At 45.8% G+C, this 250579-nt stretch overlaps 5 protein-coding genes across 8 annotated transcripts; 1 reads left to right on the top strand and 4 right to left on the bottom strand.

Annotated features, from left to right (window-relative positions):
• Window positions 1-13267: 13267 nt before the first annotated feature.
• Window positions 13268-55841, bottom strand: LOC135909602 (Krueppel-like factor 13). The gene is made up of 2 exons (XM_065441581.2): window positions 55219-55841; window positions 13268-17793 (listed from the first exon to the last, which is right to left on the bottom strand). The coding sequence occupies exons 1-2, from the start codon at window positions 55685-55687 to the stop codon at window positions 17492-17494; spliced, it is 771 nt and encodes a 256-aa protein (XP_065297653.2). The 5' UTR covers window positions 55688-55841; the 3' UTR covers window positions 13268-17491.
• A 4775-nt stretch (window positions 55842-60616) lies between these two features.
• Idh3a (isocitrate dehydrogenase [NAD] subunit alpha, mitochondrial) lies at window positions 60617-86500 on the bottom strand. The gene is made up of 10 exons (XM_065441582.2): window positions 86395-86500; window positions 85359-85502; window positions 83008-83180; window positions 78047-78176; window positions 75179-75312; window positions 73745-73847; window positions 69372-69436; window positions 69133-69214; window positions 65986-66138; window positions 60617-64357 (listed from the first exon to the last, which is right to left on the bottom strand). The coding sequence occupies exons 1-10, from the start codon at window positions 86419-86421 to the stop codon at window positions 64271-64273; spliced, it is 1098 nt and encodes a 365-aa protein (XP_065297654.2). The 5' UTR covers window positions 86422-86500; the 3' UTR covers window positions 60617-64270.
• A 264-nt stretch (window positions 86501-86764) lies between these two features.
• mRpL24 (mitochondrial ribosomal protein L24) lies at window positions 86765-93058 on the top strand. The gene is made up of 5 exons (XM_065441583.2): window positions 86765-87129; window positions 87443-87538; window positions 87672-87772; window positions 89538-89674; window positions 92865-93058. Exons 1-5 carry the CDS (start codon window positions 86857-86859, stop codon window positions 92999-93001), a joined length of 744 nt encoding a protein of 247 aa, XP_065297655.2. The 5' UTR covers window positions 86765-86856; the 3' UTR covers window positions 93002-93058.
• A 15926-nt stretch (window positions 93059-108984) lies between these two features.
• On the bottom strand, window positions 108985-128517 carry LOC135909605 (katanin p60 ATPase-containing subunit A-like 2). The gene is made up of 16 exons (XM_065441585.2): window positions 128171-128517; window positions 128034-128091; window positions 127901-127971; window positions 127648-127808; window positions 127516-127555; window positions 126587-126722; window positions 125887-125943; window positions 123677-123772; window positions 120900-120998; window positions 119684-119747; window positions 117035-117153; window positions 116583-116677; window positions 116287-116394; window positions 113953-114133; window positions 112167-112269; window positions 108985-110007 (listed from the first exon to the last, which is right to left on the bottom strand). Exons 1-16 carry the CDS (start codon window positions 128233-128235, stop codon window positions 109862-109864), a joined length of 1599 nt encoding a protein of 532 aa, XP_065297657.2. The 5' UTR covers window positions 128236-128517; the 3' UTR covers window positions 108985-109861.
• A 10973-nt stretch (window positions 128518-139490) lies between these two features.
• Window positions 139491-193404, bottom strand: LOC135909606 (uncharacterized). Of its 4 annotated transcripts, XM_065441586.2 has the most exons (28): window positions 193187-193404; window positions 191280-191295; window positions 186038-186207; window positions 181605-181628; window positions 180751-180822; window positions 178316-178348; window positions 177459-177482; window positions 176597-176641; window positions 176443-176460; window positions 174775-174879; window positions 170271-170321; window positions 170108-170119; window positions 163795-163971; window positions 162447-162476; window positions 161635-161670; window positions 160619-160642; window positions 160476-160514; window positions 160353-160385; window positions 159743-159766; window positions 155717-156442; window positions 150416-150487; window positions 147981-148154; window positions 146324-146583; window positions 145435-145535; window positions 144205-144307; window positions 143585-143803; window positions 141049-141159; window positions 139491-139718 (listed from the first exon to the last, which is right to left on the bottom strand). In XM_065441586.2, coding segments are annotated over exons 2-28 (2841 nt in total). In that variant the 5' UTR covers window positions 191282-191295; window positions 193187-193404; the 3' UTR covers window positions 139491-139562. The 4 variants fall into 4 exon arrangements, with proteins under 4 accessions (XP_065297658.2, XP_065297661.2, XP_065297660.2 ...); XM_065441589.2 differs by lacking the exon at window positions 150416-150487; XM_065441588.2 differs by lacking the exon at window positions 159743-159766.
• Window positions 193405-250579: the final 57175 nt, after the last annotated feature.

Raw genomic sequence — 250579 nt, 5'->3', positions numbered from 1 at the left:
GGAAAACACGCAGTAGAAACGCACTTTATTGGGGCAACAAGGAAATGCATTTTCGCCTGCTGATATGTTTTAACTTGACTGGTGATTGGCTTTCACTGTGAATCTTTAGTCACAGATGTAATTGAATACAGGTTTCAACTTTCGGGAAAACTTAAGTGACCACTTGACTATAACCAGCTAGCAGTGAAGGTATTACACATGAACTCTGTACAGGTTTTCCTTCTCCTGCTATCATTCAATCCTCGTATACTAAATTACAGCCACAGGAGCGTTTGTGAAGCCCTCTGCGTCTCTCTGCGTGAGACAAAAAGAATTGCATGCTACAATTCTTCCTAATACTTATTATGCTCACAAAATTCGTTTTTTTTATGTAATACTTATAGATTACTGTTTATACATATCTGTAACAGTAGACACTTTAGAATCCCATATGCAAGATTTATTTCATTTCACCCTAATTCATTAAAAACAAAAAAACTGATAGCAGCTTCTTCACCACCCGATTCATGGCTGATCACACAGAGTGGTTTGTGCCATTTCACTAGGGAACAAGAACAAGTACAAAACCTTAATTATCCATTAAGGCTGTGGGTGCTTCCCCTAAGATCTTTATGTTAAATTTGGTTATTTTCACCATGGTCTCGCTTATCTGCATTTTAATAAGAAATAGCGTAAGAACAACAATCCCAGACTGGTACGTAAAGGTTGAATAAACACACCTTTCTACTAAATACACAAATGCATGCACAGAAATTATGTAACTTCATACAGTTATAGGGCTTTTCCTTCAGTGCGAGCAAGACAGCTAAAGCTACAAGGTACATTCTGAAAGTAAGCTTCGTTGTTTATTTTCACGCAGAAACCTTATTGCCCCCCCCCCCCCCCCCAATATACACCAAGGCATCATGAACTATAAGCCTCACACTATTTTTCCACATAGTCAACACTGACATTGAGACATCTGTCCTAGTGTGCAATCAGTTTGATGAAACCACTCCGGTAAAAGTCGGTGCCCTGCGATGCAAGAAATAGTCGCACAGCCTGCTCCACCTCAGCATTGTTTTGGAAGTGACATCCCAAGAAAGAGAGCAGCTTAAAGTGCAGGGAACAGGTCCCCTTTTATACTGGATAACAGCATGCACTTCCATTGGTGACCGTGTTGTCAGCACACGTCTGTCTGCCATCAAGATTTGTGCTCGATCTTGGGCACGCCGGTCTGCTGCTACTCTCTCTTCTTTGGCGCTCTGCGCATGCGTCATTCCTGCTCTGCTGGTGCTCCTTCCATCATCGAACCAGCAATAGGTGTAGATTCTTATTGTGATTGTTTGTTTCACCTGGTGTACCGTCTTTCCTTTTTTTTTAAATGATAAAACTTACTTTCGGAATGTCCCTCGTAAAACAACAGTATATATACACATTCCACCAGTTATGGCTCTCCAATCTCATTTCTATGAAGATAACTCCATCAACATGCAAGCGGATGACCTACTACCATGGTTCTATATATCTCTATTATTACCATAAATAAGACAACATAGCTTGCCGAAATAAACAGCCACTAGCACTTGCGCCATGGGCCCCTAGGGACACATCAGTGTCCCTAGGGGCCCCTGTGTGATATACGTAGACACAGCTGTACAGGAGCTGTTCAGAAAAATGGATCGAGGACGGGCTGTCTGCATCAGCTCAACATAACCCGATATTCAAGGTTCTTGCAGCTGTGTGGCAGAAACAAGATTCTCTTTTACTTGAGCTTTAGGCCATGCATGATACAATCATAGCTGTTCGCAAAATGATAAACGCTGATATGAAACACATTAGAAAAAGGCATATATGTGAATAAATTTATAGACTTCACTTCACATGTCATCCCATTTCACTATCGAAGTCCACTTGCTGCAAGGTCACGGTCACAACCACTTATAATGAAGTCTCTCTGGAAAATTCGGGCTAGGGCAAACCTTACCCCTTCTGTAACCTGGACACAGGGCTGGATCAACTTATGGGTTAGGGGGCTGCAGCCTTGGGCCTCTGACTGCTAGGAGGCCCCATGAAAACTGTTTCCTCGATGGGCCCCTCAAAAATTTTACAGGACCTCTCACCAGGGCATCTTCGGAAATTTTGGTTAATTTTGTACAATAGAAGTTCTAAAGCATAATGCAAGCAGCATTCTACTCCAAGAATTCTTAAAAATTAAAGGTTTAGTGGTAACCAAAACTGGAGAAAATGATGTGTGGTGCAAAGAGACAACTCGCACTTTGTGCATAGAGACTCTCTTCATTTGCTAAGCCAACACCCATAAACGGCCTTCCTCTCTTGCCTTCTTCCATATAAAAGACTAGGGTTCGTATCCTAGTACATGCACTTTCTGGTATTCGCCTAGATTGTATGACACATACATGCAGAGAAATTTAAACTGTCTATGTTAACTAAAATGTTTGTTTTACAACACACACTTTTTTGCTGAGTGATGCAGACATAGCAGTTTATAGTTTTGTGACTGACTTCACAGTATAATGATAGCGATGTGCCTACTTGAAATTAGGCCTTCAATAACAATGTAACAGAGGAAAAGGAACATGTCTTCTCAAAGGAGTAATGTTTCAAACATTATATCAAGATGCAAGATGCCCTCGCTGTGTATGTTCATAGGCATGTAACCTTTTATCTGAGAATAAACTTAAAATCAGAAAACAAGAACTGGAACAGTCTAAATATTTGTCAGTTTAAACAGTCGCTGTTATCGTTGTTGTTGTCATCATCATCTTCTACATCACTGCGGCCCCAAGGCAAATTTAGCCCCAGGCCTGATAATTTCTTAATCTGGCATGGCCTGGGCCTTAGGCTCAGCACCTGACAACCCTGTGAATAAGTGGCCTAGGGGCACCACCCCAGCATCTGCAGCAGATGCTCACCATATATATATATATATATATATATATATATATATATATATCTGCTTTTTGGAAGAATTCTTTTACTTAACGTTTTCGGCTGGTGGACCAGCCTTCGTCAGAGTACTGTACTCTGACGAAGGCTGGTCCACCAGCCGAAAACGTTAAGTAAAAGAAGTCTTCCAAAAAGTTTGTCGTCTCTTTCCTCTGTATGTTACGGCGGGTCCTGCGTGCTGAACTTTGAAGAAAACCCCTATATGTATATATATATATATATATATATATATATATATATATATATATATATATATATATATATATATATATATATATATATATATATATATATATATATATATATATATATATATGCACACTGCTATGAGGCAGTATATTAATATTTTATGTATAAAAAAGATAGATGTGCTTATCTAAGCAGTTAAGTGCTCAGTCTCTTTTCTTGATTCATTAAAAATGACTCTTTGTTGCAAAGTGCACTGTCAGTTTATGTCTTGGACTCTTTTATTGCGACAGCAGTTACGTGGAGGCTTGAGGTGCGTTCTTGCCATTGGTGTTATCATGCTGTCCCACTATCGATGGTGCATGTGCTTCTTGCATGCAAGAGTGTTAGGCGGTTTTCAGAGATGCAGAGTGTCTTTGGCTGCAAAAACAATGAAGCAAAGTGTGTGACAATGTTTCACACAATTGGCTCGGTAGTAGAGCCAGGCCAGTGTCTGCCTACCATTGCTGGCATGATGGTCGTGCGCAGGCATACTATAAGCCCACTTGTGTACCTGCTAAGCTGCTGTGTGTATGCACTGGTCTGAGCAAAAAAAACAACATCAAGCTAACATAATCTGATATTTCAACGTGTACTAACTCACGCCAACAGTTTTCTGTCAGTCTCATCTCATGCACCATCAAGGTGTGACACCTGCAACACTACTGGCAGCATCCCTAATCACGCTAGCATTGCAATACACCTGATAGCTTCCAGGACGCTGTTCGTTCTGCCGAACAGTAGTTGATTTATTTGATGACTTGAGTGCTTTGTTGCAACAGCATGTTGCAGCTGCATATAGTTAGAACACCGTTCGAAGAGTTTGAGTGCAACGCCAGACCTTGCTGTTGCTGTCAGTGCTATGCCCAGTGGGCGAAATTGCAAAATTTTTGTTTCCAACATGTTGATGGTGCCATTGTGAGTACAAATTGAATGAATTTGTCTTGATGCAAAAATTGCTCAGGTTTTATTTCATTGCATACCTGTTAATCTTTACGATTTTATCGTAAACTGCCTGATTTTTTCGAGCTCGTTTATGACTGTCGTATTGATAATATTAAATTCACAATTTTCCATTTCCATCCAGTAGGGTAAAATCTATTTTAAGATAAAGCACCGCAGAGTCCTTCTGGATTATTTGGACCTGCCCACCATCCACTTACACATATAACGAGAACCAAAACATTGGCCATTGTTAGGTGAACGATTTATCAATAAACATGAACCTTTTTGTTTGTCTGTGGCATAGATCATTCTTGCTGCTACTATAGGGTAGTATGCTTGTTCACGGTGTCTCTGCAGAACACCCTTTCCGAATTTTTTTAACAAACAGTCAACATCTTGGGTAACAAAACAATTTTTAGTATTTTTCAGAAAATATTAGTAGTTTCTGGCTTCTAGTGTAGTATTTTTCAACCGCTATGGTTAGCCTGCAGGTCTGTCATAGTCACAAGCCCACAGACATTACTTCAATTTTCTGTCTAGGGGTATACTAATAAACAGAGTTACTTCCTCTCTCTTCCACATTTCATGATTCTGATGTGACCTTCTTGCGAGGCCATATAACTCAAGTTTCCTGTGTGGTGATAAAAAGTAAATAAATATGGTATACTCTCCCCTACACTTTTAATACTTTTTCACAACTTATAACCATCTCTATATGCCATCATGTCATCATCAGTAGCCAGAATGAGTTCGCTGAGCTCTAATTAGGAGTGCTCCGTTGTAGCTTTGTCCACCTTATGTACTAATGAACCTCCTAACCTCATAACTTCGCGTGATTCTATACTACCCCAGAAAATGATTCCCTTCATTTTATTCTGTTGCACTAACAGGCAATAGTTGTTTCCTAATGTCACACATCCATCTAACATGTGACATGTGAAGATGACATACATCTCCTTCCATCTTCATGTGCTGTGGTCTTGTCCTGTGTAGCATCAGCATGTAATGAATGAAACATTAGTTGTTAAAGAGAAAGTGCCAACCTTGTCTTGCAGTGCTTGTTTCTGTACTCCTCAAGTTTCAATAATATCCACTTTTCTATGCGATTTGAGAGTTATATGTCTGTGTGGGTGTTTTTGTTTGTTTGACAAAACAATGAGTCATTATTAAAAGGTGTGGAATGGCATTGGATCACCATTCCAACAGTTTGGAAGCTGACTGAAGATTCTTTGCTGTGGAGGACTGAACAGAAGCTTCCAATTTCTGCATATCTTGGATTGGAATTGGTTGCCACTTAAGTACCCATACAATTTCCTACAAATAAAACTAGAGAGCGCTCCGACACTAGTGTCTGTGGCATCTGTAAACATGGCAGTTCAGCCAGTATGGGAATGGTAGTACATGGATTTGCCTAAAGTTAGTCATTCTGTCTTTAAAGAGCTTTGCTGCTTTCTGAATTCATCATCTTCAACAAAATATTTAGTCATAGATGCAACAATGTGCTACGATTATGCATGTGTGCAGAGACTTGTTGCCTTGCTGTGCTTAGAAAACTATGATTGGTTGGAAATATAGAAAGAAAACGCTTAACAAACGATGCCTCAAGAATGCCTGAAGCCACAGGCAAGAAGATTAGACAGGCGTGTACTATGCATCATTCCCAGCTGATCGGTCACAGCACCAGACCTTCCTCCAACATATTTAGTAGGAAGCTCTATGATGAAACCCTATTGTGGACAAAGATCCTCATACAGGTAGGTAGAATTTGTCAAAGTGGGCAAAATTTTTGAAATGTACAAAGCATGCCTGTCACCCGTGGTTAATTTCTCTTAGATAAGTACACTAAGAAAAGTTAATGCAGTGTAGAAAATTATTTATTCCTCCAAGAAAAAAGTACATATGAAAAGCCACTGCAGCAGGATCTATGTGCCGTGTTTTGGAATGATTTGTCACTATAAAGACTTGTCACTGCGGTAATCTTATGTCTAGCTCGGAAACTAGTGAGGAAAGCCTCCTACTGCTACATGATGGCACAGAGGCATTGCTTCCGATCATCCTTATTGTTTAAGCAGATAACCACTTAAATGGATACCTTCTGAGAGTTTGGAGTTCCTATGTAACACTTAAGGCGTTGAACTAGTCTGCATGTAACAACAATACAATGAAACCCTTGAATATCACGCAGTCGTACATTAACAGGCCTGTGTGTTTTACAGACACATAAGAGCATATTATGTGTATACACATATTTTGCCATCATTAATGCATTGCGCAAACAGAGGCACACTCGCTGGCACAGCTATGTAGGTCATAATGCCATATTTCTGAGAGCAATTCGCTCGCATGTGCGTTAGAGTCTCAATTGTGCGATTTTTTACTATTCGGAGTATGCAGGAAGCACCTGCACAAAGCCCTCACACAAGGACCGTGCTGGCCCTATGTGTTGAGTGATGTTGCAAGATGCTCTCAAGACTAAACACCATGGTTGAATTTGCATGGAAGATTATCCCACTGTTTTGTCATAGTGTTATATATTAAAGGATGTCAACTAGCTAAGACAATTGCTCGTCACAGGACACCATGAGATAGACGTATAAGGGTTGAGAAAAAAGCTCAGAGAAATTTAAAAGAAAGAAACCTTTCTTTTTAAATTGTTTTTTGACAACACAGTACAAGTGGAAGAAAACCATTAGCATGTCCGTATACAGTTGTGCTTGCCATTCTTTGCTGTGCAACATACGATTCTAGAAACAAGGACGACGACACAAAAATAGCAGCAGTTCTCAAGCGTCTTCATTATATGCTTTCAATTTCATTTTGAAAATGTAGGATAACTTTCAAATGTCACAAAAAGCAAACATCTTCTGGGTTTTGGTCCAGGACTGGCATCTGGAACACCACAAAGCATGTGGGACCGCCAGCCTGGCGGCAAAACCTTTCCACTAGTCAGTTGCAGACACCTATAGCTTCTAGCTGCTGCAGATGCCTTCGCCATCTGCCAGTTGTGAATGAAACTGGTCTTTGTTTCAAAATGTTCATAAAGCATCGCAACAAGCTCACAGGCAAATGTGTTTGAAAACTCGTCACTTACGCTCAAATTTGAGTGTGGAAGTAATGCGCAATTTATTCTAATACGATTGTGTTCAGCGAGAGTGGCTCAGATACTGAGTGACCTTTTTCTTTTTTTGAGGTATAAGATTACCCATCTTTCGTAGAGGACATTCATTCAATTGCCCTCATGATCTCTGTATAATTATGCATGTATTTAAGTATTATTTTTATTGCTTGAACAATAAATATAAGCTGTTTTTACTGGGGATAAAATTTTTCTTAATATTTCCAAACTTTCCTTTTAAAACAGGAAAGTGGAATGCATTTTTTCTTCCCACCCAAAATTTCTGGAAATTTTGCATCCCCAGTCATAATTGCAGAGGAAATATAAGCTGTTAAGGCCTCTAATTCTGCAATACAGTTTTAACAAGCTTTCATGGCATTGTGTTTCACTAAATTGGTCTTCAGCTTTCATGAAAACTGAATAATTATTCATGGCAACACTAGAGTCGGTGAGCAATGCGATTAGGTAACTATGCTGTAAGCACTTTTTCAGCTGTCCTCATTGTTTTGCTGAATGGGGTAAAATTATTGCAGAGCTTGTGCAAGCTATGTGTGACATTCTAGTGCTCTTGCAGAAGGATGACATATACATCAGCCACATTTGACACTATGTGCAATACCCGGACTTCGCAGATGACTGCAGATGCTGCTGCCCAAAGTGCGCGATTTTAATTTTTGATACACATGCAACAAATTTGCCTTCTTTTAAAATTACAGACATACTTTCAGGAACAAACGTGTCATGCTGATCCAGCCATGCTTTCAGGAAACACTATGGCTTAGCCATGAGGTGCCACAAACTTCCATGCTGTGCATTGATGTAGCACGGCCGAGACACCATTTGCAGTGAAGCACACAGAGACATACAAACATTTTTTAGACTGGTTTCTATGCATGTATACAATATAGTTACTGCGCCCTTCCAGACTCACAGCGTTATAGTGTTGTTTACAGGACTTTTGCATGTTCTGTTTAGTGAAAACAGTGTTTGCCTCCCATTATTTTTGTAGTTGACATTGGTTCTCCTTAACTATAACAATGCTCGCTATAATACTGACCGGTAGTCTGCACTTACCTTTGCCTAGAACTGACCCAATCCTTTGCAACAAGTTTCCTAACATCGTCTCACCTGATATAACCTTGTGCCAACCTATACCTCTTTTTTTTTCTTGGTACCCACCCTACCACTTTAATCTCGTATGCATAGGGTTGTTGGTTTTGGGTTTTTTTTATTATTTTTTTTAAATCGGGGGTAAAAATCTGGTGCTTTTTCAAACTAATATCGGCTTTTTTTGTGAAACCCTTCCAAAATACGGGCTTTTTCGGGCCAAATATACATATGTACTAAGTAATACACTCAGTTTATTTTATCACAAGGTATCACAGGCTTCAGGGGCAATCAGGGGGGACATTACGGTTTTCTAGCAAATGCCCTCTGAAATTTAATACGGTATGAAGAACTTTATTTAGGTCCTGAGGGATAAGCTGGATTGATGTGGGCCACTCCCACGTCGGGACAGAGAGGTCGAGCCCCTCTGCTGCCACACACACAGCCCCGAGTTGGTCCGCCAGCACTTCACTGTGCAGCATCCGCTGCCACCACTGTTCACCTCGAGAACCATCACCGGCCAACGCCAAGCAGTGCCAAAGCATGTGTTCTAAATCGTGCAAACCCCCACACTTAAATTTGGTCTTTGTTTGGAAATAAATCAGTAATGATGACAGTAAAGAGTGTTGATGGATGGATGGATGGATGAAAAACTTTATTAGGGTCCTTTAGGGCGCGCCCTAGTGCGCAGCGGGCCGCTCCCACGTCGGGACAGAGAGGCCGAGCCTCTCCGCTGCGTCGCGGGCCCGTTGGACAGCCCATAACTGTTCTTCGAGGTTGGGGCTGTGTAGGACAGCATCCCAGAGTGAAGAAGTAAAGAGTGTTGATAACTTCTAAGAAATGAAACATTTTGTACATGAAAAGCTGGTCATCGAATTTTTACACACCCTTGTTTATATACATTAACATCTGCATGAGCAACATGTCGGTCTCCATTAGAGACCTGTCCGGTCGTTGAACGTACCTCAGCTGGGAGAAAGTTCTTTCGGCATCACAGCTTCCATTAGCTAGGCAAAACAATGTCAGTGCAGCATTTGCCAGCCTGGTGTAGCAAGCGGTACAGTCATGCCAATACTCCATGAATTCGACAGTTGTGTTTGTGGGGCTTGCTTCTAGCAAGTACTGGTTGAACTCGTGAAATGTATCTACATTGTCGGTTATGGACAATGTAGATGGCCGGTAGTCATCAGACTCCTCCAACATATGCTTCTGAAAGGGATCCAGGACGGCTCCCAACTTCCACAAATTTGGCTGGTTTTCGTCTTTGTCCGAGACGTTCCGTTCAACAGTGTAGTGCCATTTTGTGGCGAGTTTTTGTGCAGAACTCTTCACAATATGTTTTTACTAATGTGGCACTGCTCTTGGGTAACAGACAAAACAGCTCTGGCCTGATCGCTTTTACCCATCATAGATGAAAGTTTGCTTACAGTTTACTGCAGCTTGACGTTTACTAGGTGATCAAAGCTGGGCATCAGAAATCTTCCTGGGTGTATAAAAGGGGGCCGAGTGTGTCTTGCATCAGGATTGCCTTTGCATGAACAACTTCTTTTTCAAAAAGTATCACTCGAACAGCTTCTGCTTTGCTGCTATCATGCGCGTTTTCAGCAAGTTCCGTTAATGAGCTCCACATTTCCATGACAACCACAAGTGGTTTGTAGAAGCTTTGCCATCTATTTCGGATAACGGAAGGTGGTTTCCTAACATCACGTACAAAGAGGCCATTAGAAGCACAAATTTTGGTGTGCTTTTGGTAGAGCTTGCTAGCATGCTTAAATAATGCTCCAAACTTGATCACTATGGATCGAACTGTTGACATGCATGGTAAAGAAATGGCATGGTCAACACTCACATGAATCAGGTGTGCTAAATCTGTCACATGCAAGAGTTGGATCCCTTCAGCTTGACATATTTCTCATACCATTTTTCGAATGTACTCCGCTGCGTCTGTGGCCACAGTCACGTCTTTCCACGTCTTGCCTACAGTCAGGAGAGCCTTGCTGACTACGCTGGCCACCATGTAGCTGTTCGAAGCATTTACTCTATCGAAGTTGACCAAAAAAACCTGCTTCTTCATGGTTTTTTGGCTATAGTAGCACAGGAGACTGTTGATGTTAGGCACTCCAGTGAGATCAGGGGATTCGTCAACGATGACACTCACTTTCACATCTTGCATATCATCGCGGATTTTCACTATGTCCTTGTCTAAAGCTTCTTTCAGGTATTTCAGCTAAAGTCTTTGTCCTGTTGGCATAGTCTTCACGTCCTTGCAGTGTTTGCGTACGAAGTCCCCCAGAGGGCCGTCCGCCTGGTGCATGCTGATTCCACTGTACACTAGAGCACAAACAAAGTCATGGATTATGCCATCCACTTCAGTTTCTTTCGCACATTGTCTACGGGACATATCAAAGAGCGTCTGCTGAGATGTTCCTGCCTTCTCAGCTTCCTGGGTCGACGCCTTGAACTTCTTATGACGAGATGACGCTAGATGCTTGCAAAATCGTTTGTAGAGCTTCTTCCCTGGATCGGTGACCATCTCGGTGTTGCAATATTTGCAAAGTAATGCGCAGCTGCCTTCACTGTCTCTCGTTGCAATAGGGAGATCTTCATGCTTTTTACACCAGTCATACAGTGTCTTTCGTTTACTTCCCATCTCCAAGCTGAATTTTCCCGTGCCGTGAACTGGAGCCTTATGTTTGTGATGGTGGCTTTGCACTCACCAATTGCCCCTGGTAATGGGAAGTGACAATGGTGATCATGCATCTCATTGGTTAGAGTTCGCACTCTAAGCCAACCAGATGCACGAGTCGCTTCATCAGCAGTTTCTTCTCTCCCAGTGGCTGGTACGTTCTTTGTTCGTAGTACTTCGAATTTGTTAAGAAAACCTGTAGGAAAACCTAAGAGACCAACCTCCTATTGCTTGCTGGTTACACTCATTTGCTTTCTCTCCCCCCACGACTAAAACATTACACTTTTTTGAAGTTCTTCGAACCACAACAATGCCATCATTCTTGGAATCTTGCTATTTTTGTCAAAACAGAATTTTTGAGTGCAGTGGCTCCTTTCTCTTCTTTTGTGGGCAGTGTAGAGGGATATCACAAGCTGCGTGAAGCACGGGGGATGCAGAACACTACATGGCTATCAACACAGCCAACCGAGTGCGTCTAATTTACCGTGACAGAGGCTGGCCAAGAAAAGTGAAAATAGGCATTGGGGCCCTTGCAGGTGCATGAAACATCTTCGTCGCTCAATCCCTCTGCCACTGACTCGTTACTTTCGCATGAAAGCCATGGAAGCAGGTGCACATAACCCGAGACTAATCTGCAGTAGGCGAAGCATCGTATTCTTTGCATGTTTATTTTGTCCTATATTTGTTACTCCCCTGCTGGCAGCCATGTGCCCACAGTGTGGTCAGCCTCAAATGTGCTTGCCCCTTTCGTTTGCAAGCCTTCTTTTTTTGGGGTGTGTGCATGTACAAATCACGGCGACCTGTCAAGAAAGCTGGGATAAAAAAGTGCACTGCTAGAAAGCAATATCTACTCTCCAAGCAGCAGGGTGAGAATGCACCCGTTTGTTCATATTGTGCGGGATGCTGGGAGAGAACAGCAGACCACCAGCACATCACTGTACAGATCACTACTGGGAAGGTCCATTCGGGGAGAAATCGGGTTTAACCCGATTCTCCTGAAACATGTTTGGGTCGTAGAAATCAAGCAAAATCTATGTATACATGATCTGCCGAACAACTCGCCCTTCTACACAATCTGAATTCGAACTACTGGTGCTACCTTTCTAAACCATACTTCTGTCTTCCAAACAATTCTCGTGGAAGGCTAAGGGAGATAGATGATTAGGCATTAGGAATAGTGAATTTCAGGACAGCAGGTAATTAGTGGGCATAATTACCCCAAAAGTGGCATTTTTATTACAACAGAGTAATGCTCAAATTCAAGATCCTAAATTATTCTCTGGGCAAGCTAAGAGAAATAGAGAATATTTGGCACTGAGAATTGGTAAACTGCAGATGGAAGATCAGTGAAATTTCAAAGTCATGGGTAATTGACAGTCTAATTACTTGCCAAGACAAATGTAGACTTAAGGTACCTTTCCATCAAGTGAAGCGTGGTTGTTTGCAGTGCAGCTTTCAGTATGGCTGCCGTTCTCAGCTTTTCTTTGAAAAAGACAGCCCTTTGCAGTTTTCGTGACCTTTGTACCATCACTATTGCCCCACAATCATTGTCATGCTGCAGAAGGTATGGTACTTGAGGGCATTCCTAGGTTAGACTGTCAAGTCACTTTATATAGGCTATATTTGCTGTACAGTTGAAACTCGATTTAACGAAGTGATGACGACGCTTGAATAATTTTGCTACATTGGGAAGTTCATAAAATCGAGAAAGGAATTTTTCAGTTTCTTGAAATCTAAAATTGTAACATAGCGAGATGCAAAAGCTACCGCGGTATTGTATTTTCCGCTAATCCAGTCATCTGTCGCATAAACCGTAAAATAACAAAAGCAACCGCCGCCACCCCTACCGAGGCGACGTCGAGTCAGCTGTTCCGTGCATGGATACGGTGTACAGCCTCGTCAAAATAAAGCTAGGGATGTGACCATGGCACCTAGATGTTCTAAAGCAATATTTTTAGAGTGCATGCTCAAAGAACCCACCTGTACCAAAATTAAAAAGAAGTCACCATTTTTTACTCATTTATTTCAGAAAAAGCTTTGTTAAATGAAGTTCGGCGAAGTTTGCTTCGTTAATTTGGGTTGATGATAACGTTGAACCCTATCGATACCTGCCGATGAATGGAAATTTCTTTGTTAGATCGGGAACTTCATAAAATTGGGTTTCATTAGATCAAGTTTTAACTGTATTAGGCTGTAATAGTGTCATGAAATGCATGAAAGAAAGACAGGCTCCCAGTATGCACTTTGTCTAACAAGTTTTATTTCAGTGTATAAATAATGCACCCTCAAGGACTCTCAAGTTAAGTTTTAGATTCTGTAGACCATGGAGGCCAATGAAATTCTATGTACAAATACAACTCTTGTAAGTACTGGATTGCCAATGACATCAAAAGGTCCCCCAACTTTCTTCCCGTTTGCACTTTTATGATTGCAAGGGAGGGACAAAACCGCCAAGGGAAGCATTCGCCACAAGGCGAAGAACAGACCAGATGGCGGCACAAAGAAAGGCTTCGAAAATCCAGAGGACATTTGGCATATATAAACACGCTTATGGTACAATATTTACAGCACTGAAATGCTATGCAACAAATAATGACAAGTCTGCTAATAAAACTAGTATGAAAAAACAGCTATTAAAAGCTGCAAGATGGTACTTATTTAAGACAATAAATCATGCCTGACTGTGGCATTGAACAAAAAAAAAAAAAAAAAAAAAAGAGAAAAAAAAGGGGGGGGGGGGAGTAGGCAAGCTTTAAAAAAATATTAGCATTAAAAAAATAAACGAATTCAAAGCAAGAAACTGGCCAACAAACACAAAGCCACGGTGCTGACTTGTTAAACATCACAACAAAAACAAAGGAACGCATTGGCTATGCAAGAGTATTAGCCCCACAGAACTGCCACGGAGACATTCGAAAGCAATCCTGGTGGCTTCGTGGCAAGCCGAGGTTTTTGTACAGTGGTGTTTTTGATAGTGATAAAAAATATATGGACAAGACATTTTTCTGTTACTTTATGTGAAAAACCTACAAGATAAACTATAACTACTGTGCTTAAATATGGATGAATAAGTTAATAGGTGCCACTCGCTAGCAGAGAGCATTAAAACTCACTGGGATGGAAGCCAACTGTGAGCTAGTTTGCAGCATGCCATGGCACTTGGCAGCCACATACCACAAGGGTACTAAGAAAGAAATCAATAGGGGCGCATGAATATTAAAAATGTTTTCCACAGCTAATCTAACTAATAGCTGCTCTTTGAAATTTCGATTTTTCCCTGAATAGTTTCTTTACAATGTAAACTTGCATTGGGTGGAATTCACATCTCCTTTACAGCCGGTACAATTAGAAAATTATTTGAAAATTGCACAGTCTCAATTTGTCATCTGCAAGCACTCAAGAAACTGCCAGACTTGATGCAATGCCATCCTTCTGAAATTTGCAATAAATTTAGTTCCAAAAGATTGCTTGCGAACCCCTAGAAATCGGTACCGTGTGCCAATGCCATCCACCTCCACATTTCCCACAAGCCCTATAGCGGCACTACTCCACAAAGACGCACTACAAGAGGCAGAGGCACAGGTTTAGCCGATTAGAAAGAGCAAAAGAACAAATATACAGGGTACGAGTGGCAGGCCCACATATGGTGTTGGGCACTAATAAGTGACATCTGTATTACATTGAACTAACAAAAAAAAAAAAAAAGAAAAGAAAAAAAATTAACCAGCAGGATACACTCTGACTCTTACTCAAACTATTCTCCGGCCACACAAAGAAAACTCTGCAGACAACCCAGAGCTTGCACCCTTTACAAAAATGCAGAAAGGCATCCAGAGCACTCACAATAATGACTGCAAATGGCGAGCAAGAGATGTGCCACACATTCTCAGGCTCACCTGGACTCTCCTCCTCCAAGTTGCAAACCTACCACTTCCAAGAAAATGTGCCAACAAATACTGTGGTGCAGTGCACAATGTGCCCACGACACAAAATGATCTATACAGCCTGGCCCGCAATATGCACAACGACGCAAGACCTCTGCAACGCAAGGCCAGTGGCACACACTTTATGTGACAGTTGGGGAGAGGAGGAAAAGAGGATGTGGTGGGAAAACAAATTCCAGCCACAGCAATATCTTTGCGACGGGCACGTGAGGAACACAGGAGCAGCTGAGCCGCCCTGGGAACATTTGCAGAACATTGCACAAGATGGTAACACAGGCTGTAAGCAGTCATGATCTGTGCAAGTCAAAAGCAGAAACAGAAAAGAGTCCAGCTCTAATGAAGAAAAAGGAACAGTGTAATATGTTATATAAAAGAAAAGTGCCTGCTAACCTGCCTCTTCACAAATTGAGTATATGTCCTCGGAATGATATGGTGCGAGCAGGGATGGAAAAATCCAGATGCTACAAACAGAAAGATGGAGAGTTGGTGGGACTATGGCACCACTGCCAAGTGCACTTGAGCATGCATGACACGCCCAGGACCCACACACTGCGAATGTGTTTCGTGGCATCCTCCTCGAGCATTCTCCAAGCACAGTAACAGTGTTGGAACAAGAGCAAGTGACAACCATGAAGTGGCATGATGGAATATGTTCGAAATGTCTGAGGAATCATTGTAATGCATTGTTGTAGCTAAATTACAAAGTTGATGCTGTAAGTGTTCCGATGGAGCTATGTATCTGTAACTGCCAAAACTAAACTGGTTTCAAGATGTGAGACCCCAAGAAAACTGGAGACAGTTTGGGGATGCACATAATAGCCTGACCTGATTGAGAAAAAAGAAAGTAAAACACTTCAGCTTTATCCTGCACACATGCACACACAGAAGCAAAAAAGAAAAAAAAAGAGAGAAGGGTTAGGCCATACCTATAAGAGGTATGTAGCAAAAAAATAGCTATGACAGATAAGGTGCAACTAAATCTGACTCAATATGGCCAGCCATATTATTACAATTGCAGACAAAATGCAGCAAACTATACACACCCTACAAAAACAAAAGTGCATTATGAATCACAGCCATAGTGCTTTTGCAACACGGAAACAAAGCATTCACACAAACTAAAGCTGATAACAGTTTTACAAACAAATGTGGAGCACTCATCACATTGCATGCCAAACCCTGGGTACAAAGAAACGATAAGAACACTTGTTAGCCTAAGCTCTACATACATGGGAGATCAGTGGCTGCCACTTCGAAGTTTGTCGCAGGGTATGCAAGAGCACTGAAGATATTTTGAAACTTCCTATGAGAAGCCGATAAAAGCCAAAAATGGATTTAGAAAGGATGCCACTTGATGACTAACACCCAGTGCACTTCAGATTGTCATTGTGCACATAATGACTTGAACATTGTAGCTGCATTTACATGAACAGAAAGTAGCGCCAATTGGTGAGCACAGTTCCAAACTGTACATTTTTGGGACACAATTATGCACACTGACAAGCACGCACACACACGCGCACGCACACAAACTATTAACATTGTTCCCCCCCTACACACACCACGTTCTTCACAAGAGTTCACACATGTAACACCATCCAGGTTGTGCAGTAGACAGCGATTAACAAACGAAGGTCCACAATTGTCATGAAACAAGATTGTACATGCATACAGGGGCACCCTGTGCTGGGCCATGACATCAATGAAGAGTTAGCAAATGTCCTTTCAGAAGACACTCTGGATTCAGCCTTGCTACCCAAGAAAAACTGTCCCAAGACGTAAATAAGCAGCAATGAACATGGCCTTGACCTGCCCCACAAGCATCCCCCTATGTACATAAAAACCATGCACACCGCAGTGAAAATAGTGCAGAAAAAAATGAGTGAGAGAGTCCCTGCCCACATTGAAAGGTCGCAGGTTTTCGAACTATCAATGGCCCAATGTGTTGCCCAGAGAACAGCATAAAAATGAATAAATAAAAATAATAAAAACATCTGACAGGAATTTTTTTCACCTTACCCCTCACCACGCCACACAGGCCCTTTCACAAGACATCTAAGTTGTGAAGGGGAGTAGGTGCGGGGTGGCGGCAGTCCAATTGAAGTTCTCATCTTCAACTTCACAGCCATTTCTTTCTTTCGGCTTGACCAAGTGAAATATGGCAGGTGTCAAACTAGCATCCATTCAAGCAACACACTGAAGGCCAATTTCATCGAAGCAAAGAGGATGGGCAGGGCTACGGCATCCATAAAAATCATGAAAAACAGCAGCAGTAGTGGCAGCAGCTGAGGAACAAATAGAAGCAACAAAGTAAGATGCTGAGGAAACACCGTGGTGAGCTATACCACACAATAAGTGTGCCAGTCATGTCCACACTGCACACCAGAATCTGCGCTTTCTCCTCTTTTCTCTCTCTTTTTTTCTTCTTTCTTCCTTCTGCCTAAGTGACAGCAAGAGCGTGGATGGTTGCACTGTCTCTTTCTTCGGGGCAAGCACGGTGGCACGTGATGGGCTCCCATCCTAGGGAGACGAGGGCAGCGAGTGGTCGGAGCTGTCTCCCAGGGAGTCGGCGGTTGTGGCGTTGGTCGGCTTGTGGCAGCTGCCGCCGCCGCCACGGCGGCTAGACCCCAGCATGGTCGGCCGGAAGTCCGGGTGCCGACGAGCGTGCTTGGTCAAGTGGTCGGAGCGCATGAAGCGCTTGCCGCACAGCGGGCAGGCGAACTTCTTCTCGCCCGTGTGCGTCCGGTGGTGACGCGCCAGCTCGTCGGAGCGCGCGAACCGCTTGCCGCAGTCGGGCCATGTGCACGGGAATGGACGCTCCCCTGCGCAGACGACAAAAAAAGAGTAGAACCGAGGTTAGCGTGCAGCTTATCATTTGTTGATAGTTTACGAGTCGTGAAAACCCGCTTTCGGAGGCGGCAACCATATGTGTGCCAGAAGGCGCATGAGCGGGTTAAAGCCCAGCGTACGTCGACACTGTCTTAACATCAGATTTAATGAAGAACTAACAATTACCGTACGGCTGAAGTACCAACAGAAGAAGCCAGATACTGTGGTTGCCGTAAAGGTGTCCCCTCGAATATTTTAAACCATCCAAAAAATACAAGTGATGAGTTCCATTTGAGTAGTTCCTAACACCATTGCGTGTATTGAAGTAACGGAGTTTTTAAATCACATTTATTGGGGAGATTTATCGGCAAGAGGAAATAGAAAATCGCATTTTTTAAATATTCGCGCCGAATCTATTGCACATAAATTTCCGACCAAAAACAGAATCGGCGTGATTTACCGGTGGTGCGGTTCCCGTGAGAACATGTCCCCATGACCCGCGAGCACCATCCAAGCATTCAAAACGCACACAGCGAACGCTGGATGCGGCCGCAGTGCCGGACACCCGAGGAACCAAGAAAGCGCTCCGGAAACAGGCCCGCCCAGAGAGGGAGAGAGCACGAATTAGAATGGGCGCGGGTTAAAGGGAAGGAAAAAGAAACACGCACGCAAGCACGGCACGCAAGAAATGCCCCCCCCCCCCCCCCCACCCACCCCCCATTTTGTCGTCCTCCGAAAACCGGAAGAGCCACGAATCGCCAAGAGCGCCTTTTTTCCCAAGAAAGAGCCAGAGGCGAAAGCCCTCCGCCAAGACTGTCGCGTCCGTCACCAGGGGACGCCACACTCCCACGACGGAAGAAACGAAATGAGCGACATGCGCGAGCCCGCAGCGGCGACCTCCGAAGCCTCTCCGCGCTGGGAGAAAAAGCGGGAACCGATCTTTCTGGAGACGCGAGAAGTGCGCGCGGGTTAATCCGCGCGGACGCATGCCGATTTCTCAAGCTCCCATGCCAGTGCTGGCGGGCAGGACGTCGTCCGCAACCCGTTGGCGCGCACGGGAGCGACCTTCGACTGCAAAGGTAGCGGCGTCAGCGCTCTCGGGGCCTTTGGCACTGGCACGCCCAGGGAGGGTGAAACAAAGGCACTCCGCTCCGCGCCCCGTTTCGCCGTCCGGGCCCGGAGGAGAAAGAAGGGGCGTGGCACGGGCACGTTTATTTTTGAAGCCGTTTAGCGAAGGCGACGCAAAACACGTTTCGAAACGGGCGCGACCGCGGGCCCGGATCGCTCTTTCGACGACAGCGCGCGGGCCAGCCAGGCAAGGGGTCGCGTACCGCGAACCTCGCGTTGTCCTCCCCTCCGTCCCCAGTGCGGGAGAGAGGGAGGGGGGCAGAAAAGATGCTGATGCAAGGACGCCGGGACGAAAGCCAGCCGTGCGCTGTTGCGAAGCCCGAGAGACGACAGCCAAATAGCGCGTCGGAAAATACACGAGCAATACGGCGCAAAACAAGTCCGGGCAGGCGCAGCTCCAACCCGACACAAGACGCGGGGTGCCCCACCCACCCACCTCGTTTGATACCATCAGCAGCGCGCTTTCTCTCCCCCTCGGCCACCGGCGAATCGCCCTGCTGGAAAATCAAGCGGAACAGCAGTAACGCAGCCGGCACAAAAGCTCGCAGAGCGCGCGCGCCCGCTCGCCTTTCAAAGCGCAATCAGAGCGCGGATTGCGCGACGTCGCGGAAAAGCGGCGGCCGAGCTTCGAAAAGAAACGCGGCAGCGCTACCCCCTCGGTGGGCAACGGGAGAGCTGGAAACGGATCGCCACAGTTTCCTCGGCGGCACAGTCGGACAGTTTGCTGAGCGGTGCTGGGCGCCCCCGTGCTGCCGCTAAATCACTTTGGGGATGCTCTCGCGCGGCGCGATGTCCACGGCGCCTCACTGGGGCGACAAACTGGCTTAGCCCAATCGACGCGCCACTGCAAGCGAAAGCCCGCAAGCACACGCGTTTTCTTACTCGCTTGAAATCAAAAAGAAAAGGAGAAAGAAGGAAAGAAATGAACTTGCTGGGAACCCAAAATCACGTACAAGAAGAAATTCACTTCCTGCGAGTAACACCGCGATTAGCGAATATCGTTCACATTTAGCATGAAATGCGGAACCCCCCATTACAATCATTCGGTACACGCCGCAACAATGCAATATCGAACAGTTCGGCAATGACAGGCACTCCGGAGTGTTGCACCGCATCCGCCCAGCTCGTCGACATTGTCAAGACTATCAATCAAGTGTGAACTCCGAGCGCAGCGACAATAGAACAGTAGGCTAAGATATATATATATATATATATATATATATATATATATATATATATATATATATATATATATATTAAGCGGGTGGGGGCATCAAATTGAGCCTTAAGACCCAATTGCGATCCTGCTGTTTATGTTAGCAAAAGGAAGGGAGAGGGCAGCGTGTGGGCACACCGTGACCCGTCAACGCTTTTTCCTTTTGCTTTGTCTCTCTTTTCATGTCGCTTTTGTAAGCCAAGTGAACGAAACTTAAGTCGAAAGGCCTGCCAGGGTTATCCTAGCACATGCCTGCAGTGAGTTTGTTAGCATGCCGCGAGGTGCGGGCCCGCACAGATATTTATTTGTTGACGCTCGCAGCGTAGGAGCAGGTAAAGGATGACACATTTGACCCTCTCCCAAAAATTCAGAGCGAGGTCCTTCGCCTTCGACCAGAAACACCGCGAAGAACGTGAGCACTATAATCCTCTTCCTCAATCCGTATATTTATTTTTTCCCTTGTGTATAGACAGAAGTGTACTTGCAACAGATAAGTTGCGTCAGACTCGCCAAGACTGAATGGAAAACAAAATCGCTCGTATGTTCGGCTCCTAATATACGGAGCCAATTCTGTGCCCATAACGCGCAGCCTAAGCAAGCGTAGGATATTAAAGCCTATGTACTCGGTGGGTATCTTTTAATGCGCACCTTGCGAAAACGAAATAATGAAAAAAAAACGGAGGACGCTTAAACTTCGCCTTTAAGAGTGGAACGCGATAGATTTCAAAGATCCTTGATTTCTTGTCACGCTTCCCGGCAACCGAAGCTTTCTTGCGGTTGCGTGTTGTTGCAAGAAACCGAGGGGGCCGCGCCGCTCGGAAAGGTGGTTTGTGTTTCAGTTTCTGCGTAACAGAATTATGTTTTCTGGCACATTCAAATGAAAGTCCGACGCTATCATGTTTATAGCTTGTGTGTAAGTCATACTTAACGATTTTTCTGACGTGGGTTACTTTCAGGAGTTCAATTATTTCAGTAACTCATCTGCGCCACGATAAGGGCCTGCGTGGTTGTGGTTCGGAATGATTGATTGCCAAGCAACATCTGACATCGGATTTTTGGCGAGCCGGGACCCTATCGCATTAAAACGCTACGGCCGAGTTCAGCCTGACGCCACGTTCGAACAAGTTAATTCCGAGTGTGGTCGCCGACAGCTCGTTCTCAGGCTCACACAAAGCAGGCATTGCGTTTTCGACGGCACGCAAGCGACAATTCACTCCGACGATAGGCGCAACTGTTACATTAAGGTCATCGATGGTGCTTGTTAAAAAAAAAAAAGGCAAAGTTATCTAGGCGCACCCCGCTCACGGGTCGACGAATGCATCGCAAACGTGCGAGTTTACGTGGTGGTTACACGAGACGCGGCCCCGCCTCCTTCCCATGGACCAAAGTCGCCGACCACCGCAGGTCACGAAGCTTCTCGAACAAACAATTCGGTATGGGGGGCGGGGGGGCAACCTTTGCTGGCGAGGGCCTCAACAGGTCGGCGACAACAGGATGCTCGGCTCGGTCGTGCGCGAAGCACGTGCGCCAGCCACGGCCGCACGTGGCACGGAGGAGGGGGGGGGCGGCGGCGGCCCCGGGCGGGCGCGGTCGGCAGCATAGCCGGCTCGCGGCGGCAGCTGACGCGCGTCCGTCGACCCACATGGTGCCAGGTGGCGCGCACCTATTTAAACGCCAGGAGGAGGGAGACCGGAGGGGAAGGACAGGTGCGACACCGGCAGGCAGATGGTGCCGACAGCTGCTGCCAGAGGCATCGAGGCAGCGAAGACGTCGCGCCGGCGAGCCTCCTCACCCGCCATTCCGGTCGCCGTCCCGACCGCAGTCCGACGGCGGCGCCGGGCCGGCGCTGTCGACGTCCCGCCCGTCCCCTCCGGCAGAGGCGACTTCGCCTGCACTGCGAGGCCACGGCAGGGGCACGATGATTCACCGGGAGCGCGCGCCGTGGGCAGGCGCGACCATCCGGCGCGCGGCGCCCCAAGTGTATGAAGCCCGGCAGCACGGGCTTGCTGCCAACTGAACTTTCGGCAGCGACAGTGCCTCTCGTCGAACGCGGCGGGTTGCGGTTTTTACGGGCGTCAAGAAATGTTCGCTTCGACGTGGTACCGCTACTGAAGCAAACAGCCGACATCGTCCAAACAAACAGCACCTCAGCTAGCACTCCTACCATGCTTCCTGCCCTTCTTTTTCCTTGCCTCCTCACTAACGTTTACGATCAAAAGAATCACTGTGTCTAATCACCATTTTGAACGCGCGACTTTCACAAGATACGCAAGCGGACCTTCGACCATACATCTACGGGATACGACCGCAGTCGGCGGCAACGTCTCCACAATCGGAAGCACCAAACCGCTGCAGGTGCGGCAAAGGTAACCAGATGGGGGGCACACAAAATCCATCGCGCCCAACCCGTTCCCCTCGACACGTTAGAGGTCGTCGACTTGACCGGAGCCGCTTGCCCGGGCCAGGCAGAGTGACCCCCACCGGGCGGCGGCTCTCCTTGGAAAGACGCCCACCCGGCGCGTCGACGCCCACTCGCACACAGGCGAGGCAACACCACAACAATCGCCGCTATCTGCTCGGCCCCGACGCGCGCAGAGGAAGAGAAAACGAGCCGGCGACGCGAAGGCGCGCGCGTTCGTGTCGCACTGCTCGCAACCCTCCCTTTGGGACCGGGGGATCGGCCGCAGGTTGAGTGGCCGCCGCATCGGCAGCTTTCGTCGGTGCGATGGCCCCCGAAGGCGCCTGTATCCACGCGCAACCCCGGCCGCGATAAAACGGAAGAGGTCAATTGCATCGGCGCAACCCGTCACGACCCCCGCGCAGCACGCACGGGCACGCCGCGTCATCGAGCCGCAGCGGCGGGGGGACAACTGCGCCGCGCTGCTACGCACGGCGCGCCCGTCCGTCCGTCAACAAAGTTGCACCAGACTCGCGCGGATTCCCGCTCGCGAAGGAGCGCCTCCATTCTGGATGCCCCGCCAAAATTTTCGGCATTACTATACGTAACAGTATTATCGCCCCAAAAAGTAAAAACGAAAAGCCACATTATCGTGAAAAGAGCCGGGAGAAACCGAAAAAAGAAATACGAGAGCTGATCGGCGCCTAACACCAGTGGCGGTGCAAAAATGCGGAGCGACGGTGAACCGACAGATGGAGACCTCCTTCCGCCGCCGGCATTCGCCGGGAGAAAGGGGGCCCACAGGGGTGCCACACCCCTCGCCTCCTTCACACACACACCACCAGCTGCTTCGGTCACGAATCTCGGGAGCCGTCGAGCAGCAAACTGCCCGACTTCCGCCGGCGAAGGAGAAAGAAACAAGAGTAGTGCCAAGCACCACCGACTTGGCCGACTCAGCCAGCGCACGGTGGGAGAGCAACGAGGCAGAGGAAAAAAAAGAACAGAAAGACGATCGAAAAAACAGCCACTGCAGCCAGCCTCTCCCACGTTGCACGCACCTCCGGTCCAGGTGTCGTCCGCCGGTGCGCTCACTCCCGACGGCTCCCAGCACCTAACGTCTCTCTCTCTCTCTTCCTTGCCTGCCTTCCTCCTCTCAGCCTTTTAAATCGCTGCCGCGATTCGCGTCCATTCACCGCGCGACCGAACCGACAAACAAGCCTACGCCCCCTTCTTGGCGAAGCAGCGACAGTCGGCGAGGCACCGCCTGGGGCCGCGTCGGTGCTTTAAGCTAGGCTAGGCTAGACCTGTGCGGACGAAATAAGACAACTAAAGACAAACGTATACCTAAATCGCGGCTCCGTTGGCGCCCTACAAAACACACAAGGATGTAAACGAGAGAGAGAGAGAGTGAGTGAGTGGGGCTCAGGGGACGAGAAGGGAAGCCAATGCGCGTCCACGGTTCCCCACCGGGACGCAGCCATTCACTCACAACGACGGATCACAATGCGCGTCCTCGTACGCGTTGGCGGCGGCCAGAGAAAACACGGCCTCGGGGTCCAGGGAACGGGAAGGGCCGTCATGAATGAATGAAACGTAACTCGGGCGCTCCCCGCGGGTCTGAGAAGAACGACTCCCCTCCGCGCCGCCTGAGAAACACGGTGCCCCATTCACATGCGCGGCGGGGAGGAGGGCGAGGGACCGCCCCGCGCGAGAACGGCGGCCACCTTGCAGGTTTGGAGAAAAGAGCGCATCACGTTCGGGAACCGTCTGGGTGCGAGTCTGCGGGCTCGGTGCGTAGATGGGCAGCGAGCAGCACCGCGTTGCCACGACGAGGTATACACGTAACGGACGCCCGCATCCCCCGAGAGACTGAACCGGAAGCAGGTACTTGCGCAGCTCAAACGAGGACCCCCCCTGCGGTCATGACTGCACCCCCTGCAGTGCGCGTCTTTCACCGCTACTTCGACTCGCAAAGTCGGGTCTACGCAGGACGGTATATTTAGGAACCAGCGGTTACACACGGAGAAATCGAATATAACCACGTGACGCAGAACTGTCGGTCCACGATACAGCAAACTCAGAAAAGAGTAAGGCACCGCAGCCTCTTTATTTTATTTTTTCCCATGAGGAGTCGGTTTATGCTGCTGCTAGTTTGAATTTCGATAAATTCGACGGAGACGGACAACTGCAAGTGTTCTAGTTAGAGCCTTCCCAGCTAGCCGCTTTCCGCATTAATAGATTCGCGTATGCAAATGCGTACACTCAACTATGCCACTGTCATAATGGGGGCACCCGCGAAGACATAACACTTGCGGCTACAGCGAGCCCAATAACCATAAGATAAGGGCCTTCAGAGCAGACCCGTTATTCCTAGAAAAGACGTAATTTTCGGGAGACAACACAGAATCCGCAAAGCAGCAAATGCGAGGACAATAGCAGAAGGCCGAAGGTTGCCCTTCCTTCGCCACCGTGGCGATTTAGGGTAGCGTTGACGGTGCGCGTCCACTTCGTTTCGATGTTTTCGCAGCCAAACGCGCTCTGCGTTTCTGAAGACCCTCTCAAGCACTTCGCGGGAGGCATTCGCCATACATAGCGGGACCATCAGGACGATGCTGACGCCCACGGCTCCGCCAACAGCGACGGTGCGAACGCACCTATAAGAGACTCCTATAATTGCTATCGCGATAAAACGGGGAAGCCATGTGGATGTACCCACTTCGGAGGCATCATCCTCTTGCCTAGAACCGTGGTCCGATACCAAAGGTAGTGAAGTGTGAGTAAAAGAGAAACAAAAAAATGTCATTGGCCCGAAGGGCGAAAAGATGCAGCAGCGATGGCAAGGTTTGGCGTCGTTGCGCGTGAACCCTTTGGACGTACACTGGGGGCGACGTGTTGGCGCGACACGGAGCGCAAGGCACGAAACGCGGGTCGTTGCGGTCGAACCGAGCTGCCACCCGCAGAGCAGAGGCAAAGCAAGTTCCCGCCAGCATCGAGCAGCAAGGACCTGCTGCTCTTAGCCATCGGAAGGTAACCAAGTCATGCCCCGGGGATCCGCGGCTCGCGACGGTAATTAAATCGAACGCCAATGAACGGGACCCGCCAACCACACCCTGCGACCTCAACCTTGGGGGCACGTCCTCCACCCCACTCCGCCACCTATACCGGTCCGCGCGAGTGTCTACAGAGCGTGACGCGCCGTTTATTCCGCTTTCCCGATAAGCGCGCGCGCGCGGCGTCGCCCGCCGGTTTTTTGCCGAAGCGCGGGGGTCACAGGACAGTGGACCGTCGCCAGTCAATGCCTCCTCCTCGGTAAACAAAAGCCAAGCCGCACAGCAACAGAAAGGATGGAGCGAAACAAAAAAACAGGAAAGTCCCACTGGTTAGGCGTCAGTGACCGTTCCGTTGAAGGAAAAACAAGCCAAATGGGTTGAGCGCTCGATTGAGATAATGAGCTGTAATGGCGCGTCCCTCTCTGCACCGCGTGCGCTCTCGACAAAAGCAGTCACCTTACAGTAAACATGAGTGTAAGATTGCGAGGTCTGAAGTCCACTAGCTGCTGTAAAGAACGGCGGGTTGCACAACAAGATTGTCACCTTGCCACCCGATTACGACAAGGGGTGCAAGACGCGCACCTCCCGCTCTCCACCTCTCCGTGCTGCAGCTGCGAGGCGTTCAAAGAAGCGACCTTTGCGCTGGAACCCGCCGCCTTCCTCCAGCCCCTTCGACATGGTGACGGGACGAATTCGGTGTGTGGACAATGATTCTAGAGTTCCCCAATGCGGAGCTGATTTGACACGCCTGAAGAAGCTACCGCGGGAACGTCTTGTTTTTGTGCTTCTCACGGTTTGGAGTGGCTCGGAACAATGAGCGACGCGCGATCGACAACGTCGATTTTCCGGAACGGCACCACCTTCAACGCCGTCGCTTGGGCTTCGGAACGTGTGTGCCTTTGTGTCTGTAAACTGGTCTTCAGAGCAGCTGCGAGTTGGTGGTGTGTAAACGAACAGCCGCCGCGTCGTAGGACCAGCGGATCGAGTGTATAAAAACTGTGGTTGTGCGATTGTTGGACGCACTTCTCTTGAGCAGTCATGTTAGACTGGTTCACTTCTCTCATGCAGTCCTGTTGGACTAATACTCTTTTTCTCAAGCAGTCATGTTAGACTGAGTTAACTTCTGTAAATAAACCCTTTTCCCCGTTCTCGATGAGAAGCAGTTCTTCACTTCATCAACGATCTCAGCGTAAATAAGTTGGACGACGGCATGGGCCAGCTACCTTCGAATTCATGCCGTACTCCAATCTTGGCAAAGGACCACGGACGAAGGGATTGAGCCCCCAATCCTGACAACTGGCTGACAGCGGTAGGATGGACTTTGCGACATGGTGCTGTATCTGCGGTGAGTGCTTGGTTTTTGCTTTGACTTTCTAGGCTTCATTTTGTGGTTGTTCTGTTTAGAACAGTAGGGAAGCTAGATTGTTGCGTGTTAGCTAGGTTGTGTTTTACTAGCTAGATTTAGAGAGCAGAATCAAGGCAGTAAAGCAGCAGTCATGGAATTAAGGACACTGCTGAGAGACGAGTTGTTGATTGTTGGTGAGGAACTGGGCCTAGATGTACGTAAGGAAATGCTAAAATCAGAATTATTGCATATCATTTCCGAACAGGCCAGTGAGGAAGACGTTGAACTGGGGTTTGAACTTCTGAAAAAGAGAGAAGAACGAGAGAGAAAAGAAAGGGAGGAACGCGATAAAGATCGCGAGTTAAGAAAAATGCAACTTGAACTTGAAAGCAAACGTTTGGAGTTGTCTCAAGGAAGTGAAGGCGCTCTAGGACGATCAAGTGAGGCAGAATCATACCGCATGGACAGGCTATTAAAGCCATTTGAGGTCGGGACCGACATAGGCTTGTTCCTAAGCAATTTTGAAAGGACTTGCGAGAAGATGAACTTCGGCCCGAGTACATGGCCACAGCGGTTGCTGTCTATGTTGCCGTGTGAGGCGGCGGAAGTAATCGCCAGATTGAGTGTGCGGGATGCATATGATTATGCAAAAGTTAAGGCTAGTCTCCTGAAGAAGTACCGCCTTTCAGCCGAAGCTTTTCGGCAAAGGTTTAGGAGCACAGGCAAGAAAGATAGCGAGGGCTATCCGGAGTTTGCATATAGCTTAAAGGCCAACCTAGTCGAGTGGCTTAAAAGCGCGGAAGCGTACGACAGCAGAGACATGATCATTGAATGCATGTGTCTAGAGCAGTTTTACAAAACCATCCCCCAAGCTGTGAAACTGTGGGTGCAAGATAGAGGTAATGTAAACACTGTGGAAAGGGCGGCTGAATTAGCCGAAGAGTACGCAACCCGTAGAAAGTTGAACGCCGAGGAGGGAAACTGGGACGGTCGAAATGGACCGCGGAAACCATTTCCGTTCAAAAAGGGTGCGCAAACTAGACGATCCGAGCCTGTAGACATGGCGGAAAAGCCCGCAGAAAAGAGCGAGGAGAAACTTAACGGAGAAACAGCACAAAAAGAACAGAAAAGAAAATTCGAATCTGTTAGACCAATTCGCTGTTACAAATGCCACAAACTGGGACATATAGCTGTAAACTGCGAGAAGCCTAGCGTAGTTTTTTCCTACGTAGAGGAAAAGGATGAGAATATGGAACTTTTAAGTCCGTATCTCCACAACCTGCAAGTTAATGGAAAACCATGCCGAGTGCTAAGAGACAGTGCCGCCACGCTGGACATTGTCCATCCGTCTTACGTGATGATAGAGGACTTCACCGGAGAAGTAGCATGGATAAAACAGGTTGTAGAAGAACACAGCGTATGTCTGCCCATGGCCAAAGTCAAAATCAGTGGACCATTCGGGGAGCTAGAGACTGAGGCTGCAGTTTCCAAATTTTTGTCACTGCAGTATCCCTACATCTTTTCGAATCGTTCGAATCAGTTACTGCGTGACAGAGGGCTCAAACTGGGAGAGGGCATAGTACAGGCATTGACCCGAGGCCAAGCTCGTAAGATTGCGGCGCTTTCGGCTGAAAATGCTCAAGCTCCTCCAGCTGAAGCAGAAAAGGGGATAGCTTCAATACCCGAATCCGAGCTAGGCCCCAGGGACAAAAGAACAGTTGAGGAGAGCCTGCCAGTTGACCAGCTCAATGAGAGCGTAGCACTAGAGTGTCAGAGTTCTAGCCTGCAGGAAGAGCAAGCAGACGCGCTCACAAGCGAGACAGGGTCGTTGTTATCACCGGCCTCAAAGAACTTTGATCAACTCTTACGCGTGGATAGAGAGTCACTGGCAGCCGAGCAAAAGAATGATGAGAGCTTAGCTAAATTACGTGACACAGCTAAAGAAGGCATTGCTAGGCGCAACGTAACGATACATGAGAGAGGAGGATTGTTGTATCGGCATTACAGAGATCGAAAGGGTAAGATTTTAGATCAGTTAGTCATACCTACTAAGTATAGGGAGGACCTTTTGAGTCTTTGTCATGGAAATGGGTGGTCCGGCCACCTAGGCATAAACAAATCAAAGGAAAGATTGCTTATGGAATACTACTGGCCTGGCTGTTTCAAAGATGTAGAAAACTTTGTAAGATCATGCGACGCCTGCCAGCGTTCTGGTAAACCAGGAGAGACTTGGAAAGCTCCACTGAAGGTAGTGCCCTTAATAACAGAGCCTTTCAGACGGCTTGTAATAGACACGGTAGGGCCTCTTCCAAAAACAAAATCAGGCTACAGGTACTTGTTTACCATGCTGTGTCCGGCTACCAAGTTTCCAGAAGCAATCCCTTTGAAAGAGCTCAGCTCCACTGAAGTAGTAGACGCGCTTTTGACAGTGTTTGCACGAGTTGGGTTTCCAGCCGAAATTCAGGCAGATCAAGGGTCAGTATTCACGAGCGCACTGACTTCCACATTCTTGCAAAAGTGCGGGGTAAAGTTAATACACAGTTCTGTCTATCACCCTCAGTCAAACAGTGTAGAGAGGTGGCATTCGGTGCTTAAGCGAGTTTTGCGTGCGCTCTGTTACGAGCACAAGGAGGACTGGGAGAACTGTCTGCCGGCAACTTTGTTTGCTTTGCGAACGGTTCCACATGAAGCGACAGGGTTCTCTCCAGCAGAACTAGTGTATGGGAGGACACTCCGTTCTCCACTGAGAATGTTAAGAGAGATGTGGGAGGAAAGAGGGGAGAGTCCAACCGTGGTTGAATACGTGCTGAATTTACTGGAACGGCTAAGCGCAACCCAAGAACTAGTCGGAAAGAACATGGCACTAGCTCAAAAGAACGCCAAATTCTATTACGACAGGAATGCGAGGCTTCGTACGTTTAACGCCGGAGACCAGGTAATGATCCTCAAACCTTCAAGAAAGAACAAGCTTGAAGTTCACTGGGACGGGCCCGTTAAAGTGTTGCACAAACTTTCAGAAACTAACTATGCTTTGAGAATGCCCGGTCGCAGGAAGGAAGTGAGGATATATCACTGTAATTTGATGAAGCCGTATGTAGAGCGGAGCGGAGTCGTTAACTATACTGTCAAAGAGCCGGATGGCATCGGTACCAAGTTTAAGGAGGATAGGGCAACCTCGAACTCTGAAATCGGCCTAGAAGAAGTAGTAGAACACTCGGTAAGCTCGCATGCTCTAAGACCCGAGCAGCTAGATGAGCTAAAAGGGGTGTTAGGGGAATACCTCGACAGATTCAGCGATCGGCCGGGTAGAACCGAACTGATAACGCATGAAATTGAGCTGACCTCTACCGAACCAGTAAGATCAAAACCTTACAGGGTGTCTCCAAGACAGAGAGAGATTATGGAGGCAGAGATACAGCGCATGCTAGAGTTGGGAGTTATTGAGCCCGCTGAGAGTGACTACACGTCACCGCTAATACTCGTAGAAACCCCTAACAAGGACCCTCGTCCGTGTGTTGACTACAGGAAGTTAAATGCGATCACTAGGGATCAGCTGTACCCGATACCCAACATTGAGGAACGAATTGAAAGAGTTAGCGCTGCTAAATACATTTCAACTATAGATCTCGTGCGGGGGTACTGGCAAGTTCCCCTTTCAGAAAGTGCCAGCCGCTATGCCGCATTCATCTCGCCTGTAGGCACTTTTCGCCCTCTCGCACTCAGCTTCGGGCTGAAGAACGCGCCGTTTAGCTTCTCTAAGTTAATGGATATTGTCCTAAAAGACTTGCAGGAGTTCGCCTTACCTTATCTTGATGATGTAGCCATTTTTTCGGACAGCTGGGAACAACACGTATCGCACCTCAAACAGGTGTTCTCACGGTTGAGGGAAGCCGGCTTAACGATGAAAGCGGAAAAGTGTAGGTTTGGATGTTCGCAGGTTACTTATCTGGGCCATGTTGTTGGTCAGGGCATGAGACGGCCGGCTGAGCTGAAAATAGCAACGATTGGAGATTTTTCTCAGCCGCGCACGAAAACGGACGTTCGTTCATTTTTGGGACTTGTGGGGTACTATCAACGGTACATTCCGAATTACTCGCAATTGGCAAGTCCATTAACAGACGCCCTCCGAAAGGGAGCACCGAGTAGCGTACACTGGGATAAGGACAAAGAGAACGCTTTCCAAAGTTTGAAGACGCTATTGGTTTCTCGCCCTGTGCTTCGCGCGCCAGACTACACAAAGGAATTCATAGTTCAATGCGACGCAAGCGACAGAGGTATGGGCGTGGTACTTAGTCAAGTCGGCGACGATAACGAGGAGCATCCTATCCTCTACGCCAGCCGTAAACTAAATGTAAGAGAGGAGGCCTACAGTGCTTCAGAGAAGGAATGCGCTTGTTTGGTTTGGGCCGCCCAGAAGTTGTCGTGTTACTTGTACGGAGCGAAGTTCATCTTCGAGACCGACCACTGTCCTCTGACGTGGCTCAATCAAATGTCACACAAAAACGGCCGCTTGCTCCGATGGAGCCTCACTCTCCAAGAGTACAACTTCTCCGTTAGATATAAGAAGGGAAAGTTGCATAGCAATGCGGATGGTTTGAGCAGGCTAATTTGAATTCTGCGTTTGAGGGTCCCGCCTAAATTTTAGGGTTACTAGTGTTAATTTTATTAAGCGAAGAAGATCCCCTCTCATTTAGCAGGATTCCCTCCACGATTGCTGAATTTGTCAGCAGGAATTTGCTTCAGAAATTGGCATAGTGAAATGCAGCATTTTTTTTGTTTCTGCACTTATGTTGTTGTTGTTTTTTTTGAAGCCTAGCGAGTCTAAAGTGAGAGCCAATGCACGTCATCTCGGCGCAGAGCCGTGTTGTGGGGTTCATTTTGCAGTTGCCTGTCCTTGTTGGATGTTTTGGGGCGGTGACATCAATGCACAAGTGGTCGCTGCGAGCCAAGACATCAATCCCCCCCTGACCAGCAGCCGTTCTCTTCCTGCCTAGCGGTTGTCAGCGCTAGACAGTCGAGACTTTTGGGGCCATGGAGGCGCTGTAAAGAACGGCGGGTTGCACAACAAGATTGTCACCTTGCCACCCGATTACGACAAGGGGTGCAAGACGCGCACCTCCCGCTCTCCACCTCTCCGTGCTGCAGCTGCGAGGCGTTCAAAGAAGCGACCTTTGCGCTGGAACCCGCCGCCTTCCTCCAGCCCCTTCGACATGGTGACGGGACGAATTCGGTGTGTGGACAATGATTCTAGAGTTCCCCAATGCGGAGCTGATTTGACACGCCTGAAGAAGCTACCGCGGGAACGTCTTGTTTTTGTGCTTCTCACGGTTTGGAGTGGCTCGGAACAATGAGCGACGCGCGATCGACAACGTCGATTTTCCGGAACGGCACCACCTTCAACGCCGTCGCTTGGGCTTCGGAACGTGTGTGCCTTTGTGTCTGTAAACTGGTCTTCAGAGCAGCTGCGAGTTGGTGGTGTGTAAACGAACAGCCGCCGCGTCGTAGGACCAGCGGATCGAGTGTATAAAAACTGTGGTTGTGCGATTGTTGGACGCACTTCTCTTGAGCAGTCATGTTAGACTGGTTCACTTCTCTCATGCAGTCCTGTTGTACTAATACTCTTTTTCTCAAGCAGTCATGTTAGACTGAGTTAACTTCTGTAAATAAACCCTTTTCCCCGTTCTCGATGAGAAGCAGTTCTTCACTTCATCAACGATCTCAGCGTAAATAAGTTGGACGACGGCATGGGCCAGCTACCTTCGAATTCATGCCGTACTCCAATCTTGGCAAAGGACCACGGACGAAGGGATTGAGCCCCCAATCCTGACACTGCACAGTGAGTTACGAGAGACGCCCTACATGTGGTGGCGGGCTCTAAATTTTGACCTCACCGGGGGCATTTTTATTGCGATAGCAGTTATGTGTGGACACTCCAGGCGCATTTTCTGCCGTCGCCGTGAGGTTCCGTATGAGTGAAAGCGTGTGAGAGCGAGCGGGGTTCAATCTCGCGTATGCGAGCGAGGAACGCCGCCCGGATGCGTGCCCTCCTCCTCTGGCGAGCGAGGCAGGGGGGTCAGGTGAGGGGCGTTGTTCTCCGGCGGCTGCTAGGGTGCCTCGATGTCCGGTGGCTTCGTATGCATTGTGCTTTCGACGTTTCGTTCACGTTGAAGCGACAGATGCGCGGAGGTCAATTGGCCCGCGGCTGCTGCCGCAATTCCTAACTCCAGCCTTTTCACAGACAGTTCCCGCTGCCATGGAGCGAGATGTGTTAGTGTTTACCCGTGCGCGCGTGACAACGTGCTGGTTAATTTAGTTAAAACACGTTGGCGGGCTAGTTGGTTTGAATCCACGATAGAATGTGTACGCGCGACTGAACAAGGACGTAGAAATAAACAGACACACAAAGACAGCGCAGTCTCAGTGGGTGTTTCTTTCTACGTCTTCGTTGAGTCACGCTTACATATTCTATCATTGTTAATTTAGTTAGTGAGCGAATGTTTACAAGTTTATACGGCCTACAAAACTACTATCCTTACTTCGTACAGCTATCTACTAATTTGCTATCGCAATCGGCGCGCTTCGCCTTTCGGGCGGAACTGCCTTTTTTTTTTTTTTTGTAACCGTCCACCCAAAAAGCGGTACACGCGAGTGCACGCCTTCCGCCCCCATCAGAACGTGGCCGGTTATCGGAAGACGTGACTGAACGCCATAGCCCCCGCGGCGAGTAACCAGGAGAGCGGAACGAGGAAAACGTTTCGACCACTCGCGCGGACGGATCGAGCTCCACGGAAAGGAAGAAATTAATTTTCGCGATAACAAGGCTTGCCGGCCAGCGCTGAGCCAAGGTATCGCTCACCAAAACGCTCGCGCGGGGCTCCTCACTGCTAAGCCGAAACGACGTGGTGTAAGATCCCCCCTACCCCCCACCCCCCCCAGACAAAAAATATTTTATATTCTAGGTATACTGTTCACACAAAGCGTCCTTTACAAGATAACGCTGCCGGGATAGCGTCCCTACTTTGCAACTGTCATAAAAACGTCCGCGATGACATTCGGCTCGAATGCACCATCCTGCGGCGGCCGAAGATACGCATTCGCGCCAGCGAAAACGATATCCCCCTTGCAACACGGCACACCGGGGTATCCAGGATTCTCGATAAATTGCTCCAGATAGCGCCCGGAGCGACGACTCGCTGGACCGGCGGGCGTCCTTGGAAACCAGAAAGACGGAAATAAACTTTAGTTTTTCTTTACCATTTTTTTTTCTCCCCGTGCTGTCAACGCAGTCGATACCAAATGCGACGTGAAAATAACCTGGGTACGAGGCGCGTCATTCCGTTTCATCAAGTCCCGCTTCCACTGGCTCAGCCAATCAAGCTAACGAAAGAGCCGTACGTTCCGAGATACAAATCCGATAATACGGCCTAGGAAACATGGCAAGCTGGTCTACACTTGCTGTCCGAGTGAGCAGTGCCGAGGGGCGGCACGACTAATTGGATTTCGCAACCAGTTACAGAATATGGGATGGCAACGGCAAGGGGAAGAGACAGAACGACAAGGAAAGACGGAAACAGCTTAGAGCTGCCGAGACCCGGAAAAACAAAACCGAGCGACGTTCGCACCAGGTAAAACGAAGACGACTTCGTGCGCGTGCGCTTTTGGCCCTCTAGAAGGGGGCTGACGGGAGGCGACAGCTTCGGGCCGAGCCAACGGAATCGTACCACGAGGAACCCCCGTATCTGGAACAGCAGAGCGGAACACGAAGGCTCGCGAGGCCAGCCGGCGAGAGTGCCACGCCCACTCCGCGGCCGGCCAGCGCGCGCGCGCGCGCCGCTTCCTCTACTGCAACAGCTAAACGGCCACTGCTGCGCCGCTCTCCCCGACGCGCACGAGATCGACCACGAATCGAAAGGAAAGAACAAAGGAGGGGAGGAGAGGCGAGAAGAAAATCGAGCGCTGCAACGCACAGCGGGCCAGCGCGAGATGAACAGAGAAAACCGGGATAACAGGAACCGCGACTTTCATCGCCGTCGCTTTAACCCGTTCGCTCGTCGTCGTCGTCCGCCTGCGCTGCCTTCCGTGCTCGCGCCTAGATCACTCGCGAAGGGGGGCGCGGCGCGGTCGCCGCCCCACCTCCATCTGCGCCGTCGCGAGGGGCGGCGGCGGCACCGGGGTCTCGTTCGAATCGCGGTGTTTAAGGTCCCAAGGTAGCCTGCACAGTGGTCTACGAGAAACGCTGCAATGGGGGAAGATTTAAGGTCCCAAGGTTGGCTGCACAGTGGTCTACGAGAAGCGCTGCAATGGGGGAAGATTTAAGGTCCCAAGGTTGGCTGCACAGTGGTCTACGAGAAACGCTGCAATGGGGGAGGGGGGGGGGATTGCTCCGGATTAATTTTTACTCTCCACTGGATTCTCGCACGCGAAGGACGTTACAAGAGCGTTCTGAATTTCGCATTGGGCCGCGGCATACGGCCTCAGCAGTCGGGTATCGAACCCGCGAATGAGGCCACGTGCGGGCTCGTGCGATCCGCGCACTTTCCTTTTTTTCAAATTACAAAGGTTGCACAGAAGCAGGACTTCTCTCGTTTCAAACCGAAAGAGCCCCACAATTCCCCGCGAATGTCGTAATCTACAGTTGATGCGTAGTACAGTGCCGCGTTGCTACAGCTCCACAAAGCGGCACCAAAACGTCGGAAAAGCGGCCTATGTGCCAAAGCCAGAAAGAGAATTGGGGCCGGGCAAATAAATGCGTGTGAGCAAGGGGGGAGGGGGCAGGCGTGAACGGGTGCGTCGTCAAGGGTCGCCGCCGCCGTTTCGCGGGGACGCGCTGGTAACATCACTGCGCTGCTCCCAATACGTCATCGCACGGGTGCGACTGTCACACGCACATACGCCGCTCTTCACAGAGGAGCAGACCAGAAAAGAGGCTCCCCACCGATGGCACATAACGTCGGCTAGCAGATGCCGATTATGATCCCCCCGGAGTGCATTTTTGTATACATTTTCTTTCAGACACTCTACAAGACATCGCCGAGCATCCATTCGCGCGATCGCCGCCCGCCGCTATCGCCGTTTGACGCTGCTCGCGCCCCGCGCGCGCCGCACAGGCAAGGGCGCGTCGCCACGGCCGCGCCGCAACGATCACGCCGCGGGGCGACACCTGAGACGCGAGCGAGCCAGCCTCGAAGAAGCACGAAAAGGCGGGCAGGGACACACGCAGCTCTCGCTCTCGGCCGCCACAGAATCAGATCCGCGAAAAGAAAAGCAGGTCGTACGGAACCGACCGCGGAGGAGAGCCGTGACCGAGCGGCACCGGAGGAAACGCTCGCCGCCACCTCCTTGCCGAGGAAACACCACTCCCGTCGAGCGAGCGAGAAAACTGGACCAGCAAGTGCGCGCGCGCGCGCGAGCTCTCTTTTGCTTTTTTTTTTTTCTTTCGACAGCGCGACGCAGCACGTGCGAGGCAACCCAGTCGTCAGCTGTTGCCGCCCGGGTGTACGCCCATTTCTCTCCCGGAGGCATTCGAAACACGGCGGCGGCGGCAGCAAGAGCGAGGGAAAACGAAGAAACAGAAATGGTGTCGCGGCGATCCGACACGGAGGGTCTTCCTTCCGCCAGAGCCCTTCTTCCACTCCCAAGTCCGGGAAGTGACCGACTGACACACTGTTGACGATAGCGGGTCGCGCCAGAGAGCGCTTGGTTCGCGCCGAAATTCAACCGTGATGCGAACAATGGACGCGCGGGGCCTGACACCGCAGATGTGGCCCAAGGCCGGTAAACAGTGAGCAGGAACCCGTACCCCCAGTGGTATCGCACGCGATTGAAGCGACCGCTTCAGAGGAGGAGGGCTTCTTACCCTTATAGTGATTTTAGTGACAGCAAGGACAGCGGAAGTGGGCGCGACGTCAACCTTCATGTCCGTCGCCATACAGTGAGGCATAACTGACGACGGACGCCGCCAGAATGTTTCGCTAAAGCTTTTCTCAGAAATTGCCCGCAATCTGAGGTTAAGAGGTGAAAATTATTAACGTGCGCAACTCGCAGAAGAGCGAGCCCGTGCGTTTCGCTTAGGAGGAAAGTATGCCGAGACAAGCCAATAAATTAAAGGTGGAGATTATCGCGGCGCCGGGTCAGCAAAGGGCGAGAGCAGTAAAAGAGCACGAAACTCTCGGCGTCCCGCCTTTTCCTTTCATTTTTGCCTCGGTTCTTTACGACCACAACTTTGTAAAACAGCTCGTAGAAAGGCCTGTCCCACTTAGCTGAAATCAAGCGCCCGAAGCAGTGCAAGTCTATAACGAGAAAGAGAGAGAAAATACGCGGTGCCGTTGCCACGCACATGGGCCGTTGGTCTGAAAAGCTGAGGAGGCTCACTGTAAAGTATCGTATAGCTGCGCCATACACAATGCAGTTACCTCGTACTTAGAAGGGTGTCTCTATGCCAGCGCCAGATGGGCATCGAGGCATCCTAGAACGTAGCGCTCAGGCGCGCCGCACTACGGTGTGCTCAAGGGGGGCGTGGCTATAGACAAGTCATAGAGAAAGCGATTGACAAGTGCTTAAATGACATAGGGGGAGTGACAGTTCAGAAAAGCTACTTCGCGAGCATCGTGTTTCAGAGATGAAACCCGTTTTACGAACGTCCACTCGTTAACATGTGCGCACACTTTACAAAACAGCGCGAGTGCGTCTACCGACCTATGCATAGACGGGCTCATTATGTTTACAGCAAGGCAATAACAGTGCGAGTGAAAGTAGTGCTTGCGACGACATTAGGTTTAATCGCGTCAGCTGAGAGTCGGTACTTTTGTTCACCAGGCTGACCTCGAGCAGGAACCGGTCCTGCGGTCAATTTTTTTTTTTTTTTTTTGAGAGCGACATGGCGCCGCGCTTGTCTGCGTCGGGTGGGGTGCCAAAATTTTTCAGATTTTATTGCTATTATTTTAAAGTTAAGCAGTCAGCCTACGTCTGCCACGGGAAGTTCAGTTACGCAAGGTCGGAAGCTGGAAGGTCGCGGAGTGACGTCTGTGAAGTCAAACAACGACGTACTAGGTTTCTTTATTATGCGGGCGTTTCTCTCGCGCGCTGTCTCTACCTGTCGTGAGCGGGAACAGAAAGCGTATACGTCAACTAAAAGTATGGCACATTCCCCTCGCTCAACGTTCATGCACAGGCGCGGTTACCATTCCCGACCCATATCAGCACTGCCGAGAAGCGTTCGATGAAACCATAGCACACGAGCGCCACGGTGACCGGCGCAAACGAGAGCGCAGCAGCCGCCTTTTCGCAGCAGCGCAGGAGGTAGGTTTTCACCCATCAAGGCTGCAGGCAGGCAGTCGAACCCGCAAGCCTGAAATTAACGGCCCGGCGTCGTGGAGCCCGCTCGCTCCAGCGGGTCCCGAACGCGAAGCCGGCCAAGGGGAGGCGGAACCGAGCAAGCTCGCTCTCTTATAAAGCGGAAGCGAGTTTCAAAGATAACGGAAGCGGGAGGAAAAGTACAGCGTGCAAAGGGGAGACGACGCGAACACACGCAGGAAACAGAAAACAACCCGTACACGGTTGGCGCAAGCGCAAATAAACGAAGGAGATTCGAAGAAAGAAGGCGGTCCTCGCAGGAGAGGGAGAACACCAGAGAAGTAGCGCGGGGCGGCAGTAGCAACAGCGGGCCGCCGCTTCCGAAGTGCGGCACCGGCGCGTGGTGGCCACCACGTACGGGCCGCACGAAAGGGGGGCGGCTCAACAGAAGAGGGAAGGCCTGAGAGGGGGGAGGGGTGCGCGTAGCGCAAGAAACCAAAGAAACACACCGGGAAGTGGCCCAGCCTAGCGCACGCACGTCAAGAAACTCATGACGGTAAACACGCGCTCCTCCAGAGGCGGCGGTCTCAGCTGGACGATGGGGGCGTAAACAGCCCAAGCACGGTGGCTCACGTTGCTGTGTGAAACAAAACGTATAGGTTTTGAGTCGAAGCCATTTCAACAAGATTCCCAAAAGGAAGCAGCGCTGCCGCGCAGACGTTTTAATCGGAATGCGAAATGGCCGCGGAGCATGAATTCTACCCCAGTCGTTCGACGCGAGTTTACATGTGGAGTTTACATTCGCCCTGTTTTTATGTTCTCCCATATCTGCGATCGCGCTTCTCGCGCCATATTCATTACTGTTCGACTTTAGGAATTGTGGCCGCAATTTACAGAGCCACCGTGGTAGATGTCACGTGTTTCCCTAAAGCATGCTACAAAACTTGTTTGATCGCCCACTGAGACGTTAAAAATAAAAAAGGAAGAGATCCGTCGCGAGTCAGCGACCAATACTCTATAAGCACAGTGAACCTGTTTCCTGTGGCGACGCATCACAGCTTGATGCCAGTGCAACGACATCATAAACACATCTCGTCATCGCGCGGTGTAAAGGAAAAAGAAAAATCAAAGCAGATGTTTAGAAGTGCACAATTTGTTTCAACGCGTGCGCCAAAGGCAGCTCGCAGTGAGCAGGAACATCTGTTACGTTTTGCGAACAGCGGATGAAGAAAAAGAAATACAGAATGAGAACATGTGTGTCTATGTGCGATAGGTCGGAGACAGACGCAGCGTGAATAACGGATAAAACACAGGTGTATATCCCTGGCGTCGACGCGTTTCAACAGGCTCATTCCGGGAGAATCGCAATATGGAGTTATAAAACATTAAAAGACCCTTTTGCTGCTATTGTTTTTTTCGCGGCAGAACAAGAAAGATACTTTCTGAACGCCATGAAAACATTCGGCAGAGCTAACCTCCTCCTCCTCCACTAACTCAGTGGCTCCGGCAGCCACCTGATTAGATAGATAGATAGATAGATAGATAGATAGATAGATAGATAGATAGATAGATAGATAGATAGATAGATAGATAGATAGATAGATAGATAGATAGATAGATAGATAGATAGATAGATAGATAGATAGATAGATAGATAGATAGATAGATAGATTCAGTTTGGGGTTAGGGAGTTGACCTTGCTGTTATTTTGTGGCCCAGTTTAGGCGACTACAGCAAAGCGCAGGACGAGTTCGCACCTGCTGTATCGACCAATAACCGGAAACGAAGCACGCAGGTGGGTTCCGCGAAGAGGAGACGCGGGAAGCACCCACGCGTGGAGAGAAAACGGATTAGTGGCTGCGCCGTAGAAAAGGCACTAGATCGGCACGTTCGTTCGGAACAACAGGGTAGACGGCCGGAGCTGAAGGGGAGCGTTCGGGGAGACGGGCGTGAAGGTGAAAGGTCACCGCTAATGCCTATGCGCTTCCCAAATGTCCCGTCGACCGTCTTGGTCACGGAAATTGGGCGACGCGACGCTGCCCAGCCGGTTTGATGTTTGGAATCCGCGTACGCCTTCTGAGAATGCCTGTGAAAACAGCGGTAGCTTTACAATCGCTTAGCCGGATGCGACCGATGGATGCTTTTGTGTGCGATCGCCATCGGGTCCCAATTATGGTGTTTGGATTTCAAACGAACCGGCACACAGCTGCACGGGAGACAGTTTTCGCAGTACTGGCAGGGCAGCCCGCTGTCCGGCAGATATGCAGTCAATAAGCCCTAGAGTTTCATGGAAACATTCTCGCAGCTTGCATGGCGGCCGCTTGCAGGTGAAAAGATGAGGACATCAGGGGCCGATACTCGCAGCCCAACGTAGGGGAGAGGGAGATGGCACATGTCTTTGAGAAATCCTATCCCTTGGCGTGTTGTAAAGAGTGCTACTGTTTCCACCAATGCCGTGAGCGGCACGAAGGTGGTTGTGCTATTGGTTACAATGATGTGAACTCGCATGTGTGATTGTGTGGAGCTTAGGGCTTGGACTCGGGAAGACGCCTCGGCGTTTGAATAAAGCGTCACTTTATCGGACAACGGCTCTTCCTTCGCGCTGCCACTGTGCACTCGAATGATCGAGGGGCGCCGACTTCGGACCTTCAACACCTTCACTCCTTGACTAGTGTTGAAGCTACCAGAGGACAAAGGGAAAGGAAATTAACTGATAGATAGATGGCATCGGTAAAACGTTTCGTGCGAGTAGCCCTTGAATTGTCACACAGCAAAAGAGAAGGCATGGAAGGTGGGAAAATAGTGTGTTATAGCTCAGCGGGCCAGCAGACCAGCGTAGACGCCACGGCGCGGGTACCGCGCATGCGCACTGGCGTCTACGCTGGCCTGCTGAGCTATAACTCTTTACTAACTCGGTTTCCAAGAGTAGACGTAGCGGACTAGCATTCGATGCGACGCAACCACAATCGGTGGTAGGGTTGTCGAGAGCACGTACACTGAGAGAGCAAGAGAGAGAGAGAGATAGAGCAAACTTATGGCCTGCATCTTGCACACTTGCACAACAACCCGCGGGCGCTATCACCCGGAGCGTCGCAACTGCGGGGGCGCGCACTCGTGGTCGCGCTGACAACGCCCACTTGCGCGCGCCAACACGGCTGCGTTCGGAACAGGAGCAGCCAATTACGACGACGCACTGAAATCGCGCCGTAAAGGTGCCTCGGACTACGGAATGAAGTTTATCATCGTCAACACCCGCGGCGGTGGGCTCGTTTCCCTCCCTCGACTCTCGAAAAATGGAAGTAAAACGCAACAACACGCTAGTGTACTTGTCGGGGCACGGTAAAGGACACGAGCCTGTCAAAATCAAAGCAGAGTGCTTCACACTGCAGTGCCCCTCAGAGCCCACAACGCAGCTCGCGTGATGGGGGTGCCATTTTCTGGACACTCAAAGCTCCGCCATATTGTGGAATGCGCCACCCTCGCTTGAGGGTTGTTACAGGGAGGGAAAATGGTACAACACAAGCAAATTTGACATTTCATAGCATCAGGTTGGGTGTTCACGATACAAAATATCAATCAAACATTCAAATTTGTGCACATCCGTCTGATCGACAACAACATCAGGTAAGGCATTCCACATTTCAATCACGTCCGGGAAAAAAGAATAACGAAAAACATCAACACGTGTGTTATAAGGCTTGACGGCTCTGCTGTGGTTTATTCTCTCGCTGCGATTTGCAGGGAACTGGACATATGTTTCCTTTTTTTATCTTCAGAGCCCTTTGAAGTATCTGAAAAAAAATCTTAAGTCTGGCTTTCTTCCTTCGGGTTTCCAGCAACTCAAGCCCACACGAACGCAGAATTGTTGTTACCGAGTGAGTCCTTCGATACCTTGAAGCAATAAAACGAGCAGCCATTCTCTGAATTTTTTCTAGTTTGTGTATTAAGACTTTTTGGTGGGGGCTCCAGACAACGCAAGCGTATTCTAAAGATGGACGTATGAGAGTTTTATAAGCAATTAATTTAGCATCTTTCGTTGCATGTTCCAGCTTTTTCTTCAGTGAATAGTTTTTGTGAATACAGTTTTCCCCATACGTGGGCCGATCCCGAAGATAGTACAATGCCGGGCAGACCCACGGCGGATGTGCAGTTCGCCATTAAGGGGCCCACATACACAGCTTCGCTGGTCATCCTTCACAAAGCGGAAGAGCAATTAGTTTTTTTTTTTGTTGTTGTTGTTGCTGCTCTGTCCCAACGTGACAACAAGCCGCGTACAGTAGGCCAAGCGCGTAAGACGAGCATTTCGCGGTGCCTCTTCACGCGCATACAATAGGTGGCGACACAATTTGAAGACCTCAACGTCTTAGAGCAGTCAGCATGTTAAGTTTTTTAGCTCGGAGCTTACGTGGGCAATTTCGGTACTGGTGCGACTGAAGACCTTCAAGCGCGACGCCTACATATCGGCCCTATACAATCAGCGCTCACCTGATAAAACACTACAGCGAACTGTTATCGGAAATCACGATAAAGGAAACGATTCTACTACGATGGCGCGCATAATGCAGGCCCGAGTGTAAACAACGATTATCGGCACGCAGCTAGCTTGACGACATTTCGATAAGAAACAAAGCTAAACCGGACCAGGAACATGACGAAGTGGCGATCGCTCCCGTCCTTTCCAATCGCGTGCGATTTGCGACTCACGCCGACCGTCGTTACTGCCCACAAACAACACGCAGAGCGAGCGATAAAGAAGTGAAACAAAGCGGAAGCAATCGTTAAGACTATCTTGCCCTCAATGCACTGTTATCAGTAAGAGAGAAACGGCGAAAGCGAGAGTTATTACAAAGGGGGGCATTGTTTAGAAAGCAAGGATAAACATGCGCAGGCATACGCAGCGCCTCCAGCCCACTTATGCTTTTTCCAATGCTCGAGGTTACTTTACGCTATCTTTTGACAAAAGTAATCCTAATCGGAAGCGCGAATCTCAGAAAATCGGCTGTCCTGCAATTATGTTTTCCGACCGAAGGTCTACCGACGACATTTCGAGCCCTTTCATGGGAAAAGCGCTAGAAAGCAAGAGCTTTGTGGCGGCATGTAGTGTTCAGTGCACCTGCTTTTTATTTTGTTTTTAGGTTTCTCTTGTCTGCATTAACTAATCTTAGCCTACGCAGTGCCATGGGAATTGGCTTATGGGGATCAGAAGGCCCAAATTCTCCGTTCAATGAAATCAATGAAGAAGCGGGCCTCCAGATGCGACTATGTGGTCGGAAAGCAGCTTCTCCAGGGCAGCCCACCTATGTGACATTTCGCAAGATTCCCGCCGACCGCGGTGTTGTTCTCTTTCTCAGAATGCGGCACAATCGAACCAGGAACGGTATATATCGCGGCAGCGGCGGCAGCCTCTTCCGAGAACTTCTACGGCGTGGGCGTCGGACGTTGCATAAAAGTATGCGCGCCTCCGCGTCAACGCAACGCGAGGTTGGGGCTTACAGAGAGACCGAGGAAGCCACAGGCATCGGCGAGACAGCCGCACGAAGAGGGAGAATGATGGAAAATGAGGAAAGAAAAGGCTTTCGCACGCAAAACAGGAGGAGTCAGCGGAGGAAAAAAGCAAGGACGCCGCGCACTGGTAGAGGAGAGGGCGCGTCGCAAAACAACTGGAGCAGACCACGCCGCGACTCGGAACGCCGTGGGTCGGCCGCGCGCGTACACAAGCCAGTACAATACAGGAGGCTGGCACGGCGCACGCTGTGCTAGAGTGCTACCTTGGTGTACGCACGATGGCGACAACGCCCTCTCTCATTGAGCCGCGGGGGGGGAGTAGTCCGTTCATTCGTACCGCTCCGGCGTCTGAGAGCGCGCACATAACCACTACCCTCGCACACACACACCAGCGCCTTGCAAGCATGCTCTGCACCCTTCCTCCGTTTCCCGTACGCACTTCAAAGAAGGGCGCTTCCTCCGGCCGACTCCGCAGCATGCGCGGCCAAGCGTCGCGCGACCGGCTCCTCTCCTCCCGCGGTCTCGCATACAAACAAATACGCGCTTGCCAGTAGTGGCACGCATCGACGCTCCAACCTGTACAACGAGCGCTTGGAGGCGTACGACGTACCGACCGCCACGAAGACGGACCAGCGCGGGGAAGGCACGAGACTCTTCGGGGAAGGGGGGGTGGACGACGACGACAGTGTCCGGCGTCGCTCTTTCGACTTGGACTCGACCATCGCGGGCGCGAAGTGCGTCCGGCGCGCGAGTAGAAGAATCGGTGGCCCGCATAGCAGCCGAACATGGCGGCAATGATGGAGGAATACGACAATTTCTTATGTTTCTCCGTATTTAATCTTTGTACGCGTCTTCTTTAGTATTTATTTGTACTCTCACTACAGTCACCTTTGGCTGCAGCGTAGTTGAAGAGCCGGCAATGCTGCGAAACGGCTTCAGCACCCACGGCGTCACCCCTTGTTCTTCCAACATCGCGCTTATGCGCGCACATGCATGCGTGTTTTGGGACGAAGAGGACGAAGACTTGAATGCCCGCGAGTCCGTGCTTAGTTCAGTCACGAAATACGAAAGGGCACTGAGGTGAGGCATGCAACTCGCGAAACTCTATCAAGACTCATTCGCCTTTGAGGAACGCGAAAGGAAAAGACCACCGTAGAAGGCAGGCGCGCTGAATGCGAGGCAGGTGCCGGGCAGTACGTCTAGTCGAACGAGCGTCACGGGAAAGCTGCGGGATGCCGAAACCCGAGGCACGCAAATATACCGAGAGCACCAAACGCTCGCCGAGAGAGGGATGTAAACGGCGCGCGGAGGCGTCACAGGCAGCCAGGGAAGAAAACAAATACAGCAGCGCTCGGAACTGGGCAAGCCGACCGGGCCACAGAAACGAAGCAGCACGCGGGCTCGCTCAACGGCAGAAGAAGGAACGGGGAGAAGATGCGTGCACGCTCAGGGGGGGACGAGATTTATGCAGGCCGATATATAGAAGATGGGCGACAGCGCCGACCGGCGGAGGGCCGGGAAGCGTCCGGCGCGCGCACATAGGCCGCCCACCACCGCTGGCCCGAGGAGGTATAAACGCAGAAGGAGAAAAGCAACGAAAAAAAAAAGGGAAACAACCAGAACGGCCGCACTGCAAGGAGCGGACAGCGACGACGAAACAATGGCTACCTGCCACGGGCAAAGTGGGTCACGGCAGAGAAGCGCCGCTCGCAACGGCACCGAGCCAGCGGGGGGAAAAGGAGCAAGAAACGCACACACGCCGCGCGCGCGCGCGCGCGACGAGAGAGAAAAGTTGCGAGCTTCCGAAACAAACGCTGCCCCCACGGAGCGTTTCGCAAGCGGCCGCCGATTCTGGAAGCGCGTGTTCTCCCCTGGGTTCCCCCCACCTCACTTTCCTCCGCCGCTTCGGCGTGCCGTCCATTCTGCACGCGCGCCGGAACGCGGGCGAAAATCTGGATGATGGACACCGCGGATGCGTGATGAACCGACTCGCTCGCTCTTTTCTCGCTAACGGTGGCGGCAGCAGCAGCATCGCCGGCGGCGGCGGACCGCGGGCGTGGTTTGGCAGGTGGTGCTGTCAAAATGAGGTCTCTATTATCGAGGCGCCAAAAAAAATACGGAAGTGGTTATAAAGAAAACGAGAAGGAAAGCGCGGACTTCAAATGACTTTTTCGCCACCTCGCTTTCGCTCGGGGAGAACCAGCTGGCGCCCCTTGGCGAAGACGGCGGCGAACGCAAGTGAGAGAGTGCTACAGGTAAGGCGAAGAAAGGATGACGAAAAAAAGATGCAAGGAATAGTGAGCCGCCGAAAAATGGGCAGTGGCGCTATGTGCTTCCTTATGAGGAGCGTGTCCTCCCTCTAGACGCAACGCACCGCTACTGGTTGGCCCGGGTACCGCGTTTGACGAAAATAAAAATCAAAATTACCATAGAGGAGATTACACGGTGGACCTCTACGGAGTTCTCGAATTAGGTATGATGCGCAAAAGACAACTCTATCTTTTTTTGGGGGGGCGCCTGACTAGCAGGCTTCCCGCTAACGTGCCGAGTCCAAACACGCCCAATCGAGTTTCGAGCAGCGGCAGCTAGTGAGAGAAATCAAAAAGGGTGCCGAGCAGGGGCGCTACATCGTCGGCCGCCGAAGTCGTAAAGCAACCGGACGAGACATCGCGGTGTCGTAAAGCCGGAAGTGCCGTATCAAAACACCCCGCTGCCGGGACCCGCATGCGCCGCTACACAACGAAGGGACGGTGCCCGCGGCGAAAGCGGCGCGCTCCACTGAGTGCCAACGCGAGGCAACTCAGGATGATGTACACGCGGCATCTCGTTACCCGAAAGGCCCAAGCTAGTGTGCACCAACTTTAAGAGGGAGCGTAGGTCAAATGGTTCGTAGGGTTCTATGGCACCCGCTAACTTAAAGCTACTTCTATACAAAACACTAATACGTCCTAAGCTTGAATATGCCTCTTCTGTATGGGACCCTGGCTTGGATTACTTAACAAATGCCATAGAATCTATACAAAATCGTAGCACGCGGTTCATTCTTACTCACTATTCTCGGACATCAAGCCTAACATCTACGAAGGCTACTTTAAACCTCCCTCTCCTCTCATCCCGTAGGAAGTTAGCACGCTTATCACTGCTGCACAAAATTTATTATTACAATCCGGAATTAAAATGTGAACTTATGTCCGAACCTGCATATATATCATCTCGTACTGACCATCGGCATAAATTGAGCGTTCCACACTGTCGCACGAACCAATTTTTTTATTCATTCCTAAAACTACCAATGAATGGAATCATCTGCCGGCCTCAATTGTTAACATAACCGATACATCTGCTTTTAGAACTACTATTGAAGAATACTTTTGTTAATCCGCACTTTCTATTTTTTTTTCTTGTTATTATTATACCCACACACATCTGCACACACATCTGCACATGCTGTATATTTAGTTCCACTCCCTTCTGTAACGCCTTCGGGCCTTGAAGGTACAATAAATGAAATGAAATGAAAAGCGGATGTAAGAGCAGGCGCCTTAGTAACGACAATGAAAGCATAACGAAGCGCGTGATGGCCACGAGAATTTCTGTTGCGCTGGTTGGTAATTCGGGACTAGGGATGCCCATATATACATCCCGCTAACGGTACGCACACACAACAAATCAGAGTCCCCGACTCGTCCACAAGGCGGCAAGGAGTTGGCGCGGTTCCTCAAGACGGAAGAGGTCACCCAACAGCGGAGACAAAACGTAGGCCATGTCCCTCGAGAGATTCCACGGAATAGCCTCCGCAAGTGCTCCAAGGCTTGATGGCCTCGGGCCAGCACTTTCGCCGCGAGCAATCCTTCCGCATGGCCGTCGCGCGGACGCGGCGAAGAGGAACAAGGCGAGTGCGCAACAAAGCCGGCGGCTTATCTGCGGCGAAGGTGGTCTCGCCGATAGCGGGGCCCAGCGGACCGCCGCCTTTCTATCGCTCGAGTGTGCACGCGTGTCGCAAGGCGAGCGCGCTCCCCTATCGTCGCTCCGCTCACTCTGGGCGCGGGCCAAACGGCTGCGAGGGGTTAGCGCACGCGGAAACTGCCGACGGCGCCTGCCGTCGAACGGCACAAGAATCGAGCCACGCGTCGCCGATCGCATCGGACCACGTTCACGGCGCCCGCGCCACTCCCACAACGCCGCGCTGGAAAGACACACACAATGTTTCTTCCCCCCTTTTTTTAGACACCCCCCCCCCCCGGACGATGGGAGGGCTGGCAGAATTCGTGACGCACGACTTTGCCGAAAACTCCCCAGCCCTCGTGAACGCCTGTATGGAACCAGAAGCGCCCGTCATGCCCTTCTGAGTAATCTTCAAAAACTAGCAGCGCTAAATTAAAAAAAGAAAGCACCAGAAGCTACGTGGCAGAACTGACTAAAACCTGGAAGCCTGTCTTCCACGAAAAAACGTTTACTTATTCGGGCAACTGGAGGAATCCCACCTGGCCTGCTTCCATTCTTTCGCTTCCCGAATGTTTGCACGCGGTGGGGAAAGAAAAGAGGGTGGGGGAGATTTTTCACGCTTTATGATCAGCCCCGGGAGGGTGGCGTGCGCGACATAACCAAATTCATGGACTTCGGGGGTGATTACAAACTTGGCTTGGATGAACGCGACGCGAGCTGGTGGAGTCATGAGTGGACCTCATCGCATTCGCGTGCACCTTGCCGAGCTGAAGGGGCGTGTCAACGCACCCCTCACAGACGGATTGACCGAACTCGTACCTACGCTCGCTCGGCCCGACTCGCTAGCGCTTGCATGGACCAGTTTCCATCCCGACAAGCAGACTCGACCCACATTTCTCAAGTAAATGTAGCTACAGCTAGGCTACGTTTACGTGATCACGCACTTCCACTTTGAGCGCTCCAGCGCCCTTGACGGAAATAAATAAATGTGGGCTGTAGAGAACAGTGTCTTGCTGGAAGAACAGCAAACGAGTATTGGCTGGGTTTCAGCAAGCAGCGTTGCCTAAAAGACTAAAATAGTTTCTTTGCGTATTAAAAACCCCATGCCCCGCTGGCGTTCTTTTGCAAGAATCGCAAGCACCGAGATTCGCGATGGACATCAAACTGAAGCAGAAGGCGTTCGGAGCGCTCGCCTACGGCGTTGCACATGCAGCACCGCGGACGCAAATTAAAAGTGCCAGCGACCTTACGGACAGGACACACGGACTGGCGATTTTCACGCAGTGCTGCACAGATCTCGCGTCTCTCTATCTTTCTCTAAGCCCTCGATGCAGGCTCCACGACTGCAGAAGCAACGAAAAAAAAAAAAAAGAGCCAGATAAACTCGGGGCGCACCGATCCCGTTTGCAATCTACGCAGTATTCGGAGCCTCTTTGTCGCTCGCCCCGAGATACTTGGCCGGTCAACCCGCGGAAGACGGCAAAGCCGATAAGCACTGCGCAGAAAGCGATGTGCCTCGACGAAGCAAAACACGAGCTCGCTACCGCCTCGAAAGGCGAAACATGGAGACCGGGCGCGACCGTTTCAAGGCGCCGCTACCATGTTTATCGAGCGAGCGAGATCGGCGATGCTCGCCAGTCCGCGAGACATACATGGCCGACCTTTCGCACGTGCCGCAAGATGCGGACGCCTGGGGGAGATCCGATTTCGGTGAAATGAGGAGGAGGAAAGGGAGAGAGTTGGACGAAGGAGACTTTCGTAACGTCGGCTCAGCCATCTACGTTGAAGCGCTGCACCATACAGCATGCGATAAATGTAACGACACCATTTATCTTAGTTATATGCTCCGGCGTTGCTCCGTGTTACGCAGCTCTACGGAGTCGCACATTAGAAGAGCAGCTATGGGCAGGCCGACGGACCCGGGAAGCGACCGAAAGGCTAGACCTTTCAGTCCTAACGTGGGAGCTTTGGGCTAGGAAACTAGTGCGACCTAATGGACTTCAATAAAGTTTGTCCGTCCATCCATCGCGAACTCGGCGACGAGTGAAGAACGAGATTCTCGAAGCCAGCTGCACGGAGTACAAGAACCGGCCAGGCCAACAAAACGAGTCACCACTAAGGCTACTGAGAAGCGCAGAAACCTATCGCAGTGGCAGTCTCCGCGACTACCGGTAGTTCTGCAGAAAAATTTTAGTTTCGGTACATCACCAGATTAGCTTAGATTTTGGGGTTTCACGTGCCTAAGCCACGATCTGATTATGAGGCACGCCGAAGCGGGGGGACTGCGGAATAATTTGGACCACCTGTGGCTCTTTAGGTGCGCCTAAATCTTAATGCACGGGTGCTCTCGCATTTCGCCCCCATTGAAATGCGGCCGCGGCCGGAATTTGATCCGCGACCTCGTGTTTGGCAGCTCCACACCATAGCCATTAAGCAACCACGGCCTGTAGTTTTATATTTGCCTTTATTTACATAAACATACAATTTATGGGGGATTTAAGGAAAAAGTTGCTTGTAGCAACTTGACGGGCCTTGAACCCGGTCTGAGGGCAGCAGGAGCAGGCACTGATTCAGGACCGAGAAAAACAATGTATAAGCAGGAAAAAAAAAAAAGTCAAGTTGGCTTAGACATTATGAAAGCAAACAAATGCAATGTAAAAAAAAAAAAAACTATATCACTATATCAACAACCCTACCTCATCGACCTTCAAGGCAGGCTTTCTTTTCCTTTTTCTTTGCTGTATCAGGCGAAATCATACCATAATAGATTTGTAAAAAGTGACTGAATTGGGACTTCATTTTCTATGTTATTGGACAAAGCGTGCGGCGGGCACCGCCTCGCTTGAAAAACTCCCCAAGCCCTGCACCTGGAAGTATACTGCGCCGAATTGAGCATTAAAAACCAAGCATGGCAGCGCGTTCATCACACCCGGTACATTCGCTTGTACACGTGCGACGGTTTAGGCCTCAAGGTCGACAGAAACCGCATTATTTTCCCAACAAATAACAACATCGGAGTGCGCATCCAAGATTCAGCCGCAGCTGCGAAGCGACGGCCTATAAAGACGACACGCCGCGGATCGTTTCCGCGTGCCGCCGGCCTCTATGTAACGAGAGAGAAGAAACGAATCGTGGCGTCTGCGAATATAAGTTACAACTGCGCAAAAGGGCTCGACACGTTTTAAAATGAAGAAACGTGAGCGCAAGCGGCAGCTGCATTTTCCAACCTCGTCTCCTCGCACAGACTGCAGCTGCTTTGTGACGTAAAAAGAGAGATCCGACTTTCTTTTTTTGCGGTCATCTAGCGAGCGCACGATGGCTTCCGGAACACTGTCGCGTCTGAAAGAATGAAAAATAAATAAATAAAAGCCTGCCGTTCCGCGAGACTTGTCAAAGGGACGCTCAAGAGGTATACTGATGTATGCTGAATTCGTTAATTATTTCGCAACACGTTATTGTTAATCACGCGTCCCTTTCCTTTTAACTCGCGGTTTTCACCCCATTATTATATCCGTAGCGTGAGCAGAAATAGCTGAGGGCTGCAGGCGAACGGGAGTGGCTGTAACGAAGCTTTGCAGAGCAGCGTGCCTACTGCTGGAGACCTATAATGTTATAGGTCTATAATGCCTACTGCCCCACAGAAATACTACACACATTCCTTAGTGTCAGTATGTCGGTGACAGTTGTAGAGTTACTCAACTACTGTCACGACAGACTGATCCTGACGATGAGTCGCTACGCCCCCGCAAAGGGTGCCGGTAGTCGTAAGCGGACTGATGGGGAAATTTGCGATGAAGCACATATAGCCTTAATCCGTTCTTTCTTCTCGTAAATAGTAAAGAGCGAGACACACGGTGTGTAGCTAAGTTAGTTTAATGTAAGTTCACGTTTGTCATTTATGATTGTTTATTGAGTCAAAAGCAGCTTAACTCTTAATCCAAGATAGACTCCCCAGTAGCTGCACACCCCCTCCGGACATGATACGGGGACGATAGACCACGAAGCAATTGGCCTTGATACTTTGCTCAAGGTTATCTCGAAGCCAAGGGCAGAAGAAAAATAAAAAGTTGCGGGGACAGGCAGGTAATGGTGTCATCAGCGGTGGTGCAAGCACACACTCGCGCTAAACGTTACGACACCGGAATATTTTGCAAAACCTCCATTCCCAGAGATCGTCCTCGTTTGAATTACGTGCTAATCATCCGGGAGTACATAAACACAACAAGTTGAAATGAATTGTATGCGTTTAACAGGCAGCATCAGATTTACCATTCCGTGCACAGCACAAAAATCACACACTACACTTTTGCAGACCACGTGAAAAATTATTTGCCAGCTTAATTCTTGAAAGAAAGAACGAGTGTACAGACTGCGTTTATTCTCCTCCTAGGAAGGAAAGCACGAGCGGTTAAGGCTTTCCGAGATATACCATAAGTTTTACTCCAGCGTAGTCCGACCTCAACCTAGCGACATGAGAAGTACTGTTACCATTGAATGGCGTTTACCACAGCGCCATACCCCCGCAGAACAGGAGAGGGAGGGAGGGGCTAGCGCGGTTTCGGCGGTAGCAATAGCGAGGCTGATGAGAGCGATCAACATACAAGTGTGCGGACGACAACCTTTTGTCGGAATAGAACAAGCTTTGCGCATGCGCAACATATTTCTGCAAACGGCCCTAAAAGGTGTCACGAGGAATCACCATGTGCGGCCTCGCTATTTTCCCCACCAACATGGCGGCACAAGCACAGCCAAAGTGCACATCCGCCCACTCAAGATTACAAGGCGCGACGCACATCGAAGACTCCTGCGCAGTGTTGCAACACTGCTGCTCTGCTGTTACAGACTCATGACGGACGGGCTCCAGAGGTCGCGAACGCGAGGCGGTTGCCGATTCAGTGCGGGGGAAGAGGCCACGTGCTGGCCTGCGACGGAGGCGTGGCCTTAGGCCTAACACGCACCTTGTTGTCCGGGTAGCAGAGCGCGAACACCACCGCGCGGATGCGTTCCGAGAGTCCACGCGTGACGACATCACGTGCTCTGCTGCGAAGACTGCACGCTTATTATACTACAGATTGCAGGTCACGAATGCGGAAGCCTGGTCGGAGACAGTGACGTGGGCGTTATGGGAAAACAAAAAGGCACGTAAAACTGCCCGCCAAACCTTTTCTTCGCGCCCGGAGAAAATGATGATGATGACCATTCGGTCCACGCACCTTTGCGACAAACATGCCAACATGATTCCATGAAAACGTTGCGTCGTTTTTCTGGATTGTGCGTTTTAGCACAAGAAGTTCCTGCTACCTAGCCCTCTCAACAGACACATGTTGGTACTGCTGTTCCGCTTTCTTTTTTAATCAACTAATCCGAATTTGTTTAGTTTTCCCGAGACATTCTCGAAGCACGCAGGCAACAAGAAAAGCGAGTTCCGTGCATTCAAAGAATACGCTCGACGGTCCCAAAAGAGAAACGCTGCGAACAATGAAGCTCTTACGACGCGAACGGGTCACAAAACAAGGGCGCCCGATTCTGAGAGAAACGCAGAAAGTGAAGGGGGGGGGGGGGGGGGGCAACCGTGCGTCCGCAGCCAATAGGGGCAACGGCAGCAGGAGACAGGGGGAAGACGACAGCGCGGAGAAGAGACAACCGCGTCAAGGTCAGGGAACACGTGTTCGGAAAAAGAAGCTCCCACCCACGGCGCCGGAGAGTCTGGGGCCGCATGTCGCCGACGGTGGCCCCTGGGGAAGAGCGCGCGCGGGCACACGTGAGTCGCGGCACACGTTGCACGAGATGCGCGTTGTGCAAGCGCGCAAGTGCGACGCACCGATGCTGCTGGCATTTACGTCGGCAGCGCGTCAGCAGGAGATACCCCACTCCGCGCACGGCCTTTGTGACCTGCCAGGGCCGACGGCGCTCCCATACCGCGTGGCCAAACCTACGCATCGCGCTGCTTTTCCGGGTCCACGCTCCCGGCGGCGAAAACGCACGCTGCGTCTGTCGGAGTCGGGACCGCAGATTCCCCCCTGGCATTATATGGCCTCCAGCTGCTGCTCCTAGTGAGCCGGAAGCGCACAGACGCGAACAAACCCGCCCACTATTTCCCATCACTGGCGCGCGATGAAGTGCGCAGACACACAATAGACGGAACGCGTCGGCGTGCCCGCGAGCAGAGACGCACATCCAGACCTGAACAAAAGAACGAAATGGCGGCACTTCACACTGACTGAACGGTGCGGTTCGAACTACACGTGTGGGGGGACACATGATGCTAAAATATGCCCCATTTATCAGAAGTGGGCGCGTTGCTAAAAGAAGCAGGCTGCCAAGAAGGGCGCAGTGATCTGCGCTTTTTCTGTAACTGCGACGCAGAAGGCTTGCGACAGGCAATGCCTTCGCAGATGGATCCTGAGGTTGCGAACTATGGCACCAGCGAAAAGAAAAACACGTACACATGCTCTCACAATGGCAGGCAATCGTTGAAGGGCGAAATTAAAAGCGCCGATCGGGCGTACCCGCGCCGCGCCTTTTGTGCTTGCTCCGTGAACCACACACACAGCTCTGCAAGGAGAAGGGTGCGCGCGCGTAAGCAGGTAACTTATGAGCAAAACAAAGATCGCTGGCCCCCTCCTCCGTCAGCGAGATGTTCGGGCGAAGTAGCGTCCAGAGGTGAGCGCGGCTGCCCGAAGGCCACTGGGCGGATGAGGGCGGAGGGAAGTTCAAGAGACCCCGTGCGCGCGGTGTGTTCGGGCTGGCCTCGCTCGAACAACCACCTTTTTTTCCAAGTACGTGTACTGCCAACGAGGCGCACGCTCCCGCCAGACCCGCTGCCTCGGTTTCGTCGCGGCGGCTGGGAGGAGGCTGCTTCACGCGCCGTGAGGTGGTGTGGGGGGTCACCCCCCGCTTCCCGCCGAGATCGGGCTCGCTGGCCATGCACGCCCCAACATGCTTAGGCGCGCCGAATGGGGTATGAACGCCCTGCCTCGCGACAGTCCGCCGATCACTGACGTAGGCAACGCGACAAGCCGCCTTGACGACAGGGCTAGTGGGCGCGTGAAACAGCGGCGCCTCTTCATTACCGCGACCAGATTGCCTGGTTGCTAATCTCTGAACGTTATCGCATCGCTAGCGGCTTGGCAACTTTCTCTCGCGAACACGGGAAGGAGTCGACCGAGCGTATGTGTCGGGCGATAAGCGGCCCATCGCGTTTTTCCGAGGAAGGAAACCAGAGGCCCGCCGCTCTGTCGTCTGCTAAGGAGGAACGCCCCTCTCGGCCGAGGTAGCGCCCCGAGGGTTAGAAACGCGGCCTGAAACTTAACGCGCCAGCCCCACCCCGCTCAATCCAAGACCAAAGGCAGTATCTCCTAGAAGCGGCTCTCACGAAAACGTTGGAGACACGGATCGCCAAGCGCGCGAATCAGCACGGTTCACAGCTGATCGGGAGACAAAGCGGAGAGTAAAAAAGAAAAAAAAAAACTGGGCCGGTTCTCCGTAGCGGCCTCTCGCTAGCAGACGATGCGCGTTTGGTTCCGACTGTTTCCTTACCTGTATGCGTGCGTAGATGCGCCTTGAGGTGAGAGCTCTTGCCGTAGACTTTGTCGCAGCCTGCGTAGCTGCAGATGTGGACTTTCTTGAGAGCAGAAGAGGATCCGCGGACGCCGGGTGTGGCCGACGACGCCGCCACGATCGCTTTGTTCGAGGCGGCGCGCACCTTAGGCCTAACGCTACTTACGGGCCTCGCGGCCGCCGAACCAACCGGCTCTTGAGGTACCCGCGTCAAGTCCGCTAGTATCCGGGCGATCATGTACACCGACGTGTCCTTGAGATGAGATTCCTGCTCGTCGGGCACGCAGTCACTGCCGTCCGTCGTGCTCAGAGACGCCGGGCTGCGCCGATCGGAGTCGGAGTACGGGTACGGGTCGCGAGGTCGAGCGTTGGACTTGGACATCTCCACGAGGCATTCAGCGGCAAGACTCACGTCTCTGTCCGAGTCTATCAACAGACGTACTGCCATGGCGATGCCGGACCACAGACAACGCGTACGACGTGAACGATTCGAGGAGCGCTAACTCCCACGTTGCCACATGAACGCGGGAAAGAAAGCACAGACGCGCGGGGCGCACACACTCCGCGACCGCCTGCTCACATCTGCGACTTTCCCTCGTGGTTTTTGGAGGAGTGGCCAGCGCTCACCTAGCGGAGGTGACGTAAGCGCGAGCCTTGCTTTTCATTGGACATTCCCTCCACAAGTACTTCCGGTCTTTCTTTTCTTTTTTCGCATATTTTGCGTTTCCGCGTCTCTACGCTCTCCGAAACGCGGCTACCTGAGCGCGTGGTGGTGTCGGCGACGTCTCACCTCCCGGCGCGCGCGCGCGCGCGGTCGGAAGCGAGAGAAAATAAAAAATAAGGGGGGGGGGGAGAAAATCGTTGCTGGTGGCTGTAGAATGAAGCCATTCGGCCTCTGCGACGAAACGTTGCGTCTGTTCTCTCAACAGAGGGCTGGCAAATTCATCACGTCTTTAAAAGCTCTCCAGCTCCATAAATATCTATGTATGTGCATATATATAAAAACACGTGTGCTATCGCATTCCACTAAAAAAAAAAAAATGTGCTTTACCGAACGCTAAGATCATGATACTCCACGCGAAGCAAAAACGTTGATACTACAAGTAGAATATTAGCTAGGATGCGTTGCTCACATTTAAATGAACTTGCACTCAGAGTTAAAATAAACCTTGCAATTACGCATACTCCTTCTCCGCTTGACACTTCTTCGCCAAACTTCTGCCTTTTGGCACTGGCCTTAGGTTCATAATGGGACGCGCCCAAGCAGATATTCTAAGTTATTGAACGGAAAGCGTGCGTTGTGCTCGTACTGATCCCCCCACCTCCTCAAGTATTTGACGACGCGCGAATTCTAAATATCGCAGACGGAATTATTTAGACACAGAGCACGGCATGCGCGACATATGCGTTCGTGTGTACGCATAAGCGGTAGAAAATGAGCGGAAACGAGAACACGCTGCGGCAATCGTCTCCATCGAGCATGAGCTTGTGCTCAGCGCGTACGTGCTACGTGCAGGCCACGCGAAACGACCGCGGCTACGAGGTCGGCGCGAAGGACCGCGCCTCCCTCAAGGATCGCACGAATTAGCGCCTCCGGGCCTCCCGCACGATAACACAGGGGCATTCTCTTCCCCTTTATTCTGATATTGAGAGTACGCTGCAACAACCACTAGACTGTCCGCGCGGAAATACCAAGCCTGTGCTTCCGCCATGAATTTGTGGCCATGGACAGATGCAGAATGCTGGTGTCTTCCTCCTATGCTGGCCAGCTAGGTATAGCTGCACGACTCTCTTTCTAGTGCCGATTCTCTTTCTAGAAATACTCTTTCGCGACCTCATTATGATTTCGCTGGAATGCTAACACCTGATAAACCACTCACTTAAATAAACGAGTTGGCTAAGTCAGCACAAAAGGTTAATTGAGACAATGTTTCAGATGACCGAATGTGACTGAAATCATAGTGCATTGAAGGAACGAGTACGCAAGTAAAATGACATGAATCACAGGTCTCACGTGTCATTGCAATTGAGGGGTCCCAGTCATCATCAGGATGGCCAGCAAGCATATATTCTCTGCACACTATGCACAACACTGAAGGCTTCGTTCCTGTCGGCAGATAGAGTAGCTACAACAATTTATTGGCCTGCCATCAACTGCTGGCCAGCCACATGCAGAAATTTTCAGAATACATCGAAACCAAATAATCATTTCATCTTGGCCACGTACAGAGGCAAAATTAAAGCCTTCATGGCAGGGTCGTTATTTAACCATTTACGACAAAAATCAAATGCCTTCATTGGTCACAGAATGTACAACACTGCAAACAAAACCTCTATGTATGACACCTCTCCATGTACAGCGGAGTAGTACAGTGGTAACGAAGTGAGTACCACCATGTGAGTCGAATAAACACAAATGCTACAATTCATCTTCAATAACTGCACTTTTCGAAGAACTGTGCAGAGTTTGGGTTTTGCAGGACGGTTTCACATATTCTTATAGCTACATGTTAATGCACTTTAGCTAACAGAACTAAGATAATAGAACTAACAGATAACAGAACATGCTTTATTGTTGTTAAATGTAGGTGCAGAAAGCAGATGTTGCTATCTATTTGAATGCTTTTAAGAGAATCCTCATTTTTGCTCACATCAGTCAACCACAGAATACCGCAGCACCTCGGGGGCTCCCGTCCAGAAGTTATACATGATCAGCTGACAAGAGCAGTTGACAAAGATACACTGACACATAACTCTATATAGGAGTGACTGTTAAGTTCCACGGTGTAACGAGCATAAAAGACGTGGACAAGTGAGAAAGACACAAGCGATCACAATGCTCCTCACTCGCCTATGTCCTCTGCGCTACTCTCAGTATGGAACCTAATCAGGCAAGTATGGGGTCTAAACCGACACTTTACCAAGCTCTTTTTTCATGAAATATTAAAGGAATACCCGCATGTATTCCCTAAGTTGCAGAAATTATGCCACAAGTTTCTCGCATCTAGTAGGACAAGACTTCGCAAGTACTAAGTTTGGGGAAAATTTGTAAGATGCTTTATGTAAGTTTCTTAATTGACGCTACCTTAATCAACACCAGGGATAGCGGGTTCGACTTCCACCAAAACTCGAGGGTTCGAGCGCCTTAATTAACCATATATTAATTAACAGTGGAATAATTAACTTTGCCTGAACACCAAACTTTGTGCGTTCGATTTACACATAGGCTCAAGGGTTTCACTCCCATTGAAGCTCGTGGGCTCGAGTGCCTGAATTAACTCTATTTCAATTAACTTTGCCTTTTTCTTTTTGGCATGATAGGTGCCATCGAAGTCAGCTGTGGAAGATGACTACGAATATGAGAGCAGTGGCATGAGCGCAAGGGCCAGTATGGGAACACTGGCATGATGAGCGGCATTGGAGCCAGCTGTTGAAGACAGCAAATGAGTGAGCAGTGGCATGAGCATGCGTCTGCACAAGGCGTGCTCACATGACCTTCTGTTCTGCACGCCGTGTTTTCCAGACCATCGAAGGTATGAGCCACTTAAGGCTTTCAAATATTCAGCTGTCAACCTTGCAACCCATTTTACTAAAACACTCAACACTTATTATCCAAGTTTGCAGCACATGTTCAATCTTAAGTGCTTCAAGGTGCTTGCAACATATTTGAAATAATATAATTTTTTTACAGTGAAGCTGTATAAGGCTACCTGATTCACCCGTCCATCTGTCGCCTGTACGCCGAGAACTCCTCCGGCGCAACCCCATGCGCATGCGCATAAAAAGAAAGAGAAAAAAGGGGAAAAAAAGAAAGAAAGAGAGGCACGCAATAGGGTGCGCCAGTAGTGACGTTGTTGCTTTCCGTCGTAGCCGGGAGCATGCAGCAGTTTCTCTCTGGCTCCTAAATGGGTAGGCCACACGTCATCCATGCTCCCGAGGAGCAGGCAGCTTTCGATCAGCGATGCCGCGAGCAGAACCGGAAGCGAGCTCGCCTACACCATGCCGATGCTGCAGCCGGGGCACAAGTACAGGCTCGTGCAGCCAAGCACAAGCAGCAAATGCATACCGAGGATCCGGCAGTCTACCAAGCCGTCGTTTAATGAACTGTTGGGATTAACCCAGTGATAAACGCCGGGACCGCATGTTTCAGCTTTGCTGGTTAACCATCTATACGGAGTGCTTGGGCGGTGATTTGCTGATCAATGCTTTCGATTTTTATGCATTAAGAGGAGGCTTTAGCTCGGGTGCTCCTATCTAAATGCACGTAAAAGGAGAATTCGTTTTTCTCAGCAACCACTGCACCAAATTTAGCGAGGTTTGTTGCATTTAAAAGAAAGATTTTAAATCTAGTGACTGTTGGTTTCGAATTTTTTATTTAGGTTGTTAATTTTTTATTAAATATAGACAAAATTCGGAAATTTTCAGAGGACGAAATTATCATGTTTACAACTCTAACTCAGCAATGAAAAGTAATACCACAATTCTGTGAATTGCATCTAATAGCATATCTATAGTGGACAAAATAGATATGTTACACATAAATGCTGAAAAAATTTAGTAATATGGAAATACAGCTTTTGCAGAACCCTTGTGCACAATGTAACAAATTCACGTGATATAAAATGACATATCAACTTTGTCTACTTTCAATGATTTAATTAATGCTGTTCACAGAACCGCGATATTTCTTCTTGATGCAGAGCTATTAATTTGTAAACTTCATGCTTCTATTTTTATCAAACTTTCAAATTTTTGAAGATTTTTGTAACAAAATTCAGGCCCTAAATGGAAATTACACTTCCAACGGTCATTAGAATTGAGCTTTCTCTCTCAAATGCAACAAATTTTATTAGGATCGGTCCAGGGGTTCTCTCAGAAAAGGGTTTTTGCGTTTTACATGTATTGAATAGGCCACGTCAGAGTTGGGCCCGAGCTAAAGCTTCCTCTTAATTTCGTGTGCACAATTGTGTACATACACCTGAAAGGGTTATATTAGGTGCTCCGTGGCTTCCCAGCATTATTCTAGAATTAAGAGAGTTTGGACTTAACACAAAAAAATGGCAAAGTCAAAGATATGATATACTCAATGTTGGGCTAGTACTCCTTTAAATTGCAGTGTTTAATGTCCTGAAGCTGCTATGCGGACTATGAGGGATGCTGTAGCTGAAGACTCCAGGTTAAATTCGGCCACCCAAAACACAGTACTACACAAGTATTACCTGAAATTTGCTTGCATCAGAATGCAGCTACTATGTGCTGGGATTAAAGTGTGCAACTTCGTGCTCAGCTGCATAACGCCATAGGCACCATGGCATTTGCTCGCTTTCTCCACAAGAAACAGGAACGAAGAAAAATCACTCTGCACACTTTTGGAAAATGTGTATCTTGCATTGCTTTTATTTATGCAAGCAGGATCTAGTTACAGTGCAAACGGGACATGTTCTCTAAAACAAACAGAGCTGCAAAACAAACACGGAGCAGCATCATATGCCCCCCCTCTCGCCATCACCGCGACTGCGTGTGCTAGCGTGCGCATTGAAAGACTAGGCGACATTGAGCTATGCATTTAGAATTTACCCTTAGCTCTTCACACAAATGCCCTTCCCTCTATCTGGCATGGTTGGTGATGGGGAGACTACAAGTGCAGAAAAAACAATTTCACACTCAGAAACTTCCTGTAAAAAGTACATGTGTGGCCAATTGAGACAAAGGCAACAGTCAGGTCATTGGCTAAAGCAAAGACGTGGGGTGCACATTCGTAAATGACCATCACACGTATGTGTTAGTAACTTATTTGAGGAACAGGATCCTTATCTCTGCAAAGTCGAAGCAGTATGAACTCTAATATAACGGATTCACACACAGGCATGGTTACGTTAGAGTTGCTTAATTGGGTTAGGAAACTATATTTCTGACTAAAACAGAGAGAGAGCAAGCAAACTGCTTGGCCTTATATACCTAAATTTAGCACCGAAATTCTACTTTACATTTTGTGTTTCGAGAAACGCCAGATTAAAAACAGCAGTTGCCTAGAGTGCCTGAAAAAGCAGTTGTGTAGTTTCTTTCACATGCAAGAACTAGCGGGATATGGCAATGAAAACTTTAAACAAGACCGTATCAGCAACACACAGCAGAAAAGATCAATCTGTTCAAACATTTTTGCACGATTTGGCATTCAATATCTCCCACACTTCTTTTCACATTCAGCAGTACCACGGTTCCCCTCGCCGAATGCCACAAAATTTTTTCAGAAAGTAAGACAGAGAGAGTAAGAGCAAAAAGATAGATGGGCTGCTTGTAAACAGCAGAAATGAGGATTTAGACGAGTAGCACAGCATTTCAAGCAAAACTGCATTGCAAGCAACAAGCTGAGCTCCATAAGTGATCCGGAGCAGAGCTGTTGGCATAAAATTATGCAAGAAAAAGGGCAATATAAATAAGTATCAAACAAGGCGTGCAACATTTGTGACACGAGAAAAGACATACGTAAGAGCAACTTCGCTTTCGTTGCTTCAGAGAGCAAGCATCAGGCTAATCAAAGACATTTAAGCTACCTTCAATAAAGTCTACTTAGAACTGTCTTTCAGTATTGGATACACACTCACATTCAAGCTGAATTTTCATCATAATCTCAGCACATAATGTAGAGGCCAGACTGCAAATTCGTTTATTGATGCCAGATCAATTATATTTGGCCAACAAAATGATTAAAAATTGGCAACCATCAATGAAGCAAAGTGTATTCTCATTGCCTTTGTAAAGTGATAAATATGTGGAATTGGGTTAACAAGAAGCACTTGATCTCTCAGAATGCCCTACGTAATAAAATGAAGAACACTAAAGCAGCAGATGGCTCTTCAAGAACAACTGCTAACAAGCAACAAAATAACAACCCCCGCAAACTATCTTTGCACTTCGTACGTTGACTACAGCACAAGACCACAAAATACTTCTACTGCATGGACACTTTTTACCATAATTCAAATGGGTGTGCAAACATTGATGATTTTCATTCCAGGGTGTACTTATTTTGGAGGCATGCTTATTGAACATAAATGTGCAAATAAATGACGTGCATTTTCACGTGAAACAACATGTAGGTCAGGTGACGTGTCTCAGATTATGCCTTCATGAGAAGCTAAACTTTGCACTATGTAGCCCCACGAGTTGCTTCAGCAAAAACATCAATTAAAGAAGAAGAGAAGGCTTGAAGCTTGAAGTTTATTGGTGCACCGACATCTAAAATCAGCCTGTTTTACAGCGATTCTGTTAAGGGGAGTTCCAAAACGTTGTTCGTGTGGTGGCGGTGTGAGACAGCAGGGCCAGTATTGAATGTCAGCCACAGAAGAGCCAACATCACGACCTCTGTTGGAGCCCTGAAGCAGCCGTTTGACCAAAGCGTCTCTGGAAACATGTAGCTGCTTGCTAGCATTCATGATGAACTATCATTAATAACAGCCAGCCATGCAGTCACCGTAAGAAGCAGCCGTATGAAGCGGCCATGTGACCAGACTGTTGAAATACAGTTTTATGCAGGAGTCTGTGTAGCTGGCAAGTAATACAGAAAAAAAATAAAAATGTTGGTGGTTGTGAAGATTATTGAAGAACTAAGCTCGGATATTGCGAGATGTTCGAAAAGGTCCTGGTACAGCAAAGGAATTGCATCAGCTATCTTGAAGTGTTTGCAAAGTTTTAGGTAGATTTCAGGCAGTGGAAGAACAGACCCTTAGAAATTCTAAAGGGTACAAGAACTACCTTGTACAGCTTCATCATCTTTGATGCATGAGCTACTAAGGATTGATACACATCCATGAGCTTTAACTTTTTATTTAGTTGCACAATGTCCTCTTATCTATCGAGGCTCAATACAGGGAAGAAGGATCAAGCTAGAACCAAGGATTGTCATAACTACAAAGTTAGCGGCGCTCTTCAGCAACCCCAAAGACATAACTTAGAGATTGCCACATCCACCCTCACGTGACCCAACAGCCTTTGCAATAAAGGCCTTCCCCGAAGTGGTGACGGCATGGTCAGTACACTCAACAGCAGTGCAGCATGAAAATATCTTATTTGCAATATTTTGCCATGCCCCCAATTGTAATGCGCAGTTATATTTCTGTACAATTATATAAAAGAAAAATTAACTTGGTGCCAATTCTATCGTACACACTTGGTGCCAATTCTACCGTACACATCAAGTAACAACACTTGAGTCAACACATAACGTGTTGAAACAACTTTATGGAACACACAAAGGCACCCAGACTTGCACACAGCTGAATCTTAGCGGCTAGTCACTATCGTAGTCTGACCGACACCTCCTTCTTGCTGCCCATCTTCAGTTCCATCTAATGCATTAGAAATTCCAGACATACAGCAAACTGGAAAATGACGACCCCAAACCAAGGCATAAAAAAATGTCCATTCGATGACACTGAGGCTAGCTACCTTGCATTGAGCTTTCTATTTTAGTAAGAATCGGTTTTGTTTTTGATATTGAGTAGAATTAGCTACGATTGAAACATGCATGCAAATTTGACTGCACATTTTTGCTCAAAAAAGGTGCGCGTTTGAATCGTGCAAATGTGGTAAGCCCAGTCCTGAAATGTGCCTGCGTGAATGTTTCTTTCTTCGCATCCACCTCCATTGCCTCAAGACAATCGGCTCATGCTGCAAGTCACACGTGCCCAAAAGCGAGAATTACAAAGTACTCAATGCTGACCAAGCAGCTGGCTGCATTACTAAAATCAAGTCGTGAACAGACCACACCGGTAAGTGAATTCAATTATCTACCAAATTGAAATGCGCAATATGTGGAGAGGTACTCAAATTTTGTAACCAGCGACTTGGTCCACTAGATTCTACAGACCACAGCACCACATTACTGAACAAACTTGAGAAAAAGGGCTTTCAACAAAAAAAAACAACAGCAAAGATTCTATTCTATTGTGCTCTTTTCTACAGCTAAACTGTCATTCTGAAAGACTGTCTTTTCTGCTGGCCGGTGATGGTGTAGATCTTGCTACGATGGCTACTTCTTGGCAGCAACTACCTTGGAACAAATTTCCGATGTGAAGTCGGAACACGTGGCGTTGCCCCCCAAATCAGCGGTGAGATACTGTGGCAAAAGAGAGGACGAAAGGTCATGAAAGTCAGAAACAGCTGTTTTCACAAAGGGTGTTATGGCTTCAAAATACAATTGACTGGGATAAATAGGTGCAGACGATTGTAATTATGCAGCTTTATGAGCAATCAAAACAACACCTCCACATAAGTGATGCCATTAATGGACTTCTCAAAGGTAATCTCCTATTCATAAAGCCTACTTATATGGCATGCTATATGTAAAGGCTTTATTTTTATTAGTCTAAACCTGCTTCATTTCAATTATTTAAAGAACAAACAAGCATTAGGCAGCCCTTAATTTAAGAAGCTGCATTCAGTAAAACATTGTAACATATAGAGAGAAAGAATCAATGTGAAAGAATGGTTTGCAGCACCACAAAAAGTACATAAAGGTACTGGATCACAAAGAAACAGTTACTGAAAGAGTCACAAAAAGCATTCTATTGCAGCAATTTTAAAGTCAAATAATAAACGTTTGCTATTTTATGTTAGTGCTAGCCAAACTTACTACCCTGTATATCACAAAATACTTATGTTTATGCAGTGACCCCACACCCCAACTTCGATGACTTTTGAGATATCATAAGCAGATACAATTTTAATGCATGAGAAGCAATGAGAGAGTTACTGCTGACACTTTAGAAATATAATAAGAGTACAAAGTTATCTGATACTTTCAGCTCAGTGGAGAACTGAAAAACCAGTCACTATTCACTTTGATGCTAAACTCATCTGCCGGTGCTTTATTCAACTTCCCAACTGAATTTGGGAGGCACCAAGCTCTGCTGAAGCCACATGAATGACCCAATTCTTAGGCATGTCTTGTTGCATGTGATACAAATAAGCATAAAATACCACTGATAATACAGCAGTGTGACATGATCTCAAGAGGGCATGTATGTTGTATGTGTTAAAAAGGGTCAGCACTCATGAAATAAAAAAAACTTGAGATGTGCCATAAGTACACTTTACTGAGTGTTGGCATAATTCATTGGGGCTGTGGTGGCACCAGAAAGTTTTAGCATAGTGCAGGCATATCAGCAAAGATGCATACTTCACAATGAAAACCTGTACAAGATTATTTTGGGTTCATGCTACTTTGGGAAGGCTCGCAATTTATCACTTTGAGCAAAATCCTGTTTCCTAACACTTCATTCGACTTGTGATAATTCAAACGACAATGATAAAAACACAGGAAATGTATTCCTAACTGGTGGTCAACAGTAGTTGAACAAAGGGTGTTTCTTTCTTCGACCCTATTCATCACTTCCAAATCTCCATAGTCCATTGAATCTTTGTCTTGTTCGTGATTAGATTAAACCACCACAAGTTGAACATTTCATGATACTAGCTTGAACCCTGCTTGAGAATTGTGCCCACAGGAGCTTTGTTTGGGCTAGTGCCCTAAGGAGCCCTCGAATGGGCGTACAAACAAGAACATCTTTTCGCCGTTGCGGCGTCCTAGGCGTTTTTAACGGCTGAGGGCCGCTTGGAATTTTTAGAATGTCCAGGCTTTCGTCATTGCTTTAGCGACGCAACACAAGTTGTTCACCAGACAGGCCAGTCATAATAGATATTGCTTTGCTTCCACCAAGTGCGGCTCATTGGCCTAAATCCCACCTTTCCTTCCCGGATTGTGTCGAAGCAGGCAGTCTCGATGACGTCAGCAAAGTTTGTGAGCTTCATGTGGCGCAGCATCATGACAGCGCTGAGCAGAAGGGCAGTTGGGTTTGCTTTGTTCTGGCCAGCAATGTCTGGCGCTGTCCCGTGCACCTGCAAACCATCAAAAAGCACATGTTGCTTGAGCGACATTGAAAACAACCTTTTTTTTTCCCACTCAGTTTAGTTCAAATGTTGCCTAAACTCAGTAGCATTAAAGTAATAACACTAACTGATAACTCGATTAGAATGCCTCTTGTGAAAGTGCATTGAACAAGCATGGCCACTTCCTTTTTTTAAGACTTTCGTATCTTAAATAATGATACACTGTGTTTATTTGCTGACAACTTACTTATTTACCTGTGTGGTAAGTTACTACTATAGGGGCAAAAATAGGGACCATGTTATTAGAATGGAATAGGAATATCGGCTAAATATAAGTTCTGCATGATTAATACTAAATCTACGAAAAGAGGAGGAAGTGGGTAAAATTTGCCGATTAATAATCTAATGTACATCGCAGCACAGCAGAACCACTAATTTCATCACAAAAATATATGGACTACATTTAGAATGAGCTTCTCAAAAAGAGCATTGTGTCAGCAAGTTTGTCCCCAAATGCTTCAAGGTTGACTAAAAGAGTAATTGCAGCACTTCAAATTGTCATTTCTCAGCATCTTGAGACAAATGAAGCTAGTCTTTAGCTGTAGGCCCGCCTAAATGGATCATACATACTTATTTTCACACATTGCACAGACTAAAGGACATTCCAAGGAGTGATTATGTACACTCAACAGTCACTCCAATGAAAGGAACTGCAGACCAAAAGGGCTGGACACATGACATGCTTGTTCAGGAGTGAGGATCAAAATCTGCTCATTGTTTATCTAGAAATGGGTAGCATGCAATCATATTAATTAGCAACTGTCACATTTTCTTCATCAATTTTGGTCAAGGCAGGGCATGATTTGGTAAAAAGCATCAGCAAGAGGTGTTGAGGGAGCTGTTCTTACATGATGCTGCCTCTGAACACAATACTTGCAGTGCATTGCAGACATTGTAAAATGTTATATTTGAAGTACTCCAGCAAGGTCCCCACGATGAAGATGGAAAAAAGAAAGTCTACCCATTACTTGAGTACACATTCCTTGATGTTCCATCTTACACTGATGAACTGCTCGTTCATTACATTAGGAATGTGATTTTATTTTTTACGTGAGCTACGTAAACAGCAAAAGGGAAGCATATTACCAATGAATGAATTGAACGGTTAGATAAGTTCAATATCCCAAAGCAACATACAAGTGATGAGGGTTGCTGCAATGGGGTGGCACTCTGAGTGAACTTTAACCACCTGGTGTTCCTTTGACATGCACCATGCACCCAAAGCATGGTAGACGAGAATTTTTTTTCATTTTACCCTGATCATAACGCCGCCATGGCACCTGGGAATCAAACCCACGGCCTCATGCTCTCAGCAGCAAAATGACAGTGCCAATGAAATGCTGCCATTTGGGCAGCGAGTCTCACAGTGTCTCAATAATGTGTCTCCACATTTTGACCCTTTGAGATACGGTGCACATGAAGATACAGTGACTCATTTACTCTAAGCTGTGTGCCGCCGAGTCTACACAACATGCTCGAAAAGGATAATGAAATTTTGATGTAATTGCCACAAGTTTGTGGCTATAATGAAGGAAGAATATCTGTGGTGAGGGAGCTGTTGTCCTTCACCACAATGCCACATCAGTGTTTCCACACGAATGATAAGCCTCATTCAGCATTTCGGGGTGCAATGTTTGACCACACGACCAGCAGCTCAGCACCATGTCAGACCGTCATCTTTTCCTCTACACAAAACAGTAGTTGCCCAGGATCACTGATGTTGGCTGCTGATGGTACCATGATTGGTGCAGTGGTTTAGGGAATAAGTGGCAACATCCTTCAAAGGGGGCATGCAAAAGCTTGTTCAGAAGTACAATAAATACTAAACATTTGTAGCGACTAATTGGAAATGTAACAAAGTAATCTGGGGCTTCCCAATACAAACTTATGTCTTATTCTTACCCTTGAGCTGTTGAACCACCCTTGCAGTAATAATTTGCACCATATGCGGTTGCTAATCCTGCTGCTAACACTGCGCAATATGTGAGTGCATCTACCTAGGAGACATTTCCAAGAGAGAATGAACAGTGGCACTTTAAAGCACAAACCTCTTTGCTTCCATTTTCAACAAATGTAGCAGAGTACTGCCTGGTCTATAGTTAGGGCTAACATGCAAGTACATGACGCAAGCTAATTTCCCTGCATAGCCAGCCTGCAAACCTTCTGCTGTGGAGCGGAAGAATTGCAGTAATGCTGCTGGCTATTTTCTGCATGCTCGGAGAATGCATCAACAGTGCTTCCACAGTCCACCACAGTTGGAACACCTCCAAAGTGTCCAGTGTGTGCTCAAATGTTCTCTTTAATGGTGAACCATACATTACATATATTCTACAAGCAAGGAAATTAGGGATGCCTGATTGATTCAATAACCTCCCAATTATTCGATTAATGCTTTACATGTGGTTAAACAGGCTAATGTCATGAGCAAAATGAGCAAGCACTGATGCCCCCGTTTCGCTTGCTCAACAGCAAGAAAGAAAACGACAGATTCAGCTTCATTGCCCCAACTAAGATGCCGCCTGTGGGTTTCTCAGTACAGAAGTCGCAGCCACTCATGGAAACAGCTATACTTTGAGCTAGCAGAGAAAATATCCGTGTGGGCATTTGTTGAGTTCTGCTGGTAGGACTGACTACCACTAAGTAAAAGAACTCTCCACCAGAACAGAAAGTTAGCAATCTTCTTTGCCTCTGCGACTGCATCCGAGTGAGCTCGATATGTCCATTCAGGCAAAGTGTCTCTGACATGCAACTGACAATTCAAATAATTTTTTTTCCAGTTTACACACATAAAACACCAGTTGCGTTGATTTCTTGTAGCTCTCGTGCCTAAATCCACTCATGCTGAAAATTAAACATTTCCAATTAATCTGACTAAAATTTTTAGTCGATGCTTAGCCCTAAATGAAACCTGAACTGCTCACAAGCCTAACAGGAAATGCTTACCGATTCAAAAATAGCTCCATCATAGCCAATGTTCCCACTTGGTGTCACTCCAAGTCCTCCAACAAGACCAGCACACAAATCACTGCAATAGAGAGAGTACTATGTCTGTAGTCAAGTATTTTATGTCTTTATTACATGCGGCAGCTTGCAGGGCCAAGGCAGGTGGCTCCCTCTGTGCAATGAAAAGGCTGGGGCCCGCTAGCGCTTGGGGCCACAGTACTGCACATGGCAACACTTACCTTAGGATGTCTCCATAAAGGTTAGGCATCACAAGAACATCAAACTTAGATGGATCTTGAACCATCTGTAAGGGTTTACAACATGAAAATGTGAGCTTAATCAGTATATGCCTGCATTTGGTCCTTACATGAGTAACACTTGCATAGAGTAACAAAAAACAAGTGACATCAAAACTATGATGTCCATAATTATAAAGCATAGTCGAATCTCTTTAATTCAAACTCACCTAATATGAATTTCTGGTTTATTCAAACTATTACTGTGGCTTTTTCAAAATGATGTGTATTTTGATGTGCGAGAACGCTCAGTAATTAGAACACGTAAGCACTTGCGACAGTTGATCAGAACATATCATTCTGCTGAACATGCTCTCAGCAGCGCCTCCGCCCTACAGTGTGGCTGTGTGCCGGCTGCTGCTCCAGCCTCCCAATGCAAGAACCATATTTTGGCGTGTAAACATAACCCACACCAAAGATTCAAATAACTTAACAATAGTTATATGGGAATTTTGCCTTAAGGTGCGACTTCACAGCAGTGACTATTTTGCCAACAAGTGTGACTTCCTGTCAGTGCAGTATCTGCCGCCATGAAGCCACACTTTCGGAACTTGTCACTCATGTTACTTGGTATTCCTCCATTCAATTAAGTTTTGTTTAATTCAAACTTTGTTTAATTCAAACAAATTTTAGGACCCCTTCGAGCTTAAAATATTGAGGTTTTTAAACTTCTGGATTTTCGTGAGAAAGCTCAAATTTTTGAAAACGCGTCTAAACTGAAGGGCTCCAGACAACGTACTACCTATCAGAAGAAGACTATGGGAGGCAACCAGAACTTATTGCAACAGCGGCTCTTCCAAGCTCATAGTATGCGACCACGTGTTTATTGACGTGTGCTATAACTGGGATGCGTAGACCAACATGATTGTGCAGTCTCATAATCACGATACCAGAGAGTCTTTTTCAGCTACTGCTTCTAATGCTTGATGACGCCCACGTGACTCCTCCAATAATCTCCACATTTTAAATATTAACGCCAGAAGTTTAGTCAACAAGTTTTCCAATTTCTTGTCATTAACTTTGTCCTACTTCCCCCATATCATTGGAGTCATGGAAACGTGGTTTCATAGTGAAATTTGTAATGCCAAAGTATTGCTACCAGGCTTTAATGTTATAAGAACTGATAAAACAGAAGGTAGAGGTGGCGGTGTTGCCTTATATTTACACTCTGACTGAAAATTTCCTGTGCTTGATGCTCCTTCTCAAACTGAGTCAGTTTGCTGTAAAGGTTATTTTGAGTCATTGACTTTTGTTGTTGGTTTCTTTTACCATCCACCTAACTTGATCACAGACCCTTTGGTTTCCTTGAATGCATTCATCCAAGAAATAGCACCTCATTTGCCAAATCTAATATGCATGGCTGATTTCAATCTTCCCGATATACACTGGCTGTCATTATCTCGGCTAGGCCATGATTCCCAACTATACATAGAAACATTGAACTCTTCAGACTTCCGACTTAAAGTAAATAGTGATGCCACAAGAGCCACGGCAATTTTAGATCTTGTTTTATTTCAGCCCCAGGGTCTGCGATTATGGTTACAAATGTGCTGTCGTTGATGGCATGTCAGATCATAAAGTAATCTTTACATCCATTTCCTGCCCTGTACGGGAAGCCTGTTACACTTGTTCTACTTTCTGCGATATGAACCATGCAGATGATGTTGGTATAACTGACACATTTAGCACTTCCTTTAGCCAGTTTGAAGCAATTAGTCTTTTTGACGATGTTGATACTTTAACGTAATTTTTAGTGATCCCTTTACATTTTGCGTCATGTGTTTTGTACTGTTAAAAACAAAAAAAGACGAATTCAGAGCTGCGTTGGATTACACGGCAAATTTTGCACCTGTCATGACGACTTGGACATTTGCAGCGCACTAAACGTACTGGTGATTCTGTTCTTACTGCACAATTTATTGCTGTTAAGGAGGAACTTTGAAGCAAAACTAATGTTGCTCGTGATTTTTACTTTCAGGTAACACTTCCAGGCTTGCTTAGAAATAATCCACGCGAAGTTTGGAGCTCTGTTCTGCCAAAAGGATCTACTACTGATACTTTTGAAAGAAATGACACCGTTACAAGTGATATTTCTATGATTGCAAATGCATTTAATGGTTACTTTAAATATGTTTTTACACTTGATAACTGTTCCTCCTTTTATAGGCCAGACGCATAGTTCTATTAACAACATTGTTGCTTCGAACAAGGGTGTGCTTAATTTAATTTTAAAACTGGATCTGAAAAAGAAATACCATAGTCCTGACAATATAGACAATGCATTCCTCTTTAGATACTTTTTATGGACTAGTCAATATTTCACTGTTATTTTTCAGAAATCTCTCTCGATGTCTGTTGTCCATTTTGCCTGAAAAATAGCTAAGATTCTTCCACTATTCAAATCTGGGAATAAGCAGTCTTTACTAAACTACAGACACATCTCTATCACTTGTCATTCTTGTAAAATTCTTGAACACATAATTTACAAACATATCACTGAACTTCTAGAGTCGAATAATGTTTTATCTGATGCTCAACACGGTTTTCGACACAGATTTAGAGCCACAACCCAGCTTCACTCATGATCTCATACAGGCCCTTGGTGCAGGAGGACAAATTGACACAATATTTATTAAGTTTTCAAAAGCTTTCAATGCTATCGACACTGCGTCACACTCGAAATTGTTGAAAAAGCGCACTGTTATTCGTAACAACCAAGCATTAGTTAGCTGGATTTCTTCTTTTTTATCCAATCAGTCTCAGTACGCACTTTTAGGTCTTCTCAATCCTCTACTTGCAGTGTGACATCTGGCGTGCCTCAAGGGTCAATATTAGGTCCGCTTCTGTTTTAGATTTACATAAGTGATCTACCAAGTAATATTCCTGTTAAAATCCGAATGCACGCAGATGATTGTGTTTTGTACCATACGATTAAAACTCTTCATGATCACATCATCCTTAATGATTCATTTGCATCATTTCAATCATGGTGTGAAACTTGGTAGGTGCAAATCAAGTTCTGAAAAACTGTATCTATGCCATTACCAATTGCTCTTTCTCCTCTCCATTTACCTATTTGTATAATGGCTGCCCTCTAGGAGATGTTTCACGGTCTAAATATCTAGGCCTTCTATTCACTCAGATTTTTCTTGGTCACATCACATAGAACTCATGTGCACTTAAAAGGTTAGGCTACTTGCTGCACACATTATGTTCAGCCCCACTTAACACACGACTCCGCACTTTAAAGGCACCGGTTCATCCAAGACTGGAGCATGGCTCCGTTGTATGGAACCCATATAAGATATTTGACATCAACAAAATTGGATCTGTCCAGAAGAAAGCTGTACGCTTCATTTATTGTCGCTTTGACAGGTATTTTTCGCCCAGTTCCCATTTTCTTAGTCTTCAACTTACCAGCCTCTCTTTTCGCCATCACATTGAATCTTTGAAGTTTCTTTATACTCGAATTAAATTTCCGCGAGTTTCCTTACTTAGCAAATACATCACACCCGCTAGAACCTCAACCACCAGACATCACCATGAGTTGAATATGTCAACTTTTCACCATCACACTGATGCGTTTAAATAGTTTTTTTTTGCCCTTTCTATAGAATTGTGGAATGCTCTGCCTGGTTATGCAAATCTTTACCACTCGCTGAATTTCTTTTGTATATTACTAATAATTGATGTTCAATGCTATTTTTATGTTTTTTCATGTATTGCATTTCCCCACTCCTGCGATAACCCTTTAAGGCTGCAGTATGTTGAAATAAATAAAGTGAAAAAGGAGACTCATCACGTCACCAAAAGTGGAGGTGGCCATACAATGACTGTATCGCCAAAGCTGCCAAAATGACCCTTCCGATTGCTCACTTCTTTTCAAAATAAAGGAGAACACACTCTCCCCATTTGCCCCATCATGTGCTGAATGGCCTTGGCTTTTGGCAGCACGATCATAGCGTATGTACGTGTCAGTGGTGTCTGGTACCAGGAAACTGCCACAACAGGTTTTGACGACATCACGAGTCTCCTTTTTCAGGTCTCAAGCTGTACTGCACGTGGCCACATTGAAAAGTAATGTAATTAATTACTTGCTGTGCTATCGGGAAAATTCAAGCTCCATAGCATAATTACTGGATTGATAGCTATCCAATAAAGCAATAAAACAAGGCAAAAATTTTGTGTCAGTGCTCCTTTAAATATAGGAGATTTAGTACAACAGCTACTAAGCATGGCACAACTACGTCAGTTGCAGTAATTTTGTTTGAAAGCAACAACGCCAACAGACACAACTTTCAAAGCATGAGACTTACATTGAGGCACAGTGTGTCCAGGTACATCTCATTGTACTTAATGGAAGGGTTCCTCTCAGCTGCTTCTCGACAGCAGTGTAGGAAAAGGCCATCAGACATGCGCCTGTGTAGTACGGAGGGATGAAGGAAAGGAATAAAGGAGCTTATAATAAGTTCCCCAACCTTCGGCAAATACTACACCTTGTGCACCTGCAACCTATGTACTAAAGTAAGCTGATATTGCACGACAGTAAAAAAAATAAAACTCACTGCAGAAAGAAACAAGAAAATGTGCTCTATGTTTCCTTTGCAGCTGAGTTAGTGACAAAATGCACAAACCTGCTCACAAATGAAAATTTATATTGCTTAATTGGAACACTGCTTGATAAAAGCAAGATTTATTGTTTAGCCTTTCTCTTAATGAACTTGCAAAGAATTTTACATGCCCAAACATAGCTATGAATGTTGGTTAAAATAAATAATTAAAGAAAGAAAGAAAGAAAGAAAGAAAGAAAGAAAGAAAGAAAGAAAGAAAGAAAGAAAGAAAGGTGGGCTTTTTCTCTATCCTTTACAAAGTCAGAAAATGCAATAGCACTGGCATCCCCAGCAGGGCACTCCTGTTAAGCAGCCAACTTCATCAATAGTCCTTGCTTCCTGTATGTCTTCAAATATAACCTTACACATGACAAAGAAACTTATAGATAAAAACTTGAGTTTTGATGAAAGAAGAGGCTGAGTTCCGAAATGTGAGGTCAACTTAGTGAAATAGTCCTTACACAGATTTTCATTCGTGTTAACATTCCTCATGTCAATTTATCCCTTGCCCAATCAAATATCCGACACATGTTTATGTTTAAATGTCACACATCCAATATATTAATAGCATGTGATGTGTACATGACTATAATGGTAATAATGGAAAGCATGAGTGATGCTCATACTGTGCAATGATACTAATGTGCCTCTTCACATCTGTAATGGCATGCAACATCCAAAGGGTTTTTGCCAGAGCAGCAAGTACCAGTAATGTCTAAATCAAATTCTAGGTACAGCCATGCTGCACTGCTGCAAAAAAGTAAAGAAAATGTGTTCAATATTTATTTCTATTATGGTGAGATATGTAAATCTCCAATCTATGACATTCACTTTTTTGGCATACTTATACACAATCTTAGTTTAGTGTTGGTCTATAAGCTGAGCCACCAATCTAGGCTGCAATACAAATATACTTGCTCATTTTTGTGCATGGTGACATAATTGAACTCGTGCTTTAAGCACCTTAATCAGCCAGAACCTCATAAATAGGCACATGCTGCGTACTGATGCACTCCCTTCTACATCTACCACCACAAGCTAGAGTGGAGAACTATGATAAATATGCAGTGGCTATAGCATTTTCTTAAAAGTGCACAGGGCTGCATATATTGACACACTACAAAGCAAAGAAGTGCTTACATGATGTTGGCCTTGTGTACAGCAGTAACCATGGTCCGGTTATTTGCTTTGGCATACTCAAACGCATAGTTGGCAATGTTTCTTGATGCAGGCTCGGTGATCAGCTTGATGCTCTGCACCACTCCTGGTACAATCTGCACCACATCAAGGCAAAGCTCAAAGTAAAGATCTCTTAATAAAATGGGTTTCGGGAGGTAGTCAAGGTCAGCTTGACTGTGCCTCCCTTGCTGTGCCGCTGAATGAAGGCTCTTGGACAGCAACATTAGTAAACCTCTACACATTTCTATGTCCATCAGACTTGCTACACTCCAGCAGTGTGCTATGGTAGAAATTGTGAAACAAATCGGTGATGTTCAGTGGGCACATGATGCAATCACACTCTTCTGGGTATATGTCTGCTGTGTAGTTAGACAGAGAAGCACTAATAGAAGTAGAGCTTTTCGTCGCCCATTAATTCATTTATTTGAATACCCACGGTGCCTGTGTGACATTACCAAAAGCCTGGGTGGGGGATAACAGACAATATAAAAAAAAACATATATGCGACATACAAGAGGACACACGTCACTCAAACAACAGTAAACTAAAAAACATGTAATACGTAAAACATTGTACACAGATGTCAAACTGTAAAACAAGAAACAAGGATGCACAAGTAAACAGAGTTATCAAGGATGTAAAAATGCCTCACTCAAGGTGCTACAAACGACATCGTGTGGTAGTCTATTCCATTCAGGGATTGTTTCTTTAGAAGAAAGACATTTGAAAAACATCAGTTCTAGATTGCCGTTATATTACTTTATGGATGCGATCAACAAATGTAAAAATATGTGGTTTGAGCAGTTAATTATCATGGTCGATGCCAGCCCTACAGTAGAAAAGTTTTTGAAAGAACTTTGAACGAAGATCTTTTTCTTCATTCCGGGAGGGTTTCTAAGCCAAGATGATGCTTAGTAGTAATCACACACCTGTACTCATATCATAATTAGGAATATAAATTGTACAGCCCAATTTTTAATGCATCCTAATTTGTCTGTATCACTGACCAACCAGTAATTCCACACACAGCAACCATATCATAGTATGTTATTATTAATCGCGTCAACATATATAAGCACCACAAAAAGAGGAGAAGGAGGCTAGCAATTGCTTCCTGAAAGAAACAAGGCTGCCACTAAAATGATGCAGTAACGTGCCGAATTCCTGACACTGCTTAGAATTTTTCAGTGCACATTCCATACAGAATTTCTGTATTGGTTTCTGGAGACCAGGCACTCCATTCTACATCAGACAATTTAGAATAGCAAATGCGCATGAAGGCAGTGTCAATTATCGTATTGTCTGAAATCGTTATGACATTAGGACAGTTATACAATGCCTCTGAATTTTAACAATTACATACTGCCCTTTGCACTTTAAGGCACAGCGGGAACCTTTCTACCTAGAGTGAAGCATTGTGCATGCATCTCAATTATATACTTGTGTTGAGATTCTGTGATACTGGAGCATTCCAGCTGACAGAAACTGTTACAGATGTCATTGCAAATTCTTCTCACTTTCATTCCTTGGCAAACAAAGATCACATCGTTAGCATAACCATATACAAATTTTCTTTTCATCCTAACAGTAAGGCCACTGTCACTATAATGCAAAAACCTGACTTTTGTACAGCCCAGCCTGCATGCAAAGTTACTATAGACAGCACCAAGTTCAAAACCTTGAGATACTCTTAGCTGCTGGGCTAGAGATGTATTAATGAAAGGAAAAAAAAAGAACAAGAAAAAGGAAGTTGCTTTTGCTGAGAAGTCCTAATTAGTTAATGAGAAATTCCATCAATCAATCACTTCAAGACAGATACCAGATTGATGGTGTTCATTAAAGCTGCTAATCAAGAAAGGTAGCATCTAAAAAAAAAAAAAATGTTAACGGGATTCCGTTAACATTATCATCTCCTCAATGCGTGAACACGACTATTGATACCTTCAAGCTATGAGTCATGCAATGCACTCCAGCAAGTAAAATATCTCAGAAGCGAGATGTTTTATAGCCGCACATTCGGTTATGAAGGATGCCGCCATTGGGGTTCCAGATTAATCTTGACTGGCAATAATTCTCTGAAATGTACTTCTAAATCTATGTATTACACAAACTTCCCTGCCTTCCCCTCTTGCCCACCACTATGGCTATAAACCAATCCCATCCCCTTATGCTAAGGAGCAGAATCCCATAAACACTGTGCCACATAGGCTGTTTGTTCAGCTGAGAATCAAAATGTGTTTCACTCAACTGAGAAACTATTAATCTAAATTGCAGAGTTTAACTTCCCAAAACTGCACAGTGGATTATGATGGACGGCATAGAGGAGGGCTCCAGGTATGCTTTCAACCACCTGGTGCTCGTTAACATGCACCCAAAGTGTGGTAGACAATCGTTTTTGCATCCCGCCTGCATCGGAAAGCGGCTGCCTCTGCAGGACATCAAACATGCAACCTCTCGCTCAGCACCAGGATGCCATATCCACCGAGTCATCGCAGTAAGTCGACTGCAAAGCTCTTCCACACTGCCTGTGAACATTAGGAAATGTAAATTACAGTATCCCTGTATACAACAAGAAATTCCACGACAGCATGAGCACATTCTGTCATGTGTCTCATGCATGAGCCGACCTCTTTGACCGTTACAATCATGCTACTTTGTGGAGGTGCATGAGATTACATGCACATATGCAGGTATGACATCACTTATTGCACTTAACTAATTTCCAGCTTTGTTATTTTGTTATGGGATAGTAAACAAAAATTGTGCATCATTGCTTTCTATAACACCACCTGAAACAGAAAGTGGACAAGAAGTGTTGAGACCACTCGCCTCGTGCTCAATGCCACTGTACTCTCCCTCAGTGTTTTCACGGATCGTCACAACATCCACATCCTTGTAGGGTGTCTCGAAGCCCTCGAGTGAACGGCACGGTCTCACATTTGCATAGAGACTGAACGCCCTGCGAAACAGAGGGTGAACATTGCGTAAAACTTAAGCTGCGACACTTGTACTACAATAAGTAGCAGCAACAAATAATAAAATGAAGACTGCCCTGTGAAAGGCAACAGCTGTGTGAATGACAAGAACAAACTGTAGTTATAACATGTGGCCGGAAAGATTCAGTCCTTTTGGTAAAGTTATATCAAAGCTCAGTGTCACTGGTTGTGTATTCATGGTACAACTAGTGAAAGCTTCACCGCACTTAGGTTATAAAGTGCAACTGTATTCGATGAGGAGTTAGGTCATGAATAAAGTTATGGTGCTAAAAACTTGTAGACACACTTAATGTGTATGCTTACTTCGAATAGGAGGTTTTTTGTTAACCTCATTTGGTTCTAATATTATGCATGTTTCTTTTATTTAATTTTATGGAACAGATTGTAGAAAGTCAGTCCTTTAGAATTTGTTAAAGGGGTCCTGGATCATCCCTTGAGCTTGGAGAAAAAAACCTAGTCCATGGGTAGTGCACACAGCTGTGAATTTTGCAGTCATGCAAAGTGCATGGAACTCACAAGCTAAGCTCAAAGCCACTTTTTTTTCTCAAGCATTCTCTTTTCAAACAGTGCTGTCCCCTCACCTGTTCCAATGTCGCTGGTGCCTTGCATATGTCACCATATGCAAGATTCCCGTAGACAGCTGCAATTGGACGATAGCTGACATTAATCAAGAAGGGTGTTCGAATCCCTGCGCTTCTACATACTGTTACTGGGTATACTTATTGGTGCATCTTATAAATGGGCTTGTTAAGTTTGACAACCTTCAATTGCGTCTTATATTTATTTATGTGTACACAGGCATAGGCAGACTTTGCAGAAATGTTTCCATGTGTGTGTAGGCCCGAGAACTAGGCACACTATCAGCTAGCATGATAGGTCGTTTAGCGGTGGGGGTGGGCTTCGCCAGGCCAATGGTAATTGACCACACGTGCAGGATGTTTCGAATGGACAAACGTGACAGACGAGTGCCAACAAATGCTTCCCTTGCCGGTCGTCACTGTTGTCAGAGAAGCTGGGCAAAGGATAAAAAGGCGTGTGCCGACAGCGCTCCTTGTGAGGCTAATGGGCAGATGGGAGTCGCGTGTCTTAGGCGGTCTATGTCAGAGTTGGCTGCCACCTGTTTTCAAGCAATTACATGGCATATTCTCCAGTGTGCAGCTTACTCGAGTACAAGTGCCGGGTAACAAGTGGATTCAAAAATGGAGGGGACGTGTTTTTCCTGGATTTTGTTGGTGTACTTTACTGTTGCTGTGTCTTTTGTTGGTTTGTTTATTTTGGTAATTTAAGGAGTGACAAGAGGAAAACACGAAAGAGCAAAAAGAAACGATATGAGTGGCCAAAAGAAAACTTTTGGGCTGATTTGAGCTAACCATTCGTTCGTGACAGTTGTGTGCTTGTAAAACCACTTGTGATTGATAGATTTCTCTGGCCCTATGCTGCTGAGGGGCATAGAATTCTTGTGAAAATCGAATCGCTTAAAATGGGAAGTTCGATTTTTGTTTGGGGGGAGAGTGATGAGAGAGCTAGAGTCGATGATACCGCATGCTGTTGTGGAAATGTATATATGTAAATAAGCCTGTACATATGGAGGAGTTGTTGTGAGCCTTGTTTGCAATATGTAGCCTGACAACGAACGGAGAATTGAGGGCCAGGAGCCCAGATAAACAGTGGTGCCATAGGTGTCGAAAAGGGCCAAGCAAAGGCCCTTCTCAACATCCACATCAACTAGGCTGAAGTAAGTGAAAATTTTAGTTTTCAAGTTCAGCAAGAATTATGACTATCATATTTGTATATGCCGACTATTGTATGTTTGCTCATGCCCAGTCATTACGCCCTACAAAAAAATTCAACTTTGGCCATACTGCTTTCTGGTTTAGTAGCCGCTGGGTCTCGCTAATATCGATTAGTTTTGAACACTCAACTAACCTTGAACCACACGAAACTAAAGTTCAAACCACACATATGGTTGCCATAGTGCACTCAATCCTGGCCACTCCTGGCAAGACATGCATTGGCAGACATTGCTTCGTATTGATCTGTTGACAGCACTTCAAAATGTGCAATTTAGACCTGGCTACTATCCGTTGGTCAAGCTGGTGCAGGACAAAGGTTCGCATTATGTAGCATGACCACTGCTGGGGCGCATAAGGGCGAGTGCGCACTCCAGCCTATGCACGTAGCAAATGTTGCGTGCTACGGTTAGCCAGTATGGTTGCACGTATAGTGTAACAGGGTGTAGATGCTACGTAGTGTAAATGCTACAGCGGCTGCGGTGTGCCGCGATGAGTCCGCACGCTGGGCTTGCTGAGGACAACAGTATGCTCTGAGTGGTCTCTGTGGTGACGTGGATTCATGACCAGCTGCTCAGAGCGCCAACAGCCGACTAGAACTGGTCATCTGCTTCCGAAGTTGCATACCTTCGAGGTGTGTCACCATCATGGTTGAAGATCGTTACGTTAGAAATTCTTTCAGCGTGAATCTGCAGTGTGGTATCCATCGCTTAGCAGATGTGGGCACTGCTGACCTACTTGCATGAGCAAACATAAAGTCAATGTTTCTTTGATCCTTGAAAATTTGGTGATTGCCCTAGAGATAAGTGCAAAAGTAACTGTGTTACTCCTGCCATTCAGTGTAAGTAAACATAGCCGCGCCTAACTATCTAGTACATCGTAGCACAGAAAAGGGATGAGACACCGTAAACTCAACCGTAAGTTGAAGGATAGCCTCTGAGTTTGGTGCGTCGTAGGTTCCAAAACTGGAAGTACTGGAGTCTATGTAAATATCCTAAATCAAATTTGAACTGTTTGCCACGGTGGCGTTCAGTGGGTGGAGCCTTGTGGGCGTGCCCTGCTCTGCCATAGCCTTTGCAGTGCACGGCATTGAAGAAGGAATGGGAGCACCACAAAGGGGATCAAACGCGATCTCTGATTGCCAATAACTCTGCTTCTATTGAACACAATGAAGTACTTTTTGCTGCAAAGCATTTCTGAAGGAGTCTACTTTAACTTCAAATGCATTTCTCAGCTTCGATAAAAAGTGTTCCAGGGCCCCTTTAAACAGGGTATCAATTACATGTTTGTAATTCAAGAAATCCAATTAGACTAAACCTTATTGTTCTGTCTACCTTATAATGAGAGTTAAAGAGACTTCAAAGTTGACACAAGTGTTGTTCTGAAACTCTTCCAGAAGGTTACATAAAGAAAACTCGTATAGAATTAGAACCAAATGACATAGTAACTAAATAAAAATAGAATTTACATTCAGATAAGCACATACACTTGCGTAAATCTGCAAGTTTTCAGCATCATACCCTGAAGAACGAAACCTTCTAATAATTTCTGGTCTATGACACAAGCCCTTACTAATGACAGCAGTTTACAAGAAGATGGTGATGTGTAGTTGAACAAGGAATGTTGGTGAAGCCAATGTTTTTGCAAGGGGATTTGTTGACACCTTGGCTTCAGTAACATTCCTTGTTTAACTACTGTTCATCAAGTCCCTACTTAAGCGCTTCAGGTGCTACACACAATTGTGTGCTCCAAGACAGTGCATCAGCAGCAAAAGCATTTATGAAAGTAATGTTACTTAAAATGTGTCACATGCATCTTGAGCATCTTTTATTGGAATTGTGCTGTGAATTTGAATGACATGTGCAATATGGTTTAGTAAAATTAGTGGAAAGGTAGACCATTGCGTATTTTTGCTTAGTGAAAGTATGTTTTTGTATGTAGTGGGTTCACTTCTTTCATTGTTTTTCACAATTTGTTGAATTTTCTCGTGATTAGATAGGTGCTTTTCAAGCCTGCTAGACATAAAATAAATGATGTTCTCATATCTGATGTTCTTGTAGTTGGGTTTTTTCTTCGAGTCCACATTATGTAGAAGTGACAAAGCTCACTAAAGAATTGAGAACTCTTAATATATTCTGCAGCTGTACACTTTTTATGATTCTGAAGATGGCACTTGAAAGGGTTAAAATATTGACTATATAACAGCTTTAAAGGGACACCAAAGGACTTTACTAAATTATTTTATACTGATCACAACTGGAGAAAATAAAGCTTATACTTTCCTTAACTTTTCACTGAAATCTTAGCACCTATATGTCAGTGTGACATCGTAGATTTTAAAGTGTTTCCTCGTACTCGGGCTGTGTTGGTTCTAGAGAAGGTCTTGAAACTTGCTGGGCTGAATTTTCTATTCCTTTAGCATACAATGTAACCCTTCTTTGTGTATGTACAATTAGCCAGACCTTAGTAGCCACTGTTAAAATGTGACATAACAGTGAGCTGGCGCCCACTGATCATGATGCCCACCGATTTCCATACCCATAGATCATTTATTGCTCCATCTTTTCAGGCTTATCACGCTGCCTTTCCAAGCAAGTGTAGCCGTTTTGCTGTTGCAGAAGCGTAGTTTGCTAGCACAGCAAACTTAATATATTAGTCTTTAGTGCCCCTTCAAGTACAAACTCCTCAACAAAGCTGGCAATAGCCTTAACAATTAGGACAGAGCAAAAGCACAAATAGTTTGCAATTATTAGAAAGATCTGCATTAATTAACTAAATTATAGGGTTTTATGTGCTGAAACCGTGATATGATTATGAGGCAAGCCGCAGTGCTGGACTCCAGAAATTTGACCACCTGGGGTTCTTTAACATTCACCAAAATCTAAGTACACGAGTGTTTTCGCATTTTGCCCCTAAAAAGATCTGCAACATGCACAGAATAGTAATTTTGGAGCACATAACTTCATCAAAACAAAATGAAAGGTTGTAAACAGACAGCACTTACTGCCTCAGTGCAAGGTTGAGAGAACGATGGCCTTTGCCAATGGGTGTCATCAGGGGACCTTTGAGTCCGATCTTGTTCTTGTTGACAGAGTCGATGGCTTTCTGTGGGATGCCAAACTTTCCATCTGGCCCTTTCACTGGTGTGACGTCTACTGTTTCCCACTGGATTGGTACCTGAAAGCACAAGCAAATTATTACCCCTGTCAGACAGGTAATGAAGTGTCACTTCCAGGAACTGGGCTTTGCCTAGCCAAGTGTTAGCTTACTTTTAGACTATAATGCAGCATTGTGTCACTTGCACTGAACGTAATAGTGAGCAGCTATCACAACTCCAACTAACATGGATAAAAATGCGAGAATTATTTAGACGCGCTTCTAACTGTGCGCACTTTGCTTCCGTAGCTTTCCCTGCATTGCCATAGAAAGTTGTCTGTAAGTATAGCTGCGATACACAAGTCATGCTCTATTATGGTAGGCCACGGAAAAAGGCAAGTTTGTTCACCCCATAAACTATATGTGTGATTATGCCATAGTAACTCTTATACCGGTGTCACATCGTCCCTTCTGATAGCAACAGGGTCTGATCCGAATGGAGTGCTGCTGCACGAGTTCCCTGTAATGCTGCCACTTTCAATCACGATCTCGCTCGATCAGGATCCAGACAATCACGATCTGTGCATTGCGACCGTAGGCTGACGACCATGTAGTTACAAGAGCTGCAGACGATAACAGACTTACTGACAATGACAAACAAAATAACATGCTTTTGAGAAAAATGAGTTTCATATTACAACTTTTGCAGAATATTAGACAAATTTATTATGTGCTTTCAAGCCACTAACGGCAGCTGGTACACTAGAGCTTACCCAAGCTCGATCTGGATCGTTGGACCGTGTAGCAGTAATCATTGTCAATCATGATAAAGAAATTCAATTCAGATCGGGCTTGACAGTGAACAAAAGTGGCCTTGTGACACTGGTATTAGTTGCACCTTTGAGATGAACCTTATGATTGTACCAATTCACTAACCTGGCAGCCACTACTAAGCTCTGGCAGTTTCACAAGATTGATTGATTGACTCAAGAAGTTTAACAACCCACAGGTTACTAGTGATGCCATAATGGAGAGATCCATGTTAACTTTGGCTACGTGAGGTTCTTCAATGTGCACCCAAAGCACGGCACATAAGCGTTTTTGCAGTACAGTCGCCCAAATCTTTAACTGGTGTGCGGGAGCGGCGACTTTTCTGGGCGTCAGCGCCGTATGACGCGGCGAGGCTGGAAACAGCCTAGTAGACGATGGGCCCAGCTGAGCGCGCTTTGTCCGCATGCGCTTAGCCTCAGACTGTTTCCAGCCTCGCCCCGTCAAACGGCGCTGACGCACGGAAAAGTCGCCGCTCCCGCACACCAGTTAAAGATTTGGGCGACTGTACATCAGCATATTTGCACTCTGCCCCCCTAAGAATGCAGTTTATGAAGCAGCAGGGAATAGAACCTACGACTGCCACAGTTAGCTAATTGGTTTCTTTAATGAAATCAGGACCGATAAGTGGGGAACAGTGGGGAGCAAGTGGGAAGCTATGACAACCACTACGATATAAAAAGGGCAGCTAACAACCAAGAGTTGGCACTGCTTACAAAAGATTTGTGAGAGTGCTTCAAAAATCAGATCCTTAATAAGCAAAAGTTCAGTGACATTGGTAATTATGTAAGGAAGTGAAAAAAGAGCAAGGTACTGAAGACAGAAATATATATAATGTATACTATAATTTAGTCTTCTCAACAACAGACTTGAAATCAAACCATCGACTTACATAAAGCCTGCAATAACACGGCACACAAGACAGCATCATCTGGACTCACTAACACCTTATCATGCTCGAACTGACACGTTTAAATTTTCTTTTTTTCCCAGAACAATATCAGGCTGGAATGACAGTTTACAGACACCGTGTGACTAAAAATAGTATAAATTTGTATTTGCTTGTTCCTAATTTGTTCTCTTTTGTTTGTAGGCATTCTATTGCCGGTCTGCTTGGACCGAAAGGTTTGCAGTACGTACTAAATAAATAAATAAATAAAATCCACTTGAGGTTGTCAGGCATTCGGAACTCCCTAGGCAAGGTGAAACGTATCCACAATCCTTAGTCCCCACATTTCTAGCCTAACTGTACACGAGCTAAAATACGGCCTACAGAACTTAGCAACAAGCTTTCCGTGCGCTAAATTTGAATCGTAACTTTTATCAAAGGGTACAACCTTCACTAAGTCATGAGAAATAATGACTGCTGTCCCTGTCAATTTCAGTACAAGCATAATGGCATACAGCTCAGAGCAGGAAGGTATTACTCACACCAGCAGTTTTGAAGATATCCTGCACAGCACTGGATATTTCTGGACCAATACCATCGCCAGGTATCAGTGTCACCGTGCTAATATCAGTGGATGAGTGTCGCTTTGCGTTTGCCGCTCCCAAAGTACGTTGAAGCAAGGTTCTCTGCAATGTATAAAATACGCAATAATTGTAGTAATTTGAACATCGCTGCAGGTCTGTTCGATAACTTACAAAATGCCTTAAAACTTCCTTCCACATGATGCCCTTCTTTAAAGGCGAGCAGAGAAGTAAAAAAGCCTTTTTTTTTTTAAGGAAATGCGGCACTATTCGTAATAGCTTTTCGGTGCACAGCAAACTACGATCCCACAAATAAATAGAAACCATGATGGAGGCGCAAGCAATGCAAACAACGACAACCACTTTTGCGTGTAAAAACAACTGGCCTAAAGACGTAACCTAATCGTCATGTTTACTAGCATAATGCGCTCTTTATTGACACAACTGTTACGGCGAGGATGTTCGGGCGGAGCGCACGTCCGACGATCATCACCGCCAGCCGATACAACAATCGTCCTTGTTGAGACACAAAAACGCAAACGCCGAAGCACCGTTGCCTCACCAGGTCACATCAAGTTGGGAGCAGTAGTCAAATTGGGAACAGTAGTCAAGCGGCGAAGGTCGCTGACCTTGGGGCGGGGTTAAGTAGAAAAGACGGCAACTAAAACGACTGATGCTCGTAGCAGTCGGTCACTCCGCGGATACATGATCGGCATGGGTCGTGAAGCTTGCATTAAGCGATAGAGTGCGTTCCAGAAATTATGAGCAAGTGCAAGCATCTCCGACTTTATCCGTTTCGTATAAACTTGTTCAGCGAGTAACAATTACGGAGAAAATACACAGATAGTCACAAAGTCACTATAAGGTCAGCCGGCACGAAAGGAGGCAATGAGAGTTGCACGAGTTGAAGTAATCAAATTCGTTAAAACTACATTCCTTGCAATCTAACGTTATACGTTGCAAGGAGAACGAGTGGATGCAATCCAAAGTTACTCACAGAGACATTTCTTAATACACCAGGCATCTTACGCGGCGAAAGCTTGTGAACTGCAAGCGCACGAGTTAAAAAAGAAACTGGCTGTTCCCTTTTCGTTGCGCTTTTGCTTGGCTACAAAAGTAACTAAAGCATAGGACTAAAGCAACAGACATACATTCAGACTAGTTTCTTTTATTCTGTAATAAAATCGCTAAAAGCGTATTTAAAACAGCGTTATGTAAATTATAAATTATTTAAAGAGCCGTAAACGGCCGTTTATTTAAACCTTAACTTGTGCGTGCTTGTGCGCAACGTTTTGAACTCTTAGTGGTAGTTTTGTTGATTTTATGGTGTATCAGCAACACTGGTACACGCATGGTCGGGTTTGCATTGCGTCCCCCGCAAGTATGCGCTCTCCGTGCCGTACATAAGGCGCCTAAATAATTTATTTTTCTGAAGCTTTGCGGTTAATAACGTATAGAAATGCGGCTAACGTCTTTTTTACTGAAGGCGTCTAAGCTGCCCAAGGACTATGCAAATTTCCCCGAGTCGTACGTGAAGCGAGTGATGGCACAGGTCGAGTGGCGCACACCTAAGGGACCTCAGTACCGTCCGGCTGTGATTCAGCGCAAGAAATACTACTATGGCTTGGCACGTCCCTGGCAGTCGGACTTCTGGAAGGACAACATGCCTGGAGTTCCCAGCAAACACGTCTTTGTCGAGCCTATCGTGTGGACAGTGTTCCGAGGCGATCGTGTACGCACTTGCAATTGAATTTCCTGTCGTTGTAGTTATCGCTTGTCGAGGAGCGAATGTGGTTTCAGTAATTCATTAATTCTATGCAGTAAAGCGGGTTCCGTCATAGCATCATGTACAACAACCTTTCTCATATATATATATATGGCCAGTGATTGTGTCCTTCTTGTAGGGCGCTCACAACTTACAGCATTTAATTTAATTATGTTGCTCGGACAGCGAGCTCGGAAAAGATCAGCTCGTAATGTGAGGTTTTAGTTTAGCGGTAAGCTTTTATTGGGCTTCCTTGCGAATTCTCCTTTCTCCTGTACAGGTCGAAGTCCTTGTTGGAAAGGACAAGGGAAAACAAGGAATTGTGAACTACATTGTCAAGGAACGTAACTGGGTTTGTGTAGAAGGACTGAACTGCGTAAGTACTTGTTACACAAGCTGGCAAACACACATGCCATTCGCACTTTCCCGTCGTTCTTCTTGGTTGTAGTGAGGAAGCATAACTTCCGGAATGACACTACAATTCATTCCATTTCTTGCGTTTCCTTCAGGAATACCGTAGTGCTGGTTCTGGTGAAAATATGCACATCATGAAGACTGAGATGCCTCTGCTTGTCACAACCCAAGTTGCTTTGGTGGACCCAACAGATAAGTATGTAGTTGCTTAGGTCGAGGCACTGTATAAGTGCAACAGAGCTTATCAGAAGAGTTTGTGCCTATTTAGGACAGTTTTTCACCTTGCAGCGTTAAAGTGTAACACATATTGTTGGCATTAGTGTGTTGCCTATAGCTTGTGGAGCACTTGACTTTGAGCAAATTCAGGCTTATTCAGTGACAGCTGGTCTGTGCAAATTTCGTTGACAGAAGGTATGCTGCATACATATTTCAACTGATTTCATTGATTTCATGCTGGCAGACCACTAGTGCAGTGAAAAGCTTGCACATAATCCAGTCCTCTTAATACTTGTTTGTTCCCAGCAGCAAAGTGGAGGCTGTGAATTTGTTCACTAACGTGGTTTTCATAATGTCACACGCAACCCACATTATGCAGTGTATTTGGAGAGCATATTGAAGTAATCAACATTGAGTATCTGCATAAGTGGTTGTCATCAGCTTTAAATATGCTGGTGTGCTTGGCTTCATTTATGCAAAATGAGTGAAATATAGCAAAATCACACCTAACTAATGTACTCCTCTGAGCAAAAGTAAGCAAGCCAGGAATTCTGCAATAAAGCTGATTTTTTTCTTCGCCTTTGAATGTGGCTCGAAATTGAAGACTGCAGTGTAAATTGGCATTACCAACTCTCCAGTGCTGTCGTTATTTGTTTGTGGCTCTGAATTGCAAAGAAATTCTGTTTTTTCAGTGAGCCTGTGGTTTGTATATTTTTTTCATAGGTATATATGACCCTCAAGCTTCTTTCAAGAAAAGCTTGAGAAGGAGTTAAGGACCGTGCAACAAGTTACGGAGCGAAAAACAGGCATAATGTTAAGAAACAGTGGTGTGAATGAGAGGGCAAGTGGCTTTAGTCATTATTATAGTGGACATTAAAAGCAATAAGCCATGATGTAGCATTACCAACTCTTGAATTATGCGATAGCATATTTAGATTGTGATGATTGTGAAGTCTCGACAGCCGTGCATGCATGCGTCACAGATTGCCTTTCAAGGTCTCATTTATCAAAGTGAAATTTCTGTACCTTGTATCTCTTACAAACTTGCAATTTTGTGCACACTTAGACATGCTTACATATGTTCAACACACCTAGAGTTCTTTTGTTAGATACCTCCAAAGTGGTTGAAGTCCACCTGTAATGCTATAAAGAAATGTGTGACTGATGGTGGTGGGACCTAATCTCGGTCTTTCAGCATGGCAGCCTAAGGCTGCAACTATTAGGCCATGATCACATGCATTCTTTTCTTATGCCAAAGTCACTCCTCAAAATGTCTGGCATGTGATGCACATGCCAGTTTCTCGCATTGCTCTCTCCTGGCAGCCAGCGCTTTGAGATGCCGTGTTAGACTGACTGCACTGCATTCAGGATCAGCCCATATTTTCTGTTAGATGCCTTCGGTGTGAGTGAAGTTTGCCTATAATGCAATCACATTAAAATGCAACTGGGCAGGCCATTTACTGCTTAGGGTGGATGACCACTTGTATGTTAGTTACAGAATCGGTGCCAAGAGAAGGAAGCACAGTCGGAGACGAGAGAATTTGGTGGTGTGACGTAGTTAGGAAATTTGCAAGTATAAAATGGGGTCAGCTGGTGCAAGACAGTGGTAATTCAAGATTGCTGGGAGAGGCCTTCGTCCTACAGTGGACATAAATAGGTTGATGATGATGATGACATGAGCCTCTGCCAAGTTCTCGTGAAACTGAAAAAAAAATGTTTTTGTCTTTCTGTTTTTTCCATTTCAGCAAGCCAACAAAGGTAGAATGGCGTTACACCGAAGACGGTGAGAAGGTCAGGGTATCGGTGCGTTCTGGCCGGATCCTACCCATCCCACTGATGGCTGAAGAAACATACGATTATAAGCTCAAGGGTGCTTACGCTGGTAAGCAGATTTCAAAGTGCTCCTCAACTATGCAGAATGCTACAAAGCAACCCATTTCAGTGTCTTCAAAAAGCAGACTGTCCTTGTCCAGACTGCTATCATTCTGAACCCATTTCTTTTCTGTCTGAATTAACTAGCAGATGGCAGCACAATGCCAAATGAATCAACATAATTGACATATTGTTGCACTGGTAGGCTGTAATGGTGGTTTTAAGCAACTTTTGCCAACCAGACGGTTGTAGCAAACAGCTCCAAAAGAACCGTTGCTCCCACAACTAGAATGACGCACAAATTTAGTTAAACAAGCGAACAAAGACACCAAGGGCCACACAGGGGAAGTTTTTTGTATTTGATAATTGAAATAAAGAAATTGACTTTTCCCATAGAGCTGAAAGTGGATAAAAAAGCAACTTGCCGCAGGTGGGGAACAATTTCACGTCTTAGCATTATGTGTATGATGCTCTACCAATTGAGCTACCGCGGCGCTGTCTTCCGATCCACTTTCTGGGGTATTTATGTGTTACTATTACAGGTTTTCCCGCTCAGTTTAATCCAAGCGCCATTGAAAATAATCCAGGTACCAGCCAATTTAATTTGAGCGCCAGCATTTTTAATCCCAGTGCCAATAATTTAATCCAGGCGCCACCACATTTAATCCCAGTGCCATCCGAATTAATCCGCGTGCCAACTCATTTAATCCTTGCGCCAGCCATTTTAATCCAAATGCCACACATTTTAATCCCAGTGCCAGTCACTTTAATCCTGTTGGAAATTGATTGAGAAACAAATAATTCTTGCAGAAGAGGTCGTAACAGGCGTCATGAATGCCGTATATTTGTTGATGTAATCACCAGATTGGCGTCAGCACTTTAGGAGCAAAGTTTCCACGCTACTGGTGTCGTCATGGCTGCTTTAGAAACACTTCCGTGTGTTATACCGCTCACTCATTTCCTCCTTTTCGAGTCGCATTTCCGAGTGACAAGAGTGACTCACATAAGTGAGTCAGAATCATGACGGATATTACGCGGCTGGAGTTGCGATCATGACATGCGATTTCCTTCCATATCGTCTTGCATATCGATCGACAGCGTTCGCAAGGGTAAAAACTTGCTCACCATTACTCAGGCACTTGACATAATCACTAAGCGATTCAATATAGCTCACTTAGCTTGTGTCTTGCATACCCTCTTACGCTTCCAACATGCATATCAAACGAATTGGTTCTGAGAATGTAACAGCTTATTCTTGAGTGACATGATTAGGTCACTAGCGACCTACTCGACGTCACCGCCGTCACACATATCCTGATCTGGCAACTAACATATCAAAGAAAATCGCTTTCAAAGCTTAAAAACCTGCTCCCCATCATCGACTGAAGTGACGTGATCACTAGTGACTCTCGTGATGTCACCACTCTTTTCACGCATGCCCTATCCTAAACTGCCGGCATGCATATCAAACGAAGTGGCTATAAAGGGTAATAACTGGCTCACTATCACGCAGCCAATGAGGTGACCTCTAGTGACTCACATGATGTCATCATGGTTTTCACCCAACTATGCACTTCGTTTGATAAGCGTGCCGGCAGTTTAGGATAGTGCATGCGTGAGAAGAGTGGTGCTTAGTGATTATGCCAAGTGCCTGAGTAATGGTGAGCAAGTTTTTACCCTTGCGAACAATGTCGATCGATATGCAAGGCGATAGGGAAGGAAATCGCATGTCATGACCGCAACACAAGTCGCGTAATATCCGTCACGATTCTGCCTCACTTATGTGAGTCTCTTGTCACTCGGAAATGCGACTTGAAAAGGAGGAAATGAGTGAGCGTTATAACACACGGAAGTGTTTCTGAAGCAGCCATGACGACACCAGTAGCATGGAAACTTTGCTCCTAAAGTGCTGACGCCAATCTGGTGATTACATCAACAAATATACGGCATTCATGACGCCTGTTACGACCTCTTCTGCAAGAATTATTTGTTTCTCAATCAATTTCCAACAGGATTAAATTGACTGGCACTGGGATTAAAATGTGTGGCATTTGGATTAAAATGGCTGGCGCAAGGATTAAATGAGTTGGCACGCGGATTAATTCGGATGGCACTGGGATTAAATGTGGTGGCACCTGGATTAAATTATTGGCACTGGGATTTAAAATGCTGGCGCTCAGATTAAATTGGCAGGCACCTGGATTATTTTCAATGGCGCTTGGATTAAACTGAGCGGGAAAACCTGTAGAACTAACCCTTGGAGTGTTAGTCAGCACCACCACTCGCAAACCTTGGCGGCGGATGTGGAACATCCTTTCTACCACAGGCGTCACGAGTACGTGATCTTTTTAGGGTGAAGGCAACTGGTCAATGAACCACATGTTCTACCTGAAAGCATCAAGGTTGATGAATTTGAGACCCACGTTATGTAATGAAAGAGAAGAAAGGGGGTTAACAGAGGGGCCTGATTTTAATCATATCATAAGACGCCAACAAACAACACCAAGGACAACACAGGGGAAATCACTTGTACTTACTAATTGAAGTAAAGAAATGATAAATTAATGGAACTGAAAGTGGATGAAAAAGCAGCTTGCCGGAGGTGGGGAATGATCCCATGTCTTTGCATTACGTTCCATTAATTTGCAATTTCTTTATTTCAATTACTAAGTACTAGTAGTTTCCCCTGTGTTGTCCTTGGTGCCCTTGTTTGTTGGCTTTATGTGATATAATTAATAAATGTCGGGCCCGTCGGTTAATCCCTTTTCTTCTCGTTAAACACAAATTTAGTGTCACCTCGGGTTAGTATACTTCGTTGTCATTCGCAGGTTGTTAGGCGTTGAGGTTTAGTGACACTTGCTGTAGGACGTACTTGATCAAAGTGTCACTGAATTTGCTTGGCTGACCAGGGTATTGGTTTTCAAGGATACCTGTATAATTGTGCTAATAGTGCATGGTATTGTAATAATCCATAGGGTATGTGACGGGTTATGAATTGATACTGTGTGCTGTTAGCGCATTTCTGCATGTGCATACCTGTCCCTTACCCGTATTACCAAGTGCAGCTTTGAAAGGTAGTGGCATCACTATGTCTAATCTGCCCAGTGGGGCCACACTAGGCAGACTACACCCCTGATTAGCTTCACTGTGATTGAAGTCCTTTCAAACCAGTGATGCCAGTGAATTTTTTCTGTTTCCAGAGCAACCCAAAGACACCAGAGCAAAGGAGCTTGAAAAGATTACTTTTGTTCCAAAGCTGATGACGTTTGAACAAGAGATAATGGAGGAACTTGGCATCAAGGAAGACAGAGTACCTGCTAAAACTTATTGGTATTAGGCAGTATTGTAAGTTGTATTTGTTTACAGTGAGAATAAAGTTACATTTTACCATTGTTGTGGTCAGTCTTGAGTTGCAGCAGTTTTTCTGATCCATGATCAACATAGAGGTATTTAGCATACTCACTCTTACATTCCCTGCCACAACTGTGTCAATTTTTTATGGCACGTCGCTATCCTTGTAACTTTAATTTCTTTTTACCGTGCGCCTGTGACTTTTCCCATTTCTTCTTCAGTTTCACTGTTTTAAGGTTACCCTATAGGCTGCCTGTCTTTACTCTTGCCTGCCTTGTTTGAATAGTATACAAGGTCTGTGCCAAAAGTTCATGCAGCGAGTCAGCAAAGTGTGGAAGAGGGTATAGCGGCACTTCTCCCTTGCTCACCTCACTCAGAAGAACCCAGTTCGCGTCTACTAAAATGAGCTGGATTGCTGTATTACAAGGCAGAATTTTATATGTACACTTATTGTGCAACCCATTTTTATCCTTTGTCGAAATGGATAGATGAACAGACAATATCACATTTCTTGTGAAATTCAGCAAGAATGGTACTGAAATTTATCAAGTGTTGCAAAAGGCCTATGGGAACTGTGTTCAAGTGGCTCCAGTGTTCCTAAGGGAGCCATGAAGTCCCCAAGAACGATGCAAGATTAAGATGCCCCTTCACTTTGTGCAATGATGAAAATGTAGATTATGTGCATTGTGTTGTGCTCAGTGACTGCTGAATGACTGTTAGAACGATTGGAGAAGGACTTGTTTTGGAAAAGTCTGTAAGCAGACTTTTCACTTCACCAGATTTTGACTGAAAATATCAAAATTAAGCAGGTTTGCACCAAGATGGTGCAAAAATTGCAGACTCCTGAGCAAAGGCTGTGATGAAAAGAGTTACAATAATTGAAAAACTTCAGAGAGCGATGTATTCTTGTAAGGGGTCATTACCGGTGAGCAAATTTGGATTTACGAATGCAAATAAGAAAAAAAAAAGCAAAAATCGGTAGTGTTGATTGTGTTTCTTGACTGTCATAGAATTGTGCTCCACAAATTTGTACCTGAAGGTCAAATTGTCAATGCAGTTTTCTGCGCGGAGGTCCCAAGGCATCTGAAAGATTGTGTGCCGTGTCCAACCAAATTTGTCGAAACAGGGGTGCTGGATTCTGCACCATGATAATGCCCATGCACACTAGGCATTGATAGTGCAAGAGTTTTTGGCACACAATTTCATCACAGCTGGAGCATGCTCCCTATTTCCCAGATTTAGCCCACTATAATATTTTCCCCAAAATAAAAGCAGGTGCTCTGGGGGCATCATTTTGGTGATGTAGCAATTCAAAAGGAGCATCATCACTGTTGAAATGCTTAATGGACTACTTCCAAGGGTGCTTCGAGCAATTGAAGAAAATGTGGAAATGGTATGTTGTGTATAATTGGAGTATTTTGAAAGTTAACACATCAGTGTATCTGAAGTTCATGAAGTGGATCTTTTCTAGTCGTTCTGCAAGAACATTTGGGACAGACCTCATACTGTGATGTTTGCTGTGTTCTTGCTGCTAAACTTTTTAATTAAAAATTCACTGTCTTAAACACTGTTAAATATTTCCTGGCATTGTCTGCTACCTTGACTGCCTTTGGATATAGGTGTTCTAAGTGGAATTTGTAGCTCTGCCATTGTCTAACACAATGGCTTTTTTTTTTTTACATATCTGTGCAACTTGCATCAAATCTTTTATTGCCATAAATAGGACAGATCTTTTGACATAGAGCACTTTTTTTTAGAGTTAACAAACATTTTTAATCGCCTAAGGCAGATAGTCCAATTGTAGTTGTTGAGCGAAGCTGAATTATTTAAATAGGTTGGCATTACTTACATGAGAAATCAAAAGACCTAATTGACTAATTAAGAAAATTTTAGTAATTATCATTACAACAGACAATTTTCAAAAGGCTTGTATAGCAACAAAGTAGACTACTACTGCAGTGGCTACAGGTGCAAAATGTTTATTGGCTGTACACTGGTGTGGTTTGTACATCAAATACACGTGTTGACAACAATGCCATGGAAGGTCCACCCAAGGCCATAAAGGTGCGCGACAACACAAGTAAAAACAAACACTTGTGCTTTTGTGCTTCTGCTCAACTGGGAGAGGTCTTGTGAGTGCTGCATTACAAAATTGTGTAAAATTTCTTGAACACTGAACACTGCATCCGAAACAGTTTAACACTGCTACACCTTTTTTTTTTTTACATTGCAATTGTGCAGTGATATGAGGAATGGAATCATCACACAAAAAACTGCTGTGCAAAATAAATTGGAGCCAGATATAGACGGGGCAACTTACAATGTACAATGCACTGAGGTGGTACTTCACATCTTCACAGAGGAAAACTCTGCTTATACCTTGCCCATTCAAACACATTTCAATTGCAAAAGTGGGTCTTGTGCTACTGCTAAATTGTTCTGACAGATTTGTTGCATTTCAAGAAGGAAGTCAAATTCTAGTGACTGGTTGAGGCAGATCCTTTATTTAGACCATAAAATATCTTGTAAAATATCTAAAGCAAATTAGAATAAAGAAAACAATGAAGCACCATGTTTATGCTGTAGCACTGCAGTTGAAACGAATATCTGCAATTCTGCAAACTGCTACTTATAGGGTAACTAAAGCAAACATATTTTCTATGTCACTGCCAGTCATACAAACTAGGAGCATGTTATACAGGATGTTTCACGTAACTTGAACCAAGGATTTTAAAAAAAAAAGTGGTTAACGGCAGCTGAATGAAACCAGTGGCATATGGTGTGTTGTCATGTGGAGCTCCCTGAAGTATCTTTTATATTCAGCTTAATTAATTAAGATGAATTACGCAAAATTTTGTATATTCACTTATTCACTTATTAACTGTATGCCGAGCCTATTTATTTATTTATTTATTTATTTATTTACCCTCAGGGTCGTTGGGGCGTTACAGAGGGGGTGGGTACATGGTCGAACAAGAACAGAATCTTAAGTTGTGGATGAAATCAAGAAAAAGCACTATCGCTTTTCATGGACCAGGGTGGTTCCTTTTCATGCGCAACTGCCAAAAATGTTGACGCACTGTGAAGCCGATGCCTAGAGCTGTGCCTGCTCACTTCACCATGGTCCCCCAGCACGATCCTTTCGCATCAACCGCTATTCAGAGTGCAGCAATATGATAGCGCATGAGTGCAATCATGTAGTTTTATTTCATATTTTGCGGGCTTTCTTTAAATGATGAAAAAGATCACTATGCAGCACGTACATTGCCACAAAAAATTGGCTCGGTTGCTTCTGAACCCCTTCTCCAATTCAACAAAATGAACTAGGCCCTAAAGTGAATATCAGAAATTTTACATAATTCATCTTAGTTAACTAATTAAGCGGAATATGAAAAATACTCTAAGGAGCACCGCATGACGGCATACCATATGCTGTTGGTTCTATTCAGCTGTGGCTAACCATTTTATTTATATCCTAGGTTCAAGTTACGTGAAACACCCTATATATCCTGTGCAGGATCATTTATTTTCGACCCTCTTTAACGCATTAAGTTCAGTACCTCTATGTTGAAAAATTATGAAATCATAAAAATGATGCTTCAATTGTTTTGCAGTTTAAGTATCCTTGCAAAATATTTGTCGGAAATTATAGGATGTATACAGTAAGTCTACTGTAAACAGTGATTAGAATGTGACTTTTTGAAATGTTACAAATTTATTACACATTTTTTTATTAAGTGCCTAGGTCAAGTGCTGCAGCTTTCTAAGCAGAGATGCTGTGTTCGTGCACAACTTCAGCACCAAAGTGCTTGTGCGTGAGCACGAGTGATCTCTTAACTTTCGTTGTAACATGCATCAGCACACTCAAATTTTAAATTGAGGCTCCGTTTACTTCTGGTTCCATTTGCAGGTTCTACGGGGTTTCTGTCACTAACACAAAACATTCTGTATCACAATGTGCTGGGTTTCACAGCATCATGGAGGATGTGGTACATCAATATGGCAGACTATCGTACAACAGCACGTAATTAAACGCTCGCTCAATCCACACAAATGTCAGCTTAAGCAAAGCTGGCAGCTATATGCACCACTGCAACCATGGGCAGCACAACTTTGGCAGCACAGAAACGAGTAGTAATGGGAACCAAAATGAGTACAATGCTCTCTTCTCAGTGTCATGTGTATGTACCATCTTTTTGTGTGTACAGGCTGCCCTTACATGACCTGCAGAGTCTATTAAGGCCTAAAAAAAAAGGAAAGAAGAGAGAGAGATCCATGCAGTATAACTGCACACATCATTAATTTCTCAGGAAAAGCAACCTGGCACTGTTCTTGGCACAATCATGGTTCCAGAAACAATAACATGCATCTCTCTCTGTTGAAGTACAGTGTAGCTTCACAGCAATTAAAAGCCTTAACATGCTGATTCACAGCTGTGTGTTTTTGCTGTGAAGCTACACTTGAAAGCCAAGCATATAATTAGTAGTACTCTCACTTTCTGCTAAATTTCTCGAATATTTCGAGCAGCTTATATCCACAAGAAACACAACATGTCCCCTTGCGTAGGCTTGCCCATCTGTGCTTGTCCTTATTTATGAGGCTGCACCACGTGGCACGTATGCACTGCAGTAGTCACAATCTGGCCCTCCGAACGCAATGATCGTGATGAGCCAATGCAAATTACACATAAGAACTAAAGTGATGTCGGAGTACAAAGGGACCTAAAATTGTTGTTTTATATGTGAAAAGAAAATGGCAAGGTAGAACAACTAAATGTACAGAGGCTACACAGTTGGCTGCAAATAGTGCTGGCAAACTTTTTGAATGGAATTAGTCTGCAACTGTAATAAACAAAGGCAAAGTTAGAGTATAAGAGGAATAAGAAAAAAAAAGACACATTATGAGGTTTTCATGACAAGACATGAGGGCTCCGCAAGATAAAAGTATAAGCATGGATGGCTGTTCTACAAAGAATAAAATGAAATAAAATTCGGGGAATTTTTGCACTAAACCACAATCTCATTATAAGGCATGCTGCAGATGGAGACTTTGGATTAATTTCAACCACCTGGCATCCTCTAATGTTAAGTTGCATGGCGCTCTTGCATTTTGCCACCCCTGAAGAGCAGCTGCCGTTGCCGGTATCAAGCCTGCGACCTCAAGTTCAGCGTTGCAACACCATAACAACTAGGCTACTGCAGCAGGTGGAAAATGGAACTCCCGGTCACCTCAGTTATAACGAAATGCTATGATTCATGGACAAATAATGAGCCAAAATGCATGCACTGTAGCCTGAACACGTGGAAACTAGACATTAATCAGATCATCAATACTACCAACACAGCACAGCGTAACGGTTCACATGTTGGCGTGATTGACTGCGATGGATATTAGATACTGCAGGCACTACAAGAACTGAAGCCGCGGCAGCAGACAACAGCAGTGGGTATAAACACATGATTTAACAGCAAGAAAATATCTCACGGTGTGAGAGATTCACAGGACGTATACATGACTGGATTTACACGATATCGGGGTGTGAGAGTCACTTTATTTTCCTGTAATTTATTTCATGCCTTTGTATGCACACCGCTTACTGTCCACCACAGTGCTTTACACCAAGATTACCAGAGGAAAACTTGATGCAGGTGTCTGCATTTTCCATCACTGGTGATTAAGTCAATATAGAAATGACGGACAGCACATAGCATTGCCTGATCTTTGTCCTTGTGGCTTCAAATGCCCTTGCGGCTTTGTATAATAACATCTTTGAACCTTGTTTGCCTTTTCAAGAGCATTACAACCCAATGATTAACCTCGGCTTCTAATAGCAATTGTTTGGCTCAGAGCATTAATGAGAAAGAAATATTTAGGACATCAAAAACAACTTCGCCCATAATGACTGTTGTGGTCCATCCAGCTGTCATCCTAATTTAACATACACTGATTTATTTATGCACTGAATATTATAAAATGAACTGGTTGTGAACATATTTGTAACTGTTCTAAATAAATGCCTTGACTGCAATAGGCTTTCTCCACAAAGCCAAGCTAAATCAGAGAAATATGTGTACTAAATATTATTCCCTCAACCAGTGAACAACTTCAGTGGCCAGTTTACTCCTAGTGATCTTGCCATGAGGGTCCTATCTTATCTGTCTTACAACAGAGAATCTAGGAGAACAGGGCATGAGACTATATAACCTGCATATCATCAAAATGACTGCAAATGGCAAGTCCCTCCCATTTTCAAAAGAAGATATTGTCCTGCTGTGCTGCAAGCTAACACAGAAGTAAAAATTTGTACTACTACTGCTACCTTTGATGTGATAAAATTAACATCCTATAATGAAGTCGCAAGAAACAAACAGTGTTAAAGAAGCCCTGAAACACCTTTTTTTTTTTTTAACTGAGCAACACACTGGAATGAATGTGATGCCTTTTGAGAAATATGTTCCAAATGAATTTCTTTAAAGGAATCTAACATGAAAGGAGATACAATTGTGCAATGTTTTACTTTTCCCATTTCTTACAGTTGGGGTGGCACTGATGACAATGCCCTGTTTATTGCTCCTTTCTTTTCCCCTCTTTTAATGCTGTGGTGCTCTTACGGTAACCCTTTGAAGCTGGCGTCTGACAAAGACATCTGAGCACAATAAAGGAGTAATCACAGGCCAAGCGGGATGCACTAATTAACAACCACTGCTGCTTCATTTTATAGAAAATCTGGGAAGGGTTGCATGCGTTTGCCTAATTGCTGGCATCTTTGGGCCATCATGCTTCTTATAATGTCATCACTGGTGTTGCCCACAGATAGGAACATTTCCTGCATTCAGGAAATGTCTCAGTGTGCCATTAATAGCCCAAATAAGTCAAAACCTAGCCTTTGTAAGGGTTCGTTAATGCTGGTAAGTTGGATGTGACGTAGAAGATGCAACACAACCTGCAATTACAGATGTTTCTTTTTCATCTTTGTACTGTATCTGTAGTTACTTGAGAATTGACAATCTTTAGATGCTCTATAATATTTCAAGGACAAATTGTGTGCAAGCTGTAAAGCATATTTGCACTACAGTAACTTCCTACACAGTCATATCATGAGAAGCCAACAAGCACTGACACTAAAGACAACATAGGGGAAATTACTTGTGCTTAATAAATGAAATAAAGAAACAATAAATTAATGGAAATTAATTTATTGTTTCTTTATTTCATTTATTAAGCACAAGTAATTTCCCCTATGTTGTCCTTAGTGTCAGTGCTTGTCGGCTTCTCATGATATGACTAATAAATATCGGGACCCTCAGTTAACCCCCTCTCTTCTCCTTCCTACACAGTGTAGCATGAATGACTTGTTAAACAGTTATAAAAGTGCAACAACTTTGCCTGTCTAAAACAATATTTGCATAAATCTTTCAAGAAAAACAGTGAATTTTAGGAAAAAGGAAAAATGATAGAGAGCTGCCTGGTTTGAAGGCTTTCATCTGAAGTTTTTTCTTCTCAGAAACAAGCTAGCAAAGCTCTGGGGAAAAAAGTTGTTTCTTCACAACAATTAAATCTATGAATAATCTTGCAACACCCTTGTAGAGCATCACAAGTACAACGACAAAGCTTATGGCATTGTCACACAGATTCAGGCGACGTGGTATTGATTTAATATACACCACATATCACTCACTGGTTGGGGACGGGATGGACATGAAGATGCACAGATTTCTATCACGTGGTCCACCATTTTTTACTTTGACCGCCTCTAATGTGGTAACACTCAAACATGAGTTGGTCTATCAAATATTACACCGCAAAACATGGCAGTCAAGTGGGACAACAGCAACCAAACCATTCAAGGCTCGGTTCCTCCCTCAGCTAACAACCACCTCAGCATCAAGCTCTTGCAGTGATGTTAACATTACATTCCCACCTACTTGTCTGTATCTAGTAGCCTTAAAGAGACCTGTGTTCTATAAGAACAGGGAAGACAAATGTTTCTTGAAAGCATGCTTTTTTGTGTCTTTCACAGTCCTGCACACTTAGCGATAGTTATGACACAAGAGCATTCAGCATAGTTGAACGAGCAACATGAGCACCATCTTGGTTTGAAGCAACAGACAGAGAAGGAGAGAAAAAAGTTTGTTCTCTTGTTGAGCTGTGAACCCTGAAGGGTATATAAATTTTTGAAGAGTTTTCATATTTTTTTCGCCTCAGCAAGCCAACATGAAACTGACTAGACGATTCAATCCAGCTGTAATTCAACAGCATTTTTTGGTGGCAGTCTTTTTCCAGTGTAAATAAGAACGCTTTGGCTTGACTTGAAATCTTGCTGATTTACTTTGTATAGATGAACACAAGAACAGATATGTTCAGAAACCATTTGAAAGCATAAAGCTTATGAACTATGTGCACCAATTTTGATTTGGAAGCCATATTCTCTTCAGGCACCATTCAATTATATTGGCCAATTGATCTATTTTATTCTATATCTTTCATCTTCATAATTACTAAAAACAGAAAGCAGCAAAATGGATTAAACCTTTTGAATTTTTTTGCAAGTTTCACTGCATGCCTGAGCTCTGGGTAATTCACACACAGCATCAAAATCTATTATATATTGTGCCTTGTGCATGATGCAGACTTCCTTTAATATTGGTGCATTATACATGTGATAATTTTTAATTAGCTACTGTTATATTTGTAGGTTTACGTAAGCTTCTTGCTAAGCATGTATTTAAAGAATTCTATTTTTTTTTGGTACTTGGAAAATACAAAACCATTTCAGAATTCATTAGGGAGATTTAGGTTTTGTGCTGCCAGCTATGGGATGCAAACCGTCGGATGTGCAAAACAATGCAAAAAAGGTATACAAAAGAACACAAGCAGGGAATGCGGCGTTGGGTAGGCAAAGATGGTTGGGTGCACAGTTTCCGCAACCTTCTATTAGAGATAGGCAGCATGAAATGCAGTCACCAACCATGTAAAAAAATGCAGAGATGACATTTTGGACCCTATTAGGAAGTTTTATATTGGGGGCATCTATCATTGTGGCCCCAAAGAGCTTTGCGCATGCAAAAGCAAAGAGTTTTAAACTAGGGTTTAGCTTTTGCTCTTTGTGTTGTGCGCTTGCAGCACCTCGACGAGCGAAAATGAAAGCTTCAACAAAAGGTAATCAAAAGCACAGCAAAATAATTGCTCTTTCTATACATGCTTCATCGATTACAAGTCTGTACAGTGCTTATAATAAACTGTGTCATGTTAAGCTCTGAATTAAATCTCAACCAACCTAGCAACGAGATGTACTAGTGTTAGGCCTGGCAGCCTTCAGGTTTGGCTATTGATTTAAGAAATAACAATGATTTCTCCCTCAACCCTTGTTTTTTACATGGAATGAGTGAAAGTGAAAGCCTTTGACATTGTTCATTGCTTTTGATGGCTGCAGGTTAACGAGGACTGGGGTCAAACCTGGTACAAGGTGAGAGCCATCACTTCAGTGGGTGCCACCATGTTTGTTGACGGCAAACCTTTGCATCGAGTTTGGATCGGAGTGCTATTTTCATGAATTAGCATCGCCAATCTAAACGCTAAACTCTGTTTGCATCTCTTGTGTGCACAGTGGTCCTGACGCTACTTTTGCGGGGCTGCAAGACCTTTCGGGACCTTATTTTAATACTCTCACTATCATCAAAAACAGCTGCATGACCATATATGCTTGCACCACTAAGCATCCCTCCCATCTACAGATCTACCTCATTTTTTTTAGCGCCATCTTCTCTACATAACCTATTTTTGTAGCACAGGTCTAATCAGAAGTGCCTTAATATGTACCCAACAAAATTTAAATGTCACTACTTTCAGTAGAAAACAAGGGGAAGTCAGGGGATTGAAATTCAAGACACTGAGCAAAATGAGAACAAGGTGAAAATATGAGCCAACGTTTCAACAAATGGACTGCCATCCACCTTGAAGAAGACAAGTCCACTTGTCAAAATGTTGGCTCTTACTTTCACCTTGTTCACGTTTTGCTCACTACTTTCAGTAGTTTATTTTTTTTCTTCTTTGAGGCATTTTCAAGACATGTACATTGTTGATGCAGTGCCCGAAAGAGGTACTGCTTACCCAGACCTGCTTAAAACCAACAAGGCACACCAGCAGGAGCGTGCATGTTAGCTCCATTCAATTTTCAAGTTTTCTTCATAGCCATGCTCATGTAAGGTATTGTCCTTGTATTTTGCAGTAGGGGGAAAAATTGAAATGGACTGTTGAGTACAGCTCAACCTTGGCACAGAAATATAGCTTTAAAGAATACAAGCACTACAATGAGAATGCACATGATTATAGATAAGCTGCAGTCTTTACAATTTCATGATTTAAGTTAATAGATCTGTGCTTTTGGGTGGTATGGTCATAATACTGCTTTCATGCTTCAATTGCTGTTATGAGCAGTTTAGGAAGGTGAATACACATGGCAAGCATCAAACCATTTTTTTTTAATTGTGTAAATATTCTTCTAATTGTAAGTGTGAGGAACTAACAGCTCTGATTCTATAAACGAGGTGTTTATGCAAGGAGCCAAGAAACAAATGCTGCAGTGGTGCATTTTTCTTTCTCTTGATCAGCTTGACATTTGCTCTGTAGAGGTGTGCATCACGTGGTAAATGACATAAGGCTCCAGAAGATGTGATTTTTTTTTTTTTGAGGAGCTACAGTTTTTTTGTTTCTACATGTCTAGATCTGCACATCAGTAGTGTCTTCTATGCTTTTATAGTGTAGCGTTAATGTCATGTCATTACTGTTACTGCGCTCTCCAGGTGTTAAGTGCGCATCACAGTACAGCATGTACACATGCATGTTATGTTAAAGAGGCTCTAGAGAGCACACTCAACTGTTTCACTTTATGCAGCTGGTGGGAGATTTTTTTTTAAAATAAAGACTAATCCATGTATTCTGAAATGATCCTCGATTCAAAGCTCTTCCACCACTTCACCAAGTTGAGCACAGCGCCACCCCTTGACCGAACAAGGCACAATGCTTCCCAAGAATTGCTGTGGTGTGTTGGTGAAACACAGTGACCGCTTCTGTCGAGGGGCGCCGCTGCCATCCACTTTCTCAAGTTGAGGTAGAGTGTTGAGCGCATGAACGTCCTAGAATATAGGGGTAAGTATTTCACTTGTGCTAATAACTGTTTGTTCAAACAACCTGAGAGAGTCTCTGCTGTTGGCACTTCATGCAAACAAGAAGTCATCGAAGCACTTATAGACACACCGGAAATTATTATGAATGCTGAAATGTGGGTGCACATAAGTTCCAAGAGACAAGAAATTTGTAGAAAGTGCCTTCATGTTCATCACCTATGAATTTTGCACCTCATGGTGTTTGCACACTAGTACATGCACACTACTGGAGAAAGCACTGATTCGCCACTGAATTGCTAATCCTTTATACCAAGCAATGGGCAGTTTCATTTCCTCCCTTTTAGGCTACAAAGCTTCCTAGAGTGATATAGAGTACCTCAGCCATTCAGTTTTCTAAAAAAAGTTACTGGAGGGAACTCTGCCGTTGTGATTGTTAAGTTATCACGGGAACAATAGCTAGTACATGGATTTGTTTGATCTTCATGCTTGTGGCAGTAATTCCTCCATTCTTTCTTTCGAAACTTCCAAGCACTCATATTTTTTCTAAGCCCATAAAGGCAATAAGCTTCTGCACACATGTATAATCATTGCGAATAGGTTGCGTCCAAATGGGTCCTTCAGCAACAGCTCCCCGAAAGTAACGGAAATCAATTTCGAAACCTATGATTTCGCTTACTGTATGTCCCAGGAGCAATTGTAGAAGCTGGACACATGTCATGGCTGCCATACTTTGAACATAATCTATTTTTTTAAGTTTATAATGCAACATTTTGTTGAAAACAATCAATTTGCAAACTTACAAAGCCATCTGAAGCCAAATGGAAATATGTTTAGGCAAATCTATCCATGTACTACCCATCAGTCCCATGCTAGCTAAACTGCCATGCTTGCAATTCCCATTGACACTAGTGTCAGAATTCCACCTAGTAATTTTTTGTAGAGAACTCTACGGGCTCAACAGCACTTCTTCCAGTGTGGCCAGAGTAGGATGGCCAAAAGCTCCAACTAATAAACTGTGATACAACACACTGTAGCCGTGACTTGTAGCTGAACAAAGACAGCTACAATGCATTTAACTCTATCGGGTTAGCTGCAGCTCAATCAATAGGGACCTAGCAGCCGTTTCTACAGGTCAGGTTAGACAGCTTGTCCATGTGCAAGAGTGCATGACCCATTCACCAATTCAGTGCAAGGTCACACTTTCCTCGCACAATTCAAGTGTGCAGTGATTTACAGCAACTTGCTCAAAATGCAAGCGCACCAGTGAAATGAGCAACATCGCCCTAAATTAACCAGACAAATGCACATAGGACAAAAGAATGTCTCGCCCAGATCTTGTCATAATTGTTTTCACAATTCACTCCTTTTTCTTATAATTATTAACTTGTATGCTGCCATTATTGCCAAGATCAGCCACATGACACAACAGTTTGTACAGAAAGGACAGAATTCAGGACAAAGAATTGTTACAAAATATGGACCCTGCTCCAAACTGATTGGTGGTACTTGCCATAGAAGATCTTGGCTGACAGGCATGATTCATCCACCACCACCACCCACCACCACCACCCACCATTACCTTGCACCCACTGTCTTAGGATGTGAGCTGTTCCAATGCCTGTGCTGAAAGCCATTTATGCTTGTACTTTGCTTATGAAAAACTGCTTTGTTCAGGTGGCATCTGGTGCACTATAACACATACTCTGGCTGTAAATGCCGTATTACAGGAATAGAGAAAACAAAAATATGGTGCAGCTTTGTTAAAAAGAAATGCTTTGTAATTGGCTTAGTAGCTACTTGATGAAATACATATATTTGCCACGGACAAACAAAGACAGCTCTAAACCTTTTCCAAATCAACTTGATTGAAGGTAACCTTGGTAATCAGCCAATTTGAAGGAAAATATGTTCGTACTGAGTACTCTAAATGTGCGTCCCAAGCCCTGCACAAGCAGACTGCAACACTTGGTGAGTCAGCCTGTTCATGTTCTACTGCAACTTACACGGATTGCAACATTGCTTGTTGGACAGAAAGGGCCTTTGTGAAATGAGCAGGCTGCATGCACACCCATAAGTACTGGTGTACTCTACTACTAATATAATCATGCTAGTGTAATTTTAGAAAATGGCAACTAATTGAGGTAGGGTGTACCATAACTTCTTGGAAACATTATTGTACTGCCACTGTCAGAGTTAATCTAAAGATACTAGTGTATGGCTTGCCCAGCAACTAATTGCATGGAGTAATAGCCCCCTTTGAAAGTGAGAGGACCACTTGTGAGCTAAGAGTTTGCTTAGGTGCTTCCATAAATGACATAATGCATATTGCCAACTTGTGCCCTAATGACTCTGCTGAAACTTTGAGGGTAACAACAAAATTTCATAAAAAGCTAATTAATCTGCTAATAGTCGAATGAAAGATCAGAAATCATATTGTGTGGTTTAATGTCTCTAAGCTGCACAGTAGTTTAAGAGGAGACATTATAGCATGGGGCTCTAGGTTAATTTAGACTGCCTGGAGTTCTTTAACGTGCACCTAAACCTAAAAAGCACAGGCATTTTTGCATTTCATGCCCCTCAGGATGTGGCTTCTAGTAGTGCAGGAATTGAATACATGACCTTATGTTCAACAGCATAAAATGATAAGCATAACACTGGAATGACTGATAGAAAACATGGTAGTATTGTTTAGTGGTCAAATGTGGGTGGTTGATATTCTAGCTGAGATTAAGTGGAAGGAGTGGAGTTCAACAAGTCATGTAGTTTGTAGATCAGACAACCAGTGGCCTGTTAAAGAAAACAGAGTGGATGCCCAGGGAAGGGCATAACACTAGTCAACAACAGCAGCAGTTTAGATGGAATGACAAGAATGGAAAATTTGCAGGCAAAGGATGGGTTCAACTGATTCGTACGAGACAGGAATAATTGAAGATCTGTGGGAGAAGCCTTTGTGACACAGTGAACTCAATATTGGTTGATAATGATGATCAACAGCCATGACAGGCTGTGGTGCAGCAGTTGGCAAAAGGTGTACGTACTTGCATGCTGCCACTTATGACTCAGCGGCCAATGCATGGTTGCGCTAGTGTCTGCATTAGCCTTGCACTTGTATATTCAGGCTAACTCTCAAAGAAGCAGCACCAGTGATGTTAACTCAGTCAAAGACAAAGATTTCTTTTACTGATCTTTCCTTTTTATCTGGCATTTGTCCTTTTTGTTCCTTCTTGTGTTTATGTCTGTACGTCTGCCTTTCAGTAACATGAATCTGAACCAACTTGCTCAACTTTCAGTTGCGTTAAGATTTTATGTTTCTTTAGCATCAGTGAGAAACCTTTTGCCAATTGCTAAAAAGAAAGGTAATTGAACTCATGATCTTGTATAATTCCTTCCTCTTTCTTTCCAAGTCGAATACCACATGCACATGCAACCACCCCTCTCTAATTCATGTAGTAAGAAACCCTTACAACAAGACAAGAATTGGAAACATGCAATACTTGAGCGAAACAATTTTTTTTTTATCCTATTCACATGCGACTTATGAATTTGACACTATCTTTTTTAACCGTCACAACCGCTGATGATTATAAACTTGTCACTGGAATTAGTACCAATATAATATATTATGAGTATAGTCGTTATGTGGGAACCGACCATGACATGTGAACCTGTCAGCTTGCTTTTTGTTGCAGTTTTTGACAATAGGAGGGCAAACTGTCAATGTCAGTGGCATTGTGTGTAGCTTTTATACTTCATACTATGAGCTACTTGACCGCCTGCTTTTTCAACATGGCTGCCTGTGTGCCACATTTATGGAAGCTTCTGGAAACTTTGTACAATTTTCATCATTTCTTGTGATGTAGAAAGAATTAATATAAGGTCAATGTAAAATATGCGAAACTGCAACTACTGAAACAAGTGTAGGGGAAAGCTCATGATGTGGCTTCTTTAGTAACTGCTTCAAGTGATTCCTGCTAAGCCCATCAGAGCTATAAATACTACCTAAAACTTCACTGCTTAAATTTAGCTACTGGCTACCCTTAGTAAAGCTGTGATGAAATAGCTAGCTCCCTTCAGCCAAATGATGATTCATGGTGAGCCATGCTTAAATGCACTTAATAAATGCATTTCCTAGACCTAAAAGGTGTCAAGTGTCTCATTTTCTTAAATGTGTACCAGCAGTAGACAAGGACCATCGTTAAAGGTCAGGATGTTAAGCAGCTCACAACCCAACCACAGCAGTGACTCAATTTCTACGGTCAGTGATTGGATAATTACAGATGTACTATTGCGCTCAGTGTGAGCTGCAACACATGAGCCATGGCCGCAGCTACATTCTCGTGAAAAACTGTAGAGAGGGTTTTGCCATTCCAGAAATGACCGCATACTCCTGTGCTTTACGGTGTCTGCTTTATTCGTGGACTGATAATACATTGGCCTGCAGGACAGCCTGTAAGCCCTCAGTGCCATCATCATGGTGCCATGCCGCTCCAACTTTCTACTTTTTCTTTTATCCACGATGGAACGATGGCTGCTTGGCGAGCCAGTGTATTGCTCCACGAAGAAAAAAAAATTAACTTACGCGGTTCTACGTGCCAAAACTACTTTCTGATTATGAGGCACGCCGTAGTGGAGGACTCCAATAACTTTGACCACCTGGGGTTCTTTAACGTACACCTAAATCTAAGTACACCGGTGTTTTCGCATTTCGCCGCCATCAAAATACGGCCGCCATGGCCGGGATTCGATCCCGCGACCTCGTGCTCAGCAGCCCAACACCATGGCTATTGAGCAACCACGGCGGGCTGCTCCACGAAGAAAGCACACAGTGTACGGCATGAGGGTATGCACATTTCTGGAATGGCAACACCCTCTCCACCTTTTTTCTCAAGATGCAACCATGGCTGACATGTTGCAGCTCATATTCAACGCAACAGTACATGAGCACGGCTCATATCAAGGCATGACAGCATCACATTAGGATGGGTTAAAGCTGCATAATGCCGAAACTGCAGAACACGAAACTACATCACTAGTAACAGCCAAAGAGGCATGCAATGAAAGAATTCCAAGCCATCACGTGTGCATGGCAGTTCTCGCCACACAGTACCCAGACTTGAACACTGTTGCATAGGCCATAAAGACTCTTATTATGGTTGTAGAAATGTCCTCTGCAGTTCATGTGCACCAAGCAAACATGCTCTTTGTTTTGTTGGAATTATGCTTTTTTTTCATGGGCTTTAACAGTGCTGCAGCCATAGTTTCCTACTAAAATTACTAGAGAGAACTCTGGCACTGCAATCATTAAGCTAACACAGGAATCGTAGGTAGTACATGGATTTGTCTAATCTCAGTGCTTGTGGCTTCAGACATTCTTGTTGCATTATTTATTATGCGTTAATTTCACTTCCAAGCAATCATAGTTTTTTGAACAAAGGAAAGGAATAAGTCTCCGCGCACATGCATAATCATTGCAAATTCTTGCACTTAGAAAATTATCTATTTGCAAAAGTCACAAGGCATGGAGGATGAAGTTCAGTCAAATTCACGTTCTAACCATCATTTCCATGTTGTCTAAACCACCATACATGCAGCTCTTGCAGAGACTAGTGTAATTTTTGTAGGAAGCTCTATGGCTGCAATCATTAGCACTAGAGACAAAACACAGTTGCCTGCTCTGACTGTGGGCTATGCAGCCTTTGAGAAAGTTACAGGAGAACACATTACGAAAGTGACGAGCCAAACTCTTGGTGCCAAGTTTCAAACTTTGCTGCGAGTGCTTTGCCAGTGGGCTTGGTCTGCTTGATGGCATCCAAGATGTCCTCCGTTGACACTGGCTCAGGGATGATGCGGTCAGTTCCGTCTGCCTCTGCAGTTGACAATGTCGCCAACGGTGTATGAATGTAATTGAAGTACTGAAGATAAATTATATCACAAAAATAGCACATTCGCTTCTTGTATCTTTATGGCCTCTTTGGTAGCCTTCCAGATGACAAACATCATCATCTACTACTTGCTAACTATGTACTTGAACACAACTTATATACTGAAATTATCAATTATTTGGAAGACCAGAAAATTATTTCTGAATGTCAGCATGGCTTTCCTGAGGGCTTTTCATGCGAACCATAGTTAGAAGGCTTTTTAGAGAAGTTACATTTATTTATAGACCATGGATTCCAAGTTGATGCCGTCTTTCTAGATTTTTCAAACGCTTTTGATCATGTTTCTCTCACAGACTACTGCTGAAACTCACGAACCTTTACATACACCCAACTGCTATTAGGAGGATTAGAGATTTCCTCTCATCTAGAATACAATACAACTGAGCTAACAACATTAGTTCTTCTACCCAAGTAAAAGTTATGGAGTTTTACGTGCCAAAACCACTTTCTGATTATGAGGCACGCCGTAGTAGAGGACTCCGGAAATTTCGACCGTCTGGGGTTCTTTAACGTGCCCCTAAATCTAATACACAGGTGTTTTCGCATTTCGCCCCCATCGAAATGCGGCCGCCGTGGCTGGGATTCGATCCCGCGACCTCGTGCTCAGCAGCCCAACACCATAGCCACTGAGCAACCACGGCGGGTCTTCTGCCCAAGTAATCTCCGGTGTTCCACAGGACAGCGTTCTTGGTCCACTACTTTTCCTAATCTATATTAATGATTTACCTAATTGTGTGTCTTCCCAAAGAAGACTTTTTGCCAGTGTATATGCTTATCAGTGTATAAATTACTTGTTTACTGTTATGTTCAAACAATTGCCTCAATTGTGAGCAAGAACACTTTTATTTCTCTATCACTTTTTCAGCACTTATGTGTATTTTTTGCCATTATTACATATTTATTGCGTCTGATGAGCACGTATTGCTATATTTATTTTCAAGTTTGTACTTCATATGTTTTTATTACTCAATCAACTCTCAATTGTTGATCAGTTTCACTTGTGAATTTGGTTTTATCGCTTTATTTTGTATATTCTTGTAGCTTTTATATAATATCATTCACCTTACTTTCTTTTTTGTATCCCCTGCTCTGCCTAATAATACCCTTTCGAGGGCCTTTAGGGGCATTGTGAAATAAATAAGTAAGTCTTCACTGAGTGATCACTAGGGTTGCAAAATAAGTGCAGTGGAGCACAAATGCTAACCAGTCATTGTGACAACAAGCGGACGTGCTAAATGCAAGCACGTTTTTGTCTATGACTGAGCTGCAAAGCTGTGACTGTGCAGAAGTTGGAAAAGCTAAGAGGACAGCAAATACAGCACTAAATTATTTTTTTAATTAACGAAGAGAGTGGGGTTACTTGGTGTTGATGGAAAGCAGTTGGGACAGGATAGAGTGCTGTTTTTTTTATCTGACTTTGCCTACCCTATTGTTTCTTTTGTGGTACCATCATGCATGAGCTTTGATCACCATGTTATGAAAAATTTGCCAGGAGGTTAAAAGCAATTTTGGTAGTAATTTCAAAACTGTTAAAGTGCCGATACAACATCCATAAGCCTTACCAGAGTATATGAACCAATGTTTAAGAAAGTTCGATGGCCAAGTAATGTGCTCAATTCCATTAAATGTCATCTTACTTACTCAACATATCATAGTTAATTGTTCATAAAATTTATAGCTGGCACCAATTGACACACACACACAAAATGTCTCTCGTTCGCGAGGTTATGTTACCATGCTAGCAGTACTTGCATCAAAAACAGTAGTGCAGGAGAATTCAGCATGAAAAAAAAAATAACAGTTAAATGCAAAAATTACATTTGCTGCACCTGTCATGTCATTTGCTTCCCCCTCCTCCCCCCCATTTTACTCTGAAACAAATTCTAGTTCAAGTGCATTGCCGCCACATTATGGCATGGAAAGACAACAATGACGACAGCAGCTCCAAGAGAAAGCTACATTTCTAAATGTAGCTACCACAACTGGCTGTTTCACTTGTGCAGAACACTTCGGATCTCAATAACATAATATGTCATAAAAAATTAGCAGCACCAGTGGTAACTGTGAGAACTGAAATGCTTACCATTATCACAGCATTCAGCAGCTTCCAGTGCTTGACGGAGGGACTTCATCACTGCTTCTTTGCAGGCTATCTTGATGTCTGATCCCGAATAACCCTCTGATGCCTGTTACAAAAGAAAGCACACAGGCACACACTCATTGATGGTGGTGCTCTAATTACTTTTTAAGACTAGTGATCACTGTAAATTATTAAGTAATCCAGTAAAGTTGTTTGTTATTCTGAACACTTCCAGATTGTTGATGTTACTCGACGCTGTACGAACTGTTGATGCCATTGAAAAAAATATTGTATCAATGTAACACAATGACAACCAGAAAGCTGACAGAGGTTCAACCAAGGGCTACGTGTGGACTTCTTATGTAGTTTTGTAGTTTCAGGCACATATAGGCAACAGCGGGGCTACAAACAGATGTACAAGCAGTAGCTTATCAAAATCTAGTATATTTACAATCAAGATATGATATCTGGTGGCTACGTCTTGCAACAGTTAATTTAATGTTCCATCCCTTTTATTATCCATTGAAATGAGAGGCCAATCCTGGCAATAATTGTGGCATTGTGCCACCTAGGCTAATGACAAAGAGCAAAAGGAATAAAAAATTTAAAAAAAAAACGGCACGAAACATGGCCCTTGGTTTCAAATTGCACTGCTGCCTTTGTAGCGACACCAGCACTCTTTTGTAAGTATGCAGTAGTTTCCCTATGTGTGTATGTATTTGTCAACATTAGCGATGAAACAGCCATTTGACCTTTTAGCACAGGCCTCGACACAGGCAGAAAGCTGACTTTGTGCAGCAACAAGCACTTTCAGCACAGTACCCAATTTACATTTATATACCAGATATGGTCTCAATTTTAAATGAAGTAGTGTATAAGTAAGTGGAGCCAGATTTACGTACATCACTCGGACATTTAGGTTGAAATCATAAAGCTAGTTTCATTAGGTTTTTAGAATTGGTTTTCCTGTGCATATGTCATAGTATAAAGCTATTTATAACTTGCAACAGGCATTGTGTGTGCAATCAGTGTGCTTCAAGCGAGCAAGGTTTCGTGGAACTAGAGCATGTCAATGAGACCATACTGTAGGACATGCACAACTAAAGTGAAGTTACTGAAAAGACATCCACAGGCTCCTTTACTTCTGATGCACACAATCTCTACTGTATAACTGTGCCGTGGAACATGTGAAAGCTGTTTAAAACCGTGAAACATTGTCTTCAAATCATGCAGAGTTGCAAGGAAGTTTCCCACTAATGAGCAAATTATCTGTCAGTGGTTGAGTTGGCGTACTACAAAATATTTCTAAAGCAGTACTGTCAGCAAGTGCAGTGAAAGAATGTATGACTGTACATTATTTAAAGCTTCTTTTTGATCCGATATCCTTCTTGAGCAAACTCCATGCCCTGGACCTAACTCCATGCCCTGGACCTCTTGTTTGGACCTAAACGGTCCAAACAAGACTCCACAGTGAACTTTCAATGGAAAGAAATACACAGGCTATGGCTGCTCCATTTAGTTCCATATTGATGATGATGGAAGATGGCGGGCTCTAGGGTTAGGTTTTGGTTTCAATTTTATTAGCTGGGTAGCATAAGCAGAATGAGGTTTTAGTTCGAATACTTTTTTCGGGGCAGGTACCGCACAATTTTCGACTAAGATGCCATATTAAAGCAGGTTGGGGCAAGGGGCTGCTATTGGCACAATTTGGCGCATCTGTTCCATCACTGCTATATGTAAACTGTGCAAGCTTTCTGAGTGAGGTAGAGGAAGAAACAAACAATCCCACCTCGCTGACGAGGTTGTAGTCAATGTCAGCAGCCACGAAGCAACTCTCTCGGCGGCCACCACTCTTGGCACTCTGACCGCCTTCAAGGAACTTGTGGAAAAGAAAGGTGCGAGCTTCTTTGCCTGGCAGAGGTACCAGGATACGTTTTTCCAGGCGTCGAAGAACAGCATGGTCCAGATCCCTGTTGTCAGAGGCATCAAATTTGTTTTGTGGTTACAGTCAACACATGAAACCTCTGATGGGTGGAACTACAAGAGGGAGACAGGGAAAAGTTCAAAAGCAGAAACTAGAAGACAATGCCCATGTGAAACGCTGACCTAAAATAATGAAGCCTCTGAACAAGCGTGCCCATGGCATCACACTTTTATGCGAAGCATATTACGAGGGCTCAACCCAGCTCCTCAGGCGCGGCGGTGACCATGAAATCACGTGACACCGTGACGTCACGACAGAGGAGAAGTGGCTTTGGCTCAACTCTTGCAAGACGGGCTGGGTGGGAATCGAACCAGGGTCTCCGGAGTGTGGGACGGAGACGCTACCACTGAGCCACGAGTACAACGCTTCAAAGCGGTACAAAAGCGCCTCTAGTGAATGCGGTGTTGCCTTAGAAACGCGCTGTTTCTAAGGCGTGCGTCTCTTGCTCAGGCGCACATTTCGTTGCCGCGCCGAACGCTGCTTTGCTCGACGCTCACCGCGCCCAATGCGGGGCGCGTAGTCGCTGCCCTGTAGCCCATTGTCTTACACCCCTTGGCGGGTCGACGGGAACGCTGTCGCGTTCCACTCTTGAAGGCGAAGAAGTAATGCATGAGTTGTTTCTTCGTCTAGCCGAACCAAATATAGCCAAGCAACAGCAGTTCACCAGGCTAAACAGTGGTTCAACAACTAAAATAAAGGCTAGTATGCTTCGCATCCTGGGCTTAACCTTACCTAAGCCACAGCCATTTTTTAATTATGTGCACTTCTAAATTCCAGTTAAATAAAATAACTCACAAAATTTTTGTAGGCCCATAACGATTTCAATGCATTAAGTCACTTTAATTAATAAAACTAGCTGCTGGGTGAGTTGCTTCATAACGCTTAGAAAGAATAAAATGCGCAACACAGGTGAACTGTCTGTGTCTCGACCTCTCACCGTTGTCTGCATTGTGCATTTTAATGCAACAGCAGTAAGAGTCCTGTGTCGCAGAATATCCAGTGTCGGCGAAGTTCTTCATGAGCAAAAACTGTCATATGTATTTAGGTACATGTATATGCCACGTCATGCTATATGACATGCAATACATGCGGGTTGCCACACCAGTCTATCATTAAAGTTGCTCTTACCTTGTCTAACATTCTTGAGAAAGTTATTCCTAGGAATTTTGAGAATGACAGCCCACAAACAAATGTCATTAAACAAGACACCGACAGTGCACAGCTTTTATGTTAAATCTTTTCAGACCTAAATAATAAAAGTGCGAAATGGAAGCCTAAAAATGATGTAATTTTTTTGCCGTGCACTACTTCCAGGATCGGCCCATGCAAGAGGCTGCATTTCTACCAGAAAACTTGCCTTTGTGCACAGTGTTTGCTGCCATCGTTTGCCGGTATACATTACATTTACATAAGTTGCAGTTACCGGGAAGACTGAGAAGCAGTCAGGGATCTTTTAATGCTATCACATTCCACTCCTAAAGGCACAGCTTAAGTGTCCTCCAAATTTTATTCTTCCTAAACTTTTAGCTAAAATATGTAGAACAAGAATCTGTAATTAAAGTATTTTTGCTTCCCATAGCAGGGAAACATGGTAAAAAGGCTGATGAGAGCCACGATAGGTAATGTGCGTCCATGTTTGATATTCAGGTTGCTGTGTATGTTGGCAGATCTCACTAAAAAATTATGCTACCATACTGGTTGCTGTGAATTCAATAAGGTTGCACATTATATGTGCTCCCATGCCTTAGTTTTGTCGTATGACCATAAGTAAGTCATCTGCAATTGCATTGTCTTTCCCTTTATCTTTATGCGTGTTCATGCCTTGGTGCTTTGACCACAACTATGTAAGGTGATGACTGTTTTACATCACGAAGTTGCCAATGTGCCAACATATTAAACACGTTAAACATATTAAACACTGCAAAAACAAGCATCTTGATTACTAATGCTGTCAATGGTGCTCTGTAGGTTGACATAAAGTTGAACTTCTGGTGCTGCAAAAATGAAAGTGCAATCATTTTCTGTAAAACCATCATAAGATGCAACCAATAACTGATTTTCACTTAGAATTTGCAACTAGCATTATGTCCTTTCGTTGCTGAATTTTCTCGGTGCTTCAACAAATGACCATTTGCTCACCATGGTGAATTAGAAGTGGCCAACACAAAGACATGATCCTTAGAGTTGCTGAGACCATCCATCTGTATCAGAAGCTCACTTTTCATGCGACGACTGGCCTCGTTCTCACTGCAACATGAAAACACACAATTGGGGGAGTTTCAGAATTTGCCTGGAAGGAAAGCCTAGCTGCTGTACTTCATTCAGAAATCAAAATGCACAGAAAATGAATCGTCAGAAAAGTCTGACAGGAAAGATGAACTGTGCTCTTCGTGCACAAATGAAGATTGGAACTGCTGCACTCAGCGGCTGGTTACCTGTTTCCTAGTGCACCTTTAGCCCCAACCAGTGCATCGAGCTCATCCAGAAATATGGTTGCAGGCGAGTTGTGACGGGCCAGTTCGAACAGTACCTACATGAGAAAGAGTGCCCTCAAGTTATGCAAAATGAATCCTCTGTGTTAGCAGAGCATAATTATCAAAAACACAAAAACACTCCTTATCACTGCAATCAAGGTATCAAGTAACAGAATGGATAACTGGGCTAGTTGATTTAATACTTGCACCTTGTAACTGTCAAAGAGCACAAGGACAAGAAACAAAGAGAGTGGACAGGACGGAAGTGGAAGCGCTCCGTCCTGTCCATTCTCTTTGTTTCTCGTCTTTCTGCGCCTTGACAGTTTCAAGATGCAAGGTATCAAGCACATGCAAATTAGGAGATGTATCTATAAGCACTGCACAATATGGCAATAGGAAAAAGAATTACTTACCCTGACTAGCTTTTCAGACTCGCCTCGCCACTTGCTGACTAGTGTCGAAGCAGTGATATTGAAGAATGTTGTCTTGCATTCTGTTGCAACGGCCTTTGCAAGGAGTGTCTTTCCAGTGCCTGAAGCAGAGCATTTATTAATACAACTGTTTAATTACTTGATGGCAAGATTTACAACATTACGCCAGATCTGAGCTCTGCTCACTTCTGTACTGTGTACGCTATACCAGGTGTTTCTATTTATGTGGAACACTTCTTTTTCTAAAGGAAACTGCCCTATCTAGAACCCTGTCATTCTTGCAGATAGGCTACATGGCTAGACATACATTAGCAGCGGAAAAATGTTAGCGGTAATTTTGATAATTATTTATAGCATCACATGAAAGGCAAACTTGAGCTGCTCTAAAATTTGAAGAACAGGTTTGTATTTAAGGTGTAGAACTTGCCACTATATAAAACATGAAACCAATACACATTTGGAAAAAAAAAAACAAGAAGGAAGGAGGAATAATATGACTGCACCTCAGGGACTGCTAGCAAAAGACCAGAAGACAAATAAAACTCGTGAAAAAGAAAGCAATTAAGTTAAATTATATAGGAGATGACACCAGCCCAAGGTGCGAAATTGATTTGACAGTGGCAAAAAGACCTCTTTCATGCTAGTAAACAAAGGTGGCACTGTTATTTCCAGCACACTGACATTTAGGCAATGAACACAAGGCTCCATGTCAGGCGCACAGTTTGTTAAAGGACCCCTCATCAGGGCCTATAGAAAGTTTTGGTTATAGTACATCAGAACTTCTATAATTCCATCTTCAGAGCATTTTATCGCAGGTATTCTCGAAATACGTAAATTATTAGAGGAAGTAGGACAAACTGAAATGTCATGTTGCCGTGATGCCAGGAGGCTAGCTTTACTGCCAACATGGACACTTGTTTTGCCTCAACTAGCGTTTGCAAGAAACATTCCGTTTGAGCCTTCTCCTATAGTGGAGCCACGGGTTTGCATCTCATTTACATCATGAGCACCAACTCCTTTTTTTAATTTTTCCTTTTTTTTGCTGTGCAGCATACTTTGAGTGGTGGTATTGTGCATTCTGTATTGTATGATTTATCGACGCCATGTATCATAATCAGGGAAATTGTAGGCAGTGCGTTTATGCATGTGACCTTAATTTCCTAGCAGAAAGCAGGGCTCTCTCGAGAGGAAGGAAGTGCGGGCTTGTGTTTAAAATTTCAGCTCTTCTCATGCCGCGCAGCAGTTTGATAGCTTGCAGACACAATAATCAGCACAAAATCCATGCGCCTCGCTTGTCTGTTTAAAACACCCGAACTTGTAAGAGGCTCTTTAACTCAGTTTGCTGGTTCTGTAGATCTAGCTAACAGCAATTACTCTTCTGACAATGGGTATCAGGCTTTCATACCACTGTTCCTAGAATTGGACACATCTTTTCTAAAGGAACTGTACACCCTGTACCACTGTTGCAATGCTGAGGTCATGCCATGGCTTACAAAAGCTGTCGTGTTGCAAAGTGTGTGCGTCATAACTAATAAATGTCCTAAATTACAAACAGCCACTATCTTTACATTTACTACTGTGACTTTCAATCAAAGACAAAGTTTTTATTGTGGAAGTTTAGCTTCCTATAACGTCAATTTGTGACAGAGTTACACAGCTCAATAATGCTTGCCTTGCAGAAAATTGGGCTAGGTAGAATGACCTAAATGAGCGAGAGGACAAGAGGCGAGGAGACGAGTTTAAAAAAGATAAGGCCAAAATGGGAACACCCTTTCCTGTGTCTCACTTTCTTCTTGTACTTCATCTTCTTGCACGACTGCAGATCATGTGAATTGTCAATGGCACATACCCCAACACCAGCACTGGCATGCCTCTGATTTTACGTAATGAAAGAGGTCTGTAAACAAATTCTGCATGCTGTGTTTACCAAGGCATAAGCAGAAACCACATGGAACATGTATGCAAATCTGTCCTGCAGAAGTCTGCAAGATGAAGTTTGATAGAAGGAAGTAATTGTCATCCACATGGCAGTAGCGTGAAGCTACCTTGCATATTTCTGCAGAACAAGATTGTCATAATTGGTGTCTCTATGCTCTAAGTTGGTTAATTGGCCCAGCTCTGTGATCCACTAGCCTCCTGGTTAGCTCACATGGTACAGTGACCACCCCAGAGAGGTTCGATCACCAGTCCAGAATAAGTTTTTCCTGAAAAGTGAAGCTTTCTCCTTAAGAAACCTGTACTGGCTTCCTTTGTAACTTCATGCAACTGTTGGGTGGATGACAATTATTCTCTATCATGGGACATATTTCAAATGAATATTTATCATGGCATCTCCACATTGCACTGTGTTATCATCACACTGTGACTTTCACTGAAAGGGGTTCCAGGTGCTCACTTTTAAAAAGAATATAGTAGCTTGCACTATGCACGCATTTCAGCCATAAATGTAGCACTGTTATAAAATTTGTAAAATCATAAAATGCGTGCTTTGCAGATGGAAATGCCATACTAAATGTGTGTTCCATGTGGTTACTGCCTGTGAAGGGAAAACCATAATTTTTTCAACTTGAAGATATTATAGGTTGTCCAAAAACAGGCACACAACACAGTGACATGTGAGATAAAATCCACCTGGTGGTCCAAACAGCAGAAGTCCCTTCCATGGACCCATTATTCCAGAAAAGATGTCTGGATACTAAGCAGCGTGCAACGATAATAAATGCATAATTGAATAAATGACTAACTACAGCACAGTGGTTCCAATTCAAATGTACTCATCATCAAATGTTTGTGATAGGCTCTTTAACTAATAATTCGAAGTCTGAAAACTATATAACATGTTTTTTAGTATTAATGCAATAACGAACTGCACAGCCAACAAAAGCTTCCAATAACACTAAACCATGCTCTCTCTAAACGCTGTCATTATGTGACACTCGTCATGAAAAAACAAGATCACTTTATCATGTCTTTGGATCATTCATACTAGATATAGTACAGCTTCTACGTGTATTGTGTTGTGAACTATGAATTCAAATTTACTGATTGAGGTACCTTTGTGAAAACAAAAAGAATTTTCTTTTCTTTTTTTCTTCTTCCCAGTGGTACTGATTGAGTGACTGATCTTTATTACATGCAAAAGAACCTTTTGTCAAACTTCCTATAAGAGTGACACTACGGCACAAAGCTGTAGACTAATTTCAACATCCTATTTTTTTTTTTCATGTGAGCCGCAACATAACTACATAGCATATCTCTGCAGTCTGCTCTACAGGCATCGGGCTCCTCCATTTGGAACATTAAAGCTATGTGCTTGTTTACAGCCGTAGTGGTGTGTGTTTCATCTTAGCTTTATATGGTAGCTTAAGATTGAGGTGCCAGTGCTTTAATGCCCCTTCCAACGCTCTTATGGAAAGTTACAAAATATCTTGAGAAGAAAAAAGAGGAATGAGCTCACGAACAAAAGTTAAATGCTGAATGAGTACAAGCACATTCAAAGTGCTACTTGAACAAGATTAACCTCTAATGTTGATGGATGTATAATTCTCTGCTGAGATATTCAAGGCAACATGATGTAATGAATTCAAGAACTATTGCTGGACCCTTGAAATAAACTTTGCTAAATACAGTCAAGCACCTCTACAATGAATGCGTCTACAACTAAGTGACCTGTTAGCAAAGACATAATTCTGTCCTGGTTCTATCGTGAGTGGTGCTGTGTGCAACGTTACAATAGAGTGACCTGTGCAGCAGATGATTTCGAAGGTCCCAAGCACTTATTTGTAAAGGCGTTCGACTGTATAGTTTGCACTGCAAAATACCACAGAAAAAAAGGTGCTGAACTGACCTTCATTGGGTAGATTAGAGCTTCTTTGATAAGCCGCTTTGCTGACTCAAGGCCAACAATGTCATTCCAGTGGACGTTTGGACTGTCCACATAGACATCCTGCAAAAGAAAGAGAGAAAGATATATATATATATATATATATATATATATATATATATATATATATATATATATATATATATATATATATATATATATGTGTGTGTGTGTGTGTATGTGCGTGCATGCGTGTGTGTGTGCGTGTGTGGGCCCGGCATCACAGCACGGGCGATGTCGCATTTCCGACGCCACACAAATGATGTACGTACATACATTGTGGAAATCGGCGAGGCAAGGACAATTTTTATAATAGTTCTTTTGGCTGGGCAACACAGTTTAGCTCTCACATGCTGAGGAAATTCGCATCACAGTCCCATACTGTGTGCACCAACTGTCTGAAGCAGGACAGCTACTGCACTGAGCCACAAAGTGGTGGCACAGATCCTATCACATAAATAGCATAGGAGTCCAATTAAAAAAAAAAAAGTTATATCCCACTTAGAACAAAAATCAAAATAAGATATGTATGGAATTGAAGCACCAAAATATAGGCATATCTAATGCACTTTATGCCATATTCTTACATGGAGCACCTCACTGCGAAAATCAGGGCTGAAACCGCATGAAAACTGACATTTTAGTATGTTTGTCATGTTGTTTCAATAAATCCATACAATGTAATGGTGCAAGAGATTTTCTTGCTGTAAAGTTGAGTTCCAGGAAAGTCAAGCGAAATAACTACATTGAGCAAACCAATAGTAGTTTTGGCAGTAAGAATCAATATTGCAGATTTTTGTCAAAATTTGGAACATCAAAGAAACTTTCCATGACCAATATTGCTGATAAGCACCATTACATATTGAAGATAAATCTTTGTTGTTCAGCAGGCAAAGTTGTGCAGCATTACACATTGGAATAACTTTATTACTAATTTTCTCACAGTACTGTGTTCTCACATACTTAATCAAACTTTAAAAGCATGTCACGTGACACGAAATTTTTTTTTCTACAAAAGTACATTTGAAAATGATTGTAAGCAAGGTAGCAAAAAGTCACGATTATAAAACAAAAGAGCAAAGATCTGGCATAGTTGAGTGACACGTCTGGGAAATTTGGTGTAGAATGATCCCCTTTTTTTTACATTGCGGTAACTGGGCAAATGGCCTCCGCTTCATCATCATTCTCCTACTTAGATTGCATCACTTGTACTGGTGCTCAAGCTCACTATGGCTACCACATGCTTGTTCAAAGTGCACTTATACGAGTGTGTGCATATGGACATGCAATTGCAGAAATAAAAGGAACACTGGAGAAAAAGCTAGGTCATCTAACTTCCCTTGATTTTGAAAAATCAGATGTGAAAGTTAGCACTCGAAGTTTGTCATTTTTGTGCACCCTGTAAAAGACATCCTTACCAAATGCAAGGTATCATATTGTCCAGAGATACAAGCATGAAAAATATTTTACATGCATATAGTATGTGTGCATGCATATCACAAACACATATTCATACACACAAACATAAAACAACTGTAAGAGTACCTTCCTTTTGTACAAATGTACACAGCACACAAGCAAGCTCTTTTTAGAATGTGGCCAAGCAGTATATATAAGATCTGCATTGCAAGATGGCAGTGAAGCAAGCTAAAAAATGTGAAATGAATGCAGCAAATTTGCAGGTGTAAGTATAGTTCATAACTGCTAATGGCTCTTTCATTCTGAACATAAGGGGTGATCATGTTTAAGTTTTACAGAATTAAAAAAAAATCGCCCATGACAGATAGCGTAACTGTAATGCTTGAGCAGAATTACTCGAAGCCGCAGACAATACACGAGTGAGAAATCGAAATGCATAATTGACTAGTTCACCAAAAATCACTAATTAATATTTAATTTACTTTATTGTACATATTGCAACTTACAAATTGCAGCAGGTGAGTTTGCCGGGTGTATTCACTTAAAATTGATTTTTCAGGATGATTCCAATTTCGAGATGTTCATTGCCAGAGTGTGTGACAAAATACATGGACATTACAGTTACTTTTGTGCTTTGATGAACAAAATAATGTTTTGTTAAGAATGTAAGTGGAACAACAGTGCATTTTCACTGCTAGTTTGATGGAACATATCGCCAAACTTGTGCCATCCTCGAAATTTGTTCCAAGTGGGTATGCATTGCCAACTAACTGGATAAGATTTGTAAATTGCAATATGTGCCATAAAGAAATTCATTACAAGGTAATTAGCAAATGTTTGTTATTTAGTCAATTATGCATATAGATTTCTTGCGTAAGTAATACCCGCCGCTTCAAGCAATCCAGCTCAAGGACTACAATTATGCTATCTGCCACAAGCTAATTTTAATTATTCTGTAAAACTTAAGCACGATCACCCCATATATTTTGCTGCAGATGAATGGTATCTATTACAAAGAGTTTACTGATGTTCTAGTCGGTGCATGGTATTCAGAACAAGAACAGTGCAACAAACAAGACAAGAAGGAGACATAAACACAGTCCTGAGGACACACATAGGGCACATAGTCATGCACATAGTGCATGCCATGTCATATTCTATGCTAAAGAAAACAGAAAACAAAGCTAACAAAAGTATTGGCAGCATATATGTGCATAATGTGAAATCACAGTAAGTCTACCAAACCAATAATAAGCTCCACTCTGCTACATGTCATTAAGGGCAGTGCATTCAAGTTCTCGCATAATTGTTTTTTTCTTTACCTTTGAAATGATGTCGACCAAGTTAAACCACTCACTCCCCAAAGTGGCACCCATGGCCTGCGGCAGCTTTAGCTGGGGCAATCCAGGTGTACAGATCTGCACAAACACGGCATCACACTTTCTAGTACTAAGTGCTGCGTGAGTATCCACAGACTTGGCATGGTAGACAAAAAGGGTCCTTTACTAAATCACAATATATAAACCTGTGCACTATTTTCTGTTCTCTTTAACGCGCCGTTAATGCACTGAGCTTCTGTTTCTTTAATTTTGAAGGGCCATATCAAGAACATTCATTATTTCATCAGGCCACAGAATGTATCTATCCATATGATGTCCACTACTCTGCCAAAAACTACCATGTTGTGAAGTGCCACACATTGAAGTTTAATAAGGTATTGACTGCAACATATTGAGCATATTGTTCCACAAACAGTGTTCCACACTGTAACATAAAGAGAGGCAATGATCAGAGAGAAGACGGCACTAGGGCTTGTGTCATCTGCTTCTCTTATCCTTGTTCCTCATGCTGTTTTGACAGACTATCTTTCAAGGCGCTAGTGATATGCGCTGTAGCAATTGTCGCAATCAGCATGGTGCTTCTGGCATCAGCACGGTGTTTAAAGTCTGTGCCTCCAATATACAAAATGCATGAAATGTCTGCTTCATCATTGATGGAACACACACTCTAGACAGTGAGAATGCCAGCCACTCTCATTTAGTAACCAAGAATTGGCACAGAGGCCATGTAAGAAACTTTTAAGCTATTTCAAAATGGATCTTGTGTACTAAACCATGGCTACATGCTGACCTGTCGTACACTGTCTTGCATCAGTATTATGGTGTATCACTGCTTGATAGTTAGCCAAGAGATCTATTCCTTCCACAACCAAGATAGATTTTGTCAGTGCCACTACTTTCCATGTTTTTGCTGCGACAGTGAAAAGGCAAGGAGAGAGAGAGAGAAAGACGTGAAAGCAAAAGAGAAAGAGTGTGCTTTTTTTTTTTTATTACGCCTCCCGAAGATACTAACAAACTTGTATATTGTGATAACTGACAAAATCATATTACTTTTGCAGTTTCGATTGACTTGAAAATGGCACCCAAAATATTTAAAGAGTAAGTAGTGGACTCACATGCAATAAAGCACAATAAAGCCCGAACAATTTAAATTTTTTCCTTATTTACTTAAACGGCACCCTGCTAGGCATGTTACTGGCAACAGCAGACTTTCTACAGTATCATAACTTAGGACATTGTTACAGGTATATTTACAACTTTGCTAGTGCTGGGCATTGATCAAAAATGTTAACCCAATTAACCACATCTTTTTAATACATTAATTTACTAATGGGATTTGTAGACTTACATATGTGAGCTAAAAATCAAAACTGATAACTTTTAAAAATGTACATAAACTTTATAGAAAAACCAACCTGTACTATTTGAAGACAGTTGCCTTTATTATTATGTCAGTGACACCTTGCTTGAGCATACATACATTGATAGCATCAAATACACTCAGATGAAATCATAACTAAAATATTAAATTCTGAGGTTTTACGTGCCAAGAAACACGATCCAATAATGACGCACACCAGAGTGGGGAACTCACAATCAATTTTGATTATCTAGGGTTCTTTAATATGCACCTAAATCTCTAATTATAATATACACCATAGTGGGGGACTGCAGATTAATTTTGACCCTCTGGGGTTCTTTAACGTGCACCTAAATTAATGTGCAAGGACATTTTTGCACTTCAACCTCATCGAACCGCTGCGGCCACAGTTGGGATTGAACCGGCGACCCTCAGGCTCAGCAGCACAACACTATGGCCACTAAGCTACTGTGGTGGGCAAGAAATCATAAGCCCAGTGTTGGGCAATTTACTTGACTACTCGTCTTGCTGGCTTGAAGTAGAATACACATAGATGGCTTTTGTCCTGACTCCTGAGAAACATGCATGCAGGTACCATCTTAGCTGGAACACTGAATCTGTGGCTGCCTTCCTTGGTGTAGAACAAGTGACGCGAGGACAGGGGTGTTGGCACTTGCCTGATTCTGCTAATGTGACCTCAGCCAATTAACAGGGATAAAGCAAAACGATTATGATTGAAGCATTTGTTGATTAATCGGACAGTTAAGTTATCAACTGTTCAGCCCTAAAATGAATCAAGGCCATTATTATCTATTGGCAATAGTTTGCTTACCTGTATTCCCAGGCGCCTGTCAATGGTGATGTTTTCTGGCCGAAAGGTGTTTTCAAGCTATGAAATAAATACAAAAGAGGAATCAGTGAAACAAGAAAGGACAATTGAAATACAGTATTGCTTCAGCTGCAAGAATTGAAGCAACAACCAACGAAATTTACATTGCTTCTGCAAACTTATTTTCAGAGGAATGCTTCTTATTCATTATTAATAAAAGATTATTTAGATCATAATATCAGACATTAAACAGGAATGTTGGTAAGATGCTGAACAGCTCAAAGAGAACATTGGACATATTACAGGCGTGCAACCAAATGCATGGCATGTTACAGGAAAGTTAGGTAACTGATTAAAATAAAGGCAACAGATGCTTACAGTAATGAAACAGTGTGAATTTCTGTTGGCATCGCTCACAGTGCATGGACTGGCTTACGAGTGAAGTCCGCGTGATTCGATTACACAGTAAGGCTGGCTCAGAGTAACAATTGAACGTTACCGTATTTTCAGACTGAAGTTTTCCAAGTACTATACTACTTTTAGTATATTTAAATACATTTCAGTTTGATGTAGTAAAGTTGTGGTGCACATATGAGACACATATAGAGTACCTGTGCACTCAAACAACAAGTGCTAGCATTCAGCTGTAAAATGAACTCACAAATCCAAACATAACTTAAGATAAATAGAGAGCATGGTTTACCTTTCCTTTAGAGAGCTGTGACTCAGATTTGTGCTTTTCGTCACTACTTGCTCGATGAAGGCCCCGTATCCGAAATGTGCTGCAAAAGGACCCACTTCCATTGCTAGATGTTTGAGTTGACTGTCCCTGTGTAGAACTGAAAAGTTGTGATGGAGAAGAGTACAGTGATAAGAATTGTGCATGTACAGTGGTACAGCCGGCAGAGTCCACACAGATCCATAGTGCGAATGTTTTTTTTCTTATACACAGCACATTTGAAAGATGGGTTGGCAAAGAAATGAGCACTATGTACTTTGTGAGTCACCTAGTGACTTTTGCACTCCAGTATTTTAATATATAGCAACTTGCTCTGTGCTGAAAGCTCATATGCAACCCATTTGTCAGCAGCAGTTCGTGACCTAAATTTTAGCATGCTATAGGCTCTACAATTGCAAATATAATATTTAGCTAGACACTGTGACATGACAACAATCATTCTGCACTACTGAAGTGACTGCAGCATTGCTGACAACACTGCACAAGACAGTGTTCAAGCCGTTCAAGCTGCTGCAACCGTAAGTTCTCGGAGCATGCTATGTTGTTCATTGGCTCATATATTCAAAGTTTCAGCAAATAAGGGCTGATATAACGTAAAGATTCCTTTAACTAAATTTTATTCCTTTTTTACCGTTCACTGGTCATGCCAGCCAATCCTGGTGATAGCATAGATGGAGCGCTGTTCCTACTACTGAAGAAGTGTGAAAAAGAAAATAATTGGAATAGAACTGTTACATTATCCTGTTCGAGAAGCACTGATGATTAACAAATATACTTGCAGGCCCCTTGGTGGGGAATGTTAATAACTAAATTTGGAAGCATATAACTGAAAAGTAACGAATTCAAGAAATAACATATCATGCAGTTTGGGAAACAACATTGCAATCACTTACTGCGCTCGTGATGACTTTGAATGTTTCTGTGTGCCACTCTCTGCATGAGAAATGGAGCAATCAATAAACGTTGGTGTCTCTGCTGTGGGAAACAAACCATGCAGGCATAAAATTTAATTTAACACAACACACCTTCCAGTTTACGGGTGATATGTGGCTGTTTTCTGAACTTGACGAACTGGAATGTTTCATACTCTTGAAGTATTAGCTCCAGGTCGACGTTATCACAGAGAACATAATCGTCAAGTTTCAGTGTTGATTCAGTCTTGAGGCTTTCTGCAGTTGTCATCAGCCTTATAAAAGAAAACAGAGGGTGAGGCAATTTTTATAGAGCACCGAGCTAGGTAAAGTGATAAGGCAAATATAGTGAAGTAGAGCTCCTCACCCTTGGTGCTGAAGGTAGTGTAGGATCAAGACCAGGAGGTTGCGCTTTCGGACGGCTGATTTCTGTTCTTCCTGCACGTTAAAAGCCTTCGTCAGCTCTAAGCTCAGCTGCCAATTAAGAACTAAATACTTACAGTGTCACCGATATGCCCGTCCACAAAGGATTTTGCTGTTTTTGACTCAGCCATCTTCCTGCGAAAAACAAGAGTAACGCGAGGACACCCACATGTATACATACCGAAAACAAAATTTTCCAGTTGCCTTCACAAACCTCATGGTATAGGAAAATTTCACCGTCCTGGGCTCCATAACAGAACTAAGCGGCGCGAACGGCATGTCTTCGTAAAGTAGTCACGGCGCGACTGTTGTCAGCTCGAACGACCGCGTAGTGGAACTGGCTGACGTGCTGACCTGCGCCGTTTCCTTGCTTATTTTTGTAAGCTTCTAAACTGTATATGGAGCGAAGATGTTATTACTGTGCGTGAGAGACACTGGCGTGCAGGTCACCGACGCTCGTCCGCGGAATTATAAATAGAACAATTGATCGTGAGAGCCGCATTATCGCCCGCACGAACGCCTTTGACAGCGCTGACCAGTGCCAAGCGGCAAAGCCGCAACGCGCACACCTGTCTTCGGGAGAGAAAAAGAAAAGAATGTGACGCCACACGGGCGGATTTTAATAACATAGCGTTATACCTGTTAGTAGCTGATCAGAAGCCTCCTTCAAGATGATCAGCAGACTGTCGTCACCGTGGTAATGCTTGCTGTATGGCACAGCTGATCATCCCGCATCAACGCCATGACAAACAAGGTGCACTGCGTGCAGCCCAACGCGCAGGATTATTTTTGACCGAATGCCCGTAAGTTCATCAGTTGCAGTCGTCGCGTTTACATAGTTTAGGTAACGGTACCTAGATGGCAGAGCTCGACACACTTTTCAAAGAATTACAAAGAATCTGCGATAAATAAGAAATGAATATTTTGGTGACTAAGAAAAAAAAAGACATTTTAGTGTTAAAGTTTCTAGGCGTCTACTCACTATTGAAGTTATAAATTTCCCGAGCATGATCTCGTGCTCGGTGGCATCAGTGCCATCGTGTGATGCGGAAAGGCGGGAATTTCAACTTAAACATAAACGTCGCGCTTTTCTAGTGCTTATACATTTTCACGTGTGGCGCTCGTAGCTGGAGCGTGCTAGCATATGCAGGAGCACTAGCGCGCGCTCTCCTCCCCTCCTCCTTTCCTAGTGCGGGAAGTCAAACGCCCGCGCCAACCAAACAGATGCTTTACTCTCCTCTTTCTCTCCACATATCCGCAAGTACGCTTTCTCTCTCCGCTCTTTACTCTTCTCCCGATTTTTCTATCGCGCGAGATCGGCCGACGTTCATTCAAAATGGGATAAGTAGCTATTTAAAGGCCAAGTGAACCGAAATTTTCAGCCGTGTAAAAAGCCCAGTTTCAGCCTCTGTCCAAAATTTACGAGTCGACGCGTCGGAAAAACATGCATCTCGTAATAATCGACGTTTTCTTTTGAAGTTTTTTTTTTTCTTAAGTTGAAGTTGACGTTTATTCATATGCAAAACATAGGTACATCAATGTAATATACAGACGAGGGTCCCAAAGTCTTAATACTGAAAATGGGACCCTCATAATCCTTCTCATAACGAAACTGAAATAAGCACCGCCATTAATTACCACTCGCCGAAAGTTCCGTACGATTCAAACCGCGTAGAGAACCATGGAGCCCGTGTCATAGATTTGCTTCCCCTGCTTGTGCCGTTCAAGTGTGTCATGTCCCGCTAGCCTGCTAGCCATAGTGTACTACTGGCTGCTTCGTGCGCTGTGCCTATGGCATGCGATGTTCTTTTAATGCAAAGCATTCTTTTCCAAGTAAAGACGGTTTTCTGTGTCTGGTTGTGTATGCAAAACGAGCAAAGCCTCGATGCGTTCTGTCTCCGTTCGGAGACGAGCAGCGCATTGAGGTGGCCGAGCGAACCAAGCTAAGGGAACTTAGCTACAACGACGACGACGATGATGACGATGACGATGATTATTATTAATTGGCATCCCCTTTAAAATGATGCGGGGACACATCGTCACGTAGCCTGCTTGAGTTACTCAGGTATACGCCATCAATGCTTTTCCTTCTAGCATTTTTTGTATAAAACTCTGTAATCCCCTCCACATACCTTGTACCGCTGCCTATGTCTGCAATGAATCCGGTCGCATCAGTCTCTTCCCTGCTTTTTTCCCACCGATACTCTGAACTTCTCTTGCTTATCTCCGCTGCTGACCGGTTGGTACTTCCGCCTATACTTTAAATCCAAGCGCTTGTGTTGCATATGTTACGTACTGGTCTCGCTGAGTGAACCCCTTCGTATTCCATTAACATGTGCTGAGTGGTTTCCCGATTTTTGCTGCAGCATACACATGCCTCATCTAATTGCGAATGTTTTTTGCTGTAAATTTTTGTCCTTAGGTAACCAGCTCGAGCCTTAATTGACCAGACACTTCCCTTCGTATTATCATACAAATTTTCCCTTCGTTCGTTTTTTTTTTTTCCATTCTTCGCATCCAATTCACTGCCTCCGTTTCTCACACTTTCCTTTGATTACTGCTGGATGTCTGTTTGCACTTTCATTAACCTGTACTTGGTTGCCAACTTCCTTTACCTCTTCCTCCATTCTGCGTCCACGCATTTTTTTTTTTTAATGCAAGGGTAAATGCTTCAGTGCATACAGGGGTGTGGGATGGGGGTGAATAAGGATGAATAAACGAATGAAAAGAGATTTGCTGATCTAATGAAGTCCAAGAGGGATCGATAATGTGGTCCCGGCGTACACGCAGCGTAATCACTCGGATATGCCGCGAAAGTCCCACTGCTGCGAGGTGCCGGAGCCTCGTCGGTTTCAGTGCAGGGCAAACCCACCGCTTTTTCGGTGCAGATACTTGTGCACTTTAGCCGCCCATTTATTTTGAACCATATGCTCCTGAGTATTTCTGCAAAAATTATTTTGCTCTGCGCTTCTCTTACTTCAAACGAGGCCCAACCCATGTGCCCTTTCACTGCCTCACTTGTGGCTTTGCTGCGCTCGAGCCCCCAAAGCCAACCAGCCCACCGATTTATATAGTTAACTTCCAATCCCGACAATATATCAGATTTTAGGCACAGAATGGCATTTGCGACCGTCAGCGTTATCACCATGACTCCTTTCCAGATTCCACGCACCACCTCATATTTATTGTGGCCCCAAAATGCCCTCTATTTCATTATTACTGCATTCCGCTTCCATTTTATTTTCAGATTATTTTGGTGGGTGCATGAGTAAGCCTTTCCTTCGCTTATGTATACGCCGAGATAGTTATATTCCTTGACTATGGACATGACTTGCAGTTGAATCGACACCACGTAGTTACTCGTATCTTCATTAAAGATAATAATTCCAGATTTCTCTGTGTTAAATTTGAGGCCTAGATTTGTCGTTGCGTTGCCACACATATTGACCAGTGCCTGTAAATATCTTTCATTGTCGACTAGTAGCACTATGTCGTCCAAATACATAAGTGCGGGGGTCTTCTGTCACATCCTTTTTCCATTACGCGTGTATGATAAATCAAATACTAATTGACTCTTTTCCAGTTGCCTTTCTGTACCCCTAACATAAACTAAAGCGTGAATAACAATGGAAAGAGAGGATATCCTTGCTTCAGTCCTTGGTGAATTTGGTGAACTTCCACCACTTCATTACAATATCGTCATTCCCACACAATCTTTACTCCATGGGTTGGCTCTATATATCTCCCTCAACAGCTCCACGAAATCGTCATCTATGCCTTCGTGATTGAGAATATCCCACAACTCCCTGTCTACGTTGTCGTAAGCTTCGTTAATATCTAAAAATGCTATGCATAAACGTATATTCTGAGCTCCTGAAATCTCTACGCATTGAGTTAGATCAAAAATGTTATCTTCCACGCGTCTGCCTAGTCTGAAATCATTCTGTACCCCCAGTATACATCACTAGTTTCCGTCTATTTCGACAGTTCTAATTTTATGGCTTGCATTTCCGTTCTACATAGCAACGATGTTACTGTAACTGGCCTGTACGAGCTCGTTCTATCCTTATCGCCTTTGCCTTTGTAGATGAGGTTCACCTTGCTTTCACTCCATCCAACTGGAATTATGTTCGTTTTAATCACCTGTTCAATCACTGCCGCTGAGGCAACTACCGCCATCTGTAGAAATAAACGACGGGAAGTAACTGAGGCTTGGCATGGCTTCCGAGAGCGCCCGCGCTGGCAGGTTTTGCTACGGCGTTCCCATTCGCACGAGATAGCGTAAGTTCAGTGGTGAGCGTGGCTGGCTCCTTCTTCACCGTGCTCGGTCACCAACATTAATGGGGATCACTTTGCCATTTGATTCTGAAATGTTGAACCCTGTTTACTGACAGGAACCGGTGTTGCGCGTATTGACATACATCAGATAACACGCGAAATCATTAAAAATTATTATTCCAGACTACAGAAAGCAAAATTTTATGCTCGTCTAGTGTATCTAGTGTTGGCTTTCTCAGCAAACGGACAAGCCTAACTCGAAGGATTAGGCATGTCAGTCCAAAGGCAAATACATATTTAAGGGGAAGTGTCACTGAAATGTGAAAACGCGCAAAGCCTGTTTCAGCTCAAGCGTTTCAGCTAAGTTTCTTTCTTTTTTTGGATTAAAGAACATCTATGTGTTCGGCTGCGTCAATATGGGTGCAATTACCAGCGGCAAGCTGTAGTTTCAAGGCTACAAGGAGCAACAAATTGTGCACCAAGCGTGAAATGATAAATTAGCAGTCATTTACTCGTTTATTAGTATATATGTATTGCTGTCCAAACAGGCATCACCGTAATTGAAACAGTAATGATTAAGATGTTAATTATGCAATCAAACACAAGAATACAAATTGCTTTTCCACGTATCTGCTTGTGGTATGCTTATTTTATTTATTTATTATATTTAATAATGCATACCTTACGTGCCTTCAGGAAAGCATTGGGTAATAGGGTCGTACTGTTACGTTAATGTTAAACAAGCGTTATTTAACTAAGCTAAAAAAAGCATATCGTAACAAAATCACTATTCGCACAACGCCATAGCGCTCAACATATTTTAAAACCAAGAAGAAGTACGCACAGAAAGATACTAACAAATATTACACGCACATGATTGCACTACCCGCGGCAAGTTTCCCCACCTGCAGCAAGTTTTTTTTTTTTTTCATCCACTTTCATGGTCATTAATTTATCATTTCTTCTATTCAATTATGCATGTAATTTCCTTTATGGTTTTCTTGGTGTCCTGGTTTGTTGGCTTCTCGTGATATGGTTAATAGAAATCGGGCCCCTCGGTTTACCCCCCTTTCTAAATGTGCAGCGTGCCCTTCCTGCGGACAGCGTTTCTGTTGCTTCCTCGACTTTCGCTCGTCCACTCCGACGCGTCCGATGTACAGACGGGCGAAATGTCTCAAAGGTGATGCACCACTGGACATTGCTTGAGAATATCGCCGCCGAATGCAGCTTACCTTTGCTTTTCGTGTGCCATCGCGCCTGATCTCGAAACACTGTATGCGGCAATAGCCAAAACGACAAAGCGCGCGTCTTGGACCGTTCGGACCCTGCCAGCTCGCCGCGCGTCGGCATTTCGTGCGGCATTGATTTGCGCAGTGCCTCAAATTACGTAGATGTCAACTACTGTAGAGTCTGCCAATTTCCTTAAAAAAATATACTTTACTGTTTTATTGGCGACAAGTGAGCAGTAGTAGTGCAAACTCCAGATAGGCCCTCTATTGAACGTCCTAGATCTATGAAGGCAGCATGAATGCATGTGTTTACATTTTTTGGTGATCTCATCTGTAGAGTGCTGCTATCCGGGAACGACCAATGACGTTTCGCAAACTATCATTCGTTGGTGGTGAAGCAGCGCATTGGGCAGGACGAGGCGAAAACACACAAGAGAGAGGAGAGGGTTATATAAGTCAACCATCTGTTCTTCTGAGCCATCGTGAAGTTGCCTTTTTGGAAGATCAGGAAAAAAAAATGTGTAATAAAATATGTTTGTCAGGGGCGCAAAAAATGGGATAGGATTGCACACCATGATAGACAGGTTGCCCACCTTTCGCGAATGTTGCCTAAGTCGCGAAGGGCACTGACGACACGCTTCTGTTTGTCAGGGAACGACCACGGTCCAAGCATTTCGCTCACTGATAGAGGGCGTTGTTCAGTGAGGTTCAAACAGACACGCATATAGGCGATACCGCTGTAAGTAATGTCGCGGGCGTACTTCAAGTACACGCACCTCTTAAGCGTCAGAGCTCTCGCAGAAACTACAAACTGGGGATGTCCTCGAGAACATCCCCCGAGAACAGTATTGGCGCATGATAAGGCAAATTCAATGGGGGTCAGGGTACTTAACAGGTCTGCTGAGGTAGCCAATTGCGTCAGCTAGCTCATTCCGTGCAATACCAACGCGGCTCGGCAGCCATTGAAAGTTACCGTTTGTTTTAAACGTTCTTCGTGAAATCAAATAATATATAAATAAATTAATTAACTAAGAATGTTAAAAATTGGGCTAGCTCTCTTTTTACTGAGTTAGAGGACTTTGTTTTCCATATTACACGATTTTCGCAAAAGGGCTACAATTTGCAGGAAGGAACCTCTTTCGCGATCGATTCTATGGACCGCAATTGGATTAGTAGCCCATCTCGCACATCTCACCACGCCCATCAAGCGCTTCCGAGGTCTCTAGTCGCCATATAAATTCAACCGCTTTTAAGGCATACTTCAAACTGGCGCGCAGGGGTTTCAGACATCCTACGTGGTGTGTATTTTTGTTTGCTTATTATTTATTTGTACTCTCGCCGTTGCCACGAAATGGTTTTGGTTATACATCTACTTCTCGCCTACGCAACCTATCAACGTTAAAAGGACATGAAATTGAAACACTATATAAGGTTAGACCGATAAGGTATTGTTTCAATGTTATATCGACCCGCCGTGGTTGCTACGTGGCTATGGCGTTGTGCTGCTGAGCACGAGGTCGCGGGATCGAATCCCGGCCATGGTGGCTGCATTTCAATGGGGGCGAAATGCGAAAACAACCGTGTACTTAGATTTAGGTGCACGTTAAAGATCCCCAGGTGGTCAAAATTTCCGGAGTCCTCCACTACGGCGCGCCTCATAATCAGAAAATGGTTTTGGCACGTAAAACCGTAAAACCCCATAATTTCTTAAAATTATGTCTTAGTTCACGTAGAGTTAACATAGGTTGATTATTAGAAAAAAAAGATGAAGGTCAATTTCTGATTTATTTTTTATTCCGCCCGGAGCCCCTACGCCGGTATGTCAGTGTAACGTCACGAATTTCACAGTATACTTCGGTACTTGTGTCGTCGTGGCTCAGTACAAGTTTCTGAAACTTCCTGAGTTCTGTCTTAAACTTTTTTTATCCGACAAAACAAGAAAAAAATTAGCTAGGCTCGAGCAGATGCCGCCAAAATTTATGACGTCACGGAAAGCTAATGCAGAAATTTCAAGATGGCGTTGCCGCCCGTCTTTCATTTTTGCGTCTTTTCTGGCTTGCCAGACCTCTTTTCAGTGTAATAGTAACTTGTTTGAAGTTGTGGATAGATCATTTACTAATACAGCTTAAAGAATGTTTTTTTAAGAGGAAGCTTTAGCTCGGGCCCAGCTCCGACGCGGCCTATTCAAATACATGCAAAACGAAAAAGCGATTTTCTGAGATAACCCCTGGACCGATGGTAATGAAATTTCTTGCACTTGAGAGAGAAAGTTAAATTCTAGTGACTGTCGCAAGCGTAATTTCGATTTATGGCATAAATTTTGTTAAAAGGATATTTAAAAATTTGAAGGTATGAAAAAAAAAAGAACAGAAGCACGAAGTTTACAAATGAATAGCTCTGCATCAAAAAACAGATATCGGAGTGCTGTAAACGACATCCACTGTATCATTGAAAGCAGACAAATTTGATATGTCATTTTATATCTTACGTGGATTTTTTACGTTGTGTACAAGGGTTCTACAAAAGCCGTATTTCCATATTACTAATTTTTTTTAGATTCATGTGTAACATATCAATTTTCTCCGCTTTAGATGTACTATTAGATGCAATTCACATAATTATGATATCACTTTTCATTGCTGAGTTACAGAGTTGTAAACATGGTAGTTTCGCTTCCTAAAAATTTTAGATTTTTGCCACATTTTAGTAAAAAATTGAAGACCTGAATCAAAAATTCGAAACCATCAGTCACTAGACTTTACGTTTTCCCTTTAAATGCAACAAACCTCGCCAAATTTGGTGCTGTGGTTGCTGAGAAAAATGAATTATCTTTTTACATGTATTACATGATGCCGGAGCGCAACTATGGGCTGTCCAGAGGGCCCACGATGCGGCGGTCGGGCACGGCCTGACTGTCCCAACGTGGGAGCGGCCCGCAGCGCGCTGAGTCGCGTACCTCAGGACCTTATTAAAGTTTTGCATCCATCCATCCATCCATTTACATGTATTTATATAGGAGCACCCGAGCTAAACCTTCCTCTTAACTCTTTCTATACCACTCACGAGTTTAATCATTACCGGAATTCACACCAATATATAGTTGATAACGAGTATAGTCGTCATGAGGCCGTACTACTGTAATTCTCTGGAAAATGTTGCGCATTCATTGCGCATATATATATATATATATATATATATATATATATATATATATATATATATATATATATATATATATATATATATATATATATATATATATATATATATATATATATATATATATATATATATATATAGGTTAAATAGCACCCCTTTGAATTTTAAAAGAGGGCTTTTCCCCAATATGCTTCTTTCTGTGGAGAAGTAAACTTTACGGAGCATTCGCGCGCATTTATGTACGCATTGCATCAACGTGGGCGACGCCTGTATGAATGAATGAATGAACTTTAGTCCCCTTTTGAGAGACGGGGTGGGCCGGGGGTAGAGAGGGAGGTCTAAGTACTCCAGCTCCAGCAGGCGTGCGTCACCACATTATGTGGCTAGACGTCCGTCTACTAGTCGTGGTAGGCCTCCACTACCTCCTCAGCCCACCTCAGGACTCGGTCATGTAGGTTGGGATCGGAGCTGCGCAGGGCAGTCTCTGACAGCTCCTCGCTACTAATTAATAATTTGAGTGTGCGTGGTGGTGGTGGGGGGGGGGGGGGAGGCGTAGTTTTTACTGGGCGTTGCCGCATGATATGGGAGAGATCTGCTATCGGGACAGGGCAAAAGCGACACTTGGGTGTCGGGTATGTGGCGGGAAAGAATAAGTGCAATGTTCCGGGGGTAAGAAAAGTGCGAGTTTGTAGTTGGCGCCACAGTATTTCTCTCTGGCGCGTTCTAGGCCCAGAGAGAGGTGGATACGTTAGGCGTTGGTGTCTGTAATTTGTGCAAATTTCATGGAATGTGATGATTGTGTTTTTATTGGTGTCTTGTTAGGAGTCATTGGCTTCTGAAGTTAGGCCCCAATTTGCGGCCACTCGGTCCGTGAATCCTCGAGCAGCGGCATGAACCATTTCGTTGCTTTGGAGTCCTTGATGTGCTGGAGTTCATACGAGAGCGATGTCGTTTTCTGGTGGGTGAGCGACAAGTAGAGAGTGCGCGAGGTTGTTAACGTATCCGTTACTTAAGTTCCGTATAGCAGTGTTAGAGTCACTAATGACGATGTCACAATCGGGTAGCCCCGATGCTAGTGCAATGGAGGCCTCTTCCGCGTCGCCCGCCGAGGTGGTCTTGACTGAGGCTGAACAAACGGTGTTGCCCTGGTTGTCTACGACCGCTAGAGCATAACGATGTCTACGGGTGTACACTGCAGCGTCCACATAGTAGACTCCTTCAGCCTGTCCATAGCTGCATTGTCGCGCCCTGGCTCGAAGTTTGCGGCGTTTGACGTGAAACTTAGGGTGCATGTTTCTGGGTAGGGCCTGGATGTGGTATTGGCCGTGTATGTTCGGAGGAAGATGATGTCGCTTGCTCTCGTTGAATGGTGGAGCATGAAGAAGTTGTCTCAGAATCTCACGCCTAGCTTCAGTGGTGGTGAGTCTGTGGTATTGCGATGATAGATGTGATTCGGTTAATTCTTGAAGGGTAACTGAGCATGTAATCTTGAAGGGTATTTGGTGTGGCTGTGGCCATCACCCTTTGTGTGGATGCTCTAATTGGGACGCCTGTAAACACTTAGGTTCGAATCTACTTCACCTCTCTTTTTGGTGTGTTGAAGAATCACGTGTTTTCTTTATTGACCAATCGTGTACAATTGCCTCCCCCCCCTTTTTTTTTTCTTTTTAAGCGCTCGAGACAGGTCACCACATTTGTAATGTACTGCTTGCAATAACTCCAACGGGTCTGTTTGCCATTACAAATTTTTTATAGAAAGTCTATAGACAGTCTATAGACGTCTATAGACTTTCTATAAAAATTTTTGTAAGGGTTGGCGCGCTGAAACAATGACACTTGCGGCTGGGGAAAGTAGGGTGAAGAGTTGGTGACTGATTGGCGTGCGCTTACTCGTCGGGATCGAGAAAAAAAAAAACAAGCGTACCGAGGTGTTCGAATTTTTTCAATATTATAAAAGCGATGTGAAGCCAATATACATTGAAGCCAAGAAAAGTGGAATAAAGAACAGCTGGGAGCGGAGCGCACAACCTTCGCATCGCGACCGAGGACAGCACAGTCAGAGCGCACGCGCAGTGGCCCTGTCGGTGCGTTGATGCCACGAGTACTTGCTGTTTTCTCACTGTGCTTGAACATTGAACACTGCGCTTGAACTGTGCTTGTACAGTGAGGGGAATGCCTAGGAGGATGCCACTGTGGATTTTTAAAGTGAACATTAGGGAGGGGGGGGGGGGGTGTCATGAGGTGCGTACCACTTCTATTGTAGAATCTAACTTCGTCACTACCTGCCTTTTGATCTGAAGGGGTAAGTGGGTTTCTCGTGATATAACCACAGCACACTTCTTATTAACGTTTATAGATCTCTATAAACATTGTATCTTACATTTGACCTTCAGCCCGCCATGTACTACTACAACCGCCATGTTTTACTGCAGTGGCTCCCTCTGTTCACTTTCTTGGATATTCACAATTTCCCCTATGCTTTCCTTGGCCTGTCTGTTGGCCCACACTGTTCCAATTCGCTATCGCGGTGCGAAAGCAGATTTCGACTCGCGGAATTTTTGTAGGTGCTCGGTCATGAAAGGCAGCGTGTTAGGGTAGAGGCTTGGACGAGTTATGATCGTGGTTCATAACGGCGGTTAAAGAGCCCACTTTAGCGCTCTTTACTCGTCTCTGTCCTTCCTTTCCTACTTCCGTGCGCTACGCAAACACCTCCGTTATGAATCACGAAAGGCACTCGATGTTTAGCGAGACATCCTTACGCGACCCGCGGTCTAGCGCGACCTGAAGGACCTGAATAGAGTTTTTCGTACCATACCATACCTTAAAGAAATTAAGTGTTACGCAGTTTAGTGAACGAGCCTACTCCTGTAATGGCATGAGGGCACTTTATTAGATGGGGCTGATGATGTGTCTCCAACGGAGTTCGCGCGCTGACACTTCTCAGTAGGCCAAGGTTGCGGTGGCTTGGCTGAGGCTCCGCAGCAGCGGGTAGGACGCCGACGCGTCGCCCCGGCAGCTGCCTTTCACGTCGTCCGCGTCCACGTTCCACGCCACCACGCACAGGTTCTCCCAGCCGTCCTTTAGAATCCACTTGGCCTGCACAGACGGGTGTTTTGAACGCGAGCGCGTGTATACCGCATACTCTACCACTGCGCCACTGCAGTCAATGATGGTATATTTAAAAAAAACACACACACACAAAAACGCTGTACGACCTTTTACACGTCCTGAGTTTTCACTCTTTTCTGGAGAACAGAGTGACATAGGGTACAGAACAGCAAACTAGAGCGCATAAACCCTCTTGAAACACGGAAACGAGTAGTGTTCTCCATTGGCTTAGTAAGTTTGTTAGTTACACAGCAGGCAAGTTTCTAAACGATGAGGAATTTTAAACGATGAGGAACGATGAAGGACGTCGAACGTCCTTTCTGCCGCAGGCGTCACGAGAACGTGATCTTTTTGGGTGAAGGCAACTGCTCAATAAACCCACATATGCTACCTGAAGTCATCAATGTTGCCGGATTCGAGATCCTCGTTATGTAATCAACGAGGGGCCCGATTTTTATTAGTCATATCATATGAAGCCAACAAACACTGACACCAAGGACAACATAAAGGAAATTACTTGTGCTTAATAAATGAAATAAAGAAACGATAAATTAATGGAAATTAAAGTGGATGAAAAAAACAACTTAGCTCATTTGGTAGAGCATCGCACGTGAAATGCGAAGGTTGTGGGTTCGGTTCCCACCTGCGACAAGTTGTATTTTCATCCACTTTAATTTCCATTAATTTATCGTTTCTTTATTTCATTTATTAAGCACAAGTAATTTCCGCTATGTTGTCCTTGGTGCCAGTGTTGGCTTCATATGACATGACTAATGAAAATCGGGGCCCTCGGTTAACCCCCTCTTCTCGTGTGTATATATATATATATATATATATATATATATATATATATATATATATATATATATATATATATATATATATATATATATATATATATATATATATATATATATATATATATATATATATATATATTGATCGCGAGCTTTGTTCCAATTATTTCTTCAGGAATCGTCGAGCTGCAGCATTGACCAAACACTTATTCGCCGGTTTTCAATATACCATCGCAAACGCCAGGTGTCGAGAGCTATTATTATTAACGAGCACCTAGATTGAAGTACACGGGTGCTTTCGCATATCGCTCCCATCGAAATGCGGCCGTCTTGGCTGGGGTTCGATCCCGCGACCTCGTGCTTAGCAGCCCAACACCGTAGCCACCAAGCAACCAAGGCGGGTACAAGCACAAAGATCAAAGCAGGCGATGATTATGCAGCTCCTACTCAGCATGGCTGCGAATTGTCCCGCACTGCGGTGAGCTCACCGATAACCGCGCGTAACCGCCCGTTGTGCATACCTTGGATGCGACGGCTTTTTCGTCCACGTAGCCGTACCACGTGTCCCCCACTTTGTCGTAACAGCTCTTCTCCACGTGCGCCCGGTGGCAGGTCAGATTCAACTTGCACACCTTTGAAAGAGAGAGAGAGAGAGAGAGAGGCGAGGAGGTAAGAGTAGAAAAGGCTTGTAGAAAGACAGTATACGTGGGTGGTCATTTCGGTTTTTCAGCTAGCAAAACGTTCAGTAAAATGAGAGGGAATCGCTAAATCAAGAGGTTAGCGTACTCCTGCCGCACATTCTTACTCCTACTTGGCGCTCTTGCATCAGAAGTGAGGTACTCTTGCAGCTTGCTCTTGCTATAGCGATCGCTGCTTGTTCAGCTGCCGGTATTTGTTCACGCTTTCTTTCATGAGACAAAACCAAACTTTCCACTAAGCGTTACTGGATTCACCCGTCTTACTTACATTGTCCTAAACCTTTCAAGCGCATTTATAAGGCAGAACATTCTTTACCATCTTCCCCACTAGTGTAGCACCATTACTTCCAGCTGTTTTCGCGCTAACAAAGTTATCACTAGAGAAAGTTGTTTGTCACCTATGCTGTTGCATATATACAGGGTGTTTCAGCGAACACTTTCAAAATCTTTTAAAGGTTGCCTGTGGCAGATAGCTCAATTCTAGTTTATGAACCGGTCTTGTCGAAGCCGCGGACACTACTTGCACAAGAAATTGAAACGCAAAATTGATTAATTAACAAGAATTAATTAACAAGAATTCACTAATTTACTTTCTAGCTAGGTATCTTACGACCCATATTGCAATTTACAAATTCTAGCAGTGGTCTTCGCAAGGCGGATCCACTTAGAACGAATTCTCAGGACGACACCAGTTTCAAGATATAAATTTCCGAACTTTGCGGAGAAATGCATTGGCGTTCCAGTTACTTGTGTGCTTCAGTGCATGAAAGGAAGTTTTGTTAACAAATTAACTGGAACGCCAGTGCATTTCTCCGCAAAGTTCGGGAACTTATATCTCCAAACTGGTGTCACCTTGAAAATTCGTTCCAAGTGGATCCATCGCCTTGCGAACTCCACGGCTATAATTTGTAAATTGCAATATGGGCCATAATGTAATTAGTTATAAACTTAATCAGCTATGGCAAGGAAGTCCGACACGGCTGTGGACGACACGAAGGACACCGACAGGAAGACGCAACAGCGTAGGCTTAGCCAGCTGCACCAGGAACAGCGCCTAGCCCGCGCCCCACTTCAGTAGCGCTGGCGATACGGCTGCGGAGCTCTGCATGGTGCACTTCTTGCATACACAGCGAATATTTATTAATTAGACGATTTTATATCTCAGTTTTCTGTGCAAGTATTGTCCCGCCGCTTCATGTAGACCAGCTCATGAACTACAGTAGAACTGTTATATCTGCCACAGGCAACTTTTAAAGATTTTTGAAAGTGTTCGCTGAAACGCCCTGTATACACTCTGCGAACGACAAGAAACACAAAAACGGGATAAATACAACACAGAACGTCGAAAAGCATGCACACTGAATGCCGATGAATATGAAGAAATTATTTAAATAATACAAATTCTTGACCCACACGGCAGCCTCATTCGCAATCGCAAACTTTAGAGAATTTGTTCCTCTTGGTCGGCGTCTGTTTTGTATTTCTTCGAGATTATTCTAGAGTAGACGACATTTCGTCAGGCTCTCAAATTCTCTGAATGCTTTGTCGGTGTTACATTCCGTCAGGTAAATAGCGCAAGTCAGCGGGCGTGTAACACCTCTCCCCTTCTTAACCAGCACCGCCAATCTTTCCCTCTATAGGGAAAGGTCGTTGTGTCATCGTCTTCTTGTGCGCCCTCCACTCATGCTTATTTATCCGCGAAAAAACGCAGGAAGCTTCATGCGAGCATGAGGGGGCTTGAGCTCCTGTCAAGCTGCTCTTAGATGGGCAACTTTTACCCACAGCCTCCTTCACCTTTTTGATGAAAATTGTGTCGTATTGTATTGTGTTGCATTGTATTGTGTTGCATTGTATTGTGTTGCATTGTATTGTGTTGCATTGTATTGTGTTGCATTGTATTGCATTGTATTGTGTTGCATTGCATTGCATTGCATTGTATTGTATTGTATTGTATTGTATTGTATTGTATTGTATTGTATTGTATTGTATTGTATTGTATCGTATCGTATCGTATCGCATTGCATTGCATTGCATTGCATTGCATTGCATTGTATTGTATTGTATTGTATTGTATTGTATTGTATTGTATTGTATTGTATTGTATCGTATCGTATCGTATCGCATTGCATTGCATTGCATTGCATTGCATTGCATTGTATTGTATTGTATTGTATTGTATTGTATTGTATTGTATTGTATCGGCTTATATATATAGAAGGAAAGCCTGTGAACTCCTGCACTGCTGTCATGAATGCGGTAGTGAAATTTCCTACAGCAAATGCTTGACAATCTGGCCACAACGACGGCTTCCCGAGGCCAGCCAACAACACAGCAGCTCTTTTCCGACAACGCAACTGACCTCGTCGTACGTGATGGGCCGTCCTTCCTTCGGCAGCTGGCCAGCGTTGGGGGCGCTCTGCGCGCCACTCGGGCCGGCTGCTCCAACCAGGGGCACGTACTTGGCCAGCGGTGCGCCGGCGCCCACCTTGTAGGCCACGCCGGACAGGCCGAACGTGAAGCACAGCTTGCGCGACTGGTTGCCGCTCAGCTGATTCATCACGTCCGCGATAGCGGTGAACTGCGCACCGCATGGACGATCGGGGACATCTCGACAGGGCAGATATTACGCGCGCATTTTTTATGCGGGCGTTTCGAACGAGCGGCTATTCGTGCGAGGCTGCCATGGACAACACCAGTCAGGCGCATGCACTGGACGTAAGCGTTGACCAGCGTGCAGTTTTGAAAAGGTGTAGTAGCGTAACGGCAGCACACTAAAACTGTTTTATCCGGGTACCCGTCGTACAGTTTAACATAGCGTTACCGTTTACCACGCTGTCCTTGGCCGAGTGCATGCGCCGAAATGTAGCTAACGCGCACAAAGCTATATCATCTAGCCTGTCCGGTAATGGCAACGGTTCCGCTACGCTAAAGAGAATCTCAATTGAAACCCTATTTCAAGTATACTGTTCGTGCGCGCACCATGCCTCCAGTGTCGATGTCCTGCGCCGGCCCGTTGAAGTGCGTGAGCGCAGAGTTGGGGCTGAAGGTGTCGTGCGTGCTCACGAAGAGGTAGTTGACCAACCTGCAATCCAGCGGCTTTGTTTCATGGCAAGTTCACTAGGTGGAACACTTATATGCTTATCAGCTTAGATCTCAAAATATAAGAAAGACAAAAATTAACATCGCTTATAATACATAAGCCCACAAGACTTAGTGCTCGTTATTACACGCAAAGCCGACTGATTGCCACATTGCAATGCGCGTCAGATCTAGCAATAGGTAACGCCCTTAAATGTACACAGTACATACAGTATGAATAAAGCTTACTCCATATGCTCATGCAGCGTTTTTCTTCTTTCGGTAATCCTCAACGTTTTGAAGCTTTATAAACAAACTCTCGCGTTCAGGTTCCAGAAGTTTGGAACGGTAGAAATGCCAAAAAGCCTTTTCAAATGATCAACAATGGGCAAACAAGAAAAGCTTTAGCCTGGAGCCAACTTTCAGAAGAAGGGACACGAGTTGCAGTAAGGCTGACAAAAAAAAGTTCGTGTGATTCCGGAGTGTACATACTGAAGAAAAAGTCCCCGAACTTGCATAAGGGCGTTGGTTGTAGAAAGGAGAAAAATTGTGGTGCAGTTTATTCGAGAATATTCCGAAATAGATTTCGACAGATGGTATGGGAGATATTCGTACCTCTTTTTGTGTGTTACCTACTAACTTCTGAAATGCTAAATGACACACAAGATACAAAAAGGCACGCGAACGTCTATATGCTGTGTGTGCCACACACAGCATATAGCACTACACAGTGCCTGAACACGGAAATTAGCATTCAGGATCATACGACACGCGCAATGCACGCTTTGTCGCGACTCCTGGCATTGTACTGGTTTTAAAGCCGTTGTCAGAACCCCGACTCGGTTCCGGTCTAGACCGGTTGATGTATATTTACGTTTAACTATGCTTATATTTGCCAGATCGACACCCACAGTTACGTACACGCATAAACCTGTAAAACGGGGAGAGAAAGAAAGGCAGAAAACCTGGTTTCTTCGAAGGACTGTTACTCTGGTGAAGCCAGCTTTGACAATTTTTTTTTTATCAGAGCTGCGCACGCGCGTTGGACGCATTTGATATGTGTCGAAAATATCGCACTGAAGCTGGGCCCTGTATTAACTATATTCCTTCGCTGATCCCAAGTTTGCTTACGGCTGAAGTTCTTGCACGTTGAAGGCCGCGTTCCTCTCCTCTTTTTCGTTTGGCAACACAATGGTGATGATGGACGACGGACCGAGCTCCTTCCGCAGATTCTGTACGGCGCAAATATACAACGCAACGTGTTAGGCACCTATCATTGCAGGCTACGATGGATTACACGTCAGACTATGTGCACCCGTGTGGCTTCGAAACAAATACAGCTCCGGACCACGTTAAGTCTTGCACGATCTTATGCCACTCATCTGTTGCTACAGCATATTCTTGTGACGGCAGTCAGTATACACTCTAATGCGTTATTTTGGGGTTAAATATTGGAACTTCGACCCTGTTTCCTGCACGTGATAACTGCATGATCTCCCTAGTTAAAATGCCGGAGAGAGACTTCGCGCAAGTCCGCGAAGCAAGTTTTGGCACCAGCAGCAGCTGCTGTAGCCACGCTAAATTAAATTAACTATGGCACAGCTCCCCAGTCGCCTCTGCCAACAGCATTCACGACTACATTGACGCATCACTGTTGCACCAGTTCCTATACGCTATTGAAAACTAAATGTGCCTCCTTGATTCTCCCAGATGCGGATTTACTGTTCGACACTTTACATCGCTCTACTCTCGAGCACATTTCCCTTTCCCAAATATTGTCACCGATTGCCCCGCAAGTTATTCCGTGCTTGACACGATCCCTTGAGCTCCAGTTCTGCCTCTTTAATACACGCATCAACTAGAAGGCGTCTCACTACGTGTGCTCTTTGTTGCGTTTTCGCAAGAAATCTGAGAGCATCGTGACAAGCGACCAGAGCGACGTGAAATATAGGTAACAATGTTAAAAAAAACAGGGTTGCGTGGATCGGGGCAGCACAAGGCGCCGAGGTGGAGGACCTACCTTGATGAAGTCAACCAACCCTACTGCGTACGCTTCCATGTCCGCTTCGAGGTCCGGCACTGTCCAGTGCACATTGACACCGTCCAGGCCTCGCTTGCGCACCAGGTTCGCCGCCTCGGTGGCCATCGCGTCCAGCGTCGCGACACCGGCCTCGAAGGCTTTGGCCATAGCAACGTCATCCTCACCACCGCCACCTAACGTGGCCATCAGGCTGACGTGCGGCCAGCCGGGACGCAACACGGAGGCGAGATGCAGTTGCTCTGCGTGAGCCCACAGAATGTCAAGCTCGAAGCATTGCTTGGGTAGAAGTCAATGCGATAGGAAAACCGCCGATCTGCATTCAGTACTATTAGTAGTTGTGTTTGCACTGAAATGAAGAAGATGCTATATATAAGGGGGGCGTTAACAGGACAGCTTCGCAGTGAATATTAACGAATGATCATAATAGAGTACAGATTAGGTGATCGTTCTATTATTAGAACACACTTACACTTTGAATTGCTTTCTTGATGGCTCATTCTTATAGTGCTTCACGTGAACCAAAGATGTTTGGAATGTAGGCTGTGATTGGAATCTTCACGGTAGATTTCCAATACAAAATATAGGACAAGAAAAGATAGGAGTGTACAGAAAACTATCTCAACGAAGAAAACATAGCTTCGTACATAACTCCAGCGCATGTCCAAAAATGGAGTGTCCTTGCTTAACACTGCAAGTTTTTGTGCAGAAGAACTGTTTTCTCCACGATCTTACACCATGCACTAGCTATTCATCCAGGCTGCTGAAGTAGCACAGTATCTCTGAATAAACTCGTCTAACAAAGAGCACTTGAAGCGGCAAGAACGCCGGCACCAGCTGCATGACCATTTTCTCAGGTAAGCACGCGCCGATGATTGTATGTAGCGATTCCATATATTCGACCATAGTGGAATACTCGGGTAAACAAGATATCAGAAACTCCGCCATTTTCATATAGCGTGCGTCCCAGTTAACTTTAGCCAAGCTGTTCGACGACAAATAAAGATTAAAAGATCACGATGCGAGATACGATTATAAGACCTACCGTGTTCGGTCGTCCGAGATATGAAAATCGAATACCGTAGGTCTTAAAGTAGTGTGTTGCACCGTGTTTTTCCTATCTCTCTCTCTTTTTGTTGTTGATGATCAGCGTGGCTAACGTTAACTGGGATACCCTATATTAACGCGAGAGCGTCAAGGGCCCCGTGTAGCAAAAAATCCGATGTCGGCGTCGGACGTCGCTTGGCGAAAATTCATTACGAACCACAACCATTATACGTGACGCAGGTGCGTTACTGAATTAATTGAACTCCTCAAAGCAAAATACATCAGAAAAATCGTAAAGTGTCACTTACGCACGACCTACAGATATGATAGCGTCGGACTTTAATTTGAATATACCAGAAAACAATTCTGTTATGCAGAAACTCGAACATAAACCTCTTCTCCGAGCAGTGCGGCTCGCTCGGTTCCTTGCAACAACACGATCGCGCTCGCCTCCGCGCATCCCGAAGAAAGCTGCGGTTGCCGGTAAGCGTGACAATCAGTCAGGGATCTTCGAAATATATCGCTTTCCACTCTCAAAGGCGAAGCTTAAGCGTCCTCCATTCTTCTTTTTTTCAACCGGGCGACGACGTACCTTGCGTGGCGCTGTCGAAGTCTCGGACCGTGACCACCCCATTGCTCTCCTTGAGGGAAAGCCGGCCGAACAGGATGTGCGTGCAGTAGGACGCAAGCGGCCTCAAGATGGACTTCCGCACGTCGCAGAAGAGCGGTCTCTGGGCGCTCGGGCCGGGTGCCAGGGAGTCTGCGCCTACACACGGCACAGGAGCGGTTTGTTCAGGTAGCCGAGTATTATGGTCGCGTCATCGTCCACTAGTCGTTAAAGCAATGTCCGTTTCCAAATGGACGTAAAAAAGAAGCATTAAGATGAGGCAGATCGTTAGGTTGCGACATTTCTGGAATACCGATCAGGTTAGTCCCATCGTCAGCGGAAGCTTGGTTAGCCGGAGTAGACGTGAATGCGATAGTGGCGACGCAACGTTGGAATTGGCAACGATCGAAAGAACAGACATGTACAAGGATTTGTTGTGTCCGTATTAACTTCCGAGCCAGCGTTACTAAACCGCTTGGTCAGTTTACCAGCTCTGCTTTGGACGCTGCGTAAGCATGACACCTTTCTGCTGCCTGCCTGCCTGCCGTGGCCGGCGCTCAAATTGCATACATAATGCCTTCCGCCAAGGGGCAAGCTGCGAAATGTAGTAACGTGCAGCTTGACCTCCAAAATTGTAGCCCACTGAAGGCATAGTAATTTCATTTACTAGCAGAGACTATTTGCGTGGCTGCTGTTCGCGCAGCTTGGCGACATGCATCAGGACGCTACAGACATGGTATTGTAGGGGTTGAAGGACGGACTTCGGGATGAAAACCAAACTTGGGAGGGTTTATTCTACAGTATATACAGAGAGGTGAGAGACAAGTAACAGTCGTACAGTCATTACGGGCCGGCAGCAACTCGGACGCTGCGGCCCGCGGCAAGAAGTTCGAGAGAGGTCAATCAGGGAAACAGGGAATGCTCTGGTCTCTCTGGAAGGCTTCTTATAAACCCTTCGAGCACTGGAAGTCGCGTCATGTTCGACCAATGGGAGAGTCCGCTCAGATGACGCCACTTTGAGCCAATGGTAGGCGCCCATGCGATGGTGTCATACCCGGCGAAGAGAGTCGCCGCTTGGGCCCCTTTGCTTGATCACTTGATCCCCCTGCGCTCTTGCCTCGCAGAATTGCAATCCACTTCTTCTAAGGTGGAGAAGGAGGGGGGGGGGGGCGCTCATGCTCCATTGTACAAGGGCCCACCTGCTCCCGGTGGCTCGGCTCCGCAGTGGTGGCAAATGCCTTCTTCAAAGGCGAAGGGGGACGATTGGGCTCTATTGTCCGAGGACCCCTTCTAATCCTGGCGGCGTACGACCTAGTTGGCACGTGAACTTGTTGGCTCGTGCGCTCCTCTGGAATGTGCTTTCCTGCTTCTGCATTCCTCAATTAGCTGTGCTGCGATTCGATGAGGTCTGGGGAACTCGAAGTAGCCTCAGGAAACGGCGCCATATCTAACAGTATGTGGCAGCGGAATTTGTCGCGTTCCGCGCTCTTCCTGAACGTGTTCAGTGTTTCATAAATCATGTTCCGCGAGCAGAGCTGCAAAATACATGCACTTCTTTTTTCCTTCCTGCCTCCTCTCTGTCATATTTCCTCCCCTTTCCATACTGCTGACAACATATATGTTCAAGTGTCGGCACCGCGGAAGACAGCTACGGTGTTATCAACCAGTCACTCCCCCCCCCCCTCATCCCCCTCTATCTCTGCCATCTGGCGAGAGACGGCGCATGCTATGGACTTGCAAAGTTTGGACATAGTGCACACAGAGACGATGACAACTAAGAAGGAAGCGACGACACCACCGCTGGGCAGGCGCCTGTACAGCCACTCTTGTCTTCGTAGTGCTCGTTTGTGCTTGCTCTCTGTCCCTTAACATGAAGTCAACACCAACACGCCCAAGTGTCGGTTCTATTGGACTGCCAAATCTTGCCTCTGCAAGGTCGGCGGAGAGGGCTAGAAAGGACTGCCGCAGAGGGGCCACGCTTGGCGTGGCATTTCAGACACTGACCCAGACAAGGTGTCACGAAATAAATGTCTGTCTTCAATGGCTGTCGTATATATACTGTGCAAGATCGGATTGTTTACGGGGCAAATAGTCTCCATATTTGGCGACATTGTGGCAAGTGAACGTGGTGATAGCTGTGACTGATACGAAAACTGCATTAGCTAAACCTTAATGGCTAAATGTCTGTCAGACTGTAGTGTCAGCTATCTTGGTGGGGACCAGGTGGTCGAAATTAATACAGCTTCAGTGATAGCAGCTTGCTGTAGTGCTCAATAATTTTTTTTATAGAATTAAGGGTAAGTGGGTTAGTTATGAGACAAATAACCCCTAAGGTAGTAAAAATATAAGGTGTGATATGTGCGCCCAGTTTTATGTTCCGAATTTCGCGCAGGCAAGCACAGCAGCCGCAGCTTACGCACCGTGCTCAGCAGCGTTTTTCGATTTGTCGGCGTGTTTCTCTTCGACGGGTTGGTTCGGGAGTGCAGCCTGGCCTGTAAACCGAGAGTAAGTGAGCATTGAAATGGTGGCGAAGCGCAACGACAGTTGGACAAAATAGACGAATTAAAATGGGGGTTAGACACTGTGAGACAGAACATTTGACAGAATGAAGATGAAAAGAAATATGCGGATCCCACGCTTTGTGGGAATCGATGTAAGCCATGCTTTGTATGCTGTTCGCTTTGGTTGACTGCAATTAGCGGTGATGTTGGCGGCGAATGTGCAATTTTTTTCAGTGCTTAGTTTAATACGAGAGTGGTAAGTTGATGTTATACATTACCTAGCGTGCACCACTGCACACTGAACACACAGGGAGAGGCCTTTGCTTGCGGCGTTGTTGTGCGCCATTGTTCGTAATCTCTGTGAGAGTTGAGCGTTATTACTGCCTCACATGGCACACATCGCATCGTGGCAGAAGTGCTAAACTTTAATTGAAATATGGGGCTGCAAGTTATTCAGTTAATTATTATAATTGTACGTATACATTGTATACAGACATTCGCGGTCTGCACCACGTTTCGCTGCGTAGCGAACACGCTCTTGTTCCGCGCGACGCTTCTTTCGGGCCTGGGTGTCCTCGACGCTGAGTGCACGCTTTGTAACCATGTTGCTGGAGCGTGTTTACGAGCTCCTTCTGCATACGTGGCGAGCACGCTGTTGAGACGCCAGCTCCAAGCGCTCTCTAGGCGAAGGACGATTGTAATGTTTACACTACTACAACCCAAAACGCGACCTCCACAGCCCAGCACCTGCATTTTGTCGCATAGGAAAGCAAGCACAACACGTGCCATGCGCACAAGCTGCGAAACGCTGCCGCAGCGGCGCCGGCAGGGATGTGTATAGAGTGTCTCGTTGCCACCAAGCGCGCTGGCATCGAGGCGTCCTAGGGATTCGCGGAGGCTAACGGCGTCTGGTGGTGTCGCAAGAAACCCAGCGGTGTGCGCGAGCAAGACCACAAGGACAGCGAGCGCCCGGTAAGTCGGGAAGCAAGGAAAGTCTCGCTTTAAACATAGTGCGGGGTTTTGTGCACTTTTGGTGTCAACGAAAACGAGCGTTAGTAAAGGTGCGACGACAATGTGCGAACAATCTTGGCAAGCATCGATTATCCTATATGCTAATAATTCCCACAAAGTCCAATGTAACCGCCGCGTTAGCGCAGTGGCTAATAAAGAGGCCAGGTCACCGGCCAAAAAAGTTTTACGGGTGTTTTTACCTTTATTGTGAACGAGGGGTTGAGACATTTGTATTCACTGGTGTCCTTTTGTTGTCTTGTTCATTTGTTTGTATCGTGAACTGAGATACTTCAGATGCTCCGCCGAAAACGGAACGGCGCTACACTCCAGCGACGGATTCCCCTTACCGCGAGACTCTCCTCAAATTGACGACTTGAATTGGGCATGCCAGGAGGGGACGTCTCGGGGGGGAAGACGCGCTAAGGGAAGCTGGGAAAGCGGACGGAGGCAGAATAACTCGAAGGAGCTGGCGCGCAAGCATCTTATAATGGCCGCTCTAATGAGCTCTTAGCCCACCCTTACTTGTATAACTAAGTGGAAGAATAAACGACAGGATATACATGAAATGACAGTGCCTTCCTGAACGATCATCGACTACAATTAAGTATTACAACACTAGGCTTCCGCGGGGGAACCAAAACGTAAGAACGCTTTTAAATCCTCTTAGTCGGTGTCTTGGCCCCTTTCTATTTACTGTGTATCATCAGGACTACACAGGCTTCTGTAACAATCTCGACTTCGTCCTTTAGCTCAGTGGCTAAACATTATCCCAGGGGCCTAACTCATGGTCTCGGGTTCAAGCCCTGCTCCGGCGGCCGCATTCCGGTGGGGGAGGAATGAAGAAACGCCGTCTACTTATATTTAGGTGCCCGTTAAAGAACCCCAGGTAGTTAAAATTAATCCGGAGTATCCCACGGTGGCGTGCCTCAATCAGATCGTGATTCGGGCATGTAAAACCCTAGAATTTATTTTAGTTAATTTGAAGGTACTATGCATTTTTATTGCTATGCCGAGTTCGACGCCTCAAGATTTTGATTTGGGAAACCTAGAGTTTTTGACACGCTGGAGCGAGTTTTCAGTTGCAGATAGCCTATCAAAACAATTACGTAAGATTGATTACTGTACTCACTACTTTTGCTCAATCAAGTAACATTTTATAAACTTTCCTGGGTAAGTGCTTTCCATGGTCAGCAACAAATGGGAAACATGTTGCTACATTTCCATTATGTAGAACGGGGTATGGGCTTTGCGGGGTTAAGCGATACTCTTACGGCCATGCAAGGCCCTACTACACGGCACTCGTCTGTTCAGTATTCGACAAACACTGTTTGCTTAATAAACAATGTTTTACTGATTGCTTATTTATTTATTTATTTATTTATTTATTTATTTATTTATTTATTTATTTATTTATTTATTTATTTATTTATTTATTTATTTATTTATTTTATTTATTTATTTATACTGCGACCTCGTACAAGATCTTTGCAGAGTGGTCTTGTATTTGACTTGTCTTCGTCAGGGCAACAGTAACTGCGTCAGGGCAACAACCGAAAGCTGTTGCCCTGGCGAAGAGCAGCCCCCATGTCGAAACGTTAGCTGCACCGACACACCTTGTTGAACCGCTCTTGATCGTTTCAAGACTTCGTGTTTCTGTGCACTTCTGTGTTGTGTGTGCATGTGCCAAACATTCACAAACGGCGCATTTTTGCTTGACTTGTGTGGCACTATTACGTTTTTTTTAACTATGAGGTTTTACGTGCCAAAACCACTTTCTGATTATGAGGCACGCCTTAGTGGAGGACTCCGGAAATTTCAACCACCTGGGGTTCCTTAACGTGCGCCTAAATCTAAGTACACGAGTGTTTTCGCATTTCGCCCCAATCGAAATGCGGCCGCCGTGGCCGGGATTCGATCCAGCGACCTCGTGCTCAGCAGCTCAACACCATAGCCACTGAGCAACCACGGCGGGTTATTACGTTGTACATATGTGTGCGCGATTGAGTGTGCTCGTTGCAAAACCGAGCATGGCATTCGCAGATGGGCTACTCCACAGGCAGTGCCATTACTTCGTGGATCACTTTCACAAGCAGTTCACTGGGTCGACCACGAAGGCCAAGTCATCTTATTTTGTTGGTTATACGCAGCGAAAAGAGATAGAAATTCCACAAACTAGGCGCCATTGGCACAGGCACCGTGGCACAAATCAGGGCTGAGGAAAAACTTGTTCTGGCGTAGTGTCTGCGACATGAATGTGTCGACTGAATGCATCGTATTCTGATGTTAGAAGGTCTTGATTGTACTCTTCGTCGCTCCCTATATGGTGACCGCACGAACATCTCCGCTGAAGAGCATGCTCTCCTAGTGAATTTAACATTTGTTTAGGCCACGGCGGCCGCATTTTGATGAGGGTGAAATGTGAAAGCACCTGTGCACTTAGATTTAGGTGCACGTTAAAGAACCTCAGGTGGTCCAAATTTTCGGAGTCCCCCACTACGTCGTGCCTCATAATCAGATCGTGGCTTTGGCAAGTAAAACCCCACAATTTAATTAATTTTTTAAAACATTTGTTTATATGTATCTTACGTAAGGACAGCCGCAGCTACTGCCCGTTGCTTTCTTGAGCCGAGTGTGTCAACACTAAACACGTAATTCGAAGGCGAAACTGAATAATTAAAAGAACACGACTTTAGCCCAGTAAGCTCGCCATTACGCCACCATTTGATACACAAAACATTTCTTACAATTCCGTGATGGCAACAGCGTACGACCACGTGACAGCCATGTCGTTAGTTCGCGCAACGTGTGCACATGGGACTTTAGCTGGCAGAAGCCGCCTGAGCGATCCTTGCAGATTTGTTCATTTACAAAAGCTAACGCTGCTCTAGTCCGCCTTGTTCCATGTATAAACGTGCAAGAACCCCATAACCCTCTTGCAGGTTACAGTCCCAGCTGCGTACGAACACCATTTCGACGTGCAAACCAGCGGCACACAGTTGCTTCCTGTCTACGCAGGTGCCTCCTATTTATTTATTTATTTATTTATTTATTTATTTATTTATTTATTTATTTATTTATTTATTATTGATTTGAATACCTTCAGGGCCCATAGGACATTACAGAAGGAAGTGGGAACAATAAATAGAAAAAAACACAAAGCAAATATTAGGTAACATATTCAAGCGCATTTTTAAAGTCACTGAGGTCCGTAATAGATTCTAAACTATCTATTCTAATAGTTCTAAATACTCTAAACTTATCTCCGCTGTCGCAGCATTTCCTACGCGTTTTCCCTCTTCGCGCTTCAGCTGTGTGAGAGGCCCCTCCCCCCGCAAGGTAATTCTCGGCGAGACACCGACGCACCCAAACCCGGAGGAAGAGGCTGCGTCTACGTTACACATCTCAGGGACTGTAACGCGACAGCATTACCAGGGTCGGCCTACCCATGGTTCTGACTGCGGGAATAGGTCGGTACGAGTATGCTCACTCACGAGCACGGTGACTCATATACTCGGCTCCGCACCCATTTCACTATAGCGTGAGATAGAGCGTTATAGCGAGTGACGAAGAGCGTGAGTTGACTCGAGTATTAACTGGAGTAAGTGCCGGTTCAAGGTTATAGTACGAACGAAAGTCACTAGCCCGATAGTTTGAGTGGACGTGAGTACGTATGAAAGTGGGTGCTGGCAAATGTGAATAGAAGTAGTTACAATGAGTGAGCGTTGGTGAGCCTGAGTATGAACGTGAGGGAGTGCATACCGGCGAGATGCGAGCGCACATGAACATGAGTGAGTGCCTATACAAAAAAATACGGGCGGGTATGAATGAGCGTCCGCTTATTGTGCCGACCTGTGCACTGCGGGTTCAACCTGCTTTACAAGCCACATTAAGATCGTTCATTAAAATCGTTCCCTGGTAAAGAGTGCCCTACCAAGTCACCACCTTCGGTTACACATCTCCGGGGTTTGTCCGCTTCACCCGGCGAGATACAGGACGGCGACACGCCGAACCCCGGGAAGGCAGGCAAAGAAAGCTACGCTTTTAAAATTCTTTGTACTAGCCACCGCAAGTTTGACAGGTGAATGAAGTGCTGTACACTAGGAAATATCTGGAGAACACACTTCGTAACCACTTGTTTTACGCCCGAAAACTAGTGAGCTCTCTGAATGGACATTTACAGCGAAGAGGCCTGCGGTTTTTTTCACTTGCCTTTGTTATTTGCCGCCGAACCTGTATCACCTGACTCTTCTGCTGACTGTGCAGCAGACGACTTTTCGGCGCCGGAGGGCGCTCCAGCCGGTGGTCCGTTCACGGGCGGCCTTTTGTCCGCCGACTTTTCGCTGGCAGCAGTTGCGTCGAGAGGCCGGGATTTGTTGGTCTGCGAACCTTGGTGAACGGATTGGTTGACCGTGCCAGTCGCGTCCTTTGCCGGTGACCCTCCGGCGGTAGGTTGTTTTGCATCTGGTAGCTTGTTTCCGCCAGCAGCGTCTGCCGGGGACTTCGAGCCAGAAGGCGATCCAACTGCCGGAGATCCATCGACCGGTGATGCCGACTTTTTGGCTGCAGGTGAGTCCGCTGGCAAGTCCCCTTTGGCTTCAGACGCGCGACTAGCCGAATTCTTGTTCGCGGACGAGGAGGAATCTGCGAGCGCCTTATTTTCAGCTGACGTATTGCCGTGCGACGTGTTGCCTGGCAACGAATGGACAGGCGCTGCCTTGTCACTCGACGCGTTGCCGACGCGAGCGTTTCCCAGTGACGATGCGTTGGATGCCGTGCCGTTGACAGAGGAGCCACTGACGGCTGCCGGTGCAGACTGGTTGTGAGAGGCCGCCTTGCCGACTTCGGACGGCTTCTCAATTTCGCCTGGTTTTATCAGTTTGATAGCAACGGTTCCGTGTTCCGCGCCGCCGGCATCACCGCTCGCCCCCTTGGAAGCTGTGCATGGTGTGAATGAATAGAAGTGTCGCCATGAGCTCAGAATCACACAAGATGTGCTATCTCTATAAATAAAACGCGAACATGAAATAACTGATCAGAGAGCCTTTTGCGCGTAATTACATTGAAGTGCGAGGCGTAATTGCTGTGTACCCGGTTTCTAAACGTGGAGTCTACAGACCGAAGTGTGCGTTCCGGAGCCTGAGCTAAGCTAATGTAATAAATGCGGTTTAACCTGGGCCGGAATACTGGAACGATTCGAAGCCACTGCCTTTACTTATTGTTACTACTTATTGTTACGCTGCTTCAGTGTTCTGAGCGGCGCTTGGGCCACGTTATCAACAGGATCAGCCGGCCGTGAACGATGGATAGTAAGAGTGGCACAGAATCATGCGGAAAGAATCGCTACATTATGGTACATGTCAAACAGTTCAGCGGAAGCCCGCAAATCGGAGGAAAGTACATGAAGTACCACCCAAATTATAGCACGAAGCTACAGAGGAAACCCACGCGGGTTTAGTTTCAGAAAGTCTTGCAGTTGAAAGGAAATTGGTCCTGGTCCGGGATATTTTTGTCCCGGGTCGCAATATTGCAGTGATTCGAAACCAATGCCGTTCCTTGTCATGCTTCATCAGGAATCAGAGTGGTGCGCGACCCGCGTTATCCGCGCCATCAACTTGCCGTGAATGCAGTAAATCCAGGACCAGGAAAAGAAAGAAAGAAAGAAAGAAAGAAAGAAAGAAAGAGAGAGAGAGAGAGAGAGAGAGGGAAGAGAAAGAGATATATAGATAGATGGATGGATAGATAGGTTGAAGGTTGAAGGTTGAAGGTTGAAGGTTGAAGGTTTATTTCCGCAACTGGTGTTGCGAGGACAGCCAGGGAAAAAGCTGTATAGACAGCTTGAGATAGATAGATAGATAGATAGATAGATAGATAGATAGATAGATAGATAGATAGATAGATAGATAGATAGATAGATAGATAGATAGATAGATAGATAGATAGATAGATAGAGAGAGAGAGAGAGAGAGAGAGAGAGAGAGAGAGAGAGAGAGAGAGAGAGAGAGAGAGAGAGAGAGAGAGAGAGAGAGAGAGAGAGAGAGAGAGGAAGAAACTCGTACGGAATTGTTGCGTCACATTGTCCTACAATTCGTGTGGGTAACAATTTCTCCATTTCATAATTGTATACCAGCTCTGGAAACGTAACAATGCATTGTAGTAGTCGTAAATTGTTCGCCTTTAAATTTCTTCCCATAGCAGTACTCGTAGCGCGTTGCGGGCGAGGACAAAACTGTGCGTGCTGTATCTGCTACAGCGAGGGCGAGTGATCCCACAGGTTCCACTGCAGTTCCCAGTTCGATGACCAACCACCACCCTCCGATATAGTAAATTAAGCATTCGTTTCGCGATGACACAGAGATAAAACGTTGTGTAGGCGAAATAAGGCCTCTTCCTGCCCCCAAAACTCAAAATACACTTGCGTCCGTTTAGAAAGAAGAATCGTGCTACGCTTTGGGGGTTCAGATTGCAGAACCATGGGTGGTCGAAATTATTCTGGTGCCTTCAACTACAAGGTATATCATAGACAAATCATGGCTTTAGTACGTAAGACTCCATAATACAGATACATCTTTAACACGTCTGCCAACAGACGCAAGGAAAATGCTGTGCCGAGTCACTGATTTATTCCTACACGGCTTCACTTTTACAGTGCTACTCGCAGGCAGCATTTCATAACCGCCGAGGCACCACTTAAGAAGTTCTAAACAAAGCGAACTAGGCATTTATTTTACATTCTGAGACTTAGGTATACGCTGTAAGAATGTGAGTGTCTAAAACGTTGAATACGGCTGTAGTGCGACCCGCACTAAGCGGCAAGTTATTTTCATGTACTGTCGCGCGCAATATGAGCTGCAACACGCGAGCCGTGGTCGCAGCTACACTCTCTCGAGAAAAAAAAAAAAAGTGGGAGAGAGTTGCGCTATTCCAGAAATGCGCGTACTCCCGTGCTTCACGCCGTCTGCTTTCTTCGCAGAGCGATAATACAAGCGGCCTGCAGAGAAGCCCGTGAGTCCTAATACATCACTTCGCGCAGCGTGCTTCGTCAAGGTGCAGGCTGCCCTAGCTTCGCAAATTCGCTCTCTCTCTTTTTTTGTTTTTGTTTTTACGTCTGCGATGGAGCGCTAGCTGCTCGGTGGGCTAGAGTCTTATCGCTCCGCGAAGAAAGCAGACGACGGAAAGCAGGAGGTGCAGGCATTTTTCAAATGGCGACACCATCTCTACTTCTCGAGAGCGTCGCTGCAGTCACAAACCGCGTGTTACAGCTCTTATTGAACGCCGCAATACACGCAAGCATCTTACAGCTATTATACTCGCGAACAGCTTTCTGTGGCTACGAAGGAAAAGCTACGGGGGCGGAGCTGCCGCGCATGTGTTACCGCGCCAAGTAGTGCGCCAGCATTGCTAGGAAAAAACGCTGAATCGGTGCTGCTTCCACGTGCAACAGTATCGCGTTTGCCTAGACGCGGAAGGAAAAAGCCGCAAAATAAGTAAGCTGTTACTACATTCAATGGCGTGTTTTGTCCTATTTAACTGCTGCTAATACACTCTTCGAAAAATTTACACCCTTTGGGGCGTATCTTGCCCCAAAACAATAATAACTAGTCATCTGTCTTGCCCGCGTTTCCTTTCTTTAACGCTGCGAGCCCGGTACTTCCCAGTCACGAACGGCATGCGCGTTATCAGTGTGACGCAGCATTCTCGACAGGAAAGTAGCGAGCGCCGAGTTTCAAGAAAGGAAACGCAAGCAAGGCAGATGACGATTATTCTTGTGAGACAAATATACACCCCAAAGGGTGCAACCATTTTAAGAGTGTAGGGTGTTCGTTTTCTCTTCCCCAGCTTAAACTAATGTGGATGAAAACGCATGACTCTTTTCAGAAGCGGTCTCACTTGTACACGCTTTGCCACCTTGGCTTTACCTTCGGAGCCACGGAAAGTTGTCTGCGAGTACAATAAGGGAAAGTGAAGGATTGCGTTGGCTAGTTGTGCGTAATACTGGCATGCACTGTCTTTGCCTGCTCTTTCGTATACTGTCCTCGTTCCGCTTCTTGCTCTAAGATTTTAGAACATAAATGGCCACCTTTTACGTGAAACTTCGTGTGTTAGCGGGATGATTGGTGTGTTCAAAGTTTTCAAAAAAGAATACGCCTCATAACCTGGAGCGTATCGTCACGCGTTGTGCACAAGGCAATAATTTTCTTCCGTAACTCCATCGAACTGTAAGTAAGCCATGCTTACCAGAGCTATCGACGGCGATGAAGTCTGCGAATACAATGCGCGGAGCTGGTAGACTTTTGCCATCGTTGTGAAAAATCTTTGCGTTTCTGCAATCCTCTCGGCTAGCGGTTACAACAGGCTTGCTTTACCGCAATATATTGCCATTATGCAGCAAAGTTTGCAACTCTAGCCAGTGACATTGCGTACTATGTATTGCCATGGAACGTCTGCAACGATGACTCTCAAACGATATCTCGGAAGCGGTGCCAGCCTTGAGATTTCTGCGAAATGTTATGCCTCGCGAACGTCGCTTATCGTCACTAATTTGCAAATTGCAGAGGCAATTGTCTGTGACTGTCATTTACCTGTTACCTATTTCTAAATACCACTTAAATAGAACAGGCATTTCCCTACGCTTTCCTTCGCTTTATTGCCTGTAAATTTTACGTGGTTTAACTAGTAAAATTGAGCTTCTTGGTACTTTCTATATTTTAAATATGTGTGAGCAACAAGTTCATCGCTAGTCCAATACTTATAAAAATTAAAACTATTTTAGATATCTCACTAAGCATAAAAAAATTGGTCATATTTTTCGTGCTATCTTACAGCAGGGACGCTGTTATAAACGTACCTGAAACGTCGCTTAGGTTGACGCTGCCTGGTGCTGTACAAAATTGAAAAGAAAAGAATGAAACGTTGCTTCGCTGTGCAACTTGGCATAAATTCAAGAAACCATACATATTCAGGTACTTACCGAGTGGAGATTTGTTAATAGTGATGTTCGGTGGTTGAACTGGAAGTAAACCAAAGCTGTTAGCATTGAAAAGTAAGAGGGAAAAAGGGAGGGGGGAGCATTGGGGCAGAGAAGGAGAGTAGCTTTTATTATCTGGCACTAACCTTCTGATGGGCTCTTTAAGAAAACTGCAAGAATTGAACAGAAAAAAAAATCATCAAAGAAGAGCATTCGCGCTGATCTAACAAAGCCGTACTTGGAGAAAGTTTGTAAGTTGTTATTCGTTTGCTTTAGTTATACATTCGGTTTAAAACGTCCAGCCACAAAGGTTATCCTAAACACGCTCATAATCTTGTAGGACAATTATTCCCGTGATGAAGTTCTTTTTATTTTTTTATTTTTTAATAACCTATTATGGAACTGCAAGGCTGTAAAGTATCGCATGCTTTAAGCTTGAAGTTCATAGCTGGCTAAAATGGTATCAGTAGCCTAAGAATATGGTCTGTTAGGTCAAGAAAAAAGGAAAAGACGAGCTTTTTTTTTGCTAGCTATAGCTGCAGAGTTCTGTCATGACGTCTGCAGTGTGCAAATGCCGAGCTCACAAATATCCGTTTTATTGAATGAACTGAAAAGGAAACACTTACGAAATGATTCAGCTCACGTAAATGTAGTGACTGCACTTACCTCATCAACATGCCCTTCATCATTATCATCATCATCGTACAAGTATAAATTGAAATGCTTGTCTTTACTGCTCCTGCTTTGCATCTACGAACGTGTGCACAAGTTTACACATTCAGTGTTTGCATGCTGATGCTTTAATGATTTCTGGGCGTTAGTTTCTTTTTTGTCATATGCTGCTGTCAAATCATCTGCAGTGCCGCGTCCCTTAAAGTACGTTTGACTGTAACATGACCCTGCATGACCCTGTAGCATGACCCCGGGGAAGCGCCGAGAAATTGATCGCCTCCCTCCCGTCTCCGCCACATCTGACGTCACTGAGCAGTGCTACAGTGCTTGACATGATGCTGCTTAACTTGTACGAGGACGTAGCTTGTTTGTGATGAAACAAGAACGTCGCATAAGTGAAATCAACATGTTTTTTTTTTCTTTTCACTTCTCTTTCACAGTATACCTACAGAGTTAAGTGTTGCCTGCAAGTAATGATGTATACGCTCACCTTTCATAGTTTCAACGACTGCTTGGCGTTTCTTTTCTGCGAAAGAAAGAAGGCAAATATAAATAAACGGTTCTTCACACACTTGGGACGAATCAAGAAGGCTCACGTTTGCAAAGATGCGGCCCCAATGTGCATGCCACGAAAGCACATAACTGTATTGGGAATCTTGCATTCAAAAGAACGTTAACGACTGGTATACGTGTAATGCTACACTGTCTGTCCTCTTCCGTGCACGAGTCGGCGCCAGTGCCTTTTTTTTTCTTTATGAATAAACTACGTAATGAATCGTGCGCATGAATTTCATATAGAACGCAACCAGTGACACTTGCAAATGTATGATGTGGCTATATTCATTGTCGCGTATAAGGGGGAGAGTGTGATTGTACGCTTTCATTTCACCACGCATAGCATTTCTTCATGTCCCTCCAGCAGGCAGTGAATACACGTAATCCTGCAAGCAGTGCCTTTTAGAAACGGTCATTACAGCGATACCTGGCTTATTACTCCCACTGTGAAGAGTTAAGAGTGAGATTTGATAGGTCGCCTGAAACCTTGCGTCGCGACTCAATATCCTGCTCAATGCCAACCATTCGCGGCGATAACGTATATTGCAGAGCTCCGCTGGGGGGCCTCCTGAGGAAAAGCGAGGAAGTATAGCGTTGTAGTCGAATCGTTCTGTTATTCCAGCCCGGATTGAAATGTGAAATAAACACCGAGAGAGATAAGTATAGCTTTAATGAACGTGAGGTGGACTGAGATGTCATCTTAAAATAGAGCAAAAGCAAGATCGTTAAAGAAAGTATAACGCTTACCTTTAGCAGAAACTTTCTTCTTGGCTGAAACTGCAGAACACTCACGTAAGAAGTAAATCCAAAATAGTTCTTTTTTGTCTGTTAGTACCGCTCACATGGCATTATGGCACAACCTTAGCCAACGCGCCAGACAACCCGCCGGAGGGGTTCACGCTATATGCGTAATAACGGTCATATATCAGACAGCAAATGGGGAGTCGGGCTAGTTGGTTAAAGTTCGTTGCCTAATTGCCGCATATCAGGGCAATAGTTGCGGACGCAGGAACCAGTGTTGCCACAAATTTGTCGAAAATTAGGCGGAATCCGAGCGCTGGCGTCCAGCTGCCGAGTGTCAGTATGTTGCAGAGCCACAGCGGCAGAAAGCGCGCTTTTCGTAGGTTGCTTATCACCACCAAAAAGAGACCCCAGAGCACTTACGCGGAAGGCGGTTGCCCCAGTTCAGCCTCCCCACCCCTCCAAAATCATCCCCCCGTTCTAGATCTGATCGTCGTGATCCTTCGTGTTCCGATTACAGGCAAGAACAAATGCATGAGAATTGGGGAAGCTGCATAGCTCCATCTTGCTGTCCAACCGATCACGTTCACCTCGTCGATTTCCGTCACGACACGGCCTTAGCCATGTTCTGCGTGCCCAACTATAGCTCAAATCGTTGCGTGGTATTTACCGTCTTGTATGACATGCTATTCGACCATTCCTCGAGACCGCATTTATCGCGACTTTCTTGTGAAAAAAAAAAAAAGAAAGCAGCGAAATACGCCCTGCCCTAGAATATTGCTAACAGCTAAAATCCAATTAGATAAATGAAGCAAAACAAAAGCAGCGAAATAAAACCTAATGCAGTGTGTAGCACGAAAATACCATTAAAATACAAAGAAAAAAAAACATTACGTCAACCACCGACGAACCTGTACAGACGTCAGCCTTGGGAGGGATTATCGGGCGCCTAAACAGGGCATGCCCCGTCATGGTAGCCCAGTGGGCGCGGCGTTGTGCTGCTGAGCGCCAAGTCGAGAGTTTGATTTCGGCCATGGCGGTCGAATTTCGATGGATGCGTAATGCAAAAAACTCTCGTGTATACTTAGATTTACGTTCACGCTAAAGAACCCTCAAGCCGGCAAAATGCCCCGCTACTACGTGCCTCATAATCAGATCGTGGTTTCGGCACGTAACGCGCCAGAATCAATCAATCAAAACAGGGAATTCCTCCTACAGACCGTTTACAGCATCTACCCTTTCCGCCTGCCCTTTCTTTGCTCGGATGAACATGTACTCATTTGACGTGGTATAAGGGGGCTCAAAGTTTTTGAGTTGCCAAGAGCTGCACTCGGGCCCGTTTGGCCGCGCTCACCTTGAATGCCGCCCTTGTCTACGTCATCGTCAACGGCGTCATTCCGGGCGTTCTTGGCGGCGTTCTTCTTCGCCTTGATCTCGATATCTGCCACGCCCACGTCTGATATGTTCTTCACGGCGTCTACCTCACGGATGGCAGTGGCAGCGGAGGTGGCCTTCACTGTCTTGTCTTTCTCTGAAGGTGGAATAATGTGAAAAGAGCTCGGTAACCATGCATTTAAGACGCGTAGTGAAGCACCGCAACGTAACCTGAGAATTTCGCTAATGCGGGCAAGCAAACTGCAGTCGGAGTGCTGAATGCTGTAAAGTATGCGCCGTTGACGTGCCCGTGCTTTGGACGTATAGCCTCAGGAAATTGTGATCTGTGAATCTTGGATTGCGCTTCATATTTGTTTGCCTTGTTTGACGCACTATACAGGGTGTCTCAGCGAGCTTTAGCCAGAGCTTATAAATATGCCGATGCACTGCAAGACGACGCGACCAAATGCATGTTGCTGTCTTATGTATGCACTCTGTCACACTAGCTTTTGTATTTTGTTTAATTACATAATTTATCAAGATTGATTAACCAACTTCTGAATCAACGAAGTTAGGAAAAAATTTCAAATTAGAAAGTTGCAGAGCGGTTTGCAAAACGTCCGAATGAACAGTTTGTCTTTCTGTCTATTAAGTATTACTGTTTTTCAACTTACTGCGGATGCCCTCAAAATACAAAAAAAACACAACGTGACATGCCCACTTGCGCATCGTGATAGCACTGCTCCCAAGCGTTCGGCGCACAAACGAAAGCGACAGGGCAGCGACGCAAGCGTTGGCTGTTCGATTTAAGCTAGCAACCGTTATCGCTTGCGCTGCGTAAAGCGACTGACAGACGTGGTTGTGGCAGTTCTAGACAGCCATGCAAAGGCTATCGTGCATCGGCTGTTAAAGCGCGAACAATTTCGCAATGCCTTTTTCCAACAAGGAAAAAGCAGACTTGATCCTTGTCCTAGGAGCTGCAGACTGACAGAGACGGCAGGCTGCAACAATATTTTGAAGGTGGCACCCGGGTACGCGACCGAACTCGATGGCAATATTTAACGCCTACGAGTCGCTGAAGCAGACCAGAAGCTTCACAAGAAAGAGGCAGAGAGCTTCAGTCATAAATATTGAGGCTCGCACTAACGTATTGTTTTTCATGGCGGCTAATCCACACGCAAGCTCACGCGGCGTGGCGCACAGCTCGGTGCGTCCAACTCAGCTACCTGGAGGAGTTTGAAAACAGCTGGACCTACAGTTGCATCGATGCCTGGAGTCAAGGGATCTGACTCGACTTTGCGAATTGGATTTTGATCCAAGAGGAGCAGGATTTTGACTTTCTCACCAAGGTACTCGGACTGAGGAGGCGAAGTTTTCCCGAAATTGCCAAGTAAACATCCACAACGCACACTGTTGGAGTAAGCAAAATCTCCACTGGCTAGGATGATCGCGCCACCAATATCAGTGGTCTTTTAACGTTTGGTGCGCAATATATGACAGCACACTCATTGGCCCAGTGCTTTTTAACAACACTGACTGAATGTAAGTGAGTTCCTCAAAGGGCCGGTTGAAGACTTCTGCTGCAACATGACACTAGCCCGGCTGGACGCAATGTGGTATCAGCGCGACGGGGCCCCAGCCTACAGCTGCTGTCAAGCACGAGCATGGCTTGATGTTACCTTCCCAGTGCAACGGATAGGGAGAAATGGGTCTGTCTTGTGGGCGGCGAGGTCACCCGACCTCAACCCTCTTGACTTTTTTCTTGTGGGGCTATATTAAGGATCACGTATACTCGGCGACAACGACGTCTCCAGAAACCTTGCAGGAGAAGGTAATTGAAGTCTGCCACAGCATTTCACCAACGATGCTCAAGACAGCGACAGCAAGTCTTATAAGAAGATTCCAGCGTTGTATCGCTGCAGAAGGTGACTTCTTCGAGCACTCGCTGGGAAAGCGCACGAAAAAAACGTAAATTCAGTGAAAGACGGCATCTGGGATTTAAAATACTCTTATTCTACAATTTCAGCCTTCTGAAAAGTGAGTTTTTTTTTTTAATTTAGGGATGTTCAATTTTCTTAAAGCTATCGCGAAATGACGGACTTGTTGCTTCCGGAAGCACAAGCGATAACCGCTGCGTTTGCTTATCGTTGTAACGAACTGTCGCGAGGGGAGCACATCGCTGGTGTAAATGGCACAGCCAACGCCTACGGCGCTGGCATAGCCCATGCGAAAGCATGGGCAAGCGGCACCACGACCATCTCTGTTTGTGCGCGGAACGTTTGGCAGCAGTGCAATCACGACGTGTAAGAGGGCATGTCACGTGGTGTTTTGTATTTCGCGGGCATCATCAGTAAGCTGAAATACACTAATTCTTAATAGATAGAGAGACAGAAACTGTTTCGGACGTTTTAAAAACTGCTTTGCAACTAATTGGATTTATTTTCCTAGCTTCGTTACCTCAGAAGTTAGTTAATTAATCTTAACTAAATAATATCTAATTAAGCGAAAATACAAGAAATGGCGTGACACACTACATACAAAAGCAAGCAACATGCAATTGGTCGCGTCGTCTTAGAGGTCATCGGCATAGCTTTAAACTCTGGCTAAATCTATATGAGACACCCTGTATACAGTGACTTTTGCTTAGATAACTATATTTGGAGACCTATACGTATATTTAACCCTTTAGAGCACAATTCTTTGTTTCCTCAAAATATTTTTCATGGAGTTGTAGGGAAGGATAACAGCAGCTGTACTCCCATGGAAACTAGCTTTAGCGAATTTCTGTGGTTTGATTTAGCAGAAAAGAGGTATGTTGTGTATTTGCAACAACGTTCAAATGAAGAAGCTGAAGGTGAAAGATAGACTTAGCGCGACTCATACTCGGATGTTTATTTGCATGTGACAATCATTGGTGCACCTATGATTTAGTGTGGAACAAAAAGAACCACAGGTGCACCACAGGTGGTTCCCACACTTCGTGTAGTACGTGGTGCAGATTCCCGTGCAGCCAGGAAGCAATGCAGTGTTTTCGCGTTATTGTCAAAATTTAGAACATAGAAGCACAGACGTAAGGCTGTGTCCGTGACGACGCTACACGGCAGCGTGCGGATGCACTGCATCCTTTTGAAAAAAAAAATTCGACCAGAAAACATTTTGCACACATATTGAATCGAAACGGATTCGCACTCATGGTTGTCGTTACTCCTGGAAAGGTCGCTGCGTTCACTATCAGGAGGAATTGCTAGGCCATAAAAGACATTTGGGAGCCATTTCACTTTTCCGAAGAAAATAAACCATGTACACGTTGTTGCATTTGTGCAACATAGCAACGTTCCGTCGCCAGGAACAAAATATTCCGAGATAACAATGTTCTTTTTTTAATCTACAGAGTCAGGAGGATGTGGAGCTTAGCGTAAAAATCTTTTTTTTTTGGCTTTGTCTTGCGGAGAAATGCATTTACAAGTGGCAAAACTTACCCGTATGACTGCTCGCGGGCGCGCGCGGCCTCCGCCATGTTTGTTTTGGTAGAAGATGCGAAGGATGAGCGCAGATGACAGCACAAAGGGGCGCGTTTTTTAGACGAATGTTGCGGAAATGCAACAACGTGTACAGGCAGCTTTAAATGGACTTGGCTTCTGTGTTTAACGCCGTTCATCGGAATGTTGCGTAAATGCAAGAAGGTGCAGTAAAGGGTTAAATATCTTGTGGCGAGGTTTTGTGGATAAATGCAGCGAACTTTGTTTTCAGTGTCACTTTGTTCGGCCTTTATCAACTTTTATCTTCACATTTGTGTATTCCATTGTATCCTCGTATTTCTAATTTGCAGGACTCCTGCTTTTTGTATTTGATCTCTGTTGCGACTATAATTTCCGTGCAATTACAATACACGACTGGTGGCAGCTGCTCCTGCGCAATACATTGAAATGAAGGACAGCGTCATTGATATTTTTCACTGGCTGCTGCATATGTACAAAAATGTAAACAAGGTTCTCGAATGACAAAGCTTCATTAAAATACTTGTCCTCAAATCGTTCATTTCACGGCCTTTACATTTATCATACCAGCGGCATGCACTGGTTTGCTGATTTCGAAGTGATATAGTTCTAAAGTTCGTGTGATATATTTTTTTACTCATTAAATAGATTAAAAAAAACGTGGAAGCATTGATATCAGTTAATGGCACGATTTTTGAGACATGTTTAATGAAGAAATGCATATTTTACTTGTCTTGAGAGTGCGTATTTTCCAAGAATTCATTTGCAGCATCTTTGGCAATGGCAATGCAGTTATTATTCATGTATTTGATCCCTCGATAAATTCTACAAGGAGCGGGCCGAGCTCCAACGTCAGCCCCCATCCCGAACGAAATTTCTGGCTACGCCACTGGGGTACATAGAGTAGATAAGAAACTCTATGACTGGTCACGAGTGACCAAGGCATTACTCCCTCGGTCAGTCAGAGAAAGCTGCGCGCTAAGGCCGCAACTCGGTGGAATTCTAGCGGATTTCAGGAAAGCTAACGCTGCCTTTGACAATTATTACCGATGGTCTTCTTGTTCTCTGTGACGTCCTCCCAGATCTTGTTCCTTCCTTTAACAAACTTCCTTTAACACATTGCTGTAAGCCTTGTTTCTTCGCTATCATTCGTTTTAACCCTTGTTCATTCATCCCCCCCACTGGCTCCTTTGTTGTTTAATGCTTAATTCTGGCACTTGGTTTGCTTTCCCAAGATTTTCCTGGCTCACTGGCTTGCAAAGCTGCATGCGTCGGTTCTCCTCCCATCATGCACCTTTACAAAACAGCAAAGGAGTAGCAACGATAGGACGCTTTCTCTTAAATGATTACATAGGTGCTGTTGTGTTTCCGTTAACTTTCTGTTGCCTTCAATATAATATACGGTGAGATGCAATTGAGTATTACGCACTATTTCTTTTAAGAGTTATCCATAATGTGAGGAAAAGCATTCTGAACCGTGGCTTTAGCTTAGCTTATCTTATACGGCCTGCTCCCTTCACAATTAATTTGCTATACGATACACCAAACTATTGCGGCACTTCCCGTTTGTAGCCAAGATATACGAGCAAAGCTTTGTATTCCTCGTAAGGAAGCGACAAAGGAAGCCACTGAGATGGCTCTTCGTGTCACGGGGGTGCAGCAACGCCTCCTACCTAGCACAGTCTGTGCACTTTATCGTCTTCATTTATTCAACCCTTTACGGCCCCGTTTTGGTGTATTACGCAAAAGGGGGATACAAACCTACGTGAAAACATGGCCATACATTAACATGTAAAAGAACAAGACATTTCATAAGACAAAGAAGAACGTAAGTGGCATAAGTGCAAGTATCACATTTCTGAAACTGTCAGTAGCTAGTTGAACTTCACCGGGTGTGCGTTCGTTGACAATTTGATCCCGTAGTTTGCTCCATGTTACAATCACTTAAGGTAAAAGCGATTGTTTGAAACATAGTCTGGCTTTGTAAACACTGTACACTACAAGAATTAAAAGGGCGGGATGTGCGGGTAGGCGAGATAAGTTTTCCCTGTAGTTGACTTACATCCAAAATAGCTCAAGCAGTCACGTCACGGAGGAAGTTAAAGCGTGTGCTAAAATAAATTCTTAATTAAATATCTATTAAAAATTATTAAAAGTTAACTAAATATCTTCCCGCATTATAATGTATGGGATCTTGGCCTTTCAAAGCGTGAAAACACTGCTCAGAATGGGCAGGTATACTCTTATCTAAGAGGTACTGGCGAAACACATGGCCTGCTGGCCACATATAGTAGACAGTACACAAAGCTATTTTATGTGTCACTCCATAACCTGCAGTTTCTGGGGCTCAATATTATCTAATTCTCAGGTCAGACGATATTCAACCCTGATCAAGACAGGCGACTGTGCTGCTCGCGGGAACTTGAGTACGACGTAAGCGGCCCAATGTCCGAAGAGAATTCGGTCATATACTAATTAAACAAAAGCGAGCTTGCCACCTGCCATGGTGACAAAAGTTTTCTTCGGGTACCATAACAAAGGCTATGCCAGTGCGGGTATTGCGTCTCTTCCAGCAACTTCGTTTTTGTTAGTAAGTATTCGTCCTCGCTATAAGGGCTCAGAACAATTAAGTAGTTGTAGCTGTCGCTTTATCGAAGCAATACCGCTTTATCCGATATATGCAGCAAATTCTATACGCAGCAAATTCTATACAAGTGCACCGTAATCAGTGAGATCACACGAACAACACCAGTAGGAAGTACTTGCGGTTAGCCAACTGCAATGTAAATAACTTACCGAGATCACGATCTGCAACGGGAAGGAGGGAGTAAATTTATGCAAGGAAATGGTAAATTTACAAAAGGAGGCTGTATTTACAAACGAACTGAGGTGTCCGTGCGCTCCTCGTAGCTGTCGCGCATCGCCTACCTCCAAACAATATGCGGGGCACAATTCTTACTGTGTGCGACGTTAGCTTTCCTCTTGCCATGCTTCGCCGCGGTTTTGACCCCTGCGAAGTAATACACAGGCGAAGCAAATATAACAAGTAAATTCACATCAGCAGAGTACACTATAGGCTTGTATAGGGCACATATATCGCTTTAAGTTTTTCGTTTTCATGTAATTTATGAATGCAGCTTCAGGAGATGAAGGGGAGGAACACAACGACAACTTTCACCTCTAAAAACGAAACCGAAGACGATCTTGTTATGCAAGTTAGTGCAAGTTATGCAATAAATTAGTGCAACATATACACACCACAAACGTATACAAAGACAGTGATATGGTAGTTGAACATAAGTACGGGCTTAGGCAGCATGGGAGGAGGCTTCCGAAGATTAGGACAAATTACGGGAAACAATCGGTAACGGATCAAGCTATACAGATTCTAAATAAACAGAAAGACTTAATAAATTGGACAGACAGCCGTGGTAAACTTAAAAGAATGTACAAAAGGTTCCTTGTCAGAACAGCATGTGTATTGTAGACTGTTTTAGATTACTTTCTACTATGTCCATAACATTCCTGATTTTCTTTTTTTTTCTGTTTTGTAAGCAAAACGTACTGGTACATAATCGTTCTCTACATATCTGTAACATGATAAAGGGTCTACTAGCTATCTAACACGTGAATCCTGTGTGACCTTTTCTATATGTATATCTATCTGCGTGATCTGTGTGCACATGTGAGCATCTCATACTTCTTATCTCATGTATTAGAAGTCACTTTTTTTCCTTCATCGGCTGTACATTGAGTGCAACTGTAATTTTAATATAATGTGCACCTTACTGTATATGTTATTGTACGCGTAAATGCTGTATGAACTAAACGGGGGCAGGGGCCCAGTCAGGCTATCTCAGCCTTTAGTCTCTGTCTCCGCAGGAAATGCCCTGAAATAAAGGGATCTTGATTTTGATTTTTTGATTTTTTGAAGTTTCTTTTTTTCCCCAGCCCTAAAGACATCTTGAAAGGAAAAACTGTCATACATCCGAATATAGCGCTAAACTACAAAAGAAACCGGTACGGGTTTCTTTAAGACATCTTATGAGACCAATTTACGACATTCAAGACATTTTACGGTGGTGTCCACTTGGGAAATTTTCTCAGCGTCGTAAAAAGCTTTATTGCGGCTGCATAATGCGTTCATTGTCTCTTCGCTATGAATACTGCCACGCCGATGCTTATTTAGCAGAGAATGGAGCGAACGTGTGGTTAAATATGTTTTTTTTTTCATTTTCAAAAAGTCTAGCTTGTCCCTGCCGGGTGACTTCAAAGTGGTTCGAACAATTAAGTGTAGCTCGATCGGGGTCGCCAGTTTGCCCCCTCGAAAAAGCAGCGCCGGGTGAGGCTCATCCAAAGCTTAAATCGTACTCTTTAAAACAGCGTGGGGAGGCGCTCGACATCGTGGCGTTTCCGTAACCTTCATTTTTCACCAGGCAATTCCTGCGTCTATAGTGACGCTTAGTATCTTTTGCATGACAGACACTCGATGATGGGTGTTGATGTCGTAGGTCCGCAGCTACCAGGAGGTGACGCGATGATGATGATGATGACGACGACGACGAGGTCGACGAATGATGATGATGATGATGATGATGATGACGACGACGACGATGATGATGATGATGATGGTGATGATGATGTGGCTTTCCCCTTCGTGTCGAGTGGGCGCAACTTTTGCATCCTAGTCGGTCATGTCCAAAAATAGAGAAAAAGGCAAAAAAAAAAACTGCAGGAAGAAGGAATTGGAGTGACGGAGATAGGCTCTCAACGCGGATCACTGAGCGCCCTGTCAGTCAATGACACTGGGTGCCGCATTCTCGTCTCTAGCGCTTCCGAGGTTGGGCTGGCGGGTCAACCACCACCACTGGCGTAGTCTCTCTTTGGTTGTCGGCACTACCGTGGATGTCGCAACGCTGTCGTGGCCCTCAAAGCCCAGTGCTTGTGGAAGAGTGATGTCCTCAAGGTGAGTTGGGGACACGCCAGCACACTGGACTTTGACATGCACGCACTCCTATACCAGCGGCACCTGTCGGCGTAACTAGCTCGGGAGGCTGCGGCCCGGTAGGAAGTTCCTTTCACTCGTTAGGCTTTGGCGTTGAGTCGTCCTATCTGCATAATTGAGGAAATAGCACCTATTTCACTACCCCTTTCTTTCTTCTTTTTTCTTTTCTTATTCGGAGACTTGACGCAAGGCATAATGTACTAAAAATTAACAAAAATGGCTGTGGCTTAGGTAAGGTTAAGCCCAGGATGCGAAGCATACTAGCCTTTATTTTAGTTGTTGAACCACTGTTTAGCCTGGTGAACTGCTGTTGCTTGGCTATATTTGGTTCGGCTAGACAAAGAAACAACTCATGCATTACTTCTTCGCCTTCAAGAGTGGAACGCGACAGCGTTCCCGTCGACCCGCCAAGGGGTGTAAGACAATGGGCTACAGGGCAGCGACTACGCGCCCCGCATTGGACGCGGTGAGCGTCGAGCAAAGCAGCGTTCGGCGCGGCAACGAAATGTGCGCCTGAGCAAGAGACGCACGCCTTAGAAACAGCGCGTTTCTAAGGCAACACCGCATTCACTAGAGGCGCTTTTGTACCGCTTTGAAGCGTTGTGCTCGTGGCTCAGTGGTAGCGTCTCCGTCCCACACTCCGGAGACCCTGGTTCGATTCCCACCCAGCCCGTCTTGCAAGAGTTGAGCCAAAGCCACTTCTCCTCTGTCGTGACGTCACGGTGTCACGTGATTTCATGGTCACCGCCGCGCCTGAGGAGCTGGGTTGAGCCCTCGTAATATGCTTCGCATAAAAGGACATCAAATTAATGCATGCAGCCCTGTTTGGCGCAGGTACTGCTGGAAGTCGGAGCCGCGCGCACCGACTTGCGAGTTCGTCGCTACGCATGGGGAAGCTATCCAGCGTAGGAAAACACGATCGCTAGCAGACGCTTTGGATCGCGGGACGCCCACGAGGGACTTAAGCCTCGGAGTCCGATATGGGCGAACATTTCCTTGAGATTCCCTTTGTAGCCAAGTACTTTTCAACACCGCAACTGGTGGTGGGAAAGACAATTTGCCTTCATCCATGTGTGGCCTGTGGCTTCTTGTTGCAACCGAGCGTGTGTGTTTCGGTTGTGGGGAAGTTTCCGAATTTAATGAAACAACTAAGGGGACAAAATACATCAAAGGTTGCGACTGGTCTCCGACGTTTTCACTGTTTCTAAAGGGGTACACGTACTGTGCGACCTAAATTGTCTAATGTGCCACCGCCACATCGTGGTATGATTTTTCTATGAAACTTGTTCGTTCAGAATGCGTCAGAACACTACGGCTGCCACTAGTCATACGCAGAACGTCGTCAATTGGTCTGATAATTTTCGTTCGCCGACAGTCTACTTGATACGCGCTTCAAAAAATCCTCAGTGCGTACGTAGCCACCCCCCTCCCCCCCAAAAAGAAAATGAAATAAAGACGGGTTTGTGGAGGTTGGCTTTTTCACAAAGCGACTATTTTTTAGGAGAAGCCCAACTCATTCTTATGTTAGGGTAACTCGGAGCCGTCGTATTCTTGATTGATCACTTTCTCTGATTTCGCTTTCAGTGTTCACATATAGGGAACGTTAATGAAGAGGATTCACGTCAGCTTAATGAGGCGCCGCACTTGAAATTTTGACAAGAAAAAGTGAAAGCTGGGAGCAGTAAGCATTGCTATGAATAACGCCGGTTGCTTCAGGTTATAAAAGGAGATTAATGCAGCGTCAAAAACTCGCGCACTGTTGGGACAAATGAGGCGTGAAAGGATTGGTAGGTGCTTTCACGCCGCATTAGCACGCGCGAAAACATGTGTGGCTGCCGTGTGTACTCTTTGCTATTTCAGTTGTAGATTACGAAAGTGAGTGAAATTTTTTCGTAAAAATGCCACTTTTATATATATATATATATCACTCTCACACTTGCAGCCCCGACGGTCACTAAACACCGCCTCTGTGAACAGACCATTGCAGTCGCAGTTCATTGAAGTTGAATTCACGTGACGAGCTGAATAACTTGTGCAGTCAGCGTACAATCGCGACGTGACTGAGCTGCAGCCTCGCTTACATTGAGCAACGTCGCGCTAGTCCGCGGACTGCTGTTCCGTTCGTCCCGCGAAACTAGCTCAAGAGCGTTCACTATTCTCTTGAGAGATGATATCGCTCGCTGAGCTGATGCAGTTGAGAGTAAGCGACTGACTCGAAGCGCTCCTGGTATTGGTGAACTGTCAAGGTGGAAGGATTGACGGCGAAAGCGTTCGGGGATCCTCCAGATTGCACGTGCCGCGTCATACCTGGTGCCGCTTGTTATAAATTTTTACGACATGCACACGGCCACTTACGTTGCCCACGAATAATGACGCCAGGGGTTACGTTTCGAACCAAAAGCCGTCGTAGGCACTAGAGGTAGCATGGACTCGAGCACAACTTTTATCGTGTACGCACCGAGTGTGGTGGGTAGCCGGTGGCCCCTGTTCTTGGTGGTAGCTCTCGCTCTCTTCGTTGTCTTCTTCTTTACTCTCGTCGTCCTCGTGGTGGGCGCTTTTTTGTCTGCGCAGGCGAGCGAACGATCGCGTGGTAAATTCAGCGAGAAGAGATCAGTGCGGTTGCTTCAGAGTGAAGCACGGTAGTCTGCACCGTCACGGAAATTTATTTGTTGCAAAAAAACCTGCTGCCCCACGCAGTTATTACTGCAGAGGAAGAGTGAGTGAATACAGGTAATACAAGGTGAGGACCAGGAGTTATTCCTCAGAATGTAGTGTGCGATGTTACGGGAGTATAAGCAAGAGCGTAGTCATCTTGCTGTCGTTGTATGTGGCAGATAGATGTCACTTCAATCTGTGGCGCGATATGAACGCGTGCAGCGTACAATTTTTTTTCCCACACTTATGAACGGGAGTGACTTTAGTGGAGTAGTTTCCCGCTAACCTCTCGCCATAGGACGAGATTCTTTCCCAGTTCAACGACCAACGTTTGCAAGCGACATATCCACCTCTACCTTATCCCCTATCATAGCCAAAAGACTACGTCACGTTTCTGACACGCGCACATATCTTCCCTTTTTATTTGAGCTTGGCGCATTTCGAGTGGAGGTTTCGTGTCCTCCACGGTATATATACACTGTAATCTCCGTGCTGTTCGTGTTAATGTTGTTTGTACGCTGCACGCTAGACGTATGTCGCCGCCTCTTCTCTTGAGAGGCGACTGGCTGTCCTGAGAAGAAAGGCGCGTGAAGTTCGGCTTAAATTTTTACTTGCTTTGCATCTCACAGACACGATTGTCACTGGGCATCTGCGCGCCGAACTTGTTTCTTTGCAATGCCCAAACCGTGGGTCATGTGTAAGCAACCATTAGATGCTTTTGTGATGCTTTCCTCCAGATTATCTGCTGGAAGCACCAGCAACTTATACACTCGCCGGTAGAGCTAAAGTGGCTGCAGCCACTTCAACTTGGCACTTGATGTACATCGATTTACCATATATCTTCAGGCACAACTACGCCACCAATCGGTTTTTATGGTAGCAGCGATGCGCCCTCACTCTGCTTCTTCCGCTAGTTCACCTTGCGCTTCTTACGTTGCGTATAACTGCGCGTTCGTTGCGAGTTTCGAGCCAAGTAAACCTTCCATTGGGGCCAGTTCATTACAAATAGTTTCATATAAACACGCCGTATTGCACAAAACCAATATAAGAACGACTTCCAAAACGGAGACGGCACATACATTACATAGAGCGCGCGAATGTGTGGTGTCTGTCTGGTCCTGAAGTCATTCTTGTATAAACAGTGTGCATGCAACATCTCAGATGTAGCTAATTCTGAATGTGCTAATAACCAGGACACCACATATCACCACGCCTGCGACGCTTTTTTATGGCGACCATTTCTTCACCAGATTATCACTTATTTGTCATTCGGTGCTAAACGCCCCTGTCGTGCTGTCATGTCACTGCGTCTTTATTTATGCAGCTTGTCCACGTGCTGGTACCCTAAGATGGCGGCCACGATGACGTCAAAGCAAACCGTTCATACGCGTTTACTCAAGCTAAGTAATCTGTTCGAGGCTAAAGTGGCGAACCAAAACATGTGCAGTTCCAGTATTCTGATTTCACTTACGTCGTTTCGCCTTCTGTTCTGCATAAATGAAAGACAGGAAAAAATGATGGAAATACCTGTAGGCAAATATTCCGCGCGGCTGTTCGTGGTTATTCCACGCGTTCGCCTGAGGTGCGAGAGCTCAAGCTTGTGTTAGGTCCTTAGGCTTACATACTTGAATGTGCAGCTTCATAGAAGGGAACCTTCCGGTGGTAGCCATCTGTTGAAATAAGTTTCAAGACAAGGTGCAACTTCTTTTTAATCCTTTCAGAATGTCAGCATGGAAATATTTTGCGTCTAGAAGACTTTTCTAAATAATATAAAGACTGGACAACAAATATTGTGCAAGAATACGTGAAAAAAAAAACTGTGTGCTAAAGCATGCGAAGCTCTTCGCGCGTATTGTTCTGCTTCTGTTCCCGTTGAGGTTAATTCATTGTATTGGCACAAATGTTTCAATTATACTTCGTTCTTCATTTAAAAATGACGTAACAAGAGCAAGAGGAACACGCAGACAAGAAATAATCTCTCAGTACGCCTATGCGGTCAGCGCATCTATGCGGTTTACTACATCATGTGAACGGTGGCGGTACTGATTGAACTGAGCCCATGGCTCTCCGTACGCGCAAGACAAGTAATGATGAAGAAACTGTACTGTAACAAATATAGCAGACTGAAGCAGTGTGTAATCACGTCTAGTCAGAGTAAAAGCATATTACGTTTTGGTGGGGCATGCTTTGAAAACGCAGAAACGTACCCCGGCCACGTCCACAGTTCTCAGATTGGATTGTCCTATTAGTACTTGATATAAAAGAAGTTGATCATACTCAAGGCTTACAACGCAATTCAGTATCGAAAGTGGCAAATCAAGCAAGAAGAAACTGTCAGCCAATTTAACATTGCGATGTTGGAACGTGCTTTCCGCAACTATACGCTGAATGGCATGAATGGAATACTTATACTCCAACGGTGTAACGCACATATCTGATACATTCCAATGATAGCTTACTCATTCCTATAGAATAGGTGGAACTTACCTCTTGCCTTAGCGACACGGTAATCTGCAGAAAAATACAACACCTCGTAAGTGATTTCTGCCATGACTTACGTTGCATCTTCATTTGCGGTTACGTATGCTGCGCCCTACTCGCGTAAACACAACTTGTTCGTAAGCAAACGATCGTCCTGCATCTAGCGTCAGGCAGGCACAAAGGGTTATTCTTTTGCATGGGGATCAGGTGAAAGATAACATGGAACAGAGGAGGGCCGCACTTGACGTGCGCTCGTATAAAGCTTTGTTGCCCTTCTTTCGCGCTGTGTTATCTTTAGATAACATCTCCGCAATATTTTAACCCCTTACCCGGCAATCAACTGAGTGCCGTTGTTGTGAACGCCCCCAGTTTCTCGCAGGAACAATGCGAGGAAGTTTGTTCGATGAATGGTTTAAGTGTACGGCACATAAAACATTAAGAAGTTCAGGGGAGGGGTGGAGTGGGTATTCTGTGAGTCCACCTAGTGGACTGTCCGCTTCGGCCGCTGTTTATTGGATGCAGCTGCACGTTTGACGAGGAGACGAGCAGCCCTAGCCTATCATCATCGGCCGAAATGGACAGTCCACTAGGTGTGCTCTTACAGAATACCGCCCCAGGAGGAACGTTGGCTCTGCAGTATACTATATTGTCTTAGATTGTCTTAGATTAGATTGTATTATAGAAGCTCTGCAGCGTCATTATGCGTCGCTTGGTATTTATTTCTTGAATAAACGTTGAAGGAGAGGAAAAGGCATGTTGACTTGTCAGGGACTTGAACAATGCATTCTTGCTTAAAAAAACACTGTGGTTATTGTGAACCGATTATTTATGACGCTGACAGGGTATGCCTATTTATGACTTACGGAACGGATCATCATCGTTGAACACCTTGAAATCTGTAACGAGGAAAGCAGGCAAATTACGAGTTTTGCCGCCAAACTATACAAAAGCGCGTCTCGCGAAACTTCAAAAGGAAGGAATATGGCGATAATTCAGAGTACAAGACTGACTAGAATGCGCGGTCAGCAATTATTGCTCGTTCTTGCATTGTCGCAGCAAACGAATGCTTTGCCCCACAACTTTGCAGTCTTGCAGCGAAGCGTCTAAACAGTCGCAGTTTCTGTTCTTGTTTTGTAAAGGTAACATGTTGTTATCAATCCAAATAAAAACTTGTCATTACCTCTTTGTTTGTTTCGCTTAGCACTGCACTATAGGAAAGTCTTCATTCTCCAAACCCGAAAAGTATAGCGGTTTAATTTAAATAAGTGATAAGGTGAAGTCGTAAGTGCGATGTTCTTCGCCTCGGCATTGCACAGGCAAAATATCTTTAATAGAGTGGAAAAGCGGGGAGAAAAGGAAGGGTAAGAGCCGGGGTTTATTTATTTTGGTTTACTATATAATTAGCTTCTTGCGTATCAAGTTTCCCACTGCAGGTGCTTCGGAATACGTAAACAGCCTCATAACTATTCAGAAGCGCAGACATCTTCAAAACTTTGACGTGTTGCACAATTCTTTCCTTTCCCGGATTTCGCTTCAGCCTACGGACAAGGCTAAGCTGCATTATCATTATGACAGTCACGTTGTCCGCTTGGGTACCAGGTTGCGCTGCGTGCATTTTGCGCGGATTTAGAAACTGCGCTCGGGTCCTTATCTACAAACTGTGCTCTTCACATGCTTGGCGGCAACGCCCCTTACTCCTCTGCCATTTCTGTGTAGTTTTATCAGCTGGACACGCAGTAACTGTGATAGCGATCCTATCATCATTTAACCGACTCGGCAACATAGCCAACGTTTTCGCGCTACAGTAGGCATTGCCTGCGAAAGAGGCCTAATTTACTACTCCGACGAACGACGCGAAGGGGTCCCACGTGCAAGTCTGGAAGTCGCAGGCATGTGCCTTCGGCGTAAACAACTGCCCCTGACAAGGAGGAAAGGAAATAAATGAATTTGCTTGCCATATTGCCTGGGGCGATAATCTGTGCATAGTATTTATACTCTTTCCCGCTAGAAGGCTCGTGGCCGGCAGTGTTGCTTTAGAAAGTGTTTAGTTTACTCTTGTCGAACTGAGGGATATTGAGGTACATATTTAGGAGGCCCCCTCTGGGTGAGAAATATTGTGCCTGACTGCGCTTCGCACAACCTTTTTCAAACGCTGAAATACTACCACTTGGATCATTTCAGCGCTTGAGAACGCATGAATGAACGACGGTCTTTGCGTTCTACAAGCGCTCGCACACGAACGCAGAATCAGCGTCTGTGCGCTGTTCTGATAGTGCTGCTAAGGCAACAGATTACCCCTATCCTTACACACAGGTTTCGCAAAAGTAGACGGAACGTAGGTCGCAAGATGAACGCTAGTCGTGTGCGCACCCCGTTCGACCTCGCCTTATATTGGCTATAAGCACCACCGGCCAGGGTTTTCGTTAATCAACCTAGCGTCGCCGACACTGGTCTCAAGGGGTGCGAAGAAAACGCGACGTCATTACTAATAACAACGACGCACATTTCGTCACTCGCCCGAGTGTTAGTCACAGGGCCCTGTCTATCTCAGCCTCATGAAATGCTCGGACTTGTGATGTCGACAAGCAAACGTGGCCAGCCATGTGCAGAGCATTCGCACTTCCACATTTGGACATCTTGGACACTTCTGCCTCGAAATAAGTGGTCGGAAAAGTCACGGTGAATGTTCGTCGCGCTCTTCCCACTTTGCTTCCACCACTCGCGTATATAGGCTGCGTGTTCTGGCGCTATACTGTCCAATGTGGAAAGGTTCAGCGCACAATGTCTGTAAATGCGTGAACTCCGGCTTGCCTCCGCGCTATGCAGCGCCTATTCACGACTTGGAATGGGACCCACTGCTTAGGCCGAATCAATAAGTTGGACACCTGATCAGAAATTAAGATATGGAGCGCTGGCGCTCACAAATACCGGTGTCTATCGCAAGTGGCATTGTTCAAAACGTTTTTTCTTTCCCAAACAGCGGGGACGTACAACCTCCTTCCGAGTTGGACGACTACCTTATTACATGTAATTGTAAGGCAATTTGCGAGGCTGCGATGTTCATCTAATTTTTCTGACCATACTAACGAGCGGGCTTCACTGCAGTAAGAATGTGTTGGAGAAGTTTGCTTGCAGGAGCAAACAGGTGGCGGTGTCTCTCGCATCACATACAACCTTTCATAAACGGGACAGAAGCACTCTCATTAAAACACATGAGCCGGATAATAAGTATTCCGATAGCAAGGTGAACATAAATGGAGGAGTGTGATATAATGAGGTATTGCGGCGGCATACGCACCACTGGACTCCGAGTCCTCGACTGACACTAATCTCACTTTGGGTGGTGGCGCCCCCGGACCGGCTGGTGCCGCTGAGAGAGAGAGAGAGAGAGAAACAAAAAATGTAAACGATGTTTTGACATGGCAATTTTTTCAAACTTGTGCTTGGGGAAATACTTCACGTGCTTATCAGAACGCGTCACAGCAAGAAAAAATGAAGTGGCTTGCAGTAATACAGACTAGAAGGGGAAAATTTGTTACTCGCAAAACTGAAGCAAAAATATTTTTCTATAGAACTGCTGAGCTTGTATTAACCGCTACTGCAAATCATATGGTAAAAAAAGGAAGCTGCCAGGGTATCTTTTTTTTAAATTTTGCACTAGCTAATCTATTGCATAAGAAGGATAGGGAGGGTTATACTAAGGAATGCAGGCTTTAGCTGGTATTTAAAACGTTAAAGAATATCAAAACGCAGTACACTATATTGTGGTGTCTGCTCTTTATTTGGTTAGTTGAATGTGCCACTAATGTAGGGTTTTAGCTGCTAGGCCGGTATTATTTATTTTTTGTCTCATGATGAAAGCCGTATTACACAATAAAAACACCGTACGCGTAACATTATTTTCTTCATACAAAAAGTTGGCTTAAGCACAGTGAGATCACTTCCAAAAAGTATACTTCCAAGATGCTACTTTCCTAAGTATTGCACTATTTATTGCTACAAAATAGTAAGCTTTATAACGCACACACACACGCACACACGCATGCACACACACACGGCCGCACAGCATCTTCCTGGAGCTCCCCGTGACTACACCATTGGAACGGTCTCGTAACGCGATAGACCACTATGCAATCTTCCAGCATCGCTTACCTGTTGTAACATTCTGGTTGACGTCTGAAAAGGAAAGGAAAATAAACACGGCGAGTTTAACAAGCAAATTGCTACAAAACGTCAAGCACATCGCTTGGCGTATTGCGTTGCACTGCCAACTTTGCCTGTCGGGATCCCTCCGGTACTTGTTAAATGCGGTTTTCGAATAGCGTGTTAGAAGATTGGCAATCACATTCTAAATCGTTTGACGAAAGTACACCGACAGGGAGCATTATTGACATGCGCCTGTATATATGTTAAGGCCTTCGCAACAATCTGTGCGTGACTCGCCACGAGTGCCATATACGGAATAGTGAGGTTACAGCAAGAAATGTCGTTTCGACGTTATCCCTTCCATTGTGACGTACAGATAGCCCAGCGTGGGACTTGACTTCATGGGATATTCCGACTCCGAAACACGCCCCAGGTTGCGATGCACTGATCGCGTGACTGATTTGCACCATCTTCGGCGCAGTGCCAGCCAGCCCCACTGAGAAGCTAACAGAGAGCCAGAAGAACGCCCCTTATAACAACGTGTTCATTATTAACAGCTATGCTCGAGCAAATACTCAAGCTTCTCTTCTTACAAAGTTCGAAATGAATCGTGAAACGTCGGCTTAAGGCTTCGGCAGACTCTCATCTTTTTTTTTCTTTTTTATTTCCGCACACAACTCTTCTGATACCTTAACTCCTGAGCGGACACCCTGCAGCTCTTGAAAGAAGTGTGAGCCATATCATGCACGACTGGACCAACTTGCTCGACCGCACGTTATGGCTATCTCATTCCTTGAATTATGAAAGAGTTTACGGACAAGCGCGTCTTCGTAAGAAAAGGTGCTATGAATATAGTGTAGAAAGAAATGTGTGGTTGGTTCGTGTGTATTAAATATAAGCTGGTGCGTACACTTATGTTTATGCACCCACCGCATCGAATGACATCCATCGGAAGAACGCGTGAAAACATATCACGATACATTATTTTCGCATTTCGACTAAACTCGGGAATATATAAACAAGGACGAAGGTCTCTGTCTTGAAGCTATATACGCATTACGCGGTAATACCGCGAGGGCTAGGCAACATACAATATAGACGATATTAACTTTGACATTTCGGTTGCTGCCATGTCGCATTTCTAGCGCTGAACTCTTGGTATTTTATTTCTGTATTTTATTTGTTTTATTTATGGATGCTGTTGGCCGCCTTGGCCGTAACAGAGTGGGTATAGCAAATTTAAACATTGAATTGAAAAATCAAACAAAAGTAGACAGAACATGTAGAAGAGAGATAAGGTAGACAATATTTTGGATAACATGTTTGTCACACTATGACAATGATAACGCGCGTATAGGATATGACGTAGAAAAATACTACGGGATACATTTTAAAATATTGTTATAATGCATGCATGATATACAAAATGCATATTTCACACATACACAAAAAAATGTTACCACGTTCCTCGAAAGTTTCAGTGCTACCGGAACGTAGAACAGACAGTGGTAAACAGTTCCATTCTTTTCCACACACACACACACACACACACACACACACACACACACACACACACACACACACACACACACACACACACACACACACACACACACACACACACACACACACACACACACACACACACACACACACACACACACACACACACACACACACACACACACACACACACGCACGCACGCACACACGCACACGCACACGCACACGCACACGCGCACACGCACGCACGCACACGCACACGCACACGCACACGCACACACTCACTCACTCACTCACTCACTCACTCACTCACTCACTCACTCACTCACTCACTCACTCACTCACTCACTCACTCACTCACCCACACACCTCGGCGGACCTCGGACCTCGGCGAAGTGTTACGAAACACGTCATATTGACACTTGTATTCCAGTATGACGGGATGCAACGCACCAAGCTGCGCAAACCGCACGGAAGCTGGCAAAGCTTCTTATGCGGGGCCGCGCGAACGGGCAGACGTGCGCCGGCGACGAGTATGGCTACTGCGTATCAGCCGAGACCGGCCGGCTCCGAAAGGGACCAGAATATGCGAGATGCGTTCTCTTTAGTTACATTGGCGAGTTTGCCTTGTTTACACTAAAGCAACATTCATCTCTAGTGACACCCCCGTTAACGCTGAGATGCGTATGGGTGGCATGCTGGAAGGTTGTTCAGTTGTACGCTTTTTGGCGTACATGTGAAGCGCGACACAGACGCGGGACAAAGAATGAACGACATGTCTGTGTCGCGCTGCACATATACGCCAAGAAGGTTAACTTACCAACTAGCCCAATTAGTGGTCTCGCTTTTACGATTGCTCCGACTATGCGTCTCTACAACAGTGTTTTCAAAACATAGTAAGTACTAGCGGATGCTATTTGCCCGCTGCACCCTGGTTTTTCCCTACTGTATTTAATTTTTTGTCGGCGTTCTGATTTTTTCATGTAACGTTGATTGATGTGCTAGTGTTCATTGTTTTGTAGTTAGCGAAAACATCGCGTGCTCCCGCTTACAAGACAGCTGCATGATAGCTTCAGCATTTACCGCCCGCAATATCTTGCCTGTTCGATCGGCCTTAGTCGAGGTGAGCAATGTAAAATTATGCCTGTATGTTTAATAAGCGCTGTGTTATAGCAAATTGACCCGAGTAGTGTGAAAACATTAAGAAATATATGTCATACCACAGTCTGCAATATGTGAATAATTACTTTGTAAGTTTGCCAACTTTGCAAGTTTGCCATCTTGATGTGATTAGTGCAATAAAAATTACCTGTTGTTACTTTTAATAGCTTTTCGCCTTTCCAGTTGCTCTGACTTCTGCCCCACAAGGCTCTAAGAAACAGCACTCTTGCCCTTCTGCCTGCAGCCATTGGTAATCCATTCCCTAGTACAAAATAAAATTTGATCTTGACGCTTGTCCATATTTAATCTTTTTCCCCTTGAAGATTTGCTGCTACGAAGCAGCTGGTAAGTCTGCGGTACGAATGAATCGTAAAAATAAGCTGTGCACAAAGTGCGTGCATGTGAACATTTGAAATGCTTTTAAATCTACGTGTAGCTGCTGTGAACGACGGTTAGTGATAAATGACGCTCTGGTAACAGTTCCTGACATTAATACAGGCACAATAGTTGTCTTAACAACGATCAGTAATCGGCTGGTTTCGGCAACTACAATTCACTCACATAATTGTCCACCTTACGTGTGTGACGCCTTATATAAACACCCTTTAAAACATTTCTTGCCTTCCGGCCTCGGTGAGAAAACTTCATTTGCATGCTGGAAAATATTGCACTGCTTTTTGTTGCATGCTACAGTGCGTTCGCACGCGAACGTTTGAGCTGTTTGAGCCACGGGCATAGTCAGGATTTTATTTCGGGGATCGAGGGAGGTCCTACTTACATGTACGTTGGTGCGTGTCTTTCTGTATGTGTGTATATATGTACATACTAACAAAATTTCGGAGAGTTCGAACCCTACCCCATTCCGGCGAGGCCAATGGTTCGAGCGTAGCCTACATTAAAAAGTGCCACCTGCTCAGCGCTTGCGAACGATTGGCGAATGTAGCTCGCGACCAGCAGGCAAAAAAGCAAATGGAACACCGCACGGCATTTGCCTCCTACACGCGCGAGGAGTAGCTTCACTGCATAGCTGGAACATACTGGCGTACCTATGCGCAACTATGCTCCCTGCGGGAGCATATACAGGGACACTACACAGGACTAGTGCAGGTGTGTCAAGCTATGGAAGCATTTCAGAAATAGTCAGTTCGAGAATATATACCGCTATAGAATTATCCTTGCAGCTTTCCTTTGTGTTTTTCTCAATTTGGTCAATCCTGACTGGAACGAATCCCATTAGATATTGGCGTATTATAACGTTGATCTAGTGAATGTTAAGTACGCGCGTAGCTTGGTGGGTTCGGATGCTCGCTTTAGTTTGCGGGGAAGGAACCACAACATCTTTTTTTTTCGCAGCTGTACAAATTATGTTCACATGGGGCGTCCAGCTTAAGTCTTTCGAAATGGTAACCTTTAGCCAGCATTCGAGCTGCAAAGTGAAAGTACAAATGCGCTCGACATCTAATGAGTGTTTGGCTCGGCGCCAACGCGCACGGTCGCTCAGAAACGACCAGTTGATAAACTCCATATCTTACAGATGACAAAGTTAATCGACCCAGATCGACTAGAAAGCTCGATCCATTAAAAAAGGCGTCCTGCGTCGCGATACTGTACAATTTTACCCGCAAATGCGCTTCGTTGATTCACGAGTGCACGCAGCATGCGTGTCGGACGTGGCAAACGCACCTTTGTGGAAGACCGTACGCATACGTGCAACCTTTATTACTTTTGTGCGATTGGCTATAGACGGGCGCGCACTTGTGTGTGTAGGTACGTACCGAGTCGCTGCTTCATGAGAATGGACAGACCGATGACTCCGCCCACCACCATGATGACGATGACGACGCTGCATACGTAGACCACCGCATCCGGCACCACTGGGTCATTCTTGCCTGGGGCCGCCCCCGCGTCGGGGGGCGGCTCGGCCGTAGACATTGACATCTCCGTCCTGCGAGCGTCGCGAGCGTTGTCAACGATATTTCACACGAATGCGACAGTAGCGTATCGAATTTCTTAGCGCATCACGGCAGCTACCACGTGACAGCTACACCACGCGACAGCGTTTACATGTGGAGCATCCTTCTCCGTTCAGAACAGGCCAGAACCAGTTCCCGCCGATTGGCGAACGCAAATAAATCTCAAAAACACGGTCACATGTCATGAGCGCTATTGCCGTGACAGTGTTACCGCGATTCATTTTTCCTTGATCATAGACGTTCCTCTGGTACCTCCGCCGGCGACTGGTCAAGAGTGCATAGGGAGGCAGCCGTCTCACTTTCCCTCTTTTCCTCGATGTGATACGCCAGCGCTTACATTCACCACTTGGAACGACTCTCCCAGTCTCGAACCGCTCTTCCGTTGCATGAATGTAATTTGCCCCTTCCTGGCGCATAAGCGCAATTCACGTGCGTTGCGATGCGCTAAAAAACTGCCATGCGACGCGCCACTTGTCACATTCACACGAACGCCACTACGCGCTCCGTGGCTTCGTTTACGTGAATTCAACGCGAGCCTGTCGAGTTCAGTTGAACGAAGCCACGGAGTGCCCAAACCCATTCTTGAGAGGGACGCGAATGAGTGCGTGCTGAGGCAGCCCGACGCGACTGCGTTTACGCGGGTCTCGCCAGATGGCTTGTGCAGGTCAAACCGCCCCTTACTGGTGGTTCGACAGAACTCGTCTCGACGGTCGTTCGGCCTGACCCAGCGTATAGCGTTCACAAGAACTTGACTAACGGCTTTCGGTTAGGCAAGATGACTCCACCTTAACTCTATCGGGTTCTTGCAGCGTATAGTTTGTGTAGAGCTTGTACGTATTGTATTGTATTGTATTGGGTTTTATGGCGCATAAGCGACTTAGGCTATCATGCGCCAAACACACGGTATAACTTATTTCAAAATTGGGTATCCTCAGCGAGGTCCTTGTCCGGACAAGGCCTCTGAGGAGCCCAACAAACCAAATGAAGACCTCAGCCTTCTTCTCAGAACTGAGAAAACGGGTGAGGTGCATCATAAGATGCGTGAAAAAACCTGGTAATAATTTTTAAGATTAGTAGTTCTGTGATACTCGTGATTCTGTGATATTTCGTTTAGGATCGCTGCGTCTTTCAAAAAGCTAAAAACAGATGAAGTTTCTACTAGTGGATTATCTCCTAAAAGCAGACTGGGATGGAAGGGAATGCGTTCATTGTAAAATACAGTAAAATGTTTTTTCCTTAGCCGTTCGAGCTTGTACGTGTACGTGCGCGCCCATATTGTGGCATTGAGCAGTGGTTGGAGGTGACACGCAGTGTGATGATTATCTTTGTTCCATTATTCAAGTGCTATCGAAATACGTGCGCTTTTCGCAGCAGGGCGGACTGTCCATGCTTTTGCTCGAGGAAGGTTGAGGGGATTCTCGTTAACGCATAGGAAATCGAGAATGGTGGCGAGTGAACGAGTGCAAATGATTCGATTCGTTACCTTTGTGTACAGAATCGTACCTATGACAAGATGTTAACGCGAAGAGAAGTTCACTGTGAAAGTAACCCTGCGTATAGGACGCTGATGTCACGACAGCGAGCCGGTGATGAAGGCCCGTATTCAGAAAGCAGTGCTGTGAATACGCTAATCCGGTTTGAAAGAAGAGGCTCTAGCCAATAATTATAGCGTACATCACTACAAGTAATATCAGCGATTGCAGTCGGCAGGTGCCACGCAGTTCTTCTGGACAAAAAGCTGTGCTTCCGAACTTGCCAACGCACCGCCTCGTGATTTACACACCGCACCGTGGACAAGTACTTTTGCGGCTGCTGTCTGGGTTTGCCCTCAAGCCAGGCGTGTATGCTAGAAAAGTGGCAGACTTATGCAAGACGCCGAGCAGAGGCAAGTCAGCAAGATGTCTACGCTGGCTATGACGCACATGGCCCCCGCTACAGCGGCCACAGCTGCTCCGACTGCGAGCAACCCCCAGCGCCAAACACCTGATGGAGGAATGTGCGGCACACGAGGCTGTGCGGAGAAAGCGCCTTCGCCAGAAAGAGACACCGAGCTACGAGGAGTGAGTCTAGAGGACCGTCGCGCAGCGCTGCAGTGCCCCTGGCTCCAATACAACCGCATCCACAGCGGTTGTAGCCATCCAATATATAAAACATTTATTCAATCAATAAATGGTTAAAGTGTTTCTCAAGCTTGACCTTTGTGTCCTGGGGCCGCATTTTGTAACGATCCTTTTAATAATTATTTTTTCTATTATCCGTCGTTCCGTGCGACGGATCTCGCGGAGACGACGGTGGCATGGTGTCGTCGGAGCCAATAGAAGAGGGTGAAAAGAATGAAAAAAAATCAATAAACAGTCAGAAAATGCGATTCCAGGATCGCTTATATCGGAGAGCCCTCGTTTAACTCGTCGAACGAGGAATTTCCCTCGTTGACCAGGGAAATCCCTTGTTCCTCTCGTCAGCGACGGTGGTGAACACGAATGAAGCATTCGTAAAATCGTGACCGCGCGCTTGTACACAACTGCAGGCCGAAACAAGTGGCACGGAACAGGAGAGGGGCGCTCACAGAAACCAGTAAAGCCGAACCTAAAACAATGATCACAAAAGCCGAGGCACGTCGCTCTTGAGAAACCCTGGAACGGCCGGGTCTCTCTTCAGCTGACATGGCACACCCGGCGAGGCGTGCGAATGCAAGTGCCGGATATTGCGCGCACGTGACCGCTGTTTGGGACGCGCGAAAGAGGCATGCATTGAGTTTTGTCACTGGAACATGACTTCCCTCGCGCTCAGCAGCGCTTCTTAGCAATATTTTTAGATCGCGAGAGGGAAAGTTCTCATCCACGTGACTGTATAGTGCGAAGCTACAAAGAGAACTGATATTTGGGCAAGTTCTTTTTTAAGCTTCACCAGATGCACAGCGCAAGAACACAACGACGGAAACAAAGACGAAAGGAGGGGCGTTGACCCGCAGCTGAGAACTTAATTGAAATGAACACACGTTTTTTTACACGGTCACGTCACGTGAACTCCCAAAAAACGCTATACAAGAACAGCGCCAACAAATTCTCAGTTGCGAGTCGTCACCCGCCTTGTCGTCTTCGTTTCCGTCCGCGTAAGATGAAGACTACATAAGATGAAGACTACATAAGATGAAGACTACATAAGATGAAGACTACATAAGATGAAGACTACAAAGGAAACCCTTGCGGGTTTCTCAGAGAGAAAGCTTCGCAGTTAAAGAAAAATTCGTCCTGGTTCAGGGATCGAACAGGAAACCAACGCCTATCCCCGGGGTGGTCGATGCACCACCTGTGCTAACCTGGAGGCTGGCAGGTCGCAAAGGCGAGGTCGAATTAATCTGCGACTCGAAGCATAAGGACGGTGAATCAGTTTTTCGGAAGCCCGAAAGGCGTAGCTTGTAGATTTGTGCTACAGTCAGGTGAACGACAACTTTCCCTTTCATGACAGTACCTCTACCTTGCGGGCCTGCGAAGAACTAGTTTGCCATATATTTAGATAACCTTTACACATAATGCGTAGATTACGCTGCGTCCCCGATCAAGAAAAAATAAAACACCATATGCTGCCATTATTCATAACCAACAATTCTAGATAATCGTATTCGACATCCTACAAAAACAAAACAAAAATAAACGATGATCTCACATATGACCATATGAAGTTATTGGACAGGAATGCCATGGTAATATACGGACAATTTTATTAGGACATGTCTTCCCTTTCCTGCTTGTGGAGAAACAACACACATCTTACTCAAAATAACGTTCTGTTAATTAACATTGTAATGCCGTAAGTTCATTTCTGGCCATATATATAGGATTAATAATTGTAGACTGGTGGCTGCTCTATTGTCACACAGTCTGCAGCCACACGTCTATAAACTTTCGACAGTTTTGTGAAAAATGTTTTTTAAGAGACCTCGCTGACTAATCTCTAAACTTCGCAATGCAGGCGAACTCGCGTCAGAGGACCTTCCTTCCTTCTGCGCACACAGCCCGCTCGCTGGCGCACCTCAAGTAGTCGAGTGGCTCGGCTCTTGCTGCTTCGGAGCTCGTTTGAAATAAGGCAAAAAAAAAAGAATAGGAAATTAAAATTTAAAGTTGGGACTGTTTCCCAGCAGCTTTCGTTTTATCTCTCCGTTACTGCCCTTTTTTTCTAATTTCTTTAACGCAGCGTCGCCGCCGTCGTACCGGCTGGTGACACTCCGCCGGTTTTCCGCCTCTCGCGCGACGTGTATCGAACCGGCCCGACGCAGTGCCGTTGGGAGGCCCGACCGGTGGCGGCCTTTCGTATAACAGGGAGCGCGCCCTGCGCGGCCCCGGGGCGAGAGTTGTGCAACTGCAGCACGTATACAGAGAATGTGCCGAGCGCCGCGGGGGATCTTCTCGCGAACGGGCAATCGAGGTCGCCCCGGCGTCGCGAGCGTGCGAGCGAACGCGTGACTTGGGTGCCCGAGCGGCGGCGGCGACCGACGACTCAACGGTACCGCCGCAAATCGGCCGCGGGACAAACGCTGCTTGTCTCGGTGAACGGTTGCGCGACACGGCGGCAACACTCGGGGCGACCGAGTGGCTTTACGCGGCCACGAAAAAAAAAAGCAGATCGCGCGCGATTAAGGCAGCGACCAGATGAAACGCATTTCCGGTGGGTTAAATCTTTTGTTTTTTTTTCTTTTTTACGCCGTGTCGTGTCGCGTCGCGGTGTCGCGCGGCGCGATGACCGCGCCGTTATATCGAGGCCGAAGTGTATATGTACACGTGCCGTGGGCTTGGCGATTAGCGCGGACACTCCGGAGTGTTATAGGAGAGTGCTTTGGCACAACGTATTGTCGCTCTTACCGTCACCGTCACCGCTTTCTCCCGGCTGCTCATATGCACGATAAACCCTGACCCTGGGGCAGGCGGTATCGGTAACTGTATGACGCTTGCGCTACGCCGAAACGCTATGTTCTAAGTAGTAATAGGAACGTGATAATAACGCCGACACGTGACAAGATGTTGGGTGCGAAGATGTGTATACTTACATCTTGGAAGATTTTTCTGCAACAAAAAGAGAGAGAAAAATGACTGAGCGCTACTAAACAGGTTGTATGAAAACTGAAACTGACACGCGTGTACATGGCGGACGCGCTACCACTCTTTCTTGCAATAAATAAATAAATAAAGCTAGCGCACATTGCTGTCGCATGTTTTCGCATTCGATCAGGGCGTGTTTGTCTAAATCTGACGCGGCGCTTTATGGAGAAAATCGGCAGCGCCGTGGAGTGTCGTTAATTCGACTACGTGGACTTTTGTATGGTTCTCATTCGCTTATATTGGTCATTGCGGAATATATCGTGTGTGACCTAATTACTGATTTGTTACGTTACTTTTTTCAGCACCACAGTGCAAACAATTATCGCGCCGTAAATTATCACACAAAATTGCATTTCGTACCCGTAAGATATATATTGTTATGGCAGTGGCCGCGATCTATACACTGATGCACTGTGAAATAGGGCAATCGGAGAAGAATACCGTTGGACCCATGCCCTCCCTCTCTCCCTTGTTTTACGAATAGAAACTAGCGCGTCCGAAATGACACATCGCGTTGCACTTGCCTTTTCATTCGGGCGCATAACGAAAGGGTGTCTTAAACAGCGGATGGCGCCGATTAAGCCGCACCTTACCAAGCATCAAGGGATAAGGGAAACCAAGGTGCAACTCTGTTTCATGTTACGACTGTGGATAAAAAAGGGCGTTCCACATCAGCCTCCATGGCAGATGTCGAACCTCCTTATGGCCCCTGAGTAACAGGCCCAGAGCTAGATACAGTACGCATGTACTCAAGTACTCAAGAAGGTATGCCACAGATGAAGAGACAACTATAGTCGTAGCTAAATTGGTAAAGCACCGTACGCCTAATGATGTGGGCTCAATGTTGGCGGCAAGTTTCACATTAATCCATGTTATATCGTGCATATTACTCAGTACGATAGCAATGGGTACATTACTCAGTCTCCCCGTTTATTCCATTGTCTTCATTAAGCAAAAAAAAATTATTTCTTAATTTCAGTTGAACGAACAGTCAATTTCCCCTGTGCCTTGCTGATCTGTTTGTTGGATTAATGAGCCGTGACGTCAAGCAAATGAACCGACAGCCCGTACAGTGAAACGGGTACGGGGGCAAGCAAGTCGTGGTGCTCAGTATCGCGTCCATGGCTTCGTCGAGCGATTCGTGTTACCAGTGAAAACAGCGGTACACTCGCGTCACGTTGCCGTTACCGGTAGGCAAGCCTCAATGTTACAGAAAGTTCCGCATGCTGAGCAGCAATGGAACAGGGTGTACGCAGGGTTCCTCGACACTGCGTCCTTGCCAAGGGCGGTGACAAACGTATACACACTCCGACTGGGACCCAATAAGCCCGCAATCTCACGGCGTCGCAGACGCTAAAGGACAGCCGTATCGCAAAAATGAGCGGCTCATTTTTCATCCTTTGTTTAACGGTATCCCCAGAATGCCCAAACGCCGGTTCACGTCAAGGTAAATTATAAGGAATGGATCACATTTATTTGTCATTCGTAAAATAACAATAAAGTGTTATTTGCGTTATAAATTGAGTATTACTGTAGTTAGTACTTGGTTTTCTAAGCTATCCAAACGTGAAACTTCGCTCCGACGTGTTGGAAACATTACTGCGGCTTTTGCATTGTTTCACACTCCTAAATAGAAGCGTCAAACAGCGTGTCAAACGTGACACATTGGGCTGTTCGCGGGGAAATGCTAACCGGCGTTCCGTCATTCATTTCGAGCTTAGCGACATGATCTGAGCCTGTTCGTGACCCCGCACGGGAGCCCGGTTGCGCGGGACCTGTCAAAGACTGTCGCCGCACTTGACAAGAGAGTTGCCGTCGAGCCAACCTCACAGCAGCGGGCGACGGAGGCACTTACATGGCGACCGTCGGAGTGCAAGGGTGCGAGGCGGCGCTTGGTCGTCGCCGAGCGGTCGTGCGGCGGCCGGTCGGGTCGTCCTTCTGCGGGCGCGACACCGGCAGGGGCTGCGTAGCCGAAAAGGGGTTCGCGGACCCGAAGCCAGAGCCGCCGCCGTGTGAGCTCGTGCCAGGCAGCACGCGTCGGCTCGCGCCACCGCTTCGGCGTCGGCTTCCTCGTCTCCGCGACCGCTTTCCTTTTTTTCTCTCTCTTTTCAACTCGTTGTCATTGTCCGCGTAAGTTGATTTCTTTATATACTAATTTATTTTTTTTCGCCTTCTTTTCCTTGACTCCCTGATCTTTTTCCCCCCACTCCCCTTTCCCTGTGCAGTGCTGTTGAGGTGTCCTCCTCTGAGAGACAGTTACGGCACTGCACTTCTCTCTTCCTCTCCTTCAAAAGTCACTACACACTTTATATACTAAAGCTAAACGCAAGAACGTAAAAGAATGCATCTGCTGAAACTTGAACGAATGAATTCCGAGGTTTTACATGCCGAAACCCCCGATTTCATTTGATGAAATCCAAGCTCCCACTTTTTGAATTTCGCGTCGAAACCACAACGTTGTATACGTCGGTGGGACGTCACGAATTTCAAAGCTTGCTCCCGTGTTTCATCTGTTATTGCGCTGCAAATATTCTCGAAACTTGCTAAGTTTGGTTTGTGGTTTCGTTATAATATAAGAGATTTGTTAGAGATAGAAAAAGAATTTAGTCGTTGGCGTGATTCCTAATGTCATGGTGGTCTGTTGCGAATACTTGAAGGCGGCGTCGCTGGCTGCCTTTCGTTTTTTAGTCTTTTCTGGCTCACCATTCCCCTTAGTGCGAAAATTCTTTTATGGTATTGGACAACGGTAATTTACTAATACATATCACACGAACTTACTCTTCAGCATGGCTTTATCACAGTGCCCTTAGCAGCGTCTTTGATACGCTGGAAGGAGGATTCACTTGTGTATATTGTTCAGCAAATTAATAAGTAAACGATTACCACGGTAATTATTTTAGTGGCCTGTCCCATCCTCGTCCTTTATTATTATTATTATTATTATTATTATTATTGTTGTTGTTGTTGTTGTCGTTGTTGTTGTTGTTGTTGTTGTTGTTGTTGTTGTTGTTGTTGTTGTTGTTGTTGTTGTTGTTGTTGTTGTTGTTGTTGTTGTTTGAATGTACCCTCTATGACCAGAAAGAAATCTGAGTATATAAGTTGTTTTAATTTTCTTAGACGGGGTATGGTGTTTGGGCTTTGTGAGATCTCCTTCTGCATATCGGAATTCGCACCTCGTTGCTGACATGAATAAACCGATTCTGGTTCCTGTTGGGGGGTTAGCTGACATCTTCACGACACGCGGCTTCAGCCGCGCGTGGTAGTGACGATGGCGATGTGATTCCGCCGCCGTAACAAAGGTCATACAGAAGTACTTCTAGCCTGCAGTTTACGGGATGCAGGACATATATTTCGGACTATGGGTAAACTACAACTTCAGTTAGCGTGTTTCTGCATTTTTGTATGTCTTTTTTTTCTCCCTCTCTTTCTCTTTCATCGGGCCTCATTTTACAGTACATCTGAAGTAGCACACCAATCTTGCAATAGGTTCATTTCTCCGGTTAACATTAACCAATTCCATCTTCATCTCTTCGATAAAGAGTGGTAGAGCGAAATTCCGTCTATCTTCAGCAAACTTTCATCCTTGCGATGTGCACCAGAAGCTAAAAGATATTGTTCTGTTAGTTCAATAGATATGACATAATTTTGGGTTGTCCTCAGGCACGTGCCCAAAGGGAGGCCGGGGGGTTGCCCGGCCCCCCCTCCCCGAAATTAAGCAGCATATCCCCCCCCACTCACAGCCTACGCCACCACTCTTCTCATACATTCCTAAAGCGCCGACAAATCAATCTATTCGGTGGTCAAAATTTTGCTAAAAGTCAGCAACTAACCTTCTGTGTTGTTTTCGGCGTCCATCAACAGAAAAATTCACCCCGTGGGCCGATCGTGGCGATAGTGCAGAAAGAGTCCAAGATCAATGGCACATACCACTGTGGGCTCGGCAACCTGTAACATGCCCTTCGGCATCTTCGGGATGGGCCCTACGTATGAGGTGTGCTTGACGCCTGCTTCACCTCTGCCGGGCATCGGCCCGGTGTTGTACTATGTACGGGATCGGCCCACGTATGGGGAGTGCTAAACGCCTGCTTCCCTTTTGCCGTGGGTCGGCCCGGCATTGCACTATCTTCGGGCCGACCCGTGGCGGAAGTGAAGCACTTTGCATTTCGTTTGAGAGCTTCGACTGTCGTCAGCTGTCGCTGCCATTTCATCTTCACAGAGGGGAATGGTTGTCAATTTTTTCGCTCATTTTGGATGGCGGTAGTTATCGACATCTCTTGGGGTGTGAAGGCCAGTTTTCTTATCGATTCGGTGCCCGCGCGATTAACTCGAGATCAGTTCACTTGTCACCATGCTTAGTTTCTTATTTTAATTATTTTGTTTTATTAATTTTTATTGCCCAACACAATCCTTATGTCACCATCTATTGTGCAAGTCGAGGCATCTCTCCTTTCTGCCTCTCTCACTTTCTGTCCCCACCTGTTCAACAATCACGCGCATCGCTGTTGCTTCGTTAGTTCAGACTTCTTTGTTTAGATTAACCCAGGAACTAGGAAACGGATTCAGTTCGTAGTCAGCCTCACTCGGAAATAGCGGAGGAAGTAGCGATCGCGCTGGCCCTCACAGAACAGGAATGTAAAGTCGTACTAAGCGACTCACAAACGGCATTAAAGAATTACGCCAAAGGTATACTTTCCAAGGAAGCCCTGTCCATTCTGGTCAAAGCGGGCAGATCCAAAACCGCGAGATCGAGGATCATGTGATTTCCCGCGCACGTCACCACGGAAGGCGACGCGCTCCCGAACCCAAACGAGACGGCGCACCGGACGGAGCGAGACATGACCCGCCGCGCCGAACAAGGCAACGCCTCTCGCACGATGGCGAACACTCCTCGCGCAGAACGGGACAGGCTCACCAGATACAACGACATAACCAGTACTTATCTGAACGCCAGAAGGATATACCCACCGCCGAGTCTCAAATTGAACAGGAGGCAGGCCGTTGCCAGGAGACAACTCCAGACGAACACCTTCCTTAACCCATTCCGTCTGAAACGTATCTTCCCAGATAAGCATCAGGACGACACGGGCAAATTGTGCCAGGAAGGACCAGCAACACTCAAACACATGCTGTGGGAGTGCAGTGTAGTTATAGGAAGGATGGCAGTTGCTCCGGAGACCCTGTCGTCGAGGTGGGCCGCCACTCTGCGCAGCTCAGACCTCGGAATCCAGACGTGGGCAGGCTAGCAAGCCCGTGAGGCGGCGTTGAGGCAGGGCCTTGACGTTCCCACCTGAGCCCGGGTAGCGTTAAACCTTGCCGGACGTACAATAAAGTTGTATCCATCCATCCATCCACACATCCATATCTGTCTTTCACAAACAGAAATAAGTTATTCATGTGACAAAAAAGTTTGAAATGCAATGAAACATTCAAACCGGCAATCACCGTAACATAAAGTGATAGCATTGTGGAAGTGTTGAAACAAAGAATTAAATATATTGTAAAATGTTGGTAGTGCAAAAAAGAACTATATGAATGCATTAAAATATAGCAGACAACAAATAACTCTATGTTTCAGTTTTCTTTAAATATTCTTTATTATACTTGCAACAATAAAAAAAAAGGATGAGGAAGAAGAAGAATTAGCTCATGGCTTATTTCCACCAGCGTCGATTTGCGGCCCTGAAAGCCGTGTTTACATTTTTTATTCACTTACCTTTCAATTGTTCTATGATTGCTTTCGTTTTGGTCTTTGTTCGGCAGCATGCTAATTGATACTCTTGCTTGGTTCATACTTTCTCTGGTGACAGCTACGAGTAACAGTGCCTTGCGGCTTCTGTGTGTGCGGTTTACATAGGAACCCAGAGCTGAAGCTTCCTCTTAAGCTATAGGTGAGTTGACCGCTGACCTGATGCATATCAAAGTGGGCTAATGAAGTTTTCTTACCAGATAAGCCAGTTTCGTTGAAGCGGCGTTGACGTCCGTCATGGCCAATACCTCCAAGGGCGCAATGCCTTTATTATTCAAGCCTCGGCAAGGATTTTTTCGTGGACACACCGACCACGAAGTTCAATTATAAGGAGCAACTTGAACTCTCAATCTGTTTACTAAATCCCTTGCATCTTCCACACCGTAACATCAACGGTGTCACTGACAGCACACTTAGAAAAGGGAAACAGGTTCCCCCATATTCACAAAAAAAGTTCTTACGCTAAAATGATTCATAAGAGACGTCTTCATTCAATCCTGACGCAGCGATGCAGCGACGGTGTAGAGGTAGAGCATCCGCCTCGCGTGCAAAAGGACCGTGGTTCAAATCCCTGCGCCGCGCAATTTTTCACCGGATTAAAAGGAAAGCAAAAAATACGCGCGTTGACTAAATTGTATAAACAAACCTGGAGTGCGGCCTGATCCCGGTGACCAGAAACGGTAACGCGCTCCTCCACCAGAGCAGGATTGGCCACCCTGGTGCAGTACTTGGCCACAACCTCCTATATGAACACAACAATCAAACCCCCGGCCCTCAGTTCCCAGCAGCTGCGAAGCAACGGACCACGGTGGCGATCAGACTTGTGACGCAGCAGTGGGTGCTAAGAATCCCTGGGTCCGGACAGACCGCCATTGGAATCTAAACCTGGCAACGTTTAACGCTAGAACGTTATCTAGTTAGGCGAGTCTAGCAGTGCTATTGGAGGAATCAGAGGGCAGTAAATGGGATATAATAGGGCTCGGTGAAGTTAGGAGGACAAATGAAGCATATACAGTGCTAAAAAGCGGGCACGTCCTGTGCTACCGGGGCTTAGCGGAGAGACGAGAACTAGGAGTCGGATTCCTGATTAATAAGGATATAGCTGGTAACACACAGGAATTCTATAGCATTAACGAGAGGGTGGCAGGTCTTGTTGTGAAACTTAATAAGAGGTACATATTGAAGGTCGTGCAGGTCTACGACCCTGCATCCAGTCATGATCACCAGGAAGTCCAAAGCTTCTATGAAGACGTGGAATCGGCGATGGGTAAAGTCGAAACAAAATACACTGTACTGACGGGCGAGTTCAATGCCAGGGTAGTCAAGAAGCAGGCTGGAGACAAGTCAGTGGGGGAATATGGCATAGGCTCTAGGAATAGCAAGGGAGAGTTATTAGTAGAGTTTGCAGAACGGAATAATTTGCGGATAATAAATACCTTCTTCCGCAAGTGGGATAACCGAAAGTGGATGTGGAGAAGCCCGAATGCATGGCGAGACTAGAAATGAAATAGACCTCATACTCTGCGCTAACCCTGGCATCATAGAAGATGTGGACGTGCTCGGCAAGGTGCTCTTCAGTAACCATAGGATGGTAAGATCTCGAATTAGGCTAAACTTGAGGAGGGAACGGAAGAAACTGGTACATAAGAAGCCGATCAATGAGTTAGTGGTAAGAGGGAAAATAGAGGAATTCCGGATCAAGCTACAGAACAGGCATTCGGCTTTAACTCAGGAAGAGGACCTTAGTGTTGAAGCAATGAACGACAATCTTATGTGCATCATTAAGGAATGTGCAATACAAGACGGTGGTCTTCTATTGCAATAAGAAGAGAGCAGATTTGGTGAGGCAACAAACGCCAGTTAATGACATGTTAGTTGAAATCAAGAAAAAGAAGTGGACATGGGCATGGCATGTAATGAGAAGGGAAGATAACCGATGGTCATTAAGGGTTACGGACTGGATTCCAAGCGAAAAGAAGCGTATCAGGGGGCGGCAGAAAGTTAGGTGGGCGGATGAGATTAAGAACTTTGCAGGGACAACATGGCCACAATTAGCACATGACTGGGGTAGTTGGAGAAGTATGGGAGGGGCCATTGCAGTGGGCGTAGCCAGGCTGTTGCTGGTGATTATGATGAATCCTGACGCAGGACATATTAGCGAAGACAAATCCCCTCCCCCCCCCCCCCCGAAAAAAAAGCAGATAGTCCTTATGAACGAGAAGCATTGTGAATTCGGCCCCAGATTGTAACACTCCTTTCCTTCATCCTTTCCCTTGAACACCTTTCTGCGGTACTGCATATAAGTAGTGGTGCCTTGACACGAAAGTGATGACTAAGCGATTTCAGCGCACGACTAATGCTGCCAATACAGAACGATGAGCGAGAGCACATTGCCAGCCAGCGCGTACAGAATATATAAATATAGAGGTGTCATAATTGAGTGACGCTGCACAATCGCACTCCCAACGGCGAGGCCCGAGTGGAAGTCGTACGAACGTTGTGGCGAGAAGCTCTCAGCCCTTTGCGGTCGAATAACTTGACATCACGTTTGCCGCGGGCCGCGTTACTTTTTTAGGTACTTGGCTCGGGTTCGTATTTTCGCCTTATTCTAGTTTCCACCGCTTGTCTCCAGAATCAAGGCCACGGTGTACGGCTACGTGCCGCGCTAGCTGACGGTGCCCAGAGGCGTATTCGGACGAGGGCAGCATCGGATAACGTCGGAGCGCAGCCACGGGGGCCTCGGGCCAGAGAAGGGGGTGCACGAGACGACGGCGACGACGACGACGGAGGGGAGAGGACCCGTGGCATGCGATAGGAAACCAGTTCCACCAGCACGTCTAGCTGGCCCGACTGCTGGCCGGACTGCTTTTTTTTTTTTTTTTTCTGCCGGTCGGCCCTCCGCCGACGGTATATACAGCGTGTGTAGCCGCACCTTGGAAATCTACGGATGAGCCCGCGCGCGCGGGTGTCCGCACGCATCGGCGCGCCACAGCGGCAATCATTCCGGTTTCGATGGTCGACACCGCCGCGTCCCTTGAATAACCGAGCGTATATATACGCCACCTGCCCTCTCTCCGCTCCAAGCGCACGTGCAACCACCGTCTCACGTCTCGAATAGATGGAGGCAGCAGCGCATCATCAATGTTAATGCAGCCGCCACCGCCTGCCTCCCCCCCTTCCCCTTGTTTAAGCCGAGCATTGCGTAATAATGAACGGTTTCTGGGCTGTATACGCGAGGAGACGTTACCGTCACGCCGCCCATAGAGCACCCGATAAGGACGTCGGATTTGGCCTCGCCGTGTGGCACGGCGTGGCTTTTATAAGTGGCTCTGAGAGGAGGTGCGGTCGTGGTTTGTTCCGAGTCGCGGTGAGCGCGGCGCTCAAGTAGCCGCCGCGCAACCGTTGTTCCGGTTGCGAGGCGATTGGTTCTTCACCCGCGTGTATGTACGTATACGGGTCTTCTAAGGGCCCATTATTACACCGCCGCGTGTCTGCTTTCACCAGAGAAGAGCTTCCTGTCGGGGCGTAATAGCAGCTGCATTTTACACACGCTTGTGTGTGTGTGTGTGTGTGTGTGTGTGTGTGTGTGTGTGTGTGTGTGTGTGTGTGTGTGTGTGTGTGTGTGTGTGTGTGTGTGTGTTTGTGCGTGCGTGCGTGCGTGCGTCCGTGCGTGCCGCATTCGCGCAGTGTGCGGGGAAGACGGCCGGGGAGGTGCGCAGCGTTGTTGGGCTTAGCCACGTCACTGCAGCTAGAAAGAAAAGGGAAAAGCACGTTTAGCATTTATTGCAACTATAAAAAAAGTCCTTTTTTTTCTTTTTTGAAATAAGCGGTCACTCCGCTACCAACCTTTTTGTGCTCTAGCTATTGGTTTCTTTAAGTTTGGCGATTAACATGTGTCCGTGTGATGGAAGGAACACTCCGCTTCTTTCATAGCCACGAGCATGCAACCCCTACTCTGAAGCTCTTCACCTATAACTAGGCAACAGCATCTGCAGGACTCAAATCCGTTATACCTTGGATGTGTGCATGCGCGTCAGCAAACTTACCAAATCGGTTTGCTTATACAAAATATGCGCGACTGAACTTTGCGTGCTGCGTGCACTAAATGTTTATCCAGGTAAACATTTAACAAAACGTTGTCAGCTTCATCGGCGTCCAGTACAAAGCGGTTTCCAGGTTCGTCGCGTGTGGAACGACCGGAAAGAAATTGTGCTTTTTTGTGTGTGGAATGAAAAAAAGAAAGGCAGTTTCGACTTGACATTTTGTAACTCACTTGCACCCGAAAAGAAACATTCACAGGAACTTAGGAAACAAACAAACAAACAAAAATACACCTTGCCAATTATTTTACCTGCACTTACGCTTGTTGCTGCGAGGTGCAAGGTTCTCGCCCCATAAGGAGAAATTCTCACCGCAAGGTTTGTCCTTCAGGGATAGAAGCTGATGAGGAGCACTTGCGAATTGTTTTCCCACGAACACAGGTCCCACGAACACAGGTCACGGAGGTTACCATCCAGGAAGTGTGGAAACATCGGCCAGCCTTGCAGTGCAACAGTTACAACAGGAACAATCATAATTCGCTCCTCGGCAAACCTATAACCAAGGAAAGGAGAAAAAAAAGCACGGTACCCAAGTCCCAAGCCCGGATTGCCCTCTGTGTGGTGACTATGCGGACTTCGAACATGTCCTGTGGGGCTGCGCCTCTGCCGGTCCTCCTTTCACTCAAGAGGAAATGAAGAAGCTGATTAGGGCCCAGGATCAGACCTCTCAAACCCTGGCAGTCCAGAGGGCTCGCGACAGGGCCGTCAGGTTCCACCTGATGGTCCCCGAGTGGGCCTAGCCAGGTGGCGTGGCGTTTGCTTACGTCTCTAGTGGACAAAATAAAGTTGTTTCACTCACTCACTCACTCACTCACGGTACCCAATTGCGCTCCGCAAAAATTACGACCTTTGCGAGGATGAAGGCATCTCGTGTGGCCCTGTTCGAAAGAACACAACGGTCGCCAAAAGCGCTGTACTGCCTGCGTGGTGGACAATCAAGCCTTGACCTCTGGTGCTGTGGGAATGGGCAGCGGCATGCGGTGCCAGAAGTGATTACCGTACAACGAAGAGTCTGTGTGTAACGAAAAATATTTCTTTTCATACGTTATATGCATTGTATCATACACAAAAATGCGAAGATAAACAAATAAAACAGAATATTAAAATGAAGCGTACGATATCGCAACGCGCTAACGCATAGATTACAGAAAGTTCAATTGCGCACCTCGCTATAGATACAGTTTGCGCAGCAAGTAATGACAAGTACTACAAGGTGACGAAAAATGAACTTGCACAGCAGATACTGGCAATTCACAGTTAGTCCAAATAAGCAGAGCCTACAACACAATAATATACTCCTAGAGAGATAAACGGGATGAGAAAGGCAGGGAGGTTAACCGGATGAGATTCTGGTTTGATACCCTGCACTGGGTGAAGGGTATGGGGAAATGAAAGACGGAAATAACAACGGAGATAAAAAGCAAGGAAACGAAAAAAAAGGTAGGGAATGTCGTGAACGTTCATGAGAATATACTCCTAGGTTACACTGCTAGTTATAACGCGATCAAGAACAATCTAGGTACACTGCGCGGAATCGTCAGACTGCAGCACCGGTATTTCCGTTGTGGATCGATTATTATTTTTTTTCATATGATAATCCGGACACCTTTTATTATCCACGTGTGAGAGCTAAATTCTAATGTAGTAACTTTTCCCAAAGCTCACACCTATAGTTCCCAAAGTAGCTTACCTGCTTATCCTGGCATGCGCAAGTGACTATAACATCCGACAAATATTTTCATGTCTCGTTTGTGGAAGCAAAGATACTTAAGCGTGGATTGTATAAAAAGTTCCACCTTATTTTTTTTCATGGTTGTTGATGCCACACAATAAGAAAGCAAACTGTCTTGTGTCGACTTTCGCTGCTTATAGCAGTTCGACACGGTATATACGTGAGTTACATGTGTCCGAACAAATATATATAAGCCAAGCCAGCCAGCAACTTGTATGCGTCCAATGTGAAAGATAAAATTCTTGACACCTATATACACCAGGACTCTTACGCCGTCGCGAGAGCAAAAAAAAAAAAAAGTCATCATTTAGCCGTGAACGGTCTAAAGACTACAGTACCGAGGATTATAGTATATATACTGTGGTCTGTTCGTCTGGGCGCATTATATGAGTACCGAGTAGGTCCTCTGCAATGTTTCCCGTTATTCAAAAAAGCTAAAGGAACGAGTACCCTTGCCATCTTTAACTATGTGCTGACCTGTAAACGTGCGTATACATTTCGTAACGTAGAATTCACGTGGCTGATTCAGTCGTTTCAAATGCTGTTATCGCTGGTTGTTAATCCTACTACGTGTCACAGGACCACGAACAACGCCGAGCAGCTTCAACCTGTTGTTCGCAAAAGCAGAAGTGCGAATGGTGTGCAAACCGTTGGCACCGCTGTCCGGTCCATGTAGGCCGGACAGCCCATACAGAATGAGGACGCCTCACGACCACCGCCTGTCACGCCTGTCATTCTCTTTACTTTCACACGCGCCAAGGAAGCGTTTACGAGCGCAGAGTGCATAAGAAATAAGACACAAGCCACTGCATCGCTGCTTTGTTGTTCGTCCGTCTATCATACGTCGCGCTGAAGCGTGAAGGAGCACAATTTTTCTTTTAGCTTTTCTACATGGCCGTCGAAGGCAATTAAAGTGTTCTTTTTTCCTTCATTTGTTTAAGTTTCTAAGCTACTCTCTGCGCTCAGAGAGAGACATTTAGAGAACTTAGGTGGTCGTGAATTAAAGGAGCCCCGAAATATATTTTCAACGTTGTGGAAAATCCATTACAATGCTTCTCTACGTAAGATCAAACTTGGGAAGTGTGAAGGTTAGGAAACACTTAAGAGATAGTTTAACTTGGTATAAAGCTGCCTTAGAACGCCGGGCCTAAAGTAGTCGACATTATCCAGAGGTCATGACGCTGAGCGAAATTCACTGACGTCGCGTTGCAGTAAGACTAACCTGTGACGACGTTGCCCGTAGGTTCTGCGCACGTTTCTTCTGGCTTTCTTTCGTACGTGGATGCCGCGAATCTCGGGAACGACGCGAACCAAAGCAAGAGGCCTTTCGCTAGAATTGTTCGTAGCAGAAGATTGCAGCCAATAATGATGCTGCACGTATTATTAGCGAACGCGTCCGGCCAATAGCAACCAGTGGTTACGGACAAAAAGTTTTGTGAATTCGGCCCCCTGAGATGGTTTGAGCTTTCATTTAACACATACACACAAAAGAAAAATGACGAGTCGAAAATATAATGTATGTGTACTATATTAAAGCACATTTATTTGCTGTATTTTGCTTTGCTTGTCACACATTTACGACTTTTGCTTAACTTATAGCTCTGGAAATGGTACCGGGTCCCTCTGGACATGGACGCACAGCACGCCTTGGCCCCGCTGGGGGGTCGTCGGCAGCGAATTCCGCAGCCCCGGCCCGAGGAGCAATCTCATCAAAGGGACCGCGCAGCGTGGCGCCAAACGATGAAAGAGTTTAGCAAACTGGTTCACTTAGAGGCCAACGCTCTCCCACGGTGTGTACGCTGGGCTGTGTGTGCTTCCGGCGAGCCGCGCGCTGGCTTGGCCCGTTCTCGGCTCGCATACTCTCCAGCCACCGTTCAAGTAGCGATGTTTTTTTCTTTTTTTCTTCGGCTCTTCCTCTCTGTGTCCTTTTTTTTATGACGCAGGAGGTATGCTCGTAAATATATTGAACTCGGCTCGTTAATATATCCCACCGATGTACAGCTCAGTGGCGTTGCACTGCCGAGCACGAGGTCCCGAGTTCGATTCCGGCCTCGGCGGCCGCATTCCGGCGTGAGCTGGAAGAAAAAAAAAAACGAAAAGTAAACGAGGGAATAAAACGAAGAGACGGAGATACACGTATCGCTGCGTGTACCTTCGTATCTTCCCTTTGTCGTTGCTTATCCTGCGCTACACTGAAGTAAATCGTGCAGCACATACCAATTCGCCCGTACCGCTATATGCGGATGTGTTCGTGCTTATAGCTCTTCGTATTGCGTTGGTGCTGTCCGCATTTCATCGCGTCGTGGTGGCTCTTGCAAGCAGCGCGCGACAAACAGCGACTACGTGTGTCTCAAGGGCCACGTAAACGCTCTTCTGATCTTTGAAGATATGGTCACGTTTGAAGATGCATTGTCAGACATGCTTCGCAGGTTTTGAAGTGAGACTTTTTTTGTCTGTGCCCTTCGCGAACTGCAAATCCACCGTGTATCTTTACCAACGCTGTGTGTGGGAATTAACTGTGGTCGAACGTGAGATGTCCCCAGTCAGAAGCGAACGTTTCGACAAGGAGACCTGTCTTCGCCCCGACGAAGACGAGTCACACTGACGAAACGTTCGCTTGTTACTTCGACCACTTCGACCAGTGTTGGTCGCGCACAATGTACACACCGAGATGTTACATGAAAATGGCAAAAGGACTGATGAAAATATTCGTCTTTAAAATAAATGCTTCACACTTCTGATTGGACCCTTGCTGCAAGTTTGAATGATGTGCTTAAAGTGTTTTAGTAAAACGAGTTGGAAAGTAGACGGCTGAGTTTGCGCTCTAGGTGTCAATGTGTCAGTTCACTTCTTTCATTGTTTTTCATGGTGCTTTACTTCAGGCAAATTTATTTTTGAAGTGGCTTGAGAGGTGCTTTCTAAGTATTACTATATACTATACTATATATATATATATATATATATATATATATATATATATATATATATATATATAGTCCACATTCTGTAAACGTGACAGTAAACGTGACAGTACAATTTTCATGATTCTGCAATGGACAAAATTGGCGCCTGAAAGAGATATATGTTCAGCTTTGAAGTAAGCACGAAGGAGAAAGAAATAAGGATAAGACAAAGGTATATAAAGGCAGTGTGCGCAGGAGTGACGAGCAAACTGGACCATTACATTGGATCATTGGACATTTCATCATTGATGGTCACTCAGTTCGGTTCACCTCACGAGCTAGCGGTGTTCCCCCAAATCCTGCGGCGATGAAAGGATTGCCGAAACGCGCGAAGCATGGCAGTGTAGTATTTCTTTTTTTTTTTCAGCTTGTCAACAACACCGAAAGTGTCACAGACGCAATAAATGTGTGCGTTCTGGGCACCATACATTCTTAATGTTGTACCACTTAGATTCCAAATGTCGATGAAAAATTTTTGCAAATGTGTCGTCAGAAAAATTCCGCAGTGGATTTGTTATTAGGACATACTTAACACTGTTGCGCAGAGCGACGAAGGGACAGGACTTGAGCCACAAAACAACACACAACACCTGAGATGTCGTATGTTGTTTTCTCCTTCGTCGCTCTAGCGCAAAAGTGTTAAATATTTCTTTTCTTACCTAACTGAAAGGGTGTTTTATTTAGGCAAGTGAAATATCTTTGAAAGAAAAAAAAATGTTCCACCTATAGCAAGAACCTAAGTAGAACGCGATTAAGAGTGTAACTAAAGAAACTGCGCTCGCCGATCAGCGCAGACGTATATAGAAGATGAATACATAGTAGCGGAATATAGAGTCGATATTTTCTTTTCTTTTCTGTTTTTTTTCTGTTTTAAGACATCTTTTAAATGTAAACATCTCATTACTTTTAGGGTTTTCATTTTTAGTTATAATGAGCCCTTTGAACACATCTCGCGTACACGTCACCTGATTCTTGGCCGATCCTCCACAGAGTTGTGCAACACCAAAATGAACGGGAATATCGCACTGCAAAGTGTAGGCACTGAAATACCGATGAGAGTGTAATGGCTCGTATGTTTGTAGGGTTACCTCTTCCCCCTGAAGGGCTGACAGTTCGAACACGCGTTTTCACGCGCATTCTGTAATTACTCGTTTTCGTGGAAACTTGTACGTGGAAGTACACAGACTTTCAGTTTTTTTTGGCCGCCAACTTCTTGTCCGATTGTTACCATAGCTATAGGAAATAAAAAGAAACGACAGCAACGCCTGGGCAGTGGAGGATTTGTTCGAAAAGGTTCTTTATTATAAATTTCGTCACATTCTTGCTGTCTGAGTAGTCAACCGGATACTTAATCTTAACATCTCTGCCTTTCACGTCTTGTTTTCTCTCTTCTTGCTGCCTGCAGCAGTTGGGCCTGTGATATCACTGCTATTCCGGTTGTTTTTGGGGCGTTGATTTAGACGCAGCTTTTCTAAGCGTGAAGCGTGATGAGCGCACTTCATCCCTATGGTGATATCAGCGGTATACTGTGATGCTGACGTCCCATAACTTTGTCACCAAACTTTTAGAGAAGAACGAAACGATAACATTGCTGGCTGTGCCAAGGAAATTTATTGAATTCATCTGCGAGTCTGTCTGCTCTGAAACGAATGGCGCAAGGAAAAAAAGGTGATTTCAAGCAAGCGGTATATAGAAGGTTCCCAGAATATTTGGAATATCGCGGCTGGGGAAAGTGCGGCTTTGGTGCTTTACAGCAATTCACCAGCGCATCGTTGACCATACATTCGTAGCTCAACCCTCTCAGCACTTAATCAGGCAACACAAAGTACAATCCGTCCCGCGATCCGACGTACACAACCGGTCGTGCCAACAAGCGCACCCAGCAAGTTTCCAAGAGGCTGCAACAGATCTCAACACTTTCCGCATGCTTCCGATGCGCCACACGTCGTAGCCGACGCGGTGTCATATCGTGAGACTCTCTGAGTATTACCTTATAATGAGGAAGTGCGCGGTACGACGAGGCATTCGATACGACGTGCGAATCGTCTGAGATCCTGTTGGAACCTCATACAACCTGTTGGAAACCTGCTGGGTGCGGTTACGACAGGTCGCACGACGTATCAGGTTCGGAATCGCACCGTGCGTCTTCATGCTTTGTACCCGTGCTGTTCCGACAAGGTTAATGCCATTAAGAGTCTAAAATTTAAGTTTCTGAATGTCAATACACCTAAGCGTGTTGCAGCGCGCGCATTCTTAATTACATTAAGCGTCGCGATGACGATAGCTACAGTGAACGCAGTTAGTTTCTTTGTCATTCGTAATGTTATATAAAATAAAGAGTTAACGAGCATGTAAGCGCTCAAGAAATATCACTATAGAAACATTAATGAGTAAATCTTGCGTGAAGCTGCCTCAGATTACTTCAGAAATGGGCTTAGCATGTGCAACCCTAACCGTTAACTTGAGAGCGAGAGTACGTATACTCGATGGCTAAAGAAGTCATGATGATGCACTACGCTGCGAATCGCATAAAACTTCAATGGCAATAAGTATGTCCCTGTCACACCACGCGAATGTCAACAAACTTTCAGGCGTTGACCTGTCAATGTCGTGTTTTGTTATATATATATATATATATATATATATATATATATATATATATATATATATATATATATATATATATACGTCAAAGGTCACTTTACGGGTAATAGGAAATCAGTACCTGCGGTCAGTTCTTTCTCATCCGAAACTGTCGATTTACGGTAGTGAGTCTGTCTACGAAATTAACTATACCGCATAGGCATATACAGCATACTAAGCGCTTGAGCCCCAGGAAAGCATGCGTTGTTTATTAGCCAAGATCGCGTTTATTACAACTGTGTACAAAGAGTGAGTGAACGCTTGAGGAAGTGACGAAACTGGAGACGCATTTCGTGACGATCCGTTTGATGTTGCGGTCTTCACGAAGTTCATTCCTTTCTAACTTCGTCGCTGGCTCGAACGTACGTCTCCATTATCACCGGAATCGACCGCTCGGCGTGACGAATGATAAACGAAATGGATCGGTGCAAAATGTATTACCCTTATTTGCAGGATGACTGCTGTAGAGGAGACGTGGCAGGATGCATTACTGATGTTACGATTTTCCAACTCCATGTGCCCCCAAAACTCCAGGTCGCCGAAACATGTTGCAACGCCACTTAACGTGCCACTTACATTTTTTTTAGCCAGCCGCAAAACGGCTCACGAGAGCATTGCGTCATACGAAACTAAACCTTAACATGTGGAGTTCGTGCGCCTCTTACGAGTGGCCGGCGTCACAATTCCGTCTTATTCAGCTCCGAGTGCACGTAAGTAGATAACGCGGGCTTTTAGCAAAGCGTCTTCGGTGCGCCTTCTCGCTTCACTCGGGCGCAAGTTAACTGGAGCGAGGCGTAGGCCACGCGACAAGGTGGCGGCGGCGGCGGCGGCGGCTGCAGCCAACACCCAAGGCGCCTTCGTCACCAGCCGGTGCGTTTTGCTTCGCACGCTGAGCGCGCTTTGCGAGCTCGGGAGAAACGCAGCCCACGCCCAGCTTCCCGTCGCAAGCGGAGCACGACCCGAGGCGTGCAGTAGTGTGTGTGCACGTTCCCTGCACAAATTACTTGAGGAAACTCTGGCGACAGTGTGTACGCGAAAGCTGCATGCATGGCGTTTCAGCCGGCATTTGAGAATGAGGGACATACTTGCATAATCTTTTCTCTTTGGCTTCAGTTCGGCTTCGCAACCTTCCGAATCGATCATTTTGAACAAACTCTTGCCTTATGAATCCAACAGTTCGCAATGATTATGCATGTGTACAAAAAATTATTTAACTTATGCGTTTAGAATGTAATTGCTTGGAAATTCAGAAAAAATAAGGCGTGTAATTATATATCACAAAGGCCAAATCCGACAGTCGTGTCCAATCAACATGACGTATTGGTCGCGCACATCGAAGCCCCACGCCGCGCAGGTTTCGCGGGTCAGCATTTCTTTAACCTCGAGGGTCATCCCCTCTCCCTCTTTTGCACCTCGGCAAACGTATCTTACGTCCACTGAGAACTCACGAAGATAGTTCGATTTTAAAGATGAATCAACTGGGCGCGTTGCCACGCTCGTCGAAACGCGCGCCTGACGTCATTCGCTGAAACCATATAACGTGAGTTACGAACGAGCCTTTCCAGCGAACAGCCTCGGCCCAGTATACCGGCGCGTGGAAAGGCTGCAAAGGCAGTCACGGTCCGCGGCGTTCTGTATAGTCTTGGCACGTAGAAAGAAAGCGAGGGGCGTCGGCTAGCTGGTTCGCTCAGTCAAAATAAAAATAAAAAGTACATCGAAGACTGCTGGACGGATGCTATATAGTGGGAGGAAGAAGAAGAGTTGGGGTGGGGAGGGTTGAAGCGAGCAAAGATGGAGGGTGTGGAGGAAGAAGATCGTGCGGCGGCAGTCGACGCTGCAAATGAGAGGCGGTTCAACAAACCGTCGCCAGCGGGGGCAAGACTCCAACCGGATTCCGAGCCCAGTCGACGGCGCTCGGCCAGTGGCGCAACTTCTGGCGCAAGACGCACGCACGCAGCCGCCATAGGTGCTGCCGCTTGCTGCCGCTTCGGCGACGGCGGCATCGGCGCTTTCCGGCTTAACCACATTCCAGGCCGAATCAAAGTCTCTCTCTCCCGCCCTTCCCCTCATCCGCCCTCCTCGTCGTCTACACTGCTGCTTCTTGTGCTGCTGCTGCTTCTTCTTTCCAGCTTCCATTGGAGAAGAGAGGAGGAAAGCCACGCTAGGCACCGCAGCGCCGATAGCAGGGAAGCAAAATCATGCAATACGCGAGGCGAAAGAAGGGGGGGGGGGGGCAATCAGAAAAGAAAAAAAAAAAAGCGTGAGCTAGTGTTTGGCGGCGGGGTCCTCGCTGACCATCTTATACCCTTTTCCTGTTGGCGCGCGTCTGGCCCTGAAAGCGTGATTGGTTCGGGTAGGATTAAACGAAGAAAATAAAGGAAGAAAGAAACTATAGAAGGAAAATTGCGATAAAGGGAGGAAGACTGCTCGCGCTGGCTCGTGTGCGTTCATGAGGCTGCTAGACCCCGCGCCGGGGCGTTTTCTGCCTCGCACTCGCTTGGAGTTCCCCTCCCGCTTCTCCTTCGGGCGTCGTACACGAGCGACTACATTATCGTGTGTGCCCGCGCTTATTCTTTCTTTTTCTTTCTTTTCTTTTCCGTGCTTTGGCTTGGTCGCTTTATACGCGCCCCTTGTAATTTCACCGCTGCTGCTGTCTTCGTAGTGCATGCGCATTTCAAACGGCGTAATTTGTTTGCGAGCGCGCCTTCACGCGGTATTCGCGTTGCTTTCTTTCTTTCTTTTCCTCTTTTTTTCTTCTCCGCGAGCGATGGCTGCCGCCCCTGGAAACCAGCCACGTCATTGGAACGTCTACTCGTGACGCACGGCCACGACTGAGCCTGCAGCGTCCTTGCTAAAGGAGCGATATACATATTCGTTTCGTGTCCTGCTACGCACCACCTCTCGTCCTCTTCCTTTTATCTTTAAACGGTGACGGTGGGATATACTGCAGTGGAATACGAAGTCGGACCCGTATTTGCAAAAACGTCTTACTCTAGAATTGTTCGTAAGTGCAAATTCCAGCCAATCCTGACGCTGGACATGCTTATGATTAGCGAATGCGACCGGCCAATGGCAAATACCGCTGAAGAAGGAAAAAGCTTTGGCTTCCGCCTGCTACTTTCTTGGTAAGGTGGGCCGGGAAGTATGGTTTACCTGGCCTACAATGTAGTGGCGGGAAGCGCACCGCTGTTCTGCGTATTAAATCAAGTCATATCAAATCAAATCAAAGTTCTTTGATTTGAGTTGATCACGTCGTAAACCCTTTACGTATAATGTTGTCTCATAGCTATCTCTAAACCACACATAACTTCTGAATGGAATGGGTGAATGAAGTAGAAAGGAAAGCGAAGCGTTGCGCCTTCATTTGTGGTTTATTTCACTACAAATACAACACGTGTCGCGCACTCTCTCGTGTCGGCACCTGTTCTACTGCAGGCGTTAACATTGTGCGTAAAAAAAAAAAAGGTATTCAACGGCGCTTTAGAGAGGGGGACGTCAAAATAGTGGCTATTCAAATTTCTCTAATGGCACCCCTAATGGTCTCTACAGCGCAACTGTCTGAATTGCGCAAAGATCATTGTATTGGCACCAATCGCACACATTGCGGTGCTGGGATACTATGACAACCCCAGAAATCAAGAAGCACTGCGATAGTCGTTAACCGTGACTTTAATTAATATCGACATTTCGAAGCGATCAAAGTGATGGTTTCCTGCGTTCGTGAAGGAGGAACAGGAACTAGACCCCGTAAATTTGGACATAGTGCTAACAGTACGCACACAGGATGTTATTGTTGACGTGATCGCAAGGGGACTTTGCAAGTCGAAGATCCACGGCTACGCATCCTCTACTTCAGTCTTGAGTCTTCAGAGGCCCCTACCCTCACCACTGTCGACGGGGCACCCAGCCTAGAACCGTCGAGCGTATCTGCAACATAAGCGTGCCAAACTCGTAGCGTAAGCGCGTCAACACGTTGATAAAGGATGTTCCGACTGTTTCAATGCAGCAAACGTGTAGTACTTCAGATGCTGTGACTTATGCCATCTTCGGCTGGTCGTTTCTGATCACTCTGGAGCGCTCTCGCGAGCGGCGTTGTCTTCGGCTGGTTGAAAGAGGGTGCGCGCCATGCGTTCGGCTGGTTCTTCTCGATTGCTCTCCTCTATCTTGGAGCGCTCTGAGGCACTCCGAGCCCTGTCGTCGGAGCAGTCATCGAGATTGAAACGTCATCGCAGTGCCGCGTCGCTGCTGTTGGCGACGGCCCACCGTAACCTTGGCAACCTAGGCCACTGCATGCTGGCGTCTCGACGAACGTTCGTCCCGCCGGCACGTCCGCCGGTTTTTCCGGCAGCGCCGGGAGCTTTGGATAGGCGAAACATCGGACGTTGGCAGTAGTCACGTGGTTTCGCATCCGCAATTTCCTCCTCCGAGAGCGAGTCGCACGTTCGGCTTGCGCGTTTGTCCCCTACCTTTGAGCTCGGGAAACGACCGATCTACCCGACTCTGTTTCGGGGCATCCAGGCGACCAGTCTTAGATACCATTAAAGAAACGTGTGTTGACTGCCTCAGCCCTTGCCATCCTCTCCTGGTATCTACGTAATAAGCATTGAATAAATATTTATTCGCATGCGTTGTGCCTCCGGGCATATATTCCGCATTAACTTTGACTCCCACAGAGCGTGAGATATGTCGACTTATTTTTCAATTTAACACAAACATGTTGTATTTCTGACACTGGCTATAACGTACCATGTGTAAGCGCGCTTCAATCGAAGTATACACGAAGGTACGAGAAAGCATATCGTTAGCACGTAATAATTTTGAGTTGCTAAAAAAATAAGATCTTGCACCTTTTTTGGTACCGTTCATTAAAGGGGACACTAGAAGAGCAACACTAGATCAACTTAGGGTGGTGAATTCTTTCAATGCTTAATTTTCCATTCCGTTGACGGGAACCAAGAGTAGATTATTAGTGGATACAATAAAAAAAAAGACCTTGTCTCCCCCCCCCCCCCCTCCTTTATTTCTAGGGCCCGAAACCTGAGTGCCGGTACGTTATTGTGGCGTACAGGATTGCAGAAGTATTTTCTCGTATTTGGGCTTCCCTTGGCGCAGTGAATGTTCTCAGAACTGGTCATGGTGGGACGTTGGTTCCTCTCGAGTGCAACGCAACGAATAAATCGTGACGGCAAGGCGACCTGGTGCGGAAGCTTTTGGACGAAGTCGCCATCCGTATTTCTTCTTTTTTTTTATTGAGTTTCTTTTTCTGGCCTACGAGGCGTCCTTTCGCAGTGAAAGTGACCATTTTGCTATCGCAGAAACACAATTTAACAGTAAACTTTATGTCCTCGTACTTATCCCTTGTACATTAAATGCACGTTACCTTCAGTCCTTCTGAATATTAACCTGTGGAAGCAATTACGCAAGATATTCGCCCCGGATGTAAAGCCGGATGTGCGGGGAACTGTATAAAAACGGCTTAAGCATATTCTTGCAGTATAATCTGTCGTGAAAAGTGACGCCAATTTGACCTACAGCGTTGTGTCGTTAGAGCAAACGAAAAAGAAAAGAGAAGTGCAGTTAAGTGCATTTCTAATAGGGCCAGTTGACGTGAAAATACAGGATGGATCATCAGCATGCCAACCTGTCATACGCTGTTGCACCTTCGTATATGTGCTCAAGAAGAAATAGAAAGAAACAAAAAAAGATCATTTTTTTTCTTTTTTTACGGCAAGGAACGTGAGGTAACAGCAATACTGTATCCACGCACATGAAGATTCTCCCTTCTGCAACTGTAATAACTATATTTAAACAAACAGGCGGGTTTCTGACATGTATAACATAGCAGTCGGCAAAAATAACCGACTTGAAAAGCAATTACACCACTGAGTTGTCTTTGGAACAGAGGTGCATGATATAAATTTCTTTATAGCAAATCAGTTCTGCGGACGCCCGCAAGGTGGAAGTAGGTTCGTGAAATGGAAAATTATCATTCACCCGACAGTAGCACAAACGTATACGGTCGGCCGAATGTCATTTGTTCCTTTTCATAAACCCCTTGCATCCCCTCAAAAATAAAGAGGCATACAAGGTGCGCGCGGAGAAAGAAAATATTTCGCAAACGCTGCACGTAAACTTCCCGCAACTCACAATTTTCTGTCGCTGTCTATGCGCCGACTTACGCTTAATCCGCATGGCCTCCCGTACGCGTGTGCGGACGTGCGAAAAACGGCACATGCCATACAGAGGTGCACAAATTTCGGTTTGCACTGCTTTTTCCGATGGGTGTAAACCAAAATCTGTGCATCTGTGTGCGACATTGTGTAGTAACCCCCCCACTTGTCCGCACACGTGCGGAAGGCACGCGTAAGGCCGTTTGGATTGAGCGTAAATCGGTCCTAAGCTCGATTGCGCATAATTTTGTTCCTATTTGCGGCAATAAATTTGGTCACTTTGTGTGGAATTTCTGCATATATGTCCGGCGACTTGACGCTGTGCTTTAAAGCGCTGTGGTACATAGTTTCTCTGCGTACAACTTTGTAAAATATTGCAGCCATTTTTGGGTTCTTGTTATTCAGCGTGTCTCATTGTAAGATTTTGCGTTGTAATTTACAAATACTGGCTGTCCGAAAATTAACTGTGCAGTGAGAAAATACACAAAATTATGATAATTGTGAATGACATTGGAGTTTCACTTGCGATGTGATAGCTCGAGACCTGTAGTTCGTCTAATAACGCCTGCAGGTGCGTTCAAAGGAGGGGTGTACGAGAACAATCCTTCTACAATGCTGCAGCGAAAGAATGTCATTGCCCGGCACAGCACAGATAACTCCAGCAACTCTCCACCGCTGGTAGTGGACATCTCCAGCAACTGCTGTAGTGATCACTGCAATGCCGCAAGTAAAACTTCAAATTTTAAGGCTTTCATTTTCACTGCACATGTACTTTTCGGACACCCGGTAGTACACATACACAGGTGTACCATTCCGAATAAGAAAATTATATCAGAGTAAGTGGCTGTGCTTTACACTTCCTGAATGCGCGTCTCGGTGAGCTAAACGGTGAAAGGGTCCAAGAAGCGTGTGAAACCAGTATAATTATGTTTCGATGTAACGAAGCAACGTTATATTTATCAAAATAATGTGAGTGACTATATTTATAATCTAATTTGCTCGCTTAGTTTTACTATTCAGCCATTAAATATAAGCTAGTCCGGTGTTTTCACAAACGCCGTGTGATTATACCACCACATCACGTCAGGGCAGACATCTTGAGACGTGATACGACGAACAAGTTCCACTGGTCGTTGAGCGTCTTGCTGCTGGACGACGATCCTTCGAGCGATGTCTTCAGTGAAGTGTTTTGGCAAAGCTGTTAACTTTGGTAACCTAGCTTTATGATGTTCAATTATCACTCATACAGCTAGATAACCAAAGAAAATATCAACGCCTGTTTTCCTCTTCATCTGTGGTACTTGTTCTCTCTCTCTCTCTCTCTCTCTCTTCGCGGTGCAGGCTCCGCCATCGGTGTCGTCAGTGCCAGCATCTTCGACTTGCAGCCAAGAAAGGATGTGGCTGTTGCGAAGCTGGCGGGGTGGCAATAGGCAGGCAGAGACTATCAGCCCAGCGTTGGACGGTTAACTGAAGTATTGAACGCTAATGTATCACAGGTGCTGTTTAAGCTTGCGGTGAAGTGACAAACTTCAAGGAGATGCCAAATTGCATTTCCGTTAAGTTATATCATATATAGGTAGTTGATTGAGTTAGCCATGGGGTCACATTGGCTCTATCTTATCTTAGGTAAAATTCCACCGATGCAAAAATGATCAGACGTAGCATGGGTAGTGGCATGTTGTGGTTAACGAGTTTGCGATAAGCTTGTGAACTAAACGTAACAGCGCAAACATATAAGACGAGCCACAAAGAAAGACACGACACACACTGGCGCTGACTAACAACTTCTTTTTTCCTTCCATCGTCGATGCATTTATATACCTAGGCCACATAATCGCGCAGGCGCACAGAATGCATTACTGACTTCAGCCATCTTATCATATACGCAAACGTATGAAATCAAATTCTGATTGGTGCAGGGACAACGATGTGTCACTAATACAATTATTTCCTTGTCTTTTTATGTGATAGGCCTCTAAGGCAAGCCGCGCATGTTCATTCTTGCTTTTTCCAAGGATAATTGTCCGATCAAGTCGCGCCTCACAATTGCTGCAAGAGTTTATATGCGCAACCAGGTGCGCTCCTTTATCTACATTTTTGTTTACTTTTTGCGCATGTTCCCTGAGTGGCCTAGGTATATAAATGCATCGACGATGGAAGGAAAAAAGAAGTTGTTAGTCAGCGCAATGATTATGTGGCCTAGGTATATAAATGCATCGACGATGGAAGGAAAAAAGAAGTTGTTAGTCAGCGCCAGTGTGTGTCGTGTCTTTCTTTGTGGCTCGTCTTATATGTTTGCGCTGTTACGTTTAGTTCAGAAGTATGTACCAACCAGGCCCAAATGAAGTGTTGCGATAAGCTTGGCTTATCAAGTGCGCCTAAAAAGCTGTTGAATACAAAAGGGAGAGAGAAAAAGAAAAAAAAAATACGTTCCCAAGTACCAAATTTGCCCAAAAAGAATAGGAAAAAATGATAGGGTGTGAACAATATTCATCTTAGCTACATCTACCTTCGGAGAGTGTTCGTGAAGTCGAACTGCTGCTCGGTGGCAAAGCCAGAAGTCCCACGTTATCCCAAAGGCAGCGAGCGGGGTATGCGTGCATGCCGTAGGCGCGTGTGAGACCGCGAGCTCCTTCAACCGTTCCTTCTGAACGTTAAGTGTGTGGGCAGCCCCATTCAAAGCGCATTTCCAAATGCACGCCCATTGGCCTCGCATATCCGGCCTTGGTACGAGCTGACGTCACGTCTTCTTTCTTTATGCGAATCGCCGCGGCGGCAACTGGTTTCAAGGAACGCAAGCTGATATAGGCGCTTTATACATGCTTACGACTGCAGTTAATCCGTACCTAATTTGATCTGATACTCAATTTGTGTAGCTGTGGCCAATTTAACGGCCCTGCTTTGAAACGCCACTAAAGATAAACGCTAGAGCAGTATACACTAATAAAGTATTCTTTCAAAACTATATTTTCGTTCATTTCACGGTAATACGTTGATTAGAAGAGCTGGAAATGAAGGTAAAAGTTTCACTTCAATTTCGCGCCGATGCGTCAGTGGGGCGTCACATATTTCAATCTAAATTTCGTATTCATGCCGATGCGGCTCGGTAAACGTTCTTGATATTGCCTATAAGTTGTTTTTTTTTTCCTTTGGGTCCTTAGAGTACAGTTTAGTTTATCTAATAAAAGATAGATATTGACTAGGACCGAATAGACGCTGTGAATATCCACGATGTGACGGCACGGCCTCCGAGATTTGCACGTGCCGGCGAGCAAATCTTGGAGGTCACTGTGCCGGCGAGGTGGTGCGGTAAATTCAAGGCGGCGTCGCCTCCATGCAATCCTTCCTTTTTGGTTCCTATCCGGATTACCAGGCCTTTGTTCGCGGTAAGAGCGGCATTTCTGAGACTGTCGAAGAGTAATTTACTAGTACAGATATTTTTTTTTTTAATTTTGTGTATTTCAGCCTATAATGCCCAACTGATCATACATGCAACGATGAGCTTGATACCTCGCAATTTTTATTGAAGCACGGCAAGCTTAACGCACAGCCTATAGTAAAGCGTTCTTCATAGCTGGGAGCGAGGTTTTGCGGACAGTTCTGCAAGCCAATTACAAATTGATTAACAATAATTAAGCTACAACAACAAAAAAACACATTTCACATATTTTCTTTTTCTTGCACAGGTGTGCGCTTCATGACCACGAATTAAAGTGAACCGGTAGTTTTATTTTTTCGTAACGTGGAACTGTGTTTGGGCATTACAGGGACACGACCACGCGGTGCCTTCGCTAAGCTTGCCCTTGATATATATACAGGGTCAGTGCTTCTGTGTGGTTCTGGGACACGCCTGCCGGCTCCCGTTCTGAAAGCTGGCACGCGCGGCATCGTGATTAATGCGCAGTCCCTGCGCATGGGCGCTCGGATAGACTATCCAGAGGCCCGGTAGTCCGAGAGAAACGGGCGTGGACGGCGCTTGTTTCAATTCTCGCAGAGCGTATATACCGGAGGGCGGGAACCAAGAATTCGTTGCGTCGCTTCTCAGAATGATACATTGGGAAGGTCTTTCGCCGACTGCGCGTTCGCGATGTGAAGCGAGGAAGACCGCGCGTTAAAAAAAAAAAAAAATGGATGGGAGAGCGATATATAGCTAACGACCAAATTTTTTGCATATAGAGGGTATGCAAATGCTCTCACCGAGGGTGATAACTTATTCGCTCTTTTTTTCATTTTTCATTTCTGCATAAGCTGAGCTTCCAACGCATCTAGCTTGTTTCGCGCATAAAATCACATTGAGAGATTGTAGGACATTTTCGAAACACGGAGGAACCAATGTTATTTCACGCTGTCGGAGAGGCACACACAAAAAAAGCAAGCAGACTGATTTTTATATGCATGTGCAGTGCCGCTCACGCAATTTACGGGCGTGTTCGCTATTTCTGTAACTATGTAATAACTCGAAAGAACTTTAGGTAACTCAGTAAGTGAACAGCGCAAATGTAAACAATGGTGGTTCATGTAGGTTCGTTTGATGGCAAATTGTTCTTAATTTAGAATCCCTGCTTTATTTTTTCTGGCTACATATGGTCGGGGGAAAAAAAGAGGTGGGGGGGTCGGGGAGGAGCAATACCGTCGGTGATTACGACATAAATATCCGTAAGCGCCTTGCTTGCTTGCATTCACTCATTCATTCACTCACTCGTTCGTCCATTCATCCTTCCGTTCGTTCATCGAATGGACCACTCCCCGAACGTTCTGCGCAGACTCTTAAAACTCTCGCGTATAGGCCCGAGGTCGTCGTGCACCACTCCCAGGTCGGTTCAATGCCTCGACCCGACGGCGTGTTGTCCTATACGGGGCGAGAAACTTGGAAAGTCACCTTGCACTCGGTCCGCGCGCAGGGATTCACAAAGTATCCGCTGTGCTGCATTCTTGCACACACCCGTCGGCTGCACAAACATCTTCCCAACTGTCACGGTCGAGAGACTCGCCACTCGAAGAAGAGAGGCGTTCGCGCAGGCTCTCTTCCACCCCCGGGCTAATCGGGCGCCGCTGCTGCGCATGCTATACTTCATGCCTGTGCCCGGACACGGGAGGCATCGCGTAATCCGGCGCGACTGCATTCTTGAAACACAGCCTGCAGGAACCCCCTTATATCCCTCTCCTCCCATTCCTGTATAGCAGCAGGCTTCGGTACACATCCGTGGTCCGTCGACGCGACGCCGCAGTTCGTTCTCTCTCCACGTCTCTCGATCCTTGTCTCGCCTTCGGCTCCGAGGGCGAGGACACTCACGAGAAAGAAAGAAAGAAAGAAAGAAAGAAAGAAAGAAAGAAAGAAAGAAAGAAAGAAAGAAAGAAAGAAAGAAAGAAAGAAAGAAAGAAAGAAAGAAAGGTGGCATCGGTGGAACAGCGCGCACACCTCATCGGCTACCGGCTTCTCTGTGAGTCCGCGCGCCGATCGAGATCTCAGCGTGTGGGATATGACGCCCACGATAAATCGCCATGAAGCGGCCCCGCAGCGCATGCGCGCGATTGCTGCTGCACTTCGCACGCTAACTCTACCCAGTGCAACTGGGCGTTTCCGAAGGTCTGTTAGCAACGCTAATGACTGCAAGTCTGAGGAGATCATGTAGTGCCGACGCCCTATAGCGCACGGAAGAACCATTTGTGAAACGAACCGCGGCTGTCTAGAGCACTCGCCTACCGAACCGGTGTCTTATGACCTGAATGTGATACCGGGCTTCCGAGCGAGGTTAAACGATCTGTGCAATATGTTTGATAGCAGCGCCACTATGAGACGAACCGTGAAAATTGGTGGAACTTCGGGCTGGAAGAGGGGGGGGGGGAGGGGGGGGGGCTATTCACTTTGAGAAATAGGCAGCGAGTGCGCGGAATGTGTGAAATTTGCACGCTTTACTTGTTGTGACAGAATTAAGTCGATGAAAAGTCGGACATCTGGAAAAACCATAGAACAATTGGTGGTATTATGACACTAACGAGACTTACGCCCTCTGCTGTCCTCACATGAACGTTGCAAAACATAAATTACGGTAACTAACTCCCCTGCAGACTGTCTGCGTTAAAGAACTCGGCCGTACAAAGCGCGAGGCGCTTTTCAAGTCACTCACATCACAGCGGCCAAAAGATCTGCACGCGTAAAGCGAGTTATTCAACGAGGCACGTTGTTGTTTTTTCTTTTCTTTTTTTTGCGAAGATTGCTTCCGTATTTTGTGTAACGCCTATTCTATATTGTAACACCTTTTCTGTAATTCACCACTATGTGTTTTCGTGCTACTTACATCAAGAAACCTAAGCGCCGCTACTGTAATGTATATAATACCAAAGCGCGTGTGCCCTTTTCAACTATTCTTACAGAGTGAATGGCCTTGATGGTTGCCTATGGTTTAGAATTATTATCTTTCGCAATGCGTTTTTCTTTAAACAAAAAAAAAACACTGACATTGATGCCTGCTGAAAAGCGTTGAAATTCAGGCTAATAACTCTGCATTTACTGCACTCCGCCATTGTCTTGTGATTCACGCAGGTATTTCTATCGATGCGCTAAAGCTGGCCTCGCAAATCTTAACAGTACACTGTAAACGGAAATAACTCCGAGGTGGGAGTATACTGCTTGTCCTCTAGCGACCCCCCGGTTCGGAGTTTATTATGCTCCGTATGATCGGAGTAGAATTTTTACTCCGTACGAGCGGAATTTTTGCGTGGAATTATGGGAGGTTTTTTTTTCTGTCTTTTTTAATTTTTTGCTTTGCAATTGACGGAGTTTTTTCGAGGTGCAACGGGAGTATAAAAAGAGGCATCGCGTCAGTTTGCGCGAACATGTTTACATGCAGAGGCTGCTGGTCAAATTTCGAAATATGCACACGAGACCGCGTCAAATTCGATGAAACAAGTCAATGAAAGCACATATATCATGACATACATAAACATTCCAGAAACGCCCAATGCAGAAATTTGAAAGACATCCCACGTACACGCGATACTCAAGATTCAACGGTGCCAGTATATATAGCCACGATACTGTGTGCCTCGAAACCGCCAAGGGAGCAGCTGTGCTGTTTTCAGAATTACGACTCACATGCTCGTTCATACGAGATCTGCCTCTTTGAAACTAACAGAACACCTTAATCAACACAAAACTGTTAATTCAAAATAGTGAGAGAAAAAAAGTTAATGGCGTTATTTTTCAAAACTATGCCATTCTGTGAGTGCTGAAGCGACTTCGCACACTGCCGGCGTTCGCGGCCAAAAAGTAGTGCGTTAGTTACAGTAAGCTAGAAAAATGTAAGTGCATGTGCTGCATAGCAAAATTACATTTTTTCGATATAGTGGTAGCGTAGCAAGAAATTATTACGTGTGAGCATGACCCGCAGCAGCCGACGTAACACCGAAAAATGCGCAGACATACATTTTATACACCGCACTACTTGCTCTGAGTACAAGCAATCTGTCTCGGTTGCGAAAAGGAGCTACATCGCTGATCTATCGAGTGAACCCCTAAACTCGTAGCCAGCAGGCATGCGTCTAAATCAGTGTCTCGTATAGAGCGTAATGTTAATGCAATATCGGAAGCAACGACGTGACCAAAACCTATATGCGCGATAACAATTCGATTCACATCGCTCAATAAGAAGCTTTATTTTAAGCACACATATATACTTATGTGCTACCGTTTTTCTTCGGGCGAGGATATCCGTTCACAGATAAATAAAAACAGTTGCTTGCACTCCGGTCTTTCTCACTGGCAACACAGCACCGCAACGAACTTGGGTTACGCCATTCATGCGCGACTAGCACGGATGTCGTCGCTCGAACAGTGGCTGCTGTTGCCATTGCTACGCGGTCCTTACAAACATTACACCGGACGTTGTCAGCATGTACTCAAAAGGACATAGAAGTCGCATTTCACGTACTGAAGAACACAAGACAGGGTGACGCAGCACGGAAACACAGCCAGAACGTGAGCCGACATCACGAGCCAGTGAGCAGCTTCGAGGTATACCTAAGCCTTTTTCCGCACTTGAAAACGTGGTTCTTGCAATCATCGTTGTCAGCAAAGTGATCACAGCTAATGTACTTGATGCTGAGATACAGTGAGCTTCAGGCATGCCTATAACACTTTCTGGAAAGAGATACGGGAAAAAAATTGACGAAACGCTGTCACGGAACGACACTTCACAGACGTAAACAAACCGTCAGCCATGAGCACTACCCGCTCCGCCGAACGCGCCCGGTCGCTGGCGAGGCGCACAGCCTCATGGGAAGCGCCACGTGACTAACCTGTATCGGCGGAGGGGAGTTTTTCAAAACTCCCTGTCGGAGTTTCACGGGAGAACAAAATTTTTAAGCGGAGTAAAATCACGTCATGTCGCCTTAATACTCCGGCAGCTAGCCAGCGGAGTGAAACGAGGGAATGGCGCTGTTTTGCTCCCATACATCGGAGTAAATATTTGAGGAGGGGAGGTTTTAGGGCACATCACCTCTTAAAAACTCTCAGCTGGGTTTATTTTCGTTTACAGTGTAGTAACGTACACGGAAGAGAATCGATAGCAATCTATGAATGCAGTGGCAAATACACCTCCGCCAATTCAAGGAGAATTAGTGTAGCCTACGCCAGCCAATTAGATTCGCTCATTTCCATGACGTCACTGCGGACGCGAAGTTCTCTTAATATGCTGAGAACATAGTGAGTGGATCGTGCAAGCGAATGCACAGAGGAAAACACGAAAAATAACAGCAACAAATTTTCACAGTGCAGGCGAATGATTTATAGTGTCGGTGACAATCAATCCTTCCCCGGATATGTATACAACCATTATTTTTTTGTTCCTTTTCCGCCTCCTATAGCGGTGCTAATTCTCCCTGCAGCGGCTAATTAAGAGTATTTTTCGTTCGTTCGAGCACCATGCGTGGTCGTTCTAAAGAGTCGTTCCGCAGCTTCCTCAATGATAACATCCCCCTTTACCCCGCCCCACCCTCTTAGTATTTTTTTCTTCCCTTTCCTTAGCCTTTCGACATTCCACCCTTTACTGCTTGCCGCAGGCTCGAAGAGGCTCGAGATTCATGGCGTCCAACCCCCCGCTGTAATTGGCCGGCACCGTCTACCTGCTCGTCGTCGTGTATCTGAATGCATCGCGTCCCCCTGTTTTAATGTCGGTGCCAAACGCCATCCAGTATACAGCCTGTACGTACTACTCTAGACCACCTCTTTAATTCTCTCTCCCTCACTCTCATTCTGGTATGTAGTGCTTGCTTGTACATTTTTCACTATGGCTCGATCGGCATTCAAGAAGACCGGCGCTGGCTTTGCGCCACTTATAAGCGTACAGCGTTATCAAGAATAATTGTACAGATGTCGGCAATTTTGCAGTTTTTTTCCCCTCGTTTGTTGCTGCATTTAGGTGTTGCTCTTTTGGTTTTGAATTCAAGCGTTAAACCAACGGTAATTTCGATGTTGGAAATTTGCTGTTAGAATGGAGGCATTTTCAAATAGCATGCTGCACTCAAAACCTGCGTTAGAAGAAAGCGGCTACGTACAAGTCGTACGAGCCTCTGCTTCTCGTGCGGGAGGTCAGCATCATCTATTTTTACTCATTCCTTATTTCCTGATGGCTTACTTATACGTTGCAGGGCGTCTGTGAAGTCGTCGGTTGCCTTTCGTGAATTCAAGCACATTTGCCAACTATTTCGAACGTCTTCGTCGAGCAAATGTTATCGTTGATAGTGGGATACAAAATACGGTGGACAAACTTGGTGCAGTTCAAACAAAAATTAAATGTCCGAGCCTTAATCACGCGACAGTTGCTGGCATTTGCGATAATGCCGAAACGCATGCATAGTTGATGTCAAAATGCCCCGTTTTTTATTTCTGATTGTGCACAATACTTGCTGCATTCACTGGGTCGTCCGCGAAAATTCTGGCAAAAAGTAAAGAAGGTGTTCAGAGCGACCTTGAACATTTATGGATTGCCCTTCCTATAGCAAACCTCTCGCTCTACGTATTTATCTCTCTCTGTATATTTTTTTTTTGCCATGTAGAGACGTCCGGCTTCTAATCTCATCGAGTAAATGCGGCCAGAGCGGTCGTCTCGAAAATGTCAAGCAAGGGCTCGGCTCCCTTCGGCACAGTCCGTGGTGCATCCCGCTTTAACATCTATTGCCTCTCACATTGCAGGTATAGCTTTCGAATTACCGGATGCAAAGTTAGCGCACGTTCTCTACCGCCACTGCTTACAGAAGCTGCCCACGCTTGCGCAATCCCTCGGACACCGTGCCTTGTATGCGTAGGCAAATGCGGGTATAATTTTCACGAACGACTTGTACACGCCTTTCCTTTCGAACTTCTCTGTACTGACAAGTCTGTTGGGCAGTACATTGGTCGAGCATTCGCTAAACGCGTAATATGATGAATATTCAAGGCGCCTGAATCTGCCTAAATAATTCAGGCTGTCCGTGAAATAGTCGTCCAACGTCGCGGCGCCTTCGAAACGAACAGCCGAATTACGTCAAACTCTGTTATTATCTCTCTCTCTCTCCCTCTCCTTCACCTGGCTCGCTTGTGTGGGACCGATATATAGTGGCACCATTTCTGTGCACGCCGATAACGTCACAGACGCGTATGCGCGTCCTAGTTAAGATTGCGGTTGACTCACTCTTCGGGGAAAAACCAGCAATACAGGCGTGCATGCAGGTACGCAAAGTGCCGCTTTTCGCCACAGTTTCAGGCGCGAGAGAAAGGCTATAAGACTGCAGTCTGTAAAGCGATATAACCCTAAGCGTCACGCGACCAGTATATATATATGGGTGCCGCGCTACAGATCGGTATCTTTACTCGCCCGTTAAACTACCGACGTGCTTGCCCAGTCGATATCTCTTACGCACGTTTCTCTTTGCGCAACTGTGAAAGCGCTCGCCAGATTTCTCCAGTCGATGTCGTTAAAGGAGCCGCCTTGCGAGGCACGGGGACGTTGCTGCATATATCCATTGCTTTTCGCAGAAATGAAACTTCCACTCTTTGGAAAGCCCGGCTCCCTTTCACCTCTTTTCCGAACGCTTTATCTCCTGTATCTATTTCTTTTTTTTTAACTCTGGAACTTCCAGCCCTTTCACACGCAAGTGTTACGGGTCGGCTGTTTTTCTGAACAATTTTAGGTATAGTGCAAAACGCACGCAGGATGAGAGAGGATACGAAGACACAGCGCTCTGTCTCCTCTGTCGTTATGCATCAAGTTATGCAGCACCCATTAGCCCCACCAGTCTGTGCTTTTGTTCCTCTGAATTCATTTCCTTCGTTTAACAGCGTCGCCGAATTTGCCTGACAAACGTGTTTACGGTGAACCTGTCGAGAGTGGCGTTTCTACGTTATACCTAGTTCGTTCGAGAAGCTTTGCGCGTCCATTTCTTTGCACGTCCACACTGCTCGATAGTGAAAGAAAACCTGGATATCGCTTCCTGTAAAATTACGACAGGGCAGTTCTATCCGAGTTTGTTCAGCACACTCGATGGTCCTTATGTAGGGCGTTCAGCGAATTCTGTTATTTTTGTACTCGGCGCACGGCCGGCGAGAATCAACCCGCTTTTGAACGTTGCAATCTCTGCCACAGCCTTTGAGTGACACCGAAAAATCGCGTGAGCGACACGCCGAACGACCTTCCTCGGCATTGTATGGCTGCCCGTTTCCTGAGGCGGCGGTCAGTGCTGAAAGTTCTGTGCAGCAGAGCGTGACCTGCGAAGCCATGCATGGTCCATTCGAAAGAGCACGCACGGTGGTGTACCGCCAATGTTTCCTGATGTCGAGGCGAGTGTGATGGCACACAATTGAACAACGGTTGTAGCCCTCAACATAACCAACCATGCCAATATTCGAAGAATCGTTGTAACCAAAAGTGTATGCAATAAAGCTTATTTTTAAAAAAATGCTGACGAATCACCACGCACAGCGCTGAGTTAGCGCAGGACCAGTAAAGCTATTTCACTTCATATGATGACTGAACAAGAGCTACGCACTGTAAATCAATTCTTATATATTCACTCCCTTTGCTATACAAGCACGAAGCATGATGAGATGACGAGTACAGTGTAGCGAGTGATTCGGCCTGTCTGCCCGACAATAATTAACGAAGTTAACGACCTACTGATCTAACAACCTATACGGTTGAAGGAAGAAAGCAGTTGTTTTTGCGCTTGAAGCGTTGAATAAACATAAGCGACTTGTATTTTGGATAAGAACGCCATAACAGTAAAAAATCAACGAAAATTTGTTTCCAACAGCCCAATTTTGCTAAGACCAGCCAAGTGCTCCACCGACAATGACTACCACACCATGATTACTACGTATACAGCTGCGGAGTTAAAGCCAAAACTGCCCTGATAGTAGTAGATGACGTGTTCGCAGACATAGTAAGAAGTAGTAGTCTTTGTTCATTGCGGCCTATTACTGCCCTTGGCGATACGCTACGTGTCTAAATCCTAACTTCCTTTGGTTCTTTCAAGAAAATTGGTTATCAGTTCCTCAGTTACATCGAAGCTCTGCATTCCTAATTTGCGTTCTCGTATGGAGGAAAATGGGAAAGGCCGGAACACAGAGTTTTTATATTCTGTATTTCATTATGAATTATCATTTGAAGGAGAGCGCCAGCCTTGTTGAATATCCTTATTAACTACGGATAGAAAGAGAAAGCAAAACAAATGGTAAAGTTCGCTTCAACACAGTTTGTTCCATGCTTCCTTCTTCAATATCGTTTCACGGTTGGCCATCTCGAAAAGCATCCCCCTGCCAAGCATTCAGCCTTTCATCAATCTCTTCGACACTCCCTTTCCATTTTTTCTTTTTAAGAATTATTCCACGAGCCTCTTTTCAAGTAGCACGCCCGTTCAGCCCTGCAGTGCGCGGGCGTTTCACCGCAACACGTGACGCAACGCGATGCGTGCGTTACGCTCTTTTAAACCGTCGTGTTAAAGCGACCGCTGCCCCGGTCGGTCTGTGTAACAACTGCGCGCGTGGGAACAACGGCGTGCCTCTCCGCACGTTGTTCGCGCTCGCGCTGCAACACTGCACCTAATTAGCGGCGAGCCGGCGTGCACGGACAATTCGAAAGCGGAACCGACCGCTAACCAACCGAGCGTGCAACAAGAGGCGGAGGAAATTTCGCACTTCGCGGCAGCCGCGCTCGCTTGGCTCGCTCACCTGTGGCGTCACGCTATTACGTCACGTAGCGCTGCGCAGCCAGCGAGACGGAACGCCTTTACTCTCTCTCTCCCTCTCTCTCTCTCTTGAACTGTGTCGTGCGTGTTTGTCAACTGTATTCTTATGTGCACGCGTCCGCCCCGGCTGTCCCTTCTCGCCTTTCACCCGTCGCCAGGCGGGCACGCTTGTATGCACAAGCGGCGTGCCTTCACCGCGACAGCAGGTTAAGGAGCTCGGCAACTGCGCAGGGTTTGTCCCGCCGGTCCCGTCACTTCTGTTATGCCGACATCAGGACACCTTACTCCTCCTCAGGTTCCATTCTCAAGGTACGGCGCAAAAGAACGCAAAGCGAAACTATACACACTGCCACCACAACTGAACATCAGACACGCGCCACACAATTTGTGGGCGGACCGCAGGGCCACTGACATATTGTTCAGCATTCTAGCTTGGTAATTCATGCTAAGTCTTGTGCTATACGCAGACTCTGTGCGTGTACTTCAGAGGCCGCAGGAAGCAACACTGAAGCAGACTAAGACGCCGTGTGTATCGCTAAGGAGTTTTTTTGTTGCGAAGGTGGCGGTGTGGGCTGTGACCGGTCGCTGCACCCTTTCGCAATAAATGAGTACGGAGCTGAATCAATCGCTGAAATCTGCTTGCTTTAACGACACTAATTCTAAAGAAACACCGGAAGAATGACACGATATTAGTTCGGACTTGTGTAATGTATTCATTAAAGAACCAGTACGCATTTACTTGGCGGTAAAGCGTTGATTATATTGTCAAGGAACTAAAGGCCAGACTTCCAGCCCTTCGAATTTCGCGAGCGAAGCGCTGCGCCAGTGCATACAACAACGTGTCGTCACGGATTTCGAGGCATTTTCTCGTATTTCGTCAGTCTTGAAATCGTGTTACGTTGATTATGTTGGGAGTACGTAATGCAAAGTAATCCTTCTTCGTTGATAGGCATTTAACTATTCCTAGTTAGGCAGACGCTTCCAATATCTACGACGTAACGGGGAGCTCTTGCGGAAACACTAAGGTGACGTTGCCACCTGTCTTTTCTTTTTTTTTTCGTTTTGTTGCTTACCAAGCCACCCGCTCAGGTTAAACGTGACCACTATTGTTAATGCGTAAGCATAATTTAACGCTCGAGCTTAACTTGACGTTATCCTCTATTGTCCCATTACCCGCTGGCTTGTACATACAGTTGTTGGTGTTGCTGAAACGAAGAAGAAATAAACGCCAACTGCTTTACGAGTGAAACGCAAAAATATCTGAACCACACAAATAAAAAGCGAAGCTTTTTCGCGCAAACGGGAATTGGGTGCTCTTTCTTTTTTTTTTCTGTTCAGGCCGCCTTGTCGGCCACGCCGTGATTTCCTCGAGAGGTAAAATCGCTGTGCATATCGCGTTCGCACATCATGGCCCCTTTTCTCGAAGGACTGGCACAGCGCTTTGCCAGCTTACTCTGGGCGATGACTATCGACAGCCTGTCGAATCTGATCTTTCGACGCTTTCGCGGAAAGTACGCGGAAGAGAAATTAGGTGGACTTGTGTAATACGGGCCTCCCAGCCTGCTCGGTTACTTCCCGGGCCATAAATTTTTATGCGCTGCATTCTGCGCAGTGCATTTGTACATTGTCTGCGCAAGACGAGAAAACGTGCAGCGATAGCCTGAAAACGTTCAGTGTGTGTTTAACAACGTGTATTGGGACTTAGCTTCGACGTCTGCGTCGGCTAAATGCGGTCATCCTATTCGACCTTGGTTTGCTGAAGAAATGAAGAAGCAGGAGATGACGAGCCGGAAATTATAATGTGGCCCCAATTAATTATGCTCGTTTCACTTGAGGACGACATAGAGAAAGTTACTAAGTAATGAAGAATATGCGTTATGAGCGCGTGCTGATAACTTTAAGTCCCTTAGTGATGTGTCTTTATGGATTACAGAAATAAGTTTGATTTGATTGAGGCCAGTCGCAAAATGGTTGGCAAAAAAAAGTTTTGGTCTGATTATTGCACTCACATCGTCCTGTTAGGCCTCTGCCTCGTGGTGACACGTAAAACCAATGGCCATAAAAACTGATAGATTATCTGAGGCGTAAATAAGGCGACAGCTAAAAGAAAACTGCTAGGAATGAGAACCTTTTTTAACGGAGCTCTATGTTAATATTTGGTACAGTGTCGACTACCCTTGCCAACAGGTTATGCAGAACGTAATTCTACATAGCTTGCTGCACATTGGGTAACCTCTACAGTTTTCGACATTTCCTTTCCTCGAAACTTCTTTTTGAAAAGCGAAGGCTACGTGTGCGGCTTTAAAAGAAAGAAAAAAAATCATTAGAATCAGTTCCACAAAAACCATCGCGTTGGGAAAACAACATTTCGGCCGAATGTAATCTCTTGCTATGCATCAAGTGCGGAGTAACTAGAAAGTCTTTATCTTCATCCAGAATCTGCCGCTAAAATAACTGCCCCGGCAAAAATACGGTACCTTAAGGTACAACGGACGTGACAGTCCGATAACGGTTCAGATCACAGCAGCGTAGCACGTCAATCCAACCCAGTTAACGATAGCATATCCTCTCTGCAAAGCCAGTCCCGACGAAGTTAAAAACGACGAGCAACAAACTGACCTCAATACCTCGGCGACCTGTCATGAGGCGTTATGAACCCGTCACTCGCGACCGTAAATGATCCTTCCAAGACCGCCTTTTTTGTCCGCCCCTGTAGGTGTTGTCTTAAGTGCGCAAACTTCAGGTTTCCTGCTACATTAGCATCTTCGCGAGCGCCAAGTTCCTGTCGTTTGCGGCATATGCACTACTTAAGCAAGAAAACAAATATAGTATTCTTAAAAATGAAACAACAAAGATATCACAGCAGTGGCAGTGAGAAAGGGAAAATGCAGACGCAATTCCAGGTACCGGGCATGAAGCCGAAGGAACTGTTCATCGGGTGGGCATGTGAGCAAACGTGCATCCCCTCCTTTCGTATACGGTCCCCGACCTCTACGGTGTCGTCTGCTACAAGAGCCACTGCAGAAGACACCGTGCAAATATGTACAAAAAGGCGCGCCATGAGAATCGGCGTGCCCGAAAAGAGCGGGCAGTTAAAACAAGAAGAATGAGAAGAAAAAGAAAAATACGCCCCCAGCTACCCCAGACGACGGCCGCCTCACTTCTATCCTCGCAGTTATTCAAATCACGCGCGCCCACCTTCAGCGGCATGCAGTCAGACGGGCTGGTGCCCCAAGATGGCTGCCGCCCTCCCTCCAGCCGTCCTGCTCAGGGCAAGCCCGTGCTCTCTTTCTCTCTCATACGACCCGTCGCATTTTTCTACTGCACCACCCCCCTCGTAGAAGCGCCTTCTTCATTTCTCTTTCTTTTTTTTTTGTTAATACATACAACACTGTAACGCTCCTTGACTGCTTGTGTTTTCCGCGCTCTTATCTTTCAGTTGGTTGTTTTTTTGTTGTTGTTTTCATTCGTCTGTCGCGTGATTATCTACGGAGTTCGTAATGCTTTAATGCCTCCTGCACCATCTTCCTCCTCTCCCTTTCTTTCTCATTTATTTTGCTTGATCTGCGAGGTTTCCCGCGCTAAGAGACTGAAGTGGGAAGGTTCTCGAGTTCTATCCGGCTATTCTGTCTTTACTTTCATTCTTTTTTTCTTTCTCTCTTCTAGACGCGTCTTTCGATTTCTGCGCATTCAGTTTGCCCAGGTACCCGTCAGCAATTGCTCTTAGGTCGTCGTGATTCTGCTGAGCGCCAAATAAATCGTTTATTGCCGCACCGCGCGCGGTGGGGAGGGGGGGAGAGACCAGTGCGCCGGTTCACGGAGTCGAACAGAAAAGTTAACGTATGCATAGACAGATTCGCAGCAACCCTCGAATGAGCGCTTCATACGTCGTCCTTCTTTACCTTGGCCAGTAGTACTTTTTTTCCCCTCCACTTTTAAACGTTCCAAACAACGTATAAGATTACCTCTAAGCTGAGTTACCTTTTGGTATTCAAGAAGAGAGTCACGCCAGCTTCAACGGTGTGCACTCAAGACAGGCGATATTATCAATCTGTGAGACAGGCGCGTTCCCGAAAATTCCACTTGAAACGTGACGTAGTTGAGCGATTGTCATATCTCCTGTATCTGCACTTTGATAACTTTTTTCTTTCTTTTCTTTCGTTGCTTTTTCTTTCTCCATTTTATTTCTTCTTTCCATTTTCTTCTTCAGCGGTGTGATAGTCGAATCTATAGTTGTCATCAAGATGTTCATGTTATTGGTTTAATTGTCCGGATATGCTGGTCTAATAATTATCCTTCTGAGTCTGACGCACAAGATCCTAGAGAGTTCCGAAGTAGCTCTCTAGAAAATTTTGAGAATAGGCCCAAGAAATTTTTTTCGCAGTCTGGTTTACAAAGCTGATAATTTTTTTTCTATTTTCATGTTGTGTTAACTAAACATTGATGTACTGATTGTACCGCACAAATTGATGTACTGATTGCTTCACGAAGCTGACATTATTTTCCCATGTCCATGCTGCGTCAACTAAAAATTGATATACCGATGGCGTTACTACAGTACTTGAATTGCTGTTGAATTGTGTAAAATTGACGTACTAATTGACGCTCTGATGTACTATTGCATTACTCTACTATATATGTATATAGAAGTTGAATGACGGGCTTTATATAATGCTGCACGAGTGATTTGTATTAATATTTTTACCGTTACCCAATCCATTAACGGCCTGAGGGCCAACGGTATGCTGAAATAAATATACACAGCGGGCTATGTGGAACGTCTTGCTTGACGTTTCTGGGTTATTTTTCTCCATCTGGACTTGATTGGCATACACGCACATACAACTGCTTCTTTTTTTCCTTCGTTCTTTTTTTTTTCATTCCATCCCAGCGTTCAACATGCTATTGGTAGTCAGCTGTCGAACCCAGGAACTATGCCAGATATTCTGGCAACTGTCCGGTGACAAATGAACCCAATATTTTTATATTTTATTCGCGTAGTTTTCACATCATCTTCGTAACGGAATCTTAGTGTAGCCTGTTTAAGTAATCTGGTGAGTGCGCACCGATTTGCATGAAATTTATAGTAATATTTAATCTAATTATACTGACTGATGATAAAACATTTTGATTCAGGATCTCAAATGTCTTACATACAATGACAAAATTTCAAACTTTTCTAAATATGTAGCCGTTAATTCGGTATTCTAACAACTGCACTGTAAAAGTGGATCTATATCGCAGTTATGTGAACAGCTCCTAATGCAGTATTTAATCCGGTACGATGTGGCGTAATAAACGTGACTCGGACATTGTGAGTGTAGCATTTACGGCGCTCGATGCATTTGTAATGCAAAATGCATCTTTAGTCTGGTTTAAAAACCTTCTGCCAGTACCACTTAGTAGCACATCTATCTTCATTTTTGTTCCGGAGTTACAAAGCCAGCACTTGACTCTGCATCTTCCTTTTTTCAAACTTTGCGGGATTTCTTCATTTTTTTTAATGCAAATTTTGAAAGGTACAAAGGCCCGAGTCTGTCTATCACTACAACTTATCATTTCTATGTCTGTTTGCGCGCGTGTCTGGGTGCAGCAGGTTTCGTTCGAACAAGCTGGGCAGTGTTCTAATGGAAGGTTCTTTTTTTCTTTTTTTTTCTGCTTGCGCGTCTTTGAACAGAGAGTATCCTCGACAAATCTTTCTAATGGATTAACCATGTTGCCATGGAATAAATACAGTGTAGCGATGACACGCGGGGCTCTTAAAGCCTGTCGATTACTATACGCCAAACTGCACTTGTCCTTTTGATGTTAGCCGTTAGGCCACCAGCGTGTCACTTCGTCTTTGTTGCACATGAAGCGTCGGTTTACAGTGGATTACATACACCAAAATCAACTGTCCTCAGAGACAATAATCGAGACAACTTCGAGAAGCTGTACGTACTTGAGATCTTTTTTTCCTTTCTTTTTTGAGGTATTGAGTTTTGAGCTGTTCAAGCTGCGCTCGGGCGAATACCTGTGTATTTCACGTGCGAAGTTTCTCCATGCATAAGTCTTTATGTTTCCGATCACTTCGCCCATTGTTACCTTTTCAATTCTCTCGCGGTCGGAAAGCCCCAGTTATTTCGCGGCATTCACGATGAATTGCAGATTTCTTGTTCGCCCGCTTTCTTCCAACGACTCCGAGCGCTCTCCCGATATATGAATACTACAACGCGTGCAACTATCGAAGCTAAATGTCACGCCAGCGAACTCACGTATACTTGGGAGTCTCACGAATGACGCCCCGCGAAACATTTCTTTGAGGCGAAAAGCCGCGCACAACGCGCCTCTGTGGCAGATTTTGTGCAACCCGCCGTGGTTGCTCAGTGGCTATGGTGTTGGGCTGCTGAGTACGAGGTTGCGGCATCGAATCCCGGCCACGGCGGCCGCATTTCGATGGGGGCGAAAACACCCGTGTATTTAGATTTAGGTGCACGTTTCGACCCCAGGTGGTCGAAACTTCCGGAGTCCTCCACTACGGTGTGCCTCAAAATAAGAAAGTGGTTTTGGCACGTAAAACCCCATAATTTGTTAAGATTTTGTACAAGCACGTTACTCAGCAGTTGTAGCGTAAGGTCACCGAACAGTCTCAACTGAATGCTAAGCGGAGCGCGCATGTTCGGAACGCCCAGAACAGCGTCTCCTAAATTTCCTAACCGCGTGGGTGCGCAAAACCCCAGTTCTGCGAGAGCGTTCTCGGAATGTGCGTTTAAGATACGCAGTTGGACTAACACGCAATTTCTCTTGACGTGCAACCTTGAAAGTGCAAATTTCAAGCAATTCCGCTTCAACATTTTTAAATGTAATCTTCCAATCCAGTATGGAGGAGTATACTCACTTAAAATTATGCATTTTCTTTTTGGTTAGCGATAGTACAAATCTTCTAGATCCTAGAAAAAAATACTGGAAAGCACCAGAGTGCAGTAAATACTTTTCGTACGATTGTTGCATCTGCAAACCAAGGCCCGTAATCGCAGAAAATCACCGCCCAAACGCTCCGTGCCGATGGTTAACCAGCGAAGCTGAAAGTTGCGGCTCCGGTGTTTATCACTGGTTTAATCCCGACGGTTCATTAAACGACGACTTGGTAGGCCGCCGGATCCTCGGTATGCAGTTGCTGCTTGCGCTCGGCTGCGCGAGCCTGTTCTCGTGCTCGCGTTGCAACATCGGTACGGCATAGGAGTTCGTTCCCGGTTCTGCACGCGGCGTTGCTGTTCGAAAGCTGTCTGCTCCTCAGGTGTACGTATAACGCGTGGCCTACCCACTTCGGAGCCGGAGAGAAACTGCTGCGCGCGCACTAAATTACGACGGAGAGCAACGAAGTCATGACTGATGCAGCCAATTGCGCAACTCTATTTCTCGTTTCTTTTTCGCGCATGCGCATGGGGTTGCGCCGGAGGAGTTCTCGGCGTACAGGTGACAGACGAATGGACGAATCGGCTAACCATATACAGCTTCGCTGTAAAAGCTCTTATGCTATAGAATTGTTCTTAAAAGCTAAAATCTGCCAATCATAATATCAACAATGGCGACCAACCAATGGCAAGGAGTCTTTAAGAACGAAAAGCTTTGAGTGCGGCCCAAGATTTGCATTCGGCAGTCCGTAGGATGATTTGTCATGTCTTCATTATATATATATGTTGGTCCGCTCAGTTCATGCGATTGTTTTTCTTCTTTTTATTATTATTACTTTATGACTTGAACCATCACAGCTGGCCTTATTGCTATACGATGTCAGCGTATCTTCCTCCCCGTCGTGACAATGTCAATGACGCTAGGTCCCACAATTCGAGAAAACTATGGTAACAAAAAGAAAGACTTTTGAAATGTTCGCCAACCTTCATAATGACTAAGCATGATCTTTTTAATTGTGATAAGCGTGCAGTACAGTCTCTACAACTTCGAAAAAAAAATGTGTCGGTACTTAACATTCCTCTTTCAGTGTCCCGTTAGAACCACCTTTCCGTTTATTGCGCAGGCGTTTAGATGAAAAAAGAAAACGGGTCTGTGACGGTCACGTTTTCTGGCGTATAGAAAAGGAAGGGGAAACAATGAATACCGGCGCCGGCGTACAACTCGCGTTCCACAATGGCCTATACCCCCGCAGTGGGTGAACACATTGTGCTGCGGTGGGCATTGTGTGCCGCGATCCCGCGGCACGGGAAAGGCTAAGTCATTGTTACACGTGTGGTGGCAGGTTGCGATAACTTACTACACATCTCACTCGACAAAAAGTCCCTCTTGGGAAGAAAAGAAAAATATATATATGTATATATACATATAACGAAGATATGCTGGGTAGAGTGTTGAAGTAGCGAAAGAAGGGGCGTGGTCTGCCCTCAAGAATAGGGCGTACGCGCGCATTGGTTCCCCTTGAGTAACTATGCACTCTCGACACAGGGGCGCGTGGCGTTGCCTCGACAAAACCAGCGCTGACGTGTGCACTGTGCGGGAGTCTTAACCAGGTAGACGTTACGCGAAGTCCGTTCCATGCGACGTGTACTTTGTTAATGAATGCCGCGGCGTTAATATTTCGGGCTAAACTTTTCCTTTGGTGATTTTCAGCTGCTGCACGTATCACAAACTTCACAAGCTTGTGGTCCACGAGCGCTGCGAATAAGCGCGACGTTTGTCCACAGCCTGCACGAGTGGCCCATAAGTTCAGAAGCGTAAATTCCCCTGCAAAGGTACTATAGTGCAATGATCATTTTCCGGTTGCGTGCATTGAATGTGACAAGCTTCAGTTCATGTTTTTATTTTTTAAATCCACCTCAACTCAATTCGTCCACAAGCATTGCCTCAATACATCCCTGGGTTAAGCGTCACCCGCAAACAGTGGACTACCTAGCTCGAAGCGACCTTGGAAATTGCAACTGACGTTTCGGTAGCGCTCTATTGCTGCTGTTTTATAACGTGGTCGAATAATGACAGGAGGGAAGACACAGCACTCAGCTGTGTTACCAGATGCAGCAAAAAGCGAGCATTTAACTCTGAAAAAGTAACCTCGAGAAAAGGTTTCGACAAAGCTTGTAGCGTCGTAGTGCGTATGCCTTGCCAGGAGAGACCGGAACAAACACACATTGCCACGGTCGCGTACGTATACCACCAAATAACGACGTGCTGTGCTTCCTTTATTTTTCTTTCTCTCGTTCGTCGAATGAAAGGACAACAACGAGCAAAAAAAAAAGGAAACAAGAAAAGCGAAAGTCGAGGAGGAAGAGTCGAGCGCGACGACAACGTTTCCTAATAAGGTGCATTGTTCTTCACGAGTGACCGCGCGCGTGGACCGACCTACCGTCCGAGCAGCGGCGGAGAGGAGACGCGCGTCGCCGTGATTACGCCGAGAAACCTCCCGTGAAGAAAGAAAAAGAGAGTCATCCACCGAGGAAGCGACAACACAGAGCGAGGGCCTTTGGCGGAAAATGAAAGCGTTAAACAACGAAGAAGAAAAAGAAAAAAGCGAAGCGTATACGCAATGGTAAACGCAGTACGAAAAAAGAACCGGCTACCCGCTAAACGGAAGGATTGGGAGGATCTCCCTAGCCACGCAACGCTGCGCTAGGAGCTGCTGCTCCTATACGAAGGGACCGCGTGTAGCAGGAAGCGAAGAATAAAGCTCCGGCAAAATAGTCACGACGGTAAAGAAGGAAGAAAAAAAATAAACAAATAAGAGAGCGAGACAATGGAACGTGACTTCCAGTAGCGGGCTAAGTTTTCGCGGCTATTAAATGCCTTCGACAGGCCCTTTCTCTCAATCCCCTTCCCTCTCGAGCAGAAATGTCTTTTTTTTTCTGCTTCGAGAACGGCCACGTCTTCTTGCTTCGGCCATGTGGTAAGCCGAGTCTCGGTGCCTCGGGCTCCTCTCCTGTTCCCATGCATGGCGGCATATTGCTTTCGGACGCACGCTTTTCGTGCATCGTTACGCAGACCTCGCCGCGTGTCCTTTTACTAATGCCGAGCCGAATCGAATTACACGCCTTCCTTTCTTTTTTCTTTTTCCGTATTTGCCTTGCCTTCATTCCGCCTGTCTCGCTCCCTCTTCTCTCTACTGTCACGGTGTCGTTACCGCGAGAAGCTCACCTTCCGAGCCGCAAAATGTTCCTCGTGACGGAAAAAAAAAGGAAAGAAAGAAGAGAGTGGGAAAACGTTTGCTGACATTCGTAAGAGTGAGCTTGGGATAACTGCACTTTATACGCGCTCAATGCACACGCGTATCGTGTACAGATGAAACACGAACCGGAAAATAGCGCAAATTTGAAAGATACTGTTAAGACAAAGGCTATATGCACGTGTGCTTAGCTGAGACTATATCGTACTAGACATCGTTGCTTGTAGAAAACAAGAAGAAAAATAAAGAAAGAACCGATTTCATCCTCATGTGAAATTGTTCAACAAAATAATTGCATAATCTTTTTTTCTTCTTGTGTATTAAATGCCCTGTTCGTGTTTCACTTTATAGGCAACGGTAACACACACGACTGATTAGCGCTAAAACTTGGCGCAAAGTGAAGCATACCGACAGCGGTCAGCAGGTCTAAGCAGGAAGGTTTGCATAAATTATCTCCCGGAGTGCCCGCTAAGCCTAACTCTGATTCTGCGCGCCGTCCCAGCGACGAGCTGTAATCGGGAAGCAAATCGTGTCGTGTGCATATGCTGCGCGTGGAAAAGTGAAAGCTCCTTGATTTTCTCGCAGAAAGCTACCAATGATCGGCCTTACAGCGCAAGCTGAGCGCCAAGAGCCACCGCTTGAGGCCTTTAGCTTCCATTCACTTGCGCGCCCTTTTTTTCAGCGAGAACTTCTAGACCTACGCTTCCCCTTTATTTTTTTCTTTCCTACAATTTACGTGGACACCCAGTAGCTCCGTGCGATAGTTATACGGTCGCAGGGGTCTCCTTAGATTCAATTCAGCATGACGTCGATCGTTACGCACGCTCCAGCTGCGGCCACGTGGTCTTCTACGATCTAACTATTCACCGTACCCTTTCTCTCAAAGCACCGCCGTCTGCACGTGCAAACGCGAGAATGCGTCCGCGAGCGCGCGCACTCGAGGTTGAGAAGAAGTTGAAAGGGAATCTTACCGCCGGCCGGATCTGGACGTGATCCATCGCACATGCGCGTTGCCAGAGTGAGCCGAAGTGCGAATGGAGGGGCGTTGTCCACGCGCGCGGCTTCTGGCGACGGGAGCGGAATACGCCGGCTGCACGTGCGGCGAGGGATTATGCCACCCCGGCGTTCAGGTGGGCTCTTCTTCCAAGAAGTTCGCTGCCCCTTAGGCGTGTGAGGAACGGGGAAGAAGCTGTAACGACGACTAGTACAACGGCCTTCCAAGCTTTTCTCGTTTCTTTCTTTACTCACATCCCCATAAGACGAGCGCGCGTGCAGGGGACGAGTAGGGCTGTAATGACTCACGACAGCTCGAAGCCCGGTGGATTCCGACAGATTCCGTCTCCTGTTACGGGCAGAAGGCGAGATACCTTCTTCCCCTGTTGAGGCGCGAAGAACGCCGTGGCGTAGCTTTCAAAGAAAGTTTCCAGATGACGGATCCTCGCCTGTTGTCTGTACGAAGTGTTATTCCACGCCTGATCATCTCAAAGCGACTATCCTGCGAGCGTTACCTGATGAACTGAAGCAATCGATATTACAAGCGCGGTGCACTCATCGAGCAGACGTGGCTTCTTCCGAAGTCCTGTTGCAAGGCGTTCCATGGAGATATTGTACCATCTACCTAAATATAGGGGCACGTTATACATACCTGCGTCGACGCGGCTGTCCGAACAGGCGTAGGTGTAGCGCCGAGTGAGAAAAAATACGCCGGTGCACACGTTGTCCGTGGGAGGCGGACTCCGCCGAACTGGCGACGTCGGCAAGGTCGCTCGGTGTAGCGGCGGTTGCGGCAGCGGCAGGGGGTGCCGTGCCACGTCTCCGTGCCACGGAGCGGCGGGCATGGGAGGGGTCCCCCGCTGATTAGTGCGGCCGAGGCACGCGGGTACGTAGCCGCCCGACGACTGCTTGCCGTAGCCTGCCGCCACACACGCTCCGCCGAGGCGCCCCTGCACCGACGGCGGCGGGGGGTGGGGAGGACACTGCCGCGCGAGAAACAATCTCCTCCGGGAGGGGCGGCAAAGAAAGCTCGCGGACGCAAGGAGGGGGAGAGCGCGCAGGTACACGCAAAAGTCGAGGGAGACGGAAAGAAGCCGGTACACCCTCGGGCTCCCCTGCGCGCCCGGCCCCGCCAGGTAGGCGAGCGGGGTGCACAGATCTGCGAACCGTGTAGCAAGATGCTCGCTGATCAAGTAAAGATATTAAAACAAAAAGGGAGCCGAGAGAGAGAGACGACGACGAGCCAAGTAAGAAGGCAGGAACAAAACGGCAAACTTGTTCGTACCTACCTCGCTTTCCCCCTCCCCTACGAGTCGCTAAGCCCCTCGCCAAGTCGGATTCCAGGAAATCTGGCTGCGGGCCGTCCCCCCAACCACCGCCGTCTTGTAGCACTTACCTTCCTGTGCCTACCTGCCTGCCTGCCTGCCTACCCGAGCCGCCGATCTCTCTTGTGGGACCCTCGCTCCTCCGGGCGAGGGAGATTCCTTCTCCACCACGTACACCGCTCGCGGCTGGCCTGCGTCTTCTTCTTACCGCGTACCCCCACCTCCTATCTTTCCTCCTTGGGTGGACCTCCTCCTCGGCGCCGCCATCTTTCTCCGCTACTCGCCTCTCCTCCATTTCTGGTTCGTGGTTAAACCGGTCTTTGCCGTCTCTCCCTGGTACTACAACGGTTGCCGCCACCACCGCCACTGCCGGAATGCCTTGACATTTTATGCTGCCCCTTTTTGCATTTTCTTCCACCCTCCACTTTTCCCCTGAAGCAACAGCTCTTTTGCTTCGATTTGTGTCGTCTGCTACCACCACTGAGAAAAGCAAAAAAGAAAGAAAGGAAACTGCGTTTCGTGTGCCGCTGCTTCTGACTGCTTTGCTCTATGTAGCACCTCTTTGCTTTAAGCCTGTGCAGCGGACTTGTAGACGTGTGTAGTTACTCTTCAAATCAGCCCCGTGGGCATGGCTTCCCTCGTCTGTCTACCGTCTAGCCGCCGTTCTCGACGCTGCTCGTTTCAATTTTCTCGCGGACGCGAGTTTTTGTAGCGTTACGTTTGCCAGCCAGCGAGCAGGGGTTTGATACAAAGACGCACAATAACGCCCCAGTCCACTGAATCTTACGGTCAAGACGAGACTTGCTCCTTTCTCTCTTCATCTGTATCACATTTGTTGGTACATTGTGCCCCTTCTTCCTTCGTAAGAAAGAATTCGGTGAGGAACATTTGTTGCTACCTTTATTCGACACGCTCTTATTTATCTTTCGTTATGCTCAGAGTTAGAAGCATCATACTATTTTAGATATTATCTATGTGGTAGGGTACCATCATTATACTGCCAAGACTATTTTCTTAAGAGCGACGGTAACTCTCCTTTCATTCAAGCAGGCTGCTCAATGCATGCATTAAAATTCGTAGTCGCCTTGGCCTTAAGGAACAAGAACGAAAATACAGAGAGAAACGAGACTGAGACGGGCATTGAGGAAAATCCAGAGTGGACGAAACGTCCTTGACTTTTTAGTTTTCTTCTGCTACTGTAACTGGCAAGAAAGTTTTAAAAAATAAGGGAGAAGCAGGTTCGCGCTCCTTCCAACGTTCTAGCGCAGCCCTAAGATTAGTATCCATAAACGTCGTACTTGCGGAGAATTCGCGAAGATCCAATCTCGACCAATATCCTACTGAGGCCTCAGACGCGATTTAATGGAATATTTGCGAATGAACTTTCGACACGTCACAGATTTACCTGAGCGTGGTCAAAACGAGTGTTCGTTGTCAAGAATGGCGAGCTGTGAAAGAAGATTGCCACACAGTTACGACAGGGCGACACGACGCGCACCTCTCCCTCTCCGTCGCTGCAGCTGGGAGGCGTTCAAAGAAGCGGCCTTTGCGCTGGAATCCGCCGCCTTACTCCAGCCCCTTCGACATTGTGACGGAACTAGTTCGGTGCGTGAACAATGATTCCGGAGTTCCCCAACGCGGAGCTGATTTGACACGGCTGGACAAGCTGCCGCGGGAACAACGTATTTTTGTGCTTCTCACGGTTCGGAGTGGCACGGAACAACGAGCGACCCTCGATCGGCAAGGATAGTTCCCGGAACGGCACCCGCCAACGCCGTCGTCGGGGATCAGAGCGCGGTTGCCTTTGTGTACGTAAACTGTTCTGCAGAGCAGCGGCGCGTTGGTGATGAGTAAGGGCCGATTTACGCTCGAGCCGCCCATCGCCGCAAGCCGCACCGCACGCGTGCGGTCGCGCGAAAGATTGCACGTATCAAACACTTGTGCACAAATTTTGGTTTACAATGTGTAAGGTATACACTGTGCACACAGTGTAAGTGGTAATTTGTGCACAAGTGCTGGATACGTGCAATTTTTCGCTCGACCGCAAGTGTGCGGTGCGGCTTGCGGCGATGGGCGGCTCGAGCGTAAATCGGCCCTAAACGAACAGTCGCCGCGTCGTAGGACCGGCGGATCGAGTGTATAAAAACTGTGGTTGTGCGAATGCTGAGGACACTTCTCTTCAGCAGTCATGTTAGACTGAGTCACTTCTCTCATGCAGTCATGTTGGACTGTTACTCTTTTTCTCAAGCAGTCATGTTAGACTGATTTAATTTCTGTAAATAAACCCTTTTTCCTCGTTTTCGATGAGAAGCAGTTCTTCACTTCATCAACGATCTCAGCGTAAATAAGTTGGACGACGGCATGGGCCAGCTACCTTCGAATTCATGCCGTACTCCAATCTTGGCAAAGGACCACGGACGATGGGATTGAGCCCCCAATCCTGACATCGTGAATGACTCGTCGGAAAAGTACGCATTTGCGAGACAAACTGGGACATGTAGAACGAACAGTCTACCTTGCAGTGTTCATATTGACGCTATCGCGATGGACGAGGATGACAAGCGAGTGACTAGCCAAGTTATTTTATGTTACTGCTGTGCAAGAGGAGGACAAGTATGATAAGTGGCGATTCTCTCGGCAGATGGGAGCACAATTTCTTTCAACTATGCTGATTTCCCTGCGTGAGAAGACGTGCGTTGATTGGCCTCGTGAGACATATACTAGGCACCCAATGTACAGCAATTCATTCCTGCACCTTGCATGTGTACGTGCGCAGGCTGTGACTCGTTCACTTCGCGTTCTCTTAAAATCGTATTCCCGTTGTATTCCATACGCTCTCTTCAGCGTGTGGAGTTGCGCTCACGACAATTAATCTCAACTACCGGATTACGGCGCCAGTGGCGTTAATCGTCTTGCTCGTTAAGAACAGAACGACTACGACGTGTTCCTTGACGTCCTAGATGCGAGAAAGGCTCATGGCGCCGCTCGTGCATCGCTCCAACAAGCGCGGGTGAGCGATTATGCGCGACAGAGCATGCGTGCACGTGTTCCCGTTCCAACAGCCCGGGCACACGACCGCGGTGCGGCCTTCACAGAGTCTTTGTCAAGCAAATTAGCCCGCAATTACCATAACGCACGCGATGCACCCGGGAAGTGAGCAAGGACCTTCGAATGCCGTTGTCCTATTTCGTTATATGGAAGCCCCGACGCACGAACGATTGCAGTCGTCCTTGCCCCTGCGCCCGTTTTGACTGACCTGCGCAGTGAAAACAAGTAAGAAAAGGACAGCTTGGCTGCGCCTATTCGGCCTTTTAGTTCAGTCACGATATGTTGCCATAAAATTGAGCGGAGCAAAAGATGCGCTATGGTTTACGTACACAAAGAACAACCCGTCGCACCGTGCTCGACAAACTTGACAACTGTCTTTTACAGAAAGCAGAATTCTTGGACTTTGGTCCGAGCAGATATGTCAGCCTGAGTTGCTTCAAAAGCGCTAGTGCATGTTTTCTAAAAGCATCGAGACTGTATGAAATACTATAATAATTTTCAGACGCATTCATCGTGTCTGCGTAGACATACTTTTTTTGTATCTTCTATTCTCTACTCAGTATCTTTTCTACCCTCTTCCCTTCGACCCAGTACGGAGTAGCCGACAGCACAGTTACTCTGGCCAACCTATCTGCCTTTTATGTAATCCTTTTTTGTTTTCTTTTAAAGCGAAGCTTTATTTGCCTCTTCCAACCGCTTAGCGGCTGCTGTATTGCCGCGTATACAACAAATTGCGCCATAGGGTATGTGGCTCTGAACGTGTGCCGCTAGGTGTATGCCCGATTAGACATTTTGGGCAGTGGGTATATTCAATTGGACATGAGCCACTGGGCGTTTGTCGCTGGGCACGTGAGCGTTCTTAGTCAATCCACCAGAAAGTATATGTGCAACTTCGGTGCCCGGATAGAAGGAGTAACATGAGGCAAGAAGTGAAGAAGTCGGCAAGAAAAAAATGGGGGGGGGGGGGTAGAGACCGAGAAAAAGAGTGAGTGAGACAAGAAAATACAGGGAGGTTTACCAGAGGGATGTCCAGTTTGCTACGCTGCACGGGGGAGTGGAAATGAGGTATTAAAAGGAGACTAGAGGGAAAGCGTTCACTCGCACCGTAGTAGGCGTATAGGGTGTCTACAAGCGACTTTTGAGGTCCGTTGATTTAAAAGAAGTGATGAGAGCGCGCGTAGTATTCTCGATTGATGAACAGAGGAGGAAAGAAGACAGCAACAGAAGCAGCCGCGTGTGGAGAGAAAAAAAAAAGTGAGGAGAACGAAATGAAACCAGAGCATGCGTTGAACGAGGAGTGTTGAGCTACAGAGAAATGAAGAGGTCGGCAACAAGAAGCTGAAGAAGTTGGCCACAGAGAAGCGAACGAGTCGGCAACAAAAGCAGCCGAGTGCGGAGAAAGAAGTGAACAAATTGGGCAAGAGCGTGCATAAAGTGAGGGAGGATCGTTGAGCCATACAAAGGGGAAGTCGGAGAAGGGAAGCGAGGGCATTTCAGTAAGTATCAAAGAAATATGGGCTGCCAGAATAAGTTACCGCGTCGTGTCTTCGACGGCATGCCAAAATGCCGCCATTGCAGCAGCCTTGCGGATACATAATTTCCATCAGCCTCAGCCTGCTGATCTCTTTTTTGACATCAAAGCTGCGCTGCAGCTATTAGTCGCGCGAGTTTCCCACAGACAAGTGCATTCGGCGTGCATTGCCTGTTGTTGGAGAATTACCGAAAGTAGGATTTACCATAGTGTTTCAGTGCGTACCGTCCCATCTCCACGTATGTATATAGCAGGCAGTGAGGCCGCCAACAATTTGGCAGTTTGCAGATTTCTGAACGCAAACTTCAGAATACCGGGGCAAGACAAGACTTGGCCTATCATCAGCGCGTGCGCATTGTCAAGCTGTTGGTGACGTTATGCAATACATACTTAAGTGTCCTGAATTTAAAGCGGAACCTAAGATATTAAGAGACGAACTCAAGCGTAACACGGCATCACACTCGTACGCGAGTGACATTTTGTTCCTGCGAGGACATCGGATATTCAGGAGGGTATACTCATTCTGCTACTTCTCAAGTTCCTCCGTGATACGGGATTGGGAAGTGAATTGTGAGGACATATGGGTCACCGTAATTTGGAAAACGTGCGACATATTGGGCCCTGCGTCAACTTCGTTTTCACACCTGCTGTTGTTGGCTGGACTGCTATCGTAATGTGGTTGATAGGTGGCGTTCAGCCAGAGCGATGTCCGGCAACTTTTGCGAGGCTATAGATCCGCATGCAGCAAGCAGCACCTCTTCTCCTTCTTACCTTGTAACTGATTCCCGCATACGCGCGGGATCCTCCGATATGTCCATCTCTCTCTCTCTCTCTCTCTCTCTCTCTCTCTCTCTCTCTCTCTCTCTCTCTCTCCTATACAGAGTTGACTGCCATGGCCTTTTTGTAGGTGTGTTGCGTTAGCGTAATTATTATCAACTCCTGATTGAAAATTTAATTTAGCCAGCCTCGTGCAATCCATGTTTCTGACAGTGGTAGCAGCAGGAACCCTGAATGGGCGACGTGTCGTGCCGTCGTCGTGCTGTGGTCGTTGTCACAACCATCGTTGCCACGTCAGCTGCCACTATTTTTGCGTGACACGTATGCCTTGATTTCAATGATTTGGTTTGATTTGGTTTCCTTCTGAGAATGGCGGGCGTATAGCTACTAATGAGTGTATATATATACCGAGGATCGGAGGAGGAGTAGGAGGAACTTTATTATTACAGAAGTTGCTCGGTTTATTCCCGGGTGGTTAACTCTGACAGGGCTCCACTGGCGATCGCGGCTCACCGGGCCTGGTGGAGGGTCGCCAGTTAACTTTACAGGTCCAGTTCGGAGAGTCTCGCCTCCCAAGACCACGTATAGTGAATGTGTGTGCTTTGACTCGTGGCGAAATTGCGTCGCCCGGACGGTCGGTGCATTCGTGTGTTATGTGCGCGAGTGTCGCTGTGTGGTTGCTACACCAGGGACATGTCCGGGACGTATATCTATCTGGGTAGATTGCGTGTAGACGAGACAAGTGTCGGTATGTGTTCGTTTGCAGGCGGCGCCAGTCCCTTGCCTGGAGTTTATTGAGAGCTTTGTGCGGAGGAGCGTATTGTCTTCTTTCGCGACGTTGGTCCTGGAGTATTTGTTGACTTGTGGTTAACTTGTGGGTCGCTCGTTAGTCTGTCGGGGGCTGAAGAACGGTGTGGTCTGCCGCTCGGCTAGTGAGACCTCGAGCTGCGCAGTCCGCCTTTTCGTTGCCCCGCAGGCCTTCGTGCCCGGGGCACTAGACGATACCGTTGGTCCATTCTAGTGAGCAGCCCAGGATTCGAATGGCTTGTTTGTGCGGAGGAGCGTATTGTCTTCTTTCGAGACGTTGGTCCTGGAGTATTTGTTGACTTGTGGTCAACTCGCGGGTCGCTCGTTGGTCTGTCGGGGGCTGAAGAACGGTGTGGGTCTGCCGCTAGGCTAGTGAGACCTCGAGCTGCGCAGTCCACCTTTTCGTTGCCCCGCAGGCCTTCGTGCCCGGGGCACTAGACGATACCGTTGGTCCATTCTAGTGAGCAGCCCAGGATTCGAACGGCTTGTATAGGGAGTGTTTCATTCATGTATAAGCGACACGCCGCTTGTGAGTCCGTAAGGATGCGAGCGGACCTTCCCTTGCTATCGGCGTCGCGAAGTGCGAGAGCGATCGCTGCTGCTTCTGCTGCTGCGCTGCATGTGGCGAGGATGGAGGCAGAGGCTACCAGGTTCCCCCGATTGACGACGGCGATTGTGTATTTGGGCCCACGACGTGGCGACGAGGGATACGGGCTAGCGTCCGTGTGGCATGTATCTGGGACTCTGAAACAGCGTTTGTGCAACGTGCGGGCACGCGCTGCTCTCCTCTTTTGATTGTGGGTTGGGGTGCATGTTCTTGGGGATAAGGTCTACTACAATGTTCTCTCTAATGTGGTTAGACAGGAGTTGTGTTTCTTCTTAGCAGTACTGCATGGGGTGTCAGCAGGTGCCCTAGCCGTTGAACAAGGTACCTTCCCTGTTGTGTTTTGTTCAGGCGCTCCCTCTGCGCTATGAGTGTGGCACTTGCTAGTTCCTCAAAGGTGTTGTATACTCCTAGCGCTAGTAATTTCTTTGTGCTTGTGCTTGACGGTAGCTGTAAGGCCGTTTTGTACGCCGTTCTTATAAAAGTGTCCATGCGCTCGGCCTCGCTTTTGCGCTTGACTTGATACGGGAATGCGTACGTGACACGGCTGATGACGAGCGCTTGTACCAGTCTTAAGGCTTCGTCCTCTGTGAAACCATCTTTGCTGCGCAATACTCTGGCGATGAGTAATGCGATGCTTCTTATAACCAAGGATCGGAGAGAATCCCGCACACATTTCTGTCGTGTCTAGAACTCAAAGTGCACATTCCGTGCAACATATTAAAAGAAAAGTAAAATAAGAATGTACTAAGGACTTGGCTAATAGAGAAATCCGTGAAAGAAAGAAAGAAAGAAAGAAAGAAAGAAAGAAAGAAAGAAAGAAAGAAAGAAAGAAAGAAAGAAAGAAAGAAAGAAAGAAAGAAAGAAAGAAAGAAAACCGTCATATGCCCGCCTTATCATCGGAAGAAGTAGCTGCTGCAGAGGCGCACTAGTTTCGCCGTTGGTCGTCACCGGAATGTCTTGACGAACCAAGGCAAGCAAAAATGTAGTGATTTATCGAACTATGCGTACCCCCCAAAAGTGCGATCTTGTTGCGAAGATTTAGCAAAAGCAAGGTAGCGGTAATAGCGGTAATAGTCTTAAAGTCGTTAAAATAAAAGCACGGGTCGCTGTATGTGAGCACCCAAAACGGAAAGGTCCCGATAAATTATTATTCATGAAAGTGCTAAAACAGGGCGGGCAAGCGGCCACGTGGTTCGTCGTTGGCGCGAATTTCTCTGCCCAGGAACGCGTTGCAACACGATCGTTCTGCGTGCATTCCGAAACAGAACTGCTTGTTTCCTATAGTTGGTGCTTGCTAAAAGACATGTTTTTTTGCCGCAATTGAACACTCACAAAAGATATATTCTTGGGTCACAGCCCAAAATAAATCAGTTGGAAGTGCCGCCTGTGTTGTCTTTATGTGTCTTTCTTTTGCGAGTGTTCAATTGCGGCAAAAAACATGTCTTTTGCATTCCGAAAGCTGCCGAACGGCTGACCGACGCGTCCGGCGAAGAACGGTACACCTTGCCGGGCGCTAACACCTCTTTCCAAGTCCGCCCCGAGGCGCGCATTCGTCGTGTGGCACTGCTCCAACTCCTTCGAAAGCGCCGAGACGTCCGCTAAGCGGGGAACATTGCTCGCCAACGTGGCACCGCTTACGTGGAGCCGGTCCCCCCTCGCCGCCGGATGACCGCGAGCAGGCATGACAGGGAAGCGCATTTTTCTTTTCGAGCGAGAAGCTGCTTGGGCGAACCCTCCTGGACTTCGCCGACCGTGGCTGCTGCTGCGCTAATATATATATATATATATATATATATATATATATATATATATATATATATATATATATATATATATATATATATATATATATATATATATATATATATATATATATATATATGTGTACTCTGACGAAGGCTGGTCCACCAGCCGAAAACGTTAAGTAAAAGAAGTCTTCCAAAAAGTTCGTCGTCTCTTTCCTGCGTATATATATATATACACACGTGTGTTTGTGTGTGTATGTGAGTGTGTGTTTCAGCGAACACTTTCAAAAAACATTTTTAAAGGAGATAGCTTAATTCTAGTTTATGAGCCGGTCTACTCTAAGCGGCGGATACTATAATAAATTGAAATGCAAAATCAACTAATTAACAAGAATTCAGTAATGAACTTTTAGCTAATTATCTTATGACCCATATTGCAATTTACGAATTCTAGCGGTGGACTTCGCAAGGCGATGGATCCACTTGGAACAAATTCTCAGGACGACACCAGCTTCGAGATATAAATTCCCGAAGTTTGCGGAGAAATGCATTGGCGTTCCAGTTACTTGTATGCTTCAGTGCACGAAACGACGTTTTGACCAGAGACCATGTAATCCGCGGTCGCGCTGGTCGCATGGTGAGGGGTTTTTGTGTATCGACGATTTGCCTGCCTGGCAGGCAGGCAGACACATAATCGCTGTGCTGCCAGACGCGTCGCCGAAGATAAACGGTGTTATAGCATCTAATTAACCTCTTCACGAGATATTCGCTTCACATGGACTCCAAAATGTGCGTCAAATCTGCATAATTTTTTCTTTAAATCTTTTCTCGCGACTTCGCCCAGAGGCCTCTGAAACAGCGAGCTCTTAAATGGACAGCATTTCGAAAACGCGCGTTTATTGCCTCCGGTTGCACGCGACTGTGCGTATTTAACGTTGGAATTTGCAGATCCGGCTTCTTGCCGCTTGGATGACGCCCGTGTTGGCGAATGCGAACGCCCTTGCGTGTAACCTAATCTCTGGTGGACGTTGAGTGGTCCCCCTTTGTGGTCGAGACTCACTCGCATAACTGAGCTACGCTATCCTCGATCGTGTAGCCTGCGGCATCAAGAATGTAAAACTCGGTGCCGCTTTTATTTATTTATTTATTTGCTTCTTTCGTATAGTCTATCAGGGCCTCCCGTATACCTACATACTTCACACTCAATATAGTTAGAACGACGAGAGCAGAGGGCATTCCGGCGGGTACAACCATACGAAGAAACAACCAGTGAAACCAGAGAAAGCACAGGGAAGGCTTATTGTCATGATTAATTGATTAAGGCTTGCGTTGTGGCGAGTTGGAGTAACATAATTGGGATACAGCGCTGCGAAGGTAAAAAGAATGCAACAAAACACGAACGTGGACGAGGAAGTGCCTCTGACAACTCATTTATTTCGTAACAATGCAGGGGAAGTGAAATCGTGCGCAGCTAGGAACGCCCATGCCCAGAGAGCTGCGCGCAGAAAATGAATAACGTACAAAACAAGAAAGGCGCGAAGTCAAAAAAAAAAAAAAACTGTAACGAGCTGAAGAACGTGAGCTACAATTAATTGACGACTGTGACCTATACTATCTATCACTTCACCTTGACTCCAATTTCGGAACCGCCTACGCTTTATATGTGCGCATATGTTCCGGTTTTTGTTGGCTG

Source organism: Dermacentor albipictus, chromosome 1 (assembly GCF_038994185.2).
Source record: "Dermacentor albipictus isolate Rhodes 1998 colony chromosome 1, USDA_Dalb.pri_finalv2, whole genome shotgun sequence".
Classification (NCBI taxonomy): domain Eukaryota; kingdom Metazoa; phylum Arthropoda; class Arachnida; order Ixodida; family Ixodidae; genus Dermacentor; species Dermacentor albipictus.
Note: the sequence above shows the minus strand (reverse complement) of the source record. Positions and strands in the feature narration are given on the sequence as shown.

Bases quoted from the DNA above. Each gene is read 5' to 3' on its own strand.
- mRpL24 (XM_065441583.2), top strand. From the start codon at position 86,857: ATGCGGCTAACGTCTTTTTTACTGAAGGCGTCTAAGCTGCCCAAGGAC. The intron at 87,539-87,671 runs GTAAGTACTTGT...CGTTTCCTTCAG, and splicing joins GTGTAGAAGGACTGAACTGC to GAATACCGTAGTGCTGGTTC. The intron at 89,675-92,864 runs GTAAGCAGATTT...TTCTGTTTCCAG, and splicing joins GCTCAAGGGTGCTTACGCTG to AGCAACCCAAAGACACCAGA.
- LOC135909606 (XM_065441586.2), bottom strand. The intron at 181,629-186,037 runs GTACGTACCTAC...TTTCCTTTTCAG, and splicing joins TCTCATGAAGCAGCGACTCG to ACGTCAACCAGAATGTTACA. The intron at 145,536-146,323 runs GTAGGTCCTCCA...TGCGCCGTACAG, and splicing joins GGTTGGTTGACTTCATCAAG to AATCTGCGGAAGGAGCTCGG.
- LOC135909605 (XM_065441585.2), bottom strand. From the start codon at position 128,235: ATGCCGTTCGCGCCGCTTAGTTCTGTTATGGAGCCCAGGACGGTGAAA. The intron at 120,999-123,676 runs GTAAAGAAAAAA...TTTCTTTTGCAG, and splicing joins TGGTCGACATCATTTCAAAG to GATGTCTATGTGGACAGTCC. The intron at 117,154-119,683 runs GTGGATTTTATC...GCTCTGCTTCAG, and splicing joins TCTGCTGTTTGGACCACCAG to GCACTGGAAAGACACTCCTT.
- Idh3a (XM_065441582.2), bottom strand. From the start codon at position 86,421: ATGCCTGGTGTATTAAGAAATGTCTCT. The intron at 85,503-86,394 runs GTGAGTAACTTT...TATACATTGCAG, and splicing joins GTGTATTAAGAAATGTCTCT to AGAACCTTGCTTCAACGTAC. The intron at 78,177-83,007 runs GTAAGTGCTGTC...TCTGTTTCGCAG, and splicing joins CTCAACCTTGCACTGAGGCA to GGCGTTCAGTCTCTATGCAA.
- LOC135909602 (XM_065441581.2), bottom strand. From the start codon at position 55,687: ATGGCAGTACGTCTGTTGATAGACTCGGACAGAGACGTGAGTCTTGCC. The intron at 17,794-55,218 runs GTAAGGAAACAG...TCGTCTGCGCAG, and splicing joins GCATCTACGCACGCATACAG to GGGAGCGTCCATTCCCGTGC.